Genomic DNA, 261,111 nt, shown 5'->3' on the forward strand with positions numbered 1-261,111 from the left:
GAACACTAGTACCAAAAATTGTTTCTTCGTACTACTTTACAATTCATGACCGGGCTGCCGGGCTGTCAAATTTTGGTTGTTGTACTACTCACTTCACCTGTCTGGTTTTATTACGTCTTCACACAGTCGATAAAGCTTATCGGTCATTGATAACGCTAACGTGGTGTTTCTTATTTTTTACTATCGCTGATAATTTTTTTGCTGGGTAAAAATGTACACATATTTATAAACACATACATACGTATGCATGTCTAAGCAATTGCAATATCTAAATTTTAGATTATAAAATTTACATAAATAAATAAAAAAGAGAAGAACAATTTACAGTTGAGAAAGAGCACAAACAGTGTGTGTAAAATTGTTTAGTGGAAAGCGAAATTAGGGTGTCGCTTTGGGGTGTCTTCACATCGTTCTTTATGTCTCTCTGTATGTAAAACTCACTTTGTTACGAGCGACTAAATTGAAGAGTTTCAGTTAAATTTTGCATCAATTTTTATTCAGCCATTGATTATGTTGCGCTCCTACCCGAGTTGCAGTAACAAATTAAGTTCTCAGGTTTGCGGTCGAACCATCGGATGGACGATAGTTGCTTTCATTTTTACAAAGCAACTTAACAATATTGTTAATAAAATACTCGTATAAACACATATACATATATAGAAGGTACCTATATAAATTAAAAAAATAATTGCATTTTCGAAACCAACAACATATGTATGTACATAAATACATATCATGTCTATATGAACATGTGCGTGTGTGGGCATAAATTAGTAAATTTAAGGAAAATATTAGTCCGAAATTCAACTAATACATACATACATATGTATTTGTACATTAAGGTATGCATGTAAATATGTATTGACATACGTTTCGGTATACATACATTAGAAAAATTACATAATCAAATTTTTAACCATCAACTCGACTACGCCACGCCAGAAAATTGCTGAACACTTGTGAAATGACTACTCATGTATGCATGTTTGCATATCTACTTACATATGTGCATATTAATTAAAAAGAGGGAAAAAATAAAGTCAGTATAATAAGAATTAATGATTAGAATTGTCGCCAAAATCGTTTAGGGCCATTTTAACCATGTTCAGTTGAGCATAACTGGAATTTTATCCAATAGGCCGCGAACCGATTTACATCAAATAAAATGACAGTTAGTGTTAACTGAGGATGGTGAAAACGACCCATAGTGACAAAGAAAAACAAAAATATATTTGTGAAAATAAAGTGAAGTTTGTGCCTAAAATACCGTTGAATTACCTCTGGGAATTTTGCTCAAACATGTAAGTTTTCCGTTCAATTACATATCTGTAATTTCTATATGTATGTAACGTCCGAGACCATTGTGAATTCATAAAAGTGAAAAATCTCTATTCCTTTCATTGCCATAGCTACCACTCAAATAATAGTTGACAGGGAGAAGGGCTGTTGCGAATGGCCAGAGAATGGAAGAAATGTTTGTTTTTTGTTCGCCGTTATTAAATTGAAATGCCATGAATCGCCCATTTGTATTTCAAATCCGTTTTTCTTTTAATTGTGTATACAGAAAATCAGACTACATATTGATTTTAATTTCTAATACTAGTTATTAGATAAAATATGAGCAGCCAGTTAAGTAAACATTTGAAAATTTGTAAATAATTCAATACGCCCGTCGTTTACAAAAATAATTGAAAAACACTATTGGCAAATGATTTAAGTAATCGAACAGCGGTTGAACAGGTGATCGAGGCTGTTTACTATTGTGAACGTTTTTTTCAAACATTCGCCACTTGTATGAATTCACAATGGTCGAGACACAATGAAGTTTTTCATATATGTATGTGCGTTCATTGTGTACAATACCAAGCATTGTTTACTATATAGTTTGGCAGCTGAAATAGAGGTTATGTTACGAATAGGGTTGAAGGCAGTGGACTAGGCAGTCGAATATCATATAATGAAGGAATGGTGTTCGGAGTTTTTTCAAAGTTAAAAAAAAAAATGATAAAAGCTTTAATATAATTAAAACTATTGTTTTAATAACAACAAAAACGCCTTATATATTGTATATACATAAATTCGTAATTATTATCTCACTTTGAAATTTGAGTTAAATAATCTAAAAATTTTTTTTGAAACTGAGTCGAGAACTGTGCGTGTGAATGTGCGAATTTTCACCGATCAGCTGTTAGTTGCGCTACTTGGTAAAATGTACAATGATACCAAGTGTGTCAACTAAGCGATAAATGTCAAAATTACCAACAACCTGATGCAAATCTCAGGTCTAGAGTTCCCTTTTTGGTACGTAAGAGTACTTTAAACTGTGTTGTATTTGATAGCATAGATGAATGGATTTGCAACTCTTTGTTTCGAGAGAGCGCTGTCAAAATGCCCATTTTTTTATAACATTGGTCAATGATGCCACCCCAAACAAAAATGAATAGATCTGAATATGGGGATTTTTGACATACATTTCGGCGATTATAGTTTCAATCATTTCATAAAAAGATAGTCGTAAAATATTCATTTCTTTAAACTTATTTTACAATAATACGACTAGTTAGAGTCAAATATAAACAAATCTAAGTAAAATTTACATTCTGATTAAATTAATTAGTCAAATATTGTAACGTATTTAACTCACAGTGAAAACCATATATTCTTTTGAAATTTCAGTAAATCGGACCTATGATATAATAGTTAACATCATTTAATGGATAGTGCTTATCCTACATGTCTGACGTTACAGGTTCTGTGATCAAAATGGACTGGTTGCATCGGGACTTCATATTTACAAAGCCTGTTTTTAGTGATAACTTTTGAATGGGAAATAATATTTACCCTCCGCCTTCGAACTAATAATATTTACACTAAAACAAGTATTTTTATTCTTTTTCCCATCATTTTTGAACGCATTTCTACAGTTGTAGGTCAAACTAAAGTTTACCGAAATTTTTGGCCCGTTTTTCATTTTAGCTGGCACAGTTTTTGTTCTGGCTCCCGCTTCAGCTGGCGGGAGCGCAACAAAATGAGAGAGTTTCGTAGGTTAATAAAACGTTGTAGTATTTACAGATGAAATAGTTGCATATATTTATTAAATTTATAATGAAAATCAATAACTCTGAATCACAAATCACACACAGAAGATTGCGGTTCTTTGCTTGGACGGAAAAGATTGAAACAAGGTTTATGTAGTCACAAATGTGTTGCTCCTGTTACACAGCAGTTTAATTTTATATCATGACAAAAATTGTTCAGTTCAGAGTCACAAATGACACACACAAAATTGCGCAATACACATGTAAACAGAAGATCAGCTGTTTTTTATGGGCAATTTTTATGTCATTTTCCTTTATCTCTTGTTCTTTTTTCTCTCTTTATCATTCGCTCAACCAGTCAAGTGTGACGTAGATGCGCAGAACGAAGCAATTTTGAACTCGTGAATGCGCAATCTTCTGTGTGGTTCAGAGTTATTGATTTTAATTATAAATTGAATTTATTAAATGTAGTTACCTCTCTAAGGCCGGTTTTTTCAGTGCGAGTTTAAACTTTAGTTAAAGTTGACTGGAGTTTAACCCTGCCACTTCGGCCGGTTAAGCTGAGATGAGCATCAAAATTGTATTGTGACGAATATTAGTGACACTAAGGGATACTCCCATCACTAATCTGAGTGCGAGTTTAAACTTTAGTTAAAGTTGACTGGAGTTTAACCCTGCCACTTCGGCCGGTTAAGCTGAGATGAGCATCAAAATTGTATTGTGACGAATATTAGTGACACTAAGTGATACTCCCATCACTAATCTGATACTAAGTAAATAAAGCCACAACAACAGTAAAGCAAGCAGTCACTTGTATCTACATAAACGAATCAATCATTATGCCTACACATATGCACGTACACGTAGCGGAGAGAAAACGCACAAATACATGCATATATCTTATCTGAGATGCGCAGTAACACTCACACATGCACGCGTATATGAGGAGCTATGAACGTAGTTATAGTTGGTGATTTTGTAGCTGATAACTAACTAGTAATTCTGGAATGGAAAAGCCTAGAAGTAAGCAACGAGGAAATCAGACAGTATAAAAGGCGACAACAGTAGAGGCGCGAGAGTTAGTGTGGTTTAAGCAAGCTATTGGTTGCAAAGTATACATAAGTGTTATTGTGAAGTACTTTAATAAAGGCCATTTTTGCATTATTCAATATTGAAGTTATTTATTCAACAGTTTAGTGATTCGAACTTAGCATAAGGTTGCAAATAAGAGGATTTGCAAGTAAATTCGTTACAACTGGTGTCAGAAGAGGAATTGTTGAATAAATTCTGGAGATTTCGAATACAATTCGGACATGGCAAAGTTAAGTGAATTGAAGATCCAGCAACTGAAGAAGGAGTTGGAGAGCCGTGGATTGAATACAACCGGCATTAAACTAGAACTTCAGGAACGACTACGACAGGCAATGGAATTAGAAGGAATTGACGTGGAAGAGTATGTCTTTCATCTTGATGGCGATGAGACAACAAAATTGGAGGAGAAAAATGAAACACCGCATACAATGGCGAACACAGACCTGAACATGATATTCGCTGCAATATCGTCACATATGTCCGAAATGTCAGCACAAATATCCACGAACATGTCATCTCAATTGGATGAACAGAAGACAAGTATTGCATCTCAACTGGAATCGCATGAGACACCATAACATCAAAGATGGAAACACAACTGAAAGAACAAGAGGCACGCATAACAGTACAACTCGAAGCGCGTATGGACGAGAAAATAACGCAGTTTGAGGAAAAAATCGAAGCCGGGGTAGATGTCTTGAGAGGTCGTATACAGGAGTTGCAATTAAATCGCCCAGCTGTTTCAGCAATCAACCCAAAGGTAAAAACACCATCTTTTGACGGTTCTGTTCCTTTCCAGGTCTTTAAGCTACAGTTTGAGAAGACCGCAGCAGTGAACAACTGGAATGCTGAAGATTAAGTTGCAGCTCTATTCGTAGCATTGAAGGGGCCAGCAGCCGAAATCCTACAGACCATCCCAGAGTACGAACGTAACAGTTATGAAACATTGATGGCCGCTGTAGAACGACGGTACGGAAGCGAACATAGGAAACAGATCTACCAAATAGAATTGCAAAACCGGTACCAAAACGCTAACGAGACTTTACAGGAGTTTGCCTCGGATGTTGAAAGATTGGCTCATTTAGCAAATGCGGGCGCACCCGTGGAATACACCGAAAGGGTAAAAATCCAGAGTTTTGTTAATGGCATACGGGACGTAGAAACGAAGCGAGCTACATACGCAAACCCAAAGCTGACATTTGCTGAAACGGTATCACATGCATTGACTCAGGAAACTGGCTCCCTATTGAGTAAACCAGCATATAAAGCTCATCGTGTGCAAGTAGAAAGGCCACAGTGGGTAGACACAATTTTGGAAGCATTGAAGGGTACGCAGCAGAAGAATAATGATGCAGTCAAATGCTTTAAGTGTGGAAAGCCAGGGCACATTGCGCGTTATTGCAACACCAACCATAACAGTTCCAACAATGTGGGTGGTCGTAAACGCAGAGCTGAAAGAGATGAGCAGATGTCCAACGCCAATCAATCGTTAAACTAAAGCGAGTCAGCCGCAAGGGGCGACAGCTGGCTCCCTCAATTGAATGCCCCATAATCTCTATCTCACAAATTGGAAGAAGGTCAAACAATCTTACTGTCGGAGGACATGTGGATGGAAAGGAACGTTTACTGACTGTAGATACGGGTGCATCTCATTCCATAATTCGAGCGGATTTAGTCAACAAGGAAATAAGACCATTGCATGGAGCAAGATTGCGTACAGCCACTGGAGAACACACCACGGTTCTAGGTGAAGTAGCATGTGAAGTCGCAATTGGGAACGTCGCGGTAGAACACAATTTTATAGTGGCAGAGATTGTTGATGAAATCATAATTGGAGTGGACTTCTTAGTCGACCAAGGCATCAAGATCGATATGCAAAGCAAGACGGTGCGATATAAGAACATGGATGTGCCGCTTAATTCGGCTACGAGAGAGACTACAGCAGTAAACGAGTGCTGGTGGAAGAGAGTCAGCAAATACCACCAAAATCAGAAGCAGTCATCTGGGCAAAGGTTGATGGAGATTGTGGGACAAACAAATTGTGGGTTGTCGAAGCAGCGAACAAATCAGCACCGAACATACTTGTAGGAGAAACCCTGGCTATGACAAAACAAAATGGACGTATTCCGGTAAGAGTACTCAATGAGTTCAAGTCACCACTCAAACTGACCAAAGGGGCTATTTTGGGAAGATGCCAAGAGGCTGAAGTAGTTATTAACTGTGAACAGCTCCAGGAACACGTTTCTTCTAGTAATACTGATCTTTCAAATGACATCACGGCATGGACTGACGGGCTAGAGATTATGAGAGTAAGGCAAAGCAACTGCTCCTAAAGTACGCAAACATATTTGACCAGGATGGTTCCAAACCAGGCCGCACCAATGTTGTGAACCATCAAATTGACACTGGAGACGCGAGGCCGATACGTCAAGCTCCTCGTAGTGTCCCACTGGCAAAACGGGAAGTTGTGAGTCAAATCGTACAAGAAATGAGCGACAGCGGCGTCATCGAACCATCAGCTAGTCCATGGAGCTCACCTGTGGTACTTGTGAAGAAGAAGGATGGGAAAATGAGGTTTTGCGTGGACTACCGCAAGTTGAACGACGTCACGAAAAAGGATAGCTACCCGTTGCCAAGAATTGACGACGCTCTGTACTCGCTCTCTAGTACGAAATGGTTTTCCACACTTGACTTGAAAGGTGGCTACTGGCAAGTGGAAGTGAAGGAGGACGACAAAGAAAAAACAGCCTTCAGCGTCGGAGATGGTCTTTCGCAATTTACAGTAATGCCTTTTGGACTTTGTAATGCACCAGCTACTTTTGAGAAACTCGTGGATCAGGTATTGAAAGGACTGCATTGGAAAACATGCTTGGTATACCTGGACGACATCATCGTATTGGGCAAGAACTTCGATGAACATCTTAAAAACATGGAGGAAGTTTTCCAGAGAATAACTGGCGCTGGTCTGAAACTAAGCCCCAAAAAGTGTGCGCTGTTTAAAAAGGAAGTAAGTTATTTGGGTCACAAGGTAACGACAGAAGGTATCCGTACAGCGAATGAAAAGATAGAGGCAGTAACGGATTGGCCAAGACCACAGAACTTGCATGAATTAAAAAGTTTCCTTGGGCTGTGCACATATTACGGGCGATTTGTACCCAACTTCTCCAGCATAGCCCATAGCATCCATGAGCTTAAAAGAAAAAATAAAGCTTTTGAATGGAAGAAGGAGCAAGAAATTGCTTTCCAAACATTGAAAGAGCGTTTGTGCACTGCCTCATGGTGGCATATCCGATTCCAGGAGGAACGTTTATTCTAGATACAGATGCGAGTGGATATGCTATAAGAGGCGTTTTGTCACAACTGGTTGATGGACACGAGAAGGTAGTTGCATATTACAGCCGTTCAATTGGAAAACCAGAGAGGAACTACTGCGTTACACGGAGAGAGCTGTTGGCATTGGTAGAGTGCATTAAAGATTTTCACAAATACCTCTACGGCCAGCGATTCCGCGTCAGGGCAGGTAATGCAGCGTTGAAATGGCTTCTGCAGTTCCATAATCCAGAAGGACAATTGACACGGTGGATCGAGCGGCTACAAAGCTATGTCTTTTGCATTGAGAATCGGAAAGTAGTACCCATGGGAATGCCGATGCAATGTCACGAAGACCATGTAGTTTAGAATGCAAGCACTGTTCAAAGGCCGAGGCTAAAGAAGACATTATAGATTTCCGGCTAATGACTATAACGTGTACGGATGAATGGGACAAGGAACAACTAAGAAAGTGTCAGCTACAAGATACTGACCTGTCACATGATATGCAAGGGCTCGAAAGAAACGAAAGACCTAAAAGAGAGATGTCAGCAGAGAGGCCCATTGCGAAATCATATTGGGCACAGTGGAACAGTTTAGAGTTGATATCCGGTTGCTTGCATCGAGTATGGGAGAGTGAGGATGGTCAAAGTAAGGGGAAACTGATAGTTGTTCCAAGGAAAAGGATTCCCGACGTACTCAGTGAACTACATAACGGTCCAAGTGGAGGTCATCTTGGAATCACGAAGACGCTCGAGAAAATTAAGCAGAGATTCTATTGGGTTGGTTGCCGTCAGTCGGTCACCGAGTGGATTGCCAACTGCGAGGTTTGCAACAGAGCGAAAGGGCCCAAAACACGAAGTCATGGCCAGATGAAGCAGTATTTTTCAAGTGCACCATTTGAAAGGATCGCCATGGATGTCGCAGGTCCATTTCCCACTAGCAACCGCGGAAACAAATACGTACTGGTGGTTATGGATTATTTCAGTAAATGGCCAGAGGTATACCCAATCCCAAACCTAGAAGCGAAAACAGTAGCAGAAGTGGTTACAAACGATTGGGTTCAAGGTATGGTGTACCAATGGAGTTTCATTCTGACCAAGGCAGGAATTTTGAATCAGCTGTTTCCAAGAAATGTGTAAGAAGTTGGGCATTCGAAAAACACGGACACCTGCATTGCATCCTCAGTCCGATGGTATGGTGGAACGTTTCAGTAGAACCTTGGAGGAGCATTTAAGGAAAGTAGTAGACAAGTACCATAAGGAGTGGGATACACACATATCATTATTTTTGATGGCTTATCGATCGGCAGTGCATGAGACAATGGGCCAAACTCCCGCAAAGGTAATTTTTGCAAATGACCTTCGACTGCCAGCTGATTTGAAGTTTGGGGTGGATGCCGATGCGGAGAGAAATGTCAAGAAATCCACTGGTGTCTTGGAAGAAGAGCTGAGAGAGATACACGATTTTGTAAGGCAACGAACAAAGATTATGAGTGACAAGATGAAAGCCAGATACGATAAAGCAATTAATTCGGAAGGTTTTCAGGAAGGAGATATGGTGGTGTTATACAACCCACAACAAAAAAAAAGGTTTGTCCCCGAAATTGCAGTGTAATTGGGAAGGCCCATACAAAGTTGTAAAACGGATCAACGATGTATTGTACCATATACAAACCATTGGCAAACCACGAACCAAAATGAAAGTGGTTCATTTGGAGAGGCTGGCAGCGTTTAAATCGAGAGATTTGTCTGATCGGGACGATCAGACTTAGGTGGAGGGCAATGTGACGAATATTAGCAACACTAAGGGATACTATCATCTCTAAGCCGATACTAAGTAGTGACTTGTATGCACATAACCAAATCAATCATTATGTCTACATATATGTACGTACACGCAGCGGCGAGAAGCGCACAAACACATGCATATATCTTATCTGAGATGCTCACAAAAGTAGGCTATCATTTGTGCAAGTATCACTCACATATACACGCGCACATGAGTAACTAACTAATAAATTCTAGAAATAGAAACACCTAGAAATATGCCAACGAGGAAACCGAACAGTATTACAACAGCACTACCTGAGGCACGACCAATCAGTTTAATTTAAGCACGCTATCTGTTGAGAAGTAGAAGTGTTATTGTGAAGTACTTTAATAAAGGCCATTTTGCATTATTGAATAGTGAGTTATTTATTCAACAGTTTAGTGATTCGACCGTTAGTTGAAGATTGCAAATAAGAGAAATTGCACTAAATTCTTTACAATACCTTCAATTTTCGAATCAATATTACAGATAAATGTGAAATAAAAAATAGCAAAAACTTGAAAATAAATTAAACCTTATCTTTATAACAGCAAATAAGTTGGCAGTTCACACGAGTGTCGTATTCATGCAAAATTTAACGATTTGAGTCATTCCTCGTGTTCCAATGCCACATAAATCAGATACGGATAGAGATTTAAGATGCAAATGCAACAACAATGTGATCCTTCACATTGTTGTTGCATTTGCATGTTAAATCTCTATAAGTATCTGGTTCATGTGCCATTGGAACACGAGGATTATTTACAATAGGAGCGTTCCATTGAGTTATCGAGCTCTGGCTCACGATCAAATCTCATTGGAACGATCTGGATCAACTTAATGAGAGCTGGTAGCACTAATATAAAACATCTATTTTGTTGAAAATAAGAAGAAGAAACGTACACAAAAATTGAAGATACGGATAGAATTATTAACATTAAAATAGTTTCGCACGTAAACAAACTATTTATTTCCCTTATATCTTCTTCAAGTTGTTTACTCTTTCCGTGTTTTTGCTTTTAATTAGGGCGAAATCTCTTATGTATACACATATGTACACATATTTTTTTTTTTTGGGCTACCATGGCTCAACTATATGGTTGGCTCATCTCATCAGCTGATTTTATTTTTTAATTTTACTGGAGTAGGGATTGTCAGAAGGAGATGGCAAACTCAAAATGAAACCAACACATTGACAACATTTTCTTACTACACACAAAAGCTGCTAAGTTTTATGTTTTCATTCCATTACATTCGTCTAACACCAACACGCTGATTTTGACAACTAAACTAAAACTTTTCCATTTCCACTCAGGAAAAGAAAATAGACCCTCCCGCAAAAGGAATACTGACCACAGGCGTGTTTTCCTGCACATTGCTTCATATTTCAGAAAAGCATTAATGTAGTATTTTTTATGACACTGATAAAATCAATGCTGCAGATAAGTCAAGAAGCAACACTTAGAGCAGTGCACGGATTTTAAAAAAGAGAATGTTGGTAGACGAAAAATTAAAATAGCGGTAGAAGTTGCTAGATTTTTCAACAATTGTTGATGGAGATGGCAAACTCAAAATGAAACCAACACATTGACAACATTTTCTTACTACACACAAAAGCTGCTAAGTTTTATGTTTTCATTCCATTACATTCGTCTAACACCAACACGCTGATTTTCACAACTAAACTAAAACTTTTCCATTTCCACTCAGGAAAAGAAAATAGACCCTCCCGCAAAAGAAATACTGACCACAGGCGTGTTTTCCTGCACATTGCTTCATATTTCAGAAAAGCATTAATGTAGTATTTTTTATGACACTGATAAAATCAATGCTGCAGATAAGTCAAGAAGCAACACTTAGAGCAGTGCACGGATTTTAAAAAAGAGAATGTTGGTAGACGAAAAATTAAAATAGCGGTAGAAGTTGCTAGATTTTTCAACAATTGTACAAAACAATTCATAATTCATTGTAAAACAAATAAAGCACATTTCACGGAAATAACACTTAAAAAAAACATGTAACAAAACAAAAAAATATATACATACATAGCTTACGCTTATATGATACTTGCCTTTTTCCGGTATTTTGAGCTTGAAATACTGACGAAAATTTACCGAAACGTTTAATTACAACAACAATTTTCCAATGTACCAAAAATACTACCACGAAATAACCGACTTCGGCATGTTCTCGTTTACTTAAAACTTTTTTTATTTCCGTTCAAAATTATTTACAAAAAACTGACGAAGATAGCGCAGGAAAATATTTGCATGCTCATTTACTACATTTATTTCATAAACAATTTTATTTCTTGTTTGAATTTGTGCACAAATTTTTCAAAATTGGTTAGTGGCACCTCTTAATGTTAATTGGGTGTGCTCGGAAATTAAATACGTTTACCTAATGATCGCAGTATTTGGTTTCAATGCAAATATATTGCAATGTTGGTAGATTTTCGGGCTTTGGTGGTAGAAAATGTAAATGGGCTAAAAAGTTTGTAGATCTACCAATAAAGTGGTAAAGTCCGTGCACTAACTTAGAGGGCGAGTATTGTAAAATGCGACTCCATTTTGTAATAATGACATCACCTGTCTGGTTTTATGTATTGCTAAAACATGTGTGCAAACGTCAAACCGAAATGTCACGCAGAACAAAAATTGGAAATCGAGTTAGCTTTTTACGCAGTAAATAAAATTTCGGTTGCTCTCATATAATTTGTAACTCAATTTTGCACTTGAACCAAAAGCCACACAGAGCATTGTGAATTCATACAAGTGGCGAATGTTTGATAAAAACGTTCACAATAGTAAACAGCCTCGATCACCTGTTCAATCGCTGTTCGGTTACTAAAATCATTTGCTCAATAGTGTTTTTCAAACATTTTCTTAGACGACTGGTATATTGTATTATTTACATATTTTAAAATGTTAGCTTAACTGGCTGCTCAAATATAATCTATAAACTAAATTTTAGAAATGAATATCAATATGTAGTCTGATATTCTGTATACACATTTAAAAGAAAAGCTGATTTGGAACACAAATAGGGAGTTCATGTTCGATTTAGTAACCGCGAGAACAAAACAAACCTTTCTTCCTTTCTCTGGCCATTCGCGGCAGCCATTCTCCCTGTCAGCTTTATTTGACAGGTAGGTATGTCAATGGAGGAATAGTAAGATTTTTCACTTGTATGAATTCACAATGGCCACTAGTATGAATTCACAATGGTTAGAGGCTTTAGATATATGATAAATTATGACTGTCATCACATATTGTAAAATTCGATTTGAAAAATTCTGCAAAGAGATTGACTGAGTCAGCCAAATTTGCAGAGGATTTTTCTTTCTTATTTAAACAGGGAATGCTAGGGCATTTTTTTATAGCTTTAGGATTTGATTTTATATCGGATTCGCAACGATAGATGTAGTTATTATAAGGTAACTTGTTAAGTTCATTTAATTGAGTTCTATGCAGCGCACACGCCGTAATAACATGCCAACTTAATAAAAACGCACGCAACTAATTTTCTGTCAAAAATGTCTCATGCACATACAACTTGTATGAGAGCAACCCAAATTGAATTTGCTGCGAGAAAACCTAACTCGATTTCCAATTTTTGTTCTGCGTGACATTTAGATTTGACGTTTGCACACATGCTTTACATTGTCGCAACGCATGCTTATTTGGGTTAGGGCAAAAAACGCCGGTTGTTTGCGTGCGCTAAAAAACGCAGTGCCGTTTTATTAGGTTGGCATGTAAATTCTTAAAATCGCTTCCACTATGTATTGCTGGGTATAATAAATTCTCTCTTATCCCTTTGTGTATACATATATATATTTACAGCTATGTGTGAGGATTATATTTTCGAACATAAATTCGAATTTGAAGTCAAAGCTAAAAATCCCCGTCACATACGATTTTTAATAAAGCGTGTATTCGTATGGATTGCGACCATGGTGAAACCATGCAAGGTGACATCACGGTGACATACGTACAAGCATAAATAAAACTTCCATGTACTTTGTTGGCCGCCGTGGTGTGATGGCAAAGCAACATCAAAAAAATTTTAGAAATAGGGTTCTTCAATTAGAAGGAAATTTTTCTAAGCGGGGTCGCCCGTCGGCAGTGTTTGGCAAGCGCTGCGAGTGTATTTCTGCAATGAAAAGCTGTCAGTGAAAACTCATCTCCCTTGCATGTAGGTCCCGTCCGGCCAATTTGTAGGGAAAATCAAGAGGAGCACGACGCAAATTGGAAGAGAAGCTCGGCCTTAGATCTCTTCAGAGGTTATCGCGCCTTACATTTATTTATTATGTACTTTGTTTTTTTAAATCGATGAACTAATGTCAAAATCGGGTAATTCTATGCGACAGCATGACACTCTTAATACACGTTCAAAAATATCGGGAGGGGTGTCAAAAGACGCGATTTGAAACCAGGTTTGCGAATCCGAAAGCGGAAATTGAAAATTTTATTTCTCTCCAGTGATATTTGCAAAAAAAAAATTTAATTTCCATGGGGTTGTTGTAATTTTGATGATTTTGTTGTACCCACAAAAAAAAAAAACTGGGTAAAAGTGTTTTGCGCGGATATAGTTTCGGTCTTCAAACTGGTATTGGACCCACCCAGGGTAATTTTTTAGAAGCGTGGCCGAAGACCGCCAACACAGAAAGGTGTTCTGCGCAAAAATACTATGGATCCCACCCCGGTTTTGGAGCGCTCCGGTGCCATTTTTTGATTTTTTGTTTAAGTTTCGACAGATTCGAGATCCTGGGATCCAAACGCGTCTTTTGACACCGCTCCCCATATATTTGGACGTGTATTGAGAGTGTCATGCTGTCGTATAGAATTACCGAAAATCGTACTGCGTAGGGAGCTGATGTATAAAATTATATTAAAAAAGTACAAATCAGCTGTCACCGTGCTGCCACCGTGTACAGTTCCGCAATGGAGTGCGATAAATAGCGCATCATCTGCGCCATCTGACATGCATAAGTAGACAACTTTTAACTTTTGTTGCAAGCAGAGCATAAAGCCGGAGTCATTGGTGCCGTATGTAGTATCGCTGTATCCGTATCCCTAACGTAATCAGCTGTTTATCGTTACGACGGTAAACCAAAACCCAATTGGTTGGCTACGATACGGTTACGACCCTAGCGGCACCAATAATCAATTGCATTGATTCTCATAAGGTTGGTCGAATCAGCTGTTAAAAGGTTACCGATACGGTTACCGATAAAGCACCAATGTCTCCAGCTTAAGAAGAATTTGAAATTTGTTTTGGCTACGAGCACATTCAGATTTTGCAAGCGTAATTAATTTTCCCACACGTTTGTACTCTTCGATGAACAATTAAAAATTTTTCTATTCACAATTAAAAACTGCATTTTAACAAATGAATAGGGGACAAAATATGTTAGCAAAAACTTCGTAAACTTTGCAATTTTTCTCTAATAAAATAAACAGAAATTTTTTTATGGCAATGGGCAAGCCGAAATAAGTTCTAACTGCTAAGTCAGAAGTTCTGTTTATATTTACAAACGTAACATCTTGCGCGATTGGGACGATGTTAGGTTATGCATCCAAACTCATTACCATGACAAAATTCATTGGAATGCGGCAATGTGTTAGCGTACTTTTACGGTAGAAGCTCTGCGAATTCCTACATGTGAAGAATCTTTTGATTCCTCTTTTACCACAACTACCTGCTAAATAAGTCAACAGGGAGAATTTCTATCGCAAATGGCCAGATAACCGGAGATAATACACGTAAATACTGGCATATGGAGCTGCCGAAAAAGTGAGGTTATGTTGTTGACATCACCTTTATTATTTCACTAGCTTATGCCCGTGGATTTTACCACGTTTCTATAAAAATATGCAAGCTACGCGTAACTGGCCATGGGTAAAACATGAGTTGGTAAGATTGAATTCTGCAACAGCTAATGACTGTTGTTGTATGATATAATCATATTTGTAACAGGATTCCCCTCGCGTAGGTGAGGTTGACAATTGAATTGCATAAGCTCTGAAGCTATAAAGGTTTGTATTGCGCTCATCAATCCCCTGATTTGCATCTAATGATCGTCCTTGAGCTTCATTGATAGATATAGGAAATTTGAGGCATTTAAAATTGAAAAGACAAATCTATCGGTATCAATGGAATCCTTGGTTTTAAACTTTTTTGTTTTCGAAATTTTCCGATAAAATGAATTGCTTCAATGACATCCGTAAACGTTTTGTGATGAAAAGCCTTGTCCCACTACATAAGCGTGGATAATCGAAATAACGAAGCATACATATTATATTATGGGCCCTTTTTTAAGGATCAATTGATGAGGAGAAATTTCTGATGGCTCAAAAGAACTAATAAACTCAATCGGATATGCACAGTTTGGAACTCTTCCACGACGAGTGATAAGTTGTCTTGGTTCTAGTGATATTAACATCCTCATTTTAAGGTGCCTAAAATGCCTTTTCTCAAAGCAATTTATAGTTTGTAAAGATAGATTCAATATTTGGAAAAAACATTAAATATTAAAGCTTCAGGTGATGTCATAATTTCTCAAAAACTTGCAGGAAAAGAAATCAAATCCATTGTACAGGTTTACAAGTATGATATGTATGAGAGGGAAACAATTTCTTTCCCTTTCTAACACACGGCAGTTTGACACTTCGGTCAGTGTCAAACTAGCGTGGAAACCAGTGGAACCTGCGTGGAACATGAGTTTTGACACTGAACGAAGTGTCAAAATTACCGGGGTTGCTTCGTCGAAAGCGACACAGGGAAGCAAAAAAGGGATCGGAATATCAAATATGGATGCTGTGATGTTAAATTTCTTTTAACGAATTCAGTAGGAAATTTTAAGTGCACCCATCACCCATGTGGGTCCTTCAGAAAATTATAAAAAAGTCTTCAATTGGGGTATCTGAGGACGCGTAGTTATTTCAGTATTAAGAATACAAACACGGGAGTTAAGTTTTTCTACCCGTTCAAAAGTTCTCCGCGAAAAACAGTTTGAAACCGAGGTCGACTGCAATAACCCGTCCAAAAAAGCGGAAAGAAAAATGAATAGACGCGTTTTGTCCTGTTGTCAATAGTCCGAAGAGAAAAAGTATTCGAATTATTGGAAGCGAGGCAAAAACGCGTCTATTAATACCTCCCCCGACGGTTTTGGTCGTGTTTTAGCAATCGTCCCCGTAAAAAATTATCACAATTTGTTAATTAAAATTGTCCAAAATATATGGTTATTAAAGAGAGATGTAATTAAGTGCTCGTTTGAAATTAAATAAGTATATTTCTTTGCAATATAAGAAAAAAAATTTTAAGCAGTTTTCGATAGCAGCTACTAAACTTTGTTTGGTCCTAAGAAGTACAACAGTGCCAAAAAGCATCCACAAAAAAAACGAACAAGAACAAGCATTTTATCAGGTGAGCGTGGCTGTGTATGTGCGTGCTGCTACATATCCTACTTGTAGACCTGTACAATGATCAAATCTGTTAGTAAAGAAATAGGAATTTTGCCATAATTAATTTCAAGAAGTTATTTAGCAAAAGCTGCTGCTGAAGTGTTTCCGCCAAAATGCCCTCTCATATTTCTAAAGAGAGTAAATTTTTGTACGTAAAGCCGCCTATAGACGAAAAAGCACGCATTTACTTCAACTGCGGCTGTTCCAGCAAGTAACAGGAAAGCACCACCTTTGGGATGATCATTACACCTTAAAATTACATCAATTAATATCAAATTAAACACAAATGTTTTTTCCCGCTTACTACATGCCAGGGGCATAGCGACGGGGAGGTTTTGGGGGTTTAAACCCACCCCCGCCCCTTGCCACAGGATCATTTGATTTTTTAGGTCTATGTTAATAAATTTCTTTATAATTCTGCTACGTATTTACTTTGTTGGTGATATTATATTTTTAATATGCAAGCATATGTATGTACGAAGTGAACACTTATATTTTAATCATATTCTGTTTCATAATAATTCTGCAATTTATTAAATATACAAATGTACATGTTAACTTTTACTATAATATCATAAAGAAGTTTCCTTGTAAATTTTCCTAACGACCATCTACATACATATCAGAGAACAGCAAAAATCGAACACAACAACGTTCGATTACATTCGGCAACATGATCGTGTTCAATGATCCAACTTGCTTAAACGAACATAATCGACATTGATTTAATATCAACCAACTTATTGCATGCGTGAATATAATCAATTCAGGGGTTTGCCATAGTGTACCTATACAAGTGTGTCAACTAAGCGATAAATGTCAAAACTACAAACAGCCTCGCTCACCTGATGCAAATCTCAGGTCTAGAGTTGCATTTTTGGTACGTAAGAGTACTTCAAGCTGAGTTGCATTTGATAGTTTAATAAAACTTTGTAGTATTTACAGATGAAATAGTTGCATATATTTCCGCGGAAATAAGAATACTAGAAGATTTGTAGTCTGCAACAATGCGGGAACATACCGAAAGCAAAATTTATTTAAATTAGAGTTAAGATATAAAGCGCCACACGTGTAACATGGAAAAATTTCACTTCTAAGGCTGTTTACACAAAATGGTGCTGCAAGTGTAAACAAATCAAACTCCTATATGACACTACTTTATTTTCTATGTATTTTTCTTGTATTTTCTGTAATATATTTTGTCGAGGGAGCCAATAAGGTTTCAGTACTGGTGTAAGTGTGTGAACTATATTTGAAAAAACTAACGAAATACCAGAAAATACAACGTAGTTCATTAAAAACAAACAAGCCAGTTTGTATTTCGATAGGGTTTTTTGACATTAGGCCGTGTTTTATTTATTTTTTCTGACAAATGAAAATTTTGTTTTTAGTTTCAAAATGTTGTGCATAAAAACACAATTAAATTCAAAGTGTAAATTGTGTGTGCAAATGAGTTTTCAATAAGTATACATTTTTCAGTTTTTCAAAGTTAAGGAATTGACCTCCAGATTCTTGTGTTACACAAATATAGTTAACTTGGGTACAGAAATTCAAATTAAAAAGTTTTTCACAATAATTTGAAAAACTCTACGTTTTCTCTGCCTTTTACACTTAAAGGTTTAACCCTCCGTAATAAATTAAACAATGGAACAGGAGCAACACTTTTCTGACTACATAAACCCTGTTTCAATGTTTTGCGTCTCTGCACAGAACCCTAAATGACCGTTTTCAACCGAAACAACAATGGCAACCCAGATTTTCCCGTTATGCTCACTTAAGCGAGTGCCTGTCAGAAAGAAGTCAACACACTTGTACTTGTACACTATGGGGCTTGCTCGCTTGCCTCAACCGTGATTACATTCATCGGAATGAAAAGGCAAATATGAAAGCTCCATGCGTCTGAATATTTGCATGATTCTTCTGCCCTTACGTCACGGCGACAAGCTACATATAAACATTGCTTATGGTTCTGTTTGTTTGCCGAACTAAACGATACTAAAGCCCCCATTACTGATACTTAGCACAGACTTGACTTGCCTTGGCGTAAACTTGGCAACTTAGCCACGATTATACTGCACTTGGCACATACAATCTGGCATCATAATCAGCGTTGAAATTTATTTTTAAATAAATGTCAATTTGTATGACAAAATGTCAAAATGAAATGGAAACAAACAAATGGCATCTCAAAATGTAAACGTCACTTAGAACTTACATAGAAAATCAAAATTCAACAGACTTCTAAGTCAAGTTAAGTGTTGCCAAGTTTTCAGTAATCAGTAACATGCAATGTTCATTTAACAGAACTGTAAGTGACAGTTCTGAAGTCAAGTCAAGTCTATGCTAAGTATCAGTAATGGAGCCTTAATTCTCGTGCTTTGATTTTATTATCCACATTTATATAATGTTAAAGTTGCAGCATTTCTTCGAAGTACACATTTCCTATTTTGAAATATAATGCAAATTTGACATTATTTTCCATGTGGAAAACACATTATTATAATGTAATATCTACATTTTTTTTCATATGAAAAACACATTTCAAAAATGTAAAATTCAAATTATTTGATAAATGAAAAAAGAATGTGTTTTTCAAATTTTAAAATGTAAGAAACACATTAGTGTTTTTTTCGTGTAGATATCACTTTTTTAAATTAAATTTTTTTCTATTCGATCAGTTTCTTTCTTTGGAATTTTATATACGTATACGTTAGCCTATGCATGAGAGGCTCAAAAAGCATGAATTCTACTTATTCCTGAAGGAGGTACTTCGGTATTTTTTTTATCAATTTATCTATGATTAATATTACAGGAATGCGATTCTGTGGCTTTTCCTAATGTTCACATGTTGTTGAAAATCTTGTGTACGCTTCCAGTAACAACGGCAGGGAACGAGAGATCTTTTTCAACTCTTAGGCTGATTAAAAACTATTTGAGAAACACGATGAGTGAAAATCGATTGAATGGCTGTGCATCACTAAGCATCCACCGTGATCAAATTGTTACCGTTGATGAAGTTTTAGATCAAATGGCAAAGAAAAGCCGACGCATGCGCTTGCGTTTTTAATGTAACCTTTTTTATATCATATTCTAAATACACGTACTTTAATGGTAAAGCTAAAGACATTTTTTTTTATTTATTTAACTGAAAAAGAAAAAAATTTTTTATACATCGATCACAAAAAAAAAAAATATTGTAACGATTTACTTGCAATTCCCCTTATTTGCAATCTTCTGCTGAGTTCGAATCACTAAACTGTTGAATAAATAACTCCAATATTTAATAATGCAAAATTGCCTTTATTATAGTACTTCACAACAACACTCAAACTTTTCAACGAATAGCTTGCTTAATAACCAAACTGATTGATAGCTCAATTGAAACTCTACTATTCAAAATAATACTGCTCTTGCTCGCTAGATAGCGTCTTAATCGAAATCTCAACTCAAACTGAATTCCAGCGCCTCTACAATTGAAGCCTTTTACACTCTTTGATTTCAACGTTCGCATCTTCTAGGCGCTTCCAGAATCTACTAGTCCAGCAGCTCTCAAACTTCTCAGCTGTAACTACAATTGCACGATTTTATAGTTTTTTCTCATTGCATACTTTCAGGAGTATCTCATATATATGCATGTGTTTGTGCATTGACTCTCCGCTGCTCGTATACGTACATGGTACATATGTGTAGACGCAATTAGTGTTTCGTTTATGTAGATACATAATGATTGATCTATGGATGTGAATTCACGTCACTACTTAGCATCGGCTTAGAGACGATAGCATCGCTCAGTGCTGCTAACATTCGTTACAATATTTAAATTTTTCATTTTTACGTGCTAACTCGTCAGCTTTAAAAAAAAATGTGCTAAGACAACCTGTCAGTAATATCAATCTGAATTACTAGTAATTTCTTTGAGCGCGCATTTTATTTATTTATTTAATTCATTCAGTCTAAAAGTACATGCTTTGTTGTTGTTGTTGTATTAATGATACAGACACTCCCCGAAGGCTTTGGGGATTGTTACCGATGTTGATGGCCCTTTGCCGGATATAGATCCGGTACGTTCCGGTAACAAAGCACTATTAAAATAGTACTAGCTCGACCATCTCGGGAACGATTGATATGACCACATTAAACCTCCTAGGCCATCCCGCCCTCCCCACCCCCTAGTTCCATGAGGAACTTGGGGTCGCCAGAGCCTCGGCTGTCAATGAAACAGGATTCGCCACGGTTAGGTGAGTTGACAATTGGGTTGGAGAAGTTATATATTGTGCTGGCAACCCCTTGAGAGGGTTGCGAACACAACCCCTTGCAATTGTATTTACCCAATTGAGACATGCCTTTGGTGTCTGATAAATGCTTTGCGCTGACTATGATCTACTTCAATTCTTACATGTCGATAACTACAAGCTTTGTTACAGACTAGTTAAAAATAGAAAACAATTCAAGCTTAAACTTATATAAGCTGTTATAAAAATTAAGAACACTACTGAATCGATTTGCTAGATGTATAGTCCTAGTTATAGGTTCATTCATAGCAAAATTCGTTTTATGAGTTATTTCGATAAATAATCTATTATGCCGAAGATCACGCAGTGGAATACATGGAATGAACAAATTAGATAAATCAGAGCAATTCGTGCTAAAGTTTATTACATTATAGGCAAGCATGAGTGAGATAAAAGTTCTTCTGTAATGCAAAGCCTGAAGAACAAGCAATTTGTGACTGCTGGTATATGATGGGAGACCGTATGGCCAGCAAGCATACGTAAAGCGATTGCGTAAAAAATTTTGGAACTTTCTCAATTTTATAGCAGTTAGATTTATAGAAAGGATTCCATATTATTGAGCAATATTCAATACCACTTCTGACCAAGGATATATAAAGTGCCTTCAACGTCATAGGGTCCTTAAAGTCACTGGTATTTCGTGTACTGAACCCAACCATTGCAACAAATTTTGAAACAACGAAATCAATGTGAGTAGAAGAAGAGAGTTTGGAGTCAAAAATTACACCCTAGTCTTTGCTCTCTTGACAACGATTAAGAGATTTAGCATTTAATTTGTAGATAAAGTATGTGGCAGTTGTCTTTATGGAATAAGACACAACACAGTATTTGTTTGAATTAAAAAATAAGTTATTGTCTGCGCACCATCCGGCAAAAGAGTCAAGATCAGAACCGTTAGAAATAAAATAAATAAATAAATAAATGTAAGGCGCGATAACCCACGAAGAGATTGTAGGCCGAGCTTCTCTTCCAATTTACGCTGTGCTCTTTTTTTTAATTTATTTATATAATTTAATTTATCTTTTTCAAAGCTTCTACACTCAAAACTCACACTCCTCATTCAAAGGTTTGGAAAAAAGGTTATTTCAAAAATTATTCAGTTTTTCGTCTCCTGTAAAATTCGTAAAAAGTGACTTAGCACATTTTCACATTAAGCTAACGATATTACTGGTGCTGTTAGGACTTAATGTCATATAGCTCCATAACAATTTTCATTATTCCATTTGTATGGGAGGTGCCACGCCCCTTCTTACTCACCCCTTATTTTCTTAGTGGTGTTAGGGACTGATCCAATTTAACTCTTTACTGGATTTCAATGTTCTTGCATGAATACTTCCAGAGTTATGCTGTATCAAGCATTCCTTTTGTATGGTAGGTGTGCCACCCTCTTTTTTATAATGAAGTTATGTTTAGCTTGTGACCATCTTTGGAAGGTTTCTAGTGGGTGATTCAAATTTGGTTGTGATCGGCCGATCCGTTTAGGAAGCAACCCGATTTATACCTACATACAACCATTCATAATTTTAACTTTATATATATATTGATAGAAGATGCGGATAGACTGAAGTTAACAAAAAATTTAACGGCGGAAGATTACTAAACATCCAAAAGGAATAACAACCAAACAACTCCGTAGTCATACTTTAGCTGTTATAATAACCGAAGTTTGTACGGCAGCCATAGTTCTGAAAAATAACATTTACACCCTTTTCCCCAATTCTACATTTTACTTGAGGTGTTAGGACTTATCCTCATATAGCTCCTTACCAATTTTCATTATCCTACCATTACTACATCCAGAGATATGCAGAGTAAAAACTCCATTTATATGGGGGGTGCCACCCCCTTTCTCCCCCACCACACAATATCTTTGGGGTGTTAGGGATTGACATCATATAACTCCTTACTGAATTTCAATGTTCTAGCATGAATACCTGCAGAGTTATGTAGTACCAAATATTCATTTTGCATGGGAGGTGCCACGCCCCTTTTATATATCGATATTATTTTTAGCCTAGGATCATCCTTGGAATGCTTCTAGTGGGTTGTGCAAATTTGGTTGTCATCGGTCGATCCGTTTAGGACGCAACTCTATAGATCGACACATACATCCTACATACATATATACACACATAATTTGAATTTTATATATATAGATTATACATTCCCTTTTCAAAAATTTTACAAATAAAATAAAAAAAGAAACTTATTTAGTAAAATAAATAAATAAATAAATCTCTCATGAATACGACGAGTACTTCAATTATAAGTAATTTATTTACGACTTTTTGGTACACGGCGGTTAGAAAAAAAAATAAGTTTAATAAAGTTGTTTATAAAAATTTGATATTAAATGCGACAAAAAACACAAAAAAATCAAATGTTGACTCAATTTCTTGGAATCATAAACTAAGACAAAGGAACAAATTTTTATTGAAAGGTGTTGACTTTCGGTCGTAAACAGGCGAGTATATCGTTAGTTTATTTCAGAAAGGACATATAGGGAGTTTCATGAGAAAGTGAACCTTCGTGCGGAGATAATTTTTACTGCAGACAGTGTGGATACAAATGCTGTAAAAACCTTAAATCAACCCAAAAATATTAAATTTAATCTTTAAATTCATTTTCAATGCCTTTTTTCCTCTTAAAATATAATGCTGAATCAACTATTTCAATGAGGTTAAAATAGGTATTTTTTTCATAAAACGATTTCTATTTCTGTATGCAATACGAATACGATTTTTTTTAATATCTCGATCATTGCGCCACCTAGTGAGAATTTTTCTCATAAAGCGATTTTTATTTATGTATGTAACTCGTGTTCCAAATATTAGCTATCCATGCGCCACCTAGCGGAGTTTTTTCTTCTTTTTATTGCATTGTCATCGGGTTATGAACTATATTCCTAGTTTCAAGCTTGTAGCTTATCGGGAAGTTACTTAAATTTAAATTACAAAATTCGTAAACAACGCTCGCTACACAGAGTCAAGGTAAATAAAACCGTTTAAAAATACACAACCATTTAAAATTTGGAAGTGTTAGAACCAATAACAACAGGGTTATGACACTTTTAAAAAGCCATATCTGCATGTAGTGAATGTGAAAATAAAATGATTTTTGCTTCTCTTGTAAATATTTAAATTTGTTTGTTAGGTCTTTGTAGTATTTCATTGTTCTAATCTATTTCATTTTGTATACATATTATGACGAATATTATAGCGTTTTCCTTCCTGGCTATAGTGTTACGCTTTTTGTACGCCACGCAAGGGTTGTTGTTCTACTCTAAAAAACAGGCAACGCCTTTGCGGGGTATTTCGTTCTTCTTTTGTGAAAATTGTTGCCTGCTCGCAACGCAAAAGCGTTACACTTTTACCCTGTATAAAATGGCGGTGTGGCAGTGCAAATCTGTGAAACTCTCAATTCGCTCTTGAGTTCCACATATACTCTGTTAATATGAGTGCACAGATCACGAACCACATTGCGCATTCACGAGTTCAAAATTGCTTCGTTCTGCGCATCTACGTCACAGTTGACTGTTTGAGCGAAAGAAAGAAAGAGAGAAAAAAACAAGAGCTAAAGGAAGATGACGTAAGAATTGTCCATAAAAAAGAGATTATCTAATGTTTACATGCGCAATGCGTAATCTTCTAGTGTGATTTGTGATATGAGTGAATATGGTGAGATGAAATGTTCTTTGTATGCACTATAAATGTTGACAATTTTCTGGGGTAGGAGTAACACTATTAAGGCTTTACCATTTATACTAGGTACAAACACACACCAAATTGGCAATTTATACCATTTGGGCAATTTATTACGCAATTTATCATATAATAAATTGTAATAACAAATTGCCAATGTAATACTAGGTTCAAACACACACCAAATCGGCAATTTATACTATTTGGGCAATTTATTACGCAATTTGTCATATAATAAATTGTAATAATAAATTGCCAATTTAAAAAAAATTAAGTAGTAAATTGTTTCAAACTGCAAATGCAACATTGTATAGTGTGTTTATTGAGTATATTTAAATGTCCCTTACGCATGGCTGAACTATATGGTTGGCTCATCTCATCAGCTGATTTTATGTCTTTCATTTCACTGGAGTAGGGATTGTCAAAAGAGGATGGCAAACTCAACATGAAACCAAAACATTGAACATATTTTCTTACAACACACAAAAATTTCAAAGTTTTGTGTTTGCATTCCATTCCATTCGCCTATTCCAACATGCACATTTTGACATTCTGAACAAAGGTATGTTGTTGCTATAGAGATGAGCCAACCGGCTATCAAATTACTATTGTGTAAGCTAAATTGAGTTGTATGAACACCACTCAATTTAAATTGAGATTGCCGCAATTTATTTTTCTATTTGAACATAGTATTACTTAGGAAACAATTTATTTCAGAAAATAAAACGCTGGTAGTATCACTAAGCGATACTACCATCACTAAGCCGATACTAAGCAGTATGTACATAAACAAATCAATCATCACCTACACACATACATACATACAAGGCAACAGAGAGATACTCACAAACGCATGTCATCATCAGCCGCAGTAGTACTCACATATACACACGCATATGTATACAAATTACAAATATAAGTGTATATAGCTGGTAAGCAAGCATCAGGTTCACGAAATTACTTGACCTTAGGAGAAATGGGTGAAAGAGGAAACCGAAGAGTATAAAAGCAGCACAAGCTGAGGCATGACTAGGATTTTGATTTAAGCACGCTATTGGTTGTGAATTATAAGTGTTATTGTGAAGTACTTTCAAAGTAGTCTAATAAAGACCATTTTGCATTATTGAATATTGGAGTTATTTATTCGACAATTTAGCGATACGAACGTTAGTAGACGGTTGCAAATAAGCAGAAATACCCTAAATTCGTTACAATATGTTTATTAAGATATTTGGGCACAGTGCACTAAATTTTCAATTCCACTACCATTAAATTTATAGTGGTGCAGCTATGCTGGGCAGTTTCCGAGTTGAAATAAAACATGTAGGTCCGCCACTAAATTTTTAGTGATTTATGGAATTGAAAATTTAGTGCACTGTGCCAAAAATTTAGTAATTAAAAATGCAAAATGCTAAAATGAGCATGAACACACTGGTATTAGACAGATTTATATTTACTCATTTATTTTAGAACATTTGAAAATGGGAGCTATGAAGAAAAGTTTAACTTGTCCCCGAAAATCAAACGTGCTATAACTTCAACACATTATTTTTTTATTTGTCTATATCAGCGAAAAAGTTTTAAAGAAAAAATTCTGAGGCACTTCAAAAAAGTCATACCCCTAAGTAATATAGGGTGCATATTTTTGGTGGGTACATATGTAACTACTTACCTTCTTATGTGTGTGTATGAAACAGACGCATTTTTGCATCGCCTAATGGCCGAGCCACAATGAAGTTTTTCATATAGATGCGTTCAACGCAATCTTATGCATTCCAGTAACATCGCCACAATCAACCCAGATGTTGCGTTTTTAAGGACTTGGCAATTGAAGTTTATTTAGCCTTGCCCATTCAAATATAAAGTTTCGCGAAGCAATGTTATAAACATTATCACTATACAAGAAAAATACTTGCTAACATATTTTGTCTACTATCCATTTGATAAAATACGTTTTTAACCGGGAAAAATGTTAGAAAAGTTACTAACGAGTGGGAAAAAAATTTTCACTTGCAAAGTGTGAAAGCACATTTAGCCAAAGCAAATGTCAAATTCTTCTTTGTATGCTTTGCTTGCGACAAAAGTTGGAAGTTGGCTACTTTTTCATGTCAGATTGCGCCAGTGACCCTCATTCTGCCGTTCTCCATAAAAATACGTGCAATCTACTCATCATACATAAGATTGTGTTAAACGCATCAATGTTAAAAACTGCTTATGTGACGGGGCTTTAACTGCGGGTGTATAATAAAGTTTTGTATGAATGTGTGGGTGGATTTTAACGCAAATTACATAAATTCATATTTCATTCATTCGTATGGTTAATAAAAGCTATGTACAAATACCCAGCAGGAAAAGAAGTTATCGACGAGCAACCAAACGCCTTATAATATAGATATAGATATCAACTAATAAAGTCCAGTAGAAGATTTAATCAAAATACGACATCTATGAACATGGCCGCCGCGAGAAAAACCGGGCCCGGGGCCAAAAAAAAAAAAAAATACGGGCCCCCATACTAAAATGAGCGAATTCTCAAAATCAAATTTACCATCTTTTACATATTTATATGCATTTGTATATACAAAGTATATTTAAGCGTATACATGCATACGTATTAGGCTGGGTCGATTTATTAACCGATATCGCGCCATCGATTTTTCGATAGGATTTGGGCTTAGGAAGAAAAAGTTCCACTACGCATACCAAAAAATAATGATTTTCGAGCCTGCGGAAAAAAATAGCGAAAGGGTAAATTTTTCAACCAAAACACTCCCCAAAACCCAAAGATATCTGTTTTTTTTTTTCAAAAACCTGTTATCGCCAACGTTTTTACATACATACATACATGTAAATATATCGCTGTATAAGAATTTGTATCATACCGAATTTTTCTGCTGGAACAGAAAACGAATTCAACTTTATGCTTCAAAGCCAACACCAAAAACCAACAACACCCTATGCGGGGTGCAGACACGTTAAGAGATTTTTAAAATCTGCTGAAATTTTAAATGATTGCTATATACGAAAGGTGATTAAAAGTGTGTTTTGTTTATTTTCTGTAAGCAAAAAGCTTGGATAGCATTTCGAGATTCCCGGGCCCCTCCAAAGCCCGGGCCCGGGAGTAATGACCACGTCATTTAACGAAAATTCTTTTTCGAAAGAAAACGAAATATTAATTTTACGAAAGAAACGAATGTGCAATTTTTGTTTAAACGAAATATTATGCAGCGCACGCTCGATAACGTGAACTAATTCAAACGAAGGCAGTTCACGTTAAGCGCCAAATACACGACACGAACATTTCCGCGAACATTCCACAAAGTTGTTCGCAGCTTTGGCCATACACCATACGAACTTTTGGCCGAACATTAGTTCTCTTTCAGACAGCGATGAATACGGACAACAATTGTGCTGCAGCAATATTGCTCGCTGTGGCAATTAAGCGTAAAAAAAAGAGAGAAGATCGCAAAAAAAGAATTTGGTGCAAACTACTTATTTTTTTTATAACTGTATCCTTTGTGACATCAGGATCTACTTCTTTTAATTTTTCGATTAAAGTCGCATAATCATTATTCTTTTTAATTCTATTACAATAATCTTTGCTTTTTACTTGCCACAATGATGGCAAAGATTTATACATTTCAATAAATTCACTCAGAAATTTTTTATTGTCTATTTTACTTTTCCGCGCACGTCTGTTCCGTTCAGAAATTACTACGATTATGAGCTATTTCGCCATACAAACACGAACAGTTCGCGCAAATGTTCGCCAAAAATTAAAATATTTTGATTTTTGGCGAACATTTGCGCGAACTGACAAACACCACCATACACGACAGAAAAGGTCGCAGAAACATGACATAACGGGAATGTTCGCGGAAATGTTCGTGTCGTGTATTTGGCGCTTTAACAAAAGTGTTCATGTTGGAATGCCCAAAAAGACTAAGAAAATATATTTTTTCACATTTAAATTCACATTTTATTCTTGTTTTCGTTACATATTAATTGAAAATTAAGTCACGATGGTTTTATTTAAAAAAATCAGTCATCGTTTTTGTATCTTCTGCTCCAGGTCCAGGTCCACAATACGTGTTGTTTACGCATTTTAAAATCACTTGCCTTTTCGCTTTAATTTTACAAATTGTTGATTTAGCAACATTATATTTCTTTTCTAAAATCGTCACAGATGAGACTTTTTTTAAAAAACCGAGAATTTCAGTCTTTTGTATTAATGTCAAGCACACGGGTTTTTAGAACTCATTTTGACTAGAAAACATAAGACGAAACACTGTTTGCAAAACCAAACCGCGACTGAAATATTTTAATCCTTACATGTAATTACGAATAAAATGCCTATTTTATAATTAGGGGATTCCCCAATTTCAGAATTACTTGAGATCAATGTAAACTACATTCAAATAATTGTAACGTTTATTGTTCATGTTATAGAGCTTTTTGGGTATGTTCACGTTTTAGAGTAGTCAATGCACAAAAATGCCTGTTCACGTTTTGGGGTGTTCACGCTTTAGAGCGTTCACGTTATCGAGCGTGCGCTGTATATGTCAAATTTTGCAAAGCCAAAACAACAAATGTGTATTTTTTGAAAAAAAAATTTTAATCATTTTTCAATTAACATTACTTAGTGGTTTACAAAAGCAAACCTTCCAATAGTGGTTGAAAAATACAAAATTAAATCTCTATTAATTAACTCTTTTTTTTTAACAATGTCTTACGCGTTTTTCTCAACACATCAAATATGCCCATTCGTTTCTTTGGCATTGGACCGACGATATATTCGCAGTTTTCATAATATATAACTTCACTTGCGTCTATTTTTTTTTTTTCACCACCCGTGAAAATTATAGAACTTATTATAATTTGCATATATACTATAAAATAATTATTGTTAGGCGATATAAATTACATATTGTACTAGCAGACCCGGTAGACGTTGTTCTGCCCTAAATTTGGTCTATCTGCATACATTTTAACATGGCGCAACGATACAAGGTGGCAGCATGGGACAGCTGATTTTAAGCTTTTTTTATTTGATTTGATACATCAAAATACGGCGCAGTACGATTTTGACATTTGTCCATCGAATTTACAAAAACAAAGTATATGAAATTTTTATTTATGTTTGTAGGTATGTCACCATGCTGCCACCTTGTGTCGTTCCGCTATGCATTTTAATAAGCTTTTTCCGTATAACTCTGCCCTCCCCCCTCTCAACTTTTTCCTAATCCTTTTATTCACTCCTCCCTCCGTATTTTTCGCTTCATCTATCTCTATCTTCGCCTCATTCTATCTCTTTCTCAGTCTCCTTCTCTCTTCTCCCAAGTTCTTCTCATTCTTCTTCATCCCTTATTGCCAGTCCCAAATTATTTTGTTCCAGTCCCATTCCGAGTCCCAGTCCCAGTCCCACTCCGAGTCTCAGTCCCAGTCCTAGGCCGTCTCTGGTCTACTTCCCGGAAAAAAGGCTCGTAAATACTAATATATGCAAATGTATATACCAAATTTCAGGCAAATCGAATAGGACGTATATAAATAGGTATGTGGGTATTTTTAATTGATGTCTTTATTTCGGCTTCGTATGTATATTTATCAGTTTTGCTAGGTTGATGCGACTAAATCGAATATCACAATGAAATAAGTTTAAAGCGCTCAGCAATAGCTTTCATTTGATATCCATATTACACACACATTCTAGGGATACCCGGGACGACGTTTTGACCTATATCTCGAGATGCTGTGCGTCGATCGCAACCAAACGTATGTAATAACCGCCGCGTGAGGTATACGCAACTTATGTGAAAGTTTGAACAAAATCAAGAAACGCATCTCTTCAAACACTGGCGACCAACTAACACATTTTAGCCTTTCTTTTTATATATATAGATTTGGGATCGCTGTTTGAATGGGTGAGACTGGAAAATCGTTCTTTTTATTTTTAAGGACCACCCTAAGACAAATAAATGGAAAATATGTTGGCTTTTCCAAAGAAATACTACATATCGACTGCTGATCGGGCTACAAACCTATTCAGCAGCTGCTTCAAAAAAGCCTTATATCAGCATACATTCAAGACACCAACCGAATTCTGAAATAAATCGTTTTTGAACTGGCTGCTGAGACAGGGATATATTATACTCTTAAAATTCGAGAAGGTACCCTGACAAACGTATGTATTCGCCGAAAATCACTTACAATGACAGGCATTCTCCCAAATACATATATACCTTGGACTGGTGGGAACACCTGTATGAGAAAGAAAATCACCGTCTATTCAATTGTGAATGGGCCATATACCTTGGAGCCGATGCTGTGTAAAGTTGAACGGGGTTGCGGATACCACCAATGGTGCTGGTTTCATCGTATTAACCCTACTTTGAACATTTTATATGTATGTATATTTATTTCAAACGATGCCCTGTGATGTGAAATGCACTTGTAAAGTTTGCTAATACAAACGTGCATACGTATATATGAACATACAAACATATCTGTGTGTGCATATATACATACATACATCTGTATGACTGGATTACCTCATTGCTCATCAGATGGGATGAGGAAATTTCTCTTCGTACGTGTGATCTTAAAATAGAAGGCAATATGATTCCTGAACATTAAAGGGTTAAATGAGAGAAAACTTCACTCGTTCATTTCGGAAAGCAAACAACACACTTGCTTAGCTGCCATTTCGAAATTGTCTGCCACCGGGGGCGACAGCAGCCATTTTGATTTGCTTGCATGCATTCATACCATGGCGGAACGATACAAGGTGGCAGCATGGGACAGCTGACTATAAACTTTTTTTATTTGATATGATACATCAACTTCCGGCGTAGTACGATTTTGACGTTTGTCCATCGAATTTACAAAAACAAAGTACATGGAATTTTTATTTATGTTTGTAGGTATGTCACCATGCTGCCACCTTGTATCGTTCCGCCATGATTCATACATAAACATATGTACATACATAGATATGTTACGTCGTAAGTATGAATGTTTTCATAGTTGTATGTCCATTGTAAGTGCGATTTCTGCCATTGTAAATTTTACCAAGTAGCGCAAAAAACAGCTGATCGGTGAAAATTCGCACATTCACACGCACAGTTCTCGACTCAGTTTCAAAAAAAAACTTTAGATTATTTAATTCAAATTTTAAAGTGAGATAATCCTTACAAATTTATGTATACAGAATATATATGGCGTTTTTGTTGTTATTAAAATAATAGTTTTATTTATATTAAAGCTTTTATCATTTTTTTTAACTTTGAAAAATCTCCGAACACCATTCCTTATATATATGACATTCGACTGCCTAGTCCACTGCCTTCCACTCTATTCGCAACATAACCTCTACTTAAGCTGCCAAACTATATAGTAAACAATGATTTCTACCAGGCCTGAAAACGGACTCAGAAATCGAAGGACGTTCCTGTGGCGCTGCATTTTTTGCATATAGGATGTTCAATATGGCGGCGCATAGGGCCGGCTATCTTCAGCGGGTGATAGAAGAGATACAGAATGAGACAGCGATAGTCAATAAAAAATCAGGTGATCGGTTCTATTTGTAATTTTGACGTCTATGGTCCAGATTTTCTCGTATGTATTTTAGTGGTGAAGTTGAACAATTAATTTTGCAAGATTTGGCACCAGATTATGTATGACAACATTTTCATGCAGCATAAACCATTTCGCTAAATTTTAAGAAAATATTAGGTCACCTCAAATATGATGAGGTACGTTTTCGGAACGTCCGAACAGCAACCTTAGAACGCTATAAAGTAGCTGTGTATCGCTTTCGAAAAATATTTGTAATTGGATTGGATAAAGGTCTACGAATGCCGTTTACAACAAAAGAAAATTTTCTGATCCAATGTTTACTGTAGTTTTTATACCCAAAAAATATTAATATAGGAGGCGAAATATGAGCTGCTTATGAGCCTATTAACAGTTCCCACCGAGTTCTATTCCTTTAAATATCCCAAGTTAACTTGAATGGAAAATAAAATTTCAGATCATGTTTCTTAAATATAACCCAGACAATATTACGAAGGTAATAACGCTAACATTGTCGAAATAAATATGAGGTTCTTACTATTGAGCTTTACTTATTCAGTCTCATCACAGCTTAGAGTTAGATTAATGGAGATTACAAAGGAATATAACTTGGTGGAAATTGTTTTATTTTTAACCATGGTGGAACCATACAAGTTGGCCTACTGCGCCGGAAGTTGATGTATCAAATTTTTTATGTTTTTAACAAATAATACTTTTATTCATGATACAAAAAATGGAGGTAGTTCCATTTAGTGTGACGTTAGCCATTTGACTTTTGCGGGGACAATGACAACTTCACCAAAAACAAGCTACCAGATTGAAAAATGTTAATTTTTCTAATTTTGATGGATTTCATATTAACGACTACGACTAAATTACTTTCATAGTTATTTTAAATAAAAAAGAAAAAACAAATGAGCCCCAAGCCATGGAAATATTTTAAATCGAAATATCTGCCTAGAAAAGGTGGGGTTTCGAGCTCCCGAAAATTTTTTTTGTGGAAGAAACATGGATCGAAGTATGCAAAGCAAGGAAATATATCCTTCTTAAGTGTCCGTACGTTTGCTCCGAATATTTTGACCAAACATACACGTTTGTCAATTGCTTGACAAAGGAGTTCCTTATAAACCGACACCGTAATTTCTTGATAAATTGGCTAAAAGTTCTCATTTTTTATTTTTTTATTTATTGTATAATTCAAGCGTTGCGCTTTATGGGGAATTGTTAAACCATTTTTAGGGAGAACATTACCATGTAGCTCTGCAGGATAGCCACTAGTTATGAGAGTGTTTTTTCCCGTTGTACCAGGGGTCACCTTGGGGCAGCCCCGCCTATAAACATTCTGTGTAGCATTGACATAGATGTGCAGACTTTGGAGGTACACTTTTTCTCAACATGCCTTGAGATATATCAACTGTAGGGGCATGATAATAGGGCCATGGTAGAACAACAGGATTTTTCGTGTATTTTTTTTTTCTGTCTACGGGTCAAGCTGTCATAAAGATATGGGTCATTAACCAATGTATGAGTCTTTATCCACTATTTTTCAATAAAATTGCGTGTTTTACTGTATTCTCAGTCGATATATATGCACATAAATCGTGCTGAAGCATATTATTATTGTCTCAGATGACCATTACGTTTTCTTCCTAAAGAAAATTTCCATCTCGAAAAACCACAATTTCGCCTTAAACAGTAACGGCATGACAACGCTTCTGGCAAAACAACAAACATTATGAAACTTCAAAAATCCCCAAATACGTCAAAAAAATTTGAGTGGAACTACCTTCTTTTTTGTATCATGCTCTTATGGATATGGATATGGATGCGTCAACTTTGCCAGGACTTTTTTAACAAGTAGCGCAACACACACAAACATCACTAATGGCTATATACATACATATTACGAAAATCTTATAGAAAATTCAAGTTCAATGTTTAAATATACAACAACTTTGCTAATTGGAGACTATAAATCATTATATTTTCAGTAACTAAGAGAAATTATTTCCTTGTATTTATTTATTTAGTTATTATTATTATTTTTTTTTTTTAATTTTATCTGTAATATTCATACAAAGATTGAATGTATATTGATACAATGCAACTCTGTTCTTCCTGCTCTTCCTCATTCCACTCCATTCGACTGCCTTCTTTTACTGCCTTCCACTCAATTGGCTACATAACCTCAATTTAAACTTTCAATAAAAAGCATTCCGCATATAAGCAAATAAAAAATTTGTTTCGTTTTAAACAAAAATAAATAATTCGTTTTGTACACTTTAACACATGTGCGATATAATATATCTTAACTTGTTACATATATGTATGAATAACCCACAGTTGAGGAATTGAGTAACATCTTTCAGACTCCACAGACATCGAGTCCCGAAGATCGTTTTCAAACCGAGCATTCCGCATATAAGCAAATAAAAAATTTGTTTCGTTTTAAACAAAAATAAATAATTTGTTTTGTACACTTTAACACATGTGCGATATAATAGATTTTAACTTGTTACATATATGTATGAATAACCCACAGTTGAGGAATTGAGTAACATCTTTCAGACTCCACACTAGTAGGGGAAATTGAAATTATACTCCATTTCTTAAAGTACACCATCCAAGATCCATCGGATAGAAAAATGTCTGTTTCCTTTGAAATGGGATCATTGTGATTTGTAACTTCTAAAGAAAGTACTTTTCCAGGAAAATATTATTTCCTGTGCTTTGAAAGGGAAACTTACAAAAATAAAAAGGGACACCATTCACCAATTAAAGTTATTCAAATTTGCAATATGAGATCCCGAAGAAATCCCGAACACCCGGGATTTTAATAAGTGATATCCCGGGATTTCGGCATGGCAATATGACGGTTAAGCGCCAATTCAGTAAGTAAGTAATATGGCTTGGAGTCCCGTGATTCAGGAGCGGTATTTCTGAGACTCGATGCTTTATAAGCAAACAATGATTTTTTATTTACTAGCGGCATAGTGATGTATCGAAGATGTTAATATTTGCCACAATATTCTCTCAAAAATTGCTGAAATAGCTGTGATAATTACTAAATACAAGTAATAGTAATTGTACTGGATAAGCAAATTTTTTATAACCGAGTATTTGCAATTCTCTTACTCTTCTCCTTAATAGGCGCTTAACCGTCTAAACGGTTATGGCCGTCCAACAAGGCGCGCTAGCGCTCCTTCGCTCCGCCAACCGGCGCCAATTGGTCACACCAAGGGAGTTTAAATCGTTTTCCACCTGGTCCTTCCAACGCAGTGGGGGCCGCCCTCTACCTCTGCTTCCATAGGCGGGTTCCGATAGAAACACTTTCTTAGCCGGAGCATCATCTTTCGTTCGCAGTCATAAGCCACCTTCTCATAGACCGGGTCACATTTATTGAAGGATCCATCAGCTGCGGCCGACGTGGTGTGGTGGTAGCGTGCTGCACACCGAAGATCCTGGGTTCATACCCCGGGCAAAGCAACCGGAAGTTATCGCGCTATACATTTATTTATTTTTAGATCTATCAGCATTTTCTGAAATAACAAATAAAAAGTATTTCTTTAAAATTTGCGTATTTTGCAAATAATAAAAGAGAACATATTATTGAAATTGTGTATCTAGTGTGGGTAGAATCGGAATTTACATGAGAGAAAATAATTGTTTGAATATTTATTGCAAGTTCAGAACCAATCAATTCAATATATATTGTCAATACGGATCAAGATCCAGTGTTGACAGATTTTATATAACAATATAAAGGTGCTTGTTACCGGAACGTACCGTTGTGAAGAGAGTGGAAGTGTATAACTGGGTCCGTAACGTCACGGCGGAACCATATAAGGTGGCAGCATGGTGAAATACCTACAAATATAAATAAAAGTTCCATGTACTTTGCTTTTGTAAATTGATGGACTAATGTCAAAATCGTACTGCGCCGAAAGTTGAAGTGTCAAATCATATTAAAGAAGTACAAATCAGCTGTCACCGTGCTGCCACTTTGTATAGTTCCGCCATGCGTAACGTCAAGTCGTTTTAAATTTTCGCTTGCTCTCTTGTATGCTATTATTTTGCTTAACATTTGCTTTCAAAGGAAATTCACACATGCAAACGAGCATAGAAAAGCAAAAGGCATCGCCAGCAGAGTTGAATTCAACAATTGTATAGAGCAAAATTGAACTCACTAGGAAAATAAAAAACACGTAACCAACCACGTAAATTCTTAGTTTTGGTAAAAACTATGTAAAATGGCAACTCTGATTTAAGTCCAAGTTGTTCAGCAGTTGGCAACCGGAGGGTAATGCAAACAAATTTACATGTTAAAGATAAAGTAGTTAGTACATAATTGTGTACCTGTGTATCTAATGTACATATTTACAAATATATATTTATATATACATACATAAATATGCCTACGTATCTATATATCGGATTTGATATATAGGAAAGTGTAGAGAACTAAATTTCCCCTTACTCCATTGCCACCCCCGTTTTGCGATCGTGTTTATATTACGTACCTGAGTATGTTGTTTCGGTTGGTGAGAGAATCTATGATTTCCCTTCAATAAGTTTCGTCGTATACTATGCGGAGAAATCGAGGGGCGATTACTGCTGACATCGGTTATTGCTGGCCTGTTTACCTCTCGTTTGTCGACTGACGTTCGTGATGCGCCAGTTGAGTTTAGACTGTTGGAGCTTTTGTTTGTACTGCTTCAAATTTTCGCGGTTGTTTTGTGGAAAAGAAAGTTGAAGTCTGGAAAATGTGAGTTTTTTTTAATTATAATTCATGTACATATAGAATATGTATGTACATACGTTTAAATAATATTCAGCAATGAAAGTTAGTGCCTTGTTTTTTCTTTTGATAAGGCAATATGTGCTTTATAAATAAATATAATATATGTACAACAGTATGAAAAATGTATGATGTTTTAAAAAGTACAACGTGGAGTGGAAATTGAAATCAGTGAAATTATGCCAAGTAATTGTTACGTACATACATACATTGGCCTATTTGTGTGTATACGAGCACAAAAGCATAACTGTTTGCTTGCTCTGGCTCATACTTTGAACAGTTTCTTCGTATGTACATACAAATATTTTGCTAATTAAAATGTGGATAGATTTATTGTAAAAATATTCCGAAAAATTTAAAAAGGAACATTTTTATAAAAGTATCTGACTGTGTGTGAGGGTGTGCGTGTGTATAAAAAATACTGATCTATGAAATGTAAATTTCTGTGTATGTATCTGCATGTCTGCCCATATCTATATATATATATATGAATGAATGTACCTAAATTAGTATTCATAAAAGTTCAAATATCTGCTTATAGAGTGGTTGAAAAAAAAGTACATTGCATAGCAAATTTCCTTCAGAGAATTTGGAGAAGGATTATAACTAAATAGAATGGGTATAGACTTCATTTGCAATATATGTAGATGGGCGAAATTGTTTGATGATGATGATATTAAAAAAGTTTGCAACGGCAACACTGCTGACAAGGAAAATTAACGAGCACAAACTGTACACTACGAAAATTAACATCGGGAGGGAAGCCGAACAACATTTTTCGCGCGGCGGTGGAGACAAGACGAAATAGAGTCATATGTATGCTAAAATGCTCTATGCTGGTTTTTGTTTTGTTGTGTTGGTCGTATTCAAGTTGTTAACGGTGGTAGTAGTAAGCTATCCCCACATTCATATTAACGGTGCTTCCATTTTGTTCGGGTTTTCTTTTGCCTTTATCATATCGTTTTATTATACATAAGTATGTATATAGTACATAAGTATATCCATCCATGCACATAAACAAGAAAACATTTTTTCGATAGATACATTGGAGATGTTTCGAATAAGTGAATTATTAGTTTAGAAAATTTTGCATTTTTCATATTTGGGTTTTTTAGGCAAGTGCATTTCAGTTATTAGGTGTGTTTCTTTACAACCCACAAAATTATTAAAAGTATAGATATTGATATGTTTGTAATTCTTACGACAGCATACACATCCAAATATAGTAAGGGGGAGAGGGGAATTTCTTTACTTAAGCATACAACTGCTAAAACTCGTTCAAAAATATTGGAAGAAGTGTCAAACGACGCGTCTTGTCATGAGTATTAATAACTTTAAAGGCGGTAAATGAAAATTACAGCTCGTTCAAAAGATATTAACGAAAAACCAAAACTTCCCGAAGCCGGGATCCATAGTGCGCAGAACATCTTTCTGCATTTGCGGTCTTCGGCCGCGGTTATGAACATTTAAAGTGGAGTAATTGGTGCCGTTTGTCGTATCGCTGTAGTCGTATCCTAACGTAACCCTATACGATACATTGTTATCGATTAATGGTGCCTTAACCTAAAAATCGTGAAAATTTCATAAAAATGAAGAAAACGCAAAAAATAATAACACAAAAAATAAGTCTCCTAGTCATAACGTATCCAAAACAATGAATAAAATCTACAAAAAGTTATTAAATTCACCAACTCAAATGTTTTTAGGTTATGGATATGGCGAAAACCCAAAAACCAATTGGTTGGATACGATACGGTTACAACCTTAGCGTTACGATATGGCACCAATAAACGATTACATTGATTCCCATAAGGTTGGTCGAATCAGCTGTTATAAGGTTACCGATAACGCACCAATGTCTGCAGCTTTACTCTGGCCTTTCCACCAAAGGAGTAACCCAACATTACTACAACAACAACATAAAACTCACCACATCACAACTGCTAAAACTCATCCAAAAATATCGGGGGAGGCATCAAAAGACCCGTATTAATCTCGACAAATATAATCTGAAAAATTTCATCTCTGTCCGGAGGTATTTGCAGTTAAAGTTCGCAGTTTTCATGTGGTGTACACAGGAAAAAATACAATGCATGCTACCCTCGGGGTCGGGCGGGTCCGGGACCATTTTTCGTTAATATCTTTTCAACTATATAGTTACATATTTTTCCTTCGGATAACGCGTATTATTGAAAATAAGAATACTCATTTGTAAATGAGAAAGCGTCATCTAATTTACAACTTACAAATCTTAAATTTAGCTAAGTCAATTGTAAATTAAAAAGCGTCAAATTTAAATGCGAAAGAGTCATGAAAATTAGAGTAGTCAGGTGTCAGTGAGAAAGTATAAGCTAGATATACGAAAGCGCCATTTCTACTTGCTAGAGAGGGTAGTACATTCATTTATTCGGAGAGAGATATCAGTGTCTGCAGTGTCATCGATCGAACGCCATAGCTCCGTTTAGCATGAGTGCATGCGCTGCTTCAGTAAGGTCAGTTTGTCAACGAGCGGAAGAGTAGGCGAACGAGTGTGAGTTTCGTGGGCCATGCCATTCGAATCGAAATCGAATTCGAGAATCGAAAAATTTATTTATCAATTAATCTGTGGATCGATCGCAAATTCTAAAAATAAATCCCGAAGTCAAAAATGTTGTGTCTGACAATAGATATTTGCAAAAGAAATTGAAAATTTTCATGTAGTTGTGGGGATGCGGTGGGGCCTAGAATGTTTTAACGTTGCCGAGATGGTCTGCTTAGTACCTTAATGTTGCTTAACACCGAAACGTACCCGATCCATATCCGGCACAGGATAATAAACATCGATAACACTACCCAAAACTTTCGGAGTGACTTTATCGTTAATACAACAACAACAATCATTTTTTGGAAGCTAGTGATTTGGCCTGAACTACAAAAAGGCGAGTGAGTGGGCTTTTGGCATCATTAGTTCTTTTTTACATCTATATACGTTTACGCTTAAACTTTACATGGACTGCTAAGCATTAAACGTGTTTGAAATTGCTGCGTAGAAAATTATTACCTACTCTTAAATTTCAATACGCATTATATTCAGATGCAACTGAAATATGTGTCTATGTTTCACCTCTATATATTACCTCTACAAATGGTGTGTGTCCACTATTCACCGCAACCGATTCAGCTATAGGTTATATACTATGACCACCAGAGGTATGTGTCTCCGCTTTTCGGTACAACATGGTCTGTAGCTAGTTGCCGCTAGATGGGTCTCCTAAATATTAGCCGTGTTTTTTTTACATGTAAACTTCTATACGCTTAAACTTTATATGGACTGCTAAGCGACAAACTTTAAATACACCTCTGAAATTGCTGCGCATAAATTTTGTCCTAAATTTCAATACGCATTATATTCAGATATAACTGAAATATGTGTTTTTGTTTCACCCTCTACACTAATTCTATGTATTCTATGTGTGTCCACAATTCATCGCAACTGATTTAGCTATATGTTATACCCTTCGGTACACCCTGTGGCTGTAGCTAGTTATTTAACTACTGCCGCTAGATGGGTCTCCTAAGCATTATCTAACGAGGATAGGCATTTTTTTCCCCGCGCAAACGTAAACGTATACGCGTGTATAAAAAACGCGGCTATTATCTAAGTGTGGATGTTTGCGTTTTGTTTTACCCCGCTAACATAGACGTATATACGTGTAAAAAAAAGACTGCTATTATTGAAGTGTGTATTTCACATACTTAGGCCAACTTGCAAACCGACAAAGAATGTAGAATGAAAATTTGGTGCTGCGTTTATCAGATGGTGCCGTGTGGTATCAAATGATAATAGCCGTGTTTTTTAACACGCGCGTATACGTTTCGTTTGCGCGTGTTAAAAAACGCCTATCTTCGCTTAGATAATGCTTAGGAGACCCATCTAGCGGCTGTGGTAAAACAACTAGCTACAGCAACAGGGTGTACCGAAAAGCGGAGACGCAACGCACTGATGGCCATAGGGTATAACATATAGCTGAATCAGTTGCGATGAATTGTGGACACACATATAATACATAGAATTAGTGTACAGGGTGAAACAGACACATATTTCAGTTACATCTGAGTATAATGCGTATTGAAATTTAGTAGGACAAAATTTATGCGCAGCAATTTCAGAGGTGTATTTATAGTTTGTCTCTTAGCAGTCAATATAAAGTTTAAGCGTAAACGGATATACTCGTGTTAAAAAACACGGCTAATAATTTACTTAATTCTTTGGTGGGTAACACTATGCGCGTGTAGAATTTTACATACATTTGTATGCAAATATCGGTTTTCCAATACATACTTTAAATAAATACAGATTTACGTAAGTATACACATATGTACGTACGTATGCATATGTTTATATGTATGTAGTTTTGTTTGATTGGGTGCTGGTGATGGGTACACTATTTCAATTATATACCCCTATTATTGGAGTACAAAAATATTAAAGTTTATGAATGCCTTTTAAATACATACATAAGTACTCGTGAATAGCTACTTACATATATGAAGTCCACATGGCACCTACCTGAAGCTTTTAATAATTATATATGTACGTAGTAATCCAGAGACCACTAAGATTCACGAAAGACTGTGCTAAGTTGGGACTAAAATTGAATTATCGTAGCAAGGCAGCCATCATTTCCTTTTGCAAAAGATGATCCCTCGGTGTAGGAAGAGGAATCGGCTTGGAGGTAGTGTTGTTGGAAAGGGTGACCGTAATTATGTACTTTGAACCCTTCGATTCCAAGTTACTATGGAGAAAACATGTTGAGAACGCAGTATCCTAGGCTATGAAAGCAATAATGGTCGGAGTTATAGCCCCAGCACCTCAGGATGGATGTACACTATGAGAGTCAGACTCATAATTTTATACGTAGTGGTTGCCTGAAAAATCGAGCAAACATGGATACAATGTAGCAATCATTCTTCAAACCCCAACGCCTACCATGTATTTACTGGCACAAGGTGCATGCGTCCCACGGTGGCTTAGACCACGGCCGGTATTGTATGCCGACTAAAGGCGTCAGTATGGCAGACAAGGTTTAGCTGATATGCTTTTATGGGCAATCCACTGCCTATGGGGCGACCCCTATAAGAAAAACTTTATAAAGTGTTTTTAGGCTGCTTTTTCGTGAAACACCTTTCTCTTCTTCTTCCTTCTAGCGATTATTATTATTATTAGATTCTTTATTTAGCCGTAGATATTTAAAACTTACAGGTACAGTTTAGTAGTACAAAATCGGTAATCTTAGCAATAGCTAATTAGCTCATTGTGAGCTATAATGTTCTCTAATATGATATATTATCAGTCTTTTTAATACATTAATATTTCTTTCGTTTTTTATATTGCTTGGCAATTCATTAAAAAGTTTTAGGCCTTTATACATTAAAACATTTTGTGCCTTATTGGATTTATAAAATTTAATTCTAAAATCATTCTTGTTCCTTAAGCCGTAGGGTTGCACATCTCCTACATATGCTATTTGGCTCGTTAAATACTTTGGTAGTAGGTGACATTTCATTTTAAAATAAAAAAGAAGTACGTTCATAATTGTTCTTTGATTGATATTTAACCATTTCAGAGTTTCTAACATATGTATATGTGATTGGTGTCAGCCTATTACATAATAGTATGCACCGCATCCCTTTGTTTTGTAGTTTTTGCAGCCTTTTTTTCATCTGTGTGGATCCCAGGAATAAAATGGTCGAACAGTATTCAAAATGCGGCTTGATCATTATATTAAATATCTTTATTGCGCTGTTGATATGTATATTTTTGCGAATTCTTCGTAAAAATCAATTTTTTTCGAGATTTTGCTGCAGATATAATCTATATGCTTATCGAAATTAAATTTTTTGTCGATGACAATGCCTAGATATTTAATTTCGTCAACTTTATCTATTATTTCATCATTAACTATAATATTATCTTCCGATTCGCCGTTGATTACAATTGCTTTCGTTTTTTTAACGTTAAGTTTTAGCTTGTTCATACTAATATAGTTATAGATAAATTTTAAGTTATAGTTCAACCTAGCAATACACTGCTGACATGAATTTCCGGTAGCATAATCTATGGAATCGTAACATACGATCACGGATCGAAAACTATATTCACGCAGGCGATAAAAATTAGGCTATCCAACTATTTAAAAAAATAATAATATTCTATGGATCTAGTGTGTACGCGTTGTCCCTAGTTTACATATTTCATTAATCAGATACACCATTTCGGAGCTATTGTGAATTAAAAAACGGCATTCGATCACGGATCGTATGTTACGATTCGGCCCAAGGAAACTCCCATTTAGATACTAGCCCGACCATATCGCGTAACGGTTCGATATAGCCACGTTAAGGCGGTGGCACAATGACATATTTCATATAGATGTTGCGTTTGTAAATATGAAGGAACTTCAGACTTGGCAATTGAAGTTTATTACGCCTTGCCCATTCACATACAAAATTTCGCGAAGCACTGTTGTAAACATTCTCTCTACACTGCTACAACAACAACATTCTCTCTATACAACAAAAATACTTGCTAACATATTTTGTGTCGTATTCGATTGTAATATTGCAGATTTTAATTGTGAAAAATGTTAGAAAATCTACCAACCAGTGGGAAAAATAATTTCTCTTGCAAAGTGTGCCAACACCCTTAGCCAAAGCAAATGTCAAATTCTTCTTCCTATGATTTGCTTGGAACAAAACTGGGGAGTTGGCTACTTTTCAATAGGTGTTTTTTTTGCAAGCGAGCTTGAAAAAAATGCTTCACTAGCTAAACAGTTTCATTATGGCAAAATAATACAGATGGTTACTTTTTTTTAGCTGCTTTGACTTTTGTACTTCTAGCGCAGTATGTTTTTGACACTCAACCATAGAATTACAAAAACAAAATACATGAAATGCGTTTGTTTGTTTGTATGTATGCCACCCTGCCGCCACACTGTTATTGTTATTTTTGTTTATCTGCACATTCGTATGTTCATTTCATACGGTCGTTCACAATAGTGCCCTATTTTTGAATATGCAACACTAAACAACACTATCAATCAGGTCGACAATTACCTAAGCGGTTTCAATTGAAACCGCTTAGCCAACTCAAACTCGATTATATTTTATTGTTGCTTTCCATGCAATTCGGTAAGCTAGCTAGGGTTTTAATTGTAATAGTTTGCAACGAAATACAGATGGAGCTAGTGTCGCTCATTCTAGCATTCTCCATAAAAATACATGCAATCTACTCATAATGCATAAGCATGTGTTAAACTCATCTATATGAAAAACTGCTTATGTGTCGGACTGTTAGTTCATTCAACCCTCTCCTTCAAACCCACTAGCTGATGATATGATATTCCCACGCCACGGCGGCCGCCAAACTTTACCCACATCAACTTCGGATGTTATATAGTTTGTTGAAAACAAAAATATGGAATGTTGGAAACAGATTTTGGAAAAATTAATTGATTATTACATTGGATTAATAATAGCTGTATTCTTTTTTACATGTATGCACATATGCACTTAAACGTTATATGGACTGCTAAGTGCATAACTTTATCTACACTTATGATATTGTAAATGTAACCTTTCTAATTAATTTAAGAACTGTTAGTTACAGATTATATGAGCCCATACATATGAACATACAAATTTTCTATTCAATACTACCTACTAAATTTTTTTGTCAACTTTTCCTTGCCGTGAATGTCGTATTGGGCATCCTAATATTACGCCTTCACCAAACCCGAACTCCTTGTTTGTCAAATTATTTATTCAAAGTATCTCTTGACAGAAAACAATTTTTAACTTCTTCATATCTCGGTTATAAGCACTACGTTTTTTTCAGAAATATTTCAGAAAATGGTATTTAGAAATGCTTAAGAGTATTTAAGAAAAAAAGTTCCATCACATGCCTGCAACCATGAACTCAGATGAAAATAAAAGAAAAAAGCAAAACTTGTTCCAAATCAGATTGTGTACATAGAGGAGGTGCTGCCACCGTAAAGGAGACCGAATGATCACGAATTAAAGTATGGAAACGCGGCTGAGCAAGTACGGAAACCTTGTATACATCGAAACAGGTTATCCGAATTGGTATTGACTTGCGAAAATGCACGAGGTCATTCGGGACTTGAGCTGGTGGTTGATGGTAATCGGTCACCTAGAACAACTGTAAGCAAATTTTCCCTTTTTAAATGTTCACGAATAATCACAACATAATCCCCCTGCTTATAAGCACTTCCCCCTCTTAAAGGCATTGCTTTTTTATTTTTTATCATTACATCGTAAAATTTGTAATTAGAGTATTACATATAACCGGAAGTCGTTACCAGTTCTTGGACTCATAATTTTGGTCCCCACGCTGATACTGTCAAATGTGAACGAAATTTTGTGGTTTTCTGTAACCAAGTGCTCATATTGCTTGAAAGTTCTTTTATTCTAATATGGATACACATTTTGGCTTTTCTGTTCAAACAAATTGTATCAAGACGTCACTTATTTAGCTCGTAACGTTATAATTACCAGCCAGAATGCGAAAACATAACCAGTTACATTAAAGTCGTCAGTAGAAAATAATCCAGGGTTATAAAATTAAATATTTAACCGTGCATTTTTGGGGGTTAAGCATCGCTCAATTATATGTCGGCTCATCTCATCAGCTGATTTTATTTATTTATTTTTTTCATTTCACTTGTATAGGGATTGTCAAAAGAAGATGGCAAACGCAAAATGTAACAAACACAACACACAAAACCATTAAATTTTTTATAAAAAAGTAGTTTCACATCACTTGTAAGTTGTGTTTTTAGTAAATGCATCTAATTTAGCGTATTGTTTTTCCACAACACGCAGGAATTGCAAAGTTTTATGTTTTCTCTCCATTCCATTCGTCTAACACCAACACGCAGATTTTGGCAATCTGAACAAAGGTACATATGTTGTTGCTGTAGAGATGAGCCAACTACATAGTTGAACCATGGGGTAAAGCTGTTAACTCGTATGTTAATTTCCTTTTTGTATATACATAGATCTGATACTAGTCCGACTATCTCGGGAACGCTTTGAATGGCCACGCTGAAAATCGTGAATTGCTCATTTTTAAATTGCTTCTGTTAAATGCACAGGTAACCGAAGATTCGGGAAATTCTATAAAATCAAATGCCTCGGATGAGGTGGGTGGAAAAAAATTTTTTTTAAGTTTCTTAAAATGATGCATGTAAACCAAAGTTGGGAGAAGGACATCTGTCTTTGTGTCGAGTATTTGCTAGTATTAATATGTTTATAAGTTAATAACTAAATAAATTATAAGAATTATTTTAAATACTTTGTACATATGTAATAATAAACAAATTTTTTTTTTCTTTTTCAGATACTTTTCATTACAATTTAAATATTGTACAAGAACAACAATTAAATATACACACAAACTTACATACATCTATAGGCACTTTTATTTAACTTTTTTGCACGCCAAGTAGTCAAAACCAGGAAAGCAAAAAATAACAAAAACGAAGAAGAAAATAAAACGTGAAAAAATAAGGCGAACCGTTAATATTTCCATTCATTTATCTGACATTAATTGACCGGCAGCAACTGCATCATACTGCGCTTAAAATTGGCGTCATACTTAATTCCTCGTGGGACCATCGCTCTCAGTTGGCACCATGGAGGACGATCAGCAGTTTTGCCTGCGATGGAATAATCACCAGAGCACATTGATAAGTGTCTTTGACACACTTTTAGAGAATCAAACCCTAGTTGATTGCACATTAGCTGCAGAAGGAAAATTCCTTAAAGCTCATAAAGTGGTTCTGTCGGCATGCAGTCCTTTCTTCGCTGTAAGTAAAAGTTGGAAGAAAGGAGAACAATAATTATATCGATGCCCGAGTGGAAAATCAATCTTAGCTGCCACTTTGAAAACGTCCAGCTTCAGAATTTGTTTAAAAAACGTCTCTAAGTTTTCGAAAGCCGCAGAAAGAGCGATATTCCACTCAACAATCGATAAGTAATTCCATCTTTGCAGATTACCGCATATTTTGTATTTTTTTTTTAGACTTTACTTCAACAACAGTATGATAAACATCCAATCTTCATATTGAAGGATGTTAAATATCAAGAATTGCGTGCCATGATGGATTATATGTACAGGGGAGAAGTGAATATTTCACAAGATCAATTGGCTGCTTTGCTGAAAGCTGCTGAATCCCTGCAAATTAAGGGTCTCTCTGATAATCGCAGCGGTAATACGCAAAAAACAGAGCAACATCGTGGTTTAAATGTACCTGGAAGTGGAAATGGTGGTAAATTAAGTGGTTATACGCTTGAACAAACTCAGACGAAACGTCCTCGCGTCGGACCTTCTTCAATGGAGACCACAGATTTATCAGGCTCTCGAGAGGGGTCATCTAGTCCATCAAGACGCCGAAGGAAAATTAGACGCAGAAGCGTAGAAAATGCAATGCCTGGTAAGTAAATTTGAGAAACACCTATGTACTACATACATGCCTTTCGCTTAAAGCTACCTATGCTGGAGTATAGTCCCTAATAGCCTCACTTTTAGCTTTACATTAAAAAGTTTATGAATTTGACTGCTCCTTAAAAAGGGCCCCCTTGGTTTAAAAATTCACTCTATAAATTCCTCTAAAAAGGAAAACATTTTTCAGCACCTTGTAAAAACAGCGAAATTGGACTTCTGCTGTTTTACTTTCGATATTTACTTTCCGCTTATAACATAAGGATTTCTTTGGAATAGAGAAATAGTTGAAAAACAAGTTTCGCAGATTGTGAGAAATGTTTTTTTTTTTTTAATTTGCAAAATATGTTAGTTTTGGTACCCATAGGAATGTTTTCTACATTATACATTTCTAGAACAAATATTTTTGAAAACTAACAGGGACTAATTTAATTTGGCTCTGGTGACCAAGTTCCTCATCTATAAGGTTCAATGTGGTCATGTTAAATCGTTCCAGAGACGGTCGGACTAGTACTGTAATGGTGCTTGTTACCGGGACGTACCGGATCTCTATCCGGCGAAGGACCATCAACATCGCTACAACCAAAAAACAACGGTACTAGAAGGAACTTGTAGATCATGATTTTCAATTGCCTACTCAGTTTAAAGAAGAACTAACGATGCTTGATTTATTATTACGTATAATAAATTATCTTTGGTTGATTAGCGTGCAAAATTAATTTTTATTTAATCTCTATTTCTTTTTCAGTAGACATTCACGACAATTCCAACTCTTCTCAAATTAATCCATCATCACATCTGCCGCAACAACCACAACAACAACAACAACAACAACAACCACAATCCACTGCAGGTTTACCTGGGATTGGTGCCATAGCGACAGCAACAACTTCGCTTCCAGCACCGGTATCGTCATTACCAACCGGATCAAGTGGAGTTTTAGCAGCAACCGGTTCAATAGTAAGTACACAAGGCACGACTCTGCAAATGACCCCAAGCATGACCAAAAAGACTGAAAGCGTTAAAGGAGTAAGCGATGCCATTAATACCGAAAATATAAAAGCTGCTGCAGGAGCAATTGTTGCCGTAGATGAACAAAATTTAGAACATTCAAAGGGAGAAAAATCAAATCATAAACAAAAGTCGTCATCAACAACTGGCATTGCTGCTAAAGAAACTCCAGAAATGGTAATCGAACCGAAAAGTGAATATGATGAAGAGGGCAATGAGGAAACTGTTGAGGATCTGACATTAGATGATGAAGAAATGGGCATGGAAGATTTAGATCAAAACGCTGGCACAAGTCAAGCCGGCGAAGGGTCTAGTCAAGGTGAGTTAACATCACTTCTAAATGTATTCGTTTATTATATTTATTACCGAAGAAAACATTTATTTGTACCTAGTCCCCGACCGCTATTGCCAAGATCTAGGGTTCAATTTAAGAGGGGCTTATAATGAGCGATTTAACTTGCGGTATAGTTTCCGAGCAAACAAAAAATACGAAATAAAAAAGCTGAAAACGTCCGCCTAGGTTGAACTGGCCAGTCTATAAAGACCTCACATAGACATCCGATATTTAACTTTGATAAAAATGTCAATATTTTTGCCTTGACCTTCAATTAATTCCTTGTAATGACCGTTTCAGCTCTGCAGTCGTTTTCTCATAGCAGTATTCTTCAAGTTTAGGGGGGATTCTACAACTTTTTTTCGTCTAAGTCTAATGGTGTTTTCTTTTCTACACGAAAATGTCGCCTTCACGCCAACCCTCCAAAAAGTTGTGTTCTGTTGTAAAATCAGCTTAGCCTCAATAGAGGGCATCATTATCTTTTCTCAACAAAAATGGCCAAAAATGCAACATTACTTGCCCTCGCTGCCATTGTGTACGTGTGTGTCGCATCATGCCTCACTCATAAGCAATTTGCGATCACAGTTGACAGCGAACAACCACACGAACTAAATTTTTTTTGTAAAAATGGTTACAATTTTTCTTTTCAAGTCATGCAGGGTGGCACTGATCATTTTAAGTGGCTACAATTTTACAGGGCGAAGTGAGAATCTTAAAAATGTTTGCCCCTGAAAGTGGCGACATTTTCGTGTAGAAAAGAAATCACCATATCACATGTACATCCCATACACCAAATTGTGTTCCTCATTTATACCCTATTTTAACAACAACAAACGTTAAACTGCATAATATATTTACAAATATGTCTATATATAATTTGACCGTTAATTTGAACCAAATAGATGCGGATTTACAACTTATATTGATGTGCCATGCCACCTTCACCAAAACCTTACATAGCGTTTAATGTGAAAGTTTCATAAGTTAAACACAAATATTTTTGTTTCTGAAACTCGATACCCGAAGAGAGGCACCGAGTTTCTTGTGCTTGGCGCTTGCTTTGTGCTCTCTTTCTCCTATTGTAAAGTTCTGGTTTTTGTTTTTTTTTGCCTTTTTATTGAAGAACTTTTTGGGGATTTCGAACACAAATTTTTAAAATTTAAATTGATATTCCTAATATTTTACAATAATATTTCAATTAAAACAAATTTTTATAAAGAGTTGAAAAAAAAAAATGTCAAATTGTTGTTTAGAACGAGTCGCTGTGTGTAAATGTGATACGGAACTCCAAAAGAGAAGTTGCCGATAATCAGAAACAAAACTTTTTGTGTGTAAACTTCGACTAATGTTCGGTTAAAAACTTTTGTTCCGATATTATAAAAACTTTACATATTGAACATTTTTAAAGATCCTTCAAAAAATTTAAGGAGGCAAGTGTTCTTTAAAAGAATTGAGCTCGCAGACCGCCCATTCTTACTTGTTTTTGAAGCATTTGCTACCCAAGCTGAAACCTATACCTCTCCGTTATTCAACGCCTCTGAGTTAGTTTTTTTGGGGTAATATTTTTGAAGAATAATTTATACTAGAAAATTTCTTGTAAATAAGACTTAGAACATTTTTGATAAAATGTCATTTAGCACCAACTCTACCACATATCATCTCACTAAAATAACAGATGTAAGGAATTTGTTTTGATATCTTCTGCAGTTAATTTGTATGTAGATTATTCATAAAATATCAGCACTTTAATTAATTGATTAAAGCTTTGGTTTATTAATTCATATATGTATTTCTTATTTACAGGATATGCACCATGGCAACATGACAGATCTCAAGATGAGCTTTTATTGGCGCCACAAGAAGCACAGCAACGTGATCCACAAGGTGAGATAGACTAATTTATATCAAAGAAGACAATGAAATAGCAAAGAAAGCTAAAAAGAGCACGACATATAAAATGCCAAAGATTGAAAGGAAAGATAAATACATAATTATTGAGTAATTTGATATTAAAAAATAGTTATAAAGTACTTTAAAACTCGAAACGGACAAATGTGCGAATAGTAATAGTATGCCTTTGTTTTTGATGTAGATTCTGTTTATATGTACTTATATATAATTTCTTTGGTTCTTAGTTTTTTTTTTTATATTTACTAGTATGTATGTACATGTGTATGTCAACGTATACACGTTTATGCACAAATTGATACACGTATATGTACATGTGTACATACATCACTTAATTTCGTAGATTTTTCATCTGCCAATATATTTGACTATGTTCAAATTGATAATTTTCATTGAGAAAAAAATGCAATTTGCAAACTTTATTAGTCGTGCTCAAAGAAGCTGATTTTGCTGGCTGTATACGTACATACATATATGTATATATTGTATAACGGTAAAATCCAAAAGTACGAGTAGATACTATGAAACGAAAATTTGCGTTAGAAAAAAACGAAATAATTTAAAACAAGCAAATTAATTTTAATTATCATTTGATGGAGCAGCATGTAAGATGCAAAGAAAGGAAAATGGTGCTGCTAAACTAAAATAAAAATAAAAATCAAAACATTGCAATACATATACAATATACAATTATATATATAAGTATATGTATATGTTTATATTTACATATATATTTATATGATAAATATTCAACGAGAATAGCAAAAGATATATACATGCAAATGCAGCCCACTTCCACTTTCTTTTTATTTTATTTTATGTTATTTTATATTTAATTAGCCAAAATTATTAGTTTTTTTTTTTAATTATGCTAGTGCAAGTATGGTACTTATTATTTATTGTTCATTAATCCCAAATTATCGCTTACTAATACATACATATTTAAATTGTTTGACAGTTTGTGTAGTTTTCCTAATTCATGTTTATTTATTGTACTAATTCATTTTATTCGCAACAAATGCTTTTTTTAGTTTGGTGTTTGTGTTTTTAATTTACTCATTTAACAATTACTTTATAGGTATGGCACTACTTCTTTATTTACTTTTTTTGTTAATACTTTTAACTTTTATTCAATTGCGGTTATGAAGGAATTCGACACTAATAATTTTGAATTAAGTTTCCTTTTAACTTTGAATGTTATGGCCCACATTTTACATCGAAAATATATATAATTTCCTAAAGGGGACATATATATAATTATGTATAAGTAAATAGCTACACACATACGTGGCCAATATATGTATGTGTATTTGTTTAAGTTTTTATTAAAAATGATTTACGATCCATATCTATTTATATGTAGTGCATATATACATACATTCATTCTTACATACATACATTTGTATGTCTATAAAAGCCGTCCGTCTGTTGTTCGAATTATACTGATAATCCTTCTCAAGGATTTTCTTAGTTTTAATATTCAATACATATATGCGTGCCTTGAATTACATCTTGTACTGAACACACGACCAGCATCCTTTCAAAAATAGTCTTTATTCAAATTCATTTACAAAAATTATCTCATTGAATTTACATCATTCATAATGTATGTATGTATGTACATATGTTGATATATTATTTATGTACATTCATACATACATACCTACTACATTTTTTATAAAGGGAATATTAGATTTAAGTACATTAATAGAAATTGTACACTAATAGATGAAATGACTGCATCTACTTGTATGTATTTATACGAATAAGATTGCTTAATATGTATTATTTAATTATTTTGTTGAGATACATTTTTTTGTTATTTAATTTTGCAACATTTTCCACATTTTTTTTTTATAAATTGAATAGGTACATTGTTTTACACACATTCATATCGAGGTTATGTCCATGTATGAGTGGATTGTGGTTAAATGAGAAAACTATGGTCTTATATATGCGGATTTGCTTTTTAAACAGCGATATATATATATATATATATATATATATATACATTTAATATGAATGTGCATTCTAATGACGTGAAGATAAAATAAGAAACGGCATGCAAACTCATCCTGCACCTATTTATATAGATCCTTGGTAATACATTTTTTTGGTTTTAGTAATTCATGTTTCTTTAAAACTAAGTTATTTGTTTTTTCTCTTTGGTTGACGGGACTATGATTTGTATCAACATTTAATTATACATTTTTTCCTAACAAATATGATTGTTTAAGTTGAAAGAAAAAAATTTATCATCGTTCACGAAATTCCATAGCGTCGATCAAAATGCAAAACCGGCTATAAATTTTGTAACAAAAAATGAAAATCGTTATTACGAGAGCCTAGAATTTTAGACATTAATAATTGGGAAATTTACTAAGACAATTTATTTGCGGTTTTGCAGTTTCACCGACGATATTCATGAAGAAGAAGTGTAAAGTATTATATTTAACTTTTAATATTATTACTTGGTTACGGCAACGATTTTCGCGTTCTTGATATTATACGACTTTTCGCAAAAGGAAGTTGTATAAATATTTTTATATATTTCAAGTGCTTTTCATGTGTGATTTGTGTTGAATGTAAAAGTGAGATAAGTAAATAGTGTAAAAGTACCAAAAGATGATTAAGGAAGCAGAGCCGTACAATTCTGTTGCCTGAGGAGTCGTAAGCTGTATGATGGCGCCTAGGCTGAAACATGTAGTTGTCATCACATTTTGTAAAGTGATTGGCAGCGAGGTACTCGTGTGTTTCACGCAACCAACCACCGATCAAAATAAAAGTCGATAAAGCTGCAGGTAAGTATACTCTGTTCAACGGTATCGGTTGGACAAGAGTCAAGCTTTGTTATGATATATCACACATATATATAAATATCTTTCAAAAATATACATCATTTTACATACATACAAAATTTTACAATACCATATTGTCATTAACAAACAACACAAACACTCCGATTCCAAAATCATTTTCTAAAGCTTTGTACAGCTGTGACACAAAAATAGCAACAAAAATTATTAACACATTTATCAATTAAAGTCCTATTAAAATAAACTTTTGTTTATTTGAGTAAAATTTTAATGAATTTTATAACGAAAAAATGCAAAGCAATATAAAAAAAGGTTTCGAAAAAATACAAAAATTGTGGTCTTATATTCAAAAAGTTGTATGAAACTTCCCGTCTTAAATTGCGAAATTTTGATCAGAATTTTGAAAGATTTTTCTCAATTTCGGCTTTCTTCATTCATCATTTTAAAACTCCGCCCGTATCGTGTTATTCGATCACGTATTGAATTTAGAGCTTATAATTTCTTCTCGAATACAAGCGAGATTTTCGAGACCCGAGAAATCGAGAACTCGACTTCTCGCGAGATTCTCGTGTCTCGAAGTACTCGTAAATCTCACGAGCTTCTCGACATTCTTACTTAATCGCTGTATGGACAGTATTTATACACTTGGTTTTTTTTACTTGTGATTTTTTGTTGATTATATTGCTTCAACGACATTTAACTCAAAACATATTTATTATACATATAATTTTGTTCGCAATATTTTATTTTTCAACGAGACATCAAGAACACGGCTTCTCGCGAGATTTTCGAATCTCGAATTACTCGTAAGACGATCTTCTCGACTTTCAACTCAGTCGCTGCATTGGCAATATTCTATACATTTCAGGGTTTTTTACTTGTGGTTTTGCGGACATTTTGGCTTGTGATCCAGAAGAAATCGTAAGCTCTATATAAAACAGTCAATGAATCGATTAAGTTGAATATCGAGAAACTTGCGGGCTTTACGAGTTATTCGAGATTCGAGAATCTCGTGGGAAGGCGAGACTCGCGAGAAATCTCTTCTCGAACATGTTCGAGAAATCGTAAACTATAATTGAAATACAGTTTCACTCAAACCAGAGATATTAATCAGTCAAACTATGACAATATGTTAAGGATCTTTTAAGTACTCGTAGGAGCTATTTCACATATTTCCTTGATCCCATTCACCGTTGAAAATCTATTATAATTTAAAAATTTGAAATCGTTCACTGATCTTACAACACGATTCGGGATCTTGGTTTGCAAAGTGTTCAAGTTCATTATTTGTTTTTCTAAAATTAACAAAAATAATTTAAAGAAGAAAAAAACATAAAATGTTTTAATAGTTTTTGCAGCTATTTTGGTATTACTAACTGTATATATGTACATGTTAATGTGTAGATTTATGCAGCAGTGTGAAGGTTTGAAATATTGCTTTTTTTTTTTATTGGGGTTTGCGGAATATACTTAAAGCGTCCCCAGCACATAATAAATTATGGATCTAGTGAGTACGCTATGCCCCAGTTCACAATTTTCATTAATGCAATTCAGTATTTCGAAGCTATTGTGATTTAAAAAATAGCATTTGATCAAGGATCGTATAACACGATGACACGACGGTATAGAACGAAGTAAGCCTGCGAAAAATAGGAATGGCCTTCGAAGTTCGAAATTGAAAAAAAAAATTATGGGCGGATTCTGTATTCTTTTCACATTTGAAGTTTGTATAACAGAAACCAAAAAACTTGTCGGGCTTTGACTTTCGAATCAGTATAACCCCTTTATATACACCTTCAAAAAAAAAAAAAATTTAATTGAAATGAGAGAGAGGATAAATCACACCCAAATTTTCTCTTATGGTTTTTAATTTACAATAAAATTACCAAGGTTCAATTGCGAAATTCGGAAGCTCATAACCTTGGGTGGGCGTGAGCTTAGCACCTGCTAGCGGATAAATACGTAGACGATGAGGGAGAGTCCACTGACATTTAGTTCAATGTTTACCCCGGTTGTCTAACATATTAGCAATTTTTGTAGTAGAAAACCCCATAGAATTGTTCTAAGAAAACCCCATAGAAGCTTCTTAACTATTTAAAATAATACTATAAACAAAAGGGGAATTCGATGGGAAGGAAAGGACATTTATTTTATTTACTGTGGTCCTTCGCCTCTCGAACATGTTAAATTTGTACGAATATATATAAAAAAATTTGGAAAACTGTTCTACAAAGCTGATCGTAATGACAAAGGAGCAGACGAAAGTAAGTTGCGCGATGTTAGCAATCAATTTTATCTAGAAAATCAACGAAAGAAAGAGATTCAACTGTGACAAAATCATCAGGCTGCGGTCATCCACGTAACCTGTAAGTAAATTTTATTTTATTATTAATTGTAGTTTGATTCGTTTAAGCGATTTAAATAATTTTTATATTAGTATAGAAATATTTTATGTATAGAAGATAAAAAAGAACAGTGCTTTTGAATACTTATATATGTGTTTGTTAACGTATCCATCTTTCCTATAAAAATTTCTATTACATACATACATATCGACAATTATATGTGTGAGTATATATGTACATGCACATGTATTAAAAATCGAGCTTATCGAACTGGTTAAGCCAGAGTGTACTTAAATATCAACTGGCTAAGAATCAAAACAAATTTTGAATAGTCCTCGGAACTTATCCCCACTGTCTACGTCAAATGACTTTCGATATTTCTCTTTTGCCAGTTTTTTTACTTTTAAACTTGAATTAAATTAATACCACGACCGTTTAAAATATTTTTTTTGTTATAATTCTTATGCTTTCTTTGTTAAAACAGTCGAATTTTTTTACATACACCAAGTTGCATTTGTAAGATGTTAGCAATACATGTTAGGCAAGTTTAAAAATGGGCAAGTTCAAGGTCGTGGTTCATACTAACGATTCACGTTTGTTGGTTTGCTTTTGGCTAAGTTCTCTGCTTGACATTAACTGACGAGAATTCTGAAATCTTTAACTCTAACTCACAATAAAAACCATACATTTGATGAAGTACATACTTCAATACATTATAAAACTTTGTTTATACATATAGGACATTTATGTGTAAAAAAAATCTGTTAGATTAGAAAAATCAATCAAACTGAACATGGACTGTGCTTTGGGCTATTTATATGGATGTGTATGTATATATGTAAGATATACAATATTATAATATACAACTATGGTTTGGTTGCCGTTTTCGGAAATAAGTTGCATTCTATTTTTTGTTGGACCATTTATTTATTACATTCTGACCTAAAACATACAAAGTAATTTATGTATAGCAATATTTTTTTTTTTTTTTTTTGTAATAAATTTTTGTTATTTGAGGTGGAAGTGTGCAGCAACTCTATGTGGATGTATCTCTACAGGCAAACTAATTGGGATTTAAAAATAATTGGTATTAAATTAGAGATCGCGGTAATCGCTTAATTATAAAATATTTTACTGACAGTATTTCCTCTTCAAATGAAGGACTTTGTTTCTAAAATTACACACAAAGTGCATTTCCCCACTTTTGTTTTCATTATGAGGGAAAACGGTAAAATATTAAAATTCAAATCAAAACGACATACATACATACATATGTACAATCTGCGCTCTTCTTTATCTTCTTTCTTCCGCAGAATTGCGAGTATCAAAGAGTTACTGCACAAAACCCAGAAGAGCTAAAAGATCTAGGAAAAGGGTGACCGGTGGTAGCCATTCGGACTTAGGGAATAACATTAGAGCGCAGAGGTAAATACATTCCCTTTGTTTTTTTTACATACTGAATGCGCTTTTATAAATTATTTCACTTCTTTATATATATCCAAATCAGAGATACATCTTTAGATGCTACTAATGTTCCCATGGCTACTGCTGCAACAAATTTGTTAAAATGTCCATATATATGTACAAACTGTGGGCGTGTTTATCAGAGGCTTTTTACATTAAAACGGCATTTGACTAGCGAATGCAATCAACCGAAAAAGTTCATTTGTGTTATTTGCGGGCGAGGATTCCATCATAATTTCAAATTGACCGAGCACTATATGCGCCTACATAAATCCTTGCCACCGCCATCGAGCTGAATGCTAACATAAATAATTAGTTTAATTCTTGTGTGGCTGTATGCATTTGTTCAAAAAATTTTGATGTAATTTAAAAAAATGTTTGCTCGCATAGAAATATACTAACATTCATACATACTACATACATATAAACATAAATAATACATAGGAAAGATAAACTGGCCACAGTTCTCCTTTTCTGTAGTTCTTGACAAAGAACAAAACATTAGACATTTTGACATTCAAGTGTGCTTTGATTCCGCGAAAAAATTCCTCCCAATTCTTTCTTTCTAGGGACTATTTTTATATTTTTAATTAAGAAATTGAAAAGTCTAATTATTTTCACGAATTTGTTTAAAATTGAGTAATTAAATATAAACAATGCATAATATTGCATTTCATATGGTATTGGACGAAAGAGGTAATGAATTGGTGCCACAGCAACACCAACAGAGGATCATAAACATCAGGCTGCGCTAATAAAAATCCGCCGCTAAATCTTCCTTTCAATCATATTCATAAATACCCACTTTTGTCCCTTAATCGGTTTACCATTTATTGTAAAAGGGAGAAGTGAGAAAATTCCCAAAGATTTTTTATTCAGAATAGGAGGAATGAGAGATGGAAAAAACTCGTAAGGAATTTTTGTTTAGAATGGCGCTGATTAATTTTAATTTTAGAATCGATTAATCCATTTTCGTCCGTCCACCCATCTTTGAATACGACGTCTTCAGTAAATTTTGCGATATTGCAATTTGGTCCGTTTCATATATGCATTATAATACATATTACAACGCTCCAAATCTATATATATAAAAAGAAGTTACATTTTGATTGTCACTCCATAACTCGTGAACGGATAGAAATATTGCCATGAAATTTTTAGGATGTAGGGGATGTAGAAGCTAAAAAAAAGCCAAACCAACTGGTTTTATCAGTGAAGATGCCTTGGATCAAACCTATCTTCGAATTCTCCCCACACTCCTTCAGAAATGAAAATGATGGTTTTCATAAAGTTTTTCAAAACCAATTTTTTTTTTTGGTAATATTCCATAGACCCTTCTTACTCAAGACAAAAACGATCATAATGAGAAATCGATATTTACATGCAAGAGCTAATTTAACGTTAATCTTTCAGTTTTAGCGAACACCAGAAAAATATGAGCAATGCTTAATTTGAAAGGCAGAGAAAAATCATAAAAATGCCATCAAAATTATCGTTGCGCTCTATCTTCTTAGAATTCTGCTGAATGAAGAACGTCCTAATTCAGAATTTGTTTCCAAACAGATTTTTTGTCATAAACATCTCTTACCTTAGCTTAAAACGTAGATATTTCATTTTTTGTTGAGATAAGGTGTTTTTAAAACGAATTCGGGCCTTTTCGAAACGGCAACCGAGATGTGTAAAAGTTTTATATTCAACAAATAACAATAAATACACGCAAGGGATTCGTAACAAAATTATATCTCTGACGATATTATCGCTGCGATATTTCTCGACGATAACTCATCCGAACTCAGAGGTGAAAAACTTTCTGTTACAGATTCGAGTGTTTTTTGTTTTCTAGGACCGTTGGTAATTAAAGATTTTGAGTTATGAGACATCCCCCGTTCAATATTTGAAGTTGTAACTTCGAGCAAACCAAAAAATGTTGGTGTCGAAACCGCAGTGTGTCGTGTTGTTTTATATAAAAGTAAAATAATGTGAATTTCTTGAACCCAGAACGTTCGATGTGAGGGGCGGAGCACGCAAGCGCCACACGGCGGCTTGCTGTTCACAACTGTCATTACTCAATGCAACGAGTGTTAAAGTTTCTAGTTTGGTGCTAAATTCGAAAGTAACACCAGAAAGTGTTAATTTTACACTTTACTTCTTTGTGTGTGTTATATATCTGACCAATAAGTTTAATAATGGATGTGTTCGGAAATATCCTACACCAAAAGAAATGAAGCTACTAAAATAAACAAATCAGGTTGGTTGCTCTTGAATTAACAGTTATTCATTAAAATAGATAGCACTATAGTTAATTCAAGCGAGTTCTCTTTGTCAAGAAAACAACTTTGTTTAGTTATTTCAACAGATGAAAAACTGTTGGTCTCTGTATTCTGTAAAAATGACAGTTTCTCAACCAATCATTGATTTTTCTGTTAAAAGATCTGATTTCATCAAACATTCAAACAGCGAACACCTGTCAATATTATGCAAAAGTTTCAGCTAATTTTAAAGAGAACATTATGCTCACGCCGGTCACTATTTGGTGTTTGAGGCTACTGTGCCACAGAAATCTGTCATATCAACAGCCACTGTTATGTTTAACAGTTTTCATTGATATTTTTAGGGTGACATTAATAATTGTTAGTTAAGACAACAGAGCTAGGCGGCCACCGTGGTGTTATGGTAGCGTGCTACGCCTTCCACATCGAAAATCCTGGGTTCATGGCCTGGGAAAAGCAACATCAAAATCTTTAGAAACAATTTTTTATTTGTATTTTTCTTTAAACAGAGCTGGGGCTTACATTTGATACTGTTTTTTTTTTTTTTTTTTTTTGTTGATTTGACTGTTTTAAACACTCAGAATCAACAATTTGTGCGAAGTTTATTCAGCAGCTATTTTCGGTGGATAAAAATTGACAGAAATATCAGTTGAGTAGATTTGCTGTTTGATACTGCTTATAGATTTGTAGACAATTTTCAAGTAAATTTTGTTATGTTTATACATATATGTAATACTCCTATATTGCTACAAAAGGCTAGGTACATTCCCAAACATCAGAATGCCGATATATTGCTGTCTGAACGTTTTCGTTTTTGTATTCAATAATCCAATGTACCTAAATTAAATTTTTTCTTGTCACACTTATGCTGCTACAATCACAAAAGTTTTATAGGCTGCGAGCATTTTCTATTAGCAATATAGGAGTACTACATATGTATGTATATGTGTTTATATGTATATTTGTAAAAATAAAAAAATAAATAAAAATAAAGTCAACTACAATAACTTTACAACCTCATCACCATTGTGAATTCATACAAGTGGCGAATGTTTGATAAAAACGTTCACAATTGTAAACAGCCTCGATCACCTGTTCAATCGCTATTCGATTACTTAAATCATTTTCTCAATAGTGTTTGTCAAACATTTTTGTAGACGACTGGTATATTGCATTATTTACAAATGACGAATTTTGGGAAATTCCACTTATTTCCAACCTTCTGCTAACGTTCGAATCGCTAAACTGTTGAATAAATCACTCCAATATTCTGTATTGCAAAATGGTCTTTATTAAACTACTTTGAAAGTACTTCACAATAACACTTATACTTCACAACCAATAGCGTGCTTAAATCAAAACTGATTAGTCATGCCTCAGCTTGCGCTGCTTTTATACTCTCGGTTTCCTCGTCCACCCATTTCTCCTAAGGTGTAGTAATTTCGTGAACTTCATGCTTGGTTAACAGCCATATACAAGTATATTTGTAGTTTGTAGCCATATGCGTGTGTATATGTGAGTACTACTTCGGCTGGTGATTACATGTGTGTGTGAGTATCTCTCCTTTGCCTTGTATGTATGTGTGTAAATGATGTTTGATTTGTTTACGTACATACGGGTGGCTGCTTACTATCAGCTTAGTGATGCCAGTATCACTTAGTAATGCTAATATTCGCACAATATTTTAAAATGCTTGCTTAACTGGCTGCTCACATTTAATATATTAACTAGATTTTAGAAATTAATGTTAATATGTAGTCTGATTTTCTATATACAGACTTAAAAGAAAAGCTGATTTGAAACACAAATGGGCAATTTATGGCACTTCAATTTAATAAGCGCGAGCAAAAAAAAACCTTTCTTCCATTCTCTGGCCATTCGCGACAGCCGTTCTCCCTGCCAGCTATTATATGGCCGGTAGCTATGGCAATGGAGGAATAGAAAGATTTTTCACTTGTGTGAATTCACAATGCTCATCACTCTCTGTAGATTTTTTATTGAGTTAGAGCATTTCAAAACTCCACGAAAAAAAACAATAACATAAAACTTACATATGTACATTTAAAAATTCAAAGTAAAATTACTTTTCCCCTTTAAATTCAAAGCATTTTACATTTGAAAATTACTTGAAAAATATTAAATAAATAAAAACAAAGACAATTTTAAGCACTTCCTTTATATAAATGGACAAAAATCAGCGAAAAATGTGTCCTTATATAAAGACATATCCCTGCTTAACTTAGATTTTTTAATTTTGACATAGAAATTGGAAAAATATTTATGAAAAGTAAAATTATAAAAGTGAAGCGCACATTACTTGGATTGGAAAGTTGGTAGGAAAGGAGATATTATTAGTCAATCAATTGCACTCCACCTTTATATTTTTACTTCTCATAAATATTTTTCCAATTTCTATGTCAAAATTTAAAAATCTAAGTTTAGCAAGACAATGTCTATATTAGGAGACATTTCTGTCCATTTATATAAAGAAAGTGCTTAAAATTTTTTATTTTATTTTTATTTTCTCGGAGTCTTAACGTTTTACGCTTGTAGCTCAATGAGAACTTACATAAAAATCAATCCCAAAATTCCCTCCGTTTCGTACGATTTTTCTAAATATCTCATCCCGTGCGCCCCCTAGCGAATCTTTTTGTATCGTTTCATCGGCTGTCATCGACCTCTGAATTAAGTTTGAAATTTCAAGTCTCTAGCTCATCGAGAAATTACTTAAAAGCTGGTTTGAAAATTTTCAAATTCTTATCTAATTTTTCGATCTGTGCGCCACCTAACGGATTTTTTCTTTTGTTGCATTGTCACTGTGTTCTAACCTATGTAGTTCACGTTTGTAGCTCAATGAGAAGTTACTTAAAAATCGATTGCAAGATTTGTATGAAAAGCGGACAAACATTCAACCGACCTAATATAAAGGAAGTAAATATCTATATATATATATATATATATATATAAGGCGCGATAGCCTCCGAAGAGATTTTAGGATGGCGGATGGGACCTATGTACATGTTATATGCCTACTCCGAACGGCATCTGCAAATATCGGTCCTAACCCTAATATGTATAGATTTATAAATACATTGTTTTATTGTTTATATAGTAACTATGTATACGTACTCTAATTTGGATAGATCGTTTGATCGATATATGATAAATATAGGCAATTTGTTTCTTTGTTCCACCGTTATTGCTGGAATAGATAGGAACAATCTTTTGATCTTTGGCTAAGAATAAACTGCTCTTTCTAGTTTTCCTAGTTGTGCATAATAATAAAAAAAAAATAATATTAAAAATTGGTATGATCCGCAGATCTGTTTCTTCAGGTATTCGATGTTGCGCACAACCTAAATAATTTACTTCATGCCAATAGTGTCAAAACTGGGTAATTAATTTCTATTACAAACTTCATGCATATCGAATAATAAGTGAAAATAATTTCAGTCCGTTTACTGGTAGTGATGCATTGCCGACTTGTCCCCACTGCGGCAAAGTTTACTCTCACGTTTCTACAATGCAACGACATCTTAAAAGTGGTTGTGCCTCTGGTAAAGTAAAGCGATTTTTATGTAAAATGTGCAGGAATAAATACGCTCGCAGTGATACTTTATCACGCCATATACGTACTGTTCATGCCAAAGATGGCGGGAAGAGGCCAGTGCGCATTTAAAATGGATTAGGATGTACCTACGTGTATTGAAGGGTTTTTATTTTGTAACGGCATATGTTTCGAGTAATTAAAATTGTGTTTCCAAATCTCAATTTATAACAAAATATATATTACACAATCAAAATGGCCTCGATTTTTATGGAGATAGAGACTAAACAAATGTGTTTCTTCAGGATAACAAACTTCTATGACGAGCTCAACCAAAACTAGCTCAACAAAAATAGCTGCATATCCATGCCATTACTTGAAAAGTATTAAAAAAAAGGAGAAAAGTAAAATTTAGGAGTTTCTGGCATTTCTTTGAATATTTCTTTTTGAAGTGGTTAGGTAGGGTTGTATTGCCCGTAAGGTCGTAACAAAGACATATGTATGTACGTAGTGCTGCCAGCAGTTTGTTTAACCAAACTTAAAACCCTTTTCAAAATCTAGAACCTAAATTTTAAAAGAATTATTCACCTCGAATATTAGAGGATTTTTAAGAAGCACTCTAATTGCTGCTTCCAGATCGACAAAATATATTATAAACCGACTCTTCCTTCGGCACGAAGTTCCTATATACATATGTATGCTGTCACTGACGAGCACGGCTATCAAGAATCTCCTCTTTTTATTGATAACACTAACGCTGTTAGTCGATTGTCTTAAGACTTGCCCATAATTCTCAAAACTTTGCAGACTCGAGCTTAGTTGTTCCACTCCATTCCTGCTTCGTAGTTGGTTTTATCTCATCCAAAATAATGGAACGCCTACGACAAATACTCAAATTGTCCCACCCTCCTAGATCAGCCCGTACGACCGAGAAACCAATATAGTTTCTTCCTGTTCCAATTATTTCAGGTGCTTCTTTGCACTCGTAACACACTTCTTATGGCTGCATATATTCCTCCATATCCGCACCCTTGTGCCACTCTTCCACCTCTATTGTGGTTCTAAAACTATTATATGAGCCTCATCGAAGCGCAGTCACAAGATCAGATAGCCTGTCTGTCCCGTTCTATTATTGTCGTATGTTCTGCACCCGAAGCACTAAATCTAGCTTAACGCTATGTTCTTGACCGCTAGCCATTTTGGTGCGGATGTTCAACAGACAAAGACTGTGTATTAAGGGATAGTCTTGACAACCGCTGTAATATTCAATGAGAGATTTTGTACAGACTAGCCGCAGTGTATGGTAGCTACTACCCCATAAGCCATTCACACTCAAGCATACTTTTCATCCTTGAACTTGAAAACTCCTTCACTCCATTGTTTGTACTAGCCCTAGCATGCAAGCACAAATACAATCGACCAATTACTTTAATAAAATTGACACGACTCACCCTTTGCAGTAGAGCTGTAAAAGTTTCTATGTTCATCGTCTAGATGTCGATATTTTAGGGCTGAGTGTAACCATTAAATATTTTGTAAAGTGTTCACCAATCGTGGCTGGAACAGTAATTTTAATACCAACAAAATTAATAACCCAAACATACTACAGAAAATGTAACGCTATGGCTTTGTACAATGTAAAAAAATAGTTGAGAGCGTGCCCTCGATCTACGAAAATTATTAATTTACTATGAGCTCATTCAGTCTATGTGAGGTCCTCAACCTAACGCAAATGTCTTTATTTTTCAATCGAAAAACTTGCAAGTTATATCTATATATATATACATGAGATAAAACCAAGTTTTAATTTTCATACTAAGAGTGTCGCCCTCATCTGTTTTTAAAATGAGCACATAATTAATCACATTAGGGAATTCACAATTGATTGTGTATGAGGTATGAGGTAACAAAGTTATGCAGTCGCCTGAAAATGCAAAGAGTTTGTCAAAGGTGCATTCGCATTTTTTAATTTTGTATGATAAAACTTGAAAGATTTAACGTTAAATCCTTTTAAATGCCTAAATCTCGAATAAAGCTCTAAGTGGAGATATGCTATTACGTTATTTGGCTGTGAAAATATACTCTGAAAGAGATATACCTCAAGCTGTTGGTCTAGTCGAGTACACAAAATCTGCATACTTAAAATTTCCAATAGACAGCTAACTAACTGTTAATTAGTTTTTAGAAATGTCTCAGAAATATTGCAAAAAATATATCGAATTTGTTGCATTACTTTTTCGTTTTGATTAGTTTCATTGACTAATTAATTTACGTGTAAGTATATATAAAGGATTACTTAAGCAGAATCAACAGTCAATTCTGATTCCAACAGATATGAATTTTAAGGGTAGCCGTTTTTTTTTTCTTGTTCCCAACGGTTTCATATCAAGGCACAGAAGAAAGCAATACAAAGGAGTTAGCGATTTGTTTTGAATCGTTCGTTGCAGTACAAATATTTATCGACTAGAAATGATCAGAGTCGAATATCTCAACCGAATTTCAATAAATTTATTTGTGGGAATTTAAACACAAAATTGCTTGAGGGTCCTTAGTCAGTACCATGGTATGAAGGTTGAACTGGCCGGTCGATGAGGACCTCACATAGACTGAATGAGTTTGTAGTGTTCAATACCATGGTATTATTATAGGTAAATTTATTTGGAATTGTCGGCAAACATTGGTCCACTTTAGGAACGCAACATCAGAAACAAGAAGAATTATACAAGAAATGCCGTACTGTTGTCCTTTCCCGATTTTTGTACAATTTTTACATCTCGAAGCCCACACCATTGTTTCCTACGTCGATGACTGATAATATGGATATTGCCGTGGCAAATGTAGGAAATATTGGATATCCTCGTGTTTGATAATGACCTATATTTTAATGAGAATGATGCCAGAGTTGTACCTACAGTTAAGAGGGGTTAGAAAAGCCTCAAGTCCCTTGCTAGTAGCACTTGGGGCAAAAACTGAAACGCTGATAGCCACTTAGAAAGCCATAGGCCAACCGCTGGTGTTCTCAATTCGATTGCCAAGCTTAAGATAAATAAACTGAAGGAAGCTGTAGGCCTGTCAGAACACCGCGTTTAGAATTGACAGTGATTGTCTTCTTATGACGTCGGAACATCATCTCCCCATACTCCCTATAAAGGGAAGAGAATAAAGGACGAAAAAGCCATTTTTGATAAATTTCCAGAAACCTGAGGATCCTTACAAACTTAGTTGATGTGACTCCGCCTCGCAGTAATATGAACATACTTCTTCTCCAGAACTACATATATGTATATCCGACAAACAGCTGTTTAAACTGGAAGAGCACAATAACGTCTCCAACCTAATCCATAAAGAATCTCAAAAGTCTTATGCCTATAAATGTTCGTCGAACCCCAATATCCGAAAATCGCAGTAGAGAATAGCAGACCTCAGGTAGAGACGCGGCCACTCTGCTTTGTAAAATCCACGGCTCTAGCACTTATTTCGCAGCGATCTATGCAACCCTATGTGCATGTTCCCATTACAGGATATCGATGACAATTTGTGATTGATCGCACCCATTTGATGGGGCGAATCACTGCTACTAGAAGAACAATTAAGGAAGGCTAAGACGGACGGGCGGACATTGCTAAATGAATTTCTTTTTTCGCCCAGATCATTTTGATATATAGAAGTCTATATCTCGATTAGTTTATACCGTTACGGATTACCGTTATGCAAACAAAATTAATATACTCTGTGAGCTGTGCTCAGCTGAGTATAAAAATTAAAAAAAAAAAAACAAATGTGACACTGTACTAAATGAAAGGGTTAAAACATACTACGTATCTGAACTGAAACTGAGCAAGTATTTGACATGAAGCCTAGATGAACCCATGCCCTTGGCAGAAACTGCAGCAGAGAAGATCATCTCTCATATGATGAATTTTATATCAAATCCAATATGCGTTGAACCCGACCCCCTCAGAATTTGATGAAATTTTGCATGGGGTTACATCTTACCCACCCAAACACAACCTCATTTTTAGAAATTGCATTTTCGAAAAATTGGCGTGGCAAGGTATCGAAATATCCGAAAATATTAGAAAAATGACGATAATAGGTACTTTTAAAGTGTGATTACTACGGAATGGCTTTACCGATTTCAAAGATCTTCATACCATTAGAAAGGTATTGAAATAAGCTTACTGTGTAAAAATTACACTGTAAAAATTTTTAGTACACTGAAAAAAAAAATTTTTTAAATAAAATTTAAAACTGAAAAAACACTTCAAAGATCAAGCGATTTTGAAAAATAAAATTTTATTTTAGAAAGGTCTATTTAATATATATAACATATCTGAAAACTAAAATGGGATTTTTTTTTTTAATTTTTTTAAGTAAATGCATCTCTTGGTTACTTTCTCATATTTGGATATCACGCGTAAATTAATCAACCAATTTGAAAAATTTTTATACCGTTAGAAAGGTATTAAAACCACCTTTGAAAACATATACTGTAAAGATTCTATATTACACTGAAAAAAAAAAATTTTAATTTTTTTCTACATTTTTTTTCAAACTGGGAAAACACTTCAAAGACCAAGCGATTTAAAAAAAAATTTTTTTAGAAAGGTCGATTTAATATAAAAACTAGAATGGTGTGTTTTTCTTTTAAAAAAATTTATAAGTAGAACCATCTCTTGTTAACTTTTTTTTTATTTTGCTATTATTGTGTGACAAAAATGGTACCTAGCTATACTTTGGAAGTTATACAGATACAGATACTATGACTAAGTATTCTAATAGATTCGAACAAGAATCGAATTATCAAATGTTTCAGACACGCACAATAAATAGACATACACTTGATAAAGTTAATTTTTTAATTTTATTTATTTAGATTTAATATACAACTTTGCGCAGCTCATACTGCTGACTTTCGGAATATTTGCTTACTTACTAGTTTGTTCAGGTAAACTACGCCTGTCCATGCTAGAGCGTTTGACGTCCGAAAACTTTGTTTTATTTTTTTTGTATATCTTTGCTAATTTTTATCAATTCGTAAGATAAATCATGCCCAAAAATGTCTTTATTTTCCTTAGATGTCATGGTGTTTGGTGATAGAGATAATATTTTTTGCTTATCCAAATTATTTGAGCAGTTTTCGATTTGATATTTCATGTTCTCCAAAATTTGTTCGTAGTAAGCTTTGATCTTCTGATAAAGTTGACAGTGAACCACCTCCAAGTGAATCCGAAATACTTTGCGCAATTGCTGTGTTTTTTTTTTTTTTTGCAGTATGAATCCCTTTCTAAATATTTTCGCTTCATTGGCGATGGATGGCTTCCAAGATGAGGAATAACATGCTTATTTATATTGTCGACGAGTTCGTTGCGTTCGAGTGATTTAGTATAGCTGCTGCATGTTGGAACTTCCTTATATTCTTGATAAAATTCACCGCTAGTCAAGATTTCTTGTGCCTCTTCACTTTCCGTTTCAGTAGAACGCTGATTACACTGGACCACGAATTTCAACTTTTTCTCTTTACCAGAAACGCCGTTATGAAATTCGTATGTAAAACCACCCCCTGATTTCGAAAATCGAGTTCATTTTTGATTCTATGGTACCGTTTTTGAGATATTTGCAATTTACCGTTATTCGAAAAAACCAAAAAGATGGCTCCATTTAATTACGTATATCTCACGAAGTTTACAGAATCGGAAAGACGATAAAATTTGCTATAAATGCATCATACATTGTTTTTTGCTCAACCAGATAGTTTTCGAGATATTAGCTTATCATTTCATATCTTTGTTTTTTTTTTTATGAAAAAATATGAAAAAAATTACTTTTTGCGAGGGCAGCATTCCAAAACCACAACTTTTTTCCAAATATTTTTTATTTACGTAAAGCTCTGTTTAATTAGAAAAAAGATAAGCTATCATCGAAGACAATCGATGCAAAACTACGTAAGTTATAAGCGATCAAATAAAAATACCCAGGTTGCGCAATTTCAACGTATACCTCAAAACGTATGTATGGTATAAAGAAGAGTGAAATATCTAGCTATGCTCTGTTTCTATTTAGTTAAAAGTTCAATTTATGAATGAAATTACCCTTATTTTTAACTTTTTTTTTTTTTAATTTATTTATGTTTGTACTATATTCTAACAATCTTTATCTTAATTTTATTTTACTATGTAGTCGAAATAATTATGTGTTCTACTTTGACGCTTATTCAGTTTAGGATCGGTTTCTCTTATGAGAAACCAGCAGTAATCACCCATCATTGCGACGTCCCAGAATCCTTGATATCGATTTTAAATTAATTTCATTTGCTGATGAAACCTTTCGCCATGTTCATCACTTTCGTCGCCAAGATTTGCCGGAAAAAAGCTCAAATGTGAGTGCAGAAAGTGAATTTTTAACGACATATTTACGCCTGGAAAGAAAATATTAGTTAGGTAAACAAGTTATAGAATTTGGGGAAATTAATTTTAATAGGCCTTTAATATTTACACACTTTCGCATAATTATTGATCAAGTCGTTCACTATCTGCTCGTACTTAGGGCTTTTGTGTCTACCGAGAAAAGAAGCAACGACCTTTTCAAAGGATTCCCACGCTGCTGCCTCAACTGATGAGAGTAGTCCTTTGAATTGATTATTGTTGATCAACTTTTTTATTTGTGGTCCGACAAAAATACCTTCCTTTATCTTGCCTTGAGAAATATCTGGAAAAATTGTTTTCAAATAGTCGAATGCTTCGCCTTCTTTGTCCAAAGCCTTAACAAAGTTTTTAATGAGACCGAGCTTGATGTGTAAGGGTGGAAGTATGATTTTCTCTTTCTTGACAAGAGGGGTGTATTTGATGTTATCCACACCAACGGTAAACTCGACTCTTTCCGGCCAATCCTTTCTGACGTAGTGGTCCTTACGAGCTCGGCTATCTCACTTGCAGAGGAAGCAGCAGTGCTTGGTGTAGCCACTTTGTAGACCGCATAGCATTGCAACGACTTTGAGATCAGAACATATTTTTTTTTTTTTGCATTTCCTCGTAGGATTTCTTTATATTTACTGCATGTGCGATCGGGATAGAAGGCTTTTTGTTACCAATATGCAATAATACAGCCTTCAAACTCAGTTTATTGCTGTCTATGAACAATCGCCACTCTTTTGAATCATATATTTGACCAAACTCTTTGAATAAACCAGGAATGTCGTTGCAGTAGCATATACTGTCTTTCTTGGTATAGTGTTTGGAAAATGGTTCGTGACGAGTTCTACAATATATCACCTTAACATCGGATGACACAAATTTAAATTGTTGCATACGAGAAGTGTGGATCTCGGCCTTTTCCTTGGATAGTTCCAAATCTCTTATCCAATCATTAAGTTGTGCTTGTGACAGAACGTTTCTCTCGTTTCCCATGCGAAATTCAGTACAACTTGATTCCCCGCACTCAGATATTACTGTTGACAATGGAACTGGATCCGCAACTGCCGTTGAATGTAGTACTGGTAATGTCACTGTAGGTACGCTGGCATAGGTTACTCTTCTTTATCTTCCAACGCCAAGTACTTTTGTTTGACAAATATAACACTCTATTGAATGGCAAGTCTCCATATCATTGGTGTATCAAATTTTATTTGTTGTCCTGATTCCGACTGAATCAATTCTACTCGACACGATGTACACAAAGTGTTCGGTGTCCATGGTTTTTCAGCATTTTTAGGCTCAATGCCAAAATACTTGGATTATAAAGTTTTGATATGATCTGAGAACACTCGTCGTCGCCTTATGATAGTATATTGGCCACACATGAAACAGAACATATCTGGATCGTTATTACACTCAAATTCTAGCGTCCTTTTACTCATTTTATTTTTTTTTTTAATAAATCACGGTTTTGTAATTTGACTTATGAACTGAACTATCTCCGGCGAGCCTTGCAGATGTTATGAAGTTTAAAGGCGCATTAACTCATATTTATACTCGGAACAAGAATAAAATTGAAAAAATTAAATCTTACCTAGACACAGAAAGGTTCCTTTTTATACGAAGTCGGGAAAAGAAAATCCTACCTCCTTTAGATGTAGGCTTTAAAAATTTTCTGTGTCTAATAATTTTGAAAATCTACCTGCATACTTACCCATAAGTGACGGAAATACATGTTTATAACTACATGCCTATAGCAGGTTTCGAACCCAACCACTCTTCCTTTCGATGCAACCACTCTACCTACTATAAAACTATTCGAGTATTAAAAGTACTATTTGATTTATTTAAAGAAAAAGTATTATCATTGCTATGGTGTTATTCGTTTATCCGGATAATATCCCATTTGCACTTTATACCTTTTATATATGTATGTATACATACATTGAAGTTGCGCAACCTGGGTATTTTTTATTTGATCGCTTATAACTTACGTAGTTTTACAAAGATTTTCTTCAGTGATAGCTTATCTTTTTTCTAATTAAACGGAGCTTTATGTAAAGAAAAAATATCTGAAAAAAAGTTGTGGTTTTGGAATGCTGCCCTCGCAAAGAGTAATTTTTTTCATATTTTTTCATAAAAAAAAACAAAAATCTGAAATGATGAGCTAATATCTCGAAAACTATATGGTTGAGCAAAAAACAATGTATAATGCATTTATAGCAAATTTTATCGTCTTTCCGATTCTGTAAACTTATTTGCAATTGCTTGACCCGTTCGTGAGATATACGTAATTAAATGGAGCCATTTTTTTGGTTTTTTCGAATAACGGTAAATTGCAAATATCTCAAAAACGGTACCATAGAATCAAAAATGAACTCGATTTTCGAAATCAGGGGGTGGTTTTACATACGAATTTCATAACGGCGTCTCTGGTAAATTTTGGCCGTCGACCAGTGTTTTCAGCAATCTTGATAACATTCTTAAGTTTAAAGCGACAACTTTCGCAAATACGGCAACGATGAATGTCGGAGACTGCTGGAAAATGCTCAAATATCAGCGCTGCTTCGTTTAAGCTAATGTTTCGAAGTTGAGAGGAACATTTTCTTGATAGCTGCACACATCTGTATTTATTAGTTGATTCCATATCAATGCCTAGTTTCGTTCGGGTCTGTGTCTATCCGTTGTGTTGTTTTTTATAGTCCATGGGTGCTGTGGCAGGTAATGTCAATCTATGTGTCCGTGGTAGGTAACGTTAATATGCGTGTGTGTGTGTGCGCGTTATTGATACGTCCGAATTGTTACCTTTTCCAAGGGTTGTTTTTGTAGGTATCTAGACATACCGCTTGTAAGCTAAGCGGTAGGTTGAGGTAGGTAGAAATCGGTGATTTTTGCCGTTTGGTAAATTTTTCGTTTTTGCTTGTTCATTGTTACGTGTTTGGTTGCTGTGCCTTCTGGCTTGTGCTGTTTTTTGTAAACTAGTTTTAAGGGTTCAAATATTTCGTCAGAGGTAGTGTTGGTTTGTTCGTTTATTATCCTGCCGTCAAATGTTTTTAACTTGTATATCTCCATGTTCTCAAGTACATTGAGCCGCCGACCTTTTCCTTGTACGTGAAGTATTCGAGCCGTTGTTTTGATGTTAGCTGGGGTGCACCCCACTGGAATAAAAATTTTTTACAGTGTATTTTTTCAAAGGTGATTTTAATACAGAAAGAAAGAAAAAAACACCCTTCTAGTTTTCAGATATGTTATATATATTAAATCTACCTTTCTAAAAAAATTTTTTTTTTAATCGCTTGGTCTTTGAAGTGTTTTCCCAGTTTGAAAAAAAAAAATTTTGAAAAAAATTAAAAAAATTTTTTTCTTTCAGTGTAATATAGAATCTTTACAGTATATGTTTTCAAAGGTGATTTTAATACCTTTCTAACGGTATAAAATTTTTTCAAATTGGTTGATTAATTTACGCGTGATATCCAAATATGAGAAAGTAACCAAGAGATGCATTTACTTAAAAAAATTAAAAAAAAAACCCCCATTTTAGTTTTCAGATATGTTATATATATTAAATAGACCTTTCTAAAATAAAATTTTATTTTTCAAAATCGCTTGATCTTTGAAGTGTTTTTTCAGTTTTAAATTTTATCAGTGTACTAAAAATTTTTACAGCTTATTTCAATACCTTTCTAATGGTATGAAGATCTTTGAAATCGGTAAAGCCATTCCGTAGTAATCACACTTTAAAAGTACCTATTATCGTAATTTTTCTAATATTTTCGGATATTTCGATACCTTGCCACGCCCACAATTTTTCGAAAATGCAATTTCTAAAAATGAGGTTGTGTTTGGGTGGATAAGATGTAACCCCATGCAAAATTTCATTAAATTCTGAGGGGGTCGGGTTCAAAATGTACATTTTTTTCAGCCTCTGATATGAAATTCATCATATAAGCAGAGTATAGGTATTTTGTTCATACCATCGAAAGCCTTTTACAAAATCTTGCATTTGCACACATTGAAAGCGCACCCCATTTCTAAATTATCACAATTTTTTCATTTTCTTCTATATTTTCTTGAATAAATTAATTTTTTTTTTTTGGGTTTAAGTTACTCCCGCACCGTGGCTACGGAGGTCGATTATAAATCGAATTATTTGGCCCATTCAATGAATTAAAGCGCCATCACCAATTACGAGATTTTTCTCTATTTTATTTCTATATATGGCGTGTAGCCATGTGTTTTTTATTCCGTTATGTTCACTTGTGTTCCGTTAGTTCACTTTTAATTATGAGAATTTTCTCTATTTTATTGTTTGTGTATTTTTTCCAATATGTGGCGTGTTGCCATGTGTCTTTTGTTCCGTTATGCTTATTTAAACTTGTTCCTTTATTTTTTCACTTCTTTTTTAATTTTATTTTCCTGTTATGTGGCGTCACGCCATTCGAATACTTCCTGTTGGGAGTGCAAAAGCTTTCCCTAACTAGTTTAGGGAAGCATTGCACATCCCAACTCCGCCAATTCATCAGAATGGAGTGCAGGTGCCACCCTTAGGTCCATTTTAGATTTCGGCTCAACCAATTCAAGCCCAAAATTATTTGGTTGAGCCGAGGCTGGCACTGCACTGCACTACCACTCTGATGAAAGAACGGAAATTAAAAAATTTATTTAAATAATAATTATTTTGTTCTGCAACGCACGTCAACATTGTTTACCATGCACGTCAATATACGAACCAAAATTAAATGGTCGATATTCACTATGGTTCAGCTATATGGTTGGCTCATCTCTACAGCAACAACATACCTTTGTTCAGATTTTCAATATCTGCGTGTTGGTGTTAGGCGAATGAAATGGAGAGAAAACTTTAAAAATTTTGTGTTGTGGGAAAATAATGCGCTAAATCAGATGGATTTGCTAAAAAAAATTACTTAAAGTGATGAGAAATTATTTTTTTTTATAAAAAATGCACCACCACGGTTTCTCGAAAAATACTTGTAGTAGAAACAGGAATCAAGCAATTTACAAATACCCGATAAGTACTGGTCTGCAGAATTCTTTAGCGCAATTATTTTATTTTTATGGTGAATTTATTAACATGATCTATTAGTGTGGCTGAACAAAGGTAATTTTATGAAAAGTACGTACACCAATGAATCGTGCACTTCCATAAACCTATAAACATACGAAATCTATACCAATTTCAAATTCATAGTTCAACGTCAAACACTCGACTAGCAAATAGATTCTTGTAAAAATGCCATTAGTAAATAGTGGAAATGCCATAACGGAATGTACTCATTGAGCATGTTAACTCATTCAGTCCATATGTTAGAAACATTCATTTCTATTCATATAAGAATTTATGGAATCGTGGTTGTATATTTATATATTTGGGATATTCCGTGCGTGAGGTTACGGTTAACGGTTTATTCGGAACGATTCCACGAATGGTTAAACGGAAAAGAGCTTTCCCTGTGTTGCAAGAGCGCACATATGATGAGCTCTTCTGTGAAAGCTAAACCCTGAATTTAAAGTTCTTAGAAACCAGCAATTTTTATTGTTTTTTTCTTTGAGGTCATATCGATTGAATGTATCACCATATCTCGCTAACGCCATGTCTCAAAATATTTTTGATAAATGCCCCACCTCGGGAGGTGTTTCATCTATCTATATCAGAATCAGGTTGAAGAACATCCTATCTCTGATTTTTTTTTCATAGACGCCCAATCTCATGTCAAAATGAATTTATGATCATATAGTGCGTATTTCAATAAAATACTCAAGCATGCCTTTCTTCAAACAAGTTCTTAAATAATGATTAACTAAGCGATAAATGATTAATTCCCTCAAAACCTGTAGGCATTTACAAAATAACTACCACTAAAAATATATTGTAACGAATTTAGGGAGATCCTGGTTATCATGCACTTTCTGCTAACGTTCTAATCGCTAAACTGTTGAATAAATAACTCCAATATTCAGTAATCCAACCTGTCTTTATTTAGATTACTTAGAGTACTTCACAAATAATAGCATGTTTAAATCAAACTCATTACTGATTACTCAGCTTGCGCTGCTTTTATACTCTCGGTTTTCTCGTTCACCAATTTCTCCTAAGGTCTAGTCATTTCGCGAACAGTTGTATCTCATCCTTGGTTACCAGCTATATACATGTATATTTGTAGTTTTTGCTTTTCTACTGCGTGTGTATGTGTGAGTGTCAACTTCTGCTCTTAGCTGATGACTACATATGTGTATGTGAGATATTCTTCGTCGCCTTCTATGTAAGTTTGGCCACTTGCTATTTTTTTGTTGTGAATATTTACTAACAGCATAGAGATGCTAATATTCGTCACACTACTGCTACTTAAGGTACTTTTCTAGTACAATTTTCGTGAAGTGGATTGAATTATTTCCCCCCTTTCCTCGTAAAAGTAACCCGTCCTGATTTTTAAACTTGGGAGTGTAAAAGCTCTGCTGGAAACGGGAACATGAAAGAAAAGAGAAGAGAAAACAGAGGAAATGGGAAGAAAAAGTTGGGGAAGATGGAGGTAGGTCGGAAAAGTAAAGAGAACAAGAGGAAGATTGGAGAGTGAAAGTAAGACCAAGGGTAATGGTTTGAGACAAACTAGTAAAAAGAGGTTAGCAGGAAGATAAGAAAAAGTATAAGATTAAGATTAATAGTGAAAGTAAGACTTGGATAAGAGCAAGAACAGGACGTGTAAGAGGAAAAGCAGTGAGATTTAAGGAGTGAAAGAGCCGAGAAGAGGGTTAGACAGAGAAGAGGCAATTGATAGAGAAAGTTAGAACAATAACTGTCGGGTTTGATCATACGGCTGGGAGTATCTCGTATTTGGCTTAACAGGGTTAGCCAGAGCTGTTATAAAATTCTTATAAGCCAAAGTTTTTTTTTGCCATCAGGTTAATCTTTAAGCTCTGATTTGTTGAAGCATCGTTGCTGTAAAACCTCTGCCGCTATATATTTTTACATCAGCCACCTCTTTCTGGGGTCTTGGGACCGTATACCGTCAATCCCGAGTCTTCGTATTATAAGCCTCGCAGATACTCATATACAAATTTATGATATTTTTCCAGTCATTCAGTTCTGTTGAATAAAACTGCTATTTCCTCTCCGGAAAAGGAAATAAAACCTTCCACAAAAGGATATGCAGGCTTTATTTTCCTAAAAAATACTTTTGCAAAAAGTCAAGTTTTTAGATTGCTTTGTGTCATGATGTAATAACGACAAGGGGGTCTATATAGTGACAGCCCATTTTCAAAACTCCAATACAATACAACAATTTTTTTATAAGCTTTTCTGATCTGATTGTTGATAGTGCGAATAAAAGATACCTATTCCACGTTTTTAATTGTTTTTACATATTTTAATAATTAAATCAATCCATTTTTATGTGAGTAAGTGCAAAATTAACATTGTCAAGTGTGTAACTTTTGTTTTATGTGTAATCATGTTCACCGTCTTCTTAAATATCTGTACATATATGTATGTAAAAAACACACACAAAACTTATTTATGTTTTTGTAATGTTCACTTTCTTTTACTAAATAAAAAGAGATATCTTAACTCCTGATGATGCCAAGGAAATTTGGCGAAACGTTGAGTTAAAAGGTGGAATATGTATCTTTTATTCGCACTATCAGATCAGAAAAGCTTATAAAACAAATTTTTTGCATACCAAACAAACTGATCGGTAACAAAATCTTGGAACTCCAATACAGTACGTTGGCTGGAGAAAGGGGAAGAATAGAAGAGGCCATTTTGAAAAATAATATTAAGTATTTTACTTTTTTTCATTAGCGCACTATATCCAAAATGATGAAATATATAGAGGGCTTTCTTATCCACAGTGCTTAATTCAAGTTCAAGAAATCGATCATCGAAATACCTTAGAAAAAGTTTAAAAAACTTTTTTTGAACGAGGGCCTACTTTGAAAACCTCAGAAGAATTCGTCAGACTAAGCAGCATTAAACGTGTAGGTCCCGCCAATTTGTGATTGTAGATAGGAAGCCATCGTATATTACTCCTAGTTATTATAACAGATTTGCCGCTTTGATCCTGACCTCGTTAGCTCGCTGCCAACATCTTCAGTATCGAGGGGAGCTAATTCGTTAATGTTCATTCGAATATTTTTTTTATGTGGTATTAAGAGCGGTACAGACATCAACAACTTTACGGACTTCATTTCGATGTGCGGTATGCCTAAAATGCAGGAGCAGTATGACGGTATATATAAATTGAGGTCCTCTACTTGAAGGATTGCTCCAACAAACCTTGCCATGTTTTCCTAAGCTTTATCTCTTGGCATGGGGATACTTTACAAAAACCCTTATTCCGGAATCTAAAGGGTCTTGCCGACATATTTGACCACACCATCTGCCTAGGGCGCCGTCTAGGTTGTTGTTTTTGTTGTTGTAGCGATAAGGACACTCCGCGAAGGCCTTGGGTAGTGTTATCGATGTGGATGATCCTTTGCCGGATGCAGTTCCGGTACCAAACCCGACCGTCTCGGGAACGATTTGGTATGATCCACGAAACCTTCTAGGCCATAACGCCCTCCCACCCCTTAGATCCATCAGGAGTTCGGGGTGGCCAGAGCCTCGGCTGTTAATGAAACAGGATTCGCCACGGGTAGGTGAAGTTGACAATTAGTTAGAGAAGCATATATTGGGCTGGCAACCTCTAGACAGGGTTGCGCTACACAACCCCTTGAATCAATTTGGTATTTTAGTCGCCTCTTACGACAGGCATACCTACCGCGGGTATATTCTAAGCCCTCCAACCCGCTGGGGGTACTACCTTCGGTCGGACTTAAGTGTCAACGTATGTAGATTTATATGTATGTATATACGCATGGAATAAAAATCGACTGATAACTGGAATATAAGCCTATCTCGGTTGCCGTTTCCAAAACGCCCTATTTCAGAATTCGATTGAAAATCGTCATATCTGAGCTCAAATTCAGTACATATTGACCTTAGCTGGGGTGTTTATGAAAAAAGTTTCGAGATAGGGAGTTTTCGAAACGGCAGCCGAGATGGATGACATTATTCTACCCAGCAGTCGAAATATAAATTGTACGCTGAACCGTTTGGATTTAATTTCATATTTTTTTAATGCTTAATTAATTATTTTGTATTTCATCTTTGGCAAATATTTGATTCTGGCTCTTTGTGGCTTTTATATGGCTGTACGTTTTCCTATGAAGTTTTTAAATTAATTTGGATTTTTTAACCATCAGACATGATAAATCCCGCACAATGTGCTTCATCCAATTTCAGTAATAGTCCCCTTCCTGCTAGTGCTAACATCTTCAGGTAAAAGTTTTTAAACAAATTTTATACATAGATTCTACAGAAAATGCAATTTTACAGTTCTCTTAGCTTTAATCGGAAATTGCCGACCTGTCCTCATTGCGGAAAATCATACTCTCGGATATCGACAATGCAACGACATTTTAGAAGTGTCTGTGCTGCCGATCAAGTGAAGCCCTTCTCATGTCGAATATGTTCGAATAAATATGCTCGAAGAGATATTTTATCCCGACATTTGCGTACAGTTCATGCTAGAGATAAGAATAAAATAAAACTGAAATAAAATTTAATACCTTTAAATCTTCAACTTCTCCATACATCTCTTTGTGGACGTGAGCGTGGAGCTGTGGTAAGTTTTGAAATCTCCGCAAACCCAAAGTATCCCGTCTGAATTATTCTGTACGTTTACCGACTGCGGTTCAAACTACCCCGACAGCAGCATTGCAAGCCATTTTACACATCCCGCCTGCAGACCTATTGGCCAAAAACAACGCGTTAGCAAATACAACAAAGTTTAAGGCCTCGGGGCAGTTTTTTAGCAATCCATGTAGCCATAGTAGTATAGCGCATCTTATATCGGGGGCAAACGGAATATATGGTCCCGTGGCTTTGCAGTGTTCTGGAATGCGAAGAAGCATTGGAAAAACTTCGCTCAGGCCGGACCATACATCTATACTGGGTTGTCGGTCATAGAGGGATAAAAGGTAACGTAAAGGCCGATGAGTTGGCAATGGAGGGTGCAACACTAGCTGAAACGACAATGGACGTCGCAATCCGTTTGGGAGAATCAGCCAACAGAATTGGCCAAGCAGGTCTTGGCTTGGCCCTAGCATTATTTAAAAATCAATCTGCTGTGATTTGTTTACGTGTTTTGAGGTTAAGGCCATACCATGACCACTTGGGTCAATTCTTATAGCGTATTTGGATTCACCGCATCAAAATGCAAAGCGTGAGCCAATTTACCTGATCCCGCTACTTAAATTTTTTTTTGTATAGATGTGTTAACAAAAAATAGATCAGCTTTTTAAATTTTTCTTGTGCCAGAAAAATGAATATAAGGGATGCGAGCAGAACAATTATTTCAGTTGAAAGAGCATAGTGTGAGTATAATATAAAAGTACATTTTTACACTAGAAACTGATTCATCTAATTTTGAGGGAGCAATAAACTTTAAAACTCGATTTCCCATCATTTACATTTTTGCACATTCATGCTTGTGGCAAGCGGGTGACGATATAAGCATATCATTTCAAAAGATATTTTAATTCTCCATCAATTGTTGCGAAAGGCGGATTGAAAACAAAGATATTAGACAAAAGAAAATCAGCCCAATTATAAATATTCCCTCGGAATTTTGTTCTCGCGAATTTTTTTTATTCCCGCGGAAAAATTCCTCCAATTCTTTTCTCCTAGGGAGAACAATAATTGGGGAATAGGAATTTCGAATTTTCGAAGTCGCCTGTTTTGTCAATTGAAATTTCGTTGCGCATTTCTTATTTTGTTTAAAAAACTTAAAAGTTTAATTATTGTTGCAAATTTGATTGGAATTAAGAAATAAAATATAAACAATGCACAGTATTGCATTGCATATAATATTCACTGAAATGAGTAATGATTTGATGCCACAGCAACATCAACAGGGGAGCGTTATAGGTCCGACACATAAGCAGTTTTTCATATAGATGAGTTTAACACAAGCTTATGCATTATGAGTAGATTGCACGTATTTGTATGGACAACGGTAGAATGAGCTACACTGGCGCCATCTGATATTAAAAAGTAGCCATCTCCAAAATTTTGTTCCAAGCAAAGCATAAGAAGAAGAATTTGGCAGTTGATTTGGCTAAAGGTGTTGGCATACTTTGCAAGTGAAATTATTTTTCCCACTGGCTGGTAAATTTTCAAACATTTTTCGCAAATAAAAACTGCAGTATAACAATCGATTACGACACAAAATATGTTAGCTAGTATTTTTGTTGTATAGGGAGAATGTTTATAAGAGTGTTTTGCGCAATTTTGTATGTGAATGGGCAAGACGTAATAAACTTCAATGCTAAGTCTGAAGTTCCTTCATATTTACAAACGCAACATCTTGGTTGATTGTGGCGATGTTATTGGAATGCATAAGCTTGAGTTAAACATTGTGGCACCGCCTTAAGAAGAAGAAGACGGCGGGATAACACAAATCCGCTGGAGTTGCCTGCTTCCATTCAGCAAAGCAATTTTCTGGCGGTCAAATCGAGTTGAATTCGTTATATGCCAAAATCTATTTAAGCCTTCTTAAAAAATCCTTTCTCAATTTCTGCATGGCTGCATCAAATATACCAAGAGCTCTTCCGTTGCTTATGATATACTTTTCGACTTAAAATAAAGAATATTGTGGTAGAATGTACATATTTTAGAACAAATAAGTGTTCTTTCTTAAAAGAACCAATTTCCTTTAACTATTTTGATGCATTCCCTTTAATTTAACAAGTGAAAAAACTCCTAAGAAAGCAGACAAATCTCCCTCTCACCCACATTCATAATACCAACTTTTCTCACATAACAGGTTTCCGCTTTTTCGAACATTGTTCACAATAGGAGCAAAGGAAGAAGTGAAAAAACTCGCACGGAATTTTTGTTTAGAATTGGGCTGAATATTCACGAGCACATTCGCAAAGAGGTGTGATGAGGATTTTAGTTTTTAAATACGAAATGCATACATTTATGTAAAAAGTATATACATACATGCTACGTGCTATGCTTCAGGGATATTTTTCAAATTTATTTAGTTGCCTAATAGTTAATTGTGGCTTGAGCCAAGACGCTTAAAATTTTTATTAACAGGCAAGTTGAACATTTCGGGCCATTAAAAAAAATTTGAAAAAGCTAAATAAATCTCTTAAATACATATTAATATAAAAATGTCACCGTTATTAAAGCCAAACACTTATTTAAACTATGAGAATGTTTACATTCACACTACGGACGCAACATCTGTTTGTTGTTGTGTTGAGAAAACCAGTAGGCCTCATGCAAACTAACTCATATTTAATCTTTCGATCAAATAAACGAGCGTGTACAACGTTGTTGTGTTGGAAGTGAAGTGCGGGAATCAGTTAATATGAGTAAATGTATAATTTTCTTTGCTGCTATTCAAAGTGTTAACAAAACCAAAGGAGAATATTAAAGTTGAAGTACTTATTCGTTTTGTTGATTGCAACAATTGTGTGTACTACACTTTGAGCTAATAAAAGGAAGGAAAGAAAGCTTAGGGAAAGGAAAATAATAATGGATAGGAAAGGGGGGAAGCAAACGAAAGTAAAAGAAATGAAAGGAAAGGAAAAGAAAGAAACGGAGAGGAGTAGAAATAAAAATAAACGTAAATTAAATAAGAGGAAAGAAAAGGACATCACAGGAAGAGAAAGAAAAGGAAAGCTAAGCTCTAGGCGATTTCTATTAAAAATAATATAATAATACCTGCTTTGAGAATCAACATCATGGCCTCAGATATGGAAGTCTAGAACTTTACTAATTATTACAAAGCATCTTGATCAAAAAATGGTTCAATATAAAGTAACTAATATATGAACTCAAATAGAAATATATTTTAATTTGTCCAAGCTAATCCAAAATTTACTTAACAACAACTACACTATTTTAACACAAAAACTTATTAACAAAAAAGCAAAGTTAAAATTATAAATAATTAACCCAGACAGCTTGCAGTCCAGAATGTGCATTGTGTGTATATGAATTTGTTACAAGCATTACGATCTCTTAATTCATAAAAATCTTAGATCAAACGAGTGTTCTGGCTTTCTTAAATCTTATTTATTGTAGATGGCATGATTAATAAACTTAAAAAATATATATATTTACATACATACTACATATGTATTTATATATCATTTTATGAATGTATGTATGTATGTATGTATGTATATGTACATAACGCACGCACGTAAATAAGTACACGTTAAACAGAGAGAGCCAACATATATATTTACAATAACAAATAACTACACTAGAATTTTTAAGATGATTCGTTAATTTTCATCCTAAATCTAAAATATGACCGTTTTCTTTTTTTAAATGTATGTACGCGTACGTACATACATATATATACATTATGAAATATTAAACAACAACAAAAACATTAAAATATATGTACATACATGTATGTATTGTCGAAAACGAAAACTTGAAGATACCCTACAAACCCAATTAAAAACTAAAACTAAACAACAAATTTCAGGATATTTCCCCTCCTTCGCTCATTCAACAAAGCTTTCAAGCACAAATTCATCCGGCACTGCTATTCATAATTCCCTGGAAAATAATAATAGAATAACTGAAAGCACTGATATGATATTAACGAGGAACAATTTAACCATAAATTCACACTACAATATGGAGAGTTGTGAAGAAAATTATGAATGTCCACAATGTTTTCGAACTTATCGCCGACATGGCACTCTACGTCGTCATTTACGTCAAGAATGTGGAAAGGGTAAAAGTATGGTTTGTTCAGTATGTGGCCATAGAACAAAGCGTGCTGATCATTTACGTCAACACGTACGAAAAAAACATCCCGAAATGGCAATGCGATCCCTCTTTCGACGGCCAGCAAATGTATCCGGGGTACGTACACATGGAACACTTGCACATCGTTTACCCACACAGCAGCACGTTCAAGTATTACAAGAGCCGTCATCGCCACCAGTGTTAGCTTATTCAGAAGCACATGGGCAATTGCGAGAGTCAACGATTCAATCAGTTAGTATGATGGGTGTTGATGTTGTCGATTTGGATAAGGAAGATGATGATGACAATGACGATGATAAAAAAAGCGTTGATGATAATTTTGGTTTGGAAAACCATAAATTTAATTTACCTTCGCAAACCAATTCTCATGGAGGGAAGAGATCGGAGTGTATAAGAAAAACCTCCAATGCTTATCCACAAACTTTGTATCATTTACATCATCAATTTCAACATCAGCCCCCCTCCCCAACAGCAAATAGATTCATACAAGACTGAAAATATTGAATAAGATTTCGATTGTTACTTTTGACTAGCATATCGCACGTTTTATTGTAAACCGATTGTAATTCAAAATTTTAGAGCTTCATTCTGTATTGCGAGCGATAGCTCAGACGAACGATTCGCCTCTAAACAATTTCGTCTAGCAATGGTATTCTCTATCATTTTCGCTCGGCCTTTACGGTTCTTGCTTAATATCAAAAAGGAAGGCGAAAGCAAGTGTCAAACGACATGTTTCCATCGTTTAACATAATGCAAATACACAAGCGATTCGTCTCTGAGGCGAAACGAATGTTCGTTTCGTAATAGAGAATGAGGCCCTTAATTTTTCGAGATTTTTTGATATGTATGTACTTGCGTTTTCCCAAAAAATTTAAAATTTGAATTACATACATATGTTAACAATAAAACGGGCCGTGAATATTTGTAGGTTGTTTAATAACATGTATGTATGTATGCTTGATTTAAAATTAATTTATATTGAGATGAAATTTTAGTGCAATATTTACCCCATCAGTTTCGGTATAACTTGACCAAAGAATTAGAATTTATTAATTTACAATTAATATATTTACATACATACATATGTACATATATTATTGCAAATCAATAATACTTAAACATACAAAATGTAGTATGCACGTATAAGCAGTTCGTGTGTATATTACAGTTACTTTTAATTATTTGAGAAAATGTCAAGCCGTTTTTCCAAGTATTGTCGCTCTGATAATCCAAAAATAGTCAATTATAGTTTTCACATTTAATTGCATGTAAAATGTTACGTTACAGCCTTTTCCAAGCATTTAAATTTAAGATATTCCAGCCATAGACACAGAAATACCAACAAGAACTTTAAATCTCAAACGGTACTTGTGTCATAAAAAAATAACAATTTAAAAGGTTTATTTCGCTGAATATATAAATAAATGTAAGGCGCCATAACCTCCGAAGATATTTTAGTCCGAGCTTCTCTTCTAATTTGCGTCGTGTACCTTTTTAATTTTTCCTACAAGTCACTGAGAAGCTTTTCATGGCAGAAATACATTCGGAGTGCTTGCCAAATCCCAAATTAGAATAATATTGCGATAACCTCCGAAGAGACTTTAGGCCAAGCTTCTTCCAATTTGCGTCGTGCTGCTTTTAATATTTCCTACAAATTGGCGGAACGGGACCTACTTGTTTTATGCCGACTCCGAACGGCATCTGCAAGGCAGATGAGCTTTCAGTGAGACCCCACTTATAAAAAATTTTTTTTAATTGGAAAAACTTGTTTCTATAAATTTGAAGTTGCTTTGTCCGGGGCATAAACCCGTAAAATTCATAACCATTCATACATATGTAGCTCCACACCAAAACGCAACATTTACATATTTAATATAAATTGACTTTTTAATGCAGATTCCTTCCACTTGCAGATACCTATCGAAATTTCGAATTTAAAAAATGCAACCAGGTTTTCATTAAGTTCGCTTGAAACCCTCACGTAGGCCAATTTCTCACTAGTTTCCACTTAAAGTATACATTTAAACTATTTTTTTTACTAAGGCATTAAGCACCCGGGCGCTATGGAGTTCGGCTAAGCTCTCACACCAACGACGAGGTGCATACCCTAGTGAGGGACCAAGGTCGCTAATTTAAAGGTTATATATTTTTTGCAACAATTAAATTTTTTCCTATTTGTATGGAGATTCATATCAAAACGACACATTCACAATAATGGTCGCACCAAAACGTAACATTTACATTTTCTAATAACTTATAATGGCTAAAGTGACATATTTTTTTAAAAATACAAGTACGTAATCCCTTCGTTTTATGCTTATTAAAGCAAACTTACTCCATAAAATAAAATCAACTTTCGTTTGGTATCAATGGTAAAATAGACTTGTGTCAATTTTTCCGAAACTACTTATAATGTAAATGTTTCATTTTGGTGTGGACCTCCGCGTATTTACTTGTTATATCTAGTACAAGAGAAGTAAGTGGCTAGAAGTCTTTTAAAATGCCATCGAACAATGTGCAAAGGTAAAGAAATGTGTTGTTAAAATCACTAACTTTTCCGTTTTGCCTCTTTTTTCGATTGATTCCTTTTGACATGAAAAAACTTGAAACTCCCCACTAGGCCGTCTTGAACGCTTGGGCAAATATACCTTGTACATTATTTAATACCGTTTTGAGACAGAGCACAATGATATGTCATCAGATGTATTCCTGCTCTATTTAAGTATTTTTATTAAACTAAGATAATTTGAATATGATTTTCTTTAAATAGCATAATTTAGAAGAAATATAGTAAGAAATATCGTCAAATAGATTACACTTAAAAAATTCAATCAGTATTGCACATGAAGGAAAGGTCAAAGAAGAGTAATTGGAACGACATAATTGTGTGGAACTTATTTCGATACGAGATACTGTAAAATTGTCCCACTAAACTCAATAAAGTCGTCTTAGCATATCTTAATTATACATTTTTCCTATTGATACTGCATTCAAAGAAAAAACACTTCTTAAGCCTTTTTGATTTATTACTATTTTAATATGTAACGGGCGTGAGATGGTTAGTTTTTAGTGTATTTTGGGCGATATCTCCAAAACCGGTTGTTATATCCCAGATATGCCCATTGTTCTACTTATAGGACAGCTTGTGCTTCCAAAGCGAACCATTTTTAATTATGTAACTTTTATTTTATTTATTAATTTAGTGTTTGTCAATAGCCCCGCTCCTGTGGTTTGTTTTTGTTTTTCGCAAAAATTTGTCTGATATATAATCATAAACTTTATATTTTTCTATAAGTCGGACTATTGTTACGATTCTACTGAAAATAGATCTTTTCTCAATGAGGCCCACTTAAACAATGGCAAAATATCTTTTTAACTCAGATTTAATTTTAAAATGTGTCAAAATTAAGTGAGGGGCTAAACATGAGAAGCATCTTTTGGGCTTAAAAGATAACTTGCCGTTCTGCATGTGGGCATTATTGACTAAAAATATTTTATTGCTCTTATGTTCCAATTAAAAAAAAAATTCTAAGTAATTAAGCATTATTGGCTAATTTTGTTTGCATATGAAACGAAATGTTAATGTCCTGTGTGTAGGACATTGGACATATTATATTACTTCATACTCACTTTAGAGGACTTTCTCTGCATAAAGCTTTGGCTCGTTTCATTAATCAATGGGGCTCAAATGACGTTTCATTCCTGAGCCAAGGTATAAAAACCCTAGTTTTCATCAAGAAAAAGACTAAAAAAGTATATTGTACCACTGTTCTAATAATGCCTTTCAGAGTGATGCAGTTTTCTAAAAACCCAATTTTCTGCAACTTTTACAGTTATCAACAATTGAGACTGACAGATATGCATCCCAAAGAAATAGAACTTTCCTGAAAAATATTCCCAAAATTAAACCATCCATAGCAATACTTCTTACAAGTGTATGTATATGTACATACATATGTACATATATCCCTCTGCCTAAGGGAAGGCCTGTATTGGAACGATTGAAGGACTTTTAAATTATATTCTTTGTGAAGCACTTTCAATAAACAAATTTGATTACATCCTGTCCAACATAAACTGTCGGATAAGTGCGGCCGAAGGCCGCCTACGCAGAAGGGTGTACTACGCAGAAGGACATCACCGTGGCGGTAGCCACGGTTATACCACACACCCGGATTTGGCATGGCGTAGCCCAGGGTTATTTTATATAAGTGCGGCCGAAGGCCGCCTATGCAGAAAGGTGTTCTACGCAGAATTACTGTGCATGGCACACATAAGATTGACGAAGAGAGATTATTACCAAGCTATGTGGAAAATAGAGCTGCCACCGCTCTTATTATGTTCAAATTATTAAGCGTTTTTGGATAAACTAGCCCTTGCCGGCGGGTTCGCTCGCACTAAAGGCCAGAAATATGTAATGCCGCTTTTGTGATTCACAACTCGAACTGAATTTTCAGTTGTAATTTTAAAAGTTCCTTTATGATTCAAATCATAAACAAAGCAAGCTTTAAAATTAGAAAAATGGTCGCCGTAAATTAAACACACATGCAACACGTGCTCCAACAATTTCTGCAGTGTGGATTTAACGATATATGTATGTGAGCTGAAGAAATTTGAAAATTCCTCCATAATTTTAAATTTATAAATGAAAGCAGTTATGTTTATAATAAAACTGGTAAAATTAGTCGTCGTTGTTTATGCGATTGATACCTTTTCTTATTTGTAAACTGATACATTTCTTTCTAGGCTCACGGCAACACTGCCAACAAGTCTGAAAAGGGTTTCGTTTTCCCACGATTGTATACGAAATGTGCAGCAGTACTTTTTTCTACTACTACTTCCTCTAATGCTACTACTTTAAAAATACTTTTATGTATATTGCAAACTGAATCGGCTTGCATATAATTAAATGTATGTGAAGCGAAATGAATGTCAATAATGCCCTGCTTAACATAAAGTCGAAATCAGTCTATGGTTATTCCGTTTTTCGTATTTCTTGCCAAAAAATGTATGTTTTTCTTTTCGTACTATGGCAACACAGTTTGGGAGTTGGTTTTCGAGGTTGAGAGAGAATGTTTTCATTTCAGTTTTTTAGCCTTTCCGCAACCTTCTTGCGATGAATATCGTTTGAGACGAAGTGTACGATATATCCAATGTATTTTTTTACTCCCCAACACCCCAAAACACAAACGTCTCACCTAGCACTCGCTGGCACTGAAACTGATTTAGTAGCCGAAAATAGGCCCATCCCTGATTTAAAGTAATAAGGGCAACCCCCGCTTAATTCATACAAAATAGATTTTAAATGTAGTTGCAGCTGTTTGGCATAATTTACGGTGAGTTATTTTATTTTGACTGTGACTATGCGCCATAGTCTTTTCATTGTAATATTTACCAAATATAACTGCAAAGCACTTGAAAACCGTTACATGATTTTAATGGGCATATCTGTGATATGTAAACAACAACAATCTGATCTTTATAGTCTGCTTATTTCATGTGATACCCATATTGACGCAAAATATCTGAAGGCCATCCATGACTAAACTTTGATTACCATGATTGAATTCAGTGGACTTGAGATAGTTGCATTTGTCTCTATTTCCGCTTGATCGGCATTGTAAAAATAATCTTAGTTGACGAATTCTATTAAATGCACTTATGCAAACTTAAATCTATATATGTATGTATCTATGTAAATGTGTATGTAATTACAGTTTAACTTAAATGGGGTTGTTTTATTAAAACATTTTTGTATAAGTATGCTTTATTTAAATATGCAAGAAAAAAAGACTAACAATGTTATAATTTGTTGTCTACTCTTTTATCTGAATAAATGTAAATTTTAGCATCTATATAGAATAATGTTTTTAATTTGGTACCAGGAAACAACATGACAGTATACGTATGTATGTATGTATGTACGTATGTATGTATGTATGAAGCTGCTATGTAAGGGCAGAGAAGGTAAACGTATTGGAAAAGGTCCAACAACAAATTTATTGTGAAAGCCGCGATGAATTATATCTCAGAGAAGTTGCCAGCTATTCGTTAGGTTGAACAATTTCTATACTTTTACCGTGCTCTGGTAAGGTGCAGATACATTATCATGTATGGCGTTTTCTTTTCTGGAAAAAATGTTACCCCCATGTTACCCTCTTAAATTCTAACTTTTGAACTTTTTTGAACAGAGAGCTGGAAAAAGCCAACAGGGGGATATTGTTTTAGAAAAGAAAACGGCTATTAAAGTGAAATTTGGCATACTTTAAGAGTTTTAACATATACATATGTATCTACTATGTATGATTTGTGTGTGCTCTGCTGTGAATAATTACTTACCTTGGTATTAGTTGAGGCGTGATTTTGCCACATTAATTTGTACATATATATGAATGTCCGTACATAACACCTTACGAGCGTACAACATGTACATATATCTGTATACTATATATATAAATAACATGTTCAAGCGCTAAGTACTCAGTGTATATAAACACCTTGAACTCCAAGAACTGTTGCGCTAAATTCATGGATTCTGTGTCTGCCCGCCATAACCGAAAAAACCCTTTTTTCTCTTTAGTATTGTGTTAGTGCGCGACTCGATATCTGTAAATGATTCGATTTCTGAAAATTTCATTTACACTGAAATATCCAACATTCAGTTCAGTTCATATCGGCATTACATTTCTTAACCAAACAACTGCACGATGTACCTCAAAAGCTTTAAGGCTGGTTTTCTCAGTTAGCCGTGAAGCCACAGATTTATTTTAGCTTAAATCCTAATAGCTGGAGCCCTAACCTGGTGAGTGCAGGACTCGATCGCAAAACATGCTCAACCGTTTATTCCTGAAGCTCGCACTTTCTACATCTGCTGTTTCTGACGAGGCCTAACTTATAAGCATGTGACGCCAGAAGGCAATGACCAGTTATTATTCCCATCGTAAGCCTCTTCAGAGATATGATCCACTTTGTGAGTCAAATATCGTAGGATTTGCACATGATCGTAGAAATTTTGCAGTCACGCGCATCTGTGCACGCCTTTCCTTCTTGATGGATCATATGCAACTCCTGTCTCCCTTTGGCTTTTCCAAAATGGATAGGGACGTTTACCGTCAATTCAGCGAGTGCTGCACCTTCCTTTGCCAACTCATCCGCCTTTTCGTTATCTTTATGACCGGAAACCCAGTACAGATGTATGATCCGGCCGGAGCGAAGTTTTTCCAATGCTTCTTTGCATATCAGAATACTTCTTGATGAAGTACTGTGTGGTTGCCTTAGTCGCCGCGTTTATCAATTTATATATGGGCGCGCCTATAGCTTGAGCACGCTTCCTCCAAAATTTCTGCTGCTTTCATCATGGCTATAGTTATATATAGGCAGACTCGACCTCCTCCGTTAATTTGTAGCCATCGGTAAACAGGTTAAGGTCGAGGTTACTTATTTACTGAGATAATATAAGAAATTTGGTTATTGCACACTTGCTGAACAATTCTTGGGGACAGCATCCTATAGAAATATGAGATATTGGTTGTGGAGATGTATTATACATATGTATAAAGGATACATAATAAATCTAATATTTTGCAACCCATAGTGTTTCTAGACATTTCTTCGAATTGGTCACAATCAAAAGCACACCAAAAATATCTATACTAAACCGAAAAAATAGCTTTTCGAGAGACTTATTTCTATAAAAAAAAAACTCGAACAAAATGTGCAGGACTCATAAGATACAGCAGTAAAAATATGCATATTTTTGAAAGTTTTATTTTCTTTTTGTTGTAACTGTTTGTTTTTAGTCCTTTTACAATGCACCAAGCTTGTTTTTTAAAGAGATTAAGTCATAAGCATACATTTAGGTATGGACTTTATTAAACGTTCGAAATTCGGCCCATCATAAAATATTTTTATATTTCAATTGTTTAAAGGCCTAAAAAGTAGAGATATGGTCGTGATCTGCATTCCTTCTTTATTTGTATATTATAGTATAAAAAAGTGGTAAACAATTCAGAAATAAATTTATTTTAACATTTTTGAAGAAATGGCTTTTTGAGCCCTTGAAACACTTGCTTCCTTCCTATACATACATATGTATGTATAAACCTCCAAAGAAAAAAACTTTAAATAAAATCAGAAAAAAAAAAAGAAAATCACGTTGACAAAAAGAAAATCACGTTGACATTTTTATTTTTTTGCTTTTGCTACACGTTATTCTGAAATAAAATTAAGAAAGGGTCAATGTTGTAATCCGAAAGTACATATACATACATATATATTCTGGAGGTAAAATTAAGAAAAAGTGAGAAATTACTTTTTGCAAAGGCTCGATCTCTTACAAAAAAAAATTGGTTAGGTCCAATGCCCAGAACAAAGTTGATTTTGCGTATAGTGCCACGCATAGTGTACCTATACAAGTGTGTTCACTAAGCGATAAACGTCAAAACTACAAACAGCCTCGCTCACCTGATGGAAATCTCAGGTCTAGAGTCGCATTTTTGGTCTCAACGACAACATTTTTGACTACCAATCGTATCGACTTTTTCAATTTTTCAATCATTCGGCGCATTCGGTAATGGTATCCATTTTGAATTCGCTGTCATTCCGAATCCAGCGAGTGCCTGTCAGAATGCTTGACAGATAAGTCAACACACTTGTACTTGTACACTATGGTGCCACGACCTGATTCATAAGATATTATTCTGCTTTACAAAAGTTCTTATAATTTGAAATTTGTATGGAAATGTTATATGGCTATTCATTTTGGTGAAAGTCACAATTGACTCTTAAAATGGCTCTCATCACAGTCTGAAATCAAGCGGAGAGAATAGCAAAGTACGGAGTTCGCTTTGTTGACTGAACTTTAACTATTTCAGTTGCAATGCATAGTCATTCTTTGTGCATTAACAGCGACTATGGCAATGAGCGATGCAAACACTTATGTAAATGAAACCAATTGTTAACCTGCGGTTAACCTAAAGCTGAATTCATTAATTACTTAGGACTGTTGCATTCGTCTGTTCAGCAGTTGGCAAATATTTATTTATATTCCATGCACGAAAAATTGTGTTAGGCAAGCTTCAAAAAAGCATCGTAAATACTAATATAGGCAAATTTATATACCAAATTTCAGGCAAATCGAATAGAACGTATGTAAATAGTTATGTGGGTATTATTAATTCATGTCTTTACTTCGTCTTCGCATGCATATTTAGGTATTAGTTTTGCCAGGTTGATGCGACTAAATCGAATATCACAATGAAAATTACTTTAAAGCTCTCAGTAACAGCTTTCATTTGATACCCATAATACACACACATCCTAGGGGTATCCGGGTCCATGTGTTGGCCTATATGTCGAGACCCTAGTCACCCAGCGATGTAAAACTTACTCTGTACTAAAGCACACATAAACAGCTTCAATTTAATACCCATAATGTAAAAACACTACCTAGGCGTTCACGGGCCCACGTTTTGGCCTATATCTCGAGACCCTACTCACCCAGGGGAATGAAAATTACCCTCCACTAAAGCACTCATCAAGAGCTTTCATTTGTTATCCATATTCTACAAACACATTCCAGGGGTACCCGGGTCCACGTTTTGGCCTATATCTCAAGACCCTGCGCGCCGATCCTGAATATTCTTTGCTATAAACCTCACGGAGCCTGAGACCTTTCCAACGAATGTAAAACCGTGCGTTCTGGAGTTATAGCGTCAGGAAGGAAAACCCGACTTATTTTTATATTATAGATTTTCTGTGCTCTAGTGATGTTAAAAATTGTATTAAAGTTTGCGGTGTGATGAATGCGTCCTACTATTGTTGTATTAACGATAAAGACTCTCCCCGAAGGGAGTGTGTCGATGCTGATGGTCCTTTGCCCGATAAAGATCCGGTACGTTCCGGTAACAAAACAGCACTAAGTTACTAGCCTGACCATCTCGGGAACGATTAATATGATAACGATAAACCTTCTAAGCCATCCCGCCCTCCGCACTCCCTAGTTCCATGATGAACTTGGGGTCGCCAGAGCCTCGCCTACTAAATATGTATATGATACATTCTTATTTGTAACATGATTCCCCCTCGCGTGGGCGAGGTTCACAATTGGGATGCGAAAGCTTTAAAGGTATAAATAAAGCTTTGTATTGCGCTTATCAACCCCTTGAAGCCCAATGTGTCCTAGTAGATTATTGTTACGCTCCGCTGCTTTACACTCACTTTTGCACAAGCAATATTTTTATATTCCAAAGTCTTTGCAGTGAGTTTTCACTGAGAGCTTTTCATGGCAGAAATACACCCGGAGCGCTTGCCAAACACTGCCGAGGGGCGACCCCGCTTAGAAAAATTTTCTTCTAATTTAAAAACCTTATTTCTAATTTTTGATTTTGCTTTGCCCGGGGTGCGAACCCAGGGCATACGGTGTGGTAGGCGGAGCAGGCAATTGCGAGAATGTAACAGTCGAATTACCTGGTAAAATTTTCGCTGTACACATTGACATATGTATCTATCTATGTATGTATGTATGTGCGTATGCATGTGTTTTTAGTATGTATAAAGGAGGATTTTATTGAATTTGGGTACATGCAAAAGGGGGAAAGAAATTGCAAGAAAGATTATAACTGCATAAAAACGTTTCCAATGCGAAATAATCAATTTTTCAGATTTTCGGGCATTGTGTAATTTTGCCACAGCAGCGGCAGCGGTCGTCGCAGCAGCGAATGATAACAGTAAAATAGTAACAATATCAAATGAGCAACATAATTCTGTTAGCAATGATCGTACTGATGATGACAATCCTAATTACACCAAAAATGATCGCAATTGCAATAACATTCATACAAATTCTATGTTATCGAATATGTCATTGGATGATAATCCATTTACGATTGGTGGTGGAACATTACCACTAATTAAGTCGACACCAATTCAAACTCCAGCAACAATTTCAATGCCAAAATGCACAGATGCAAATATGTTGTTGTCTGATGTTATTGAGCCGGAAATTTCGATACGAACCATGTACAAATGTTGTAGAAATTGTTTTGTTCAACAATCACAACAACAACATTTACAAATCATGCAACCACAACATAGCATGGCAAATACATTAACAATAACAACAACAAATTCAACATCATCACCATCAACAACAAAAGCAACATCAACAGCTATTTTAGCGGCTCATGCATCGTCAGCCACTGCCCTTCCCATATCATCATCAACCACAACAACACATCACAACAATTGTAGTGGTTGTCAAATATCAGCTGCTGCCTCAATTCAATTAGCAAATCTAATTGGTAGTTCAATGCTCATACCTCAGTCAACAATCACTGCAGCTGCCTCAATTGCTAAAGATACTGCATCTAAAGTATCGACTGGAACAGCGATTAACTTCCCTACAGAAATACCCAATATAAATATGGAAAAGATGACAACGACAGGTAGCGCTGCTAATATTATTGTTGAAAATACCAATAGCAGTGGAAAGCATGCCATTAACACATCTAGCAAAGGATCTCCACATTCGGTGGTTGCGGCGTCAAAAAAAACGGCTATGCAATTCCATTGCGGGTTTTGTGCATTTTCTTGTTCTTGGAAGTATGACTTGAAGTTACATATGCGACAAAAACATGGTATTCACAACAAGAAAATGTGAATGTAAATATTTAATTAGTAGTAATATATTATTACAACAACAAAGTTGTGTTATAAATTTTCCAAATAAATTTTCTCCCCGTTAAAAGCATTCCAAGAATCGCAAGAGCCAGCGTCGAAAATATGAAAGAGTTCATATTTTCCGAATATGTTGCCTATTAGTCCTAGAAGCTTAGTGAGTGTAGAACCGGCATTCTCGGAGCCGGAGCACCTAGTCGTTAGGAGATCCCAAATCTTTTCGCATCTTTGAACTGATTTTTGATGGTGTAAGATGGTTTGAATATGAGAAAGATCTTCAATCTCGTGATCAGATTGCTGTAAAACATGACGTATGACGTCGGTGCAACTTAGATATTGAAATAATAAACTTTGACTCGACATACTTCCGAGGAGATATATGACGAACTTCTCTTCGAATTTGTAGCGGGTATATTTAATTTTTTCCAACGAATTGGCAAGTCCGAATAGCATTTGAAAGGCCGATACATTTTTCTTGAGAAGCCTTTTATGGCATAAATATATTCGTGAGGTTTTGTTAAATAACTGCTGACCGAAGACCACATTTAGAAATAATTTTCTAAAGCATTATGCTGTGATTTTTCCCTGGTGTTGAACCTTGGTATGGTAGGGGAGCAGACCATTATGCGTAGATATATACGGCGTTGACGTGATTTACCTCTGTATTTGGCTGTCTGACCGGTAATAAGTTTACAAATAGGCAATTTGACAGTTAATTTGAAATCGAAAGACGGCAATATCATACATGCTCTTGCTTGATATGAATTACGGATCCACACTACCCTCCTATGGCTAAAATGTGCATTCTATTCTGTAGATAGCAGCCTATACATTTCTGGCGTTGGCTCTGCAGCTATAGTGGTCAGATTTTTTTGTTGCTTCTCATTTTATTCCATTTGTTTCTGTATTAAGCTTAGTGTTAGGCGTGTTTTAGTTATTTATTATGATAGAAAATTTATAAATACAATATTATATGGTGTGTAACTATAAAGGTATGTACATATAAGCAAGTACTTACATATGTAAATAAAATATAAAATATAATAATAAAGAAACAATATGATTGATACTCATTCGTATTTATATGAAGGATCTCATTAAATTCGAGGGTTTATGAATTTGTAGTTATGTTGGATGTCTATATGTTTGTTAATACAACCCAGTGTTCTGAAAATAATTTTAGGTTACCAGTCATGTACTAACAGATTAATGGGACCCGTAAATCTAGTCACCAAATTCTAGAGAGTACGCAACGATGGATTCGTGTATTTTGTCGAAAAAGAAAATTTATTGAATTGATTTCCTTGGTTAGATTTCGATATCGTGTAGTAAAATAATTTTAGAATATATTAGAAGTACACAGATTTGGAGTTGTTAGTACAACGGTAGTTTGTTAATATTTAAAATATGTATTTACTTGTAGTCAAATCAATATAATAAAAATATGTACATATAGTTAAATTTGTTGATTCGAAATTTGCCCACACTTGTAGGTAAATAGTAAATTTGAATTGAATTTTTAGCATTTGGTTCGCAATAGGCTTGATGTTGGCGTTCAAGCATATATTCAATAGGCTTGATGTTGGCGTTCAAGCATACATACATTCAAGTTTTGTACAAGTAATATTTATTTCGTCGTAAGGATTTCGGATATCATAAATTACATACAGCCGTAGAAATCAGCAAGTTGTGAGTAAATTTTATTATTTTCTAGCTCAATTGTATCAAAAGTAATAATTAAAAAAAAAACTAAATTAATAAATTGTAAAAAAAAATTAAAACAGCGCCAATATCTGTAAACGTTTGTGGTTAAACATTTTGTATAATTTTTCATTTTATTTTTGTTTTCATTTCATAAATCACATAAAAATTCATAACACTACAACACATCTACATAATGAACCACTCGTTAAATTGCACACCCGCAAATCAATATCAATGCATTATCTGTATATATGTGCATATGTGTATAATATCATCATCATCATAATCATCATGGAACACTACAATTTCGACATGGATCAAAATATAGATCTTAAATATGATTTTAAATCGTCAGTGTTAATCGGCAGTGAAATGTTTGTTAATAACCCACATGCACGTTTCCCATGTGCAGTTTGTGGAAAAAGTTATTTACGCAAACGGCACTTGCAACGTCACATGCGAGACGAATGCATTGGTATTCCACCTCGCTTTAGCTGTGATCTTTGTCCGTCACGTTTTCGACGTAAATATCATATGGTACGACATTTGACATCGAAACATGGCATTCCACCGGCTGTAGCCCAACAGACAAGTAATAGTGGAGGTGGAAGCGGTAATGGATATCGAAGTGGTGGCGAAAGCATTATTGGTTGTTTGGGCAATACCAATGATTGTGACACTTCAGCACCGGAAAATTTATCATTGAAAAGAGTACATCATCACGAGCAAACTGACAAATCTATAAATAGTCCAGAAATAAGTTGGGTCAATGGAGGTGGGGAAGTTAATGGCGCTGGTACTCTAAGTATTAATAAAACGAAAGATGATATTAAACCGACATATGGCCTAACAGGTGCTATTACAGCCATATCAACTGCAGCAGTAATAGGTGAAAACATAGAGAAAATATCTGATACTCTGAACGAAGGTATTGTCGCCCATTCGTTTTCGGGTAGCGCCAATAATGAGAAAGTTCACGTACAAAACGTGGAGCCGATCGGAGAAGATTGGAAAATGAAATTAGGCATACAGTTGATATCTAATTCGTTATTAAAGGAACGTCTCATCAATACTATGCCATTCGCCTACAACAACAATTGATCATATATTTATTTTTGCAAACACACTTGACTGTGCACATATCAGGAAAAAAACTAATTTTATATAATACTCACTAATTTACTATTTATTTATTTATTTATATATTTAAGTATACACATACATACATACAAACAGCCAGTAAAATAAGTTGGCTCACAACACTTTTTGCTTTATATTTTCACAAAGTTTTTACTTTTTTTGACTACACTGTGCAAAATGACAAATAGGCAGGGGTCCCGCATACATACATATATATTAGCAATTACCTGTCTACTCGAAGTGTCATGCTTGGTCCTCATTAGGTCAAATTTGACCACAAACATGGTCATATCTGTAAAAACGGCTTGTGATATGATATAACCTGAAATACGTTTGCCGTTATATCGTTTGACTACAAGGGAAAATTGTCCAATAATTGAAAGCGGAAATGGCCCAACGGCAGCCGTTGCGTGATGATGGCGTGCTCCGCCTATCCCACCGAAGATGCTGTGTTCACGCCCCGGGCAAAGCAACATCAAAATCTCAGAAACAAGTTTTTTCAATAAGAAGACAATTTTTCGCGTTGCAGAAATTTTAGATTGGGATTTGACCACACACTGCTCTATCGACTTCGAGTTAGTTATGCCACATAATGGAGAAGCTCAGTTCTTGATGTCAGTTATTTTGCCCTAATGAAAACCAAGTGTTATAGTTAAACATTCATAATATTCAAAAAGGGATGATTTAGGTAAAAACCCAAAACGAAATTTTAAAGAGCATCATGGAATATATATATATATGAATAGGAAACGATTGCCTTTCATATACAAAGCGACAGAGGCCGGATAAATTTAATTAATTTAATTTAATTCCTTTTCACAATCCGTAAACGACTTAAAACGGTAAAATATACTATATAAGACATATGTATGAATTCTCATTCTAGTTTACCAATTAATTTTCTTTTCGGATTGTTGAAAGGGTAACAAATTTATGGCGTGTATTTTCTGAAAAAAAAAAAAACGTCATGTTGCATATTTATATTCTAACTTTTGAAATAGGCCACCTGGCGCTATGTAAAATGGCTGTATTTATATTTATTATTTATAATGAAACAAACTCACGATAAAGCTGAGAAGAACCAAAAGGGCAACATTATTTTCAAATTTATATTAATTTAAATATTTATTAATGATTTTGCTAAGGTGCGACCTTCTTAGCTCAACTTAACTGTAGTGTTAGTTTCGGCATTTTTTTATCTAAAAAAAAGATAAATTATAAGAAAAAAGGTTCAACATCAAACGTGACGATTTTCAATAAAAATTTTTTAACTGAAAGTTTTGGGATATTGTTTAGGTATGCATTTTTGCAGCACAATTACGTATATGTATATTTCCTTTAAAGCAATGGCGACCAAATCAACAGTCGGATTTCATATTAACGTTGGATCGTAGTTGTTGCTGTACGAGTTTATAACAGTGGTCGGTATTCTCATCTGAATGCGTGAATGCGTATGTCATATCTACACTCTATCGAAATAACACACATATAAGTGTACGTATTTTTGTATATGGGCTCACAAACGAACGAGAGCCATGCTCGTTTAGTAGTATGTTTCCTACTGATCAATTCGTGTTGTTCGTTTTCGCTTGCCGTGGTGGCAATCGTTTTCATATGGAAAAAATGCAAGCCACATAAGATTGGGATAGCATTACAATATTGAATAAGCATTCCTCAACTAATTTTGAAAACTTATATCACCAGGCAGAGTCCTTCCTGCAACGGGATCTATTCATTTTGATTTAATAACAAATACTAATAATCACTCCGCTAGCTATTTAATAGAGAAAAGTACACTAATTTATTTTACTGGCTTAATATTAAGTATAAACTGGTACATACTCGGTAAAAGTGCTAAATGGCGTAACCAGAATTCTCTACAGCAAATTATGTTATAGCTGAACTTTTATTCTCGCAAATGTTTAGATCTTTGAATATTTTCAAATCAGTGTAAAACGATATTCTTCAGAAAAGTATTCTAACATTAATTATCCTGAACTATAAAAAAAGTTAAATTATCGATATAGTGTTACAAAAGTATCCTAAAGGTTGTAAAAGGAAAAGCGAAAATGTCGCCTTTCATTTCAGCATAGGTGACTCGGTGAAAATTTAGCTTGAACTCTTCAATTCCAAACCTTCAAAAACTTGATTTTCCACAATGTTGTTTATGCTGCATAGCACTTTTACTGACTATGTATTACATATGTATGTATATTTTAATTAGGACACACTACCAAAAAGTATTATAATTTGTCACTTTTCGTTCATTCATTTGCTTATGCACTCGTATTTATCGTTTTAGTAAAGAATTTCTGTATTTTACATTTTTATAATGAAACAAAAGCCAAAAATCCTCTTAGCCAATATTTTGTATTAACGGTTAACAAGATCTCCAGGGAGCAACAAAAATGTATACAGTTGATCCCATCTAGATTTTAAATTATTTATTTGATTTGACACCTAAGAAGAAAAAAACCAACAACATTGATATTAAGAGCTGAGCTTAGCGACACTTCATGTTGGCTTATTTTATTAGACCAAAGTTGCTACAATTCATAAAATAGCTACATACATACATACATACCTACACATTACATAGTATACTTCAAGTCATGAAAAGAAAAAGGTGAAATGTCACAAATGGCTTAATAACTACTTAACTGGCGCTTAACCGTTTAAATGGTTTTGACCTTCGCTTCTTCGGTGGGCTAAATAGCTTATGTACGTTTAATAAATTCTTTCTTACATGGCCCAACCGTACATTGACCAAAGAAAATACAAAAATGCAACAAGTCACCTTTATTCATAGACGAATTATTTAAAAAAAAAAAAAAATATAAAAAAAAAAAATAAATTATTTTAGATATTATTTAAAACGGAAATTGTAGGATTCTAGTCTTTAAAATTTATGCACATACGCTTTCATAACGGAACTCATTGACTCGTGTGCTTAAAGAGTTAAAAATTGATTTTGAAATATTACAAAGTTTTATCCTTAAATTATATTAATGCATAACACTCAAACATACATTGTGAATTTACTTACTAAATATATGTTTCTTGTTTTGAATCAACTATTTATATGTACGATGTGTGTATTATATAAAATAAATTAAAAATAGATATACATAAATCGAATTATTTTTTCTGATAATTATAAACGGTAAGTTGTTTTCATACATATGTACATACATACATATATACATATGTACAAATGAAGTGTGTAAATTCCTTATATAAATATTATACTTTCAGACAATCTAAACGCACTTGCTTTTACTGCGAAATTGGGTATTACTAAAAGGTATACAAGCTTATTCTGAAATAATTGCACATCGCCGTCTTAAATGAAATTTGTATTATTTAGAAGCTCTTTTATTGTATTGGACTAATTGATATTAAACTAAATCTCTTTTAGATCTCTACAATTCATCTATTACAACTTCACATCTTCAGCTACAACTACTATTATAACTACAACTTTTATTCTCTGATTAAAAAAAATATATATGTATGTGTATATGTATAATATTCCGATGTACACAAAAAGTTGGTCATTTATACTTTTTGTTATTTTCAACTTTCGCACGTGCAACCTTGATTTATGTTGTAGTAGAATATCTACAAACTTCTTCTCACTGATATATCTCATCATTTACTACATATCTACATTTCAAAACGTTTACTGTGTTCCCATCAAAGCTTTGTGTCGCATCATTGCCTGTTGGGCTTTTGTGCTATTGTCAACCGTTTGGAAATATATTGGAATATATATTTTAAAAACTTATTATTATATTAAATTAACTTATGTATTCTATGTATTATCCATTGTTGTACGTACATATGTATATATACATGGTTTTTTGTTTTTTTAAATATAAACTAAATTGTAACTTTTATTCGAAATCAAATACAAGCAAATAAGTTGTACTAAAAAAGAGTGAGTGTTCATTTGTTTTAGGTTTTTGAATTTTTTAAACTTGTACACAATACGTTTTTATTCTTGCTCCTGCTCACAATGCGTAGTTACATTCGTACATATAAAGAGCATAAACAGGGTACGGATCGCCTCCTGGATAGAGAATTTACGTAGCTCGATATTTCATGATTTTCCTGAAAACTTAGGTGTTTTTTCACCTGAGTGCAGGTTACCTGCTTAACTCAGAGTTAATTTTTTTAAAAAACAAATTGCCTTGCAGAGGAAAGATTAATAAGTTAAATATTTAACCCAGCTTTTTTAGCACGTTAAATGATGTAAATCAGACTTCATTTGGAATTGGCAACACATTGTGTTTGACCATTACGGCAATCTTACTAGTAAAGTAAGAGCTTATTGGTTGGCAAGTAAAAACCGAGAGCCTCGACCTAATTAGATCCTGATCCTTAAGTCTGACGGCTTATCCGCCCAACGTGTGTTCTAAAGATAAACATAAAGGAGTTGATGAATTTCACCTCAATAGGCTCAGCTCGCTTAACAAAAACTTCTCAATTTTGCAAGAAATCTCGGGCGGATTCTAAATCATTTTATGCGATCGATACAGCTGCCTTAGAATGCGAGTTATCATGTATTTCCGATCCTAGAAGACAAATGAGGCTTTGCACACAGTTTCAAAAAGAAGCTTACAATGAAATCAATTGTCGTTTTAAAAAGAAAATTCGGTTTAACTTCTGTAACATATGATAGTCGTTGTTTTATTAATAGCTCTAGAGTACTAGAAAAAAATGCAAGGCGCCATAACCTCCGTCGAGATTTTAGGCCAAGGTTCTGTTCCGATTTCTTGCTCCTTTTTAATTTTTCCTACAAATTGGCGGGACGGGGCCTATGTGTTTTATTGCGACTCCGAACGGCATCTGCAAGGCAGATGAGCTCTCACAGAGAAGCTTTTCATGGCAGAAATACACTCGGAGTGTTTGCGAAATCACTGCCGAGGGGCGACTCCGTTTAGAAAAATTTTCTTCTAATTGAAAAACTTGTTTCTACAATTTTGAACTTGCTTTGCCCGGGGCGTTAACCCAGGGTCCCCGGTGTGGTAGGCGGAATACGCTTACACTCGTCGGTTTGATACTTCAGTTCGATATCGAACGCTCAACGAGATCGTTTGGTATGAGTACATTAGTTTCCATATTACAAAAAGCGTTTAGAAATGTTTTTGAAGATATCAAAATATTTTCTATTGTATAACAGTGTAAAAATCGTTTAATAAATAATTCAAAAGCATAAATTTTCAACCTACGAATATGCAATTCGATGGCTAATTACGTACCGAACAGCTTTTATCGAAGGTTGGGTACGACGCGTCGACATGTTTTGTAATGGAAAGCGAAAACGATCATTTGATACTCCATGTTCGATATTGAATTAAGAAAAGCCACCCCTGGGTATGGCGGGCCAGCATAATTGCTGTAAGCCACGGCGACCACTATTTCATTTAGGGAACATCATTTTGTTTTCTTAGTAAACCTTTAAACCTCTTGTTTTTGAACTTGAAATTTTTTTTTTACTTTTTCGTCCATGGATATTAGAGCGTGACACGATGAATGAATTAAAAAAAACTAAAAATATCCCCCTAATGGAGTTTTAAAAAAGAAAAAAAAAAGCAAATTGTGGCACCCTGTAAATAGAGCGAAACTATTTTTTGGCTTTAGGCAAAAAATATGTCACTCATTGAAATCAAAGATCAAAATAAAAGTTATGGGAAAAACAAATTTTACACTTCAATTCATTTTCTTGATGCGCTCCAATGTAGCACATACATGCGTATCACGTAAATTGTAATCGATTAATGTTATGTTCACGCAGCGTTGCCATATATTTTTTTTCCAAGTCGTCACAGACGCGGCCCAAAAAATCGTCATATCTATGGCAATAAGCAATAACAACCAAAGTTGAGTTAGGACGAAGTTGGGTTAGGGACGTACGATTGTATTCGCCGGAAACAAAAATGAGATCGGCGGATTTCATTCAACATTATTAAGTTTAAAAGCGTGTTTTTGAAAATTGTCTTTGTTATTTTTTGTTGCCACATAAACATATAAAATCGTTTTTAATTCATTATTTTATAAATAAAAAAACCTCTTAAAATATAAATTTTGTATTACATACAAAAGGTACTTGTTTTCAGTCATTTTTTTTCCTTTGAGCTCGAATCGAACCTCGCATAAACTCCTATATAATTTTAATTTCTTCTTTATACATTTTCGCGTTAATTTTTTTAGCATATTTATTTGCCGTTCAATATTATGGCAGGAAAAGTTTTTAAATTTTAAATAATCTTGGCCAGCAATATTCCTTTTAATGTATCAGTTTCCAGACGGTTTCGGGTTTTGGTTTTGTTTAAATTTATTTTGGAAACAATTCGTTCTACATTCGCTAAAGAGTGTGGCAGGCAAATTAGATTTGCAACGAATGCACATAAATTAGAAAAAGCGTATGTAGAGTCAGCTCTTTTGATAGTAGAACAGTTTTCCAAAAAACTTCTGGAGGTACCTTAGAAATGCCTTCAAAATACGTGTTAAATTCTAAAAACTTTAATTCCCTCTACTCGCTATCAATATCCCGCACAATTTTCTGATCGATGGTGTGCGATCTTGCTCAGAAATGTTAGAGGCGATAAGCTTATCCATCGCATAAACTCCTATATAAATCTGATCACTTTGCAATATATTTTAAATGTTTTTATAATCTAAAATTTCTATGTTGTATAATGTAATGCATTCCGGCTTTACAAAATTATATTCATATACATATGTAATACTCCTATATTGCTACAAAGAGCTAAGTACATTCCCAAACATCAGAGTGCCGATATATTTCTGTTTAAACGTTTTTGTTTTTGTATTCAATAATGGAATGTACCAAAATTTAAATTTTTTTTTTGTCACACTTATGCTGCTACAATCACAAACATTTTATAGGCTGTCTTGTTTTGATTTCGAAATCAAAACACATTGCCAGCATTTTCTATTAGCAATATAGGAGTATTACATATATGAATATGCTTAAATATAGTCTTTTTATTTCTGAATACATATTATGTACTTGAAGCCCCTCACTCTGGAAAATTTTATTAACTTTATTAATATTGTAACGAATTTGCTGCAAATCCTCTTATTTGCAATCCTCTGCTAAGTTCGAATCACTAAACTGTTGAATAAATAACTCCAATATTGAATAATGGAAAAATGGCCTTTATTCAAGTACTTCACAATAACACTTGTAATTTGCAACGAATAGCTTACTTAATAACCAAACTGATTGACAGCTCAAATGAAACTCTACTATTCAAAATAATACTGCTATAGCTCGCTAGATAGCGCTTAATCCAAATCTCAAATCAAACTGAACTACTTCTTGCTCGCCTGCCCCGCTTTTATAGTTTACGCTGCATACTTCTAGGCTCTTCGATTTCCAGAAGTTACTAGTTAGTTCGGCTACAAAATCGCCAGCCACAACTACGTGCACAAATTATTGCTCTCTCTTGTGACAACTCAGATAAGATATATGCATGTATTTGTGCATTGCCGCTCAAATGTTCGTATACGTACATATGTGTAGACGCAATTATTTATTCGTTTATGTAGATACATAATGATTGAATTATTGATGTGCATTCACGTCACTGGTTAGCATCGGCTTAGAGACGATAGCATCGCTCAGTGCTGCTAACATTCGTTACAATATTTTGAAGGATATACTTCAGGAAGGGAGATAAATTTCAGTCATATCATCCAAGTTATCAAGAATGGTCTTTGCACTGTCTATTTTGTCAATATTAACAACGAGGTTAAAAAATATTTTTAATAGTTCACAAAGTTCTAATACTCTGTATACTACTGCCCCTAAGGATAGCCAGCGAGTTTGACATGGATGTAGCATCTTTTTTGGCTGCAATTCCAATAGCGCAATTATATTTTTCAATTGAGTACTTCTCTGAGAACTATTGGAAACGTAATTATACACATTGTGCACCAATGTTTCTACACTGCTGGGTAGCTTTAAGCAGGCATACGAAGAGCAAAGCGTCAAAGAATGACATAAAAAATAAATAAATGTAAGGCGCGATAACCTCCGAAGCCGAGCTTCTCTTCCAATTTGCGTCGTGCTCCTCTTGATTTTCCCTACAAATTGGCCGAACGGGACCTACATGTTTTATGCCGACTCCGAACGGCATCTGCAAGGCAGATGAGTTTTCCCTGAGAGCTTTTCATGGGAGAAATACACTCGGAGCGCTTGCCCCAAACACTGACGAGGGGCGACCCCGCTTAGAAATTTTTTTTTATAATTGAAAAACCTTATTTCTAAAATTTTGATGTTGCTTTGACCAGGGTGTGAACCCAGGGCATACGGTGTGGTAAGCGGAGCACGCTACCATCACACCACGGTGGCCGCCATAGACATATACATTTAAAAGTAATATCTTACATAGAAGACAGGCTTAAATCGTAATTTTTCATCACAAAATCGTCCAAGCGTCATTCTAGATGAAAATCGTCAAAATGCCGACAGTGTCGTCAATCTGTCAAAGCTGTGTTCACGGTTTGACTTAATCGGCGACCAAACTCCACATTTTATTAATTTTGATGCCTGAGGCGAAGGCTTCGCTTGCAGTAATACAAATTTGGGTGAGATGGTCACTTTTCTTATGTCTGGTGGGTTCACAATTGTTAAAGAACATCGATGTGCTATTTTTAGTTTCTATACAACAGCATGAAACTCTTAATACAACTCAAGAAATATCGGGAGGGGTGTCAAAAGACGCGAATCCGAAAACGGAAAGGAAAAATTTGGAGTCGTTCAAAAGATTTTAGCGAAAAGACGAAAAATGACCCCGGGTCTCTCCGAAACTGGTGGTGTGATTCATAATATTTTTGTGCAGAAGACTTTTCTGCGTTGGCGGCCTTAAGCCGCGATTATGGAAAATAACCCTGGTCGGTTCAACAATGGGGTGGGATCAAAATTAAATCCGTGAATCCCTTTGTACACAATATTTTTCCTGTGTAGAATAACATAACAACCAAATATCTCATAACAGAAGCAACATTTTTATTTTCCACTTTGGGATTCGCGATCCTGGTATTTTGGTTGTGTCTTAAGAGTGTCATGCTGTCGTATAGAATTACCTCAGTTTTGGAGCATTAATATCAGTTTCATTATTATTTAAAATCTAGTTTTTTCTTTATGCTCAGAGTTGGCCAAAATTTATTCGAATAACGAATAAAAGATAAATAATTTTTTATCGGTTATTTACGAATACAGATAATTTTGCTTATTTAAAGAAAATTTATTTAAATGACTAATAAATTATTTTGTTTGTTGTTTTCTTTCAGTCAACCTACAAAATATTTTTTTTATATAATGAGTAAACGTTGAGTTTTTGGAAAAATTTTCAACCGGAAAACTATTCAAAATTAAGTTATCTGTCCAAAATTTATTCAGGAATAATTTTACAAAGATTTGCCTTATTAAGTAATTTTCGAAGAAAAGGTTGCATTTTTTTAAAGTTTTGTTGCGTTTAGAATGCTTTTTTTACATATGAACATTTTAAATTATTAGATATTAGTTATTATAAATAGTATTTATGTATAAATGCTTTTTTTCTTTATTTAAATTATGAACTTAGTAGCTTGTCATGAAGGTAACGATACTATATGTTTGTATGTAATTTATATGTTCATATGTATGTATGTATGTATTGTGGTAGATCTTTACTTGATGTGATCATGATTTTCATAGTTCTTGAATTTATTTCGTAGTACATATTTATTTACATACGTAAATAACTATTTGAGTATGCCCAACAAACATTCAAAGTAATTTTTTTATTCATACAGAAGAAGAATCATCATTATTAAACCCGCTCTGCTGGGAATGATGTTGCGTTACACGTTTGTATAGCGAGCCAGTTGATTTAACCGCTTTCATACGCACCTCATGACCAGACGCTTCCGATGGAATCTCAAGCTAGCTCTTAAAGCGATTAGTTATATCGGTATGGTCTTGGCAGTTTGTCGCCTTCGTTGGCGTTCATTGGCAAACGCGCCGAGTGCATTTTTGCCGTGAAAAGTTTCTCTGCAATAATTCACCTGCCTTGCGGATGCAGTGATGCCATCGAGTCGTGAAAAGAAAGATCACACGAAATTGTATTCATTTTCCATTTTTTCCCTTATTCGAGTGGGAAAATCCTTTTTTCCCACAAAAAAAAGTTTCTTAAATATAAAATTTTGCTTACATATTCGTACATGCATACGTATGTATGTATATGCAAAAAATTATTTATATGATTTTATACCCTTGGTCTCGCATGGCAAAATTTTTAACACGCTTATATTAGATTTACTTGTACATTTTGTATGTATATAACTCTTTTATATAAAAAAAAATGTTCCGTATACGCACTGGTGCCTGTCTTTTCCAATGTCCATATTATACAGATTTTTGTTCACTGAGCAATGGAAAATATTTCTGAAATCGCTTTTAACCTTTTAGCTGATTTTTTGTTAAAAAAAATCCCACGAGTGGAAGAAAATTCCACGTTTTGGCTTCACTGTGTGTTCGTTTTAGATATAGAGCTGGTGGCAATCATGACTTGTACTGTTTTTTCCATCTCCGGTTAGCGGTAGGATTTCTGTAAATGAAAATAGCTAACATCGAACTGAGTGTCAGTAATTCAAGTTGGCAAACTATAATAAATGCTCAATATGTTTGTAAATATTTTTTGTTCGCACTAATGCGCCGCTGTCGTTTTTACTTATTTGTAATTTTGATTTGGTTTTTGGCGGCCGCAGTGGTGTGTGTTGGGTTAGGTTGAACTGGCTGGTCAGTGAGGACCCCACATAAAATGAGTCTATAGTGTTATAAAAAGTTTGCTCAACGACCAAACTGAAAAACCCCATCAGAAACTTATGTTATAACATTACTCTTTCCTATTGGTAGGGTGACCATGCGTCCCGCCGTCCCGGATTTTACTAAATTCGAAGTAAGATGAGAAAACAACCTGCGAATCTGAATGTGGCTTGTTTTTCTGAGATTTTGAAAATCGTTCAGTTCTTTTTTCCAATACAGCCTCGGGAGTATAGGGGGAGGATTTGAAAATGGCGTCCCGGATTGGCGTCCGGACGATCTGGTCACCCTACTTATTGGCATATACTAAAAGTTTTCTAGGACCTATGCTTCTAGATCTTATATCTGTGTTGCTCCTATCCACAATAAGCTTTGGCATACTACTCAGTCTATGAATCAGGGTCATATCAGTTGACATGTGAGTCGATCTAGGCATCAGCTGAATGCCTTTTGATATAAAAGTCGGTACATACATATATCAGCATCCTATAGGTCAATTCCGCAATCCTTTGTATGACTTAAACTACACTTACATATGTTTGGCTTGTTTGATGATGGAATTGTTTTCAGAAAATTAAAAGAAAATACTAAATTTCACTCATATTCCTTTGTTTGTTGTAAAAAATACATTAAAGCACAGTTTTTTTTATTAAATATCTTAGCTACTTATAAGAGGTCGTTATAATTTGGTGGGAGGTACATGAAAATACATATTTTTACTGTGAATGCACACAAGTGGCGAATGTTTGAAAAAACGTTCACAATAGTAAACAGCCTCGATCACCTGTTTTTTGCTCAACTGACTGCTCTTAGTTTCTCTGTTAACTAACTGTTAAGTTAATAAACGAATATTAATATGCAGCCTGCTTTTGTATAGACGCATTTCAAAGAAAAGTTTGTTTGAAATACAAATTAATTGGCGCTTAACCGTTTAAACGGTTATGGCCGCCCAGCAAGGCGCGCCAGTCGCTTCTCCCTGCCAACTGGCGCCAATTGGCCACACCAAGGGAGTTTTATTACCGAGCGAAAATAACAAACCTTACTTTCATTCTTTGGCCATTCGTGACAGCCATTTTCCCGGTAATCCTTATTTGGCAGGTCTGTATGGCAATGGAGGAATAGAAGAAATCCACACTTGTAGGAATTCACAATGCTTATATACTTGCTTTACCGGTGTCTAGAGAAAACACATAATCTTTTCCATAGTTTTAAAAAATATATGTAAAAATTTTACTGTCGGCCATAGCAGCATAAACGCTTTTAGAAAAGAAAAAACTATAAAAAATAAATAAGATCGATATGACTGATATTTTCACCGTTCAGCAGACCAGAGGCTCTATTATGCAACTCGATTCGAATGGAAATATGATTCGAATGCTTTCAAATTACATACATTTTTTTCAAATGCGGAAGAGTTTTCTTTCCAAATCAGTTACATAATAGGACCACAGAAGGCGTAAATGTCTGTAGCAAAAAAGCGAGAGCAGACATTCTGTAAGCAAACCTACAGCCAGAAAGTAACGATGACGTAGGTTATGAAATACCGAAACGTAACCGGCAAATTAGGAGTTTAAAATTTTAGAGAATTTAACTGGTCATTTCAGTTTAAACGGCCAAAGTGGAGAAGTAAAGCTAACTTTTCTTTTAACTTTAGTGGTAATTCGCAATGAAAACTGGGCCTTATAATTCAAGAATTTACTCTTTTGGTCATAAAGGTCGAATTATGGTCACTTTATATAACAATATATAATATTAAAAGGCAAAAAGGGATATTTAGTTCAGACTAACAAAAAGAATAGGGACTAAAAAAATGTATTCATCATTCCAAAAAAAGATATAGAGGCTACAATCAAAAAGTGTTAGTCCAGGAAAGGGAATGCATGGATTGCATTCCGGGATGATTTCCTTAGCAACTCTAATATTTGTGTTGAAAAATCACGTTATTGCTAAATTAGCTGAAATTCATTTTGTTGTCAATTTAATCATAAAATTTAAAAGTGAATATCCAAATATCCTCAATATTCATTCTAATCAATGAACCATCCAAACGTAACAATATGCCCATAAAATTCTATTCAATGAACTACAATGTTTAGCGTTTAACTGCAGGGTAATAGCTGGAGTCTTAGCCTGGCGAGCGCAGGGCACGGCACAAATTGCAAGAGAAGCTCTGCCAAAATCTCCTCGGAAGTATTTATTTGATTTAACCTAAAAAAATCATAAAAAATAATGGAATGTATTCCGATTAAGTAACGCAAATAAAAATTAGCCAAGTCAAAGTATACTCAAAACGAAAAATAAAATCTCCAAAAAGTGGAGACTAACTTATGGAAATGGGATCATCATCACAATTAATTGGCGCTAGGTGATTTAGGCCACTCTGTAACGAGTCACGACACCAACTGTGATCAAGTCTTCCTCTAGCTACCTCTACCAACTCGGTACAACGCCCTCTGTTTTCTAGTACCAATGTGGGTAGGAATACTTTCTGCGACTCTTTATCTTTATATGGTTATGTCAAGAACCGGACTTTAAAGCAGTAGCAAAGTAGCTGTCAATAATTTGTAGTAGTTTGCCATATAGCGGAAGGGAAGCTCAGATTTATTAATAACTAATGGCTGAGACTGCCCTGGAAGGAACAGGCGGTAAACGATTTCCTTTTGTGTCAGTTAGCAGAACGAAGAAGCGACTGGCGTGCCTTGTACGGTCATTACCGTTTAAACGGTTGAGCGCCAATTAAGTAAGTTATAGCTGACTTCTATGTTTGATGGGTATGCAAAATGTAAAAACGTATCCTCAAATTAATCGCAATGAAATAAGCTCCCAAATTCTATAAATTTAAAATTTTACAAAGCTTGTTTTTTTTAATAATTTTGGAATTATCGTTTTGTTCTCTTTTAGTTATGTACGTAGTTTACGAGTATGTGTAGGTGTATTTACTAGAGATGTTTTTTTGTTTATGTTTTTGCTCATAAATCCATCAACACGAATTTTTCTTGTTTCGTTTTGTTTTTTGTTTGAATAATTGTGAATCTGTAGAAGATTTATAAAAATGTGTATATTATCTTCTTCTACTCCTTGTTCGAAACTCTTCACTATCCATTCACCTAACTTACACCACATCAATCAATCACGCCACATCATCAATACGTACACTACCATGGGGCCAATCATCGAATCACATTGAAACATTGCCACATCGCTCCATTATAAATAACAAAAAATATGTAATTGTCATACAAAATGAATGGTTTGTATGTTCAGATTTCCTTTTAACCTGGTATCAACACTCTTGCGATCAATGTGGTAAAACATATAAAACACGTAAAAGCTTAAGTCGCCATCGGCGTTTCGAATGTCGATTTACGACTGAACGACCAATATTTCAATGTCCTTCATGCAATTACGCAGCCAAACGTAGCGATAATCTAACAAAACATATTAAAACACATTTCGCTAAGATGCAAAGGGAATTCCTACCATTCGCTGTAAAAATGCAAAATGTCATACAAAGCCAATTAGAAACCGTTTAATTGGAATATACATACATACATATATACATATATATACTTTTTAATATTATTAACTTATTACAAAGCATAAGGATATTTTTTAGACATTGGCTAACTACAGAAAACTCAGTATATGATATGAAACTAAGTATTATAACACGAATGCTCGTTAAAAATCCTACATTTTAAGTAAAAATTCTTTAAGATAAATACTATGTGTTAAATATTCTGGCTGCTTTGTTTATGAATTGCAGTACAGCAGCGAATTACATTTTTTGGGGTCAGAAAATGCTAATCGAAAATTACGTTAGATATTTAGACTATGGCAGTTCAGGATTTTGTGCAAATGGTCTAGCATCATTGCATCTGCAAACTGGTGTAGCATATTTACACAATTTATTTATTTATTTATTTATTAGTCTATAATTTAAAAATTTATACAGACTAAAATGTTCAATTTACTTAAAATATGTAGTATATTCGATATAAATAACATATTTAGATTGTTATGCATCAATTCTTATACGTATGCCCAAGCAGGCAGCCGTCGTGAGGATCTCTGAAGGATGATAATTGCTCAGAAAGGAGCTGTGTGCCCATTAGGGAGCCGACGTGAAGCGCTCATAAAGGAGCCAACGCGAAATGCTCATGTTTGCCCAGTAGGGGGCTCTCGTGAGATGTAATGTATGTTGTAGATGACGCAGTGACCAGTACGTTTTTGTAATGTATTTATTATGCGTATGATCTTATCACACTTATGTGTTTTGATTTGCATGTGCTTGCATTAGATAAGCATTTTCTAATTTAGGTTAAATATTATACTTTTCTTTATTAAGAAGGGCGAATCTGAAATATCGAAATTGATGTAGTGCTTGTTGAAATCCAGACACAAACAACGAAAAGCTTCGTGCATTTCAAAATTATATCTACATGTACTCAGGAAGAGTGGTTGAAAATGTCTTGATGGCCTCATAGGGACATTAATCTTTATCTCACTAAGTAAAAATGGGCTATTCACAATCCCTCCCAATAATTTCACCATGAACAATACACCCATTTCCCTGCGGCTCTCAAGGGAAGAAGGGAAGGAAGGTTAATAAGCTTCAACCGGCTATTATAGGATGGAAGATTCCTTGTTGGATCCCACGATAAGTGACTTAACGCAAAAAGCAGGAACTGTTTTTGAACCGATTCCAGCTTGTCACGATAAATCTGATACCGTGGGTTCCAAACAATTGACGCGTATTCTAGTATCGGTCGAACTAAGGCAGTAAAGAGTGCTTTTGTGACGTAAGGGTCCATAAATTCTTTTGACCATCGTTTAATGAAAGCTAACACACCTCTAGATCGAGTCACACAAGTTTCAATATGATATTTGAAGTCCAGTTTGGGGTCCATTGTGACACCGAGATCGATGAAGCTAGTAACTTGCTCAATCTGGTAGTCACCTATGAATAATTATGTATCTGATATGATTTTCTAGTAAAACTCATGAATTTGCATTTGTTTAGGTTGAGGGCCATTTCATTGGCCTTGCACCATTGAACTAAGCTATCCAAATCGTTGTGAAGAAGTAGTCTGTCTCCAGGGCTTTGAATGGGTCTAAGGAACTTTACATCATCGGCGTACATTAAAATCTCGGAGCTAGTTAACATACTTGGAAGATCATTGATAAATAATAAAAACAATAGCGGCCCAAGATGGCTTCCTTGAGGTACGCGAGATGTAACTTTGATGAATTGCGATGAGGCGTCTTTAAAGATCACTTTTTGCTTCCTTTCTGTTAAGTAAGTGGAGATCCATCCTAGAAACGTCGATGAGACTGACACTATTAAAACATATAACTACGCTTTTGCTACGTCATTGCAAATACGCAATATCAAACCCTGTATTATATTTTTTCAACACAGAATATAGAGTAAGAGCCCGCCACTGCCAAACCTGTAATTTTATGAAAGTCAAAATTTCGTCAGCACAAACTTCCACCTGAAATAAGAATGGTGGCATACTATGACCCTTGAGATATGGTGGCTTTAGCAGATATCGTGCAACATTTCCAATACCAAATGCACAAAACACTGAACTGCCTTACTATCTTTAATAATTATATACCAAAGGATTTCTAAGTCATATTAATAGGAAGGTTTAAATGAAGCGTTTGGTTTCTACAAATATACAAATCGTCGATGTATTTGTAAAATCAGGTATCGCCAAATTGCAAAACCGCTTATCTGCCAGCATTTATATTTCACAAGGAAGATGAATTTATAGTTGAAAACTGAGGATATACAAGCCTATGAAAAGTACTGTCAACGTGACAAACCTGTAGAGCTAACCATTTAGATTTATAATTTGTTTTAATTTCGATATTTTTTTCTAGAAACTTATTTAAGAGCTTCATACTTAAACCAGTGTGCTAAATGTTTTTATAGGGTCAACAAAGTTTTGAATTTTATATTTCTGGTACATGTAGCTCATTCCGATGATGAATTTGCTGGTTTATATTCAAATCTGATATTTTTTAAGTTTACCCTTGTCTCATGACACACCCGTCTCAGTTTTAATTTCAAACAGAGCTAAATTTAAAAGTTTTAAAATCATTTTCAACCGAATGGACCATGCTAAATCACAACTAAGTGTAGGAAAAAAAAATAAGTCGAACGAAGTTTTAAATTTTGAAAAAAAAAGCCGGCGGTGCATGAACCCATAAAGGAGTGAAATTACCTTTAACAAAGTAAACGAGAGGAGAAGATGTAAGTTGTCGGTGTTGCATTGGAGCAGACGTCGGCAAAATGAAAATGCAGATGTGTTAGTGAGAGCGCGATGATCGCGCATATTATTTGATGTATCGTTTTGAGTTGTTCATTCGTTTATTAGCAAGCAACAAGACAAAATCTATCTTATTATTATTATTTTTTTTTTCAATTTTGCAAATTCTACTCAGTAAAATAATCGTTTATCCTATTATTATTATTATTTTTTGTAGAATATGCACCCCCTTTTTGTTTACAAAATATGTAATCCTAATATACATATGGAACATTCGTCAACATTGCGAGCGACGCACACAATCGATGCTCAGCGACTACTAAACTAAAGAGAATAAGAATACGCGTGAATTGAGTGTGCACAATTGTTCCACTATTTGCCGACGTCTGCATTAGAGATAAATACTAGTGCTGCGGGGTATCGAATATTCTAATATCGATACTATATAGAATGGAGTACTTCATATGAATTTTTCTTGATATCGTTATATTTAAATGCTTAGTGAAACGTTGCTGTCACTATGACAGCGTTTACAATTGTTCATGAGAAATAATCAGCCCTATTCTGCATTTCGACTTGGATTGGAATTTTTTCGATTTGGCACTTTTGGTATTCTGTGTTCCAATCTCTTTCGATCCAACTTCGAATCGTTCGATTTTGTGTATTCTGCATTTCGATCGTAGTTCCGTTTTTCTAAGTTGCAAATTTGTTGGCGGAAAAATATTTTCTTTTTATTAATTTATAACAGAATTTTAACAAAAATGTAAGTAAAACTTGTTAAGAAACGTAAAAGGCATGATGATGATTGTGTTTTATATGTTTCCAGGTCAAAAAAAACATGTCGATGTCGAAGTCCTTGGACGTATTTGCCCCGCAAAAGTAACACATTTTTGAAAGCATTCTTATTAAGTCGAAAGTTTTTTTGAACCTAAATAAGAATATAAGTCATTAAACTTTACCACTTTTAAGTTCAATTTCTTACAATTCGTCACCCATCTCAAATGGATTACACAAATCTCGCAATATTTGCCTTTCCATTCTCGCCTGGCCATTTTCGTATGCGTTGCTTTCCAACTCCACAAATAATGCCGCGGCTATTGATTCCGGTATAATAGACAGCTATATTTTGTGTCTGTTCGTTGGGTCCAGTTATATGCCAAAGCAAGCTGCCGGAGTAAAGGAAGGTGAAGCGAAAACGTAAACAATCCTTGCGGAAAGAATAAATAAATCTTTATAATAAAGTATTTTAGGCCAGTGCAATGAAATTAGCATCCATAAAATTCAGAAAATTTTAACTATATTCGTGCAGGAATCGGTTTTAACAAAACTTGGTGGCCACTGCAGGGAATTGGCCAAAAGAACGACAAAAACACACTTACAATTATGAAAGCACTTCACTCAAAAAAATATAACACTGCGGAAATATATTCTTTTGCTTTTTTTTGTACAAAATGGCATGGATAATAAAATATATACGTTTTTCAGTGTTTTTTACAAATTTTCTTTAATCTATTTTGTTCCAATGTTCACACATTCCGTACAAACAGCTGATTTCGAAAAATCATTTGCTCTTCCTCTTCTCTTTACGATTCCGTCGTAATGCAGAATACCCAACTTCGATTAAAGGGGAGCGTAGAACGGGAACGTAATCGAAATGCAGAATAGGGGTGAATAGCTTTATATCATTACACTAGAAAACCCGGCAGACGTTGTCCTGCCCTAAATTTGGCCAATCTGCATACATTTTAATAAGCTTTTTCCGTCTGACTCTGTCCTCCCCCCTCTTCACTTTTTCCTAATCCTTTTATTCACTCCTCCCTCCGTCTTTTTCGCTTCATCTATCTCCATCTTCGTCTCATTCTATGTCTTTCTCAATCTCCTTCTCTCTTTTCTCTTCTCTCAATTTCTTCTCATTCTTCTGCATCCCTTATTGCCTGTCCCAGAAGGTGGTATGTATTTTATTCCAGTCCCAGTCCCATTCCGAGTCTCAGTCCCAGTCCTAGTCCTAATCCCAGTCCCAGTCCGTCTGGATAATATATTACTCTGTACTAAAGCACTGATCAACAGCTTTAATTTGATATCCATATTGTATAAACACTGTGTAGGCATTCACTGGCCCACGTTTTGGCCTATATCTCGAGACCCTAGTCACCCAGGGGTATGAAAATTACCCTCTGCTAAAGCACTCATCCGCAGCTTTCATTTGATATCCATATTCTATAAACACATTCTAGGGGTACCCGGGTCCACGTTTTGGCCTATGTCTCGAGACCCTAGTCACCCAGGGGTATGAAAATTACCCTCTAATAAAGCACTCGTCAACAGCTTTCATTTGATATCCACATTCTGTAAACACATTCTAGGGGTACCCGGGTCCACGTTTTGGCCTATATCTCGAGACCCTAGTCACCCAGGGGTATGAAAATTACCCTCTACTAAAGCACTCATCAACAGCTTTCATTTGATATCAATATTCTATAAACACATTCTAGGGGTACCCGGGTCCACTTTTTGGCCTATAGCTCGAGACCCTAGTCACCCAGTCACCTATCCTATATTTCAGGTTAGATCAAACTACACACGGGGTGCAAAGCAAATTCAAAATCGGTTCAGTAGTTTAGGAGTCCGTGGCCTCAATTGTGTGACACGTGTTTTTTATATATTAAGATTATGGCAACGCTTCTCGCGTAAAATCTATCTTCAGCCTAAGAAAGACATCCGCGAAAGTTTTGGTATTACCCTGACCCTCTTCGGATCGCCAAAGCCTCGTCTATTGTATATTTGTATGTTTCAAAGTAATGCACTGGGTGGCAATCGACACCGCCAATGACATCGCCATGTGAAAGTTGAAAGCGTCGGCTGGATATTGAGCTGAAACTATTCCTGTCGTCAAAAGATCAAGCTCTTGTTCTGGGTTAGTCTAGTTTGCTAAAGTGTAAAATGCAAGGTCGCGCTCAAATAAACCTCTTAAATCCGAATCAGGCAGCTTACAAGCAGGTAAAGACAAAGCTTAGATTTATAGAGCTTTATTTACTGTTATCTTACAAACTCGACAGTATGGAATTTATACATACATATATTTTTTTGATTGTAGATCGTGGTGGGGTTGACTAACCTCCGCTTTGCCCTTTTGTGTAGTTGGGTGGCTCTGCAATTTGTCGATTAGAGATTTTGAAACAACATCAACGAAAATAATAATGAATGCAAAAGCTTTTGTATCCTATGCGGTTACCTCAGGAAATATATTAACTTAATAATACTAAATAATTCGCGTCGGTTGAAGCACTAAGTATATATGTAGGAATTGGTTACATATGTATCTATGTACACGAATTTTAAAATTTAATATTAACTAAATTTATACTCATTCGTTTCTAAGCTAAAATTAAATTTTTTAATGCGTTGATTATGGATAGCAACCTTAGCTGCATTGTCGGTCGCAAAACAAGAGATATTCAAAGTAAAAATTACAAATTAAAACGTAGTGATCAGTAATAACAATGTTCTTAAATAAATGCATCATGTCTTTAAAAGACAGAGCAGCGAAAAGTTTGTGAGCAAACGCTTACTGCTTGAATGTTCACGAACAAGACCACTTTTTGGAAGATATACATACATACATACAGGTTTGCGAGGGGTTTGCGAGTTTTCATGAATTGTCCCAATATTGAAATTATTTGTAAATACATATATGTACATTTTATAAAAATAATAAAATCGGTCTTGAACACCTAAAATTTAGGCCCGGTTGTTCAGTGCGAGTTTAAACTACAGTTAAACTTGGAAAGATTTTAATCCTACAGATTTCGATGTTTACCAATTGCTAAGGCAGCTGAAGTTGCGTTGGTACTATAATCAAAAAAGCATTAAAATATTTGAAATATGTATTAATAAGAACATGCATATAGAGTAAGTCATTATTTAACTTTTTTTAGTGTGTATGTGCAAGAATCACAGCAGAATTCGGATGGTATTGTCACCGTCGTTCCGGTAATCCCTGGAAACGTGAGCTTTCAATGGTGTCGGACGTCAGTGACATTGGCGTTGGTTTCGTGAAACATGTAAAGAAGTTGTTCACATTTTGCGGGTAGTCTTAATCGGGGTATGTCAGGATTTAGTCTGGATATTTCTGAGTTTAACCTATTACAAACATTCATCAGCTGCCCTGGTAGGTATAGTGGGTATGTTTAATTAGCATGTCGAAAATCTTGACTTCGAAACCCCGTTGGACCCTATTCACATTAAAAATCTGTGATAGATAATTCTACTACCGCAATGAATAAAATTTTATACGATACAGGGCAAAATCTTGTTTGGTTTGTCCTTCATCATCCTCGTTCAAGCTTATGATCAGTTGTAAAATATAATCGTTAAGTAAGGGACAAACAAGTTCTTCCAGCTGCCAGAGTACAACACTGATTAAGCCAGGTTATGCGAAATTAGGAAAACTTTCCTTAGAAAATATTTTCGCACGCCAGCGGGAAAAGGCTTGAGGCTTTTTGTGTTTCAAGCTGGAGTCTGCTATCACGGATATTAAATGATTTTAACGCTTTTGTAGACTTATCCAAAATCATAACAGCAAGTGAGAAAAGGTGTACACATAATTCCGTCTTCACATTCCGAAATACTTAATCTAGGTAAGAATAATTAAGGACCATTAAAAATCTCGGATACAAAATTCCATCAAAAATTCAGACCAAATATGAAGTGTTTTGGAAAATTGCTTAAATTTTGCTCTACTTTAAAAGAAAATATGTCTGGATTGTGCCTTGGCGGTATTTAGGGTTGTCGGGATATTGCTCTGCCAGAGACATTTTCCTTGCCGAACCCGTATCCGAAATGGAATGTAAGCGTCCGCCGATGGCTTCGATAACTGAATCGATGTTCAGTCCTCGGATCATAAGCATATCTGAATTACTGGGAAGGTATCACAATATCACTCATCTGAGTGCGTTTTCGGATTATACGATCGCAAGGTGGTATGTGCCTTTGAACAATTTTTTTTTCTCTATAGGCCTGTACTGGAAATCACCATTTTCGATCAGCCCCAATCTTACTTACTAAATTGGCGCTTAACGGCTTAAGAGAGTATGGCCGCCAACAAAGCGCGCCAGTCCCTTTTTCGTTGCGTTAACTGGTGCCTAAAAATCTATGATATCGTAGTGAGTGAGAGTGCGTTTGTATCAATCCATTCCCAGTAAGTAAATTTTTTTTGTAACTGAGTTCTCGAAAGTAGATTAATGTATTATGGAGTTTCATTTTTGTCGAGAGCGGTCTTTTGCAACTTTTTTGTATCGTATTCTGAACGATCCAATCTGCTCGTTATAACAATATTTGGTGATGAAGCGGCTTTCACACCACTACACGGAATCTACCCTTCTCCACAAGGCTATTTTATTAGATGTAGCAAAATTGAAGATAGAAGTATGGGTCCTTGATATATATGTAGGTAATTTCCTTGTTGAGGTTCTGATAATTATAAAATCACGGGTTTATGCTCTCAAAGCATAGCCCTCAAAAGGTTTTAAATTAACAACAATAAACAGTAGCGAATCCTAGAAGTTTAGGTTTCATTGAAAAATGTACGATGCACAATCTACTCTACGGGGATTAGGTTACATTACATGTTTTGTGGACTTATGTCGCAAGAAAAAAACAGGAGACACCTTAATCTGAAGATATCAGAGAGACTGCCAGAAGATCAACAACTAATTTTAGCACGCCACGAAATACATTTTCTGTAGCTGTTCAGTGTATAAACGAAGTAAAATATTTAAACAGTTTCATAAAATAATAACGTAATCTATAATTTTGCAAATGAGAACCCGTAGCTGGGTACTTACTTAAAGTAAGTGCTATATTTTTGACAGCCAGCTGCCTATTGGAACCAACTTTTAAGTACCTAACTCATTTTGAATATTAATATGCCGCATAATAAAAAGAGCTGATTACATTTTGCATAAATTAATAAGCTTAGAATCGACACATATTAGCACATGTACATACATACATACATACATATGTATATTTGAAAGACAAAAAAGAAAAGTTCCTGACGCAAATAAGCAAAGTAGATACATTAAATACTTCGCGGTGATAAAAAAAAGAGAGATAACGATTATCTAGGGCTTAAGTATACTCTTTGTATAATAAAATCGCAATGATAAGATGTTACTCTATATAACTTTCTACGCTTGTACCGACATATTTACATATAGTTATACACAAAAATATGTAAAGTAGAAGAAATAATACAAATATACAAACAAACAACATACATTGACAACACAAATTATCCATTAAAAATTCAAACCTTATGACTAAAGTACAATGAATCAACAAAGCAAACTGCATTTGCATACAAAAATAATATGTATACATATAAATATAAAAACATAGCACCTACTGTGTACATGCATACTATGTACAAGCAACAAATGAAAGTTTTTTTTTAACTTTTCATTACTATATTTAAAACCAAAAATTGCATATTACAAATGAATTCGGGCCATTTAGTTTTTAAATAAAAACTAAGCAACTATTAACGTAGGTACCATAAAATTACTTTTGAATTGCATTTGCAGTAAACCATTGTAGAATCGTCACACACATGAACGGTCTAATCGTGACGTCAAAACTTGGTTTTCGGTTCAATACATACCAGTGATTTTGTTACAGCGACTGAATGATCGAAGAAAATCGCAGCGAAAGCTTCGAAGAAATCGCGTGATTAATTGACCATGGCAGTCACACCCCTAATCTTATGTATCGCTAATCAATGTATAAATACAAAAAGTTTAAAGGCAGACTAAATGAAGAATTGCAAGTCAAGTTTTAAGATCGTTGTAGCATAAGAAGACTACCACAAATATTCATACATACATACATACATACAAGAGCTATAGAAAAACGCCAATCGTTTTGTTAAGCAATAAATGATTCTCATAATTATTTGTAAAATAATAGCTGTAAAAATTATAATCTTAAATTAATTATCGATTGCAATCAATAGCATTATAAAAACTTATGTTTCATTGCAGTCAATTCAGATATGGAATAACAAACTTTAAATGCAATCACCAAACATGTTATTATATATTTCAAGCAAAATTCAATCCCGGTTAGTTTTTATTCCTCAAGTCTGCTAGAATGTGCATGTTGGCTGCTGTGCTGCCCGCCCGGGGAGTCCTGGCCCAAGTTGCGCTGCAGGTGCACTTTTAATGAATTTAATCCTGGAACCAATTATTTATAAAACAGTTGTATTGTGGCTTATTTTTAGTCCAACTATTCATTTGGTACTGTTACTGAAATCGATTTTAATAAAAATTTTTGTCAAATCCATTTCTGTAGGCAAATCTTGATTGCAATCAATGGCTTAGACATTTTTGGAGCTATTAATTCTGATTGCAACCAAAACATATACCGACATTATATACGAACGGCTGGAACTAAAAAGAAGATTTATATTAGGAGCGAAAGAACGTAAAACTTTAAAACATATTCCTAAAAGGAGGAACACAAAAAAAGGTGCAGTAAAAATGAGACAATTCGTTGGTTGGACCATCATTGGAATGTAATGTGGAATGTCATTTCATCTGAATTTAAAAATTAAAAAAATGGTCACGGCATCGCTTACTTCTGACAAAATTAATTTTTCAAATATTATTGGCCATAAATAAAACTAGGAAAAGTGATTACAATTGTCATAATGGATGAGCCTGGGAAAATTGAACGAAATTGATCAAGGACCACGTCCACTTTTATACAAAAGATATTTAAAAGGACCTTAGACCGATAAGTAACTTAATATCCATGCTATTTTACTTCCAAAATACTATGGGGACTCATTAAAACATATTAATTTATAAGGTGTAAAATTATATCCGTTTACACACACTGTTATATGAACTCACCTTGCAATATTCTTGATAAACTTACTTATCGATCGGCGATGGTTTCTAGGACATGTTTCTGAATTTCACTTGTTCGAGAGATTTCGAGTTCCATACTCAGCTCCCGAGAAGATAGCTGACGAGGAAGTGAAATTTAGAAACATGTCCTAGTAACCATCACCGCTTGTAAAGTTTGTAGTTTTTCTCTAATATCAATAATAAAAAAACGTCATTATAATGCTCTAATTTTATTTTCTACAAAAAATACGTGGCTTTGAAGTTAAAAATGTTAAATTGAAGAAGCAGAATGGTAGATCTATCTCTCATATTCGAAGACGGACGACCTGGCCACGCAACAATAATGTCGTAGAAATCCTTATATTCTTCGAGAATAGTTGGGATTACCTTGCAAAAAGCACAGAAATGCATAGGAGAAAAAGGAAAACTCAGTTTTTTGCCTTATAATTTGAAACCGGCCGTAAAGCCAATAAATATCATCACTTACCTTGCTAATGTTGTTGTTTCACTAATGGAATTTATTCCAGAAAAAACCTCTTCAGTATGAAGATCTGTAATTCGTGAATTGTATCGAGTTAGCTTGAAGGAATTTTCACTAAGCCATTAATGGTGATCGATTTTTTAAATTTCGAGTCACAAATTATTAAAACCCAAAATTATGTCATTATTTTTCAGAAGAATTGATTTTTTTATTAGATGATTCATCGATCATGTTTGAATATTGAAGTGGTTTATATATTCGGTATTCTCGTATTAAACTTTATTTTATACACCACCCAAAATGTCGTATCACATCTACCAGAAATTTGGATTCTTGTTTGAACTGGGACTATCAGTTCGCGACTAAGAAATTTTCCACATGGTAAGAAAATTGTCTCATATGGTGAATTCTCTCACTCTTACTAGCGAACTTAAGGCACAAGAGTTAGCATGAGAACAATCGATGAACCTTTTTCTTTTTCAACATTCCTTGCGCAATGTATTTAATTTTAAAAGCGCACAAGTCCAGCCCTTTTAAAAATAAACGCGAAATTCCATCGCCTTTAAAATCGTATAAGGTAAATGTGGAAATATGGCGTTTCGCCAATAAATATGGAGGTGTAAAGAATAAAAGAAGACATTGCATTCAAAACGTGATTTTTGCCCAAGGGTAGACATGTGCCCATTTATTAATATACGATTCAATTATATATAAGTTTTAATGAGTTCCCCTCCTATTAAAACAATAAATTGGAAAAATTAAAAATATTTCCTAGTTGGCATGGCACCGTTCCTTTTTTAGCCAATCATGATTCAATCACGAGAGGTTTGCTCGACAGACAAATTTTTTGACAATTGCAGCCATTTTGCTCCCAAATGGAATTGACATCCGTTAAATGTGTTGTTTCTTTGCAATTTTTCCAAAAATATTAGCAGTAGAAATAGGAAGCAATCAGTTTACAAATCCTCAATAAGTACTGAACTGCATAATTGCTTAGAACATTTATTTAATTTTATGATGAATTTATTAACTATGCCATGATCTATTAGTGTGGTTGAACATAGGTAATTTTATGAAAAGTAAAAAATCGTAAGCCTATGAACATACGAAACCTAAACCACTTCAAAATTCATCGTTCAACGTCAAAAACTCGACTAGTAAATCGATTCACGTAAAAATGACAATAGTAAATAATGAATATGCCATAACGAAATGTACTCATTGAGCATGTTAACATATTCATTCCGTATGTTCGGAACATTCGTCTCCATTTAAGAATTTGGGAAATCTGTTTATATTTTGAATATTATGTATATTCGGACCTCGTGAGGTAGTATCAAACGAACGTGTTCCGAATATTCTAAATTAACGATTTATCCGGAACACTTCCATGAATAATCAACGTAAAGGAGCTTTCCAAAATTTCAGAATAAAAAGGTGAATACTCCCTGTGTAGCAGGACCGCATAAAAGCTGAACTCTTCTGTCAAAGTCAAGACCGGAATATAAAGTTCTAAGACAATAAGCCATTTTCTTTTATTTTTTTTTCGTCAGACCATGTCGGCTGCCTTTTCAATATCGTCCTATCTCAAAATATTTTTCAAAAACTTCCCATTTCATGATTTGTCACAAAAACGCCCTATATTAGTATTAGATTGAAGAACGCCTCAGAATGCTTCTCATTAACTCCTTCTTATGTCAAAATGCATTGAACTTATGCTCATATAGGGAGTTTTTGAAACAAATTTTGACAGTGTATCTTTGGCGGCCACCGTGGTGTGATGGTAGCGTGCTCCGCCTACCACACCGTATGCCCTGGGTTCGCCGGGCAAAGCAACATCAAAATTTTAGAAATAGGGTTTTTAAATTAGAAGAAGATTGTTCTAAGCGGGGTCGCCCCTCGGCAGTGTTTAGCAAGCGCTCCGGGTGTATTTCTGCCATGAAAAGCTCTCAGTGAAAACTCATCTGCCTTGCAGATGCCGTTCGGAGTCGGCATAAAACATGTAGGTCCCGTCCGGTAGGGAAAATCAAGAGGAGCACGACGCAAATTGGAAGAGAAGCTCGGCCTTAGATCTCTTCGGAAGTTATCGCGCCTTCATCTTTGAATAAAATTCTAAACCAACATAGCTCTTTATCAATTCACGAAATATTTAGTAGAAAATTAATAATTTCCTCCAAAACCTGTTGGAATTTACAAATTTATTATCACTACTAATATACTACTAAAGGTACTTTTCTACTACAATTTTCGCCAAAGGGGATTGAATTATTCCCCGTTTTCCTTACTTCGTAAAAGCAACCCGTTCAGATTTTTCAACTTGGGAGTGTTAAAGCTCTGCCGTCATTGAAGAACAAACCTCTAGTAATTGAATCATGTTAGCCAATCATTATTCTACGTTTCCGAAACCATAGCTGGAAAAAGAATTGACTTATCTTCAAAAACTTGGTACACTTATTTCTTTATTAAGTGGAATATTTCAAATAAAAGTGGGTAAGATCGTTCAATAATAACATAACAGTTTTGATAACACGTAAGCAGTGTCTTAACTGAATCTAAGTGCCGATAGAAGTTCTCAACAGAGTATGTAATGTTCGATTCCACGGATATGTTTTTAAGTTTTACTTTTATTCACTCTTAATATACTTCTAGCCGTTCGTTCATATATGTATGAATTATGTGATTACAATTCTTTATAGCTCTGATGTATGTATGTATGTATAAAAATGAAATATATACATAAGAACATTTATCTTAATTATGAACGTGCAACTCCATTATTGTACTAAATTAAATTTAATGTTTGTACTTGTCCACTTATTTATTCATATGAAATTACATAAATACTATTTTTATACGATAACTTACAATATATTTTCATACGCAAATAAAAATTGTATCTTAAAACAAAACAAAAAAAATGAATTCTACACTTGCTTTTCGACAAATTCAATAATTTACATTTTCTACCAGCTGCATTGATAATTAACACTGGGTTTGCTTTAATTTGTTTTTATTTAATTGGTAACTTTAATTTAAATTTTGCTGATTATATTTGAAACAATTTAACAGACTGCCGAAATTTTTTCAAACATTTTTCCTGATTTAAAAGTATTACCGAAATATCAACCAATTAAAAAACTAATTAATTACCGAACCCGGTGTGAATAAAACTGTTTTGTTTTTTCTATAATACAACTAACAAATCTTGAAAGTTTCTTTTTGAAGGGACTTTTACAGGTTCCGTAACTCGGTGGATAAGGGAGATAGGGAGGAGTATAAGTTGACTGAGTAAGCAATCAGGAAGAATGATGCAGTCGGCACTGAGAAGCGAATCAAATATTCTGAATGCAATTCAAATCAATTTTGTGTTATTGCTCATCCATCATCATATAATGTACATATTTAATTGGCCTAAACTGCTACATATACATATGCATATTGGCATACATATGTATTTAAGCTTTGAAAAAGAATCGCATCATCTATCACAATCACTATCATAATTATCATCATCATGATATTACCAACCAACCACAACAACAGTAACACCTGGATTCAAATCACCAACACAACCATTTTCACATTGTCATCTAATGCTAGTTCGAATCGGAATCCTTTTGCTAGACACAAGCCTGTATGCCTCATGCTCACAACACACACGCATCCAACTTTTCGGGCTATCTGGGCTCGTAAAATAGTAATTGTAAATATTTCTCACATAATTAATTTATATTATATACATTGTTGTTGTATGCACCTACTAGGCATGCTGAGAATATTTTCATTTTATTATCTATAAGAAAATGATGAACTTGCGCATGCGCATAACAGCGAAGCCTTCACAAATTGTTGCCACTAACCGCCCAACTTAAAATATAGTGAATTACAGAATAACCAATTAAAAAGAGATTAATTTTAGAAAATTCATATTCAACATTTGTATTAATAATAAATGATATAAACACGACAGAAGTCGATCGATTTAATACCCGCAACATTCCTAGTATGTGCATATCTACTATGAATACATACAAACATGTATGTATGTACAATATATAAACATACCTAGAAGCAACAATGGTTAACAATCGATTGTTATACTTTTTCAAAAATAAAAGTTAGTATGTTAGGGAACGTACCCAAATTACGTGACCCCTTTAGGGGGGAGGGGGGGGGGGGCGGGTTTCTTTAGGTATTACACCTGGTCACAGGGGGGAGGGGAGGGATTGAGACTTTGTCACGATTCTAACTCACTGGTGGCAATAGTGACGCACTTATGTTGTGATATCAGCTTACTTAAAAAGCTGACAAGTTTGGTACTCAGTCAGTGCTTACGGGCATTTTATTTAAAGTAAAAGTGTTGTTTTATAATATTTTTGGAGTCTTTTTATTTTAATAGTTAGCACTTGTCCGCCCATTCCTTCGTAGTTTTCTTATCTATCACAAACAATAGTTGCGTCACTTGGAAACGTGCAGTTGTCAAGTAGATCGACGAGCTGGTGCAATGCCGTTGTACGATCGGCTGTACAATGCATTTATTAAATGTTACAAGGATGCCTTGTCGATGCGAACAATTCTTAATATTATTAACTTATAATTATATGGATGCACACAAACTTCGCGTAACGCGGCGGGTGCCGAATTAATAAAAACAAATATACATAAATCAATTAAATTTTTTTAAGTTAGCAAAAAATAATTTAAAATCATACTTATGAACTACTACGTGAAAACTAAAGGGGTGGGTCTTAAAATATACTACCGGTGGTCACCGAGGGGGAGGAGGGGGTTAAAAAGTTGTAGAAAATGGGTCACGTAGTTTGGGTACGTTCCCTTATGTATTGTATTCGTATTTATGAACATTTTTATTTTTGTTGGTATTTTGTTTTGAAGACTTACAACTTTGGCTTGAACTTGCTTTGCTAATTAAAAAAGAGTTAAAAAAGCACAACTAATGTCTTAAAAATAACTAAATAAACAAAGGTTTTCAAAAAATGTTGTTTAAATACGTTAGAAATTCAATGAGATATAAATATTTATGTATATTTATCGTTAACTCTATTTAAGTCATACATAGTAATATGTATGTATATTCATTTGTATATATGTATGCTCAAGTAACTAACTATATACTGGAAATATTTTTTTTCATATTATTTGAAAAGGCTGTGCAACGAGTTCGTCAACAGCATCCAGTCAAACTCCGCCTCCAACTCAACAAGCCTTAATACGTGACTATTGGTATGAATTAAAGTTTTCGGACCTTTTCAAATTTATAAATCCAGATGGACGTTATCAATGCCCAAGATTTAATTGTCTTAAAAGTTACAAGGACGCAAGTTCACTTCAGAGACATATCAGGTGAGTTTGAGAAAATATATATAATTCTCATATCTCTAATTTCAGACTAATTAAAAATCAAAATTAAAAATGAATTTGGAATATTTGTTCGGCCTTTGGATAGCCCACATATTAGCTGTGTTCGTGTGGAAATCCAGCAAAAAATTTTTTCTCAATTTTTACTTATTTTCTCTGAATGACAGATGATTGCAAATTTTTATGCGAACACGAAACATCAGAAACCATCAAGTTGACAGAAATACATACATATATATGTACTGCCTTACTAAATTTTTTGTTAAAGCGTAAATGTACATATGTACATGCATATGTATTTGTGAATAAAATAATTTGTTCTGTGTATTACAAGTCAAACATGTGTCACCATTCAGGTGGTTTCCTGTTTGCAAATTTCTGCTGGAAAAATTTTGCAACTTCTTTCAATGTCAAATGTTAACTTTCTGTCTCAATTTCCCCTAAACTGCAAATTTTTCTACATCGCGAACGCGTTTTCATGATAATTTGTACAAATTTTCAACAGAGCGAACGAAGCTATTTTCAAGAAGGCATTTTTTTATTCTTAAAGATGAAGGTGCACCTTTTTTCCATTTCATCGAAGAGAGTGAGAGTTTGGACCATTCGTCAAATCTAGAATGTGTTGACTAAAAAGAACATATTAAATCGTTTTGCCACAGGATAACTTTGACAAATATTCTTAGGACAACTTTCATTTGCTACACAGCTAAGGAATTGAAAAACATTTTTATGTGTTCGTTTTTCAATTAAGTACAATATTTTTTTTTATTTCTTTAGAAAAAACTTCAACCTAATTTCAATATTCTACAAAAATTTAGAAAAATTTGACAAAGCTGGTTCAAGTATTTCGATTATTCAACATTTTGATACATTTATGGTAGTAACCAAATGTTATCCCAGTAAAAAAAAAAACTGAAACTTTGCATCCTCACACATAGTACCTACCTATTTTTTTATTTTTAATTTATCTTAAAAATCGCTTAGGAATGTATGTACATCTGTTCACTATATATTTCTTATCTTATACAGCCGATTATTTGGATATTACGAATGGGATAAGATTATTGTTCAGCCCCATTCATGAAAGGTATGAAGTGCCGTCCTTACTTTTTTTTTTATCGATTTCTTGAGGTACGTCCATTTTAATATAACTTTTAAGTTAGGACATTTCTATGACCTTAGGTCGGTGTGTATGTCGATTACTGATCTTATGTGGCGATTCGATCGCCGATTAATATAAACGTGGTATTTACAAATAAAAATCGTTACGGTCCTTGAACGGCACGTTACATATTTCAATCCTAACAATTATTTTCAACGATTACTTTTTATATTTTTTGTATTATATTAATTTCTTACATAGAAGAAGTAATTATCATATAAAAATTAGTAAAGTTACATAAATAAAGTAAATACGATTCAAATGACTTGTTTTTATGTTGTTCCAGATATGAATGTGGTGGACAGAAAAAATTTCGCTGCCTCATGTGCGGTAAAGCATTTTCACAAAGCTCCCACCTAAAACGGCACCTGGAATCTGGTGTCTGTGTCAAATACTACTTATGAGATAATGTTTTCTTTAAAATCAAATAGAGCTAGTTCGTCTTACGTGGCGACATATGTATGTAACACCAACAACAACAACATACTTATAGTTGCAATATTCGAAATATCTTTGTAAGATCAACTTGCACAGACACATACACACACACACATATACACTCACGTATGTATGAAATGGTTCAGATTTCTATACAGGCATTCGGAATTTGTAGGATTTTAGCAACAACCTCATCTGACGCAATTGATATAAGGTTTAGAAACCAACAAAAAATGTAAACATATAAGAAAACGTATCATATATGTACATACATACATACCTACATACATAGATACATATTTGAAGTATGCAATACTAACTAAATAAGTAACAATAAAATTATATAGCAAACAATAAAAATGTAGGATAGTTTGGAACACGTTCGTAACCGAGTTTTTAAACAATTTGATACAAAAAAAGAGGAACAAAAAAAGCAACAACAAAACGAATTTATTGGATGCCACATCACTTATTTCGAGAAAATATTTGATGAAATTTTAGTGATTTAGAAAAATATTTAAATAAATCTTTCTCTACATATACATACATACAAATATTACATATGTGTAGATAAGTATAAACATACATATATGTACAGAAATGTATGTATGTATGTACGTGATGTTTAACTGGATTATAGTGAAAACATATTGTATTGCACTGAAAACAAAAGAAAATATTAGAGAAATATCATATTTATACAAACAAATATGTATAACAGGTATGTAGTAGATATAATTAGTAAAATTTATCTAAAAAAAAAAGAGAAACATATATACAGACAGAAGTTGTTGCATTTATACATATGGACGACTAACAAATAAAAAAAAAATAAAAAAAATCAAATGAACCGAAAAATGGAGTCGTGAATGCAACCAACAAATATTTATATGTGCATACATATATACATACATGCATATATGATAATAATAATAATAATTTGCGTAACTTAGGGTTCAAACAAATATATAACAAATTTAGTCAAACCAACCAAACAAACCGCAACTGGAAAGAGAAGAAAATTAATTAAGAAAATTTAGCACCAATCGAGATATATCTAAAAAGCCATTTTAAATAAAATATTTGTTTTAAGAAACGTACTGTGTTTATTTGTTGCCAAATATGAAAATATACACATACGACATATGTATATACATAGATACACATGTGTATACATGTAAAACATACAAATGCGGATGTACATATAAACACTAACACATCATACATGCACATACAAACATATGTATGTACCATGTTTCAGTTTATAAAAAATTTAAGAAAAACAAAACTATTATTGTTATCTTATACATATTTACACAAAACATACACCCACAGCAACATAGTACCTTTTGTTTCAAAACCACAATTTCTTATGAAAGGTCGTATAGAAACGGATAAGTAGATAATAAAATTAAAAACTGCTCGACTTGGATACATTTTTTAGTTTTTACCTAACGCTTCGTTTGTCATATAATTTATGATTTAATTTAATAACAGGCTGGTGTCATGGCGGAAATAGCAATCTTTATACCTTTAATTTATAAATTTTGCTCATTGAAAATGTTTTGTTTTTGAATGTAAAGTTAGTCAACACGAAATATATAAATATTTATTTCGCTATAAAAAAGTACATTTTTTATGCTAAGCCATACATCGAAATACTCCGTATGTATTTGCTATGAATGTTGTATTCGGTTGAATATTTTTTTTCTAAAGCTGCCGAAAGAGTAGAAGCGGGGAAAGCGTTGCTATAATATAAATATATAAATCTATGGAAATCATTCTCATGGAAAATTTTAAAAGTTGTCACAGTGCCCATGACGCAATAAAACCAGGCAGGTGATCTTAGTAGTACAACAACAAGAATTTGACGGCCCTCATCATCCGGTCATGAATTTTAAGGTAGTAAGAAGGGAAAATATTTGGTACTCTTTTTCTACATTTTACATCTACATCTAACACATTCGAAACGGGATCATGACAGCATAGTGATGAGAAAATAGGAAGAAAAAGTAGAGGAAGTTGGAGGAAAGTGGGAAAAGTAAAGAGACCAAGAGGAAGAGGGAGAGTGAGAGTAAAAGTAAGAATAAGGGTAATGGTTTGAGAGAAATTAGTAAAAAGAGGTTTAAAGGAAGAGTAAGAATAATATAAGGATAACATTAAGAGTAACAGTGACAGTTAGACTTGGATAAGAGCTAGAGCTAGAAGAGTGAGAAGAAAACGGGAAGATTTACGGAAGAATGAAAGGGATAGGGAAGTTGAATGGACCGATTAAGGTAAACTAGAAAATGCCGATTGGAGAGGAAATAAGAGAGGATGAAAAGGGTGACCCAGAGGAGAGGCAGGTGGATAAATAGAGCAAGTCAGAATCATATCTGTGGGGTTTGATCATACGACTATTTCATTTTTGTCTAAACGTTTGGGTCAGTCAGAGCTGTTTAAAATAATGTTTTGATAGGCCACATATTTCCTCTTTGCCGTCAATGAATTTCTATAAGCTCTGATTCTTTGAAGCATCGTTGCTGTAAAACCTCTGACGCTTTATAATTTTACGCCAGCCACCATTTCCTGCTCAATGAACCTACCTTTTAACACTTCGTTTACATATATAAATGTTGGGCCTCGAGACCGTGTACCGCCGATCCCTAGCTTTTCGACATTGTTCCAGGTTAGCAATCATCTCATTGACGTCAAAAGTCTGTTTCCATATTCTTTAGTTGTGGACAATGGGATACTCTAAAGGTCCAGCTTTTTAATAATGCCTTCACCTGTCTGGTTTTATTGCGTCAAGCACAGTGCCAGAAAAGTTTCAAGCTTGCAAAATGTATGAAAATTAAAATTGCTTCTCGCCTAACATAGCTTATAGCAATCACTCTACCTTCAGCCTTAAGTAAGTGAACTATAAACGAAAATTTCAAAGAAAAAGTCAAGTAGATTCTAAAAAAAAAAAAAACAAAAACAATCCATATATTTTTTTAAAAGTATAATAATTGAACCTGGCGCTTCTTCCTTACAAATTGGCGTAACTCTTTCGGTGCCTTTCAAATAAGCCGGAAACTAACTCAAATGGCAAAACTTTAATTGCGTTTTCCCAAAAAACAAAATTTTGCGTTACATCTGTTTTAGTCAGTTTTATTTGAATATGTTTGCCTAAAAATTTTATTTTTATGAGATCCGCTTAGTATATAGCTAAATCACATTTTTTGCTATAACTTTCTTATTTGGTGTCCGGTTTTTGAAATGCCCATGTCGTCGTCGCCGTTAACGCGATTTTAATGCATACTTTCTCCAATTTTGCATTGTCTATCGATGGATTTAAATGGGTATGCCACCAATTCAAAGAACTCAAAACATTATAAGGACTTCGCCAAAGAAGTTTTGTACTGCTTTCATAAAGAAAAAAATGATGGCATGGTTTACCTGCTCTGATATTTAAGTGTGCGTAAGTTTTATTTGAATATTGGTGCCATATTTTTGCCATCTGCTAAAACAGACCAACGTGTATCAGGAGTCAATTACAGTCATGGCACGATCTTCAAAACGGCAAAGATTTTAAAAGTCAGACACCAAATAAGAAAATTATATTGTAACAACTCCTAATCGTTAGTTAAATAACTAGATTTCCCATATAAATTTTTCCTATCGACAATCGGTAATTATGAATAAATTTTAGAGATGCCGGTTTTGTTTCATAGACAAAGTACCACCTTCCAGTTCCTAGTTATGGGATATATGTTAACACGTAGATTATCAATTGAAGATTTATTTTCGATTAGTGCATGTATAAACGTGGTCTAAACTGATACACACTAAACATTTTTTTATTTTTTATTTTTTTCGTGGTAAAACCTAACGTACAGTCTCGAATTATCAAAAAATGTTTACAAATTAGAAAGTTCGTGAACGCAAAATTGGTTGTCACCTTAAGGAAAATCGACAGAAAAAAATACAACAGCGTTTGAACATTTCTTGCATGAAAGTAATTGTGGTATTTTTTAGAAAGATAATTTCGTACAATTTCGCACATCTGAGGCCTTATTTTATTTGCACTTCAATATTAAGTGGCCACAAGGGCTCACGTTGTACAAAATTTGGAAGAACTACAATGGTGTGCTAGCAGATATTGCTCCGCATAAAAAGCCTTATATTTCATACTTACATTTCGACTTTCCACCATTAGTCCTTCCATTGTTTCGAAAAGTAAAAATGCTGCGTGAATATTTAGCAACTTGTTGCGTTAACATGTTATTAAACATGTAGGATGTATAGATCCCATTAATCTTTTCATAGGGACCAATATCTTCTTGATCACTAAAGTTAAATCTCTTCAGAAGTGCTCTGTACCATGATATAATGAAGACAGGTGTTCTATATAGTGACAGCTCATTTTGCAAAATCCCAATAAACTTAGTATGAGGGAAAGGAAAAGGAAGGAAGAGGCCGTTTGAAGTTGAGAATGAGTATTTGGGCAGCAACGATGCTTCAAAAAAACAAAGCTTATAGATTTACCTGATATCAAAAAAGGAGTCTGTAGCTTATCAGATCTTAATTTTAAACAGCTCAATGTAACCATGTTAACGTTTACAACAACATGAAATACCTTGTGATCAAACTCGACAGACGCTTTTCTGACTTTCTTTATCTATCCACCTGCCTCATCCTCTTCTAGTCTCTCTCCTCTGATTGCAAACTATGCGTTATTCCTGTTTCTCTTGATCGGCCCACTCAAATTCCCAGTCCATTTCATTCTTCCTTAAATCTTCATCATTTTCCTCTTACTATTTCTGCTCTTGCTCTTATCAAAGTTCAACTCTCATTACCACGTTTAATCTTATCCCAATGTTATTCTTACTCTCCATGTTGGCCTCGTATTTGTTTTCTTAAGCCATTGCACTTATTCTTACTTTTACTCTCGCTCTCCCCCTCCCTCTTGTTAATTTTACTTTTCCGACTTCCTTACAACTTACAAATAGAGGCATTTTCCCTTCTCCATTTCCTTTTTTTATTTTTTCTTTTCTCTTGATGTCCCTTTTTCCAATGGATGCTTTTTCTGCATTTTCTATTAATAAAGTAGGAAAATAATACCAAAAATTTTCCCTCCCTACTAATTTAAAATTCATGACCGGATTATGAGGCCGTCAAATTTTTGTTGTTGTACTACTGACTTCACCTGTTTGGTTTTATTGCATCATGATTTCTATAATTTTGTTTAATAAACAAAAAAATAAAAATAGTTTTTATGGTTTTAACAACAATTTTCCTCTGAATAAGAAATTAGTTTCGCAAAGAGGCAAATTGATTTTCAGAGTGGGAGTTGAAGATGTCGGATTAAAAAGAGAAACTGTCAACGTCAGTCACCTGCAGTAATTGCATCATGGTTTTGTACTTATAGACCAAATGTTAATTAAAAATAATTTAAATGTACTAGACTTGACTATAAGTTTGTTTGTAAAAATGGGGGAAAAAATATCGGTGCCACCTTTCTGAAAAATACCATTGATGCTCTGTTGCAAAATTGCTGTGGTGCATATAATTTGTTGAGGAAAATTCAAATGTGAATTCTTGCTCTCCAAAATTGTCCCAACAAGAAATTTTGGACGACGCGAACCGATTTTAATAAAATTGTGGTAGTTCTTAACGTTTCGTAACAATTTTTTGCATTGCGAGCGAGCAAAGCTAATACAAACTCAGATTAAATTGAGAATTTAACTGCTATTACTAGTGCCATTAAAAAAAGTAGTAAAATTTAACCAATTAGTTTACTAACTTTTGCTTTTATTTTAAATTGTTTATATTTTATTTAAATGGTCAATTTGGGGTTAATTTTAATTGCTTTCCTTTTTCATGATCGCATTTCACTGAAATAAAATGATTTAGTTCAAAGTATTAAATAAAATGAATGAATGAATGTTCACGCGATCTTATTCGACGATAATCGATTTGTTTTTTAAACTACTGTTATGTTATAAAAAAATGGAGGGAATCCTTGAAAAGGTCTATTAATATGTGTAAGTTGTAGTGTAAAGTTATAATGGAGGCTTAATTCTGTACCTTGAACAAAAAAAAGTAAAATGAATTATATCAAAACGAACTCAGAATCAAGTTTAGCGTGAAAATTCAAATAATAAAAATAATTTGTTAAATTTTGAAACTGAATAATTCTCCAATTGAAAGATATACATATGTACCATATATACATAGAATAATTAGATTTATACCTCAGATAGGAGAGGATATCTGCAGAGCCCTTAAGAATGTTAAACGAAACGATTTGGTACCAGATGCCAAAATTCAAATAACGAGGTATAAAAAACAAAAAAGAAAACCACATTGTTTGTGCCATAGTACTACTATATAACTTTTGTTTTATTAAATAACTATTAGTTTAATTTAACGCTTTTTTGTGTTTACTTCTAATTTTATATAATAGCAACACTTTAGATTAGCACATTTACTAGTTATCTTATTGTTAATACTCTTACATTTAAATTTAATAAATTAAACTTATTGGCTCCAACTACAAACATGTATGTATATTTATAAACTTAGCTTAGATATCTTAATGAGCGTTTAGTTCGGTGCAACACAATTTTCAAAGGTCATATGATTCCAACTTAGGACGAGATGAAATTATTTTAGATTTTATTTGTTGTTTTTTTGCGTGCCCTCAGACGAATAGAATCAGTAAGCACAATTCTCTATAGCAATCCCTTGAAATTTCAAATTAATTTTGAGGTGATAGCTATTGAAAATTGTATTCACTACTTCTATGCATGCGGCCGAAAGCCTTTGTAAGACTGCCTTCAAACACAAACAGTTTTGTTTCTAGTCAGGATCTCATTTATATACGGCAACTGCATTCAACCACCTTTGCAGTTTTGTTCGTCATTTTCTTTATATCTTTTAAAACAATTTTTTCGAGGGTGGCTTTCGTTTGAGATAATTCACTCTCAGCTTTGTTGTCTTCTACTACAACAGCTTTTGACGACGCCTTTTCTGCCTCGGAGCCTTCATCTTTCGACCAGCAATGTCCTTGAAATTGTTGCACATGATTACGTAAAAAAAAGTGTTCTATCGGGGGCAACTTACCATAAAAATTTAATATAGTCTACATTATATTTTTATTTCTTTTCGGCAGGTCCCGTTACCTTTACTATTGTATACATATGTATATAGGTAGTACTTGAATTTTAGTATATAATTTCTTATTTTATATATTTTTTTTTTGGGGGTTTTGCTTCATTCATAACTATTTCAACTATTGGCTTTTCTGTATGTACAAATATTTTTATTTTATTTAGTTTACTATTTTGTCAGAAGTATAAAAATATGTATTGCCTTGTCGTTAAGACGTGATTTAGTTCTAACATCTAGTCAATGTATTAACGAAGTACATTTCCAGTGTAAGAGATGCGACTATAAATTAAAGAAAATTAACATTATATTTATTATTGAAATTATTGAGCGGATACCTGATACCATTTTAATTTTTGTCAAAAATGTATATGTATTTGGTACATGTATATGTATACATAGATATGCTAAGGCGTGGATTTAAACAGTTTTAGTAAGGATATGAATTAAACGAAGATTTTTTATATAAACTACATATCTACATACTCTGAGGAAAATCTATGGCTACATCATCCACAACTATGTACATATACCATATTAAATAAATTGAATTGCTTATTCTGTCACATCAATAGATATTGATATGCTCTCCATAACAAACTGATAATCCTATATAGATTCCATACACATAATATTATGAGAAATAAATTTATTGTGGATAAATCCATCATTCTTAAAACAATTCTGAAACTTTTTCATGGGCTGAAGCGGCCGGGTGCGATCTCTACCTTCTGTCTTGCAAACCCAGTGCTCTATTACTCATCTAAAGTGTACAATACAATTTATGGGAACAATTTCAATCATATGAAGTTTCAAAAATTTTTATGAAAACACAGTTTTGTGTCTTATATAAGGGATATCCACTAAATATTATGAAACTTGTATTGATAAGTCTTTATCAAAACGTGATTGATGATGTATGAACTAACTTTTTATAGGATACAAATAACATATTATAACATGGTCATTCCAAATTGATATTGCTTAAAATACATCGGCATCAATGGCAATATTGACAAAACAGCCAAGGCATTTCTCTCAGTGTATATTTAGTGTTACTGCAAATTCGATGATCTTGTTACCGAAGAGCACAGAACTTTATTTCAATTAGTGTATTGCATGCAATTCTCTTGGTCAAATTTATTTGTCAAAATCTTAAACTTTTGCACAATCAATATTAAATATTGCTATGATTTTCAAATTTTATTAACAATAACGTATACCCTTACCAAATGTGAATCGAAGATCGAATTGATTAAGTCAACAAAATAAAGCCAATAACACGTACATAATTATAAAAACATATATGTATGTGACCCGGTCTATGAAAAGGTGGCTTATGACTCAAAAAAGAAATAGCGAGAAACAGCTGTTAAAGATTAACAATACATTTCTTCAGTTTCTTAGTAATTTTTTTTTTGTTTTTGAGTCATAAGCCACCTTTTCATAGGCCGGGTCACCTATATGTATGTAAACAAAATAATATATTGAGAAATTTATAGACAAATTGTTTTATTTCCGTTATTCTATTGTTTTTTTGGTTTTATTTACACCGAAGAGATTAAAAAAATTCTGTGGTGGAGATTTTTACGCTACAAGAAATTTTGTCTTATATATTAAATATTTATATTTTTTGTCTATGCATGCATATGTACACACATACTAAATATACATAGCTTAGTTCTATTATAATTATGTTATATTTCATAAACACGATTTCACTGTATACATTGATTACGAAAATTTTTGTTTTTTTGGTTTTGAAGTTTGCTTAGAAATAAAGCATTTTTTTTTTGTTTTTTTTTTTTACTATTATTAACGTTGTACTAAAAACGTACTAAATTTGCCTCGTTGTCGTGGGTAATGGAGGCATGCAGTTGAAAATGAATTGTTGTTGTTGTTGTTATTAAATAGCATAGTGATGAATGAATTTGTCAACTAAGTAAGAAATCTTGTTGGAACAGTTAAAACTACATATATACAAAATAAATGAACAAAATATACTCCAAAGAATACAACCAAATATATAGGTATGTACATATTTACATAGTACATACATTTGCATAGATACACATACATATATTTGTATGTACATTGTACATACATATATACTATGTATATATAAAAAGTTATATATTATATAAAAGTAAGCAAAAATTATATATACATATATATGTAATTATACATATATACATTTACATATAATTATATATACATACATACGATATATAAATAAATACATATACATACATACATATGTATAACAAGAAAACTTGGTCATAAAGTTATGCCATCGAAAGGCGAAAAACAGAGTAGAATACAATTTGTTATATACATTCATACATGCATAACACATATATGTATGTATACATAGTATACGTTAATGTTGTTTGTGGGATTCAAGGAAACTACCATATTAGTCCATACTACATACGAAATGCAGACATACTTACATACCTAGAAAAAAATTTTATGAACGATAATAAGAAGGGAGACATTCCGCCTCTCGGCTTATTATACATTTTATACAGCTCATGTCTGTTTGCTCCGTTTAAGGTCTTATTATAATACTCGTGTAGGCCTTAATTTATATACATACATATATGGCCTATCACCCTCATTTAGTAGGTCTGTCTCTGAGACAGATAAAGCGAGATAAACCTTATCCCTGTTAACTTATGTAGAGCCATATAAGGATTATTGCATATAACTCATTCCTCACAAAGTTCAGGCCTGATGTTTTAAGCCTTTTGATCCAATGAAATGAGCCTTATAAAATATGGTGTAAATTTTTTAGAGGGTATTTCCATGCGTACATATATACATATATAGTTAGGTATGCTTTTTATTTGATTAAATTGGCTCCATTTCAAACGGCCGAGTAACAAAAAGAAAAAATCGTATTTTTCACTTTCAGTTAATAAGAAAAAAGTGAATTATAGAAACAAAACAAGCTTCTTATTGGTTTGAAGTTATTACATAAAATTAAACTTCAAATTATATCTCTCTATAAAACTAAAATTTATCAAGCACAGTTTTAAATAAATCAATGGATTCAACTGAAGCATACAATCCAAAATGATGAGGCAAACGAGAAGAATATCCATCAATCAAGATATCCGTAAAAGTTTGGGGTTATCACCTGACTCTTGTTATCAGCTTGTTTGCAATGTGCTTATGTTTTATATACAGCTTAGAAAAAAAAAAAACAAAATAGGCCGTAGAAAAATTATTTCAAGCAGATAAGTCGAAAACTGGCTTACTTGAATACCCCAAATATCAAGAAGGGCCCGTTCATTTGAAATATGGCCGAAAATCGCATTTTCCTGAAGGAATATTACAGTCCTCTGCACAGTGGTCAAGATTGTAACCATTTCCACCTGCTGTAAGCCTTATTAAGCGAATATTTAAAAATGAGATCCTTGATGAAAGTAAATATTATTTTGCCTCATGATATCTCCTAAAGCATTGTCCTTTTTTTCTAGTATACTAGTTATACAGTCTTGTCATCTAAACTATGTAGAGATATTTTACTTCCAGCAAGGACATTAAAATACTTCAAAGTAAGTTTTTTATTTATACCTCTCTGCAGTACTTGGTATCATTCAAACAGTGGAAGCGTTATAAGCGTTGAGTTTACTATTACTGCAATTGTAAACCGATATACATAAACCCCGATTTAAGTTATCATGACCGTAGGCTAGAGCGGTTACCTGTGTATGCAATTCTTAATGACCAGCACTTACAGACTAGATATGTAAAATGATAAAGCTTTATCTTTGGATATAAACACGAAAGTTAGTAACATACATGTTCATATCAGTTACTTTATTATTTTAATTATATGCGTAAATTTTCACAAGCATTTTAATGAAATATTTTTGAAAAAGTATTCAAAAACTTTGAAATGGTTATGTAGAATTTTAAGAAACTTCTCGGCTGGCAAAGTTCAAAAATGTCTCATGCACATACAACTTGTATGAGAGCACTCCTAACTCGATTTCCAATTTTTGTTCTGCGTGACATTTGACGTTTGCATACATGTTTTAGATTATCGCAACGCATACTTATTTCGGCTGGGGCAAAAAACGCCGGTTGTTTCAGTGAGCTAAAAAAATGCAGTGCGGTTTTATTAGGTGGGCATGTTAACAGGGATTTTGCATCACCCAATTCACCAAGTTATTAAAACAAAACACTAAAGGAAAAGCTACGGAAAAAATTTATATGCTCACTTTGCATAATTTTTCCAAAAAATTAATAAAGAATAATGAATTCAAATAAAATGACCCCAGTCGAACATGTTTTCAAATTGTCCTCAAATTGTTAAATAAACAACCTACCCAAAAAGGGCCGATTTTTTTCAAAAATTCTATATTCCAATTGGCTAAAAGAACAAGCGAAATCAGTGTTGCAAAATCCTTTATTACGTTCCAGGAGTTTAAACACTCCTTTGAAATGATTCTCATCTCATACTTAAGTTCAAGATATATGTATGTACGTATATTCAAACACCTGTTGTTTATTTGAGAAACGTTAAAAGAGCGTCTGAAATGTTAATTTTGATTTTCACACTTCATCTTTCAACACCAAATTCTTCCGGTTAGATATTTCCTAAAGCTGGCGGCCCTATCCCAACTAGTCACTTTGAGTGAATCACATTGATTATAGCCTATCAAGCAAATTTAAATATCACCTACACGTTACGGCTCCTGTTACATATGTATGTGAATACGTAGGAACATATATTTACCGGGTGAGGGTTTGGCCTTCCCAAAAACACTCAAAGTTGTAAAACAAAAGCTTTCCCAATACAGTCGAACAAATGTACGGGTGTGCTACTACCCTAACGTAGTGGTGGACAGTCGAACTAGTCTGAAAAATGAAGCTACGCGGTTATTCATAATGAACTCTTGATTCAAATGGCCGGAAAACAACAGTTTCGACTGAACATATAACCTTTACTCCTTTCAACTTGAAATCGGTTTAACGATTTTGAAAATTTTATCCAGGGTCCTTGTAAAATTTAAATTATGTAGCTGCGCCATGATTCACCCATGAGTTACTCAATGACATCCACTTGGACTGCTTATGATTTCGAGGGCGGCATCCTTGGCCGAATATTTGCTCTCTAACGTTTGAAGGTGTTTCTATGGTACTTCTCGGATGCATAGCGGTACAAAAAACATCAGTTAGAAAGTCTTTGGAGCTACACCCAGAGCTTCTAGGAAAGTGGCGTCGACGAAGGTCGCAGTCCTTTAGCTTCTGTGCTGGCATATGATGTGAGTGCCAGGAGGCGTAGTAGCGACTGGTAGTCGGGATTGCTACTAATATATATAATAATACATATAAAAAAGCCTTTCATAAATATTTTTTTTTAAATAGAATAGAAAAATCAAGTTTTTTTATATTAACGCCGCCGGTATATAATAGAGCCAACGCCGGCGCCGCCGGTAAAGTGATCGGCGTAAACCTCTAATGTATACATTTAGTCTATGCTATGAATTTTCGCTGATAAGCTTTTTATGGCAGAAATACACTCGGAGCGATTGTCAAACCCCGTGCGAGGTTTAACCCCGCTTAGAAAATCGTTTTCTTATTTTTGCTTCGTTCGGGACTTGAGCCGTGGACCTTCGGTGTGATAAGCGATAACGCAAAGCAACAAATATGTAAATCCACATATTTTTTAAGAATTCGACTGTGTCCTCCACAAAACAATTTTTTTTTAATTTTCTTCAACCGACACCTCAAGCAAGATAAAACGTGGTTACCGGTTTAGTTCGATTTTGAAAAATAAAATTTAATGAAATTCTGAACTCTCCTGTTTACAAACGATTTTAAGGAGTAATTGTATTCATACCTTTAAAATATTTTCAAGTCCAACAGAACTAAATGTTGGCCGATCGGTGCTTTTTTTCTGTATTAGAGTTTTTAATTTTTTATCTGGTTGTTTGAAATTGGAAAAATTTCATCAAATAAGGGCCAGCATATTTCCTCCTCCTCAAATTAAGAGGTTGAAAATGGACTTATTCGCAAATCATATTAGACGTGCCGTTCGAAAATTAACACTTTCAACATTACATTCACTGTTCGAAGCAAATTTGTTTATTTAAAAGACAGTTATCGGTGCGTATACGTAACATTTGCATTATATTTGATGTAAAAGAGATGCATACATTCATTTCAAGCTAATTAAGAAAATTTGAAAGTGCTAATTTTCGTATGGCATGCAACGAATGAAAATTTTAAAAAGCCTATAATTTACGAATACATCAATTTTCAATTGTGTACTTTCTAATTTGAGCAAGAGTGTAGGTTCATGTGTGTGTGTTAAGTTTACAATAAATTTAAAACAATAAGACACACATTTAGGATGAATTTAACATTGATACATTTACAAAGTAAATAAATTATAGGTACATACATATATATATATTTATTATAGCAATAGTTGTTCGTCTTTTAGGCGGAATTAAACAAAAATATTTAATTGTTATATCGTTTAAGAAAACAAAAACAATGGCAAAGCCAAGAATAAACGCAAAGAGCAACATGATATTTATATACACACTCACTAAACGTTTATGATGATATTTGTTAGTACCTAAAAAGCAGGAAAACAAAAAACAAACAAATAAAAAAAAAGAATTACAATATTTACTGTAATGATACTACAATAAAATTCAATAAAAAACAACATATTTATAGTTTTTAACAAATCGAATTGTAAATTGAGTACATAAAAGCAACTTATGTAGGTGTTATGATGTCTCCCTAGACAAAAAATACTAAGTTACAAATACCATATTGAGATTTAATTATCAACTTGTGAAAATCAAAGAAAAAAATATATTTGTTGTTCGTAATTTTTGTTAAAAATTGTTGACAGTTGTTTTAAATTTATAATCAAGTATGTATGTATTTACAACAAATTATATTTTCCAGAACAAATCAATATACTAAACATTATGTTTAACATCGATCGAATGCAATAGTCTAAACATAAAAAGTTAGATAAAAAATTTAAATACATACATAAGCCAAAAAATATGAATATTAAAGCGTTTATACATATAATATAGAATAATTGTTTGATGAGTGATGATGCCGTTGATAATGAATAAAATATTTAAATTGGTAAGAAACGTAATTAACGAAAACTCTAAATTAATGTGTTTTATTTCGAAAGTGATAGTAGTAAATATTAAAACATGTATATAAATTTTTTTTGTCATTAAAAGTTTTGTACTAGGAAAAAAGCTAAAATTATTCCTACAAACAAGCAAAAATTTCTGATGTACAAAGCAATTTCCCATATTATTAAAACGCAGTACCTACACGACTTTGTAAGATGAAATGTAAATTGTATTTAGAGAGCATGAATTTTTATTGAGAAAACATTAACCGGGATGGCCTAGAAGGATTAATGTGGTCATGCTAATCGATCCCGAGATGGTCGAGCTAGTACTTTGCTACCGGAACGTACCGGAGTGTCTTTATCGTTAATACAATAACAACAACAGAAATGGTGATTTTTTATTGAGAAAACGAAAACTAATAATTGAAGAAAGTAGATTTATATTGAGAATATGTAAGTTCGTAGTGAGACTGTTCCTTACAAAGTTTTTAATATAATTGTCTCATTACAAAATTTAAAACTTTTGTTACCTCATTTTCACTTAAGGTTTAGTTGTTACAGGTTTACCTACGTGCTATCATTATAATATTATGTTTTCTCAGTCCAATTTACGTTTTCTCATTACTGGGTTGAAAAGGTATAGTAAAAGTTTTCATGGCGAAATAACATGCCATTTTTCTTGGTCTGAGGAAGTGTTTTTTGTTTTTTTTTTGAGTGTAAGTATTTATATGTAATTGCGATATTTCTCAAAAACGTTTATATTTCAATCCCACAGATGATTTTCAGAACATTGTTCACTTCACGACGGATCATTCTACACATTTAAACGGTCCTATCAGACAAAGTGAACGACCTCCCTGAAGAGTGGCCTTTAAACAGTCGACTTTCGATTGTCATATAAAACAAGGTGATAAGATTATTGTAATAGATTATGCGTCCAGCTATAACCGTTATCGAAAATTCAGATGTGGAATATGCGATGTGGAAATTCGAACAAAAATGTGAACAAACTATAAGTCGAAATTAAATTAAAATGATAAGTAAAGTCAGGTCATTTATTGGAATGAACAATTAATCGCTCTTCCAATAACTGCTATCGTAAAGAACAGTAGACGGTACTACCTGCGTCTGTTGATTTATCATTTACCCTGTTCAGTTTACTTTGCCAACTTGCAACTACAATATTCAAATGGACATTCCCTTCACCTTTTGTTATGTTAACATATCACAGATTATGCCCATCCAATAGATAATGGTAAGAATCTATTTATACACGGTTACAAATTTGAGTTTAAAATTGAAAGCATTCATGGTTTAAGGAATTATTAAAACTTGTTTGTATTACTGCATTTTAAAACTCAAAGTTGAACCTGAAACTTAACGGAATAAGGACAAAATCTTAAAATGGTTTTAAAACAAAACCAAGGAGCTTTTACTTGGTCAAAACATTTGTGATAGAGCACACAAATACGGAGCACGTCGACTCAAAACCTGTTGTTGATTGAAATACGTTTTTTTTCCACTATAAGTCTAGAGTTCTCTGGTTTCAAATTGAAAGACTGTTAAACGCTTTTGTTTCGATTTAAACTCAAATTTCGTAACCCTACAACCAAGTATATAACTTTTTCATAAACCATGTGTTAGCTTACAATAATAATACTTACATGAGCAGTTAATCACTGTAATTCCATTTTTTAAGTTTCCAAATATACATATATACACAGAAATATACACATACTTTAATGAATGTAGTATACCATTCTTTTTTTATTTTTTATTTATAATGTTTTATTATTTTTGTTGCATTTACATATTTTTTAATGAATAAAACAAACTAGCCATTACTTACCTATTCGTATCTCATTTCTTTTTTACAGACTCTCCTTGGAAAATTTCTATAAAATCAGTTACATCATTAAACAATATTGCATTTAAAGAGATATTAAGGGAACGTCAAAATTCTTCAAATGCGCCTTCATCAATTGCTGCGTCATTAGAAGCGTCATTAGAAAATGAGATTTTTTTTGCGGAAACAGAGGATCTGAATCATGAGCCTTCAGCAGTTACAAAGCTTCACATATGTCCGAGATGTGATAAGCTGTATGCATATAAAAGAAATTTGTTACGTCACCTTAAACATGAATGTGGAAAGAAGCCTACAGAAGAATGTCCCCACTGCTTCTACGTAACGCGATACAGGCATAGTCTTATTTCGCATATGAAAACTCAACATCCAGAAATTAAATAATAAAAGCATAACCAAACAAAAAACCAGAACATAAATATGCATAAATATGTTTATATGTATTTGAACTGAAGGACTTAGGGATGAGTGGGAAGCTGAAGGAAATCATGAACAAGTTGCCCTAGACGACACAATTATAATAAACGCCAAGGTTTATTTTCGTGCTAAAAGTAATCGTTTTCCGATTAACACCCTCTTTGAAACATGAATTTATTTATCAGATCAAATACATATGGGACATATACTAAGTACCGTATAATCACAGCTAATATAAGAAAAGGTGTAGCCTACGGCAAAGTAAAATCCTCACTTTGAAGTTGTCTGACACGTATTTGTGTATATATGTAACATATTGTTTTTAGTATATAGGTGTCTTATTTCCATACATACAGATTATACATACATATATGTGACCCGGTCTATGAAAAGATGGCTTATGACTCAAAAAAGAAATTACGAGAAACAGCTGTTAACAGCTCTTTTTTTGAGTCATAAGCCACCTTTTCATAGACCGGGTCACATATTATTAGTATAAGACATAATTATAATTTGTCCAAAAACATTTACATACATACATATATTAGAAGCAAATGAAAAGTAATTGTATACAATTATTTCTATGTAGTAGAAAATGTGCTTTGATATTGATACATACATTTTATAAAATAAATAATTAAAAAAGTGATGAAATGTGTCATTTAATGCAATTGGCTTCACAAATTTCGGAAGCTAGACCGCGTGAATTTTCAATGCATCCCCATATGTATATGATAACTATAAATAAAAAACTTCAATACTCAGGAGGTTTCACTAATGTTATGCTGTTTACATATGTATGTAAGAGACCAAGGAGGAAAACGGAATGCATTATACATACATATATGCATGCCTACATTTTTTAAGGGGCCAGCGTCAAATGGCAGCAAAGTACCTTGAACGTGTAAATAATTCCACGTTGTTGCAGATTATCAGTACAAATATTTTCACCAAAGTATTTAACTGCCGTTTAGCACAGAAGCTAAGAATGCAAACCAACTGAAAGCAGGCAGTACAATGTATGTGAGACGGCTCACTAATTTTTTTTTCAAATGCAATCGTTGTAAAAACTGCTTTATTTAGGTATTATATTGATCTACAACGAATGTAATGTTAACGACGAGTTATACATTAGATCATTGTTTACTTCTCGATTGATTGCTAATTGCAATAGTTTTTATGTATATTTTAAGAAAAATTTTCCATCCTACATATTTTTAACATGATTTGCTTGTTTTCGATTTTATCTTCTAATGCTGTACATACATATGTACCTATAAATACATTCATTCAGCAAGGCAAACATTTATTTATGTATATATATGTACGCAGTTGAATCATTTTATATATAAGAAAAAAAAAATAATAATAATAATTGTTCTTGCATTGCATTGATAGTCAAACACGACAAATCGGAACAGACGGATATCACCCCAGAAGAGTTTGAACTTGATGATTGCCTACTAGAAAGCAACGACATTGTCATCACACAGAACAAAGATGGATTTGTGTTGCATGTAAAGAAGTTAGGTAATATAACAACGGCAAAAATAAATCCAACAGATGATGACCAAATCATTGCTACAAATGTTACGGATCTTAATACTCAAGCCCATATAACGGATGTGCAAAATTTAACTGACGTGAAACCAACTCTGACTACGTTGACAAGCAGCCCGATAAAATTGCCTTCTTCAGAATGTGGTGAGTTTGATTATTTGAACAAATATAAATATTTTATGGGAGACCTTGTCCAAAAACATACTATTATTACTACTGCAGTGCTAATTAATAAATTTTAGACTTAGTTAATAATATTATGTACAAATGCAAAAATCTTTTTAGTTGTTATTAAAGTTGCAAAGGAGAATTTTACGAAGTTGCGTTTCTTTAACACACATAAAATTGAGTTAAGAGCAATTCAAGATTCTTGGAAATAACTAAAATTCACAAAAAAAAAAGAAAAAAAAAAAAAATGAGAAACAAGTTGAGCAGCAATCGAAATATATATATGTGACCCGGCCTATGAAAAGATGGCTTATGACTCAAAAAAAATTTTTCCACTTTTTTCCTGGTTTCGGTAGTTTTTTTTATCTTGAACAGCTGTTTCTCGCAATTTCTTTTTTGAGTCATAAGCCACCTTTTCATAGGCCGGGTCACATATGTACTTATATATACATATGTAGGACTAAGCGAATTATGTTTGGCAAGTCGGGTTTTCTCCCGTTTCTTGGCGAAACAACCAAAAATATGTTTAGCAGTCCAAATATATAATAATAAAGTTAATACATGGAAACGTTAACATCCCTAAAAACACGAAACTGTGAATGCCCCAATGGGTAAACCACCAAAAATTTCCAAAAACATTTTGAGTGGTTTATTTTTCTTTAAAATTTTGATAAATATTGTTAATCAAATTTATATAAAACGCTTTCCCAAGATCTCGGATTTGGACAGTAACATTTGCTTGTAAAGCTGGTGTTGAAGGACTATACAAGGATTTCGCTAATGGGATTCTAATGTGAATTGAATTTTCAATAGTTTTCTAATAATTTTGACTCGATTGCTTGTGTAGTTTCCTAAAATTTTTCTCGAGCGAGTTTGCACTGATTACTCTAACGATAGAGATTATGTTGACAGGGAATGTATGCCAGGAATCGGAAAAACAAAAATAATAGAGCTCATTTCGCATTTCTCAAATTCTAAGGATTCTGGGCTGCAGCCATAACATAAGTCTTAGTGAAAAAAAAAAATAAAGGCAAGGCGAGATAACCTCGGCAGAGGATTTAGGCTGAGCTTCTATTCCAATTTGAATCGTGCTCCTTTTTAATTTTTCTTACACAGATGAGTTTTCTCTGAGAAGCTTTTCATGGCAGAAATACACTCGGAGTGTTTGTCAAATCACTGTCGAGAGACGACCCCGATTAGATAGCTTTCTTCTAATTGAAAACAAAAACTATTTTTTAAATTTTTGATATTGCTTTGCCCGAGGCGTGAACCCAGGGTCTTCTGTGTGGTAGGCGGGATACGCTACAACGACTCTACGGCAGTCGCCAGTGAAAAACTGGGCATAAATGTCGACACATTTTTGTATAAACTAAAACTGCAGTGAGATAGCATAAGCTCTATACACAAATAACTCAAAATGCTTTTTAAAAGAAGTTACCTTTTTTGAATTCTATTGAAAACTTTATTGAAAAAACGATTACCACGATGGACTGTTTTTAGGCTTTGCAAATTTATTCACCGTTCTTTACAGTTTGTTTTTATATTTTATATTTTTATATTAATTTTTGTATGTATATTTCATTGTTTTATTCATCTCTTAATTGATTTTTAATTATAATAATCTTTCAGAGCTTATCAATTTAAAGAAGATTATACCGGCTTCCACGACGATCGCAACACATCATCCATCAGCGACGATCATTCAATCTCATCAATTTAGTCAACCACCACATTCGTCACAACAACAGCATGGTCATGGTCTTGACCAACAACAGCAACAACAACATCAAGAATCACAGTTACAACAATTGCAATCACATCCGCAAGTACAAAGTATTGTTACGACACACCCACCTCATGCACCAACAATCAACCTAATGGGCTTACGTAATGTACAAATAACTGAACAAAAGCCTCTTACATCTCGCATTAAGTATTCACGAGGAAAAATTATAACTCCTCAAAGTACATCCGCTACAAGTGTACAAATTGTTGAAACCCCAGACACTGAATTGAGAGATGGAACAAAATATGAAATAAGTGAAATCGATTTAAATAATCCATCTGCATCTGCGGCAATAATCAGTGATTTAGTCAAGTACGCTGAAATTGACGATATTGAATTACCAGATGGCACAAAGATTGGTATTGGATTTGCGCCAACAGAAATTACCGAACATATACAAACAACAGCACCATCTACCGTTCAAATTGCTGGAGTAGATGAAGATTCAGAACAAAATGTACACCATCATCATCATCATCATGTTCAGCATTTGCAGCAAACACAAATCCATCACTTACATCCGCAGACACATCAATTACAATTACAGGAACATGATGATGCCACAACGAGTGTTGAGGCTACTTTATTACCTGATAACGGCATAACAATACACGAACAACCAACCATAAAGAGCTATACCATATTAACAACACGACCAATTAAGCAAGAAGGTTCAGCGAGTATTGATGGTACAACAACAACCACATATGAATTATCGCTGAGCGATTCATCTATGCATCCTGATGATATTGATGCCAAATATGTATGTCGTCATTGTGGCAAAAAATATCGTTGGAAGTCAACGTTGCGGCGACATGAAAATGTCGAATGTGGAGGCAAAGAGCCATGTCATCCGTGTCCACACTGTTCATATAAAGCGAAACAACGAGGAAATTTAGGCGTACACGTGCGAAAACATCATCCCGATAAACCGGCATTAGAAAGTAAGCGTGGACGCAAATAAATTAATTCATTGGATAAGAAAATTTGTCTAACGTATGTACATAAATGTATGCCAATATAAAATAATTGTAGAAAACATTGTGAGCTTTGGAAGAAAAAGCTGCTAGTACAATTGAATATGTATTCGGAATATTTTTGTTTTCACTTTTTTGATAATATATTTATTTTTTAACTATTATTATTATTATTTTTTAACTAATTAGCTTCACTGGGTAATAATCGGTATATTTATTTGTAGACCAAAATATCAATTCAATCCTAATCTTTTAGTCCTATTACGCATTCCATTGTAGATTTTTACCCCAACTATCGAATGCTAAGATATTAAAAACTTATCATGCGATGGTTAATAAGTAAATTATTTCCTAGCCATTTTAAAGTGGGAAAGTCTCGGAAAGATAAATATTTTCAATTAAAAATGGGAAAAAAGGGCAAATATTAGTGAACATGTTACGCAAATATAAAAATGGGCTTTTCAATGGATAATGGGAATCCCATTACCATCGATACACACCAATCAACTAAGTGAATACTATAAATAAAAACTCCATGTACACTAGAGGCTGGCGCTCAAGTTTTTCTTTAACTCAAATTAGAAAAGAGGTTTATAATAACTGTAAATATAAAGAAGCAAAATGAAACAATAACAAACAGTTTTTGAGGATTGGCCCAAACATTGAAGTGGTGCATTTATAATTTGAGTTGCCTGATTCGCGAAAAAATTGTTAATTAATTATCTGAGTTTCTCACTTTTTGTGTCTATTTTAATGTAGACAAATGTGGAGTTGGGTGCTAAAACGACACACAATTGGACACTAAATGTTTCACTAATCTATACACTTTTAGTCATAGTGTAAGGGATAATAGCTGTCGCTACCTCAGTTGTTTCTTATTGGTAGCGATCTATTTAAGATGGACTGCGTGGTAGGGCTATATGTATGCATGTGAGAGTTGTATTCTGCTCTAACTTCCGATTTCGGTTCCCGTTTCGAGTGCATTAAAGCAAGTAAAATCTGATTCCTCTTGCGTTTCCGGTAAATTCAATTCCGGGCCACCCCTAATCCCGACGTACATTCATATGTGCAGAACAACCACTAAGTGTACCATACGTACGAGTACATTAAAAAGATTGCACCTATAAATATATTTTAAAGAAAGTTATGTTAATACATAATATGCAATAAAAACAGAAAATAATTATACACATATAGAAAAATTATTTGGAATGCACAAAAGTTTCCGTATGGCCGGTTTTTTATTGCAGTTTGGTCCATTTAAAGTTAACTACAATTTAACCGCGGCATTTTGGCCGCTTAAACTAAGTTGAGCAGCAAAATTGTATGTTATGGTCCAAAATAGCAAGGTTAACAGAAGTTTAAATTCGCGCTGAAAAGCCGAGCCGTATAGTACAATTTATGATTTTTGTTGTTGTTTTTGTTGTTGTAGCGATAAAGACATACCCCGATGTTGATGGTCCTTTGCCGGATATAGATCCGGCACGTTCCGGTAAGAAGCACTATTAAGGTACAAGCCCGACCATCTCCGGAACGATTTAATATGACCACATTGAATCTATACGTTCCGGTAACAAGCACTATTAAGGTACAAGCCCAACTATCTCCGGAACGATTTAATATGACCACATTGAATCTATGCCATCCCTCCCCCCTCCCCATAGTTCCATGGAATCTTGGGTCGCCAGAGCCTCGGCTGCTAAAGAATTAGCATTCGCCACGGGTAGATGAGGTTGAGAATTGAGTTGAAAAAGCTAAAAATTGCGCTGGCAACCCCTAGAAAGGGTTGCGCTACACAACCCCTTGTATCAATTTGGTATTTTAGTTGCCTCTTACGAAAGGCTTACTTGCCGCGGGTATGTTCTAAACCCCCTAACCACTTTTAAGGGAAATTAAAAAAGTTTTCATGGCCAACGAGGTAATCGGCAATTATTATTATTTTTTATATATATGTATATATTGCGGCCGCCGTGGTAAAATGTTAGCGTGCTCCGCCTATCACACCGGAGATCCTGGGTTCAAAATTTGTTAAACAAGTTTTTTTCAATAAGAATAAAAATTTTCTAAGCGGGGTCACCCCTCGGCAGTGTTTTGCAAGCACTCCGAGTGTGTTTCCGCCATGAAAAGCTCTCAGTGAAAACTCATCTGCCTTGCAGATGCCGTTCGGAGTTGGAATAAAACAAATTGGTCCAGTCCCGCCAATTTCAAGGAAAAATTAAAAGGAGGTTATCGCGCCTTACATTTTTTTAAGCCAGTGTGGTTTAATAAAAAACTTCAATCTTCGCTTCAGCAAGGGTTGTTTTAAAACCATTTGAAAGTGCAAAATCATTATAATTGAATAAATTATTTCTATGTATACATATATACATATATTCTTACGTATATACATAGCATATTAAATAGTTTAATACATAAATTAAGATTATATAACTAAGAATTAACAATTAGATTTAACTTTAAAACTTGCAGATACATACACATACATACATATTTAAATATGTATATGCGTTTATGTGTAGATATGTAACAAACTAGTTTCACATGTCATTAGTTCTTTGTTAAGTTATATACATAAATAAAATATAAATACATACATACATACCTATGCACAGGAAAATGGATGCGTTCATTTGCTAAATCACTTGTAAATGTGTAAATTTTATGTGAACTATTAATTATTGTATTGCTCTAATATAACTACAGTAAAATAAAGTTTTAATAAAAAAAATATTCAAATGCGGGTGGTGTTTTATGTGAATTTTTATCAGCTGAAATCTCTACCATGAAACTGCTACACTCCTTGCATTCATTCATATTTTTCACCTTCATTTTCTTATGGCTCATCATTCATTCAATATCTTCATTTAAAAGTCACAAGTTTTATCATTTTCTCTCCTAGAGATATCAATAAACTCTTTTTCTAATATATTTTTTTATATTTACAGGTCCGCCTAAAAAAAAGGGATCTTATATCCGTTCAACATTTCTTCGAGCTCTTTTCCTGTATGCAAATGCTATGGACCTTACAACTTTAAAGTTTCTTGTTAATATCGTTTCTTTATATGTATTTAATATATTTTTCTTTTCTGCAGGTTTTCTAGCACCGTTGAAAGGGACAGCAAAACACAAATGCGAAGTTCCGCTGACAAGCATAGTCTGCAATGGACGATATACATATGTATAATAAAAAAGTAATAGTCAGACATGTATACAAGTGGCTTCAAATAAAATTGAAATATTCCCAATGAAAAGTTTTCCTATACAATTAACACACGTCATTCATATTTATATATGTATGTATATAGGTATATATTTAAGTATGTAAATTTAAAATCTTCAGCTTGATCTAAAATGTTAAACATAAAAAAATTACCGAAGTTGTTTGTCATTCATCAATCGCTTGTTGTCTGCTATGTATTACTAAACATACATATCAAGGCGAATTCAGTACAGATAATTCCCAAGCCAGGGACTGGTTCAACAGGATGTCAGTTAATCGAAATCAACGTAAATCTTCTTTTGACTAGACATTTTCCTGCTCGGCGAATAGGTTGAATTCACCTTGCATAGGATCGCTTTGATATGTACATACTAAATTTTTTAGTTTCGTATTGAAATTTCTCAGCAACGTTTTAAAAGTCGGTTAATTTTCAACTTTTTTACTAAGCCAGAAAAACCAAATGTTTTTTTTTTCTTAAAAATCATTTTTTTTATTGATTTTTAGAGGCTAAACAAGCTTCCAACATAAATTTTCACTTAAAATACGAATAAAGTTTAAGTTTTTGATCTGCGGTACAGTTTATATAACCGAATTTTAGAAATTAATTATTATTTCTGAATACTTTTCAAAGAAGAGTGCTATTCAAAGTTTCAAAATTTAGTAACAAAAAAGCGTAATTTTCCGATTTTTTTTTCCAATTTATCCCATATTGCATTATTTAAGAGACACTTTTTTGCCATAAAATCTGAAGTAGGCTTCAAATTAATATCATTAGATTGTTACTAGCGTGAAAACCAAAGAAAGAGTTCTCTTGAAATATGTACAGGCTTAGAAAGTATGCCTGGTCGGGCAATTTTCGGAAACTTTCAAAAATATCTACATATGTTTGCTATTATCAGCGATGATTGAATGCCAAAAGCAAGGTGAAAGGAATTTTTTTGTCTAAAAAAGTCGATGTTGAAAGACCTTTAATATCCTCCAACCCAGGGAATCAATTAGGGCAATATTTTGGTTCAAAGATGATGTATATGCGAGCACTTGATATGTATTATATATAAAACATCACTTGTTCTCGTCTAACAATCAATGCGAAGAGTAGAACTTCAGTTAAAGATATGGGGTACACGCGTAAGCATAATTTTCAAATGTACACACGACCAGTGGCGTAAATAGCTTTTTGTGATGGGGGGATTTAATTTGACAATTTTTTTTTTTACTTTTAAGTTATTTTTATTGGTTCAACGTATTTTATTATATTGTATAAAAACAAAAAAAAAAAAAAATAGGGATACTTTTTTTACTTGGGTGCCCTCAATATGCGAAAAAGTATTTCAATAATTAAAGAAGGAAATCAAGTTTTCGGAATTTTTTCGATAACTTATCTATCACTTCATCATTGCAATGTCATGATGAATAGCCAGAGCAGCCAGTGAGAAAATGCGTTCCGCGGTTGATTTCGATACCGGAAAAGTAGCTAATATCCTCAGAAATACGTTGGTATTCGGACAATTTTTTCTGGACAATGATCAAGCGCATCCAAAGAGTTTACAGGTTTGATATCACCTCTACGAATCAAATATCTGTTCCACACTTCTAATCCGGCAAAAACAGCAGGTGGCCCCGCAGTGAGAAATTCGTGATAAAACTCGACTGTCTTGATGAATTTATCAGCTACTTTTTCAATTTCATTCAAATCATGCTTGAAAAGAGCCGAAAATCCTTCTAGTATATTTTCATGTCAAGTGAGTCTTTCCCCAAGATCCATGATGTAAGAATCTAGGAATGGATTGAACACTGCTACACGAAAATAATCTTTTGTACTTTGAACTTCAGGATTTGCCCGTTTTTTTTTTTGTTTACGCGCTATTCTTTTGTGTTTGATCTCAATGTCAAGAGTTTCAGCAACTTTTTTCGATGCTTCGTAAATTTCAGAATTAAAGTCTTCTTTTGCACACATCTTTTTTACTTCCTCGCACAAATCTTTGGCGAGATCCATGGCTTGAACCAAATCTAAATTAACCTTTTGCAATTCGTGACGCAAAGGAAACGACAGTTGAAAAATTACATTGATAATATGTAAACATATTAAAAATCCATTTTTAAATTTTTTGCGTCTGTTTCCGAGGTTTTCATTTCTCTAGAGTTTCGTTAACGAACGGAAATAACTCATAAAAATCGTTGACGGTCTCATATTTCGAAACCCATCAATCAGGTTTAATCTTTTTAAAGATTTCGTTCGTGAAGTTTCGTCAGATTCTTCAATCATGTTTTCCAAAATGGCTTTTCTTTTAGGTTTATAACTATCATGAAACGATTTTTTCTTTCTAATTTTAGAGTGATATAAATGATTTAATACTACAAGAAGGTTAATGATAGTTCGAGAAATGAATGCATACATGACTATGTATAAGTAAAAATTTTCAAAAATTATATTTTCAATTTCCCATGGGGGATTGATCTCCTTATCTACGCCACTGCACACGACCAAAAAAATTTTGAATCAGGAAATTGTTAAAAAGAAAGCTGTATATTTATCTTTGAAGAAATCGCCAAAAATTCTAAAATCGATAAAATGTGATGGCTGAAAGCAGGGCACAGCCTATCATTGTGAACTCCAAATTTCCAGAATCAACATTGTTAGTTTAAATTTAAAGATTTGCACATGATCATAAAGATTTTGTAATCACGCGCTCTATTTCACGATTTTCCTATTTGATTGATCTTATGCAACTCATGTATCCTTCTTCTGTAAAGTTCGTAAGTTGTAAACAGGTACTCCCTTTTCGTACTATTCGTACGATAGGTAAAAACATTATTTCTTTATAGTAGTATATTAGACAGCTCATTGTAAAATTTGAGTTACTATAATTATTTATTTACGTATTAAAACATAAATTAGAATTTTATTGGTATTTTCGATATTAATTTTTTACGCTTACAATGAGTTCGACAAGTGGGTGCTTCGAACCTGGACTTAAGTAGAGAAATTCTGCATAGAAAACCTCGATATACACATGTTATTTAAAATCAAAAAAACAGTCAATAATCAGTAAATTGTGACTTAAAATTTTTCCTTTTGGCTTCTCATTGTTTTCTATTCCATTTCCAAATGTGTTTTAGAAATCGCCGGTTAGATTTGAAATTGTCTTTTGTATTTTAGAAAACATTGAAAGAATCAAATGCAAACTTTCTGAAATATTTTCTAAGATCCATTTTTTTAAACCTATTTGAAATAGTGCAGAATAGGAAATTGTCTTTTAGAGCAGTTTAATTTGAGAAACGATGGCTTATGTTCTGTATCTGTTTTACCTTTTCAAAAATAATTTTTTTTTTAATACAACTAAGTAGAGTATTTAGTTACAGTAAAAATTTTCAATTATTTTTTTAGTTTTTAAAGGGCTTTTTAAAATGTACCTATGTATGTATGTAAAATCTTTAAATTTTTAACATCTATTCTTCTGCAAATTTATTTCAGCATTGATTCACTTTTGATTTTTTGATTTCATTACAATGTATAGTACCATTTATTTTTATTATGCATACATATAATTAATAATAAGGGGAACCCTAAAATAGTTGACTTTATAACTTTTTCCATAACGTATTTGCATTTTTTGTTTCACCATCCTCACCTTAGTAGTCATTATAAGCTTGATATCGCTATAAATATGTACAGGCAATGTACGTCATGGATACGGCTAATATTCATTCATTCACTCATTCAATATATAATACCTATGTACATACGGACATACATATCGTATTGCCCTTTTATAGTTGAAATTTTTTAGTTTTTAGTAAGTCTTATATTCTTCCTTATAAAGTATTTATGATAATTTGCTTGGCGTTTGATAGAATGCTTCATTTGAACTATTTAGGTATGCCAGATAGGATAGATTTTTATTATTATTTTTATTTCCACAAATACTTTTTTATTGTTATCCTTTATAAATATGTGCCAATGTCCAATCTTAACATTATTTTTATTTCCTTTTTCTTTTTTGTTTCTTCCCTTTTTTTATTTTCATATAATTTGACAACAACAAAAAAAAAAACACGTTAACTTTCACACCTTTGACCACCACCGCAAATGTAACACACTCACCATTAAACCACCACCAAATCACCAAATCCAATATTCGACTTTAAAATATTATCTTTGAATTGATGTTGGCGCCATTCGATTTGTTTAAACAATTATTTGTATTAAAATAATAACAATGACTAATTTGTCGCAACATATAAAGATTTAAGTATTACACGCATAGCTGGCTTAACTTGGAATGAGTGGAATGCCCGGTTAGCCATGCCATTGGTCACACAGTTGCGTGAAGGTGTAACTCCTTTAGTTTTTCCAACCGATTTATCCGTTAATACCATGGAAAAAGGAAGTGGACCGACGACGGCCACATTAGATTGTAAGTCACCAACTCCGGACATATCCAGTGAATTAGGCAGTATTGTTGATGCTGCTACTGCAAACGAAACGAATATACCGAATGTTCCTTTGACTCGTAGCTCTGGAGCTGTTATCAGTGCAAATGCTGGAGAGAAAATAAGTACGGCTGGCACCAGTAGCATAACAGGAAAAAGGAAGCATATTAGCGAAGAGGAAGCTGCCATGTTAATGCTAAAGGCCACTGTAGAGAAGTCAACAACATCTAATAACAGTGGTAATATCAGTGATACAAGCTTCAGTGAGGATAATCCAAATGCTGGCAATAATGTAATAAGCACAAGTGGCGATTATCATTCGGCACTTAGTGGGGCAGCTGCATTTGCGGATGTTGGGAGTGCAGGCGGGCTTTGCAATATCAGCATACTAAGCAATATCAGCGCATTGAATAGTTTCATTGGTGGCGGCGTCGGCAGCGGTGGCGGCGGTGGTAATGGAATTGGTGGAACTGGATCAAGTAATAATGGAGGCGGTATGAGTAGTGGGGGCAATGGTCATCCATGTCCAGATTGTGGTCGTGTATATAAACTTAAATCATCACTGCGTAATCATCAAAAGTGGGAATGTGGCAAGGAGCCACAATTCCAATGCCCTTTCTGTGTTTATCGTGCCAAACAAAAAATGCATATTGGACGTCATATGGAGCGTATGCATAAAGAAAAATTTATAAAACTGGAAGACTTAAAAAGTTTCACAATGGGCAGTGGCGACGATAGTGGCAGTGCTCCTATTGCTGCTTCCAGTGATTTGCGTCAAAATTTTTCTTAGCTTAAAAAAAATATTTACAAAAAACAAAAAAAAACAACACCATGAGAGTAGTAACGAGCCATAAGAAACAATCGATCATTAAAATAAGCAGGGCTTTACAAAGAGACCGATTTGTATTTGTAACTCTTAATATCTAAGTCGTATAATGAGAGAGTTGGCCGTAAGTGAAAGTAAACATGGAATCAGAGTGCCAAATTTTTTTTATGTTTTATTTTATTTTTTTTTTATGTTTTTGATATTTTTATAGTTCTTAAATCGATTTTAAGTCTAACTAATTTTAATTTTTCTGATACGTAGCTGTGACCGTGAATAAGATTTCAAATTAAAAAAAAAAAAAAAAAAATACATTCAATCCTTTGGAACTTAACATTTGCCATTGTAATATGAATATTTTCTTAAAACTGTTTACAGTAATGAAATTTCATTGAATTATTTTTTGCATGTCAATTCAGTGTCGAAAGTTTATTGTTATTAACAAAGTTTATAATTAATGTAATATACAAAGGTATATATGTACTTTAAGATTTTAAAGAAAATATATTCACATATGTATGTGGTTGTCTATATATGTAAGAATATATACATATCTATGTACACATATATGTTGTTTTATATACATATATGTACATATATACAAACGCACATACAAACATAGATTAATTTTCTCCACTGTAAGTTTGCAGAAAAGAAATGCTCAGGTGTACTCAGGTGCTACAGCCACTGTGATAGTACAAATTCCATTGAATATCAGGTTTATAATTCATAATTCTTCAAATAACTAATCCAGCATACATGAATACATATTTGGTATTATTTTTATGTTTTTTATTTATTATAATATTTACAGTTGAACAATGACATTAAAACGAAAATGTAAAGCATGGTATAAGAAACAAGGTAATTCCATTGTCAGTTGTCGGTCGCCATGTCAACTACCTAACAATTAAACAGATTATAGCATTACGTGCTACAATCACAACTAAACAAAAATCTTTCCTTTCCTTGGTTTTAAAAATTATTGCAATTTTAATGAGCGCTTTGGGAAACTTGTCGCAAAAAAGGTCATATGATACAAATTATCAGTTGCTTATTTGGGCAGGGCATATACACTGGGAGTGGAGGACGCTAGTCATCGGGAACCTCCGAAGGGATAAAAGAAAATAAAAAAATGAAATATTAAACGAAATTATTCTCACCATATTAAAGAACCACCAGGACAATCAACGCGCAGCCGCTAGTATCGCCCGAAAGCTTTAAAAATACCCGACATCTTGCGTTGCTCGACGACATCAGGCTTCACTTTAGCTTCAAAGCAGTGCCTTAAAGTGGTTTTCTATTATTAAAAACGGTAGCTTTCAAATTTTACATCTTCGAGTTCCTTACCATCAAACGTCTGGTCAATGTTAATTTAATCAATCAAAAGCAGATATCTTTTCGAACATGGCCCAAAAATTTTACACTTCGTGACTGGTAGCATTTGGTAAGAATAAACAGACGATTCAATCAACTTATATGGCGATCAACTGGCAATCTTCATGTCTCTCAACACTGCCTCCTGCAACACAATCGCTATGCGACATGAAATACGATTCCAAGCCATCTTTCTTTCTTCTCGATATAGAGTAATGACCACGGAATAGTACTCATAAATATCAACACCGCATTAAGTTTCTACTAACAAGTTTTGAATTTTTTTTTTTTTTTTTGAATATATTCATCTTTTACCACCTCATTTTAAAATATGGATGTGTGCAACAAAGAACAAATGGTATTTAATGCTGATAGTTAAAACATTTTGTTAAAAATCCTCAGTATACATATACCCAGAAATTACCCTCACTTACATACATATGTATATTGGATTGGGCAACGCCATTCTATGTTTCAATATTCAAGAAAAACTTCAATAATCTATTTTTTAATCAAAAGTGACAACCTCATAATGACAATGTAATTACCTTCTTTCTTATACCATGATGTAAAGTAGGTAAAGATAATAGCCAATTAATTTTGCTTGAGTTCCAAATAAATATAAATGGGTTATATAACTTTAAGATATTTATGTACATATGTACGTACTAATGTAGTAGATACATTTTTTCATACGTATACTTAATTGAAACATTCCTAAAAGTTTATATAAAAGACATGCTACACAAGCTGTACATACATACATACATACATATGCACATAACAAATTGACATACGCAACACAAAAAATTTGTGTATTAGGGGCCAGCTACATATGTATATTCCAGAGGTCTGCTTTGAGTACTAATAAATTTAGTGCACTTAGTCATGAGCCAAAAAATTGTGTCTAAATGTGTACTTAGTCAAGTACAGACAAATACCAAAGAGGATAAATATAATAAGAGCCGTCATTCGTTATTTTTTAGGCATTTACTCGATGTAAACTGAGGTAGTCGCTATTTTTTTTTTTTTTTTTTTGGCGAGATGTTTATAAATGTCTTCTATACATTTTCATGGGGTATTTGTGTTTATTTTTCCGACTGTATTTAATTAATTATTTAATTCTCTTTCCAAAAACACGTTTGCGTAAAGTGACAACACCGCATGGATAAATGGAAGGCAATTCAAAAATGTCCCTCATGAAACAAAAGTAGCGACTACCTCACAGTTTACATCGAGTAAATGCCTAAAAAATAACGAGTGACGGCTCTTATTATATTTATCCTCTTTGCAAATACTATGAGCGACTAGCACATAAAATAGAAAATACATACGAGTGCCCCGCAACACATATATCCCATACATATATGACATTGTTGAGTATAAACTGAAATCATAGTCGCTTTAACTCAGTTGCATGTTGGTTTCGTGTAATACACTGTATACTTCGTTTATTATCGGTTTTTCTTTAGCGCTGTATTCAGGTTAGTTTCGTTACATCGCTGTGTTGCTAGCGTCAAAAGACTGATATGACTATATTCATTTTATTGTACTGTTAGTCATACTGATTCAAATTTGTGTTTTCGTATAACACAGTTGACTTTCTTGCTCAATAAGACAATTGAGTACTGAACTGCTTCGTGGCTTATGAGCGGTAATTCATTTTACGAAGCATGACTATGTAAATGTGTTTTAGTGGATATAAGTGCTTGATATACTCTGTTTGTGTACGCACTAATACTAATTTTTTGGTTAGTCCACTAATAACCTTAAAACATAAATAATTGCAGCTCACTGGTACATACATATACTTGCATAGCATAGCAGTAATTGATTAGGCAACACAGTGCATTGCATATCATGGTAGTCTGTTGAATTTTGATTTATATGTGCATATGAGCCATGGCGGAACCATACAAGGTGGCAGCATGGTAACATAAATACAAATATAAATACAAATTCCAAGTCCATACTTTGTTTTTTGTAAATCACCTGTTTTTCCATGGCATGAGCGATGCGCGCGACACTTGCTCATCGTTCTATCGACTTTGTTTTTGAAAAGTGTAAGAAAGTAGCTTCACTCTCAGAGTTGAACACATTGCTTGCTCTTGTGTTTGTGTGTATTTACGATGAAATTTTTATTTGCGTGTCTGCTCTTGTTAGCGCACGCTATGCAACTATGATCAGGTCTATGTTTGACATGCTATGTACTGCTCTGTCAAGCGATGCGCTGCAGGTATATGCTAGCATGGAATTCAGTGGAAGGACTTACTATCTGTGATTATACTATACAACGATATCATGCCTTGTGTGAGATTGTGTCCACGGTCATCTTAAAATGTGTAATACGGTTGGAAAAAATACACCCAGCGATGAACAATTGTTAAGACAAAATTGTAATTTTTCAACATTTCTTCCAAGTAAACTGTCTTCTTTTGGTTTTAACAAAATATTTTTGAATTCTCCAAAACAAAGTATACCTTTAGTGTTAAAAATTAGACACGTAAAGCCATTGCTAAACCTTAATTTTTTTAACACGAAATATATTTTGCTTACGAACGCGTGCAAAACATTACGTTTTTTAAAAACACCTCAACTACATTCCAGTATTAAAAACGATTAGTTGAAGCTTAACCAAACAAAATTTTTAAGTAATTGTATAACTATTTTATGTGGTAGAGGAAAAAATATGAGTCTTACATACTTAATTGGCGCTTAACCGTTTAAATAATTATAGCCGTCTAAGAAGGCGCGCCAGTCGCTTCTTCGTTCTGCCAACTGGCGCCAATTAGTCACACCAAGGGAGTTTAAATCGTGTTCCACCTGGTTCTTCCAGCGAAGTGGGACCGCCCTATTCCTTTGCTTCCATAGGCGGGTTCCGATAAAAATACTTTCTTAGCCAGAGCTTCATCTTTCATTGCATAACATGGCCTAGCCAGCGCAACCGCTGCGTCTTAATTCGCTGGACTATGTTGATGTCTGCGTAAAGCTCGTACAGCTCATCATTAAATCCTCTTCGGTACTCGCCACCAGCAACGCATGGAGGTCCGAAAATCTTTCGTAGAACTTTTCTCTCACTTCCAGAGCCGTTCATCCGATATTGTCATGGTACATGCTTCTGCACCATATATCAGGACGGGTACAATAGGTGACTTGTAGAGTATGATTTTCTTTTGCCTAGAGAGGACTTTACTTTTTAACTGCCCACCTAGTCCAAAGTAGCATTTATTGGCAAGCGTGATTCTTCGCTGGATTTCAGATCTGGTTTTGTTGTTTGTATTAATGCTGGTTCCCAAACAAACGAAGTCTTTTACTATTTCGAAATTAAGGCTGTCAACAGTAGAGTGGTTTTCAAGGCGCAAATGCACTGACTCTTTGCTCGTTGTCAGCATGGACTTCGTTTTGTCCTCATTCGCCATCAAACCCATCTTCACCGCTTTTTTGTCCAGTTTGGAGTAAGCAGTACTAACGGCGCGGGTGTTTAGGCCGATGATGTCAATGTCATCAGCAAATGCCAGTAATTGCACGCTTGCAGGATCGCCTTTCTTGTGGACTGGTCAGAGAACACTTAGATTCCAATCGTCGGGCATTCACTCATCTGTCCATATTTTGCAAAGAAGCTGATGCATGCGCCTTACCAACTCCTCGCCGACGTATTTGAATAGTTCCGCAGGCAATCCACGACCGCGGCTTTGGTGTTTTTTAATCTGGTTATTGCTATTCTGACTTCGTCATAATCGGGTGCGGGACATTAATTCCATCACCATCGATTGCGGGATCGAGTTCATCATCCCTGTGTGGAACATCTCTGTCTCCATTTTTGAGAGTAGGAAGGTGTTTCCTCCATAATCTAAATATTCTCAGGCCATCGGTTACAAGGTCGCCGTTTTCGTTTTTGCAGGAGTTTGCCCCAAACTTAAAACCTCGCGTCTGTCGCCGATTTTTTTTGTAAACTTTGCGGGCGTTATTCCTGGTGGAAAGCAGCTCAAGCTCCTCGCTTTTTTGTTCCTGAAAAGGCATCTCGCTTCCTCTTCAACCCGCGGTCATCGTCGTCTTTCGGTTGCAACGCGGCATTCTTCATCGTTTTTTTGTGGTCACCGGTAACCATTTTTTTCCCGTCGGGTTGTGCTCTCAGCGGGCAGGTGTGAGGGTCCAGTTGCGTCTTACAATTATAAATTTATTCAGATAAACTTACTTTTTTCTCTTGGCTAACGTTTTTTTTCCTAAACACTCACATGTATGTATGTATGTATGTATATTATATATATAAATCAATGCATTGCCGTTATGTCAGATCTATGTATGTACATATGTATGTTGAGGGAAAATCAATTTTTAGTTGTCTTACATATATTAAAAGAAGCAGACAGTTGAGAATAACAACGAATATTAAACTCAGGTACTTAGTTGAATCGGATGCTTAAGTTAATTTAATAATAATTTTATAAATAAGTGGAGGTAAAACAAAAATTTTAGAGATAAACATACATATATGTATATATGTACATACATATGTACATATACATATATGATATACATTGTGCCAGTGAGAAAAAAATATTTTAGTTCCGGTGGTTATCTGGAGGTATACGAGGAATTTACACACGAGGGATGTAACCACTCACTAAAAACAGTTCAGTTCTTTTGTTTTAATAAATTTGTATCTATTTAATCTATTTTATTCTTGTGTTGATGGCAAATGTTAGCATAGTGGTTAACGCTTTGACAATTGATATACACACATGCATACATATACATATGTATTTATACGCATACATAGTGCTTTCAAGCAGAGCTTGACACTGCCATAACACTAACAGAACGGATTAGAATTTTAAAAGACGACAATGGTCACAAAATGGTACATTCCACTTTTTAAATTAATAATGTTTATTTGTATATATATTCGTATATATATTTTTATTGCAAGCTATATAGTTATTACATTAAATTAGTAGCTTTTAACTAATAATAAAATGTTTAATAAAAAACATTTATGATAAAAGACAAATATGATAAAGACAACATTTTTCAAATACCTCAAAAAAAAAAAAAATAAAAAAAATCATACATCATAACTTTATACTATATTATATATGTACATATGTGTAAGTGAAGTTTATCAATATTGTTTAGGAATAGGAATTTCATTTAGCGAGACGAAGGCTCGCTCTAAACTAAATTTAAATGTTGTTAAAACGTAAATCAAATTATAAACGAATTTCAAGCATAAAAAAATTATTTTTGAGTCCACGTGCATTTTATCACAAATACTTGATTAAATTTATACAAAAATTCAAAAATTTACTTGCTAAAGCAAAAACAAAATTATAAAAAAAGTAGTTCTTAAAGCTACGCTGATTGTTAGAAACGATCGTGGAAATTATTGCAAACATGTGAATATTTTTATTGGAATTAAATAGTGATTGGCTCTTTAAGATAAATTGGTGTTGGGGTAGTTGTGAATGTAAAAAAAAAAAATGATAAAAAAGTTTAAAAAAAATAAGCGCAACAATAAAATGTCAATACGCATAACATTTAAAAAATTTTAAAATTTTATAGTTACACTTATATTGACACAAAAAAAACACTTAATTTTCATTTAAAATGATGTCATTATTTACTGCTCTTTTTTATTTTATATATATAAATATATTTAATATCTTTGAGTTTTGCTTAGCAAACTTTCCGCAATTTTAAAAAAGAAAAAGACAAACACAATTTATTTAGATAACATACGTGAAAATAGGCTTTAATCAGAATAATCAACGTATATAAAAATATGACAAAATACTCATAATGTTATAAAATTACCAATACAAATTTAAATTCAGTGGAAGGCCCGTTTATCCTTATTTAAAATAGACGATTAAATTAAAGTAAAAAGTAAAACACACACTGAATTCTAGTTTGTTTATTATTATCTTTTAGTATAAAATATATTGTATAAATAAGGCCTTTACAACAACCAATCGGAATGCAAATAAATACAATATTTCAAAAAAAAACTAAGATTCAACGAGTTTGAGTATTCTTTCGTAAGGATTTTCTCTTTTTTTTTAATTATTTATTTATGTATATTGTTTCATCTTTAATTTTTGTAAATTTTACAGCATTTTTAACATAGATTTGCATATTTTGTTGTAGTTTGTATTTTGAAAGTAAGTACAAATCAGTAATTCTATTTTACCTTAATTTGTTGGTCATTTTGTTTCTAAAAAATGTTAAAAAAAAGTTCACATAAAAATGTGCTGCTTTTCCGAGCGTGCCATATATACTTGGATAGTTTTTGATATATTATTAATCATATATATGTACAAACTAACATAAACAGAATATAGAGTGCGTCATCTAATTCAACAAGCTTTTATTATATTTCCAGATGTGGCACCGAAAGCAACTTTGAAATGTGCCAAAGCTTCAACATACCAGCCTAATACTTCTTCAATAGCGACACCTACCGTCTACAGATCTGAATCTCAAACTCAATCACAAAGCGAATCCCGTATCCGGGTACGCGACTGGCTTATGCTCGCCGATCAGTCCGTTCTTCGAAAAACGATAGATCCAAATTCAGGTATTTTCTACTAATTTGCAAACATATTTACATTTATTTATACATGTATTAGGGTACAGCAATATCGCACTTCTATGTAGATCAAAACAGCGAACAATTCGAAAAATCGTAATGTTCAGAAAACGCGAAAAATTAACTTTTTCTCCCATTTGCGCCAACGCAAATCTTATTTTTTACAAAGTCTTTTATAGCTGATTAGAGGAGGTATTAGTAAATCGAGTATAATACAGTTAGGTCAGTATTGAATTGGGCTAACTCCATATTGATCTATGTAGGTAGGTATGCGGTACGAGGCATTTATAGGCAAGGAAGAATTAAACAAGAAAACCGAAGCATTTCGAAGTAGGAATAATTTAAAAACCATTTGAATATTTGTTGGATTTAACTACTAAAAACTTTAAAGTTTTGGGAAAGGCACCTTAACATACATATACATTTATTTATGTACATACAGCATATGGCCAATGAATTATGAACGATAAAAACTACTTGCTTCTGCCAGAAGGACGTATTTGTCTGTACTATGTTATGTGGAATAGGTTGACAAGAGCAGCCAAAGCTTTCCTGTAAATATGAAAACATTAATTTCATTCAATTAGAAAAGCTGAATTTCGATTTTTAAATAGGAAATATAATTTTTAATACTTCGTTCGAAAGACAAATAAGTCCGTCAATTAGTAGGAAAAATAGGAAAGCGACACACCACAAATTGGTAGAGAAGCTCGGCATCGGATTTAAGGTATTTACTAATTTTGGAACTTAATTAATGTTTTATAAAAAAATTGAATTTTGTTTAGTTACAACCCTTTTAACCGACCTTCTGAGACACATCTTTTTAATAGGTTCGCTGAGGTACGTCCTTGGTAACAAATCTGTTAAGATACGGCATTCCTTTTAGGATATATCGATATCCATAGTTGTGTTAACTTTTAAATTTTTTATGTAAATATACATATAAGGTTTTTTATTTGAAAATTATACTAAGGCAGTTCAGGGTTTTGTGCATTTGATATTGAAAAAGTTGCTATAGCAATAACAAGCTACGGATCGTGAACAACTTGCTTTATTTTGAATTTTCCTTTTTTATATTTTTTAGTAGTTTAATTAATTAAATTAGTTCAATGAGCTCTTTACTTTAAGAGTAAAAAAATGTATTTAAATTGTTTTTAAGGAATTAATTGAATAGTTTTGGTTTGATTCAAGGTTTTATCAACATAGTATCCACACTGTCTCCAGTTTTGCAAGAAAAATTATCTCCGCACTAAGGTTTATTTTCTCATGGAACCTCCCGTATGGTCAGTCCCAATTTATGGAACTTTTTTTTTGTATTTTTTATTTACGGATATGTTTATGTTTTTTTTTTCTCACTCTCAAATAAATCTTTCTTTTGGTGCTGGGGCCGTTCATGTACGCCCTTTCACAGGAAACTTTTGAAAAGTGCTTTACCTCATTGTTTCAAACAAAAAATGCTCTATCTGAGCATAAATTTAATACTCTTTGACGTTAGATGTTGGGGTAGGGCGCTTTAGCAGCATTATATGGTCCAGAGTCCTTATGTGGTCTCACAAAGGCACACAAGTAAATCATATTGGATTTTATGCGCATGGCAAAATCAGGCCAATTGTTTATATTCCCGGTAGCGAGGGAATATCAGCCAAACTCTTTAATCTAAGGAGAGAGAATCTACGAACTCTCACAAGATTCTATACGGGACACTATAGTCTACGATATCACCTAAGTAAGTTAAATCTATACGATGCACAAATCTATCTTCGCGGGATGTGAAAACATTAGAGAATGTGGCATCTGTAGTAAAAAAAATCAATTAGGTCTTGACCTTAAGCACACCTTCACTTGACGATTGTATTTTATGATACTGTGCGTTTTGAAAAGATGGGATGGTCTTAACCGATACAAATTTAAAAAAATATTTCCCATATTTGCCTTTATCAAACACCAGCTTTGGGAACTTTGAAAAAGAAGCAAGTCTGTTCGTTTAGGCATTTCTAAGAAAATGCTTCTTTTGCCCCATGGGCGACTTCTTTTAATTTCACTAAAAACTTTGTAGATTTGAGGCTAAGTCCATGTTTACACATGCACTAATCTAAGTACCACCGTGGTGTGATGGTAGCGTGCTCCGCCTATCACACCGTATGCCCTGGGTTCAACTCCCGTGCAAAGCAACATCAAAATTTTAGAAATAAGATTTTTCAATTAGAAGAAAATTTTTCTAAGCGGGGTCGCCCCTCGGCAGTGTCTGGCAAGCGCTCCGATTGTATTTCTGCCATGAAAAGCTCTCAGTGAAAACTCATCTGCCTTGCAGATGCCGTTCGGAGTCGGCATAAAACATGTAGGTCCCGTCCGGCCAATTTGTAGGGAAAAATCAAGAGGAGCACGACGCAAATTGGAAGAGAAGCTCGGCCTTAGATCTCTTCGGAGGTTATCGCGCCTTACATTTATTTTTTTTTTATTAATCTAAGTAGAATAAATTCACAAAAAGTTAACATACACGTTCTCATACGTATATCCCATCCCTAGAAGCTAGGTCAGTAACTGGCAAATTACCGACAGGTTATCTGGTTTACGCTTTCTCTTGACGCTTCTCTTTTATTTCGTACTTCCACGTCTAGGGTGAATCCGGAGAACCATATCTATGTGTAGAAAAAATTATCGACAGTATATGGGAAAACTATTCAAGGCCCACATACGCGTGCGTACATACATACGTTTACTATATATTTACATTTGTTAATTTTAATTTAATTTAATTTATTAGTTTTTATCATCAATTTTTTATTCTCTTTGCAGTTTTTATTTCGTTTGTTACAACCATCTACATAATTTCTTTTTCGATATGATCTCTTTAGTTGGTCGAAGTGATCGCTTAAATGTTGTCCAATGCCCTTATCCTATACTTAGTAAACATCTATTAATTTAGTATATACCGTTTTACATATCTAATATTTCATTCGTACTAACTAAACTTATTCTCCCCTTCTTTTTTCACGCGGCATTTGAAATCAAATTTTCAAACTCCATTCATAAATTAAAAACTTTTCATTCAAACTAACCATCAGACAAATCACTAACCACCACAACTAACAATACGGCCACTAACACAGAAAGAAATGCCGGTATACAATGTGATGATGTCAATACGAATACGCCATTATTAGCATCAACAGCGATATTATCATTATGTTCGGCCGGCAATGTTATAACATCAAATATATCTACAACAACATCAACAATAACGTCAGCACCTAAACAACCGACATTGATGCGTATTGGTAGTATTGGTCGAACAACAATAACATGTGTGGCTGCACCAGCAGTCATTGGTGGCGATAATAGAGATATTAATTTGATAAATAATGGCAATATGGGAGTGATATCGGCAGCGGATTTAGCGGCGGCTGGCGTTGAACTCGAATCTGTAGATGAGAGTATGACTGAAGTGCTTGTTAAAATAGAAAATTTATCTTCATCTACTCAAGATGAAGATGAAGACATGGAGGAGGAAGGTGATAATGATGATGATATTGACAGCAATGGTCGTGGTAACAGTAATGGTAAAAAGCGAAATCAGCAGAGATGTAATGAAAAAGAACTCGATTTTAATTACGATCTCAAATTATCTAGTCCAATGTCATGGGCTTTTGATACCATTAAAATTGAAAATGAAGAAGAATTCGAAGATATACTCTCCGGGGAGAATGACACAACGAACACTGAAGATGAAGACGATTTATTAACGACTGCGGCAGCAACAACAAAACAAGCGGCAGTTAGCTCGCCTGCTCAAATTCCAGCGTCGCTTTCAAATGCTACTTTAATTCCGGTTACCGAATGTACTGATACACCTGCAAAACCAAACGCAGCAACAGCAACAACAATTCAATCATCTGGTTGCAATTTGGTTTATAAAATTCAAAATCCATTACCTAGCACAATTAGAAGGCTACAATTGAGCGAAAATCAAGAGTCAACAAGTCAACAATTGCTATTGGAACAACAACAACATCTACAACATCTACAGTTGCAACCGACTCAGCAAATTTTGCATTTTAAATTGGCTTCTATTCCTGCAACAATCACCTCAGTTACAACCACAACGACAACAGCACCACCACTACTACCACCACCATTATCATCCGCATCATTAAATGTAGATAACAACAATTGTACCATAAATCAAAATTGTGCCGATAATAGTAAAGTGACAGTTGGCGATGTGAATATCACTACTGATCAAAAAGTTCCATTGAAATCGAGTACAGAAAGTACAGCAAAAAATTCAGATTTCACATCATCAGTATCGGATGACAAACGATATCGCATACTTGTACAAAATCAAAGAATGAGAAAGGAATCACTCGAACACTCTGAAGATATGATATATAATGCCGATATCGAAAAGCCGTGGGTGTGTCGCAATTGTAATCGCAATTACAAATGGAAAAACAGTCTTAAATGTCATCTGAAAAATGAATGCGGTCAACCGCCACGCTATTTTTGTAGTAAACTCTGCGGATACGCAACAAATGTGCATAGTAATTTGAAACGTCATTTGAATACAAAATGTCGTGATCGCATTGAGGAAGATCAAAAAAACGAGACAACAACAAGCACCTACACTCTAGTATTTCAAAAAAATGAATAAATTTCGATAGCGCACTCAAAAATAAATACACATACATACGCCTGTACGTCTATTCAACATTCAAGACAAAGTCTTCAAATAAAGGCCATTTGTATTTGAAATTAAAATCCGGCAGCTCCAAAGGGGTCGTAAGAATGTTCGTTTACGAAATTCGAACAAACATATGTTCAAAAAATATACATTCATCAATATATTTTTATTAGTATTATTTATACATATATTTAGTTTATATACATATGTATGTGTGAAACATTAAGTACATAAATATATTATTTACTTAATAATAATTATTTGAAACGCTGCTAGTCAAACATGAACGCAACATGCTACATGTAAAACGTTCTTATGTAAGCATATTCTTTATATACGCATGTATATACATACATGCATGCATGCATACATACATACATATATACATATGTACCATGCTGAATTTTAATACATACATATTTTATTTAAATGCACGTATGTAAAGTGGAATTTAAGGTACATATATATATATATGTACGTTTATCTGTGTACACCTACATATGGTTTTAAATACATACATACATATGTACATATATGCGTATCGTAAAGTATAAAAGCTAAAGTCATTAATGAAACCTTTTCTAGTCAAATGATGATACGTCTTTTAGAAAATTTAATTATTATATTATACATACATAAACATTCATACATTGTATTATAACATACAAAAGTTTTATTGTATTTTATTTATTTTGGTTTACAACCAACTTAGTTTAAAATTTTTTATATTAGTATTCGAGAAATTAAGTTTTATTTTTCTTCTAGTGCAAGGTCAATGGATTGTAAATGTATGTGTCTTCGACGATGTTTTTTCGTAAGAAGAAGATGACCATATATGGCCATATATGTTTATTTTTATGCATGTTAATGAAAAATCTCTGGATATACTGCTAATACATATGTAGATGTAAGCTTCTTTACACAAAATTAATAAATTTTCAATATTGTAAAAAGGAAAATAAAAATTATTAATCTTTGTAAATGCAATAATTCATAATTCAAAGCTCTGATATTTACGTACATCATTTATATATTATATTACAAAATATGTACATCTAATGATCTGGCAATAAACTTGTTTGAATTTATTTGAATATAATTATTTTCAATTGATTGCCATGGTCAATAAAGCCATTCAATAGATATGTATTTTTATTTATTATACATAAACATGCATATGTACATTATTTAATTGCTTATATGGAAAGTCAGATAAAAATTAATACGTTTAAATATGTACACCCCAGAATAAATTACTAATAAAACACACATGAAGAAATTTAAGACGGATATAATAAAAGTTGCAATTTTATTGATTGTTGTTGTCGATTTTAGTGGGCTTCCAATAGGTCTATCATACAACGGTACCACCATAATTCATTATTTTTCAAAATACATATATACATATGAAAAATTAATAACCCTTCAGCTTCAAATCATACACACAAATCATTACATTGTTTTTTTCTTTCGAATAAAACTAAAATATTATTTAGAACTTTCACTAACTTTTTTCTCTTTTAGGTACATTCGCTGTCTTGGTTCGATCGCATCAGTTATACGCATCTTGTCAGACGTTAACACGCCAAACAAATTAAAAAATGATGAACAAACATAATGATTTATTTCAATAATCTATGATTATTTTGACCAAAATGTCCCCGGACAAGTTCATCTCTTGCCAACATTACTAAAATATGGAAATGGAGAAGCGTTGTGTGGTTTAATTTTTATTTTGTATTCGTATTTATTTATGTAGATATATAGCGTAGTTAAGAGTTGGTAGATACTGCATCTTTTATTCGTGGATGTGACTGAATAGTGATATAAAAATAATTAGATTTGTAGCGCGTTTCACAATTACGCTTCGCAATGATGACCGCAATCATAGCTCTACTCACAGCAGAACTAATAGCTACCAATTAGTATCACTTGCGTTTGTCATCCGTTTAAACTACAGCTATGTAAGCCTATGTACAAGTTTACTGCGACAAATAGAGAATATAGCCCAAATGTTTATTGGGATAGCGCTATTTATTCATACACACATCATATGATCTTTGATTCATATTATCGCAGCTAATAGTTCTTGTGAAGGGAGCGGTGATTGTGTCATTGGGTCTGTGATTGGTGTTATGGGTAAGCGTGATTGCGAACTAAAATAACACGCCGTTACGTTCGAAACAGTAGCTGCGATTTACTGTGATATTTCAGTAGCTGTGACAAAATCACAGGTACATTAATATTTGCCAACTCTATCGTAATTCATAAATATGTGCATATAATTCACTTACAATTTATATATATAAAAGATTTAACCACGTAAATTCTTAGTATATATATGTATGTATGTATATATGAACTACGGCATAAAACGGTTGTTTTGCAATAGTAAAGTACATATGTATGTATTTTATTTGATAAGCATGTTAAAATGTAGGCATTTAAATATTGAGGGTATTCTCTCTGTCTAGAAGCCAAAGAAAACAAAGAAAGTTTTCCATTTTACTGTCGAAAGTTTTCTATACGCAACCACAACATATATTTGTTAAATACATTGCTCAAACCCATGTGTATTTGAATAGATAATTGATAAATTTAACATTGTGGAAACTATTTTAATTAAAAAAATGTGCGAGGAAGTTTTGTAAACTTTTTCGAACTTTTGGGGCTAAATGCAGGATATTATTTGGGTGAGTGGTGCGTTTTTTTAGTGTTGCATATTTCGTCTAGAAAAACGTAATATTTTCTACGTTTACTACGCTACCTAGATTGAGAGAATTTTCCTATTCACAATTTCTTTTTTTGTTATGCAATTATCAAGTTATTTGGGCTGTGCGATTAATTGATTACTCAAAATTTTGATTAATTATATTTAAAATCACTCAATCGATGTATTCTATATTTTTTTTAATGAAGGAGAAAGTTTCCTCGAGTAATCAGTTTTTTGATTAACGAATTGGTTTAACAGCGATATATGTAAATTGGAGGAGATTTAGACCGAGCTTCTCTTTCATCCCAACGACATCTACATGATTGATAATTTTTAGCTGAGAAGCTTTTCCTAAAATATATTGTATGTTGCTTTTAATGGGACTTGAACCTAGGATCTTCCTGTGGTGAGCGAACACGCTTAATTCAAATTAAATCGGCCGCCTGTTGAGTAAAGTGATAAATCTTACTTTTTATACTATTGATACTTTATCAATTCGCGGTCGGCTAACAAGGGAACTTAAATACATATATATATGCTCTTATTTTAATGGTTTTACAACCAACTTTACAAAACAGTATTTAAGCAAAATGAACAGTTTTTGATTAATTTTAATACGTTTGATCAATTGATTTCACTCTCGCCTAATAGAATAAAGGCCATATTTATTTGGAAATTTTACCCTTTCCTCAAATTCTCGTAGATTTCATTTTATTATTATAAATGTATGTATATATTTTTTTATATATTCATTTTATATTGTATGGGTTTATAATGTAAAATATAATAAATTGAAATTAATTACTTAAAATATAATTGCTTTGAGTACTTTTAATGCATGAATACTTAATTCAATATATTTCCAATACCGATTTGTGTATGCATATTATTACATATTTATGTGTTCATCGACATCTAGAAAACGTTTTGTAAAGATAACATTAAGTAAATTAGGAAGATGTAGAAATTTATAATTCATCAGATAATTGTAGTAATTTCCCTTTTATTGGGAAGCGTGGGTGCTCTAACTATGTAAGCATGTTTGTGCTTGCAGGCGAACACAAGGAAAACTGCAATCAAACTTAAGTCAACATACATAAGTTTTTTAGATCTCGAATAGTTCGAAGAGGAAAGCGTTGTAAAGGAGACACCACCTTATACAAATATACAATTTAAGGCCTTCTCTTTTGTGCACAAGTTTACAAAATAACAATTTTAACAGCGACATCTCTCGTAATTCGTTATTACTTTACGTTTTTATCGCTTATACAGATGCCCATATAAAAATGTTTATGATATCTACTAATGCCTGGTTTTTCAGTGCGAGTTTAAACTCTACCTAAAGTTGACCAGGATTTAATTTTGCCACTTTGTTTGATAACATAAAATTTTGCTGCTCATCTCAGCTTAAGCGGCCGAAGTGGCAGGGTTAACCTCTAGTCAACTTCAACTGGAGTTTTAGCTCGCACTGAAAAAGCCGGCCTAAGTATATAAAAGCCCGAAGATATTTACTATATTTCATGAATTCGATTTGTTTATGCTTGTCCTGCCCACACATGCTTTCTTTCCGAACTATTTCGGGGCATCTGGCTTCTTTTTATACTAGTGTACATGCAACTTTAAAAATATATTTTAGAAATATACAGAAATGATAACCAAGTCGTCGTCGCCTTCGCGTTGCCAGTGTATATTTATTTGTACATATATACACGAAAGAGCCCGCCCGGTAGACGCTACCTTTTCCTGGGATATTCATATTAGGGATGGAGCAAAGCTGCGATACGTCGGAAGCTCCGATTGATTTAGACTTCCGATTTAGAACGTGCCTGTTTTGAATCGGGTGTACTGCGGAAGCCGACTAGTCGAAATATTTAATGGAAAAAATCGAAAATATTAATCTCCAGGTTGCAGATTGTACACAGACTTAAATCATATCACATTTGTATTTGCTTGTATTATTATATTCGTTATTCTCTCTATTTACAATGTATTCGATTCTTGTAGTATGCTTCTACTTTCGATACCGGTTTTGATTTCGATTTCGATAGAACAAATTTGTGAATTCCGATCCGGTTCTGGGAAGTCACTTCCCACTCAGCATTTAGGTGATTCAATTTTGAATTTCCCTACATATCAGTACAATTTGATTTCTCTTTCTGACTAAATAATGAGTTATCATACAATTGAACAAAAGAAATAATCAAATATGTATACTTTTGATGATCAAAAACTGAAAACCATTTTTCGATCACTTTCTGGAATCATTTTTGAAGTCCTTTGATGATTAAATTTTAATATTTCATAAAAATCAACAAAAAGAATAATCAAATATGAATACTTTTGATTATCAAAAACTGAATATTGTTTTTCAATCACATTTTGGAATCATATTTGAATCAAATGTGTTTACTGTACGTGATCAAAAATTGATAATCATTTTTCAATGAGCTTTCCGAATCTTTTCCGACTATATTTGTTGACTGAACAATAAATTTTATACTTGTTAAAATTTTACTTTTCATTAAAAATCTTATTTTTTTTTTTACGTCTACACATTTTTTCAATCACGAAGTTAGAAAAAATATGTATATTGTAAATGCTGCTCGTAACCGAAGATGTCCCCAATCACTTCTCCACCTTCGGCTTCCCAGAAAATACATAATGGTTGGACAATACAAAGGTTGTGAGCTATTTGAATCCCAGGTAAGTGAAACTCTCTTGACATACCTGAATACGGCTTCCACATCCCGTCGTATTTTAAGATATTGACGATCATAACTGATGTTGGATGTTGTAGTCGCAGGTGTATATTGGTCAAGTTTGTTTGCGAATTACCTTTGGTTCAAATAGCGCACTTCTGCATGCTTTTTTCCCGTGATGAAATATGATTATCATGTAGTATCTTATTTTGTATGAGATATGAAGAATAAATCATGATAATCTTATTCAAAAATGATTCAAAAACCTCAACTAAAACGATTGAAATATGTTCACGAATATGATCTGAAAATGACTGTGAAAAGCAGTCACTCTAAAACAAAAAAACAATTAAAGTTCAATTTTACAATGATAACAAATATGAATAAAAAGCGTTTCGAAACATGAATCAAAAATGATTATTCAAGAATAATCACATTTATGGTACATTTTTCTCCCGACGATGCATTAATTTTCGAATAGAAAATACTTTTAAATTTGAACGTTTTTAATCATCTTGGGGTATGATATTTGAATATTTTATGATCAAAAATTTCAAAAAATGCTGGCTGGGTAGGTTTGTTTTTCGCAGCTTAGAATAAGCTTGTTCTAGCCCCACATATTTATGTATGTGGTATGTATTTTTATTACAAAATAAGCCAAAGCGGATGATTTTGAGATGCAGTCGAAAACATAGAAAAGCCTGACTGTGCACTAACATCTGCGTCCCAGAGTTAGCACAGTTAGTTAGCCTTCACTCAGTTGTGTTTTGTCGTTCTGATATGAACTTTTGTTAAAGGGCTGTAGCAGCTTTTAGCGGGATGATGACAATCTGCAGTTGCTTATACATGCATAAGCATTTTTTGCTTATATACATACATATGTCCTTATACATACATAAGTAGAATATTTTAGATCAGCTCTGAACTTTTTTTACTTTGTTATTACAGCCGTTTACACAAAATGGTTTTTTCGAACTCTGGTCAAACAAAAAGCATACATAAAGGGGGTTACAATTATTCGAAAACGCCTTCAAAGGATATATAGACCTTCTTAAGCACAAAATAATAACAAAAGTCGAATGTCAAATAACCAAGTTATAAAAAAACAATTTTGGCTGCATTTGCAAGGATAAGTATAAATATTTTTCGAGAGCTTCTCAACATTGGCTTCAAACTAAGAGGCTGTCGCTTGGAAATTTTTTTTTCGTCCCATGTTAGAATTTATGTATGTAAACATGTCGGTATACAAATTATGGTTATCCAAAAATAGCACATTTTCATTGATTAGAATTCCGCAATAACTTTTTTTTTTTCGCCTTGAATTTTTTTTTATGAAATGGAAAAAATTTTGGGAACGTATCGCGTTCTTTGAATAAAACGTTGACAATCACATGATCATCGCTAGCAAATCAAAGTTTTGACAGCGTAATTGCAGCACATTATCAGCTTGTTGAAATACTGCTGCACTTATTGGGCTGCCCGAAACTTCCCTTTTTCATATAGTTTTTTCTGCTAAACCAGTTTTAGACCTTTATATACTTCTCGGTTTGCCAAACTATGAAACCACGACGGTATGACAACGACTTCAGAGTTCAAAAGACCCAGTTTAACATGAACGGGCGGTAGTAAAAATACATATTTGGAAAACTTATAAACATATCCGTAGAACCGATAAAAAGTTCAATAAAAATAGGACAACTCATCGAAACCTTATATGAAATTTATATGAGGAATCCCATTTCTGCTGAACTTATTTAACAGGCTTAAGCATCATTTGAATGTATAAATGTAAATAATAATAGAAATAAAAACAGGGGGCGATGTACCTCAGAGGAGGTATATGTTTTATGCCGACTCCGAAGGGCATCTGCAAGTAGATGAACTTTCGCAGAGAGGCTTTTTCGTAGCAGAAATACACTCGGGGTTGTTTGCCAAACAACTGTCGGGGGGCGACCCCACTTAGAAAAGTTGTTTTTTTTTTAATTGAAACAACTTTTCTAAAGATTTTTTGATTTTTCCGGGACTTCATCCCAGACCTTCGGTGTGAAAGATTGTAGCTGTTTGATACAAAAAAAAAAAACAAAAAATGTTACGTATACGCACCGGTACCCGGTTGGCTCTCATGAAAACAACGTACTTATATTATTTCGTTTTTACGGACATGTAAAATGTTTTAACCCAAAAATTCGGTTACGTACATACATATGTACGATGTACTTTTAACAAAAGTGAAGTTTTTAGTTTTTTCTAATAAAATAGATATATGCCTTATATAATTATTAAGTATTTAAATCGGTAATAATTTTCTTTAATAATCCCTCGAGTGGTAAATTCATTGTGAATTCATACAAGGGGCGAATGTTCGGGAAATAAATTCACAATAGTAAACAGCTTCGATAACCTGTTCAATCGCTGTCCGATTACTTAAATCATTTGCTCAGTAGTGTTTTTCGAACATTTCTGTAAACGACTGGTATATTGTATTATTATATCGCGACAGCCATTTTCCCTATCAGCTATTGTTTGACAGGTAGGCGTGGCAATGGAGGAATAGAAAGATTTTTCACTTGTATGAATTCACAATGGATAAATCCAAAGACGCTTTTGACAGCTTTTTCAAAACAAACCTGCTGCAACCGAATAAAAATATTAAAATCATCACCTTGCTTTAAGAAGAAAAAAATGTATTGAAATTGGATTTAAAGATTAAATTCAATACTTTTGGTTCGGTTGGAGGGTTTTGCAACATTTGTATCCAACATATCTATAATTTTAAAAGGAAAGTTAATCCTGCATCAAGGTTCCCTTTCTCATGAAACCTCCCCGAGCGCTTAGAGCATTTTCCAACCCCTTGCCTAGAGACGACCCCGTTTACAAAAACTTTGCTAGATATTAAGGAATCAAATATTTCAGTTGGGGACCAATTTACTATGTGCTCCTGTCCTTTGCTACAGATCAGAACAACGTTTTCAATCAGTGTTTAATGTTCACCCCGTCACCTTTTCCAGCTGTTGGACAATTCCAATGTCCATGTATATTTTAATACATGTTGATGCAGGATGTATAAATAGTACATAAGTATGTATGTATGTTCTATGTTTATCTGCTTATTTGTGCATATGTATGCATAATATTTACTACGTAATACAAATTATTATTTTCCTGCAATATTAATTCATAATTTCACACAGAAACACACAAAACATAAGCAAAAAATACACATTTACTTATGTATAAATAAAATATACATTCGGGCGCACTCATCCTAAAACCTTTTGTCATTTGATTTGGAAACAACTTTTATAATAGCAAGTGTCAAAATTCAAAAAAGGTGTCCATCATCATCATCACCACGATCATCATCATATTGCTAAGCATAAACGCCTTTAAGTGTATCATCAAATCCCTGTCAACACCACAATCAAACATTACAATCGTCACTTATTTCTGTATGTACTACAACTTATTTTATGTAAGCTTATGTGATAATTTTTGAGTTTCATGGGTAGTAAAATGCAATGATTCTTTTGCGATATTAGTGTAATATTTCAATTTCATAAAAGGTTTTTCCTAACGAATTGATTTTTTTTTTTTTTGTTCAGAATAGGGAATTTAATACTATATTTTTGTTGATAAATATTTTTTATTCTAGATGAAACTAAAATATAAACTAATCTTATTTATTCTTTTTATTACTTCTATTTCTTAATTGTGATTTGGCTTCATTTTCTTGATCATCGTTTGACCTGTCATTATAACGGCGTTGTCGCATTCTTTGGAACCTAGACAAAGCAATTGTGACGAGCAGACTAGCAGACAATAGCTCAAAGTTTCATCGGAGAATACGTTTGAAATCAAGTCCGCCAAGCAGTCCTGTTACCATGCCTCTTATAAAATACGAGCGGGATACATCTTTGGATGACACGGAAGGCGATTTGGTTAGTATGTCTGGTCACGGAATGGATAACCAAACAGGAACTTTATCCGTTGCCATTTCTGGTGATAATAATGTTACTTTACCAATTGAAAGTACAGATGACGATCAGCCATGTGATTTGCGTTTAAGTTCATTTCGAATGAATCTTGTGTCTATGGCATTGCAACAGGCTGCAGCTGCTGTAATTAGTGGTGGAACAGTAACAAGTCCTGCCGGAATGCAACAATCTACATTACAAACGATAGCGGCCACTCCAACAACCCATCTAACATCTTTGATTAACTTTTCACAACCACATGTGCCGACTCAGATAACAACCCAATCAACTACAATTACATCGGCTCGACGATATAGCACTAGTACATCTTCAGTTGTTCCTCCATCAGGAGTTGGTAGCGGTGTAGGGCCTACAAATAGGGTTTCATCGCCAAAAAGTGCAAACACAAAAAGTGTGCCGCCGATTCAAACAGAGTCTAGTTCTATCGCTGCCTCAGGACCATCTACCTCCGCAGCAGCGGCAGCAGCAGCAGCCAACTCAGCACAAGTTCCAGGTGGGGGCAGTATTTGCAGTGATGAAGCAGTAACCACTGGTGCATTGGCAATCAGTAATAGTGGAAGTACCGGTGGTGGTAGTGGTGGTCACATAACACCAATTACAACTGGTGGTTCAAGTGGTTCATTTGGCGGCGCATATACTTGTGAACGATGTGGAAATTCTTATGCACGACCACATAGCCTTAATCGTCATATGCGTTTCGAATGTGGCGTTGAACCAAAATTTGAATGTCCAATTTGCCACAAAAAATCAAAACACAAACACAATCTCGTATTGCACATGCGCACACATCAACATCGATGATATAATCAACCAAAATATTATATGCAATGACCACCGATACTCTGTAGCAAACAATTACACAAATGGAGATACAATATTGATAAACAATACAAAATGAGGCAGCAACAAATTCGTAAATATTATCATCACGTTCAACAGCCGATTCGCCGAGACCAGCATCAGAAGCGTTTAATCGTAGTCTTTTTTGTGTATTATATAGAACACATTCCAACGTATTCGAGAATCCATTTTGTAACGAAAGTGCAGAGTAGTTAGTGGAATTCGTATATATATACTATATACATACATATATGCATGTATTTACTACACACATATGTATGTATTTGCATATGTACATTAGACTGGGCCACAAACAAAAAGTTGTAGAAGTCCGCTTATGTTGAAAGGGTTTCGGAAATATAAATTGTTTATTTAACATTTGATTTTTAAAATTAATACGTCAATATTTTGGTCTTGGAAATCTGCATACATAATGTCCTTTCCAGTCATGAAGCCGTTCTCAACGGTTTTTTTAATTAAATTCAAAAATGTTTTTTATAAATAATTCCAATTAATTGACAAAATGTTCACCGCTTTGCCAATAGCGGTGGCAAAAAGCATTGAGGAATGAGTTTCTACCGTCATGAGGGCCGTAATATTGTATGACCTGCCTCTATATTACGTAACGGTGAACTTCGCCGTCTTCTTAGTTTCCACATAATTACTTTTACACTGCAACATTTTTGATAACATACTCTACCGCCATGTAACGGCCACTATATAGCGGCACCGCTTTTGAGGAAACCAATCCTTATACCTTATGACACTACTTTAGTTTCGTGTATTTTTTCTTAAATTTATTGTTTCACTCCCTCTTAATACGGCTTCGGTACTGGTTTAAGTGTGTAAGCTATATTCCAAAATACAAGAAAAATGCAATCTAGTTTGTTAAAAACAAACGAGCCAGTTTGTATTTCGTTAGGTTTTTCTGACATTCGGTTGTTTTTTCTTAATTTTGTCTGACAAATCAAAATTTTGTTTTTAATTTGAAAATTTTGTGCATAACTGCACAACTAAAATGAACTTTCGTGTGAAATAAGTGAGCCACCAGAGCGGGAAATAATTTTTTCGTGTTATTTGCATAGTGTTTGTTTTGAAAAAGGCTAATGAAAAAATAAAATTTAAAACATGTACAAAAACATGTAAAATTATTTTATTTTGAGGGCAATATTGGTCTCTCTTTCTCTTGTTAGAAATTGTTTTTGTAATTTGACTTTCCGATAAAGTTTCGTCAGTTATTTTAGCTTGGAATCCAAGCAAAAATAAAGTAGTGTCATATAGGTATTAAGTCGTATAAAAAAATTTTACATATTATGCATTAACATATCTTTTTAAAAAATACTTTTTCATATGTATAAGGGTTATTTGTGGCGTCAATAAGGTCAAAAGTAGACTTAGCGAAACTGACAACCGATCTTCGCATTGCGAGTGAGTCTTCAAATGCTGTCGCTGACGAAAAGCACATGAGTATTTTTTTGGAAAACCTAGAAAGGCGCGAACATTTCCAAATACTTGCTCGTCAAGATTTAAAAAAAATACAATTCGCGTCGAGGTTCTTTTTTTCTTTTTTTTTTTAATTTTTCCCTATCAATTGGCGGGCAGGGACTTTTCTCTAGTAACATTTTCATTAAAGAAATAGCCTCGGAATGTTTTCCAAACCATTGCCGAGGGACGACGCTGCTTAGAAAAACTGTTTCCTAACTGAAAAAACATTTTTCAAAATGTTTCCCGTTGCTTTGGTCGGGACCAAAACCTCGGATGTCAAATAATCAATTTACAATAAAAAAGCAATTTTGGCCGTATTTCGAGGAGTTAAACAAAATTAAAAAAAAAAAAAAGATTTGCGAAGCCCTCCCAACGTTCACAACTTTTTTTGTTTTGTATGGGGACCAACCCGGTCTAATGTACAAACATTTATAGTTGATGAGAAAAATTGAAATACATATTACGTATATTTGTATATATGGATGTCTGTATGTAGGTATGTTTGTATGAATAGTCCCATTTTTATGATAGTACCAAAAATCAGATGGAAATTGCTGAACAAACATACATACATTCATACATAGCGTATACAAATGTACTAAATATATTTGGGTGGCATATGGAAGGGAGTTCTCCAAGCAGCACACATTAACTCTAATTAGCACGAATGTGATTGAATTCTTTTAAACAAAATAAAAAAAGAAGTCTTATAAATTTCCAAATGATCTTGAGAACTTAGTCGTTTTTTTTATTTACATTCATTTATTTTTACAAATTTAACTATAGGTTAAAGTAATTTTATGATAATATATGTACATATGTACATATGTACATACATGCATACATATTCTCTTTAGCAATAATATATGTATGTATGTATGACAGAGAGTTAGGAGAATATGTATTGATCCACTGTAATATATAAAAATCAGCATATGCTTAGTGGAAGATGTCCCGAACTTAGCTGCCGATTCGAAACCGCTCTGAACCAGCAAAGGATTGAAGATCATTTAGTTCAAGAAAACTTTGTTTCAATAGAATTGGGAATACATTTTCAGTTAAAATAAAGTAGTATTTAAACAATTATGAGATCGAAAATTTTCGAAGCGACAGCTGTGCTTGGGACATCTTTCCTTCAGTTGTCGATATAGTTTTGTTACATACGAATATACTTTGTACATACATACATATATTTTAGTATAATTACAAAAGCAGGACACCTTTAAAGGTAACCAAATGTAGGAGTAGATATTTAGTGATACTTGAAGCACAAAGTGATATGCATACACATATTATATGCAAAGTCAATGGTGTACATTGATGAAATTGCGATGGTATTAGGGGTTTTCACTTGATTTCAGCTTAAATTTAAGAAGAAATTGTATGTTAATTGGATGAAAAAAAAGAAAGAAATAAAACAAATTTTTTAAATTATTAACAAAGTTGTAATGGTTATAATATTGATCTCAGTTATTTCAAATTTAAACAAGATAACTAAAACGCATTTCAGAAATATGATAAACACTGCATTCACATTGTTACATACATTTTACTTTTAAACTGTTTATGTTTCCTCCTTTTTTATGTGATGAATTAGTAAAAAAAAAACTAACTAACTAAGGAAACATGTTAAAATAATATTTTGTTGTAGTAATTATTAAGCCCAGATTGGATGATCAATAAATCTAAAAAGTTTTAGAAAATGTTGCATAATATAAGATACATCATTCTGTTAAGAATGAAAAATGTTCTCAACAAAATCCATCTGTATTGGCAAATGGCAATTCAAAATAATTAAAAATGATGTTGTAACCAGCAGAGCCGGTTGAGGAACTCAAATTTAAAACTCATCATAATTTGAATAAAATGTGATGTTTAAAATGTATACATGTATACATACATGCATGTACATACATACATACATACATAATAAATTTGCAGCATAAACTATATAAAAATTCAATCATTTATTTGCTTTTTTGATGAATTTTTGCCACATAATTTTAGAAAAAACTGAATACTGTTTAAGGAAAAATCTGTAAACTTTCTTCAAATATGTTTTCGAAAAAATTAGAAATTTTGGCTAAGAACTTTCCGAAACTTTTAGAGTAGTAGAGATTCGTGCGCGAGTGGCCATGCGTACACTTAATATACATACATAATGTATTATTAGTTTTTCAAATAGTTAGATATTTTCATTTGTATCGTTTGAGTGACACTGCTTTTACTTTAAAACTGCATACCCAAGGAATTTCTGAAAATTCTTTACTGTCATATATTCAAAAAAAAAAAAAAAACTAATTTGCTTGCAAAAAAAGCTTCTAAAACTTTAAGCTTATAACTTCCAAATTTCCGTAAAGGTTTTAAAAAAAGTTGTTGCATTTTATCAAACAAGTTTTTAAAATACATTTTATTACAAAACTGAAAAACAAAGAAGTTTCTGAAAACTCGTTGGTAAGAGAATTTTCAGAAACTTCTCGACTTTTTGAATTCCTCAAACACGTTTTTGAAACAAATTTTACTATAAATCTACATGCCAAAAACTTTCTGAAAATTCCAAGCATTAGTTTCGAAAATTTCATCAATAAAAGAAGAAAATAACTGATAAAACTCGTAAATAGATTTTGCTACGATTTTCCTGTCCAGAGACGTAATGTGTGTATGTACATACATATGTAGTATACCTTTATATGCATAAGTGCATGTCTTTAAGCTGCGTATGTTTGTAGGCATATTTTTTTATATTTTGAAGAAAAGTGCAATAAATAAATTAAATAGGTAAATTAAACACAATTGTTATGACATTTTCAGTAATTTGTAGCAGCTTAGATGTACATATTTGTAGGGGCAATGCACAGACAATGAGAAGTTAAGGTAATTGTATTGTGATCTACGTTTAAAAAACGATTAAATTATAAAATATAAACGGAATGTTTAGTTATACATATGTAAATTTAAAAAAAGTTAAAAAACAATGACTAACAATGATTTTGAAAACATGTTGAATAAATCTGATTGTGATACTTATTAATAATGAATATGATGCATATAAACATACTGATGTATTGAAATGGTCCCGAAAGCGCAATCGGTGTTCCTAAATATGTAAATATAAATATATTAATGAAAATTCAAATGCAAATGTATTGTAATAAATTGATTTGAGATATATTTTATAATTTTATTTAAAATAAGTTTTTAATACGCAACAAGGAATATCAAACATTATTATTTATAAATGACTTTCCAAATTAAGTCTTATATTCTGTAAAAGGAATGTAGATAATTAAGTAAAACTAGTCATAAATAATGTACGTTGAGTTGCGGTTGAAAATGAAAAATGTTGCTTATGTTTATGTGGGTTATTAATTTCTGTATTTACATAACACCGCCCAATTGCTAGAAGCATGAATGTGCATTTTTTTACATCGAGTCACAGGGTTCAATGGGTTAATTGAATGTTCGACATTATATTAAAGGCTGTTCTTATTGGGAATCTCCGGACGAATAGCCACTTCCTACACTAAAAACCTGAAAAATAAGGTAATTGTTAATTAAATGAATAGATTTTTGGAAAATGATAGACTTTCCAACTTGGTGTCCCAACATTTTGATTTTACACATTGATGTTTCTGGTAAAAGAAGCGATAATATATGTAATTTTATACTTATCAGTCAATAGGATTGTGCATTATAGTAATTCTAAAGTGTACACCACATAAATATATATTTAGATAAGAAAAAGTCTACAAATAAGTTAAACGCAGTTTCCTGGCAAAATTATCATCTGGCTTCTCTCGAAAGAAAATTATGTATTTGTACTTCACATTTCAAAATTATATTACATGAGAGTCCTCCATTAAAATTGTTGTTGTATTGTTATAGAAAATCACAAAACTTGGAACAGCGCTGGTTTGGAGGGTATGATTCAAAGTTTCCAAACTATTTAATTGTCCGCTACTGGAATGCGATCCAAAGTACAGTGCATGTGAGACATGGGGTATTCATGGCACCTCTTTATCAACTTATCTGCTCAAAAATTATTTGTCTCCAGATCATTTTTTGTTTCAATAAACTCATTAAAAATATATCTAAGTATATATATATAACCACATGACTAGGCTCTTTGAATATCGCAATAGTATTTTTATGTTACAGAAATTATTCATTATGAGACTTTCGTTGGGTTTTGAGGAGTGCTAGCGATTTGATAGTATTATGACGGATAAGAATCAAGTGTGCTCTTGCACTAGCTTTGGTGACTTCAAAACTTTTATTAATATTAGATCACAAAGCAGCAATTAAGCTACGTCCCAAAAAACTTCTGGCATTTACCACCAGGACGGAGTTATTTTACAACACAAGTGCTGGCTTTCATTTAGAATTTCCTTTTGGTTATCAAAAAAGTTTCTGGAAAAATGGCACTTAGCAGGTGTGCACTCTAAGTTGGCGATATGTGCATTTACACCTTTTTCAGTTTTAGTTCTGAAAGTTACAATTGAAGTTCGGAATTTCAATTTGTAGTTCAGAAAATTACGATTGAAATTCAATTGAAAAATCTGAACTTCCATTGTAACTTTCTGAACTAAAACTGGAAAAGGTGTAGTTTGTACTATTAACTCTAGGACTTTGATGATTTTTATGACAATACACATACATACAAAACTATTACGACGAAATAAGTTTATGAAAAGTTTTTCGAGAACTTTGAAAGGCGAACATTTTCAAGCGTATATATTAGGTATTTTTTTTAATTTTGAGACACTGCGATATTTCTCTGAAACTTGAACAGGGTGTAGCTAATACAACAAAAATTCTATATATTAATAGTTGTGTTTTTTTACATCTATAGGTATGTAACTGAAATATGTGTCTATGTTTCACCTCTATACTAATTCTATGTATCACCTCTTAAAATGATGCGTGTCCACTATTCATTGCAACTTATTCAGCTATATGTTATACATTATGTCCACCAGAGGTTTGTGTCTCCGATTTTCGGTACACCCTGTGCTGTAGCTAGTTATTTAACCACTGCCGCTAGATGGGTCTCCTAAGCATTATCTAAGCGAGGATACGCTTGTAAAAGAAACAAGGCTAATGTTAATTTGATGTGCTTCCCAATTGTTCGAAAGTATCAGCAGCCCAAGGAGTGCAGCTGGTTTTTGTTGCATCAGAAATTTTTGCAGTTTTTTTCTTATAGCTTTTAAAGGCTACTAATTATAGAAATTTGAGATAAACATATCAAATGCTTGTTAAAAAATGAAATGATTGGTGGTCTAGAATCCGATGTGTCGTCTTTAATAATAGGCTGAAATGTCGAAGCACACGAAAGCGTTAACTTTATTTCGAAAGTAGGGTTTTTGTTGGCTTTTGATTTTTTACTTCAGATCCTTTTCAAGTTTTCATTCTCCATCACGATATTTTGTTACCAAAAATTTAACTTTGGGGATGCACGTAACATTGACACTGATATAAAAATTAAATATGCTGCTTTTTTGAGAAATATTTAATTGCATTGAGAAGTGCAGAAAAATTATATTTATTTCTTACATATCTTCTATATCAAATCGACCATATGTTAAAGATCTCATAACGTTTTTTTAGACATTCATGTTGTAGACACAAAAATATTTGACGGTTATCCGTTTTTCATCTACACCGATATCTCAGATCGATTAAAACTGTTTCAATTATAACTCACAAATGGGCAAGTCTTTCTCAAGTGAGCCCCGGACTTAAAGTTCCGAATTAGAAATTAACAAAGTTTTCTCACCGACTACTAAACTAATCGCTGACCAAATATGATGGCAAAATATTGCCTTCGTATGTAAATCTTGGGTACAGTTGGGATGAAAAGTTTGTGATCAGTTGAAAGATATAAGTTGAAAAGAAGATCTTCAACCTACAGTGTTGTTCTTGCCATTCATAGTTGTTGTTGTTGTTGTTGTTGTAGCAGTGCCATTCATAGTAGTATTTCACTGTTAGAAAAGCATAAGTGTATGCTAATAAATTTGAACAAGTAAATTTGATCTTATGTGATTTAGATGCTCTACGGATAATTAATACACATTTTCGTAAAATGGTTTCTGCTGTGCGTCCTCGATGTGTTATTTAGGGACATGATATACTTCATTGTCCCCTATTAATCGGTGCTTTCAGCGAACACAACTTTTATTGATAGTTTGCAAACTTGTAATTTTCACACTTCACATTGATCAACAGCTGTGTTTTCCGAATGCGCCCAGTCTCTCCACCCTTCTTTCGAGTTAGGGTGTCGTTTTTGGCTAAAAACATTTATTGGAGAATGTACATTGAAGCAATGTGATGGAACAAATCGTACTTTCGTAGATCCTAGTACCCGAGAGTGCCGAATTCATATCCAGCAAAGGAATGTCCTTATCAGCTAAACTCCCCCGAAACTTAGGCCAGAGCTTTCGAGTAACTACAACAGCATTAATTTCTTGTTATTAGCTTTGCCTTTTGTTGACCTTCAAACATAAAATTTGTGTTTTTATATTTTGTTTTACTATGTAGATTTATATTGCAACTGTTAAGCGATTAGCTAAATTTTGTCTATGAGAAAAACACAATTTGATCCAAAAATTTAAAATTTGTATAAAAAGTCCAAAAAAAAATAATTAAATGATTCTATACATTTATCAAAATTTAATGATGTTACTTAACGAATATTGAAAAAAAACTTAAATCACCAAAACTTTTATCGGAATTTAACAGAGTTGTTAAGGAATGAATTCCATTTGGAATAATTATTCCTTTCATTGCAGCCCAATGCTTTTTGTTTAGTTCGGAATAATGAATAAAAAATTTTAGTCATTATTTCTTTTTGCATTCCGGACTAATTATTACTTTGTCCGTGGATTGCACTCATTGGACTGCAATACTCCGAGGAATGCATTCCTCAGTCTTTTGCATTCCTTTGTATGACGTTTGTCTTGTTTAATGATGGAATTGTTTTTTTTTTTAGTTCAGAAAGTTATAAATTACTAAATTGCATTCATTTTTTGTTGTTGTAAAAGATACATTAAGCATAATTTTTTTTTAATATCTTAACTATTTATAAGAGGTTATTATAATTTGATGAGAAGTACTTCAAACCTAGAAATTTGTTTTTTTCTTTTTGTTTTGCAACATCAAATAGAACATTCAAAATAAACCAATTACAACTCGACGCAGTTTAAAATTCTTTCAATATAACGCTGAACAAAAAGCTCGATCTTAGTTGCAATTGCAGTATATCATTTCTAGGATGACGAAAATTGTATAGTAACAAGAACTACACTACCGTACATAGCAAAAAGGCAGTAAAGTGTAAAAAGGAAATCGGAGAAAAATGAATTTGAGAAATTTAAGATTCTTCACGTAAACTTCAAATTTAAGACCTTGTTTTATCTTCTATTGTGAATTTTAGATGAGTATTTATTTAGTCAGTGAGTAAATTGTAGTCTCAGAAATGTATTGGCATTAAAAATCCTAAAAGGCAGTAAGTGTATTTTACTGCCTTTTTGCGATGGACGGCAGTACAGTCGAATGCGCTCTTTGTGAGATTTTCTTACTTTGACATTAGCTTCTTTTAACAATAAAATATCAAAACGTAAAAGAAAAATCGGGCAACCAAACCGGCAAATTAAAAGTTTAATATTTTAGAGAATTGAACTGGTAATATTAGTTTAAACGGCCAAACTGACAGAGTAACGCTTTTTTCTTTAAATGTTAGTGTAAATTCGAACTGAAAAACTGGGCCTTGTAATTCAATAATTTACTCTTTTGGTTATAAAGGTCGAATGGTCACTCTATATAACAATATATAATTATAATACAGTTTTTCACTTGAGGAATGCTTTTAAATTTTATTATTCTACATGAGGAATGCAAAATGGAATAATTAGTCCGGACTAACAAAAAGGAATAATGACTAAAAAATGTATTCATTATTCCAAAAAAAAGGAATAAAGGTTGCAATCCAAAAGTGTTAGTCCAGGAAAGGGAATGCATGGATTGCATTCCTTAACAACTCTGAAATTAAATTTTAAAACTGTTTTTATTTTGACATGTTATTAACAAATATTTACATACATACAGACATACTTATATGAATATCAAAGTGTTATATTTGAAATCGTTTGAAGCATTTTCTTCATCACCTAGAAAAAATTGTTAATCATAGTTTTCAAAACAACTAGTCAAACAACAACAAAGAGCTTGTACGTACAGCATGGAATTAGACTTACTTTTAGCTATTACATAATAAGTCCATATCAATCTTATAGTTAAATCATTTACTATGTTAATTTTTTTGTTTTCACATTATTTTACTATTTAATTCTTAAAATACACATATATACATACTTATACATATGTATTGTGGTGAGCGTTATTTACCTAGTCGATTTTTTTACGAGACGCCTACTTCGTTTACGTGAAATATTCAAAACGAATTATCACACTGAAAAATGTTGTTCTTATTTAGTGCGTTAAAAATTTGTATTTGAATAAAAATTTTGGAAGAGTTCATCCATTCAAAACTTTTCTATAATTAAAGCTAAACGTTTCACACAAGCGTATTCAGTATCACAACAAAACTTTGAAATGGTTGAATTTATTAATGTCTATTTTTGTAGATCGTTCAAATCTCTACAAGAAGATCTATGTCAAACTAAAATTTTCAACAACAGTTATTTTTAATAAATTTATTAAATACTTTTCAGAAAAAATTAACAACAACCATAGTAGGACGAACAATACGACAGTTGCTGCGATTATAGTTCTCCAAGATTCTTTTTCCCAGGGATGGGTGCCCAAACACTACAGTTATATGTACATATATACGTATATGTTTGTGCTCATTTATTGCGCCACGGATTTGCTTCAAGCAAGGCGTGACGTGTATAAGGCCTTGTAACGTCTCCTACATTGGCTTTAGAAAACAGTCGATGTGTTGCATTTATGGTGCAGCATCTAGTGAGGGCGAGGTTCTTTTTATGTATTGTTTATCTGGATCTGTGTGTCGAATACGAGTGAAGCTATAGGGGCTGCTTATTAATTTAGAGATGCAAATAGCTAAATAGATTTGTTTATTTAATGTAGCGCAGAACGTCCTCAATTTCAGCAGAGCAATGCGTTGCTTAACAGGCGAAGAAATAAACTTGCTTAGTGACATAGGAAAATTCTATAAGTCAGACAAAAAACTAGTTTACTTTTTCGTGGACAATATAGGAATTCAACTCAACACAAAGACCGCTTACTTTATTAAAGCCACTGTATTATATATGTAACTGTTTTAGTATCTCCTGCTCTACCAAACTGCATCAAAAATTTTTTTTAAAGAAATTGTACTTAGCAAGTTTACACTTTCAGCCGACGATTCATACAATTTGGGTCATTTATATTTGCTTTCCATTTTTTTAGAATAAAAAAGTGTACAGAAATGTAATGTGTTTGGAATCTTCAATTAAAAACCTTTGGGGGATTCTTGTAAAAAAAAAGCAAGTAGGTAAATAATGGACACTCTAATATACATACATACATACATATGTATATTTATATGAATATGCAAGCTTATCTGGATTTACATAATTATAGCCCAAGTTTCTTATTGAATTGCACTTAATGGTTGTGGTATATTTTGGTATTTAATTTGGTATTTAATTCTTTTTTTTTTTTGTTAATTTAAGATTACTAAATATTATGTGCATACACCTACATATGTACATACATACGCGCACATGTAAATGCATGGATATTTCATCAGTCCATTTTACTATTTTTTATTTCGTTTATGGACATAAGTGAAAGTTTCAAAATATCTAATTGATGGTTAATTAAGCACCTCCAGATCTTAAAAAGATTTCACATAACAAAAACATTCGCCAATAATTTTCGAAAGGCTATTCAAAAAATGGTGTTGGCCGTAGATTTGATGCTGTTTTGTTTTTGGAAATCGAACCTGGGGTCAGCTAATTTACATATGTACATACATGCATACTCATATGTATGTGTGTAAATTAAACTTAATTTGAATATGGTTGAACCAATTTAAGTGACAAAACTCTTGTTTATTTAATTGTTATCTACATTTTTTTACCCACTGCAGCATCAATTTCCAAAGTAGCTATTGAAATGTAGACAAAACCAAATCATGAGTAGAGATGGCAGGATTAGTCAATTGAATACAAGCGGCTAAGTCAAATAAAATTTCCTGTTGTGATTAATCGAATCATTAATCAATTAGTTGCGAAAATTAATTCAATTATAACAAATAGTGCTGCCGATCAAAACATTTTCTTCTTTTATAATAACAACTCTGCTGTGAAGCAAATAAGACTTGCCGTTTCTGAAAATATAGTCAATTCGAATATTAGCGCAAGTGGGCTTTTTTAAATAATTAATTCAAGCAAAAGAGTAACGCCCGGTTTTTCAGGGCGAGTTTAAACTCCAGTTAAAGTTAATTAGGGTTTAAACTCCAGTTAAAGTTAACTAGAGTTTAACCTTGCCACTTTGTTCGATAACACAAAATTTTGCTGATCATCTCAGCTTAAACGGCCAAAGTGGCAGGGCTAAACTACTAGTCAACTTTAACTGTAGTTTAAACTCGCACTGAAAAATCGGGCCTAAAACGATATGATATGCTTTATGTGATTTTTCATTCCTTCTCTTGTTTCATGTTTCTTACGTCACTTTGTTTAACTCTTCGTTCTTGTGTTTGTGTTTGTAAATTATTTTAACTTTTCGACGTTTACATCTTTACACACAAGACAAAACTACAAATCCAATTAACATGAAGATAATAATTAAATTAACAACTAAGAATTACGCAACTTTACACTCTTTAGCACACGGTGGCTGTAGCAGCTGATCTCCATCGGCCTCTAGTCAATTGATATGTAGGTGCTTAGCCTGCTCCCATGCAAAACCGTTACGTCCAAGATGTCCATAAGTGCTTGTTCGCTGGTAGATTGGCTGTCTAAGGTTCAAGTCTTTAACATTCATGCCCGGTCGGAAATCGAAGTTACGATTAACTATTTCGAGCAATTATTTTTGTGTCTTATGTGAGGTCCATTTATATTTTCCAGAGAACCAGTTTAATTATTATTTCAAATTTTGAAATTAAAAACGTTACCCGAATTCCAAAATTTATCACGAATGTTGCTTTGTAATAATTTTCAATCGAAAATAAATTTTTTTAATAATAGCTATAAGTCAAATTTTATTTTTTACGTTGCTTGGTAATTGTTATGAACCATAAGTATTTTTTCGTTGGCAAAAAAAATAATTTGAATATTTTTTTGTTCATAATAGTGTTACTAAATAAAGTTGTTGTGCGATCAATCGCTTGCAAGATCTGAGCATGCTGACCTGTTGTTTGTGTAATCGCATTTCCTAAGGATTGGAGTAAGTACGAGATGCATGCGATCGTACGACCATGTTTTGCAAAAGCAGTAATACACACTTCTAACCAACCTTCCGTCATTCGCAAAATTTTGTTATTGCAATTTCATGAGTTCTTGATGCCCAATAAGATGGTCCTAGTCGACATTTGGGCCTTATCGAGACATTGACCATTTTGTCATTGATTGATCATTGGACCATAGATTTCGCTCTGAGGGTCTTGATCAGGACATAATACTGATACCCATAAATCAGGGCACGGCGAAGGCGAACGGACTTCACTTTTTAATTGTCTACTTTACGTTATCGTAATAATGGAAACCAACATTAACGTGGTTACCAAGACTAAATTTTGATGATTATTTTCATGATCACGCTTTGCTTAACATAAGCCTAATCTCAACTAGCCTAGTATATTGCAAAGGCTGAACCAAACCGTAAATGAACCTATTTTCTTCATACTCAAAATCTTTGAGAGTATCCACAATCTTGCTCAATGTAGATAGCTCGAAAACGAGCTGCTTATGTATAAACAAGCATATCATCTTAAATTATGTAAAACACAACAAATGAGAGTTCGAAGGCTTTGCTGGATAAGTGAAGTGGAATTTTCGACTGCATTGGAATAAACAAGTTATTAAAAACTTGGTTTTCCGGCCAGATTTTTTCTAGAAAGAAATTTGTTATGGACGGACAAAGTCCTCTCTGCCAGCATTGTAGACTAAAAGCTATAAAGCAAAGAAATCCATCGCATGTGGTCATTACAAATCGTTCCCGAGATGGTCGGGCTTGGTACCGGAACGTCAACATCGATAACACTCCTCAAGGCCTTCGGGGAATGTCCTTATCGCTACAACAACAACAACATCTGCTCTAAGTTCTATTAAAATTACAACTTTTAATGCAAACGAGAAAAGCATATTTATGTATTTATCATATTAATTATCAAGTAACCATGGCGGAACGATACAAGGTGGCAGCATGGGACAGCTGATTATACGCTTTTTTTATTTGATTTGATACATCAACTACCGACGCAGTACGATTTTGACATTTGTCCATCGAATTTACAAAAACAAAGTACATGGAATTTTTATTTATGTTTGTAGGTATATCACCTGCTGCCTTGTATCGTTCCGCCATGCAAGTAACGTAAAAAATAAATATTGACAAATAATTATTGAAGGAAAAATAAAAACTAAAGTTTGACAAAAAATTATTATTGAACAAACATTTTTCAATTTTCATTCAATAATTATTGTGAAGCAAAGTTTATGCGATAAAATTTATAACTATTACATATGTCCCTAATATTTTCATTTGTAATCAATAGGGGTACTCATTAAAGCATATAAATTTATAAGGTGTAAAATTATATCCGATTACACACACTGTTATGTGGACGCACTTAGTAATATTATTGATAAACTTAATTGTCCATCAGCTGTATTATTGTAAAAAAATTTGATTATTATACAAATTTAAAAAACAAGCCAAGATTAATTGAAAAATCAAAATTTAAACGTCTTTACAAAGATATTCTTGTAAAAGACTTGCTGATGTTGGAGATTTCTGATGAAAATGACGGCTGTTATGTCTGCAAAGTTACATTCCTTTGAGTTTACCGCGTTTACACGATGAAATGTGCGCTTAAAATACAATTCTGTAAATGATTTTTCATACGAAATTTTACAGTTCATTTACGCAATAGATAAATTTATACGTTTACACAATTTATAAGGATTAATGTGTACCTCTATTATTTAAATACAAAACCATTCTTTTAACTGAAATTTTAGTTAAACAAACTGGTTTTCACAGTTATTTCGATAATATCTTCCAATAAAATGTAATTAAGTATTTGATACCTACATTAATTGATTAATAGTCCTTTTTTCTTTTCCATCTTTTCTCGTGGGAGATTTGTAAATTAAAAACTCGATAAGTGTTAATCTGCTTCTTTTATCATAAATCTTTCAAAATTTCCTTAAAATTTAAAAGGAAAGACATCCATCTGCACAAATGTAAAAATATTGAAACATTTAATCACACGCCAGCTAATTAAATTAATGATAAAATAAAATACAGTAAAATAGAAGATATGAAAGCTTAATAATAATTTTAACATCAACACATTCGCCCATATCTAACGGATGCATATGTATGTATGTATGTAGCAAATGTTATAAATAACATCACTAGAAATTTAATTGGAAAGGACAATATTTTATATTATTTGTTAATAACCAAAATAAAACTCAAATTTAAAATAGGGCAAAAAATCAGTATAAAATAAAGAAGGGAAATATTATATTTTATTAACGATTTGTATATCGTTATGTGTGTAGTAAGTTCTTAAAAAAAAATATTTTTGTTTTGCAATAACATATTTAACCAAATGAGCTGTGAATAAAACATAGTAAATTAAGAAAGTGAATAACAAAAAAAAAATAAGAAAATATTAGCGGTAAGAGTATCGTATGTGATTACACGTTTGTGATTGTAATTTTAATTAGGAATTTCCCTCATAAATCTAAATAATAAATATAAATCAAAGCGGACGCCGTAAATTACAAACACACACATACACCTAAAGCCTCGTGCAATATACACACATACATATATACATGCATGAGTATGTATGTATGTGTTTAAATCGGCTTTTGCTATTCAAAATCGATAATTAACATAATTAAGAATGAGTTAATTGGAATAAAATCCTAACGACCTACATAATAAAATGTTTGCGTATGTGTGTGTGTGCATTTAGTTGCATAAATATTAATTCTTTTTTTATTTAACAACACCTCAATTTGTACCAAACGAGTAAACATTAAACTTACATATATGCATATGTACATACGTAAAAACATATGTATGTATACTTAATAAATGCAAATGTAAATAACAAGTTGGATTTTTTAATGCACACAAAATTAGTAGAATTGTTTGAATGGTTTGAATTGCTTATATGTATGACATATGTATGTATATTTATTTAATATAACTATGCATGGATACATACATACAAACATGGCGCATAACCTAACCAAGTCAAGTCCATTTGCAAAATTGTAATGCCCCACCCTTGTGAAGATGAAATGCCTTTTGAAAACTGTGAAAATGCTTAAATGCAAAACTTTTTATGTATACAGTATAAAAATTAAAAACACAAAAAAAAAACGTATTGTCATAGTTAAAAATGATAATTAATACCGAAAAAATTCGTTGTGCAAAATAAAATAGTTTACATTTGCATGTATGTAGAATATTTTAAAACATTTAACAATAAAAAAAGAACTATACACATACACACTACAATAAAATAGAAATACAAATAAATTAAAGAGTTACACATCTTCATAAACTAACGATGAATTAATTACAAACAAACAAAAAATCGATTGAAAAACGTAATTGAAAGTATTGATTAAATCAGTTATGCGAAATATGCAAATAGCTTTACACACAAAATTTACTGTAATTCAAAGATATTTTGCAAACGCTAAAACGAACGTAACTATCTAAAAAAATATGCCTACTTTAAAAAAAGAAAATTAAGAAAAAAACGAATAAATACTTAAAAAGTTATCTAAAATGTTTTGTGAGTTTTATTGTCACGAAATGAGTTCGATTGAACGTTGGAATTGGAAAGTAAACAAGAAAACAACAAATGGGTGAGAACAAATAACATTTGTAATGGGATCTCTTTATTTTTATAAATTTTTTTAGAAACAAACATTAAAACACGCACACGTTCAGACAATATGTTGATTATACAAAGTTTGAATTTTTATTGTACAGATTTATCTAACTGCGGTCTCTTTTCTTTTAGGTAAATGGACACATTTTAACAAAACTTTATTCACTTGGCAGTGTTGTTGGTTTAAAATTTAACAATTCCAAAAGTTGAAGATTCGAGTTCAGGCAAGAAGTTGATCTTAACCATTAATGTTACCCGCAGAGCCGCTATTTACTACTAATTAAATACTTATTCTAATTTATTGTCAATATAATAAAAATAAACACCGAAAAAAAATTTTTTAATTGAACACTAACATTGCTTTTCTACTAAAAGTTTTGGAGACACCTTAAAATCAAATTAAAATCAATTTTTTTTTATTTTTTTTTATTTAATAAAACCCATTAACTTGCAATAATATGTACAAACATAAACTTATAATAACCTACGGGACACACAACATACAAATTTACACTCAGAAAAAACACATACTTCAAATGAGGAAAATATTCCATGCAAAAAATGTTCCTGCAATTGAAGAAATTATTTATGGAATGTGTAGAGAATGTCTGCATATTTGTGTGTTAAACTTACACTTTCAGGAGAAACTTTTCCTCAAGTGCAGTGTGCCCTCATAAAAATATTTCTTGCTGATGACAAAACTTATGTGAAAGCATGGTTCAATTATTAAAGGTTACCCATATAGCCCAAGACCACCTTGTGCTTTTCACATTCCAAACTCCCAAGTCGCTCTCAAAAATGAAAATTGTTATTTCTTTTGAAACTCCTTTCTGAATTACGAACAAAACTTTAAAATTGTACCGAAAGTTTTACATTTCAGGAAAAATTGTTAATTGGGTACACTTTTTTAGTTTTGGTAGATATAGCTGCATATCTCTCTAGTTGGCTATGGCGAAAAATCATAATTTTTTTTCTTATTTTAGTAGGTGGTTTCTTCAGTTTTAGGAATTTTTTCTGTGTGTACATTGCTTAGCCGCTTAACTGGTTGCTGTACTTTGAATATCACTATATCAAATGTGGAATCACTAAGAGAAGGTCATACGGGTGTATTTTCTAGGGTTAGAGCCAAGTAACATTTTTACCTTTTTGTGCAAAAGTGGGAGTAGAAAATATATTTATTTCATCCGTAAACCAATACAGAAATTAAATTTTCCAGCTTAATACTGCTACCAAGGCCCGTGATTTAAATACGAGTTTAAACTACATTTAACTGGTGTCATATGTAGGGTGTAAAACATAATCCCGAAATACATAATCAATCCCGATCAATCATAATACCGACATAATCAAATGCCGACACGAAACCACGACGAAATATCAACATTATTTAAAAAACTTTGTTTTTTGTTTTTTTTAATCAGTTGATAATAAAGTTGAGTTTGTTCAATGCAACCGTTAACAACATGAACGTTACAATTTGGCACAATACCGAAAGTACCCAAAAACTCAATATCTACAATTGAACAGAATCAGAGTCAACCAGTAATGACGTTAAAGCCAAATTACACAAACAATTTATCAATACGCAATTGATAAGTTATTGTTTATTTTAAAAATTTTATTTCTTAACAGGTTTTCCTCAATAAAAAGATTTTTTTGATTTATTTCATTGACACGTTGATTTGCTATTCGTTTTAATGGACACAATTTTCATTTGTAAGAAAATATAAAAAAACAAGTAAGAACGAAACTGTCTTCGGCTGTGCCTTACATGAGTGAAGCTGAGCAATATCCTGGGGCCTTATTCTGTAACTCAATTCGAATGAAAATGCAATTCGAAAGCTGTCAAATTACATACATTTTATTTCAAATGCGTTACATAATATCAAGGACCTTGATCGAGTTTGATAATATCTGAACAATCGGTTGTATGGAATATACATATTTAATTTATACAATCGATCAGACAACAATATATGCCTATACAAAGGAATCAGATAAAATTTGAAGCCTCTACGTGCTTCAATGAAGTAAAAATTAAGAAAACCCCCATATGTGAACTACCGCTTGTGTGGAATATATTTATATATACACACATAGATATTAAGATATAGATCTGGACGGTTGTTTTTTTAAATAAACATTTATATTGCGATATACGGAAGCATCTGGTGAAATTTCATGTTTAAAGCTGTTAAAATAAGGTAGCGATGATAGAAACCCTCTTATCTGAAATGGTTTCGACAAAGGTCTAATCGTACATCAAACTATGTCAGCTCACCAAATTTCATCAAGTTAGCTCAAAAATTGATGGAATAGGTTGCGTTCAAACAGACAGAAAGACGGGCATGAATTAATCAACTTAAATAGCTCCTGATCATTTCAGCTGATCATTCTCCCTTAAGGACTTATAATGTTGAGATTCAGACCATACTTAATATACCTTCTCATATTAGTGACAGGTATAAAAATTACGAGAAAGAACTTAAAATTAAGCAATTCTACACTATATAGAAATGAACACTAAGGACTTATTCAGTCTATCTGAGGTCCTCATGGAGCGGCCAGTTCAACCTAACACTATATAGAAAGTAGGTATTTAATTCGATATTAAAATTACATATGTATAAGATTCAGCGATTTAAATTTGTTGGCTAAATATATTGGATCCGGAATATGCAATTATTTGTTCAAATATGTATCTCCAACCGATGTCTAGCTAATCTAAGCCATTCACAATTTTCTCATTTCGTTTGATAGCAAAATCGAAAACAGTTCTACCCCTTACAGTATTAGTCAAAGTTTGCATTTGTGACATTCAACACAGCTCTTGTATAAACGATCTAGCGCTCAGGTGCCCATATCACAAAACATACAAAGTAAATTTCTTTTGAAACAGTTATTGCCTGTAGAGTTCATAAGGTCCAGAATCATAACCGGCAAGCTTTTCTGCGCTACTTTGAACTAATATACATACATACATACTTATATATGTATGTAGAAAGAAACGAATGTGAAGGTGTATTTTTGGGTACGAATAATGTAAACATACACAGTAGGAAAGTCATGCTTCATGTTCATCGACGCGTCGTCACACATTCAATCACTCATTGCTACAAATGAAAGCTGCGAGCACAACTGTTTACACCATACGCACATGCCCTACATTCATTCATCGTTAAACTGCATACAAACATTAATGGGTAATTAATTAACATTTTAACAATAATCAAATTATTTCATTTTTACATTCAATTAAAAGTATCTCGGTTATCATACAAAAATATCGAAAAACAAAATTTTATTTTCCTTTTGTTGCAACTAATTTAGTTTCTTTAATTGTTATTTATTTAATAAGAAATTAAATTGAAATTTTGATTTGCATAATTATAATTTGTTTTTGTTTTCTTTTCGTTTTTTATGTTTGTCTTTTCTATTTCATCATTTACCACCAACAAAAATAATAGACATATACCCGATTCTTGGTAGTTTATTGGGCGTTGATACAAGCGGCAATTTATCTGGAACAAATTTACCGAGCACATCATCTGTGGCTAATTATCGCAATGCGCATGATGCTGCCACCACAATTTCCAATCGAATTGGGCCCCCAGCAAATGATTTATATTCATATCTCAATAATAACAATAGCGGCGCGGCGGCATTACTTCAACGCGAGCGTTTTATGCAGTGTAAACATTGTAATCGGTATTATAAAACTTATCAAAAATTGCAGGAGCATGTGCGAAAATATTGCCTTAAGGAGAAGAAATACAGATGCATATCGTGCGAATATCGATCGCGTCGCAAGGATCATGTTCTTCGACATGCCAAACGTAAACACTGTGAACTCTATGCAACATTACGCGATAATGAAGAAAGTCTTTATGAGATACGTAATGAGGATGAAGGTGGCGACGATCAATCTAGACATGAAGATCATACAGTCGAATATGATGGTACTTACAGTGGTGATGTGGATGGTGATGATATTGATGACATTCCTGTCAATACATTTCTCGAACCTGGTCATTTCAATTTTAATCTTGGAAATAGGGATCTAACAATCACCGCTGTGCCGATACTGCAAGATAGTGAAGATGCTGACTACGATGAAGATGAAGATTAGAAGTAATATAAGAAAATGAAGATGCATACTCATAAAATTCGAGCGTAATATACATATGTACAACAACAGTGATTCAAAACAATTTTTATATATCAAAGTTGTTTTAAACAAAAAATTTAAGTGAGATGCCAATATGGATTTTACCAAATGTCAGCTCGTAAGAATAGGGGGGTAGGTATTCTTATAAGCTGACAATGTTTTGAAAGTTTTTTTCTCTATTTTTCTATATACATATGTATATATGGGATATTCCATCCAATTTCGACCAATTTTGAACCCGACCCCTTTAGAATTGGTTGAAAGTTTGTCTTCTTTTTCTAGCTTACGAAAGACGTTTTTCAGAATTTTTTCAAATATTTTCATCCAACTCAAAAAAAGTTATGAATTTAAAAAAAAAAACACCGTTTTTGTTTTCAAAATGCTATAACTTTTTCAAAAATTGACCGTTTGGGATCTTTTTTTAATTTGTTTTTAAATGTACTTTTCGGAAAAAAACAAAAAAATTTTAAAGTTTTTTTTTTGTAATTTTTCAGTTTTTCGCGATTTTTTGAATTTCGCCATTATTTTTTTTTTCTCATAAAAAACTTCAACCAATTCTGCAATCATCCCCACTAATCGATTATTTTTTTTTATTTAATTGAAAAAAAACTTTAAAAATGTTTTTGTATTTTTTCCGAAAAGTACATTTAAAAACCATTTTTTAAAAAAAAAAGATCCCAAACGGTCAATTTTTGAAAAAGTTATAGCATTTTGAAAACAAAAACGGTGTCCAAAGATAAGTGAACCACCTATATTAAGCTCAGGAATTTTGTGACTCAAATTTTCCTTGACGCTGTTCAGAATTTAACAATTTAGATGGTGTCACATTTGTATATTTAGCACAGGTCATTTTAACACCAAGCTGCAATTCTAGTTAAGAATAAGTTTATTTTTTTATTTACTAATTCCCAAGTGTTTTTTTTTTTTTTTTTCAAGATGTGACAAAAGATTTTTCTGTCAGGTTTACGAATATTTGTAAATTTTTTTTAAAAATCGTCTTTCTATATAAAGAATTGCAATTATGAACAATATTGAAAATATTTGTAAGATAATTATAAAAATATATATGTATATGAACATTTTGAAATAGTTCTAAATTAAAAACTTATATTGTTATAAAAACATTATTACTAAATTAATCCCTTTTACAATACACAAAGTGTATAAATTTCTTCTTGGTATAAAACTGGTTACAAGTGATTTGGCTAATTGGATAGTTTAAACAATTCCTGGCATTTTTTCACCTCTTGCAAGGAATTCACAAAGACGTCTGGCAAAATCTATGGCATTCCTGTCTCAATTGCTTTAAGTTTTTTTAATGTTTTTATGTTAAATTTCCTTTTAATTTTATTTAATTAATAAATCTCAACAAATCTTGCCATTTATGAATAAATATCATTTATCTCTTAATATTTACTAATGTACTATGTCCGTAAATATACTTTTACTACACTAAATGATTACAAATATGTATATACAAACATACATATGTAAGTAACCTAAACACTAAACCATTTGTTTCGCCTTTTTGACAAAATTAACCAAAAATCTTCTAGAAGAACCAATACAATAACAAAATACACGTAGAAAAGCTTCACCGAAATCGGCACTGATTTATTTTTCATTTGAGGAGTTTAGTTGAGGAGATTGATACGATTTCTTTACGTTGCGTTTGTCGAAAGACGCTGTTTGCAAACAAATACTTTTGTTGCTGGAACTCGTTACTTGATGAAGTGACTTTTTTGCATTTTATTAATGTTTACTTAAATATGCTCGGCCTTAGATCGCTTCGGAGGTTATCGCGCCTTACATTTATTTATTTATTCAAATATTATAAATTTTTTTTTTTTTATTGATAAACTCATGTTTAATTTTTAAATTTTTAGTGAATAAAAAAATAGTTTAGAAAATTATTTAAACGAACTGTCAGATAGTTGCATAAATAGAGTTGCCGTGAGTAAATGGAATGGGCAACACCAAAAGAGAAATTGCCGATAATCAGCAACAAAAATTTTCGTTTGTACACTCGGGCAAACGAAATCATTATTAAAAAAACAGATAACAAACTTTAATTGGCATTATTCAATTACTTTTAATTCAATTTTATTTTTTCGAGAAACACATTTTTTTACCATTTTCTCATAGCAAAATAATAAAAAAAAAATTATAAGTAAAATCGAAAGGCTTTCCAATATTTCGAAACTAACCCCTAAATTATTTAGGCTCAACAAATTATTGCCATCGTGGCGGTTCTAAATTATTCGCTATTCGTTTGGAACTGTTTGATAAACTGAATTTTTATTTTCGTAACAATTTCTTATTCTTGAAATGTACAAATATAATCGGTTGTAGTACCAACTGAATGAGTTGGTTCGCTTTCAAAATTGTATATAAAATTTGACTTAGCTCGGCATTTAGTTGAAGGCCGCATATTAAAAATACTTTTTTGTTCTGCTATAAAATTTTACTGAAAAAATATAGTGGCTTTTACTACGGAGAGGCCGGATATTGATTTGTGTAGAAGTTTGGATTATTTTATGAGGCTTCTAATGTTTTTACCACATATTTGAAGCATCCACACCTCCCATACGGAGATTAAAACAGCCATTCAAGAAACAAAAGCACGCACATAAACAAAAATTTTATATTTAAAGTTAGCTCTTTTTATATCTAAACGCACGATGTAAGTACATATGTATGTATGTATTTATTTATTTGTTAAACGTTGCTTTAAAAATGTGAGCCTCATAGTTATTTTTATATTGATTAATATTTTTAGGTATGGGTTGATATAAAAAAAAATTTAAGAATTATAATATAATAATTTAATTTAAGTGATTTTCATGTAGATATATTATATTATATTATTATATTAGATATGTTGAATAATAGACAAAAATCATAAAGCAAGCAAAGGCCACAATTTTGTTTTTTTAAGTTAACCAAGAAATATGATAACAAAATTGTATCTTTTGCAAAAAATTTCGTGGCGTTAATTTGAAGTTATATCTAAATTTTCGGTTTGAAAATTTTTTCTTTGGAAAAACGCTTTATATTGATTGCGTTTTCCCATTACTCACAGCATCAAAAAATGCAGGGTTAAATTCTAGCCAACTTTAACTGTAGTTTAAACTCGCACTGCACTGAAAAATCAAGTCTTAAGGCATTATTTTTTTTACCTGTATTTAATACAGATATAGTCCCGCCAATTTGTAGAAAAAAACTAAAAGGAGCACGACGCAAATTGGAAGAGAAGCTCGGCCTTAAATCTCTGCGCCTTGCATATATTTATTTATAGGGTAATGCACGACTTTGAGAAATTTGTGTTTGAGCAAAATAAGAGATCAATATTAGTGATATTCTGCGAAATAAAAATGTGCGTATATAAATAAGCACATATCATGGCTTGGCAAAACTTTGGTCCAATGCTCGTCAGGTATGGCTTTAGCAGTCTTCATTTCTCATGAAAAATAAGACGAACTCAGAGCATAAACCGTTTAGTGATCATTTTTTGAACGTGTCGTTGTACATTCTACATTGAGTTTTTGTTCAGAAATCTTCTACGCTAAAATCACTCGGGGGGTTTTGATCTGTGCCAAGTGTTGTTTATGAATATAATTTTTGGTTTATATTATAAGGAAGTGTGAGGAGTAATTTAAGAAGTATTTTCCCGAAAATTCAAAATATTATTTTATTTTGCAAATGGCGCAACACAGCGAAATATGATGCAACATATCAAATATCAGTTGTGTTTTCTCAATCCGCCCAATGTGCCTCAAACACAAGAAAAATTGTACTGATCTTTCAACACAGAATTTTTGTCCTAATTAATGATGGTTTTCGAAAACGAAAACCATTGTTGTACGCCGTTTTTTACTTTTTTCTGAAATATCAATAACAATAAAATGGCTTGAATAAATTCCTTTTGCTCTAAATAAAATAAGCGCTGAGGGAAATGTATAGCTGAGTCATCCACAACTATGGATACTATATTAAATAAAGAACTGATTATAGTGTCCCATCATATACGAATGATAAAAGTAATATTTGAGTGATATTCATATCTAGTGTTCGTAAAAAATACATTTGGTGTGGATAAATACGTTCGTATGGATCGAAGTGTAGTGCGAAATCTACTCCTCTTTTTTATAAGCACATTGTTATCATGTCCATAGATTATGCGCTGACGAAATAATATTTTTGTATTAATATGGATCACTCGTACAGAGATGCTTGTGGTATACGTATGTATGTATAAATAAAGGTTTATCAAAATGAAATTGATGATGAGGTGCGAACGGATATTTTATAGTTATGTCGGTATCAACAGTTAAGTTGGCGCATATCTAAGGAATTTTTCTCAGTTGTTTATTACAGACAAAGTGACAGTGTTTTGACTGTACTTCTAAATCTCTCAAACCCGCACTTCAGCACTATACTATAACAAACATCTTGTTGTTTTATGACTATTTTCTATCTGCGTTGCCAGTTCGAAAACGGCCTATCTCAGAATATTTTCTCAAAAGGCCCTCATAATTCGGTTGAAGAAGGCCCTTTTTAGAACTAGGGCGTTTTTGAAAAGTCTTCTGAGATACGAAATTGTCGAAACGGCAGCCGAGGTGTGGTGATATTCCACTCAACAGTCGGTTACCCATTTGTCTTCTGCTTCATATAGCATTCATATTTACCATACCCAGCATAATTATTATGTTTCCTCGTACGATAATATGAACATTAGGGCAATTCTCTTTGTCTAGGAAGCGTAGTAAACGTAGAAAATATTCTACGCTTTCTAGACTAAATATACAATACTCAGAGAACGCACCACTTCCACAAGAAATATCTTTTCGATTTGATCCTCCATTTAGCGCAGAAAGATAAATTTAAAGAAATGAATATTTTATGGATTAAAATACTAACAAAACTTAAATTAAAAATACAATTTCATCATTCTTGTGTTATTTATAATTTTTTTATTCAAATATATGTACATGGGTTTGAGTATAGAAAAAGTATGTAGAAACCGTAGAAAATTTTTCACAGGTGTGTTTTGTTGTTGCATGTAGAAAACTTCTGACAGTAAAATGGAAAATTTTCGACGTTTTCTATGGATTCTAGATAGAGAGAATATCTCTATGGGAAAATGGTTAGGAATAGGGTTTTGTATTATTTTATTGTTCGCATATAGCAACGAATGGCACTAAAGTATGTATTTTTAAAACAATTTTTATTTTATTACTTTAAATTTTTTATTTATTATTATTTTTTTTTTTTCAGTTCAACGTAAACTCATATCGATTGTACTAAATAATGATCCGTAAGAGTAAACTAAACTTTAACAAACTATTAATTAGTATATTCTGTGACTATAATTTTAGGTACTTCAGATGGCTATTGGACAATATTGGAGACTGTACCTTATTCGTTGCAAAATAATACAACGAATGCGGCTGGAACTATCTCTAATATAGCAAATGCAACACAACTTACGACTCATCAACACCAATCAATTCAACAATCAGATCGAGGAAACTCAAATGAAACCAATTTGATAGCATCGGCGACTGTAGTAGTGGAAATTCCATCTGAATCAATGGGGAATGATATTAAATACACAATACCGGAATCCGAACATCATCAACTTATTCATGCCACACGGGATGGTTCGATTGCAACTGGTGGACCAAAGCAAAGGATTCATATTGTTAAGGATGTGCGATTAAATTCGACCGTGGCTCTCTCCCAACAAACAACTATACCAACAACAACAAACGTTGAACAATCTAACCGCCAACATACAACACAAGCACAATTACAACAACAATTTACGATAAATAATTGTTTGGGTAGTGGTGTAGTTGTACAACATCATCGCCCACAAAGACAACAAACAACACAACCACAACGCGAATTTATTAAAATTGAAGCAATTCCAGAGAAAATAATGTTACGTAATGTTATACAATATGACTCAGTTGCGGTAAATTCATCATCGGGAGATGTAATAACAACAACAGACACAGTCATCAACGCTATGGTGGAAAATGACAAACGACAACAACAACACCTACGGCTACAAAATCAACAGCAACAACAACAGGAAGTATTAAACACGTCACAATCATTAGAACTACTTGATAAAGCCACAATTGAAGCTGTAAATGAATCTGTATTGAACGCATTTAATAATCAACAAGAACACGAACAAAACGAAGCACCAAAGCAACAATCCGAAGAGGAACATGAAAAACTTTCATCAATAATGAACTATCCAACAAAGATTCTAATGTCATCAACAACAGAACCAGGCTTACAACTTCAATATGTTTGTAATTTATGTGGAAAATCATATAAAATAAAAGGCTCGTTAAAACGTCACAAACGATATGAATGTGGGGTAGCCCCGACTGTGGCATGCCACTTTTGCCCCCACAAATGCAAATATAAATCTGATTTACGTAAACATGTCTCACAAAAGCATGCAGGACAAAATAGTGAGGAGCTTTTAATAAGCCATTGATTGGCCGTTTAATAACTGTTTAATTAAATAAATAAATGTAAGGCGCGATAACCTCCGAAGAGATCGAAGGCCGAGCTTCTCTTCAAATTTACGTCGTGCTCCTCTTGATTTTCCCTACAAATTGGCCGGACGGGACCTGCATGTTTTATGCCTAATCCGAACGGCATTTGCAAGGCAGATGAGTTTTCACTGAGAGCTTTTCATGGCAGAAATACACCCGGAGCGCTTGCCAAACACTGCCGAGAGTCGACCCGCTTAGACAAATTTTCTTCTAATTGAAAAACTGTATTTCTAAAATTTTGATGTTGCTTTGCCCGGGGTGTCAACCCAGGGCATACGGTGTGGTAGGCGGAGCACGCTACCATCACACCACGGTGTTTAATTACTAAATATATATACAAACATTGTGCAAATAACTTAACGGTACGATATTTTACTCCATGGGGAAGTTGAAACTAACCAAAGAAAACGATTTTTATTTAATCATATGTAAATTTCAGTTCAATATTTTTTCTTCTTATTTTAAATAAATATAATAAATATTTAAAAGCTGTTAGACATAAGATATAAAATATATTTAGCACTGCCCCCAATATCCACACATTGTACATAGGGCATAGATAAGGCGCTAGATCCATAGCACAGGCCCACAGAAAAAAATTGGTTGTTCCATGGGATAGAACGGGATTAAGGGAGTGCTGAACACGAGTTCGTAAAAACTTCTTATTATTTTTCTGTCAGCAATTCTGCTGTAAGTTCAGCAGCAATCACGAAAATAACATTGGCATTTTTTATTAAAATTCGTCACTTAAATTCTTCTTTTTTATGTGAACCAATCTGAAAAAGTTCTGCGAAAAAATTGTATGTAAACTTCGAGTATTTCTTTTTAAGTATTCTGAATTTTTTTTAGTATGCAGTTTTGTAGCGCAATGAATTTTAGTCTAACAACGTACAAGTTATAAGCCTCTCAAAATCCCTTAAGATTTATTCTTATGTTACTTGTTAGATTTTCCGTACCAATAGACCTACATACATACATATAGCTGGTACTTTGTCAAAAATTGAAAAAGTTCAAAATTTCAGTAAAATTACTTTGAATTTTTAGAAATTTTTCAAAAAAATTTTGCGATTGGATTGGATTATTTTAGTTACAAAAGTCATGGGTTTTTCCCAAATTAAAAAAAAAAAATTAATTTGAAAAAAACTGTCACTGCTATTTCCATGTTCGCTGATGTACATATATACGCCAACATAGTTGGAATTACTTCGCGTGGAGCTAGAGTCTTGAAACTTGGCTCATGCTTCAGAGCTCGATGGCAATGCAACATGTGTGAGAAAACTTTCGCTAGGAGGCGTACGCTCAAATTCCCATTGCTTCTTTGACAATTTTTCCCCGAAATGTATTTTAAATTTTATTCCATACAAAGAGAGCATAAATATGTTTTTCATATGGAAACTCTTCGAGCTTTAGTAATCCGGTGGTCTGCATGAGTTGAAAATTTCAGATTTTTAAATTTTAGGGAATAAATCTAGTTGTGCGATATGAAGGTTTAATTTATTTTCATAATTCATAACTGCTTTAAAATTGTAATTTCTAGCTTCATATGGCTCTGGCAGTCAGTGCTTTACACAGTATAATAATATTACACGTTGTTTTCCTTATTAAGATGATGTTGAGATACGACCTTTTTAACGTAACAATCAAGTTACATCTTTTTCTAGCAAATCTTCCAAGTTACAACTTTTCTCTAGTGATAGGCCAAAATGGAAGTGCGGGTGCCAAAAAATAAATATATACATGACATGGTATAAAGTACATATAAATAAAAAACCGATATGTTCTAAATACAATATAAACAAATTAATAGTTCCCTTTTTTTGTAGAAATAGTCTTTCCTCTTCTATGCCCAATTCAAGATCTAATTTCATATAAATATGTTTTAACTTAATCCCACCTGGTAACATTATTACTAGCTAGTTGGAATAGTGAGGAAAGAATTAAATTTTTTTTATATAAAAAGGAAAACTATTTGAGGAATAAATAAAACAAAATCAAGCTAAAGGGTAATTTCGTCCCGTTTATTCGTTAACCATGTAACTTTTTGAGAAAATCGGTTTTTTATGTAAAAACATTCATAAGATCACGTTTACACATGCAGTAATCTTCAATAAATCCTCAATAGATAATCTTTGCGTTTACATATGTTCCATCATTAGGTACTTGATTATTATCTGTCAAATTTTCACGTGTCTCTTTTATTTCTTGATTCAAATTTGGGATTATACTCTAGAGGTGGTATTTTTTCTATGAAAAAAAAAATCGGCTTATCTAAAATTTGTTCATAATTACCGATTATCGAAGGGAAAAATGTATATGTCAAATATAGTTATTTAATTAACGATTAGGAGTTAAGTATGAAAATGAAGATGATCTCGTTATATATAAACTAGTTCTAAGGCATTGATAAAGACGATAATCAGTTTGTCAATATAAATTACCTTCATGGTTTTAAGTTCCTGCATATACCATGTATCTAATTTTATTTTTTTAGTTAGTTTTCTACGCTTTCCCGTAAATTTTTCAATTGTATGTAAGTGGTTAACGACTAACGACTACACGGGACGGTTTGTGGTTCTTGCTTTATGTATAAAATGTAATGCAAGTGGTAAAGTTTGTTACGACACACACAAATTACTTTCGTATAACATGGATGTAGAAAACTTGATTCGTTCTAAATGTAAATAATAAAAATAACAAAATAACGTAAAAGAGCCGATCACTCTTATTTTCAAATCATCCTATAAATGTGGCCCCTTTGCATCCAACTAATCAATTGGGAATCAATTCGATTATATCATTTATTATGATCTGAAATTAAAAATATATTGCTTTGTGATGTTCTCATAATTGGCTTATGGCAAACGAATAATATTTTATATATACATATATGTATATATTGAGACTACTTAAAAAGTAATATTATTTATGTATTTATAAAAGTGAAATTAATTTGCATTACTAGTCAAGGAATATTGTAAGAAATAAAAAATGATTGTAAAAAAAATATGCAACTTTCTATTTAACGAAAAACTGTTATTGTTGTTGTATTGAAAACTGTGTACTGGAAAAGTATTTTTTTATATTCATTTCTAATTTTTATTTCTTTTTTTTAGGTCTCAGTACACAATTAATTGTCAACAAATTTTCCTGATTCGATCGAGCCAGTTAATGGGAAATGATAAATGCATTATGTACATATGTATGTGTATGTGTATATATACTTATTGTATTAGGCATCACATACCTTTAGTAATAAATTATTTGATACTACTTATACATACAAAAGTGGTTAATTTTGTATACATATTTATAACATAACTTTTAGAACCCCGTCACATAAGCAGCCATGGAATCGTAACATACGATCACGGATCGAAAACGGTTTTCACACAAGCGATAAAAATGAAGCTATCCAACTATTTAAAAAAATAATAACATATTATGGATTTAGTGAGAAAGCGTTGTCCCTAGTCCACATATTTCATTAAACCAATGCACCATTTCGGAGCTATAGTGATTAAAAAACGGCATTCTATCACGGATCGTATGTAACGATTCGGCCCAGCTTTTCATACATATACATAGATGCATTTAACACAATCTTATGCATGATGAGTAGCCAGATTCCAACTTTTGTTACATGCAAAGCATAAGAAGAAGAATTCAACTTTTGCTTTGGCTAAGGGTGCTTTCACACTTTGCAAGTGAAATTATTTTTCCCACTTTGTGGTAATTTTCTAACGTTTTTCACAGGTTAAAACTGCAATTTAACAAATAAATAGAGCACAAAATAAGTCAACAAAGTATTTTTCTTGTATAGTGAAAATGTTTATAACATACGACATTAAGATACGAAAGCCACACAGTCAGGGCTGTCATGGAATCCAAGTCGGTTTTTCATTTTGTCGGAATTACAAACCAATATTGATTTAAATTGGTGTCTTAAACTGTATTGGTTTTGCTCTTTTCGAATGTAAATAAAAGCGATGTTCGAATCAGCTGTTTTGCAGTGTTATCGGTGCAGCGGTAGTTTTGATGTAAATTTTTTTTGGCAAAATTTCATAAAATAATTGTTTTGTGCATCTAAACAGAAATAAAAAATGTCATCAGCAGTTGTAGCATTTATGTTATTGGAAGAAGAAAGTTGCGAGAAAGTCAAAAGGAAAATTTTGAAAGATCGCAGCAATCCATTTGAGTTACCAGAGACAGAGTAATAAAAAATATTTCGTAATGTGGGTTTCTATATATTTATAGTGTATTTGCAGTTACATTGCATACTATCGCATCAACAAAGAGGCTTTCCGAATGGAATTGGACACCATTGAAGGACGCTTAACTGGCTCGAAAGTTCTGCCAGTGCTGCAACTAGCAGCTACATTACGACTTTTAGCTGAAGGATCCTATCAAAGATTAGTTGGCAAGGATTCTAGCATGAGTGCAGGTAGGATCATGATAACGATTTTAGATGATGTGCTTCGTGAAGCCCTTCGCAATATCTGGATGTTTCTCCGTAAATTCAATCAAAATACTGTTTTGCATGGAAGTTTTATGCTTTCCCCTATTAAGAATGAAATATATGTAAATTTACATTATTTTTATAAAATAAACCTTTATTTACTTACATTTTTAGAAAATATTCAACTGCAAGAGAAAAACAACCATGAAAAAATTAAATCCAACGGCATTTAACTGATTGGTTTGTTTTCGATAGCAAAATCGATATTATCGGATTCTGTGACACCTAAAACCGACACTAATTCCAATTCGAACATTAAACCGATAACATTGGATTTCATGACACCATAGTAATTTTTTTGTCGTTTTTAAATCCGATTCCGACAACAATTGGATTCTATCACAGCCCTGAGTATTTAGAAACTATTTCGATAGGAATAGAAATAACTAAAGCGATAAGATGAAAAGTGGGAAGATAGTATTTTTGTTTCGCGAAGTTAACTATGTAATTCGATAGGATATTTTCGGAAGTTGAAATTGGGAAAGAAGATTCATAATGATGTTTGAAAAATTTTTGAAAAAAATGGTCAGGCTACCACTTCTAAGGCCAAAGCTGAGTAACCTCGAACCGCCACTGGGAAATCAGGTATTACAAAAATGGGCCTGAATTCTTGCTCCAAAAACAAGACTGCGATGTATGTTCTTGCAAGATAATAGAGTTGAGAAAACTTGCTCAGCTTTTTAACGTTTACAAAAAAATCTTTGTTTGGGTATGCACCATAACAACGTCTTAAGGAAATGAAAAACATTTCATTCAAAAAATAGTTCTCAAAAATTATTAAAATAAAGGAAATTTCAAAACTTTACAGTTATTTAGCGCTTTATTACCTGATTGGAGGGAAAAAATCCTGTTGAAGTTTTTTGTGAAATGTTCTTATATCGCCTTATTAACTACAGAACGTATCGTATTAGTTATATCTTGGCGAAAGACGAGAAAATTATCACACTATGAGGTATTTTTGTACATGCAACACAAAATACATTTATGAAAAATCGTTTACGGCTTTTACATTTCCTATACCCAAATACCCATGTAATTTGAATGTTAGGCGAATTCAGTACCAGGTGTTGTTATCCCAACACAAGGCGAATCTATACCAGGTGGTGACAAAGCAAATTCAAGCAATTCGCCGTGCAGAAGAATGTCAAGTCAAAGAAAATTGACTTCGATTAACTGACACATTGTTGTACAAGGGCGTTGTATGGAAAATTATCAAGAAGAAGTAATCAGCTGTTGCGATAACAACACCTGGAACTGAATTCGCCTTGTCCCAACAGCTGATTGCCTCTTTTTGATTATTTTCCATACAATGCCTTGTACAACAATGTGTCAGTTAATCGAAGTCAATGCAAATTTTCTTTTGACTTGACATTCTTCTGCACGGCCAATTGTTTAGATTCGCTTTGTTTTTAATCGATAATTTATAAATTTGACAAGAATATTGAAAATGAATGTGAAAAAGCATTGCCTGTGCGCGGCAGATTTTCAATTTTTTTAAGGCATTTAATATTTTACTTTTGGCAATGAATGCAGGGTCAGATTAAAGATAGTGCATTCTCTAGCGTTGTAAACGTAGAACATTTTCTGCGCCAATTATATTTCGGTTTACACGGATGGTACAGATCTAACCGCATCATCAGTTAAAGGCTAACAAGGCTGCTATGTCCACTTTTTGCTCAAAATAACTGTTTGTTACTTACAAAAATGGGGTAAATCATATACATTCATACATGAATGGCAGATGAAGAAATTACTAAAAATAAAATTTGTTAGCTTCGAAAAATTTGTCAAAAACTGAGAGATTTCATTCGTTGAGTATTTCTGGCAACTGAAAATTTGGTTTGCAAGGAGTTGGCAGCAATAATTGTACATTCCAAAGCAAGTAAATTTGTTCATTTTTTTTATGGGTACCCATAGACAGTAAGCTGTCATGGAAGCTCAACGTGGAGGAGAGGGTCAAAAAGGCCTCAACGGCACTCTATGCATGTAAAAGAATGCTGGGGTGTACGTGGGGCTTATCGCCCTCTTTTTCTCATTGGGTTTTTACAGCGATGGTAAGCCCTATTCTATACTATGGAGTTCTTGTTTGGTGGAAAGCCATACAAAAACAACATACCTCAAAAAATACCCTCTCTATGCAGACTATAGATGCTTAGCATTACGGGAGCCCTGAAAACAACCCCGACGGCTGCACTGTATGCCATTCTGCACATTCCACCTGTAGACATGGTAGCAAAGAACATAGCATTAACAACCGCAATCAGTCTCGGTGCCTCGGGGCAGCTTGCCAGGCTAAGACTCCAGCTATTAGGAGTGATACAGCTGCCAGATCTAGAAGCAACAAGTGGCTTAAGTCCTAGGAAGCCTCTAGTATTTGCCAAGAGGACGGAGTTATTTTATAACATAGGTCCTTCTTTTTGATAGGGTTTTTCAGTTTGGCCGTTAAAACAAACTTCTGGTAACACTACGGACTCAATCAGTCTATGTGAGGTCCCCTTGAGCGGCCAGTTCAAAACCTAACCTAACCATTTACATTTGTATGGATGTATATAAATCGGCAATTCATACATATTAAAATAGTACATACATATAAATAAAAAATCAAGTTCGCTTCCTAAGTCTAACGTTTGGAAATACAATAGTTTAAAGACTTGTTTATAAGTATGTGTCAGTGTAAATTTAAACAAAACGCATACCGTCGGCTCATCTTCATTACCCTTCATCATCAACTTTAATGAAAACAAGTTTTTGATGCTAAAATGTTCTCTGACTAACAATTCATATATGGCATTAATTCCAGCTTTAAAACTTAGCTCAAATGGTTTAAATTCTCATTTCTATATCAGCAATGACATTTTGTTTTTTTTTTCAAAAGCAAAACCCCCCTGACAGAATATTTTTTTTTACCCAGCTACACTTATTCATAGGTCCCAGAAAGCATTTTTTGAAAATTTTGATCAAAAAATAGTCAAATATCATACTCCAGATAATTAAAACCATTCAAATTTAAAAGTTTTTTCTGTTCGAAAATTAATCTATCGTCGGAGAAAAATTTTATGAAATCATGCAAAGTTCTGAGCTGCTTGACCCACAGGTAAATTACAATTAGATCTTTCCCATCATACGAGAACTTCTGCACACGACTTCAACATCCAGCATCAGTTATAATGCAATTCTTAAGTTAATTGCAAAACTCGCAAGGAAACAAATTTTTATTGTTTCGCACTATTTATTGATCATAATTTAATTTGTTTACCATATCTCATGAGGGATGTTGAAGTAGTGTACAGAAGTTCTCGTATGTCGGACAAGTTCCCTATTGTTACTTACCTGTTCAATCAGCTCTCATTCCGCCTATGTGTTCTCTGGATGACTTGGGCCGGGTAAGGGAATTTCGAGCAGCGGTTTGCCATATGCACCAATTTCATAAAAACCCAACAGACATTTCTGTAAATGTTTTTAAAAGTAGTTTAAAGTAAACTTGCTTTGTAAAACGATATAAATGCGTTTTCAGTATTAAATATTTTTTAACTTCTTTCAGAAAACTTTATAAGCGTTGGAGGCAAAAGTTTATAAATAATTGAATTCCGAAAGCAAATTGTAAATGTTTACAAAAAACACTTAAAAACTATTTGCGAATGTATTTTAACTTGAACATTTTCAAATTATTTTCAAAACAGTTTGTACATGTAAGAGTATAGCTGTATTAAACATCTCCTTGCATTGTCCAAGAACTCGTTAGCATTGCAGCTATACTTCCTTTAATGAATGTATGAAATTAGGAATTTATGTTTGTATATAAATACATATGTATATTATTGTGTGTACATATATAATATTGAAAGTATTAATTGAAATGAAAACTATCGTTTACAAAAAGCCTAAGAAAACTATTTATAAAAAGTTTTTTACTTAAAATGTTTTATGTGTTTACATTTATGTATAAGCTTTTCAGCAACGAGCCGTTTCGATTATTTCACGCTTATTTGTAAACAATTTGTAAACAAAAAAATTACGTTTTTAACGTTTTTTAAGCTTAGTGTTTATTTCAGAATACTTTTTATAAATTAGCATTGCGTTTACTTGGCTTGTTGGGAAACATTGGATACATTAACATTATAGTGAACAATAGGAAAAAACATTTTTAGTTATGAAAAAAATGTATGTTTATAATTTTTCCAAATTTTGTGATTAATAAAATGAATATACATATTGTAACGAATATTAGCAGCACTAAGGGATACTATCATCTCAAAGCCGATGCTAAGCAGTGACTTGTATGCACATCAATAATTCAATCATTATGTCTGCACATATGTACGTACACGCAGCGGAGAAGCAACGCACAACCACATGCATAAATCTGAGATACTCCCGAAAGTATACAATGGTTGTGCAAGTGTCGCTCCCACATACAAACACATGCAGATATCTTATCTGAGATGCTCCCAAAAGTAGGTAATTATAATTGTGGAAGTGTCGCTCACAAATACACGCGCATATGAGAAGCTATACACATGCATCTGTAGTTATAATTTTATAGCAGTAACTAAGTGAATTCTGGAAGCGCCTAGAAGTATTCGAACGAGAAATCACAGAGCATAAAAGGCAGCAACAGTAGAGGCGCGACAATCAGTTTGATTTAAGGCGCTATCTGGAGAGCAATAGTAGTGTTATTGAGAAGTACTTTAATAAAAGCCATTTTGCATTATTGAATAGTGGAGTTATTTATTCAACAGTTTAGTGATTCGAATGTTAGCAGAAGGTTGCAAATAAGAGGAATTGCACTAAATTCGTTACAATATGTATGTATATGTAGGAAGAAAAATAAAATGTTCATTGTAAAGTTTAAGACGCACAAAGTTGACTATAAGAATATAAACAGTTTTTGATCATCTAAAGCAAACAAATTTGATTATTATTTTTGTTCGCTTTTATGAAAACTTAAAATTTAATCATCAATGATTTTCAGCGTTTGATCCTCGAAAAGAATCATATTTGTTCATACTTTTTGTTCAATTGTATGATAAATCAGTATTTAATTACAAAAACTAATCAAATTATATTGATATGGAGAAATATTCGAAATTTAATCATCCAAACGCTTTGTGGGCGTATAAGCCGTTTTTTTACATGTATGTGTGTACGTCTACACACTTACATTTGCAACTAAAAAAACCCCGTCGACATTTACACATAGAAGTAATGTATGGAGAAATAGTGGAGATACAAACATTTCTATGGCATGAAAACAATCGGAAGGGTTGCCAAACCACTGCCGAGAACGTCCACTTTTAGCACAACTAGTTCCTTAAACATTTTAATGTTTTTTTTCGGGACTTGAACCGAAAACCTTCGGTATATGGTGGCAAGCAAAGCACGACCTTGCCACGGACCCTGCGAAACATAAGTTTCTCAATACACTACAAACCAGTTGCCCGAAAAAATCCCACAGTCACAAATTTACGGTTATTCATGTGTATAGTGAAAAGAAGATTAAGAATAATTTACAACAGGGGGCGACTTCTAATGCGCGTCCATAAATGCAGGGAGAGATGATCTCGACAACAACAATCTAAAGGCGGAATAGAAAAATTTTAACTCTGTCCGCAAATATTCGCATTTGAAGCTGGCAATTCGCATGCGGTTGTTGTAATGTTGTTGTACACAGGAAAAAAATTTGTGTACAAAGAGATTTTGCACGAATTTAATTTTGATCCCACACCATTGGTTGACCGACCAGGGTAATTTTTTATAAGCGCGGCCAAAGGTCGCCAATACCGAAAGATGTTCTGCGCAAAAACACTATGGATGCCGCCCCCGGTTTCAGAGGGACTTAGGGTGGTTTTTCGTTAATATCTCTTTAACGAGTCAAATTTGGTTTTCCACCTTCGGATTATTAATACTGAGGTCAAGAGGCGTCGTTTGACACATCTTCCGATATTTTTCGACGCGTATTTGTAGTCCACCCCTGTTGGAAATTATTACTATTTATATTAAGAGTGAACAAAAGTGAAATTTTTTAACATATATGTATGTATGTAAAAAGGGGATATAAAACAACGCCACCCTTTAAAAGAAAAACATCACATGCCAATTGACAGTTTGTTAACTTCGTTTACGAATGGTCTCAGCTTGTATTGTCTATCTAGATTCTGTTTAGATTTTTCAAGGTTCAGGTTCTAGCCAGACTATGGAACTTTGTAAATGTTAAAATTTTCTTAAATAACACTGCCCTGGTGAGTATTTGTATGCAACGGGTTATTCACATAACTCTGAGATACATTTGGATCCAATAAAATATTTTCATTGTTTGATTAAGCTCATTAGAGCGACAAATGGTTAAACAGCTCTTAATGGCAAGAAACGTATTTGCTGTAGTAAAAAGGGAACCCAACCTCATATGTCCATAGAATATATTTGTTCCAGCTTATTTTTTAATAAAAAACTAATTGGTTGAAAAAAAATATTTTCGATTTTGTCTTCATTTATTTATTATTTACTAATTTATTTATTATTTTTTTAAGATCGCGGGTTCGAATCGAGCCAAGGCCTAGCAAATATAAATGAAAAAAACTGTTTAATTATAATAGAATTAGAAGAAAGAAAACATATAGAAACTGCTAAAGCTCGTTGTATAGATCCATTTCGGGAACTGCTAAATTCCTTCATCGGCAACGTTTAGGCGCCACTGCTATAACCATTCAGTTATCACAGCGGTTGTTTGTTTGCATTTCATTATTTCTACTTCTATCGTGTTTCTTGCGAATAAGATAAAATAATTATTGTTAGGCCTTGAGCTCGATGCGAACCCGCGATCTTACAAGTCAGTAGGCCTATTTTTTCTTTTTATTTTTTTATTTATTTTTTTTTTTTTTAAGATTTCAGCTACTTATGAAATAAGTTAATATTTCTCTTGATTTTCGATCATAATATTAGGTTTATTGGTTAAATTGCCTATTTAGGTTTTAACGGAAATATCTAATTAAACTTTATATCGTGTCCATATTTTTCAGATTCTATTACATTAAATAATGTCCCAGTTCCATTGAGTAAATACAATTTACGACGTCAGATACGTCGAGACTCAACCAATCAAGGTAATACGCATTCAGACAAAGGAAAAGTAATAGCTATCGAAGTTCATGATCAACCACGCTCAAGCACCGACACAATCTGCAGCAGACCTGAACTTGAGGAAAATGTAACAAATACCGATTTGCATATGAGTAATATGAGTGCTTCTGTTACGACAATGTCCTCTGCAATGGAAGAATCTTCAACAAAAATAATTTCAAATAATCCAACTGCAATGATTGCATTACAACAATTGGCATCGATTTCTTCAGTACAATCATTGGAGCGCATAATGCCAACGATTAGAAAAAATTTACTTGTTAATACAGAAAATTTGTATGCAAATCGTCCAGGAAAATTACCAAGACAAAGTTCAAAACGTGTTTCACAATTCGAAACAAATCGATGCCCCCTTTGTTCAAGAGTGTATCGCTCTCAAGCTTTTCTTAATGAGCACATGAGACAAGAGCATTCAGTTTTAATTTAAGTACATACATATATACCTATTCATATTTGTTATATATATCACACATACATACAATAAATACAAATAAATATATATTAACACCTATGTTTTTCGATTACATGCTTATGTAAAGCTTTGATTACGCCTCTCAATTGCAACCTGAAATGTAAGCATTTTTTATTTGAATGCAATTAAAAAGCAGGCATAAGCAGATCTATAAATTCTTTGAATAAATAGTGAATAAATATGTCAATACCAATAGTTATACCCTGATTTGTTAAAATCCCTACTTACATGCATATGTATATGTTTGAAGATGCTTATACATATGGTACAATTATTTATATTGGTTATAATAACCTTATTTATTAAAAATTTACATTTTTGAGCCTACGTACATACATATCTGTGTACATAGGTACGCAACCTACATATGTATGTACGTGAAAACCAAATCCTGCAGAAGTAAATATGAAAATCAAAGGTATTTATAAAAAAAAAAATAGTTTTGTATATTTTTTTTTATGCAACAATTAAATACAATTAATATCTTTTCTAGACATATGTATGTATATATCGACCTATCTTGATAGAAAGAGCGTAAATTAAGAAGAAAAACCGGGCCTTAAACGGTTCTTGTGTTAATTTCTCATGTAAAATGAATTAATTTTTTTAATATCAGCTAAATTGAATGCTAATTTGAATCAAACGTCTGTCAATCAGCTGTTTGAAAATGTAATTTTTTTTAATGTTTTATGAAAAATCAAGAAATAAATATTCATTGTAAATTTTACCAAGTAGCGCAACTTACAGCTGATCGGTGAAAATTCGCACATTCACACGCACAGTTCTCGACTCAGTTTCAAAAAAAAAACTTTAGATTATTTAACTCAAATTTTGAAGTGAGATAATCCTTACGAATTTATGTATATAGAATATATAAGGCGTTTTTGTTGTTATTAAAACAATAGTTTTATTCATATTAAATCTTTTATGATTTTTTTTTAACTTTGAAAAAACTCCGAACACCATTCCTTCATTATATGACATTCGACTGCCTAGTCCACTGCCTTCCACTCTATTCGCAACATAACCTCTACTTAAGCTGCCAAACTATATAGTAAACAATGTAAATATTAATAATCGGAAAGTTAGATTTTCGGAGCGTTTGCAAATCATGATGAGCCAATACTATGAATAAGATTAAATACGATTTATTGCGCATATCTGTTTTACATTTCATCTACCTTTTATACAACACAAATTATCTGTGTGTGAATGGCCAAAATTATACATATATTGAATTTAAAAACTAAATTTTTAACAATTTGTCTGTCTAACTTCTGCAATACATATTTTTTAAAATTAAAAGATGACTTTCACAGGCCAACTTTTTCAATGTCCTGAATAATTTATATATACCAATAGGAAAAAAGATAAACTTTTTCTTTGACCTAACTTAAAATATATAATATACATATACATACATATTTATAAAAACTCATATATGTGTTTGTTTAAATTTTTGCTTTATTTAATTTTTTATTTTTATTTTGCAGGAAATTTAATTAATTTCTCTAAGTGCAAAAAGGAGCTTTGGAAGCTTGCAGTTTTCAGGTGAATACATTCTTATTAGCGAATAACTAACGTCGTTACAGTTTTTTTCTACAAATTTGAGTTTTTGATATTGAATGGAAGTGACCATTGTGAATTCATACAAGTGAAGAATCTTTCTATTCCTCCATTGACATACCTACCTGTCAAATAATTGCTGACAGGGAGAACGGCTGTCGCGAATGGTCTGTTTGTTTTTTGCTCGCAATTACATGCCATGAATTGTCCATATGTGTTTCAAATCAGATTTTCTTTAAAATGTGTATACAGAAAATCAGTCTACATATTAATATTTATTTCTAAAATCCAGTTAATAGATTAAATTTGAGCAGCCCGTTAAGCAAACATTTTAAAATATGCAAATAATGCAATATACCAGTCATCTACAAAAATGTTTGAAAAACACTATTGAGCAAATGATTTTAGTAATCGAACAGCGATAGAACAGTGATCGAGGCCGTGATACAAAAAAGAAGGTAGTTCCACTCAAAATTTTTTGACGTATTTGGGGATTTTTGAAGTTTCATAATGTTTGTTGTTTCGCCAGAAGCGTTGCCATACCGTTACTGTTTAAGGCGAAATTGTGGTTTTTCGTGATGGAAATTTCCTTTAGGATGAAAACGCAATGGCAATCTGAGACAATAATAATGTGCTTTAGCACGATTTATGTGTATATATATCGGTTGAGAATAAAGTAAAACATGCAATTTTATTGAAAAATAGTGAGTAATGACTCATACATTGGTTAATGACTCATATATTTATGGCAGCTTGACCCGTAGACAGAAAAAAAGTACACGAAAAATCCTGGTGTTCTAGCAAGGCCCTATTATCATGTCCCTAAAGTAAATATTTCTGAAAGCATATTGATAAAAAGTGTACCTCCAAAGTCGGCACATCTATGTCAATGCTAAAAGGGCACATAATGTGTATAGGCGGGCCTGACCCAAGGTGACCACTGATACAACTGGCAAAAACACTCCCATAACTAGTTGCTAACCTGCAGAGCTACAGCGTAATATTCTCCCTAAAAATGGTTTGAAAATTCTCTCCTAAAGAGAAACGCTTGAGTTATACAATTAATAAAAAAAATAAAAAATGTGGACTTTTAGCCAATTTATCAAGAAATTGCGGTGTCGGTTTATAGAGACCTCCTTTGAGCAAGCAATTGACAAACGTGTATGTTTTGTCAAAATGTTCTGAGCAAACGTCCGGACACTTAAGAAGGCTATATTCACTTGCTTTGCATAATTCGATCCATGTTTCATCCACCAAAACAATTTTCAGGAGCTCGAAAAACTTATTAAAAACCTTCATTTCTAGGCTGATATTTTGTATTGAAATGTTTTGTATTGAAATGTTTCCTGGCTCATTTTTTCTTTTATATTTAAAATAACTATGAAAGTAATTTAGTCGTCTTCGTTAAAATGAAATCCATCAAGATTAGAAAAATTCGTAACATTTTTCAATCTGGTAGCTTGTTTTTGTGATATTGTCATTGTCCACGCAAACGTCAAGTGGCTAATGTCACACTAAATGGAACTACCTCCTTTTTTTGTATCATGATCGAGGCTGTTTACTATTGTCAACGTTTTTATCAAACATTCGCCACTTGTATGAATTCACAATGGAAGTGACTCAAATGTTGTTAAATTTTTAGAGTAATTATGCAAAGTAAAAAGCGTGGGTTTAATTTTACGGAAAGTAATTTTTTCTTAAACTTCTTTACACATTTGATGAAATAATATAAAATTATTCATTCAGTGATACGCAATTCATTTATTGTTATTGTCCTGTCTAAGCCTGGGACCCCAACAGTTGTGAAGGTATACCCTCTACTATGCCGATTCAAAAAGTATTGCAATCAAAGGCAAACTTTTTTTAATGGAGCATTCCACGGTTGGTACTTTTTTACAGTTTTCGTTCATTAATTTTGCGCGGAACATGTCTAAATAAAAAAGGAACTTGCCTTTGAAATATTTGCATATATTTATGTGTAAAAAAAATCTTAAATAAGCATGCCTATGTGTGGGACAGCGAAAATTCGCCGAATTTTGTTATTACTTTGAGTCAAGTGAAATTGTGGCGAAACTAATAATAGCTGTTTTTATACTCAGCTGAGCAGAGCTCACAGAGTATATTAATTATAATAATAACGGCATAAACTAATCGAGATAGATAGAAAAAGGAAATTCATTTAGCCATGTCCGCCCATCCGTCCGTCTGCCCGTAAACACGATAACTTGAGTAAATTTTGAGGCATCTTAATGAAATTTGTTTTGTAAGTTCCTGGGCACTCATCTCAGTGGGCACCGCCCACTTTTAAAAGAAGGTAATTTAAAATTTTTGCAAGCTGTAATTTGGCAGCTGAGTATGTAATCCCCGGTTACACCCGAACTTAGCCTTCCTTACTTGTTTTTTACATGTTTATATATATACATTCAAACTTTATATAGACTGCTAAGTGTGTAACTTTATCTAAAATTTTGAAATTGTTGCGCAGAAAATTAGTACCGCTAAATTTTAGTATGCATTAACCTGGAGACATTGGTGCTTTATCGGTAACCGTATCGGTAACCTTATAACAGCTGATTCGACCAATCTTAAGCGCCAAATACACGACACGAACATTTCCGCGAACATTCCACAATCTTGTTCGCAGCTTTGGCCTTACACCATACGAACTTTTGGCCGAACATTAGTTCTCTTTCAGACAGCGATGAATACGGACAACAATTGTGCTGCAGCAATATTGTTCGATGTGGCAATTAAGCGTAAAAAAAAGAGAGAAGATCGCAAAAAAAGAATTTGGTGCAAAGAATGGTTTAAAAAACGAGTAGTTCTTGGACAAAGTGAGCTTATTAAAGAACTGGAATTCACGTTACAAAATGATTTTAAAAATTACGTTCGTATGAGCAAGGCAACATTTGACCAACTTTTACAAAAAATTTTGCCACTCATAACGAAACGGGATACAATAATGAGAGAAGCGATTCCCCTCGTCACCGCCTTTCTCATTATTCTTTTTAATTCTATTACAATAATCTTTGCTTTTTACTTGCCACAATGATGGCAAAGATTTATACATTTCAATAAATTCACTCAGAAATTTTTTATTGTCCATTTTACTTTTCCGCGCACGTCTGTTCCGTTCAGAAATTACTACGATTATGAGCTATTTCGCCATACACGCACGAACAGTTCGCGCAAATGTTCGCCAAAAATTAAAATATTTTGATTTTTGGCGAACATTTGCGCGAACTGGCAAACACCACCATACACGACAGAAAAGGTCGCAGAAACATGACATAACGGGAATGTTCGCGGAAATGTTCGTGTCGTGTATTTGGCGCTTTATGAGAATCAATGCAATCGATTATTGGTGCCGCTAAGGTCGTAACCGTATCGTAGCCAACCAATTGGGTTTTGGTTTACCGTCGTAATGATAAACAGCTGATTACGTTAGGGATACGGATACAGCGATACGACATACGGCACCAATGACTCCGGCTTTACACTCCGTAGCAACTGAAATGTGTCTCTCCTTTTTATCTCTACACTATTCTCCACTTCTATGACCGAAGAGTATGTGTGTCCATGATTCATCGCAACCGATTCAGCTTTAGGTTATACACTATAAGCAACAGAGGCGTGTGTCTCCGCTATTAAGAACAACTCGTTTTGTAACTAGTGACCACTCCCATGAGTCTTGAATAATTGCCGCTAGATGGGTCTCTAAACATTATATAAGTTAAGCGTTTTTTTTTTACCCGCAAATGGAGCTAACATTAGAAAAAAAGTAATTTGGTAAACAAATTATAAAGTAAATATTAAATTGTATGTATGTTTATAAATTTTATGGTTTTTTTTCGTTTTATTTTAAAGGAGAAAAATTCTGAAATCGGCAGACATTTGCGACTTTCCACGGAATACTCGTAAAGAATTTCTGATAACCCATCTCACTTTTCAACTCAGATTATTATTCCGGATTGGAGATTCCACGATACATTGTTTTGTAAACCACTTCTTCCCTCCTTTAAAACCAAGCTAATGAACTGAAGAAAATTTGTCTCGATTACGTTCCGAATTTTCATTCATATGCCATAGCAATATATATTAAGCCCAGTTGTCCTACGATGCTGGTTTAAAAGAGCCAAGTCGCAAAATATACATTTGTTGTTGTTGTAGCATTGCTTCGCCCCATCCAATAGGTGCGACCAATTACAAATTGTCATCAATATCCTTTAACTGGAGTCCAAGGAAACTTGCTGTTTCAACAGAGGTGGACGGCTGAGTGAGAGGGGTGTTACGAGGCGTTGGTTCCACAATACAGTTGAAGAGATGGTTCGTGTCATGTGGGGACACATTGCAAGCAGGACATACCTTTTTTATGTCGGGGTTGATTATGGATAGGTAAGAGTTTAACCTGTTACAGTATCCAGATCGAAGTTGAGCTAGACTAACGCGCGTTTCCCTAGGGAGAGTGCGATCCTCCTCTGCTAGTTTTGGGTATTCTTCTTTAAGTACTGGATTCACCGGGCAATTCCTGGTATAGAGGTCTGACGCCTGTTTGTGGATTTCACTGAAGGTCTGCTTGTGCTTTTTAGCTTTATGCAGTTGTGTTCTCAGGTGCCATGTTTCCTCATAATGCTTAAGCCCCTGGGCGGTGTAGCCTCATCAATCAGATGTCTGTTGGTATGCCCAGGATTCTGGGTATTCAACATAAACTATTTGGTTAGCCTTTCATTTCTCTCCCTAATGGGGAGAGGTACAGAAGTCTACAAACATCCCCTAATTTCATTGTTTATAAAAGACAAAAGCATTGCGAAAAAATATGTATACGCAGTTTCATGTTAACCCTTTTTTAAATCGTTTTACATACATAAAACAAATCCGTCCTTGAACATAAAAAAACTAAGTTATTGTGAAACACGTAAGGACGGGTCTGGGTTCGGCTGTGCCGAAGACTTCATACCTTTCATGAATGGGACTAAACAATAATCTTATCCGGTTCGTAATCTCCAAATAATCGGATGTATAAGTTAAGAAATATATAGTGAACAGATATACATACCTAAACGATTTTTAAGATAAATATAAAATAAAAAATGGCAAAAAACCCCCTTATCTGAACGATCGGTTGTATGGGATATATACTATATATAGCTCCACATATAATACAAAAATACATCCTTGTGCCAAATTTCATTGAGATATCTCAAAATTTGAGGGACTAGTTTGCGTTCAAACAGACAGACGGACGGACTGACGGACATGGCTATATCAACTCAGTTCGTCGCCCTGATCAATTCGGTATACTTAATGGTGAGTCTATCTTCTATACAAACATCGGACCAAGGTTAATATACCATTTCATGTTCATGAAAGTTATAAAAAGAAATATTAGCGTTGACAAAAGTGTGCACACAACACCTTGCTTGTGTAGGATATGCACTTGTTAAACAACAACTTGTTTATATATCTTTTTGTAAAATATCAAAATTAAAAAATATTTTCTCTCTAACAAGCCAACCTCATATAAACGCACGCAAGTCATTTTCTGTCAAAAATGTCTCATGCACATACAACTTGTATGAGAGCAACCCAAATTGAATTTTCTGAGTGAAAACCTAACTCGATTTCCAATTTTTGTTCTGCGTGACATTTAGATTTGACGTTTGCACACATGCTTTACATTGTCGCAACGCATGCTTATTTGGGTTAGGGCAAAAAACGCAGGTTGTTTAAAAAAAAAAAAAATGTAAGGCGCGATAACCTCCGAAGAGATCTAAGGCCGAGCTTCTCTTCCAATTGGCGTCGTGCTCCTCTTGATTTTCCCTACAAATTGGCCGGACGGGACCTACATATTTTATGCCGACTCCGAACGGCATCTGCAAGGCAGATGAGTTTTCACTGAGAGCTTTTCATGGCAGAAATACACCCGGAGCGCTTGCCAAACACTGCCGAGGGGCGACCCCGCTTAGAAAAATTTTCTTCTAATTGAAAAACCTTATTTCTAAAATTTTGATGTTGTTTGCCCGGGAGTTGAACCCAGGGCATACGGTGTGATAGGCGGAGCACGCTACCATCACACCACGGTGGCCGCACGCAGGTTCTTTGCGTGCGCTAAAAAAACGCAATGCGGTTTTATTAGGTTGGCTTGTAATAAGGTTTAGTTGCTTAAAAATTTTTATATAATAAAGAACGTTATTTATCATATTATCCAACTGCGATACTTGCATTCTTATATGCTGTGCCGTAAAGTACTGTTTACCTGACTTATTTTGTTTTGTTGCTTTACCGACAGGGTGGATAAATGATGTATGTATATTGGAACGATCTTCCGTCATCCCTTATCAAATTTGCATTCGAGACAAACCGATTTCGGCGCTGTGCCATCATCAGTGTCGATTTTCGTTCTGTAGAACGAGACGGTTTGTCTGGAAACCAAATTTTGACAAGGGATGACGGAAACACGTTCCAATATACTGTTTACCTAGTTTGATCCATTTTTCATGTTTGTTCTTCACTTAAGTTGCCGTTCGATCACGTAAACATCAACAATGCCTGCAAGATGAGTAATATCGGTTGACGTAAGAGATTCAGTTGTACAGTCTAGAAAAGAAAAAAAATCATGGGGTGAAATTGCAAAAATTGTAAACTGAAGTCGAGCAAGATTACAGTCCATTCTATAAAAAAGTCGTTCTATCTAAAATCCGAAGCGCAGTGGGGTGTGGGGAGTGCCGAGACAGCATCTTAATTTTGAAAGAAGTCGACAAAAAACCAAAAGTTCTTCTGCTCCAAAATGTGCTAAAGATATAGCAAACTCATCAGGCAACAGTCCAAATAGCTCTCAACAAGTGTAGGTTCACAGCAGAACACCACACAAAAAGCCTCTTATTTCTGAAAAAAAAAAACCGTAAATTTCGCTTGGAGTTCGCGAAAGCACATAGGAAGGAAAAAGGGGATGCATCTTCGGCAAAAACTTTCTTATAGCGAAGAATAAAAGTGTGGAGGAAGAAAAATACTGCACTCGATCCGAAGAAACTGGTATCAACTGTGAACCATGGTAGCGGCAATGTTAAGGTTTGGGGAGCTGTTTTGGCTTCTGGAGTTGGTAGAATTACATGTGTTAATAATAAAATTGATTCTATTTGACTTAGACTTGTATTTGTCTTTTTTTGGAATGTAATTTGAAACCATGGGTGGATAAATTGGAGCTCGGTGCAGGTTGAATATTTCAGCAGGATAACGATCCAAAGCACACGTCACATATTGCTACTTTACTATGCTCCAAGACAATTAAATACACCACCCTTAAATATTATTGAGCAGGATTGGGAAATTCGGGAACAGAAAATTAGAAAAAAACAGGTTTCTCGCGCTGCTGTCCTCAAGGAACGCATTATACATAGAAGCTTGGAACAGTATAACACATGTAGAGTTAACAAATTTAGTAGCCTCAATGCCATCAAGGCTTCAAGCTGCTAAATACTAAACAACAATATTATTTAGTGCTTCGTAAAGTTGTTCATACTAAAACATGTTATTTGTGTATTGTATTTAGAGTTACATATGTCTACGTTGTTTTTACGTTTCTTTCCCATAACTTAGCTAATTTTTGTTAGTGTAAGGATCAAGAAAAGGGTTAAAATAAAATTGTATAATCACATTTTTCAGATAATTTATAAGTCTTTCAACCCAATGGAAATAGGGGGTGTATGTAGACCTTTGTCCGTCATTGTATGTATGTAAATAAGTCTTCCCCAAAGCATCTGTGCACCTTTCCTAGTAAGCTTGGTACTAAGAGACTGAACTTGAGTTAATTTGTTTGAACTTTCAAAAGATGTGAACGTTAGATTTATACGGCTATATGAAGGGCAAGCTCCTATCCACAGATGAGAGGTTACTAAAAATTTGATTCTTTGTTAAAAAAGAAAAAGAAAATAAAAACCATAAAACTACTGTAACAAAAGTATGTACACACATATGTATGTATGTACATAACTGTTTGTTTGATGAGTTCTTTGTTGAAAAATTCTAAACGTTTTTTAAAAGCAAAACAGGAAGAATTCGTTGAAAACTTTCTCGTGTAGAGTTTCTTTCTTCCACTAGCGCACATTAGAAAGCTTCGGCAAAAAAAATGCATAATATAATTTCTAGGTAAAGTCGTGCGGAAATTTTGTTTGCAAGGCAACTTTAGAGTGTTTAGCTTTCTTGCCATTGCATACATTTTCATATCTGGCCTGTTTACGTATATGCTTACATACATATGTATGTGTGTACATATCATATGTAACATACATATGTACATATGACTGCAGTTAAATGCGTATTTAAATATGTATTTCAAGTTTTGCAAAAAATACAAGTATTTGATTTTTCGGTCGACATTCGTACATAAATATGTACATATGTATGTATTCACATTTAGTATCGGCAAATGTGCATATGTACATATATATGTATGTATATCGTAGATATTCCCGGTTTATTTTTATGCAGACATATAGTATATATGCATACATACATACACACAAACATACATACATCCCTTAACTTTCGACTATTCAGGTTGCATTAGAAAAATAACTGAAGCCATCTAAAATGCAGCTGGCATGGAAAAGATTCAAAATTTCCAAGAATATACATATTCGATTGTTTTAAAAATATTTCGTACCTAAGCACGCACCCAAGTCTAAAGGCTGGAATGTACGTACGTATGTACATATATTTACATAGATACATGCATACATATGTATGTACATATGTATATGAATTTCCTATTTGGATTCGTGACTTGTGCTTGAAACGGCAGGAATAAATTGTAAAAGCGATACAAATCCATGCACACATATACACAAAGGCACTGGAAAAAATTCGATTAGTCTGGGATGAAGCCAGGATGAGTCACAAAGAAGGATGGAACTCTAGTTTCGATCTCTTTGCTTGGTTCAAGCTGTTCTCTTTGTAATGCGCATACTATTGTCTACGTTTCACGTGGGTAGGAAATTTTGTTTAATGTTATAAAGGATGCGCGGTTTAAAATACATATCTTGAATTAAAAAAGCCAACCTTTATGTTAAGTAGTACAAAGACAAAATATGGGCAGTAAAGAGTACATACATATGTAGCATACTCACCAAAACCTACATACATATATGGATGAAATCTATACGAGTTGTTTACTTTTTGCTGGCAGCCTTCCAAATGTTATGAATACTAAAGATGTTTTCAACTTTTTCGTGTGAAAGTAGGGAAGTCAGGATTTTGTGCACGTGACCTAGCATCATTGCATTTGCAAACTGCTGAATAATGTTTTTACAATATACATATGTACATACATTGCAAATACTTAGCATCAAAAACTGAAGTATATTTATTCAACATAAATCAGCAACTGTCAATGCAAAATGCTTTTCACAATACCTATTGTAGTTTAGCGAACGCAACATTTACAATTTCAAATGCACAAAATTCTAAACTCCCATTTACTTTTTTTATTCCTTAAAATTGGCTACATAAAGCCCAACTACATATACACATGAGGAGCAAGTGAAGATCAATAATAGCTCTCTGTAGACGAAAGGGATTAGTCGCGGGCTACTCTCTTTATGGCTTAGTCTAACGATTTTCTTTGGAGGGGGTGTACACGTTTATAAAATTGCATATTTATGTATGTTAACATGTTTGCGCACGCTGCTGCTTAGTTAAGGAAATAATTTACCAAAATGCACTGATCCTGCACTTCGGCCACTTGCAACATTTTCCTAAAGCATTTTTCCGGTTGAGCTGTGCATGGATACGGGGTAGGATAAGCATATAAATACATATGTATGTATGTGTGTAATGCCTTTGTCTTCTAGTCGCTCATGCCGAAAACTTTCTCTCTTTCTCTCATTCCTTTATTGAAGTGTCAAGGACAACGCTATTTACGGTATGAACTAGATTTGTTCCTGAATTTAAAATTAGCTGAAAGAAATCGCATAAACAAAGTCTATAAAGCATTTGAAACGGTTTTAGGAAAATCTTTTGAATTAAAAAGTTGTAATCTTTTTAGTTTTGTAAAAATAAAACTTTAGTCGATTTCTGCATGCAACAAGTACAACAATGCACAAGTCTCGCCTTCGTTTGATTCTCCGTTCGGAAACATCTATAAATGTTTAGCTATTCATAGTTACGTATGTGTGCATGAGCGTGTATATGTAACTTTAGCCTCTTTTATATGTATCCGTTTGACAGGATTGAAAATAGCTTCGTAGATCGACGCATTACTATTTTCCCTATAATGAATGTACATACATATGTACATATGTCTGAACATTAGACTGATTCAGGAAACTTTTTTTTTTAAGTAAAGTAAGCTGTTAATTATCGAACATACGAACCGTCTTATATACTATGCCCTCATTACAATTATTACGTTTGTTTGTTTAAGATTTTTGGATGTTCCTACCCATATCCACTATCTTCTAACTTGTTTCTATTGCTATCGCCATTATTTTCCCCTTGTGACCCTCCTTAACTCGAACCTCATAATTTAACAATTCATTTTAAATCGATTCTGAACTTTAAGACTACTTGGAAGAAAAAAAAAATATGTATATAAGAATCAGTCTAGTATGCATACAACGACTGCATACATACACATATACATATACATCTGAAAACACCTACATACATACATATGCACATGCAGTTACAGGATGGCTGTGATTCTTTGAAATTTGAAGAAGCGCTTAGAATTTAAGTTAAAAATTTTTGGTAAGCGCAGTGCTGAAACACAAACGGATCTGTTGCGACGCTTTTCTTTCTTAGTTTGTGTGTAACGTGATTTTACTAGATAATTTTAATACAACTCCAAAACTTGCTTTTGTTTAATTAATTTATTACAATATTTTTTTGTTTTTTGTTTTTCATTTACATGTTTTATTTAAATAGTGTACATATTGAATAATATTTAATTTGTGAAAATTAAAGTGAATAAAGAGCATCGGCATTTTGGATGAATCAGCATATCGCATACCTAGATCAAAACAGTGATGTACTAAAAAAATCGCAGCTGATTAACTTACTCATATTCGCTGATGAAATTTTTTATTTTTACCGAACCCTCGCTGTGTGTTAAGTTAAACTAATGGTTAATAGAGTATACAGATCAGTAGGTTTGGAAATGAGAATTCGCAAACTTGAAAATTTCAGATTTTTAAGTTAGCCCCCATTGATCTAGGAGTGCGATATGAAAACATTTGCATGTATTGCCCTATAAAATTTTGCTCTGTGTATGTGGTGTACAACAATTTTTTAAAATATCCGCATGCTTTATTTCAGCTTAATTCTGAAAATATTATATACACATACGCACATATTCATATATGCATATATGCAATGCAAAATGTATAAAAACATAAACACAAAGTTACACACAAACAACATCGAATAGAGCCCCTGTGTTTCAGCACTTCATAATCTCACACATACATACATAAATACGTATACATACTTACATATATAAAAACTACACCTAACATGCGCATATATAAAAATAAATATAAAAACACTTTAATAAATAATATTAATCAATTATCTTTTTTTTTTAATATTACTCTTTTTTTAGGTCTCTGCCCTGTGTTTGGCTGTTGACGAATGTGATTTCCGTAAAAATGTAGAAATTTTATTCGCAAAATTAATGTATTTTCTCTTTGTCTTCTTTTTGCAGAATATCAAATAATAAACAGAGGCTGACAATTGCCATAAGAATACGTCCAAATGAGAACTGGAACTTGAGTAAGTGATATGCGTACCAAAATGGATCTAATCATTATTATAGAAACATGCCATCATCATCATCATCATCCGAATTTCCACCTCCAACACAATTCTCATTTATCTGTGCATACAAAAATACGATCTCTCCCAGTTATTCATAAGAAAAGTTTTATACAGATTTAATAAGAGCTTTATGAATCTATTAAAATTTTTTTTTGTGAATAATGTGGTATACATACATGCTTTAATTAAGTAATATTAGCTTTTATTCGATATTTGTATAAGCGTTCATCATATTTGGGCATAGTGCAACCAGCATTTCACCACCACTAATAATTTAAAAGAAAAAAATTATGATAATGGAAATAAAACATTTTTGCACTGTGGCCAACTAGAATGAATACACACATGAGCCTGCTTTTCGGTGTTCGATATTTCCCTACAATCTTTTAATTGATCGCTTTGGTCTAAAATATGTAAATACCTGTGTCGCAACCCTCTCAAGGTGTTGCCAGCGCAAAGTAGCTTCTCCAACGCAATTGTCAATCTCACCTGTCCGTGGAGAATCCCCCTGAGGGGGGGTGGGGGGTTGTCGCTGCGGTATGACTACGAGGGTTCAATGTGGTCATATTAAATCATTCCCGAGATGGTCGGCCTAGTAGGTACATTAATGATGCTTGTTACCGGAACGTACCAAAACCTTCGGGCCGTTTCCTTATCGCTACAACAACAATATCAAAGCCGTAACTTAAAATTTTTGATTAGATTATAAATTGTATATGTATATGTTTAAAAAAAAAATGTTAATTCTGAGTGGATGCATGTACGATGGAAAAGTTTTGTTTATTTTTTATCCTTACTAAAACAGCCGAATGTAACTCGGTCATTTGGCATCCGATTTCTAGAATCGCCACGCTGTTATTTTGGCATACTTTCTGTTGAGGTATGTCATCGGTTTCATACCCACACTCGATTTTTCAACCACTCCTTTAGCAAACAAAACTTTATCAACATGAGCTTAAAGGACATTTACAAGGTTAACAATAGTTTAAAACAAATTCCGAGATTTTTCAACATAAGATTCAAATTTAATGGCGGTACTTTGCAACTTATATTCGACCTATTCTTATACACATACTGTGTACTAAGTATATTCGACTGGGTAGAAAAAAAATAAAAATAAATTGCAAAAGTCCGTCGCTAAATTTTTAGTTTTATGTTGAGAGGTTCTCGTAAAATTTTTTCCTTCTTGGCAAATACAGCCAAAATTGTTTTTTTATTCTGTGTTATTTGACATCCGATTTTAAAATTCTATATGCCGGCGGCCGTCGTGGTGTGGTGGTAGCGTGGTCCGCCTACCACACCGAGGGTCCTGGGTTCAACTCCCGGGCAACGTAACTTCAAAAATTTGAAAACAAGTTTCTTCAATTAGAAAACAGTTTTTCTAACCGGGGTCGCCCCTCGAAAGTGATTTGGCAACATTCCGAGTGTATTTCTGTCGTGAAAAACTTCTCACTGAAAATGCATCTGCCTTGCAAAAAAACTGGAAAAGATGCTCGCCTAAAACTCCTCGGAGGTGAATCTCGCCAAGTAATTATTTTTTCCTATGCTGCTATTTTGGTTTTGAGAAGCTCTTTAATTACGTCGAACGTGTTTTTGAGCTCTGAAGTTGTTTTCATATAGTTTTCTTCACGAAACTGAGAAAAAAGATTAACTATTTTTTGGTTCTTAAGATCTAAAGGAAAATATTTAAATCCTTGTTTATTTAAAAGCGTTGAAAACTACTGGTAAGCTGAAAAGGATATTCGAAGAAATTATAGAGCTCTTCAAGACCAAAATAATGGCGTACCAATTTTAAATAATCCCAAGTCACGAAACAAAAAATAATTGTGTCTGTATTTGCAAGGATAAAAAAAAAAATAAAATAAAAAAAAATGTTCCGAGCGCATGGCAGGCGTATTTTGGTGGACTACCAATGATATCCTGCCAGCCAACGTGTGAAGACGTTGCTAAAACAATTCTCTTCTCGTTTTATACTAATTTCATACAAAAACTTAATGGAGTCACAATTTTATTTAAAGAAATGATTAAGTTTTTCCTTTCACACAGGGCCACTTGCTTCATTAAGCGAGCCGCTGTCACAACCCCAAAAAAATATTGCGCTTTTACAAAAAAATAGTTCAATTGGATAGCAGCATTTTCCACCTTAACTATAACAACAATCAAAATAAAATGCATGCCCAGCTACTTATAGATGTTGCACCTAACCAAATATGTGCCTTTTTTTGAAAAACCTATTACCCTTTGCTGTAAATGCATTTTATTTTTTTGGTGTTTTTCTATTTTGCGTAAGTTATTGAAAATAAATTATGTTCGATTGTTTTTTGTTACATTGACAATGAAATCCAGCCCATCAAGTAAACATACTAGATTTTTGACTTCATTAGGCAGTCAATAAAGCAATAACGAGATAAATAGGAATTTGTATTTTGTATGAGAGATTCGAATTCAAGCCCTTACTTTAACGGAGAAAACTAGACTAATAACTTCACTAACGCTATTGTTGAATCTGATATTACTTAGTTTTAAAATAATTTATTTGTAATTGATTTAAATAAAATTTTATGTTTATGATAAGTTAGTTGTTGCTAGTAAATTTGTATTTACGATGATTATATTAAATAATATACAATTTGCATGCTCGTGTAAACAAAGATAATTGATTATTAGTTCATTCATATGTGTTTATGTACTTTGTATTGGTAGTTAAATGTATACATATATGTATGTGTGCATGGATGTATTTATTTCTTGCACGTTAGCTCATTACATACACATTATCTATACTGCATCTAAATACAAAGCCACATGCAACATTTTAATACATACATATGTAAATTTGCAGCATTGCTAGATTAATTAAACTAAATTAATTCCATATAAATTGTATTTATTGCAGATTTAAGTCGGAAATATTCGCAATTGCACAAAGAGAATACATCGCCAGAAGGCAAATTAATAAAGACATCATGTCAGCGGTCAATTTTAAATATGCATGGTGTCAAAAGGCTCAATGCTCGAAATGTTACAGTAACAACAACTACTATAACAACAGAACCAGTATCTGGGTTAGCACCAGCTACAGCAACGAATTCACAAACGGAGCCTAGGTTAAAGAAAAATACTTCATCATCAGTTAATACAAATCGAAAAAATATGTCCATGTCCGATGTTTCCGATATGCTAATCGAATTATATAAAGCTAATGTAGCAAATGCACCAAAGAATCAACAGCAATCAGTTATCGAAAAATTAAGGCAAAATTCTCCATCATCTGCCGAAAGTAATGAACCATCTAGCATAGCGGCCATTGCCACCAAGGGTGCCTCAGCAGCAGTTAATGAGTCAAAAAACTTGCAAAGTGATGAAATGGTGAAAATAACAAATGAAAAACAACAAAAACTAACATTGACAGTTAAAAATATAGCCGACATAGTTGCAGCTCCTTCTGTCGTTGATAATTCACCATTTCATCAACCAATAAATATAATTAACACCACAAAAAATTCAGAACAGAAATCAATTAACGATAATGCTCATCATACACACACATTACCATCCTTAAGTGCAATACCTGTACCTGTAGTTGTGACACCAAATTCACCACAAATTGACATCAAGCCACTTATTCATCCAACAACGGGTTTAGTCATTTCAGCAGTGCCATCCAATCCAAGTATAGCCGCCACAAATTTATCGGTTATTAAAGCAGTTCCAAATTTTTCCAATATTGCTGTACCTGCTTTAGCTTCATTAAGTTCAAATCATGACGATGTCAAATCCATTCAAGGACAACATAATAATAATAATGGTAATTCAACTTGTACTTCTGATGTCAATGTCTTACCACAAGCTGCAGTCATAGCTGCTGCATTATTACGTGATAATTATAATAATTTTCATCAACAAATGCGTACACAAGAATTGATCAATGAAAAAGTACAAAATAATATGAACGAATGTGCCGTTGGTAATGATACAAATACATCAAACCCTAATATATCAACAAAAATATTGGAAAGCTTGTTGCGTCAACAACGTGAAAGACGATTTAAATTTGAAAATGAAAGTAATAACGCCGAAACGAATGCCATTGATGGAGATGATGAGGATGACTCGCGTTATAATGATTTTGACGATATTCATTTAGTTGAACAATCCAAAGCCAATTCATTATCAGGTATATTTCATCCAACCGCATCAACTTCGACAGCGCGATTAAATTCAACAAATCTTGGTTATATGTCTGATGATTCACAAAAAATTATGTTTGCAGCACAAGCACAAGCTCTACGCCAGTTCGATTATTCATTTAGTGATGGTGGCAATAATTCATATGGCAATATGGGTAATGATGGAATTTTACATAATAGTGATAATGGTGATGGTATTGAAGCAGTTTATGAATGTCGTCATTGTGGTAAAAAATATCGCTGGAAATCAACTTTGAGGCGACATGAAAATGTTGAATGTGGGGGAAAGGAGCCATCTCATCAATGTCCATATTGTCCATATAAATCGAAACAGCGTGGTAATTTGGGCGTACACGTGCGTAAACATCATTCCGATTTGCCACAATTGGCTAGTAAACGACGTTCGAAATATTCGCATAAATTAGATAACAGTAATAATAGTGCAAATGCATCCGACGATTCTTCCAGTAGATTAGTTATTGATTGCTCTAAATAATTATCATATTTACTTATACATATATCTACATATGTATGGAATATATTCCGTTGACAAACATACATGTGGACATACTAGAGCTGCAAAAACATCGATAATGGCGCCATTCGATGTTTTGGATAGTTTGAAAAATAATCTCGATAGTATTGCATTGTACATTCAACTCCGAACAAAATGTGTTGGATATATATGTACATTAGGGTGGTTTTTATGATTCAACTAAACGAATTTCTCTAATCTTACCACTTGATATGATAATATCCAAGGGATGGATGATTTGCAATTAAAAAAATATATTTTTCACTATCGACTAGCAATTGAAAAACACTACTAACGATAGTTTCGCAGCTCTAGGACAAACATATTTATATTCATATGTGCAAGAATTCGCTTAAACGCACATTCATATCAAACTGATGAATATGTTATCATACTTTTATATTTAATTGCGTGGGTTAGTTTAATAAGAAATTAAAATATTTTACATTTATACATCTATATTTATTTAAGCAAGTAGTCTTAAAAGAAGCGATTTTATATAAATAAGATTATGGTTTTATGTACATACAATTAATACATGTATTAATGCTCATACGAACATATGTATGTATAGTTGTAATTTCCAAAGTCAGACGTATTAATTTAGTTAAGCATTTTAATTATCTTCCATTGCCTATAATTATTTACCAAAATTGTGTGCCTTTAATATATAAACATAACATATACATATGCATATATATATTAACAGCTACATATACATATGTACATACATAAATGTATCTACGCGAGTACACATCCTGTATAAAACCTAAACTAATGCTTTACTTTTAGCGTTGTGTGCAGAGTAGAAAGTCCGTTTCCAATTTTTTATTTAAATATTTGATTTAACTTATGCCGAAATTTTCAGGCATGTTCTGCAAATCCTTTTCCCGGAATTTTAAAATTTTTGCGATTTAATCTCGATAACTTAAACGTTGACGATTTTGATGCAACATTTTAAAAAGGTTTAATACAATTTTTAAAAAGGTCAAAAAGAAAAACAATTAAATAAGTAGTTTGATTTAAAAAAGAAAACAAGAGCAATTAATTAGCAGAAATAAGAAATAATTAAGAAAATCTAAATAAAGAAAAAATATAAACGAATTAAAAAATAAAAAACAAAAATAATAGATAAGTTGGTCCAGCCAAGATTTGCAGATTTGAAATTTCCACTTCTCAAACGCGAATCAGACCTCAATGTCACAACGAATTTTGAAATTCGTAGATCAAATGTGAACCATTTCATATGGCAACCACAAAAAACCTCAAAATATCAAAGTAGCTTTCAATATTAATATAATGGAACAATTTGCAGAGCACCCTCAAGGCAGTCGCGCAAACTGCTATTTTGGATAGAATTTTAGATTGATTCAGCAATTTGCAGAGCACAGAGTTGGTAGACCATTGTGAACAGTACAATGAGTTGTATGTCTTATACTTACAGACTTTTTGTTTTTTGCATTTTATGACGAAAATTCTTTGAAATTTTTAAAAATAAATAATTTAATTTTTTCACCACACCTGATATACATATGTACATGTATACATAAATAGGCTGCGGAATTATGTTTTTTACTCTTATTTTATATGAGAAAAAAAACAGCGTTTTGAAATCATAGCACATACTTTGTGCAGGAGACCTTTTGAATTGCCTAATTGTGTTACCTAAACCAGGGTTCGCATTGCTGAATTAACATCAACTAATTCATAGTTCTCTATACGCAATTTAGCTGTTACTGCTTATGACAACAACATCCAAGTGCGTTCTATTTACGTTATTTAATACACATAACACTTTTGTTACCAGAGTATCTACGTTGATCACATCAAAACACTACTACCCAGTGCGACCTATTCTTATGTATGTTTGTTTTGTTATGTTAAGCGCCAGCAATACAAGTGATGTCGAGGCATACAATGAGCCATTGTTTTCTTGAGAGTTGCATAAGTCTACTTTTTTTAATTATCTTAACACTTATTATGGCCAGTGCGATGACTGTGTCCACTTAAATAAGCACCAGAAAAATAAGTATTTTCCAATGATTTTATGCCCTATTTTGTATGAGAAATTAATACGATTTCGACAAGGTTTTTAATAAATTTAGGGGGTTGTTGTTGTATTAACGATAAAAACACTCCCCGAAGGTTTTAGGAAGCGTTATCGATGTTCTTTGTCCTTCGCCGGATAGATCCGGTACGTTCCGGTAACAAGCACCATTGAGGTACCAGCCCGACCATCTCGGGAACGATTAATATGACCATATTAAACCTTCTAAGTCATCCCGTGCGCCACCCCCAGTTACATGAGGAGCCTGCGGTCGTCAGAGCCTCACCTACTAAATACATTATTATTTGTTACAGAATTCCCCTCGCGTAGGTGAGGTCGACAATTGGGTTGGGAAAGCTCTGAATATATAAAGCTTTGTATTGCCCTTATCAACCCCTTGAATTCCAAAATTTAGGGGGTTTTCATCATTAATGGCGCTTGACCGTTTATGCTCTTTGACAGTTACGTAAAAAGTTACGCCAGCTATTCCAATTTCCTTATAACTGACCTGAGTTGGGAGTACCAAGCTAGATCAAGTCTTCCTCGATCTATCCATTGTGATACCTCTAGTTTATCTGAAGCTAAAAAGTTAAGCTTAACGTATGTGTTGTACGCCACAAATCTTCGACATATTTACATATGTATGTATAACCGCTATTATGTTCGGATTTTTTTTTTTTTTTTTTTTGCCGAAACGAACTGAAATTAATGAATATTTTGTTCAACGATTCTAAAATTAAAAATTCTTGATTGAATTTTCGAATTAAGGGTAGATTGATCACATACGGTCGACAACGTAACCTAAGAAATTTTTTTAATATCAGTCGCCCAGATAGTCGAGCCATCAAAATCGAAAACAATCCCAGAAATCTCGTGGAATGCCTCTGTCGTTAATGTAATGATCGGGGAAAATATCGAGTGCCGAGTGGAATATAACCCTAATCAATCTCAGCAAACTTAAAAAACTCCCTATATTTTATTTTGAACATTTTTAAAGCTTGAAGTCCTAAAGGTACGATTAAATTTGGATGAATGAGCCGCTAGGCACAATTTCACCTTTCTAAAAAAAATTGTTAACACTTTTAATGAATCAGCTTACAATGCTTCCAAATTATTGAAGTTATACTTCTATAGGCGCGTTATGAAAAATGATTAGAATGGAATTTTAAAAAATGTGACAAAATTCATAGTGCAGTTCGTGTGTACGTTCACTATGAATTGTACAAGCTTATTTAACTTCGATAATGCATTTATAGGTAACTTTGTACGGATGTATGTAGGTACATACATATGTATGCGTTTTAATGTTGTTAATGGTTAATCTCTGGTTACATTTCTTGGAAAATATTCTTTCGCTAAAACTCTTAGATACACATTTGTGGTTTTATTTGTTTATGATGCAGCATTCAAAAATACATACAACCGTCTGGGACTGGGACTATGAATAAAGGATGGAAAAGAATAAAAAAACTAGGAGAAGAAAAACGAAGGAAGGAGAAAGAGACCAATAAAGAGATAGAGTTAGACGAAGATAGAAAGATAGGAATAGATGGAGCGGTCGAGAGAGAAGGAGATGGAGCTGGAGTGAAAAGAAGGGATAGAAAAGACAAACAGGGAGAAAGAGAAGCAGAGAAAAAAGTGAATAAAATGATAGCTTCAGGATAGCTTCACAGCGATCCGAGAAGTGGGCCAGGGACCGATCTATTCGAACAATTTCTATTCACGGTTCGATTTGCCTGAAATTTGGTATATACATAGGTATCCTAGTTTAATGATACCAAAGAAGTATAACGCGCGTTCATAAGTACACCCATCCTTTTTTTTGTCGGCACGTTCCAGTAGCATCTTCGCTGAGCTAACTGACGCCAGGAAGAAGGTTTTACTTCCACAAGCAGGTTATACTATTTTCTTATTTTTTTTTTTTATTAATAACCACGATTGTTCGCAAACTTGCCGGGTTCTTAAAGCGATTTAATTCCACTTCTGTAAGAAACTTGCATATTGTAGAGAAAATCTGAAATCAGTGTTTATTGAAACTCCAAACAAATTTTTTTCCAAGAAATAGACTTATGCCACTTTCTAAAATATCGTTCCTAACCTTACTTTGTACTTGTTGATATAAAATGGGACCTTCAATAAGCGAGACTTCAATTTTTGGGGTCAACATTTTATTATTTTAAAAACTTTCACAAGTACAATTGATGTTTAAAAATCTCTCTAATAAATAATCAAAAAGCTCATACGTTTTATGGTAAATCAAACTATTTAAAATTTTTAAGTCTCGAGATCTTTTGGGGTATCAAAAGATAGGCAGCTGGTGAGATTATAATCGCATATATGAATACTCTAAGGGGCAAAACTGACCAGCACAGTGGTCGTCAAATTTCATTTTGACAATAAAGCTGTACGGAAAATAAAACTTTGCTCGAGTTTTTTCCAAAAAATTAAATTTGAAATTTTGAAATTTTCAATATTAAAAAAAAAAATTATTTTCTTATTCTATGCAGACGATTTCACCCTGCTTCTTTTGACTATATCAATGGCCTTGACACTTTTTTTAAATAAGAAGACCGATGCTTCAAAAATATAAGACAATAAAAAAATATATGTAAATTTCGAGCTTGCATATGCATGTACTATTATTAATACACATACATATGTACATATATATGCAGTAAATACATATATGTATTTATAAGATAATTAATACATAAGTGATCTCTAAGCAAAGAAAAAAACGACTGACTTTTTATTATGTATTTTTGTATTAAGAATCAAGACTGAAAGAGCCACTTCATGGCAAAAAAATATTATAATTATAAATATGTACGTTGGTACTTGAATAATGTCAATTCCCAAAAGCATTTGTTTTATTGTATGCGCTTAATTTTGTTTATAAAAATCAAAATATTTATATGTATTCTTGTGTAGATTTACCCATTTTTTGTTGCAGGTACAAATATTGTAAGTATGTATGTACATGCGCGGTTCCAGGGAGGGAGGGGAACTTTTTTTTGTATTGACTCTAATGAAGTATATAATATTAATCTACATAGTAATTTCTTATCACACAACTAATTTTTAATTTTTCTTGCTTTTTTACGTTATTATTACATATATTTAAAAAAAAGTCCCCCTCCCCTAGAACGTAAAAAACTAAGAAAAATTTAAAATTAGTAAAAATCCGTTGTGTAAATTACATGTAGATTAGTATTATATACTTCATTACAGTCAATACAAAAAAGTCCCCCTCCCCCCTGGGAACCGCGCACGGTATGTATGTATTGGGGTTTACTTTTCAAAGAGTTCACAACGTTGATCTCAATTCCTAAAAACTTCGGAATTTTTGTATTGAATATGGAAAAAGATATTTATTTTAGACATGACAATAGTTTTCCAGTAAATACTTGCCATAAGACTTTCTGGAATTTATGAGAAGACTTAAAAGGGAATCATATAAAATCAAATGAATAATGCGGCAGTTACCCACCGACGTGTGCCGTACGTACGGGACGTTTGGTCGTACGAAGCACGGTTTGACCGAACTCTCAAGCCCGTAGGAATCAATGTATGTGGCTGTGTACATGTACATAACATATTTGTGTGTGTATTGTTTACAACAAAGCACTGTTGCCATTGGCCAGTTTGCATGCATGCTTATGGAAAACATCAACTTTTTCCAATTTAATTTTTGATATTGTAAAAGGCCGGAATACATATTAAATATGTATAAATAGATTACATATTTATAATCAACACTTTTACATAATTATTTCCAATTATTTTCACAATTTTTTCACACTTTAATTAGGGGTTTTTGCATAAAATGTGCAAACAGTCAAAAATTAGCTCACAAAAGTTTACTAGGCAACTCTGTCTAGTGAGAGAGCGATCAGCTGAAACGTTCTTACGGAAAAAATCAAAATTGTTTTGATTTCTATGTTCCGGGCTACGTACGTACGGGCGTTGCACGTCGGTGAGTTTTTCGTTTACATTGCACACTCATAAGATAGGTCGTGTCAGCTGACACGTTTTTGGTACGTACGTTCGTGAGTAACTGCCGCATAAAGATAGAGTAATGCGGCAATTACCACCGACGTGGTGCCGTACGTACGGACGTTGGTCGTACGAAACACGTTTGACCGAACCCTCAAGCCCGTAGGAATCAATGTGTGCGTCTGTGTACATGTACATAAGATATTTGTGTGTGTATTGTTTACAGATAAGCACTGTTGCCATTGACCATTTTGCATGCATGCTTATGGAAACATCAACTTTTTCCAATTTAATTTTTGATGGTGCAAAAGGCTGGAATTAATATTAAATAAAAATAAATATATTACATATATATAATCTTGCACTTTTACATAATTATTCGAATTATTTTCACAATTTTTCAAACTTTAATTAGGTGTTTTTGCATAAAATGTGCAAACAGTCAAAAATTAGCGCACAAAAGTTTACTAGGCAACTCTGTCTAGTGAGAGAGCGATCAGCTGAAACGTTCTTACGGAAAAAATCAAAATTGTTTTGATTTCTACGTTCGGGGCTACGTACGTACGGGTGTTGTACGTCGGTGAGTTTTCGTTTACATTGCACACTCATAAGATAGGTCGTGTCAGCTGACACGTTTTTTCTACGTACGTTCGTGAGTAACTGTCGCATAAGCCGTGGTTACTCACGAACGTACGTAGAAAAAACGTGTCAGCTGACACGACCTATGTTATGAGTGTGCAATGTAAACGAAAACTCACCGACGTGCAACGCCCCGTACGTACGTAGCCCGGAACGTAGAAATCAAAACAATTTTGATTTTTTCCGTAAGAACGTGTCAGCTGATCGCTCGCATTATGCGGGCAGTTACTCACGAACGTACGTACCAAAAACGTGTCAGCTGACACGACCTATCTATGAGTGTGCAATGTAAACGAAAACTCACCGACGTGCAAGGCCCGTACTTACGTAGCCCGGAACGTAGAAATCAAAACAATTTTGATTTTTTCCGTATGAACGTGTCAGCTGATCGCTCTCTCACTAGACAGAGCTGCCGAGTAAACTTTTGTGCGCTAATTTTTGACCGTTTGCCCTTTTATGCAAAAATACCTAATTAAAGTTTGAAAAATTGTGAAAATAATTCGAAATAATTATGTAAAAGTGCAGATTATAAATATGTGATCTATTTATATTTATTTAATATTAATTCCAGCCTTTTACAACATCAAAAATTAAAATGGAAAAAGTTGATGTATGCATAAGCATGCATTCAAACTGGTCAATGGCAACAGTGCTTTGCTATAAAACAGTACAGACACAAATAAAGTCATGTACATGTACACAGACGCACACATTGATTCCTACGGGCTTGAGGTTCGGTCAAACGTGTTTCGTACGACAAACGTCAAAAGCTGCAGTCAACCGGTTTTAATTGAAATAAGCATTGAAACTTACAAAAATTTCACTTTGAGCCATATGAATAAAACGAATGAAACTTTCAACTGTAGAGTTTTCTACTTGTAACAAATATACTTGTTATATTTTAAATTTCTTATTATTAGATTATTTATTTTTAATTATCAAAAAATGAAAATATTTGAAGTCATCAAAAATATCTTTTAAAAAAATAAAGTTTAAATATATTAATCAAAATTAAATAGAAAAATTATTATTTTCTATAATGGCGATCCTACCAACGGGACCTAAATTTATCTAAGTCTATATTTTATACAATTGCTGAATGTGGTGCTTTACGTATCGTAAAGCTACTGACCAATGCAATACCGCAAATAGAAGTGTAGCTAAGTGACGTGCTACCAACGAAAATTTGTGTTAGCTGCCTGAACCAATTGCAGACTATCTCTGGTTTCAGCAAATGTGCACACGATCTTGCCCTCGAATCATCACATCATTGAAGACTTTTTAATATAACTTTCAAAGAAATTTTAAAATTTTATTCAATGCGTTTTCATACAACTAGAAGAACCAATAAAATTTAAATAAAAAAGTGCTAATACTAAAAACTAAATTAAATTTTGTGAAATTTACAATTATTTGATTTGTACAATCTATTACAAACAAAAATCCAAATTAACAAGATAAAATACTACTAAGAACATTGTGTTTGTGCCATAATTTTAATCATAATTAAAATAAAAGAAATTTTTCAATATGGAAATGACATCCGATAGCAGTGATGAAGACTTAGTTCCAACGAATTATCATTGGGTGCGTTTCAAATGGATGGTTATGGGTGGATTATTGAAAACATTGGAATAAACGTAGACAATTTCTCTTTGCAATACTAATGCCTACGATTTTGAGTCCCATTGTTATTCTTATGCGAGTCGAAATATCAGCCGAACATATTACAACTACAACGTATCCAACTTCTGATCCTGAAACAGCATGGAGAAAATTACTATATGTAATCAAAGACCGTCAAAATATACTTGAGGATTATTTTGGAACAATCATTTTCTTCTATTCAAAATAACAGCATTCAAACCCAATTTCAATTTATGTTTTAACGCCAGCATCTACCTACCCTCAACTTTTGGTGAGCTATTTTGTTCAAAATTTCCATTTTTTTTTTTTAAATAGTACGTATTTTTTCAATAAAAGTTCGTTGTCTAAATCTGTCGTTGAACCATTTTACAAACAAAATACTAAATTTATATTTTAATACAAATAAATGATAAAATTATTAAATATATACAAAAATGTAATTAATTTTTCTAAATTATAGTTTAATTAATTACATTTGAATTATGTACACTTCCTCTCCAGTTTATATTCAAGAATATTTGTCATCTACACATATAAGATATTTTACAACAGACATACATACTCCGCAATACAAATAAGTTCATTTTCAATTCGAAAGTAACACAATACTCTACAAAAAAAAGAAGAAACTATGATTTTTAAAAATCAAGCAAATTTCTACAATTTTAAAAAATCTATAAAGATTTTTTAAAATAGCTTTTAACGTAATATTTTCCTCAATACCAATATTTCACATTGAAATGTAAATCATGTTAAAAACGCAACAATATACCTATTAACATGAGTCAATTAATGACAAATTCATATCACCCATGAACGAATAAAATATCCAACTTTTCATTCCTTATCAACAACTTGGACATACATTATGCAGAGTACAATTATATATTGAACATATATTCTGCATAATACAAGTTTTTAAGTTTTGAGTGATTGTGCACACAAAGTTGCCATCTACTATCATTCAACCTCATTCTAGGTTCTTCAAACGCATCATTATAACTGACAATATTTCACAAACAACTATTAAGATATTTTAAGCCTCAACAACATAACAATAACACAACCAAATATTAATATACATAAATATATAAATAATAACAACACCTACCAAAATTAAAAAATAAAACTAAACTATTAAGTACATCGAATCATCAAAAGATTGAGTACTTACATCAATCCAACGTAAACTTAACACAATTACATAAACACTTTCTTAAAATTCTGACAATTTAAAAACAAAAAAAAACAATATATTTACAACACAAAATTCAAACATTTTTCAAACTACAACACAAAATTCTTACAGTAATCAATATACACTGTAAATTAACATTAAAAAAATAAAACCGTTTAATAAATTTTTCGTTTCACTGGAGGGGGAGTATATGTAGAGTTTTCTACTTGTAACAAATATACTTGTTATATTTTAAATTTCTTATTATTAGATTATTTATTTTTAATTATCAAAAAATGAAAATATTTGAAGTCATCAAAAATATCTTTTAAAAAAATAAAGTTTTAAATATATTAATCAAAATTAAATAGAAAATTATTATTTTCTATAATGAATTTTAAAAATATCAACTTGAATGTTGATATAGCAACACCTTCAAAACATCTTTGAAATTTACTGTAACTACTATTAAAAAAAGTTTCCACTGGTTTTATACAAAAATTGAATTGATTGGATTTTGTACCATGTTAACTAAAAATATCCTTTCTTCCATATACATACAAGTCCATGGAAATGTATAATTTTTAGGTGCCAAAAGCGACTTCTATTTTTTTAAATTAACTAAAACTGTTCATATTTAAGTTTTGAATCTATGTGCATATTTCTAGGGCTTCAAAGTAGTAGTACGAATATACATATTTGTTTGTTATCCTTACACCCAAGAGCCACTTTAGAACATACAAATTTGTGGCAATTTGATAAAGCAACCTATCTCGAGTTGAAATAATGGCGATAAATTGACCTTCAACTAAAAAGCTATTATATCAGCTATTTTAGATTTATGAATAAATAATTGGTAGACCTGCTACGGATTTCTGTTAAAAATCCCAAACAGCACTCTTATCATAACTTTTTTTAAAAAATAGGTTGTTTCGCCAAATTGCCACAGAAATGTATACATACATATGACATATGCCTACTCAATCTAAATTATCTTTAAAAATACTTACATATGTACAATGTACGTAATATTAAAAATGTAACCAAATATGTAAATGTCATTTCATTATTATACCACGAAAAATAAAGCATGATCAAATTTTTATGTTTAGATACTCAAAGCGTCGGAAAAAAATATTAGCACCGTCGTGAGGAAAACTGTGCTCAATGCACACTTGAAACATAAACATAAGACAGCAGATCACGTATTCCAGAGTTTTTACATTTTGGAAATGGATGACGTAGCATTCAAAAACATAACTCGCACCCTCGCACCTCGACCCACCTGCAGTCCAAACTAAAAATTGCTTTAAAAGTGTCTTCATGCATAAAAGCCCTGTCACATAAGCAGTTTTTCATATAGATGCGTTTAACGCAATCTAAAGGGCCCATTACTGATACTTAGCATATACTTGACTTCACTTGGCGTAAACTTGGCAACTTAGCCACGATTATACTCCACTTAGCGCATACAATCTGGCATCATAATCAGCTGTCATTTTATTGTGAAATATTTGCTCCAAAAAGTGGTGATTTTTTACACAAAGTTAATTTTGAGTACTACAATTAATTTATGAGTGTAAAAATTAACAAATAACATAAAAATACAATTTGTATGACAAAATGTCAAAATGAAATGGAAACAAGCGAATTGCATCTCAAAATGTAAACGTCACTTAGAACTTACATAGAAAATCAAAATTCAACAGACTTCTAAGTCAAGTTAAATGTTGCTCAGTTTTGAGTTATCAGTAACATGCAATGTTCATTTAACAGAACTGTAAGTGACAGTTCTCAAGTGAAGTCAAGTATATGCTAAGTATGAGTAATGGACGCTTAATACAATGATAAGTAGATTGCACGTATTTTTATGGAGAACGGCAGATCGAGCGCCGCTGGCGTCATCTGACAAGAAAATGTAGCCAACTTCCAACTTTTGTTGCAAGGAAAGCATGAGAAGAAGAATTGGACATTTGCTTTGGCTAAGGGTGCTTTCACATTTTCCAAGTGAAATTATTTTACCAACTCGTTGGTACTTTTCTAAAATTTTTTACAATTAAAAACTGCAATTTAACAAATGAATAGAACACGAGATATGTTAGCAAAGTTAATGGAGAGAATGTTTATGACAGTGCTTCGCGAAATTTTGCATGTGAATGGGCAAGGCGAAATAAACTACAGCAATCGCCCATGTTTAAACTACTCCATACACCTCTGTGGAGATGTGGTAGTTTTGAAATCTCCGCAAAGGCAAAGTAATTTGTCTGAATTCTTTCGCAATTTTAAGCGCTACTGTCAATTGAATTCAGTTCCAACAAAATCTAGGATTCAACTCGAAGTTTGCCGTGGTAAACACGAAAATTCGATTTTCACATGCGGTGGCATTTCGTAAGCCTACATTTGAGTGGAAGCTTGTAAAAAGTATACACTCACCGTCCTCAATTACTTTAAAACATAGCATTTCGAAATATTTTTTAATTCTTCTTCGTTTGATGTATCAATTATACAGGCTCTCTTGCAAAAAAAAAAAAACAAAAAACTACTGAACCAACAGTGCGAAATAGTGCTTCACGTGCAACATCATCGACTGTGGTGCGAAACGCTTCGGTACAAGCAGCTGGTAAACGTCTATGTTTTTACCATCGTACTTTCGTGACCAGGTCGCAAAATGTCGGGTGCCTTGCAGTTTACGATCGCTCCGAACGGAAAACTAATTATTCCTTCGTTCATAACGGTTACTACGGTGGTTAGCCAGCTTTCTAGCCGTCACTTTATACAGGAAAAGATATCATCTTTCACATTTTGAATAGATACTGGGCCCGAAATCTTGGTTGTACCCAGAGATAGCAACCCAGAGAAGAGATCCGGTACTATCTTCTCCGATGAAGCTAATCGCCGCAAACAACACCCAAATCAATACTTTTGGAAGGAGGAGTATTATTCTAGACTTGGGACTGGAGAAAATTTACCTGGATGCATCACATGTAGGTGCCGTATTTTCTGGGCATGAAAAACAAGTAAGGAAAGCTAAGTTCGGGTTTAACCGAACATTACATACTCAGCTGAGAGCTTTGGAGACAAAATAAGGGAAAATCACTATTTAGCAAAATGAACCTAGGGTAACGCTGGAATGTGTTTGTATGACATGTGTATCAAATGAAAGGTGTTAATGATTATTTAAAACGCAGTGGGCCTTAGTTCTATAGGTGGACGTCTTTTCGAGATATCGCAATAAGGGTGGACCAGGGGTGACTCTAGAATGTGTTTGTACGATATGGGTATCAATTTAAAGGTATGAGGGTTTTAAAAGGGAGTAGCCCTTAGTTGCATATGTGAAGGCGTTTTCGAGATATCGACCAAAATGTGGACCAGGGTGACCCAGAACATCTTCTGTCGCGTACCGCTAATTTATTTATATATGTCATACCACGAACAGTATTCCTGCCAAGATTCCAAGGGCTTTTGTTTTCGCCCTGCAGAACTTTTTCATTTTCTTCTACTTAATATGGTAGGTGTCACACCCATTTTACAAAGTTTTTTCTAAAGTTATATTTTGCGTCAAAAAACCAATCCAATTACCATGTTTCATCTCTTTTCATATTTGGTACAGAATTATGGCATTTTTTTCATTTTTCGTAATTTTCGATATCGGAAAAGTAGGCGTGGTCATAGTCAGATTTCGGCCATATTTTATACCAAGATAAAGTGACTTCAGATAAGTACGTGAACTAAGTTTAGTTAAAATATATCGTTTTTTGCGCAAGTTATCGTGTTAACGGCCGAGCGGAAGGACAGACGGTCGACTGTGTATAAAAACTGGGCGTGGCTTCAACCGATTTCGCCCATTTCAGAAAACAGTTATCGTCATAGAGTCTATGTCCCTACCAAATTTCACAAGGATTGGTAAATTTTTGTTCGACTTATGGCATTAAAAGTATTCTAGACGAATTAAATGAAAAAGGGCGGAGTTACGTCCATTTTGAAATTTTCTTTCAGTTTTGTATTTTGTTGCACCATATCATACTTATATACTGTAAAGATAATAAATTTTTTGTTAAAATTTGACTTTTGGTAATGAATTATCGCACTTTTTCGGTTTTTCGAAATTTTCGATATCGAAAAAGTGTGTGTGGTTATGGTCCGATTTCGTTAATTTTAAATAGCGATCTGCGATGGGTGCCCAGGAACCTACGTACCAAATTTTATCAAGATACTCAAGTTATCGTGTTTACGGACAGACGGGCGGACGGACATGGCTAAATGAATTTCTTTTTTCACCCAGATCATTTTGATATATGGAAGTCTATATCTATCTCGATTAGTTTATGCCGTTACGGATTACCGTTATGCGAACAAAGTTAATATACTCTGTGAGCTCTTCTCAGCTGAGTTTAATAAATCGATTATCGACCGAAAGACTAACTCTCAATGTAAAGCTCGTTGTGCTCCTTTTAATTTTCCCACAAATTGGCGGGACGGGACATATGTACATGTTTTATGCCGAATCATATTTTTTTTTTTTTATTATTAATAACCTTTCCAGGACAGAAATACACTCGAAGTGCTTTCCAAATCACTGCCGGGCGCGATCCCGCTTAGAAAAACTTTCTTCTAATTGAAAAAAAACTGGCCCAATGCACATGGTGCAGAAGGCCAACGGCTCGTAGCGTCCATGTGGAGATTACCGTAAGCTTAACGCGAAAACAATTCCAGATAAGTACCCTATCTGGCACATACACAATTTTTTTTTGAGATTTACAAAGTAAAACAATTTTTTCAGTGAAAGACTGTAAAAAGTCTTCTCATAAAACACCGCTGCACCCGGCTGACGTCACAAAGACCGCAATCTTAACTCCATTTGGACTACTTGACGTTTGGGCTTAGAAACGCTGGCCTGACCTTCCAAAGGATTATAGACGATACAGTCGCAGGGTTATCATTTGCCTTTCAATACCTCGATGACGTACTTGTGGCCTCAGTGATACCTGAGGACCACATCAGGCATTTGTAGCAGCTAATCGATCGCTACCTCGAGAGGGGCCTGGTTATGGTTATTAATTTAGAGAAATGCCAGGTTGGTTTTCCAGAGGTGGAATTTCTCGGAAATTTGCTCTCACAGAGAGGTATATCTTCCATGCCCCGAAAAGTGCAGAGGATACTCCAGTTAAAAAGAACGACTGAGGTGTACGAACTGAGGCGATTTCTGGGCGCAGTAAATTTTTATGGGCAATTTTTTCCGCCTGCAGCAGCCATTAAAGCACCGCTGCAGACAACGATGCCATTGCAAAAATAATTATAAGACAAAGTTGACGTGGACACCAATCTCCCTTAAAGCGTTCGGGGAGCTTAAGTCCCAGCTCGCGAAGGAGGCATTGATTGCGTTCTTAGAAAGGGAGACACAATAGTGTTATGGCGTTACAGCAGTTGACGGAAGGCAAGTGGCGGCCATTGGGCTCCTTTTCTCAAAAGATCACCAAAACGGCGGCAAGGTATAGTACATACGACCGCGAGTTGCTGGCCATACACAGAGCCATTCGGCACTTTAGATATTTCTTGAATGGGACCCATTTTAGAGCAGTTGGTAAAAGCTATCCCCACGGCAGACACGACAATTAATTTTGTTAGCCAGTTTTTTTAACATTCGCAGCCCCTTTTTCCATAAGATTTAAAGCTACTGCCCCAGGAACAAGAGCGCTAGCAATCAATAGAGGTACTCAACGATGGTAACACGTATTTACATTTAATCAAATACAAGCATACAGGCACAGGGTAAGATATTGTTTGCGACGACTCAACGGGGAAGATAAGGCCATATGTTCCGAAATCTCTTCGTCGAGTGGCTTTCGATGCTACGCACGGTCTCGCGCATCCTGAAGCGAGAGCAACGACCAAACTGATAACGAAAGGTTTCCTATGGTAAGGAATGAATGCGGACATAAGAGCGCGTGTTCGTGATTGTGCTGCATGCCAACGCTGCAAAATCCGGCGGCATACTAAGAGTGCTGTTAACGTTTTGAGCATGTAAATGTGAACATTGTCGGGCCGTTCCCCACATCTCGAAGTAGATCGACGTTATGTAACGAGTGGATCAGTAGGTTTAGAGTCTCAACGCTCATCACTACTGATCAAGGAAGGCTATTTGGAAGTAGTATATTTAAACATCTGGTGAAGCTATTCGGCGCCAAGCATATACACACCACAAGGTATCCTCCTCAAGCTAACGGCATGGTGGAAAGATGTCACCGTATACCAAAAGCGGGATTGAGATGTCAAACGGCCAATTTAGACTGGATGGACGTACTTCCAATTGTTCTTCTTGGTCTGCGGTCCGCTGTTAAAGAAGATTTGGGGATGTCCATTGCTGAAACGCAGCCTATTCGTCTTCCTGGTGAATTCTTCGTAAACCCACAAGAGACAGCGGTATATGAATCAACCTTTTTTACTAAAGATCAGGCAACATTTACGACCAAAATAAACGTCAAACATTTAAAAGCTCATTTTTATGTTTCAAAAGACTTCCGCTTTAGTAGTCATGTGTTTTTACGTGATGATATCATACATAAACCATTAAAAGCGCCGTACGATGGACCATATTTAATGATCAACATATTTCCAAAGACATACACTATTTTGATAGGCACCAAGCAGGTCACGGTCTCAATCGATAGACTCAAGTCGGCGTGTTTCCTACGGGAAGATTCGCTGACTGCGTATTTTGAAGCCGTATTATTGACACAATTACCTTTTGCCGTTTTAGAAGAGTGGTGTTGGGTTAAAGACTCTACATTACAGCCCGGCTAGCCTGGCAACGCTACACATTTTAAATACGAACGATAATAATTGACATATCTGTTTTTATTCATACTTCTGATACATTGATAAGATTCCCAAACACTCACGTTCGCAAAGAGGACTGTAAGGAGCTTTAGACAGGCAACCTGTAACTTTTCATTTAACAAGTCCTTCATAGATGAATGGATTTGCAACTCTTTGTTTCGAGAGAGCGCTGTCAAAATGCACATTTTTTATAACATTTGTCAATGATGCCACTCCAAACAAAAATGAATAGATCTGAATATGGGGATTTTTGACATACATTTCGGCGATTATAGTTTCAATCAGGCATACTTAACCAACGAACCGATATCATTTCGTTACGATAATCTCTATATTAATACGCTAACAAAATTTCCATACAATCAATTGACAGGCTGTTTCGCATACTTAGCATACGTAAAATCATATAAAAGTTATATGAATCGATTCGTATTGATCAGCCGCAGTGCATAGGCCTATTTTTGTTAACAAATATTACTCTATTTGTTTATAATTAATAGAAAAAGTTTTTTGTAAATTCGAACAATTCATACAAATATCGTAAGTCATTTTCGTGCACAAGCGCCATCTTTGGTAACAATTATCTAAGTTTTCTAATGCGAATTTCAAAGACCTAAACCTTTATGCACAAGCGCGCCGTCTTTGGGAACAATTGTCTAAGTTTTCTAATGTGAATTTCAAATTTTATGTATACTCGCTAAATTCGAAAGCATAAATGTTTCACCTACATACAAATATGGTTCCCCATTGTAGCCGCTTACCTATAATAGTCTCTACCAAAATCCAAAAAAATTGTTCCAAAATAATTTGTAGCGTACCAAAAAATCTTAAATATAATTAATTTTTGACCGGCCCATTTTTTGTGGCAAATTTCACTTAAACGTAAATACATGTCTTTATTTAACAGATTCTTTCTTTTTATTTTAGTTGTTTTCAAAAAAACATGAAATCACAAATAATGAGTTAACTTTAGTTGAAACTAACTAATTTATTTATAACAATTAATGGCAAATTTGCCCGAAAATGTTTTTGCATTTGCAGATTTAATCCTCATTTTATATAAGGTACGTCTTATACTGAACGAAAAAAAAAGTTACAAAAATATAACATTAAATTTTTTATATTGCCTTTTATGCTAATTTATTTTAGTTATTATTTTATTTTATTATATATTCTCTTATTTCAAATTGGTTTATTATTATTTAACTGCAACTTGACTGAATCCGAAAATTTCACGTTGTATATTAAACGAAACAAAAAAACGTCCCAAAACGTCTTTGATTTTAGGTCAAAACGGCAACCGGCATCATAGCGTGCATAGTCAGTATATTACCCACTATATTTATTATTAGGCTAACTTTGTTGGATTATATATCCATTAATCGGATGCTTAGATCCCATAACCCTAATTTTTTTATGTCGCTTAAAGTTATGAAATCAATTTTATTTTAGTAAATGTGTTTCCGTGAATAACTTTAATGTTTTTGTTTGTTTTTCTTTTCTTTCTAATTCATTCTGCTTTGTTATACTCAGTTGAGCAGAGCTCACAGAGTATATTAAGTTTGATTGGATAACGGTTGATTGTACATATATAAAGGAATCGAGATAGATATAGACTTCCATATATCAAAATAATCAGGATCGAAAAAAATTTGATTGAGCCATGTCCGTCCGTCCGTCCGTCCGTTAACACGATAACTTGAGTAACTTTTGAGGTATCTTGATGAAATTTGGTATGTAGGTTCCTGAGCACTCATCTCAGATCGCTATTTAAAATGAACGATATCGGACTATAACCACGCCCACTTTTTCGATATCGAAAATTTCGAAAAACCGAAAAAGTGCGATAATTCATTACAAAAGACAGCTAAAGCGACGAAACTTGGTAAATGAATAGAAAATTTGTAAAATTTTGGACAATGGGCGTGGCACCGCCCACTTTTAAAAGAAGGTAATTTAGAAGTTCTGCAAGCTGTAATTTGGCAGTCGTTGAAGATATCATGATGAAATTTGGCAGGAACGTTACACCTATTACTATATGTACGCTTAATAAAAATTAGAAAAATCGGAGAAGGACCACGCCCACTTTTAAAAAAAATTTGTTTGAAAGTCAAATTTTAACAAAAAATTTAATATCTTTACAGTATATAAGTAAATTATGTCAACATTCAACTCCAGTAATGATATGGTGCAACAAAATACAAAAATAAAAGAAATTTTCAAAATGGGCGTGGCTCCGCCCTTTTTCATTTAATTTGTCTAGGATACTTTTAACGCCATAATTCGAACAAAAATTAACCAATCCTTTTGAAATTTGGTAGGGGCATAGATTTTATGACGTTAACTGTTTTCTGTGAAAATGGGCGAAATCGGTTGATGCCACGCCCAGTTTTTATACACAGTCGTCCGTCTGTCCTTCCGCATGGCCGTTAACACGATAACTTGAGCAAAAATCGACATATCTTTAATGAACTTAGTTCACGTGCTTACTTGAACTCACTTTATCTTGGTATGAAAAACGAACGAAATCCGACTATGACCACGCCCACTTTTTCGATATCGAAAATTACGAAAAATGAAAAAATGCCATAATTCTATACCAAATACGAAAAAAGGGATGAAACATGGTAAGGTAATTGAATTGTTTTATTGACGCGAAATATAACTTTAGAAAAAACTTTATAAAATGGTTGTAACACCTACCATATTAAGTAGAAGAAAATGAAAAAGTTCTGCAGGGCGAAATAAAAAACCCTTAAAATCTTGACAGGTATTACATATATAAATAAATTAGCGGTATCCAGCAGATGATGTTCTGGGTCACCCTGGTCCACATTTCGATCGATTTCTGGAAAACGCCTTCACACCACTCCCTTTTAAAACTCTCATTAATACCTTTAATTTGATACCCATATCGTACAAACTCATTCTAGAGTCACCCCTGGTCCACCTTTATGGCGATATCTCCAAAAGGCGGCCACCTATAAAACTAAGCCCCACGCCCTTTTAAAATACTCATTAACACCTTTCATTTGATATCCATATCGTACAATCATATTCTAAAGTCACCCCTGGTCCACCTTTATGGCGATATCTCGAAAAGACGAACACCTATAGAACGAAGGCCCACTCCCTTTTAAAAATACTCATTAGCACCTTTCATTTGATACCCATATCGTACAAACAAAGTCTAGAGTCACCCCTGGTCCACCTTTATTGCGATACCTCGAAAAGGCGTCCACCTATAGAACTAAGGCCCACTCCCTTTTAAAATACTCATTAACTTCTTTCGTTTGATACCCATATTGCACAAACGAATTCTAGAGTCACCCCTGGCCCACCTTTATGGCGATATCTCGAAACGGCGTCCACCTATGGAACTATGGATTACTCCCTTTTAAAATACTCATTAACACCTTTATTTTGATACTCATATTGTACAAAACAAATTCTAGGGCCACCCCTGCTCCACCTTTATGGCGATATCTCGAAACGGCGTCCACCTATGGAACTAAGGATTACTCCCTTTTAAAATACTCATTAACACCTTTCTTTGGATACCCATATTATACAAACAAATTCTAGGGTCACCCCTGGTCCACCTTTATGGCGATATCTCGAAAATGCGACCACCTATACAACAACCACCACTCCCTTTTAAAACCCTCATTAATACCTTTAATTTGATACCCATATCGTACAAACACATTCTAGAGTCACCCCTGGTCCACCTTTATGGCGATATTTCGAAACGGCGTCCACCTATAGAACTAAGGCCCACTCCCTTTTAAAATACTCATTAACACCTTTCGTTTGATGCCCATATTGTACAAACAAATTCTAGGGTCACCCCTGGTCCACCTTTATGACGATATCTCGAAACGGCGTCCACCTATGGAACTAAGGATTACTCACTTTTAAAATACTCATTAACACCTTTCTTGCGATATCTCGAAAAGGCGACCACCTATACAACAACCACCACTCCCTTTTAAAACCCTCATTAATACCTTTAATTTGATACCCATATCGTACAAACACATTCTATAGTCACCACTGGTCCACCTTTATGGCGATATTTCGAAACGGCATCCACCTATAGAACTAAGGCCCACTCCCTTTTAAAATACTCATTAACACCATTCGTTTGATGCCCATATTGTACAAACAAATTCTAGGGTCACCCCTGGTCCACCTTTGTGGCGATATCTCGAAACGG

At 33.6% G+C, this 261,111-nt stretch overlaps 6 protein-coding genes and 1 long non-coding RNA gene across 8 annotated transcripts; all 7 read left to right on the forward strand.

The window, feature by feature from the left end:
- Nucleotides 1-343: 343 nt before the first annotated feature.
- Nucleotides 344-32,260, forward strand: LOC137245814 (uncharacterized). The gene is made up of 3 exons (XR_010951405.1): nt 344-663; nt 943-1,301; nt 32,124-32,260. It is a non-coding gene; the product is annotated as an uncharacterized lncRNA (long non-coding RNA).
- A 4,664-nt stretch (nt 32,261-36,924) lies between these two features.
- Nucleotides 36,925-173,946, forward strand: lola (longitudinals lacking). 2 transcript variants are annotated; one of them, XM_067777014.1, is made up of 7 exons: nt 36,925-37,047; nt 46,481-46,949; nt 47,165-47,576; nt 48,333-48,914; nt 50,733-50,813; nt 167,839-168,033; nt 171,111-173,946. In XM_067777014.1, exons 2-7 carry the CDS (start codon nt 46,776-46,778, stop codon nt 172,694-172,696), a joined length of 3,030 nt encoding a protein of 1,009 aa, XP_067633115.1. In that variant the 5' UTR covers nt 36,925-37,047; nt 46,481-46,775; the 3' UTR covers nt 172,697-173,946. The 2 variants fall into 2 exon arrangements, with proteins under 2 accessions (XP_067633115.1, XP_067633116.1); XM_067777015.1 differs by lacking the exons at nt 167,839-168,033; nt 171,111-173,946 and adding exons at nt 148,510-148,815; nt 150,469-151,763.
- Nucleotides 96,769-103,400, forward strand: LOC137245812 (zinc finger protein 398-like). Its single transcript, XM_067777019.1, has 2 exons — nt 96,769-96,918; nt 97,262-103,400. Exon 2 carries the CDS (start codon nt 97,306-97,308, stop codon nt 98,032-98,034), a length of 729 nt encoding a protein of 242 aa, XP_067633120.1. The 5' UTR covers nt 96,769-96,918; nt 97,262-97,305; the 3' UTR covers nt 98,035-103,400.
- An 8,073-nt stretch (nt 173,947-182,019) lies between the features above and the next one.
- LOC137246168 (protein krueppel-like) lies at nt 182,020-186,386 on the forward strand. The gene has a single exon (XM_067777251.1). It carries the CDS (start codon nt 182,020-182,022, stop codon nt 182,932-182,934), a length of 915 nt encoding a protein of 304 aa, XP_067633352.1. The 3' UTR covers nt 182,935-186,386.
- Nucleotides 186,387-203,605: 17,219 nt separating this feature from the next.
- Nucleotides 203,606-213,380, forward strand: LOC137245811 (longitudinals lacking protein, isoforms N/O/W/X/Y-like). The gene is made up of 3 exons (XM_067777018.1): nt 203,606-203,701; nt 209,016-209,055; nt 209,117-213,380. Exons 2-3 carry the CDS (start codon nt 209,049-209,051, stop codon nt 210,256-210,258), a joined length of 1,149 nt encoding a protein of 382 aa, XP_067633119.1. The 5' UTR covers nt 203,606-203,701; nt 209,016-209,048; the 3' UTR covers nt 210,259-213,380.
- Nucleotides 213,381-213,432: 52 nt separating this feature from the next.
- On the forward strand, nt 213,433-222,477 carry LOC137245813 (uncharacterized). Its single transcript, XM_067777020.1, has 2 exons — nt 213,433-213,518; nt 221,852-222,477. The coding sequence occupies exons 1-2, from the start codon at nt 213,488-213,490 to the stop codon at nt 222,397-222,399; spliced, it is 579 nt and encodes a 192-aa protein (XP_067633121.1). The 5' UTR covers nt 213,433-213,487; the 3' UTR covers nt 222,400-222,477.
- A 13,173-nt stretch (nt 222,478-235,650) lies between these two features.
- On the forward strand, nt 235,651-246,101 carry pre-lola-G. The gene is made up of 2 exons (XM_067777017.1): nt 235,651-235,779; nt 238,721-246,101. Exon 2 carries the CDS (start codon nt 238,813-238,815, stop codon nt 240,508-240,510), a length of 1,698 nt encoding a protein of 565 aa, XP_067633118.1. The 5' UTR covers nt 235,651-235,779; nt 238,721-238,812; the 3' UTR covers nt 240,511-246,101.
- Nucleotides 246,102-261,111: the final 15,010 nt, after the last annotated feature.

This window comes from Eurosta solidaginis, chromosome 3 (genome assembly GCF_040869045.1).
Source record: "Eurosta solidaginis isolate ZX-2024a chromosome 3, ASM4086904v1, whole genome shotgun sequence".
NCBI lineage: Eukaryota > Metazoa > Arthropoda > Insecta > Diptera > Tephritidae > Eurosta > Eurosta solidaginis.

Bases quoted from the DNA above. Each gene is read 5' to 3' on its own strand.
- lola (XM_067777014.1), top strand. From the start codon at position 46,776: ATGGAGGACGATCAGCAGTTTTGCCTGCGATGGAATAATCACCAGAGC. The intron at 48,915-50,732 runs GTGAGTTAACAT...TCTTATTTACAG, and splicing joins CGGCGAAGGGTCTAGTCAAG to GATATGCACCATGGCAACAT. The intron at 168,034-171,110 runs GTATTTTCTACT...ACTAACCATCAG, and splicing joins AACGATAGATCCAAATTCAG to ACAAATCACTAACCACCACA.
- LOC137245812 (XM_067777019.1), top strand. From the start codon at position 97,306: ATGTTTGTTAATAACCCACATGCACGTTTCCCATGTGCAGTTTGTGGA.
- LOC137246168 (XM_067777251.1), top strand. From the start codon at position 182,020: ATGCCTCTTATAAAATACGAGCGGGATACATCTTTGGATGACACGGAA.
- LOC137245813 (XM_067777020.1), top strand. From the start codon at position 213,488: ATGGGAAATGATAAATGCATTATGTACATAT. The intron at 213,519-221,851 runs GTATGTGTATGT...CATATTTTTCAG, and splicing joins TAAATGCATTATGTACATAT to ATTCTATTACATTAAATAAT.
- pre-lola-G (XM_067777017.1), top strand. From the start codon at position 238,813: ATGCATGGTGTCAAAAGGCTCAATGCTCGAAATGTTACAGTAACAACA.